The 288358-nt window shown below is 45.2% G+C and overlaps 3 protein-coding genes and 1 pseudogene across 4 annotated transcripts in view; 2 read left to right on the top strand and 2 right to left on the bottom strand.

Moving 5' to 3' along the window:
- ADGRV1 (adhesion G protein-coupled receptor V1) overlaps nucleotides 1–48887 on the bottom strand; it is a 732030-nt gene extending 683143 nt beyond the window's left edge. Inside the window, exons 1-3 of the mRNA XM_073580638.1 lie at nucleotides 48647–48887; nucleotides 38315–38410; nucleotides 2537–2721 (exon numbers count right to left, since the gene is read on the bottom strand). Coding sequence (XP_073436739.1) covers nucleotides 2537–2721; nucleotides 38315–38354 — 225 coding nt within the window. The 5' untranslated portion in view covers nucleotides 38355–38410; nucleotides 48647–48887. The remainder of the gene's footprint in view (nucleotides 1–2536; nucleotides 2722–38314; nucleotides 38411–48646) is intronic.
- A 25069-nt stretch (nucleotides 48888–73956) lies between these two features.
- LYSMD3 (LysM domain containing 3) lies at nucleotides 73957–86506 on the top strand. Its single transcript, XM_073587272.1, is given in 4 exon segments — nucleotides 73957–74143; nucleotides 78226–78518; nucleotides 84963–85423; nucleotides 85425–86506. Coding segments are annotated over 4 exon segments (888 nt in total). The 5' UTR covers nucleotides 73957–74121; the 3' UTR covers nucleotides 85537–86506.
- A 31656-nt stretch (nucleotides 86507–118162) lies between these two features.
- POLR3G (RNA polymerase III subunit G) lies at nucleotides 118163–206502 on the bottom strand. 2 transcript variants are annotated; one of them, XM_073587054.1, is made up of 9 exons: nucleotides 206398–206502; nucleotides 182386–182504; nucleotides 171611–171740; nucleotides 158409–158477; nucleotides 156623–156676; nucleotides 138180–138241; nucleotides 135551–135676; nucleotides 134374–134490; nucleotides 118163–118388 (listed from the first exon to the last, which is right to left on the bottom strand). In XM_073587054.1, the coding sequence occupies exons 2-9, from the start codon at nucleotides 182500–182502 to the stop codon at nucleotides 118305–118307; spliced, it is 759 nt and encodes a 252-aa protein (XP_073443155.1). In that variant the 5' UTR covers nucleotides 182503–182504; nucleotides 206398–206502; the 3' UTR covers nucleotides 118163–118304. The 2 variants fall into 2 exon arrangements, with proteins under 2 accessions (XP_073443155.1, XP_073443241.1); XM_073587140.1 differs by lacking the exon at nucleotides 135551–135676.
- A 55806-nt stretch (nucleotides 206503–262308) lies between these two features.
- On the top strand, nucleotides 262309–287984 carry LOC141094651 (acyl-coenzyme A thioesterase MBLAC2-like; annotated as a pseudogene).
- Nucleotides 287985–288358: the final 374 nt, after the last annotated feature.

The following is a 288358-nucleotide window of genomic DNA, read 5'->3' as shown; positions in this document are numbered from 1 at the left end:
ACCCTACTGTACCCCCGGCAAGGCATGGTGACCCCAACACTGTATGATGCCAACACTGTGACCAGAACACAGCCCTCCAAACAGTATAATGGACTCAACACAGCCTTCCTTACAATATAATGGCACCAAAACAACCCTGCACACAGTATGACAACCTCAACACATCCTCCACACAGTATGATGGTCACAACACAACCCTCCACACTGTATGATGGCCCCACCAGCGCACTAAACAGTATAATGGCCCCTACACAACGCTCCAAACAGCATCATGACCCCCAAACAGCCCTCCAAACAGCATAATGGCCCCACACAGGGGTAGCGACACAGTATGATAGACAGAAACCTTCACACTGTATGATTGCTTGCATACAGTATAATGGCCGTACTAACCCTCCACACAGTATAATGGCACCCAAAATGGCCTTCCAGCAGTATAATAGGCACTCACATAGCCCTGCAAACAGTATAATGGCCCCCCATAAAGCCCTGCAAACAGTATAATGGCCACCAGATAGCCCTCCATAAAGTATAAAGGCTCCCACATAGCCCTCAACATATTACAATGGCCCCACACATAGCCTTCTAATTATATAATGGCCCCCACATAGTCCTCCAAATATAATGGCCCCCACATAGCCTTCCATATAGTATAATGGGCCCCATATAGCCTTCCAGCACGGTGGCTCAGTGGTTAGGGTTCGAATCCCACCAAGGACAACATCTGCAAGGAGTTTGTATGTTCTCCCCGTGTTTGCGTGGGTTTCCTCCGGGTACTCCGGTTTCCTCCCACACTCCAAAGACATACTGATAGGGAATTTAGATTGTGAGCCTCATCGGGGACAGTGATGAGAATGTATGCAAACTGTAAAGCGCTGCGGAATATGTTAGCGCTATATAAAAATAAAGATTATTATTATTATTCCATATACTATAAAGGCCCCCAAATAGCCCTCCAAATGAACCCCACACTGCCGTCAATATAGTATAATGGGCCCCACATTGCCCTCTATGTTAATATGAGCCCCCATTGCCCTCCATATAGTATATTGCACCCCATTACACTTCAAATAGTATAATATGCCTCCATATAGTATAATGCTACCCCATTGCCCTTCATATAGTATAATGCGGTCCCACTGCCCTCCATATAGTAAATGCGCCACCACTGCCCTACATATAGTATAATGCGACCCCAATGCACTTCATACAGTATAATGAACTTCCATTTAATATAATGGGCCTCCATATAGTATAATGCAGAACACAATGTAGTCATTGATTTAAAAAAAAAAATACTCACCTTCTTTCTGTCCCTTGCTTCTACGGTCTCCTCAGTGTGTGATCTTAAGTGCTGCATATCTCCACACAGAGGGCATCATGTAGTGATGTCATTGCTCTCGCTGCACGGAGACATCAGATATCAGACGTCGAGGGAGAATGATGGGGAAGGGAGAGGATGGCTTCCCTCCTCCATCATTGCTTTCAGCTCTATTGGCATCCAGATCTTTTCCTGTTTTTAAACAGTGCTTACAAGCTCAATGGAAAAGAGCTTGAAAGCACTGTGCATGTTCTGCTGTCTAGTGGTGGTTGGTCGCCAAGGCAACGGGATGTAAACAAAAGGGTTAATATCTCAAGAACAGATGAAAATTGTCATAAACAGTAAATTGTACAAATTGCTTGTATTTACAATCACTACTCTGACCACATCCATTTATAAAGATGGGAATAACAATTTAATAATCATGTTTGCAGCTGAAATGTGATGTCCATGATGTCCCCACGTAGAGAAATACTGTGTTTTTAATGTTTCCATTGCTTATGCAAATAACCTGCTGCATTTAAAGGAGTTGTCCATGACCATGGCCATGTTCTTAACAACTACCTGCCTGTGAGTTCTTAGGGCCATATTAAAAAAAATTAAATCGTCCTTGCTAACCCCTCTAAAGGGAACCTGTAATGTCAAAAAACACTATTAATCGCGCTCTAAAGCTGTACATTCACTTCACCGACACCCCAGCTACTGGGAGGAAATGAACTTTATTCCTCCCAGCAACGTACAGCTTTCAGTCACAGAAGCACACAGCTTCTGTGACTTGAAAGGACATAGTGAGCGGCGCCCTGGCTCTGACTGACACCCGGCTCAGCTGTAAATCAGTGTGTAGAAAACCTAGATGATGATGACAGCTCTTAGGTTATATTGCTGTAATGAGCCAATAAGGGCTTAATTATGTATTTAACCTAAAAATAAGTGATATGTTAATACTGATTAAATAGAGATTAGTGGCGCTGGCCTGCTTCAGCAGAGATTATACCAATTTACTGCAATAAATTGCAGACACATTTCCTGCACTTTCAGCATTAGAAGCGCTATACGGTAATGCTTGGAAAAATAAATGTGCACAGTCACAGAAAATGAAATTTAAAAAGTCAGACTGGTAATTGTATCCATATTTAATAATATACATAATTATCACTTATTACAAATAAATGCTATAATCTGCACACATTATGCAATAGCACTATATTCTCTTACCAGGACGATAGCAGTGATGTTAACAGGGGCTCCCGTCCTTTCAATCACCAGACGTATGACTGTAGTCGCAGTTTCATTTACAAAAAATTCAGTTTGTCCAGCAAATTGCACTTGTGTTTCTCCTGATATAACCCTGACTAATAATGCTAAGAAGATAAGTGCAGAGGAAGGAACAGAGGGCATCCCTGTAAGGAAAAGAAAACAGACTTTGAAAACTTTAATTTTAAACTAGAGTAAGTGGGTATCAAACCAAATGTCTCAAACCCTATATGATCTTGGAAATGACAGTATGGCGGAGGCAAAACTGTAACGTGTCGTGTGGCAGCAGTTGTCCGACAAGTTGCGCAACCAAAAACATTTGTGCGATTTTCTTCTGCGACATGAGGCTGCAATGACTATTTTAGAGCTGGGCAGCACGGTGGCTCAGTGGTTAGCGCTGCAGCCTTGCAGCGCTGGGGTCCTGGGTTCGAATCCCACCAAGGACAACATCTGCAAGGAGTTTGTATGTTCTCCCTGTGTTTGCGTGGGTTTCCTCCGGGTACTCCAGTTTCCTCCCACACTCCAAAGACATACTGATAGGGAATTTAGATTGTGAGCCTCATCGGGGACAGTGATGAAAATGTATGCAAACTGTAAAGCGCTGCGGAATATGTTAGCGCTATATAAAGATTATTAGCTGTGATTTTGCTTAAAAAAAGCCATTTCACCAAAAAATTACATGCAAATGACAGTCACATGCGACTTGTATGAAGTCTTTGGCAACTGAGTCATATGCAACTTGTGACCACGGCAGAGAACAGAACACATTTGGAAACATGTGACTACGTGTTACAGTCGCTTTAGGTCACTGGTCACAATTAGAGTTGAGCGATACCGTCCGATACTTCAAAGTATAGTATCGGATGGTATCGGCCGATCTTTAAAAAAAGTATCGGTATCGCCGATTCCGATACCGGAAGTCCCATTCAAGTCTATGGGACTTCCGGTATCGGAATAAGTAAAACCCTTTCCTGCCCTTGTACAGCCTCTCTGGGGTCTGTACGGGCCTTTCGGGGGGCTGTGCCGGCCTGCCAGGGGGTCTGTGCAGGCTCCGGTGGTCTGTGCCGGCCTGCCGGTGGTCTGTGCAGGCTCCGGGGGGCTGTGCCGGCCTGCCGGGGGGCTGTGCCGGCCTGCCGGGGGGCTGTGCAGGCTCCGGGGGGCTGTGCCGGCCTGCCGGGGGGCTGTGCCTGCCTGCCGGGGGGCTGTGCCGGCCTGCCGGTGGTCTGTGCAGGCTCCGGGGGTCTGTGCAGGCATCGTCCGATGGGACTACAAGTCCCATCGGGCGATGCCTGCTACCATGACAGTGATTGACACATTAGCCAATGATGGGACAGTAGTAGTCCCATCATCCGGCTAATGTGTTAATTGTAAAAAAAAAAAAAAAAAAATTACATGCTACATACATACAACATGCATACTACATACATGCTACATTCATACTACATACTACATACATGCTACATTCATACTACATAAATACTACATGCAACATACATACTACATATATACTACATGCATGCTACATACATACTGCATGCTACATACATACCACATATATACTACATACATACTACATGCATGCTACATGCTACATACATAACACATATATACTACATGCATGCTACATACATACTACATGCTACATACTACATATATACTACATGCATGCTACATACTACATGCTACATACATACTACATATATACTACATGCATGCTACATACATACTACATGCTACATACATACTACATATATACTACATGCATGCTACATACATACTGCATGCTACATACATACCACATATATACTACATACATACTACATGCATGCTACATGCTACATACATAACACATATATACTACATGCATGCTACATACATACTACATGCTACATACTAAATATATACTACATGCATGCTACATACTACATGCTACATACATACTACATATATACTACATGCATGCTACATACATACTGCATGCTACATGCATGCTACATACATACTACATACATACTACATGCTACATACATACTACATATATACTACATACATACTACATGCATGCTACATGCATGCTACATACATACCACATACATAACACATATATACTACATGCATGCTACATACATACTACATGCTACATACATACCATATACATACTACATGCATGCTACATACATACTACATGCTACATACATACTACATACATACTACATGCATGCTACATACATACTACATGCTACATACATACTACATGCTACATACATACTACATATATACTACATGCATGCTACATACATACTACATGCTACATACATACTACATATATACTACATGCATGCTACATACTACATGCTACATACATACTACATACATACTACATGCATGCTACATACATACTTCATGCATGCTACATACATACTACATGCTACATACATACCACATACATACTACATATATACTACATGCATGCTACATACATACTGCATGCTACACAGCAATGGCATAAAGTGAGACTAGGGACTTTTTTTTTTTAAGTGGCGGAGGAATACAGTGCGGAAGGATACCTACCTTCCGTCATTGGATTCCTGCAGCCCGTAGAGAACGGCAGCATCATCTGATGCTGCAGTTCTCTACCCAAGATCGTCGTGGGACACACTCGTGGACTGCTTCGGATCGTGTGTGAGTATTTTTGTGGTTTGTTATGTTAATATTTATTCCGGAAAAGACAATGGCTTCGGGGAACAATGTGACAAGTATTGGTAAGTATGTTACTCTATGTTATATGTACTGTATGTCTATGTATGTATTGTATGAATGTATTGTATGTATGTAGTATATATGTGGTATGTATGTAGCATGTAGTATGTATGTAGTATGTATGTAGCATGCATGTAGCATGTAGTATGTATGTAGCATGCATGTAGTATATATGTAGTATGTATGTAGTATGTATGTGGTATGTATGTAGCATGTAGTATGTATGTAGCATGCATGTAGTATATATGTAGTATGTATGTAGCATGTAGTATGTATGTAGTATGTATGTAGTATGTATGTGGTATGTATGTAGCATGTAGTATGTATGTAGCATGCATGTAGTATATATGTAGTATGTATGTAGCATGTAGTATGCATGTAGTATGTATGTAGTATGTATGTGGTATGTATGTAGCATGTAGTATGTATGTAGCATGCATGTAGTATATATGTAGTATGTAGTATGTATGTAGTATGTATGTGGTATGTATGTAGCATGTAGTATGTATGTAGCATGCATGTAGCATGCATGTAGCATGCATGTAGTATGTATGTAGCATGCATGTAGTATGTATGTAGCATGCATGTAGTATGTATGTAGTATGTATGTAGCATGCAGTATGTATGTAGCATGCATGTAGTATATATGTAGTATGTAGTATGTATGTAGCATGCATGTAGTATGTATGTAGCATGTATGTAGTATGTATGTAGTATATATGTAGTATGTATGTAGTATATATGTAGTATGTATGTAGCATGCATGTAGTATGTATGTAGCATGTAGTATGTATGTAGCATGCATGTAGTATGTATGTAGCATGTATGTAGTATGTATGTAGTATATATGTAGTATGTATGTAGCATGTAGTATGTATGTAGCATGCATGTAGTATGTATGTAGTATTTTTTTTTTTTTTTTTTAACATTTAACACATTAGCCGGATGATGGGACTACTACTGTCCCATCATTGGCTAATGTGTCAATCACTGTCATGGTAGCAGGCATCGCCCGATGGGACTTGTAGTCCCATCGGACGATGCTTGCACAGACCCCCGGACATCAGCACAGCCCCCCGGCAGGCCGGCACAGCCCCCCGGCAGGCCGGTACAGACCCCCACAGGGTGCACAGACCACCGGCAGGCCGGCACAGCCCCCCGGCAGGCCGGTACAGACCCCGGGCAGTCCACACAGCCCCCCGGCAGGCCGGCACAGCCCCCCGGCAGGCCGGCAGAGACCCCCGGAAGGCCCGAAATGACGGCGCATCATGATGCGCACACACCGCGCATCATGATGACGTCAGGCCGTCAATCAACTGAACTTCCGATTCCGATGCCGAATTCCGATATTGAAAAAGTATCGGAAGTCGGTATCGGAATTCCGATACAGCAAGTATCGGCCGATACCCGATACTTGCGGTATCGGAATGCTCAACACTAGTCACAATGCAAACCCATAAGAAAGTATTAGATGTGCATATGCCACAACAAAAACAAAAGGATCAGTCGTGTCAAACAAAGCCTGATTGTAAAGCTTTTTATACCCATGTAGTGTTTGACCAGTAATCAGTCAATGTCTGCTGGCTTCTCACTTCCCAGTTAAATGGACAGGTCTCTCCTTAGTTATGTATAGTAAGAGAACTGTCAATCAGGCTGAAAAGCACCCCCCACCACGATGATTAGTCTCATGGCTCGTTTTTACATGGTGCAGTTTTTTTTTAGAGTAAACATAGATGTCTGCAAACAGGGCGTCTGTGCCCAATGCGCCTGTACCTGATGCGCATGTCTGCGATGTGCCTGTCCCAGATGTGCCTGTCCCTGATGCTCATGTCCGCGATGCGCCTGTCCCCGATGCGCATGTCCGCGATGCGCATGTCCCCGATGTGCCTGTCCCTGATGCTCATGTCCGCGATGCGCTTGTCCCCGATGTACAGGTACCCGATGCGCATGTCCGGATTGCACCTGTCCCCGATGAGCCTGTCCCTGATGCTCATGTCCACGATGTGCCTGTGCCTGATGCGCCTGTCCCCGATGCACATGTCCACGATGCGCCTGTCCCCGATGCACATGTTCATGATGCGCCTGTCCCTGATGCACCAGTGATTTTCAGAATGAATCAGCTGACAGGCTCCCTTTTGGATATATGCTTGTGGAGTCCTTTTGCTGAGTTTTCGGGGCAGAAACTCTACATTTTTGAGTAGTTTTGACCCATAAACTCTTTGACAAACTCTGTGTACACATAACTTTAAAGGGGTTGTCCACTACTAGGACAGCCCCTTCTTAAACTAAATGCTCTTATAAAAGACTCCTCAAAAAATTGTGTGTGCACATACCATAAAACTGTCCATTATTTAGTATGGCTTAATGCTTAAATTTGCATGCACAGAATCTTGCTCTGAATCTCAAGAGCCCAGTACTTAATGCAACCAATATATAAAACATTCTCACGAAAGAAAACCCAGTGCCTACAATAACGCCATCTAAAAGTGATAGAGCAGTAGCAATAAGTAGATATAGATAGACTTTGGGTGTACTTACTACTATATGTGCCGGTGGCTTCCCTGAGTCAGCAGAGCAAGTAATTAATACCAGCCACAGAACCTTTTCCAGGGATGCTAACAATGTCTTATGTTACAAGTCTTCTATTTCTAAGACTAATGGATGTTGAAGACTATGCAATTACCGTACTACTCCTGTTCTAAGAGAGGTTTCATAATTATTATCAATAATTCAGTAAAACCTTCTCCTTCTTAGCGGCCACTCATGGTCTCTGCATTCACATTTTATGCTTGGAGGTTTGCAGCTCAATTATATAATTAGGAGTTAATATTACAATTTATTTGTATAAATTCATTTATATAATCGAGTATTTCTGGCAGGGTATGGTTCATGGGATCAGACATTTGTAGGTACATATTTAATCCCAATCAATATATATGGCAATTTATGCCAGGCCATGAACAACCATAAGGTAGAGTTTTCTTAATGAAACTACATGAATGTATAAGGAGTTTGCCAGAATAATAATTTCATGTTATATATGATATTATTTAGACTAAGGATAAACCAAAGACCGCTCAATTACAGCATAAAATATTATCTTTCCGTTTCAGGGTTGATGATAGGTATTGTAATTTAATATAGGCTCTTGCATGCGGAGATGAAAAGGCAAATGAGAAGCGATGCCTAGGGCAGGAAGACAAAAGAGACAATATATTTAGTGCCTGGTAAGTAATTGGGATTTGACCACTGTAGTCAATATAGGCAAGAACATATTATACTTCATGTTAGTGGTAAAATGTCTTCAATATGACTTGCATTTATTTATGAAAAAAACATAAATTTGGCAAAAAAAATTAAATTTTGCAATTTTCAAACATTAAATTTTTGTGCCCTTAAATCAGAGAGCCATATCGCACAAAATAGTTAATAAATAATATTTCCCACATATCTTCTTTACATCAGCACAGTTTTGGAAACGTTATAAGGGTTAAAATTTGACGAGTGATTTCTCATCATTCCAACAAAATTTGCAAAACCATTTTTTTAGGGACCACCTCATATTTGAAGTGAGTTTGGGGGGTCAATATAACAGCAAATACCCAAAAGTGGCACCATTCTTAAAACTGCACTCCTCAAGGTGCTCAAAACCACATTCAAGAAGTTTATTAACCCTTCAGGTGCTTCACAAGAACTAAAGCAATGTGAAAGGAAAAAATGAACAATTTACGTTTTTCACAAAAATTTACTTTAGACCTAAACTTTTTTATTTTCACAAGGGTACTCCGAATACCCCGTATGTGGGGGAAAGCCACTGTTTGGGTGCATGGCAGGGCTCAGAAGGGAGGGAGGACTGTTTGACTTTTTGAAATGAAAATTGGAAACCCCCCAATTCTAACTCCAACCCTAACACAGCCCTACCCCTGACCCAAATCCCAACCCTAACCTTAACCACAACCCTAACCCCAACTCCAACACCACCCTAACCCCAACTGTAACCCCTACACCCCAATTGTAACCTCAACACAATCGTAACCCCAACACCACAACCGTAACCCCCACACCACAACAACACAACCTTTACCCAAGCCCTAACCCTAACCCCAACCCTACCCTAACCCTAACTCTAGCTATAACCCCAACCCTAATGGAAAAATGGAAATAAATACTTTATTTTATTATTTTTACCTAACTAAGGGGGTGATAAAGGGGAATTTTATTTACTATTTTTTAAAACTCTCTGATATCAGATTTGAATCCAGGAGGTCAAAATCATTAAGAAATGGCTAATTTCAAAACTGAACCTGACAACTTTTGAAAATATGTAGAACAGTGTTATGAGAAAAAGGTGTAAGTGAAAAAAGTTGTGAAATGATTCTTCTTGGTATGATTTTTTTACATGATCAAAATCTGGCATTTTTAATAAGGGTGTATAGAATTTCTGTATCCACTGTATATATACATGCAGGCCCTGATACAGAAAAGCTTATTTTGAAGGCAAAGGATGGTTACATTTAATAATAAATTGATTTAGATATTTCCTCCGTGCATTCATGTTGCATTTTGAAAATTGATAAAAAATAAACATAGCATTTCCATTTATTTTAAATATTCTTTTCACACCTTCGTAAAACTTTTGTACAGTACCAAATATACATACTTGACACTTTCTTTGACTACATTTTAGAATCTATACTTAAAGGTAAAAATTTTCTTTGAATAAAAAAGAACTTTAGTTGATCAACTTGGTGTAAGTTTGATTTATCATTACTCTATCCCTACACTATAAATATGTAAAATAGTGTTTATGGTGACACTCTCAATTTCTTATTGTATTTTTTATACATAATTGAAAACATGCTAGGTCTTATCACACTCTATTTATATTTGTCCTATGTTGTTATATGTAAAAAAAAATTGAATGTATCCTTAATCCCTTAAGGACCATGGGTATTAACATTTTTGAGTCTCTGTTTTTTTTCTCCCCTTCTTCCCAGAGCCATAACTTTTTATTTTTCTGTCAATATGGCCATGTGAGGGCTTTTTCTTTGTGAGACGAGTTCTACTTTTGCATGTTAAATACCACTGTTAGAGATTGACAGCGGCATTTAACATGTTAACAGCCGTGGGTGGATCGTGACTCCACCTGTGGTTGTTAGGGGCACATGACAGCTGATCAGATCAGCTGTCATGTGCCACCAAACAGGGGGAGGCACCCAATGACAGACACTGCGCGTGATTGGGTCTTAAGGGGTTAAAGGCGACCTTTAATCAGTTGGCGCTTAATAAACAAGCCATATTATAGCGTAGTGGCTGCGGAGGGGAGTAAAATGCAGATTTTATTTTTTAATTTATCCTCTCCGTTACTGAGATACTAGCTTGTAAAGTTCAGATGATAATTTATTGCAGGGGAGAAAAGAACATGCCCTCCTCTCCTCATTGATCTCTGCACCTACTGTGTAGACTTATAGCAAAGTTTAGTTATATATCATTGCAAATCATCTCAGTTCTCACTTTACAGCAGTCAGTGTGGGGGGAGAGTCTGAGCTCACAGAACTGTAAGATGAGATCTGGAAGCCTTTGTAATGATGTGTAACTCTGCAGCTACTGTATAAAGATTAAACCAAGCTGACTTACGCATCATTACAAACATTTCCAGATCTCTTCTCATAGCAGTTAGTTAGTGTGGGGGGAGTGTAAGAGCTCACAGCACTGTGAGATTAAATCTAGAATGGTCTGTAATAATACATAACTAAGATCAGTATTGTATAACCACATATGGGTATTGCCACGTTCATCAGAAATTGTATGAAAAATATTGGTGCCATTTTCCCCCATTTCTGCATGTAAAAATGTAAAATCTAGAGCTAAAACAACATTGCAGTGGTAAATATGTAATGATTGTTTCTTCTCCACCAAAATTTTGTGAGACTCATGTGGTGTCAATATGCTAACTGCAATCTTAGATGAATTCATTGAGAGGTGTAGTTTGTAAAATGGGGACACCTATGGGGGTCTGTTTTTCTGGCATGTCAGGGTCTCAGTCGATGTGACACATGGCACCCTCAAAATATTCCAGCAAAATGTGCACTCTAAAATATGGCGCTCCATTATTTCTAAGCTTTGTACTATGCCTCAAAAGTAGTTCTCGACCACATACAGCGTATTGGCGCACTCAGTATAAATTATATGACAAATTGTAATGTTCATTTTCTTGTATTTCCCCCTTTACCCCTTCTGAAAATTTAAAAACTTGGGGTCAAAGGAACATTTTAATGGAAAAAATTATAATTTTCCATTGACTCAGCCTAATGTTATACAATTCTATAATTCTATGAATCACCTGAGGTTTAAAAATGCTCACTACACACCTATATGAACTTCTCAAGAGGTATAGTTTCTAAAATGGGGGCACTTGTGGTGGTTTGTGCTGTGTTGGCATGACAGGGGCTCTTCGAATGCAACATGGCGTCCACAATTTATTAGAGCGAATTTTGCTCTCCAAAAATCAAATGACGCTCCTTCTCTTGCAAGCCCTGCGGTGCACCCGAAAAGTAGTTTTCCATTACATATGGGGTATCAGTGTACTCAGTAGAAATTACTAAACAAATTCTATGGTCCATTTTCTCTTGTCATCCTTGTGAAAATTAAAAACATGGGCAAAAATATCACTTTTGTGAACAAAATTTATTTTTTCATTTTCACGGCTAAACATTATAAAATTCTGTAAAGCGCCTGCTCACCACTTTTTTAAATAAATTCTTTGAGGGGTGTAATTTCAAAAATGGTGTCACTTGTTGGGGTTTCCACTGTTTAGGCACATCAGGGGCTCTGCAAACATGATATGGCATCCGCTATCTTTTACAGACAATTTTGCGTTCCAAAAGTCAAATGGCGCTACTTCCCCTCCAAACCTGCTCTCTGCCCAAACAGTAGTTTTCCAAAACATATCCTCATTGTATCATTTGGTACTCAAGAAATTGCATACCAAATTTTGGGATCCATTTCTTTCTGTTACCCTTGTGAAAATAAAAAAAAATGGTGCTAAAACAATATTTTTGTGGGAAAAATGTGATTTATTTTTCACAACTCAACTTTATAAATTTCTGTGCAGTACATACGGGTTCAAGGTGCTTACCACACAGCTAGATAAATTCCATGAGGGGTCTAGTTTAAAAAATGGGGTCTCTTGAGGGGGGTTTGTACTGTTTAGGCAGATCAGGGGCTTTGCAAGCACAAAAGTCAAATGATGCTCCTTCCCTTCTGAACCCTGCTGCGTGCTAAAACAGTAGTTTACACCCCATATGGGGTGTTGGTGTACTCATGAGAAATTGCTCAACAAATTTTACAGTCCATTTTCTTCTGTTATCCTTGTAAAAATGCAAACTTTGGGGATAAAGCAACATCATTGTGGGAAAAAGTAAAATTTTCATGTTTTCCTTTCAAATTTCTTTAATTCCTGTGACGCACCTGACAGGTTAATAAACTTATTGAATGTAGTTTTGAGCACATTGAGGGGTGCAGTTTTTAAAATAGTGTTACTTTTGGATCACATAGGCACCTCAAAGTCACTTCTAATGCAATGCAGCGCCCCCAAAAATTGGTGTTATAAATTTTGTTGGAAAAACAAGACATTGCTGATCAGCTTTTAACACTTATAAATTCCCAACAAACAAAATTATGTCTAAAAAGGATGCTGATGTAAAGTATTCATGTGGTAAATGTCATTTATTAACTATTTTGTGTGATGTAACTATCTGGTTTAAGAGCATAAAAATTAAAAATTGAAAATTGTGAAATCTTTGCCAAAATTACAATATTTTCACAAATAAACACAAAAATTATTGGCCTAAATTTAGCACCAATATGAAGTTCAATGTGTCGCAAAAGAAAGAAAATCTCATGATTATTGGCAACGCTGAAGCTTTCCAGAGTTATTACCACAGACACTGGTCAGAATTGTACAATTTGATCTAGTCAGGAAGGTGGAAACAGGCCTGGGGGTGAAGGTATGGATGCTCTTTCTGATTTATAATGGTTAGGGCTATACAATTACTTTGGTCTTTTGACACAAATGTTATACAATGTCGTATTGCAAAAATTTCTTTGTAGTTGTTGAGCTACATGCAATGCAATACACATGCAACATAACATTTACGCTAAATCTAAATATGCTGGATTTTTGGCTGCAAAAAACATGAGACGCTTCATGCATAAAGTAATGTGCGACTTATTTGCAGCATTTTTAATAAGTACTAAACTGGATATGACATGTAACCAAATTTAAGCATAAAAGAAAGCACACTGTAGCGCCATAACATGCAAATATGAAAATTGAAAAATGAATTGCATTACTGCATTAGAAATATGAAAAATTGAGAAAGTTTAGCGCATAAAATGGCCAAGTTATGTGTACCTGGAAGCCCCGTTAAGGCATTTCTCGTTTTCCAGGTCCCTGTCTATGCCAATCCTCACTAAGACTTCAGTCTAAACAGAGGATTTCTCAATTTTTCATATTTCTAATGCAGTAATGCAATTCATTTTTCAATTTTCATATGTGCATGATATGGCGCTACAGTGTGCTTCCTTTTTTGCTTGAATGTATATGAGTTGGTGACTCTAGGTTAAGCACCTGTTCACACTATGCTTATGCTTGGATGTGACGGTCAGTTTTTGAAATTTGTATTCATTTACTTTCTGACTGAGCACTCCACCTGTTAGCCGCAGGCGTTTTTAATCAAACAAGGGCCACTTCCCCTCCACAGAGATATAGACTTCAGTCTAAACAGAGGATTTTTCATAGGTTCCCATTCATATGGAGACTTTAGTCTTAGTGAGGATTGGCATAGACAGGGACCAGGAAAACGAGAAATGCCTTAATGGGGCTTCCAGGTACACATAACTTGGCCATTTTATGCACTAAACTTTCTCAATTTTTCATATTTCTAATGCAGTAATGCAATTCATTTTTCAATTTTCATATTTGCATGTTATGGCGCTACAGTGTGCTTCCTTTTTTGCTTGAATGTATATGAGTTGGTGACTCTAGGTTAAGCACCTGTTCACACCATACTTATGCTTGGATGTGACGGTCAGTTTTTGAAATATGTAACCAAATTTATCTTCATGTTGTAGCCTATAAAAAGGGGCTTCGGAAACCAGACCACTGTTAGGCGTCGGGTTCCTGCCGCTGCACAGCAGGAATCTTGAGCCTTACATTCGGCGGTTTCCCATTCTCCTTTGGCCGCAGAGGAGCCTGCTCAGCAGACTCGTCAATCCCGGTGCTCTGCTCAAGCCAGCTCTGTGGGCTTGGTTGCTGCTGCCACCTCTGGTCCAGCTATAGCAACGCATGCTGGTCAGCAGCAAGCCACTCCAGGGACTAAGTCCTCCTTTCGGTCCACTGACCATGCCCGTGGGACGATCTCTCATTGGAGGTCGGAGGTCACATGCTCAGGTCCTTCTCCAGCTCGGATTGGACCATCAGAAAGGTCAGGAAGGTGTTAGGCGTCGGGTTCCTGCAGCGGTTCAGCAGGAATCCAGAGCCTCACATTCTGCGGTCTCCCACTGTCTTTCGACCGCAGAGGAGATTGCTCAGCAATCCCGGCGTCCCAGACTCCCTGCCCAGACCTGCTCTGTGGGTCTGGCTTTTGCAGCCACCTTCGGGTCAGCAATGGCAATGCAAGCTGTTCAGCAGCAAATCACTCCAAAGTCCCTCCGCCGCTCTACTGAGCATGCTCACGAGACGATCTCCCATTGGAGATCGGGAGTCACATGCCCAGGTCCTTCTCGTGAGCTGATTGTTCTATCACTGGGATCTGGAAGCTTCCGGAAGGTCCCGGCTATAAAAGGTTTGCATGGACGCTCAGCCATGCGCTAGTGTAGTCTCTAGTTGCTAACTGTGTGAATGATGATGGATGCATGAACCTGCGAATGACTCATTAAGATCCCCTCCCTCTGATATTACGAATATGTACAGGGACTTAGGCCTAGAGTCAGCGCCAGCCAGTGGCAAGCTACAAGCCACAGCACCATCTTCAACAGTGCTAGCGTCCGACAGTGCGACTGCTACCGGGCATTGTCGCATAGCGGCTGTGACAGTCGCCGCGCTGCAGTCTGCAGCTCCCCTTGGCATCCACAGTAGCAACGCCGCACACACGGTAGGTCTAGACGGACTCTGACCCTCTGCCTTGGGCCCAGCTCTTGTGACCATATACCATGCGTGCACTTCTCTGAGACCTGTCAGTCCAACAGGCTCAGTATTTAAGTTAACGCTTTAGCGTCTTTGTGAAGTTTAACAGAGTACGCCCTTTACGCACTTTACGCTATTTTATATTTAGTGCGTTCTGCTGTCCCTAACAGAAGGTCCCAGAAGGACGCTGCTATAAAAGGTTCGCATGGCCGCTCGGCCATGCGCTAGTATAGACTGCATTATCAGACTATTAGGAGTGAGTGTTGTTATGCATGTATGAATGTCTCTGGTGAATGACTCATTGGAAACCCCTACCCTTGGTACGCGTGTGTTGTGCAGCCTGGCCGGTTAAGCGCCCAGGCTTACTAGGTGTAGGTAGGACAGAGTCTGAGACAGGCATCAGTGTCCGCCGGTGGCTCGGCACGCCCCGGTGCACGTGCTCAATACTCCATAGTCAGCGTCTATAGTGGCGTCCGCATGGTGCGATGCCGCGCTCTCAGAAGGTCTAGAGGGACTCTGACCCGTGTCCTTGGGGCCGAGTTCTGTGACCGATTTCTGTGCTCTCCGTGGCCGGACTCTGTGAGCTAAACAGGCACCGGCATTTTTGTTCTGCGGTAGCGCGGCTCTGTGAGTTAACAGAGTTCGCTTCCGTTCACACTGGGTGACGTTAACCCATGTGTGACCTTTTCTACACCGCTTTATAAGTCCGCCATTACTGAGCAGCAGTTTACCACCCCACGTGTGACCTTTTCTACACCGCTTTATAATTCCGCCATTACTAAGCAGCAGTTTACCACCCCTGCACGGTGGACCCCGGGCTGCGAACGCACCTTACTATTATTTTATTATTTGGTGCTTTCCGCCACACATTGTATGAGATAAGTCATGAAAGGATCGACCATATACAGGCAAAAAAACATACAACATGGAGTTCAAAGACTGCCATGCTCTGCTTGCGTGAAACGGTCATGTTTGCTTAGTAAAAATATTATTCTCATTCACTGATAGACTACAGAGGTCCATAATACCACTGACAAGCCTGGATGTAAAACACATATATACTGTAGCTAGAAACTCTTCACAGTTCCTTCCACTAGTTTATGCATTTCCACTTCAACACTATATAGAACCCAAGACTGGGTAAAGGACAGCAGCTGAACTAGGTTAATGCAAATAATGCATTAAATCCCTGGAATAATTACACTAGACATGGTCACACTGTTTTGTGGCCATTATCATTGCTGTCATTTAATAATTATTAATAAGTCGCTGCTTCTCCTCTTCTTCCCCATGGCGTGATGTACAGCGATGTCTTTGTTGATTTATTCTGTAGGACCTCAGACAATAGTGACTGTGCTGGAAACTGAGCTACTTTGGCAGGACAACACAATGGTGAGTTCTCAGCAGCATCAAGCAGAGAGCAGCAAATTACACACCCATGCACTTCATTGCATCTAACCAAATTGGCTAGTTGAAATGCTAATTGCCTTTCAGCCATGGGGATAGCCGGCCAGGAGATCTTGTGCTTCAGAGAATGACGCACATTTTTTATTCCACTCCTGGTCTATTGTCTAGTGGAGAATTATTCAATATCCATTCATAAAGGTAGCTCCTTGTCTAACCTTTAAAAATGTGGGAAATTTCTAAAGACCAGACGGGCATCACAAATCGAATGGCCTGAACAAGCCTAAACCAGATGGCTGGATTAAGTCCCTGTTAATGCTATAATAAAGTAATGCTGGAAGCTGGTAAAGAAAGAAAAGGTTTCTGTAGAAAAACAGATGAGTTGTCTATACGGGAACAGATTGTGCCTTTGAAAAATATTCCCCTTAGTCAATGTTTTCAATTGACTTAAATTGTGAGTTTACAAACAATCCTATATACACATTTTATAAGACAGTGAAGATAAATGTAAGTAAGTTTTTGTTTTAGACTAAAAAGAAAAAAAAAGAAATAAAACACTGTGGAGATGTCACAACTTCATAGAACCAAAGTGTTGTGTAAGCTATCAGGCAGGCAGGAAGATTAATACATCTAGGTCTTATAGACTGTAAGCTCCAGTGAGCAGAAGCCTCGCACCTTCTGTTCCATTGTATTTTCGTTTACCAGTAAGAATAAAATCTCAGTGTGTGTTCCAACTGAGAAAAGCAGAGCAAAAACTCAGTCAGATACAAGACAGTATATTAAAACCTATGATTCTAAAATATTATTTAATGTCCAAAAATATTTTTAGTCCAGAAACTGGTTTATCATTTCCTATAAATGATTTTTTTAATTTATTTTTCTATGATGCATCTAGACTAACTTCATTTTCCTTTGGTTGCTATTTATTCTTGTAAAACCATAATATAACTTAGACCTCAATTATACAACTGCTTGAATTTTTGGGTGGAAAAATGTAGGGATTGTTTCTGAACCAGTGTGAGGAATTCAATTTTTTATCAACTTTGGGTGCATGCATCTGTGTTTATCATTTTGGCATCTCATATACATGACAAGACTGGTATGGTGTTTAGTATGTTGCACCCGTATTTGAATCCAAGACATGAAAGATGTACAAATCTTTCCATAATCCATTTTTGTTTTTGCTGCTTACGGTCGATTCCTGAAACAACAAACAATCAAAATTTGCAAGTGTTTATGAGGTGTAACTGTCATTTTTGTAACCCATATTCTACAGCAAGCCGTAGACTTGAGATGTTACCAAAATCTGATAATATCAACTGGATCAGATGAAAATCTTATGTGTGTTAAGGCCGCCATAACACATATCAAATTGTCAGCTGATCTAGTTGAAATCAGCAGGCTTGGGCAACCTCTAGAATAATGTTGGACCAACTCTCTGATAACAGTGGCATCATCTGACAGTCTAAAGTGTATGAAACCATCCCAACTCTCCCCCGACATGTCATGTTACGGGAGAGACGGATCCGGAATGTCAGATTTCTGACAGTCGATCATTTGTTTTATGGGAGATAAGTCACCATTACCATTAGAGGAGTCAGCTAAGAACACATTAGGGCTAGGCTGAGCTGAGCGTTCCTCTGTATGGGAGACTTGGGAGAGATAGCTATCGGAGAAATGACTGGCAGGACCCGTTGAAGCGCTGAAGCGCGAAACAGCTGTAGTCCATGCCTTGCACATGTCTCCCGTGCCTGAGCTGCACAGCGTTCAATAAAGCAAGTTGAAACCGCATTGGTGAGTGCCATCCATCATTTTCTTTGGTCATTAGAGAAATGACTGGCTCAAGCATAATTTGAATGATAGCTATCTATTGAGAATGAGGGTCTTAAGACACTCCCGATTGTCGATTGTTCCTTTATGACAAATATCAGAAGAAAAAAGACGAAGATTATTGGATTGTGAACCCTGTCTATCCCCACAGGCGGTAAACTGCCGTCAGAGGAGTCTGGCAATGACTTGTTGCCCTCTCCTAACCTAAATATACATTATCTATCAAGTGAATCATATAGTTTTGTGATGAACTAAAAAAAATATAACTGCCTAAGTTATATGGGCAGCTAGGCATCAGGAATGGCCACAAATCAAAATATTTATCACTTTGCAAAATCAACTATCATTGAAATGAAGGAAAACAAACTATGCCGGAATCAATTACTAATCACTCTGTTTCCGGCCACCAAGGAAATGTCGAACGCTGAGCCTTGTGCTAAGTAAGTACGGTAAATGTTCTTCTCAAAAAAACAGATTCATATTTCCAACAAGACATTTTGGGAGCCAAATTAGTAACAAACTGTAGTTCTAGTTCTTGCATCGTCTTATTACACTGGCACAGCAAGATGCCTTCCTCCTTTGTCCCCATACATCTAATTCTGCCAATTATTTTTTTTTTTTAGAATCTGCGGTATTTCAGCCAATTTGTGTTCCTCCCAGCTAATTCTGAATAGAATGAGCACAGCAAGAAGGTATAACAATGCCCCCACCTGGATTATTCTGAATGATCAGCCACAACACAGCTCAGTATTTATCCCCAGTCTTTGCTTTCTATTCATCAGGGCTAACTCAAGTTGCCATGACCAAAGGGAAACCTTTCTAATTTGCCCACTTTAGTCCTACATGCTGGAGCAGCAATCCACTAAGCCATGTACTGACAATGCAAGAGAGTTGTCACATAAAAGCCCTGCTCCTCCAGCTACTTCAAAAAGCAAAGATGCCAAGATTGCTTTTAATAGAGAAAAGCTCTCCCAGCAGCAACACAGCTCCGGAAAAATGGAAAAGTGTACTTTAAGGCTATAAAAGCTTTCCCAACAATGAAACTTTTACCACTTACTGGGTTTAATTATTCTGATTATTCTGATTTTTTTGGTCTTTATATATAAACAGATATAAAAAATGTGCCCACAACAGCACAAGACAACTCACCAAAGAAATTTGTTGCTACTAAAATCAGGATTCAACAATCACTTTTTATAGTAACATCAAGTTACTTACAGCTATAGTTGGAGTTCAGACGCGAGTAAGTAAAATCATTTGTACTTCATCCAAAAAATGTCATTTATGTTACCATCCAAAATTAGGTCACCTTACTATGGTTACATAGTAACATAGTAACATAGTTATTAAGGTTGAAGGGAGACTTTAAGTCCATCTAGTTCAACCCATATCCTATCCTAACTTGCCCTAACATGTTGATCCAGAGGAAGGCAAAAAAACCCCATGTGGCAACAGTAAGCTTCACATTGGGGAAAAAAATTCCTTCCCGACTCCACATACGGCAATCAGACTAGCTCCCTGGATCAACGCAATATTAAGGAGACTAGTGTATATACCCTGTAATATTATACTTTTCAAGAAAGGCATCCAGTCCCTTCTTAAATTTTAGTAGTGAATCACTCATTACAACATCATATGGCAGAGAGTTCCATAGTCTCACTGCTCTTACAGTAAAGAATCCGCATCTGTGAGTATGCTTAAACCTTCTTTCCTCCAGACGTAGAGGATGCCCCCTTGTCCCCGTCACAGGTCTAAGAGTAAAAAGATCATTAGAAAGGTCTTTGTATTGTCCCCACATATATTTATACATTGTAATAAGATCACCCCTAAGCCTTCGATTCTCCAAACTAAATAACCCCAAGTGTAATAACCTGTCTTGGTATTGCAGACCCCCTAGTTCCCTAATAACCTTGGTCGCTCTTCTCTGCACCCGCTCCAGTTCAGCTATGTCTTTCTTATACACCGGAGACCAGAACTGTACACAGTATTCTAAGTGTGGTCGCACTAGTGACTTATATAGAGGTAAAATTATGTTCTCCTCATGAGAATCTATGCCTCTTTTAATGCATCCCATTATTTTATTTGCCTTTGCAGCAGCTGCTTGACTCTGGCCACTAAATGTGAGTTTGTCGTCCACCCATACACCCAGGTCTTTTTCAGTGACTGTTTTGCCCAGTGTTTTACAATTAAGCACATAATTATGCAACTTGTTCGTTCTACCCAAGTGCATGACCTTACATTTATCCCCAATAAAGCTCATTTGCCATTTATCAGCCCAAGCTTCTAGTTTACATAAATCCTCCTGTAATATAAAATTGTCCTCCTCTGTATTAATTACCCTGCAGAGTTTAGTGTCATCTGCAAATATTGAAATTCTACTCTCTATGCCCCCTACAAGGTCATTAATAAATATGTTAAAAAGAAGCGGGCCCAAAACTGACCCCTGTGGTACCCCACTGCTAACCGTGACCCAGTCCGAGTGTGCTTCATTAATAACCACCCTTTGTTTCCTATCCCTGAGCCAGTTCTTAACCCACCTACACATATTTTCCCCTATCCCCATTGTTCTCATTTTATGTATCAACCTTTTGTGTGGCACCGTATCAAAAGCTTTTGAAAAGTCCATGTACACCACGTCCACTGCATTCCCTTGGTCCAGTCCGGAACTTACCTCTTCATAAAGCTTATCAGATTAGTCTGACAGGAACGGTCTCTTGTAAACCCATGTTGATATTGGGTCAAAAGGTTATTCTTCTCCAGATACTCCAGTATAGTATCTCTTAGAAAACCCTCCAGGATTTTACCCACAGTTGAGGTTAAACTTACTGGCCTATAATTTCCAAGTTCAGTTTTTGTCCCCTTTTTGAATATTGGCACCACATTTGCTATACGCCAGTCCTGTGGTACAGACCCTGTTATTATGGAATCTTTAAAGATTAAAAATAGTGGTCTATCTATGACTGTGCTTAATTCCTGCAGTACTCGGGGGTGTATCCCATCCGGGCCCGGGGATTTGTCAATTTTAGTGATTTGTAGACGCCGCCATACTTCCTGCTGGGTTAAGCAGGTGACATTTAATGGAGAATTTTTATCCCTGATCATGTTATCCGTCATGGGATTTTCTTGTGTAACTACTGTTGAAAAAAAGTCATTTAGCATATTGGCTTTTTCCTCATCCTCATCCACCATTTCACCCAGACTATTTTTAAGGGGACCAACACTATCATTTTTTAGCTTCTTACTATTTATGTAGTAAAAGAATATTTTGGGATTATTTTTACTTTCTCTGGCAATGAGTCTCTCTGTCTCAATCTTTGCTGTCTTGATTTGCTTTTTACAGAATTTATTTAATCTTCTGTATTTATTTAATGCCTCATCACTACCTACTTGCTTTAATTCTCTAAATGCTTTATTTTTATCTCTTATTGCGCCCCTTACAGCTCTATTTAGCCATAGTGGTTTCCTCCTATTTCTCGCATGTTTATTCCCATACGGTATATATTGTGCACAGGTCCTATTCAGGATGCTAATAAACGTCTCCCATTTTCTTTGTGTATTTTTATGTCTCAGGATATCGTCCCAGTTAATTGCACCAAGATCATCTCTCATCCGTTGGAAATTTGCCTTCCTGAAGTTTAGTGTCCTTGTAACCCCTCTACTACACATCTTATTAAAGGATACATGAAAACTTATTAATTTGTGATCACTATTACCCAAGTGACCCTCAACCCTTACATTTGATATGCGGTCTGGCCTGTTGGTTAATATTAGGTCTAGCAGTGCCCCCCCTCTTGTTGGGTCCTGAACTAGTTGTGAAAGGTAATTGTCTCTCATCGTTGTCAGAAACCTATTACCTTTGCTGGAACTGCAGGTTTCGGTTCCCCAATGTATTTCAGGGTAGTTGAAGTCCCCCATAATAATGACTTCTCCTTGAGTCGCTGCTTCATCTATTTGCTTAATGAGGATATTCTCTGTAGCTTCCATTATTTTTGGAGATTTATAACAAACCCCTATCAGTAATTTATTATTTTTCCCCCCTCCCCTTATCTCTACTCACAGGGACTCTACATTTTCATTAGATTCATATATATTATCACGAAGGATGGGTTTTAAGGATGATTTTACATATAAACGCACGCCTCCCCCTCGCTTATTTGTACGGTCATTTCTGAACAGACTATAGCCCTGTAAATTAACAGCCCAGTCATGGCTCTCATCCAGCCATGTCTCAGATATCCCCACCATGTCATAATTATGCTCCAACAACATTAACTCCAATTCCTCCATTTTGTTGGCGAGACTTCTGGCATTAGTATACATGCACTTTATGTATCTCTCTGTACCTCTATTCTTTCTTAAATTATTAACTGTTCTAACCCCACCCCCCATGCCACCTCCACCCCCAATGTCATTATTTGTGCCCAGGTCTCTATCTGCACTGTCTTCCCCTCCTATAAAAGGAATACCCTCCCCCCCGTCCCTAGTTTAAACACTCCTCCAACCTTCTAGCCATTTTCTCCCCCGGCACAGCTGCACCCTCCCCATTGAGGTGCAGACCGTCCCTAGCGTAGAACCTGTAGCCAACTGAGAAGTCGGCCCAGTTCTGCAGGAACCCAAACCCCTCCTTCCTACACCAATTCCTGAGCCACTTATTAACCTCCCTAATCTCCCGTTGCCTCTCTGGCGTGGCACGTGGTACAGGAAGTATTTCCGAAAATACCACCTTGGAGGTCCTTGCTTTAAGCTTACAGCCTAATTCCCTGAAATCATCTTTAAGGACCTTCCACCTACCTCTAACTTTGTCATTTGTGCCAATGTGCACCATGACCGCTGGATCCTCTCCAGCCCCTCCCAGTAATCTGTCAACCCGATCAGCGATGTGTCGGACTCGAGCGCCAGGTAGGCAGCACACCGTTCGACGATCCCTGTCTTTGTGACAGATTGCCCTATCTGTTCCCCTAATAATTGAGTCTCCCACTACCAGAACCTATCTGGCCTGCCCTGCTCTCCTATTTCCCCCCTTACTGAAGCAGACACTCCTCCGGCTTTCAGAGGACATGCCTTGCTGCAGCAGTGCTACTCCTGCACTAACACTCCCCTCTTCTGCCAACTTAGCAAACTTATTGGGGTGTGCCAGATCAGGACTAGCCTCCCTGGTGCTCTTCCCTCTACCCCGCCTTCTAACTGTCACCCAGCTAGCTGCTTCATTGTCCTGCAGCTCCAACCTAGCATCCCCCCCCCATATCTATCCCATTGAGCGTCTGCTCAGTGAGCAGAAGACTCCTTTCCATATTGTCTATGGATCTCAGTGTTGCCAGCTGCACATTTAGATCCAGTATCTGGGCTTCCAAATGCACAACGTGCTCACATCTTGCACAGCAGTATGCACCCTCGACCGGCTGTTCAAGGATTTCATACATGCGGCAAGACGTGCACTGGATGGCATTGGCAATAGTGGAGCACATCCTAATGGGGATTGCACCAGACAATAAGATAAGCAAAAATAAATTAAAAGAAAAAAAAAAGAAAGAAAAAAGGATTAATATAACAGCAATTCAGTAAGACCTCCCTTGGAAACTCCCTGAATCTAAAGTCACTGAATTTCAAGTCACACACTTACCACAGTTCGCACTTACACTCCAGTCACACTCAGCTCGTTCACACTCGCTCAGGAAAAAGATTTAAAAGAGTTTTTGTTTTTTTTTTCCCTTTTACCAGCACACCACCTTGCTGCTCAATGCACTTCCAAAAGGAGTTGAGCCCCAACCAGCTGCCCCTTATAAACCCTTAATTACTGTATGAACTCCCACCCTTAATTAACCCCTTGTGAATATAGTTACACCTCAAGATTTAAATGCAATATAGTTTACCCTTAAAAACACAGATAGTAAAATAAGAGATTAACCCTGAAGAGAGAAAATATAGGTTAAACAAGCCCCCAAAGCCCCGCAAAAATTGAACAGGTAGAAAGCACTCAGCAACTTACAATTCAGCAACTCACACGGGTATTTGTTATAGGTTTTCCAAATACCTCTTCACTGAATTTCAAGTCACACACTTACCACAGTTCGCACTTACGCTCAGGTCACACTCAGCTCGTTCACACTCGCTCAGGAAAAAGATTTAAAAGAGGTTTTTTTTGTTTTTTTTTTCCCTTTTACCAGCACACCACCTTGCTGCTCAATGCACTTCCAAAAGGAGTTGAGCCCCAACCAGCTGCCCCTTATAAACCCTTAATTACTGTATGAACTCCCACCCTTAATTAACCCCTTGTGAATATAGTTACACCTCAAGATTTAAATGCAATATAGTTTACCCTTAAAAACACAGATAGTAAAATAAGAGATTAACCCTGAAGAGAGAAAATATAGGTTAAACAAGCCCCCAAAGCCCCGCAAAAATTGAACAGGTAGAAAGCACTCAGCAACTTACAATTCAGCAACTCACACGGGTATTTGTTATAGGTTTTCCAAATACCTCTTCACTGAATTTCAAGTCACACACTTACCACAGTTCGCACTTACGCTCAGGTCACACTCAGCTCGTTCACACTCGCTCAGGAAAAAGATTTAAAAGAGTTTTTTGTTTTTTTTTTTCCCTTTTACCAGCACACCACCTTGCTGCTCAATGCACTTCCAAAAGGAGTTGAGCCCCAACCAGCTGCCCCTTATAAACCCTTAATTACTGTATGAACTCCCACCCTTAATTAACCCCTTGTGAATATAGTTACACCTCAAGATTTAAATGCAATATAGTTTACCCTTAAAAACACAGATAGTAAAATAAGAGATTAACCCTGAAGAGAGAAAATATAGGTTAAACAAGCCCCCAAAGCCCCGCAAAAATTGAACAGGTAGAAAGCACTCAGCAACTTACAATTCAGCAACTCACACAGGTATTTGTTATAGGTTGGATGGCTTTACGTTTTTTGAGAAAAAAATGTCAGCTAAATACTTTACTTTTTATGCGTGCATAGCAACAGTGGAGTTCATGTATTCAGGCCGTGCGCAGTATGCGTTTGGCGGCGCATGCGCCTTTTTGACGGTGCGCCGACGCAACCAAACTGCAGAAGGTTGCGTTTGGCGCAGGTCGGCGCACCGTCAAAAGGACGCATGCGCCGCCAAACGCATACTGCGCACGGCCTGCGCCCCCTGTGATAAAGATAGGGGACGCAGGGCGCATGCAGCGTCATGCGCCGGTGGGCGGAGCTACCGGCGGGGCGCGGCAGGGGGCGGGGTTTAGCGGCGGCCATGCGCAGGCCGTCGCTGCGCTCATAAACGCTAGTGTGAAACTAGCCTAACTCATTTACTTGGCTTTTTGGACTTAGCGATGTTTGAAAAAGATCTGGATGGGTCGAAACGTAACCTATTGTTTTACCTATTATTATTTTTCATTATATACAGCATGTGGTGAATTAATTTTGAAATAAAAATAAGCATCGTTTGAAACAAATTTGTGAGTGCGGCTGATTATCTACATTGACTCTTTGGATTCTCCAGTCCAGCCGGCACCCGTATACTCAGTGCACAATATTTACTGTGTTCATGCCCCGTCAACAAAAGGAAAGCGCTGAAGAGAAGCTGCTGCTCTGTCAATGGCTTTTTAGGCAGCGACCAACAGTTCATAAAGAATTGAAATGCCGCACAGTGGCTCAGTGGTTAGCACTGTTACCTTGCAGTTCAGGGGTCCTGGGTTCAATTCTCAGCAATGACAACATCTGCAAGGAGTTTGTATGTTCTCCCCATGTTTGTGTGGTTATCCTCTCACACCACAATGACATACTAATAGGGAGTATAGATTGTGACCCCCAAGGGGGCGATATTCGTAAAGTGCTGCATAATATGTTGTGTGTTTTATAAACATTGTTAATATTAATATGCTATAATGGCCTCACTCAATAGTCTTCTGCAGCCACTCACAAAGATGGCCACGCACTGGACCTCATCTTCTCCCGCCTCTGCTCCCTATCTAACCTCTCTAACTCACCTCTACCTCTTTCTGACCACAACCTGCTTACATTCTCTTCCCTCTCCTCTCCAGGTCCACAATCCCCACCTCCACAAACTTGTACACCCTCGCAGAAAACTCAAACATCTCGATATACAGTAACTCTCTGAATCCCTTCTCCCTTACAGACATAAGTTCCTTACACAATGTGGACGCCGCTGCTGCTTTATATAACACCACAATAGCTGCAGCTCTTGAATCGGTCACCCCTCTTACACATACCAATGCTTGCAAAATAAACAGTCAACCCTGGCACACCAGCCTGACCAAAGAACTAAGGCAGGCTTCCAGGATTGCTGAGCGGAGATGGAAAAGATCACACTCCAATGAGCACTTCATTGCATTCAAACAGTCCCTCACTACTTTCAAAGCCACACTCATTGCAGCAAAACAAACCTACTTCTCATCTCTCATATCCTCTTGTCTCAAAACCCTAAACACCTATTCAACACCTTCAATTCTCTCCTCCGTCCCCCAACACGTCCTCCCTCTCCACTCATCTCAGCTGAAGACTTTGCCTCATTCTTCAAACAGAAGATTGATAACATCAGAGAATGCTTTGGCCTACAAACCCCACAATCATACTTCCTAACTAATCAGCCCTTCTCCTCCAAAACCAGCTTCTCCGCCATTATAGAACACCAACTTTCCGCCCTACTATCGAGAACACATCTCACCACCTATCCACTTGACCCGATCCCATCCCACTTCATTCCAAACCTCACCAGAGTCTTAATTTCAATTCTAACCCATCTCTTCAACCTATCACAAACAACTGGTGCTTTCCCATCATGCTTGAAACATGCCTCAATCACACCCATCCTCAAAAAGCCCTCTCTTGACACATCCTTTGAATCTAGCTATTGCCCATTATCACTTCTCCCCTTTGCCTCAAAACTACTGGAACATGTCCATTTCAATCTGTCCTCCCACCTCTCTTCCTACTCCCTCTTTGACCACTTACAATCTGGCTTCCAACCGCATTACTTCACTGAAACTGCCCTAACTAAAGTCAGCAATGACCTGCTGACTGCCAAAGCCAATTGACACTACTCTGTCCTCCTTCTCCTGGACCTGTCGTCTGTCTTTGATACAGTGGACCACTACTTATTACTACAGACCCTCTTGGCGTCACAGACTTGGCCCTATCTTGGATCATGTCATAAGTAACAGACCAGACATTCAGTGTCTCCCACTCACAAATCACCTTCTCACTTTGCTCCTATCTGTCGGCGTCCTGCAAGGTTCAGTCCTAGGGACCCAGCTCTTCTCCTTTTACATCTTTGGACTGGGACAGCTCATAGAATCTCACGGCTTACAGTATCACCTCTATGCTGATGGCACACAGATCTACCTCTCTGTACCAGATATCACCTCCCTACTAACCAAAATCCCACAATGCCTGCCCGCTATTTCATCCTTCTCTAGATTTCTAAAACTTAACATGGAGAAAACAGAATTCAACATCATTCCCCCATCTCACTCGACTCTCCCAACAAACCTATCCATTAAAGTAAATGGCTGCTCACTCTCCCCAGTCCCACAAGCTCGCTGCCTCGGGGTCCATGACTCTGATCTCTCCTTCAAGCCACATAGCCAAGCCTTTTTCAATTCCTGCCGACTTCAACTCAAAAACGTCTCCTGGATCCGTACATTCCTCAACCTAGAATCTGCAAAAACTCTAGTACATGCCATCATCTCCCACCTTGACTACTGCAGCCTCCTGCTCTGTGGCCTCCCCTCTAACACTCTCGCGCCCCTCCAATCTATCCTAAACTCTGCTGCCCGACTAATCCACCTATTCCCCCACTATTTACCGGCCTCTCCTCTCTGTCAATCCCTTCACTGGTTCCCCATTACCCAGAGACTCCAGTACAAAACAATAACCATGGCATACGAAGCCATCCACAACCTGTCTCCTCCATACATCTGCGACTTCGTCTCCCGGCAGCTACCAGCACGCAACCTTCGATCCTCACAAGATCTCCTTCTCTACTCTCCTCTTATCTCGTCTTCCCACAATCGCATACAAGCTTTCTCCCACGCATCCCCCCTCCTCTGTAACTCTCTACCCTAACATATCAGAGCTCTTGCCTACCGTGGAAACCTTCCAAAGGAACCTGAAGACCTACCTCTTCCGAAAGGCCTTCAACCTACAGTAACCACTGATCCACCAAACTACTACATGACCAGCTCTGCCCTCACCTATTGTATTCTCACCCAGCCCTTGTAGATTGTGAGCCCTCACCTGCAAGGTGCTCTCTCCTCCTGTACCAGTTGTGACTTGTATTGATTATTAAGATTATTGTACTTGTTTTTTATTATGTATACCCCGTTTCACAAGTAAAGCACCATGGAATAAATGGCGCTATAATAATAATATTAATAGTAAAGCAAACATTCAGGAAATGAACTGATTAAACGGCTCTAATACGCACACACTTGTGGTACTTGCATACAATGCTCTAAAACAATTTTGGCAGACACATATATTTTGCTTGGTCCTCATACTGATAGCCACACTGCTACAACAACAATAAGGGCCAGTTAAAGGGACTGTCAGCACAGGATGACTGTTCAAACTAAGTACTGCCGCTCTGTGCTTCATGGCAGCCAATCCTTTAAATACACCTTCCCACCTGCTTGTTTTCCCGCTATCTCCACCTCTTCCTTTTCTTTGATTGATATCTCTGGCTTCATAGAGCCAGAGGAGGGTGGAAACCAAGCAGGCGGGAAGATTGGTCATGCTTTAAAGCACCGAGCACCTGAACTTGGTTTGAACAGTCATTTTGTGCTGACACAGTTCCTTTAAAGCTCTGACGAAAGAGACTCATGACAGTTTGTCCCATAACTATTTCATTTCGCTCTTGGGTAAAACAGAACATAAGAAATCATTAAATAAATGTTCCTATGCCCCAGATATTACTCCGACATACTTCTCTTCTTTTGATTACCCTCTCAGAACAACCCCTCACGTATTTTTAGCAGAACGGTAGGTGGATCTGGGTGGTGGGACTGACCTGTTGATGGCCACATTAGTGGACAATGTAATATTTAGAAATATGACGACCCGACCACTACTACAGCGGCAGTGATCGAGATAACACTGTTCATGTTTCTATGTAACTTGTACTGTTTTGGTTTGTGACTTTTATTCCCCAATTCACCATGCTCTAGGTATGATGTTTTTCAGCAATGGTGTCTTTATATCTCTCACGTTTTTTTTCCCCACAATAATAACAAAACAAAATATGTGCACCAACATACATTAATTAGAAAAATCTTAAAAAATATTACAATAAAGCTAAACGCAACCCAAAAAAACATGTAAAAATGCCAGCATTTTTTTTACATCACTCTAGCTATCGACCACTTGCTGTGCTGAAAAGCTCCTGTTGTATTAGGTAAAACTGAAAACTTTAAATTATTTAATATTGACACCTGACTGCGGCTGATTGTAAAAGAATGCAACCCGCACAACAATGCAAAGCTGAAATATGGTAACATAATCCTGGTATGGGGTCAGATGAACTGCTCAGGTACTTTCTGACTGTCAGATACATGTCTGACTCTGATACACAGGACAGCATAACAGATGGGGCACATGACGGGATGCAGTCTGCAAATTGCAACATTCCTGGTTATCACCAAACATGACTAGCAGTATAATAAGGCAAATGTGAGCACACAATGAGATGAGATATAGCAGATCCCAAAAGGTCTAAATCTAATAATAATAACTTTCTTGAATACAGTTTTGTAAACACAAACAATATGTGACAGATCTCACCATGTACTTAGCAAACATTACAGTCACACTAGATTGCAGTAGTTTTATTATCATTTGTTTTATTTTGTGATGACTACACAGAATATATACTAGATGAAAGAAGTGGATACTGCAGAAGATGAATAACTGACAGCGCATGGCAATACTGTCGTAGAACTATCCTTCTCTTCCGCCGGAATAAGGGATTCCCTAGGCACTGAATATTGGGATGATCTGGAATTAGTGTTTGCACAGTAGTAATCCTTCCTGCAGTGGATCCTTACATCTACAGGGAAAAGTTACTGGGCGGACAGCTGAGATGGATCATGCCACTTACCTGAACCATGGGGCTGATATCATAGGCAGTCTAGGTGGGCGATGAGATGGGTCAGGGTGACATGTCTTGCTGTGTTGAGCTTCTTGAGTGTATCACATTATCAGTGTCTTACTCAGAGAAGATGGAGGAGGGAGGAGCTGTACTGCCTGCTACTAATCCATTCCAGACATCATCACCGAAAACTATCACTGCCCTCCTGCCCTGGGCACTGAGATCATCCTCACAGGTCATTTAGTCACAGTTTATGACACAGACTACGGCTATGCCACATCTCCGCACCGAGTATATACAAGTGTGACATATGGCAGATGGGAGTTGTAATGTGCAGTAACACAATCCTATATCTCCAGTGCGTAGGAATGGACATGATGACACACACAGGTTTATCATTACATCGCAGACTCAATTAGTTTTAAGCTTAGATGACTTGAAGATTTTCAGCTATTTAAGAATCACCTTCCCTAATTTGGATGTGTTGAGGTAAGTATCAAAATCTAAACCCAGGCTGAGGTGGAGAATAAACCCTGAGCAAGAAAAATGGTTGTGGATACCATATGACCTCTGGAAACTGGACCCTTCCTGACTCCCTATCGCTGCCACAGAGAAGAGGTAGTGATGCATGCACCTATGCCTCTGCACTAGGTATCAAAGACGTTTATGCTGTCATCCAATGGCTTAAAGGGGTATTATAACTAATAAAAATATATATAAATGTTCTTTCAATAGTAAGATAGATAACTGACAAATATAGGTCTATTATCACCAGGGCACTGATCCTCTTCATAGACATTGTGGTCCAGCATTCCTTTTTCTTTGCTTACAGTACTGTGCTTGACATACAGTTTGTACTGGGTGAGTCATAAAGGACGGACGTTTTTAAACTAATCATAAAATCGTTAAATATTTATTAAATATAAATGTATTCACAGATTTGGTTACGTATACTGACAAATATTTCACAAATTCAAGTGTGGAAAACAACATCTGCCATGTGGTGGCCATTATCAGTGATGCATTTCCAAAGGCGTTCTTGGAAGTTGGCATCAACACGTTCCAACACAACTCTGTCGATTTGGGCAACTTCCACTCGAACAGCTTCCTTCAGTTCTTGTAATGATCGAGGCTTAAGCTTGTATACACGTGATTTGAGGTGACCCCATAAGTAATAATCGCACATGGACAGGTCTGGGGACCTAGGAGGCCAATTAATATCGCCAAACCTGGAAATGATGCGACCAGGGAAGAGAGGGCGAAGAACGTTCATTGTTGCTCCGGCTGTGTGGGCCGTTGCCCCATCTTGTTGAAACCACACACTAGAGATGGGGATATGTTGCCGTTCTAACTCAGGAACAAAGAAGTTATTTATCATGGCGATATAACGTTGTGAGTTCACGGTAACAGTATTGCCATTATCGCCTTCGAAAAAGTACGGACCGATCACGCCATATTTGCCCATAGCGCACCACACCGTTACCTTAGGGCTGTGCAGCGGTCGTTCATGTAATTCTTTCGGATTTTCATAGGCCCAATAACGGCAGTTCTGCTGATTAACCATGCCATTGACATGGAAATGAGCTTCATCACTCATGAATAAAATAAGGTTGTCGTTTTGCTCAATAATTGCTTCCATCTCATGTGCGAACTTCAGTCGCGCTGCGTAATCCCCGCGCTCCAACTGTTGCACAATGGCCAATTTATAGGGGTGGAAATGCAGGTCTAAATGCAAAATACGCCTTACTGTACGATTACTGAGGGCAAGTTCTAAAGAATGTTTCCGAGCAGATCGACTCGGACTACGCAGCATGGCTTGCCTGACGCGTTCCACATTTTCAGGGGTACGTGCCGTTCGTGGAGCCCCCGGTGGTCGTTTGTTCATTAGTGTACCTCGTGTACGGAGTGCTTCAACCCAACGTAGGATAGTGTTACGAGCGGGAACAGCTTGATTTCTGTGAATATTGAAATGACGCCGAAACTCACGCTGAACGGCTGTGATACACTCATTATTCTTGACAAAACTGTCGTACGCAAAAACGCGATGTTCTATCATCCACGGCACCATAGCTTAAACTGAAACTAAAATAAAAACAATGCTTTCACCTCACAAACATAACCCCGCCTCCCGCACATCTCTACCTCCACCTGGTGGTGAGTTATAGCCACTTCAAATACATCCGTCCTTTATGACTCACCCGGTATATACAGTGCGGGAAAAAAGTATTTAGTCAGCCACCAATTGCGCAAGTTCTCCCACTTAAAAAGATGAGAGAGGCCTGTGATTGACATCATAGGTAGACCACAAGTATGAGAGTCAAAATGAGAAAACAAATCCAGAAAATCACCTTGTCTGAATTGGCAAGATTTTTTTGTAAATTATGGTGGAAAATATGTATTTGGTCACCTAAAAATATGCAAGACTTCTGGCTCTCACAGACCTGTAACTTCTTCTTTAGGAGACTCCTCTGTCCTCCACTCATTACCTGTAGTAATGACACCTGTTTGAACTTGTTAACAGTATAAATGACACTTGTCCACATTCCACAACTTCAAACAGTCACACTCCAAACTCCACTATGCTAAAGACCAAAAAGCTGTCGGATGACACCAGAAACAAAATTGTAGCCCTGCACCAGGCTGGGAAGACTGAATCTGCAATATGGAAGCAGTTTGGTGTGATGAAATCAACTGTGGGAGCACTAATAAGAAAATATAAGACATACAAGACCATTGATAATCTCCCTCGATATGGGGATCTATGCAAAATCTCACCCCGTGGGGTCAAAATGATTACAAGAACGGTGAGCAAAAATCCCTGAAACACAAGGGGGGACCTAGTGAATGACCTGCATAGAGCTGGGACCACCATAACAAAGGCGACCATCAGTAACACACTACGCGCCAGGGACTCAGATCCTGCAGTGCCAGACGTGTCTCCTGTTCAAGCCAATACATGTCCGGGCCTGTCTCAAATTTGCTAGAAAGCATTTGGATTATCCGGAAGAGTATTGGGAGTATGTCATATGCTCTGACGAAACCAAAGTAGAACTGTTTGGTAAAAACAAAACTCGCCATGTTTGAAGGAGACAGAATGTAGAGTTGCATCCTAAGAACATCATACCTACTGTGAAGCATGGGGGTGGTAACATCATGCTTTGAGGGTGTTTCTCTGCAAAGGGACCAGGACGACTGATTTGTGTACATGAAAGAATGAATGGGGCCATGAATCATGAGATTTTGAGTGCAAACCTCTTTCCATCAGCAAGGGCATTTAAGATGAAACGTGAATGGGTCTTTCAGCATGATAATGATCCCAAGCACACAGCTAGGTAAACGAAGGAGTGGCTTTGTAAGAAGCATATGAAGGTCATGGAGTGGCCTAGCCAGTCTCCAGATCTCCACCCCGTAGAAAAGCTTTGGAGGGATTTGAAAGTCCGTGTTGCCCAGCGACAGGCTCGAAACATCACTGCTCTAGAGGAGATCTGCCAACCTTGTGAAGACTTACAGAAAACGTTTGACCTCTGTCATTGCCAACAAAGGATATATAACAAAATATTGAGATGAACTTTTGTTAATGACCAAATACTTATTTTCCACCATAATTTGCAAAATAAATCTTGCCAAATCAGACAAGGTGATTTTCTGGATTTGTTTTCTCATTTTGACTCTCATAGTTGTAGTCTAGCTATCTTGTCAATTACAGGCCTCTCTCATCTTTTTAAGAGGGAGAGCTTGCACAATTGGTGGCTGACTACTTTTTTCCCCCACTGTATGTCAGGGCGTGAGTGCAGCAGCGCATGAAGGGGGATGGCTCACTGCTAAGTAAGACCAGTAGTCAGCCTATGCATTAAAGAATTGTATGGGCTTAGCTATTGAAAAAACAGCCAGCCAGCCCCCTTCACATACCGCTCCAACCATGTGCTGATGTAGTAAATACTGACCTGTGTGGAGCACAAAACCGAAACAAGGACCTGGGACTAGAGATACTATGGGATAGTAAAGGACATTAGTTAACTTAATATTTAAAGAGGAATTTCACAAAGTGTTTCATGTTGATCTAAAACACAAAAAGTAATAATGGGTGCAAAGTTGATTAAAACCTTTTTATTTTTTTTTATTTCACCTCTCCATTGCAGAAACGATAGCAATCAAAGTATTCGGGTGTGTGTTTTCTCCCCTTGTATGATGCTGACCAATCAAAAGAAGGCAGCAACACACTGGAGAAAGAACACACGGCAGCCTTATATTAGAGCAAGTTTCTCAGTGTGTGAGATATAACAACACTATTCTACTCTGCAGTCACTTTTACATTGTGTGTCCAATTCAACATGAAAAATGTGGAGAAAGGAGCTCTTTATTGTTTAAGGACAGAAATGGGGTTAATTAATCAATAATTAAATAAATTGTGTATGTAAAAAAATAATTTATGTAAAATGTAACACTAGTCAGCACCTCCTACCAAAGTGAATTAAATGGCCAATGATTGTAAAGTGATTATATAATATGGCAGCCCATTTACTGCAGATCCCTTTATATTTAATATCATATTGAAGGGAAGAAAAAATTTCTGATAATTTGATATCTAATTCAAATGTATAGGTTAATCATTGGTAAATTTATTTTATAAACTAGCTGAAGAGCCCGGGCATAGCAACTAACTGATGTCCCTCTCTCTCCCCCGCAGCCCCGCTCTCCACTCGCCTTCCCGCTCTCTCCCTCCGAAGCCCAGCTCTCCACTCACTGTCCTGCATTCTCCCTCAGCAGCCCCGCTCTCTATTCACCATCCCACTCTCTCCCTCTGCAGCCCCTACCTCCACTGGCCATCCCACTCTCTCCCTCAGCAGCCCCGCTCTCCATCCACCGTCACGCTCTCACCTTCCGCAGCCCTACTCTCTACTCATCATCCCGCATTCTCCCTCCACAGCCCCGCTCTCTCCCTCCACAGCCCCGCTCTCCACTCGCCGTCCCGCTCTGTCCCTTCGCAGCCCCACTCTCCACTCGCTGTCCCGCTCTCTCCCTCCGCAGCACCTGTCTCCACTGTCCGTTCTGCTCTCCATCAGCAGCCCTGCTCTCCACCCGTGTCCCGCTCTCTCCCTTAACAGCCCCGCTTTCCACCCGCCATCACGCTCCCCCCTTCCGCAGCCTCGGTCTCCACCCGCCATCCTGCTCTCTCCCTCTGCAGCCCTACTCTCCATGCGCTTTCCAGTTCTATCCCTCCGCAGCCCCGCTGTCCATCCGTGTCCCGCTTTGCCTCCACAGCCCTGCTCTCTCCCTCCACAGCCACTCTCTCTCCCTCCACAGCCCCGCTTTCCATGCGCCGTCCCGCTTTATCCCTCCGCAGCCCACCTCTCTCCATCCACAGCCCTGCTCTCCCTCCACAGCCCCGCTTTGCACGTACCGTCCCGCTCTATCCCTCCGAAGCCCTGCTCTCCTTCCGTGTCCGCTTTCTCCCTCGCAGCTCCGCTCTCCACTCACCTCCCACACTTTCCCTCTGCAACCCTGCTCTCCAGCCACCAGTGGGAGGGGCTATGTGGAGTGGGCATGGCTTGATACATACACAGATACACACACACACACATATACAGTGGGGCAAAAAAGTATTTAGTCAGTCAGCAATAGTGCAAGTTCCACCACTTAAAAAGATGAGAGGCGTCTGTAATTTACATCATAGGTAGACCTCAACTATGGGAGACAAACTAAGAAAAAAAAATCCAGAAAATCACATTGTCTGTTTTTTTTTCATTTTATTTGCATATTATGGTGGAAAATTTTGTTTCTGACCAAATACTTATTTGCATATTATGGTGGAAAATAAGTATTTGGTCAGAAACAAAATTTCATCTCAATACTTTGTGATATATCCTTTGTTGGCAATGACAGAGGTCAAACGTTTTCTGTAAGTCTTCACAAGGATGCCACACACTGTTGTTGGTATGTTGGCCCATTCCTCCATGCAGATCTCCTCTAGAGCAGTGATGTTTTTGGCTTTTCGCTTGGCAACACGGACTTTCAACTCCCTCCAAAGGTTTTCTATAGGGTTGAGATCTGGAGACTGGCTAGGCCACTCCAGGACCTTGAAATGCTTCTTACGAAGCCACTCCTTCGTTGCCCTGGCGGTGTGCTTTGGATCATTGTCATGTTGAAAGACCCAGCCACGTTTCATCTTCAATGCCCTTGCTGATGGAAGGAGGTTTGCACTCAAAATCTCACGATACATGGCCCCAATCATTCTTTCATGTACCCGGATCAGTCATCCTGGCCCCTTTGCAGAGAAACAGCCCCAAAGCATGTTTCCACCACCATGCTTTACAGTAGGTATGGTGTTTGATGGATGCAACTCAGTATTCTTTTTCCTCCAAACACGACAAGTTGTGTTTCTACCAAACAGTTCCAGTTTGGTTTCATCAGACCATAGGACATTCTCCCAAAACTCCTCTGGATCATCCAAATGCTCTCTAGCAAACTTCAGACGGGCCCGGACATGTACAGGCTTAAGCAGTGGGACACGTCTGGCACTGCAGGATCTGAGTCCATGGTGGCGTAGTGTGTTACTTATGGTAGGCCTTGTTACATTGGTCCCAGCTCTCTGCAGTTCATTCACTAGGTCCCCCCGCGTGGTTCTGGGATTTTTGCTCACCGTTCTTGTGATCATTCTGACCCCACGGGGTGGGATTTTGCGTGGAGCACCAGATCGAGGGAGATTATCCGTGGTCTTGTATGTCTTCCATTTTCTAATTATTGCTCCCACAGTTGATTTCTTCACTCCAAGCTGGTTGGCTATTGCAGATTCAGTCTTCCCAGCCTGGTGCAGGGCTACAATTTTGTTTCTGGTGTCCTTTGACAGCTCTTTGGTCTTCACCATAGTGGAGTTTGGAGTCAGACTGTTTGAGGGTGTGCACAGGTGTCTTTTTATACTGATAACAACTTTAAACAGGTGCCATTACTACAGGTAATGAGTGGAGGAAAGAGGAGACTCTTAAACAAGAAGTTACAGGTCTGTGAGAGCCAGAAATCTTGATTGCTTGTTTCTGACCAAATACTTATTTTCCACCATAATATGCAAATAAAATGAAAAAAAAACAGACAATGTGATTTTCTGGATTTTTTTTTCTCAGTTTGTCTCCCATAGTTGAGGTCTACCTATGATGTAAATTACAGACGCCTCTCATCTTTTTAAGTGGTGGAACTTGCACTATTGATGACTGACTAAATACTTTTTTGCCCCACTGTAAATACACTCAGCTTTATATATATATATATATTGTTGCATTCTATGCTACATCCACTTTAAATATTATCAATACTTCTTGTAAAATTCAAAGAATTAAACCGGTCAGATGTTTTGTTACTTGCTGTTATTGCACAACATTCAACTTATGCCTTGCACAACATTCAATTTATACCAAAATTGTATAATGTGTCTCAAACCAAAGCTATGTGGTACAACACCTGTGCCTCTTTGTAGATACAGATGTGACTCTCTTCCCATGGTCCTCTTCACATCTAAGAACTGAACCTTCTTCAGGTAGCTTACATTGCACAATGCTGAAAAGAGAACATGAAAACAAATGCTATAAATTGTGCAAAATATAATAAAAATAAATAATGTAATAACAATAATGAATACTCAAGGACATTTTCTGAAATCATTTTCTGTATTTACCAGAATTTGCCTTTGCCTCATTCAAGACAACACATTATTTTCTAAGAACTGTTCCTACACATACAAGAGTCTAGAATTAGCTTTCTGCATAATAAAAGTTCACTAAAATTCCTTTAATTTGGCATTAAAAAAACTTAATATGTAACATTTTCAGCAAAGCTAAACTTTTAGGGTTTGATAAGTCTGCTTGCTATAGGTCAAGTGCTTTGTGCATACTTATTGAAAATATCACCCTACATTGGTATGTTTTTCCAAGAAAAAGACCCTAAGAAGGACAACCTCAGATATTAGGCACAAACATATTCTTATTCTGTTGTCTCTCAAGTAATACTCAAGGAATCTCCTCATTTTACAATACTTAAAGGCTAAAATTTAACATAGAAATAGGTGCAAACTTCATTCCTTCATTTTCAGACCTGATATGCAGTTTGCAACCTGATCTAGAGGGGCTTCTCACTAAATTAGAATATCATCGAAAAAGATAATTTATTTCAGTTCTTCAATACAAAAAACTCATATTATATAGAGTCATTACAAACAGTGATCTATTTCAAGTGTTTATTTCTGTTAATATTGATTATGGCTTACAGCCAATGAAAACCCAAAAGTCATTATCTTCGTAAATTGGATTAAGAAAAAACACCTGCAAAGGCTTCCTAAGTATTTAAAAATGTCCCTGATTCTGTTTCTGTAGCTCCACAATCATAGGGAAGACTGCTGACTTGACAGATATCCAGAAGGCAGTCTTTGACACACTCCACAAGGAGGGTAAGCCACAAAAGGTCATTGCTAAAGACGCTGGCTGTTCACAGAGTGCTGTATCAAAGCATATTAATGGAATGTTGAGTGGAAGGAAAAAGTGTGGTAGAAAAAAGTGCACAAGCAACTGGCATAACCATAGCCTTGAAAGGCTTGTTAAGAAAAGGCCATTCAAAAATTTGGGGGAGATTCTCAAGGAGTGGACTGCGGCTGGAGTCATTGCTTCAAGAGCCACCACACACAGACGTATACAGGACATGGGCTACAAGTGTCGCATTCCTTGTGTCAAGCTACTCATGACCAATAGACAACGCCAGAAGTGTCTTACCTGGGCCAACGAGAAAAAGAACTGGACTGTTGCTCAGTGGTCCAAGGTTTTGTATTCAGATGAAAGTAAATTTTACATTTCATTTGGAAATCAAGGTCCCAGAGTCTGGAGGAAGAGTAGAGAGGCACACAATCCAAGCTGCTTGAGGTCTAGTGTGAAGTTTAAACAATCAGTGTTTGTTTGGGGAATAATGTCATCTGCTGGTGTAGGTCCACTGTGTTTTATCAAGACCAAAGTCAGTGCAGCCATCTACTGGGAGATTTTAGAGCATTTCATGCTTCCCTCTGCAGACAAGCTTTTTGAATATGGAAATCTCATTTTCCTGCAGGACTTGGCACCTGTCCACACTGCCAAAAGATCCCAATACCTGGTTTAAAAATAACAGTATCACCGTGCTAGATTGGCCAGCAAACTCGCCTGACCTTAACCCCATAGAGAATCTATGGGGTATTGTCAAGAGGAAGATGAGAGACACCAGACTGTTATGATTCAGTCACCGAGGAGGATTACCGGGGAATTAGCTAAGCAACCAGGAAACCAGAAAGGTTGGTAACTTAGCGGATTGCAGACCACTAAAACCTAACAACACAACTAGCATTAGCCATGGGACGTGCCTACGATGCCCTAGACGCCTCGGCACAGCCAAAGAGTTAACTAAGCCTAAAGCAAGAAAGGGGAAAGCTCAACTGCCCCGGAGTAGAACCCCAAAGGAATAGACAGCCCCCAAACATATATTGACGGTGAGACCAGATGAGGCACAAACGCAGGCAGAAAATAGAGTGAGCAAATGATGGGGCCCAAACTGTCTAAATAGGACAGGACAGGAAAGCTACTGTCTGCAATCACGCAAAAACCCTAAAAAATCAAACACATCTGATATACAAAAACACTGAGGCCACAGGACCTCTCCCCCACTAGATCAGCATTCTGGTGTGAACTGGAAGCAAAGCAAAAGATACTAATATAGCAGGGGATTAGCAATACTGAACAGACTGACATAAGCTGTGACATATGAGCAGGGTCCAGCACCAATTCCAGCAGGGAATAATACTGAACCCACACAGCAAAGCAGAAAGCAGAGAAAGGCAAAAACTATATCAAATGCAAAAAGATTCCAGCAAACAAATAACTTATCTGAATGATGAAAGACCAAGGAGGGGAAAAGCAGACTTCACAATGCACAGGAAGAAAACCAAATCACCAGCAGAAACTGAGGGAAGCTTGCTCACTTAAATCCTCCCAGTCTGTAACACCTGACTTCCAATCATCGTCTTCAGGTGATAGACTGTTGTCAACCCGACCAGCTCTACTACCCGCAGCAACCACCAGAGGGAGTCCCGACTCAGAAGTCAGATCAAGAGAGTTCACAACACCAGACCCAACAATGCTGATGAGCTGAAGGCTGCTATCAAAGCAACCTGGGTTTCCATAACACTTCAGCAGTTCCACAGGTTGATCGCCTCCATGCCATGCCGCATTGATGCAGTAATTAATACAAAAGGAGACCCGACCAAGTATTGAGTGCATTTACTGAATATACATTTCAGTAGGCCAACATTTCAGATTTTAAAATCGTTTTTCAAGCTGGTGTTATAAAGTATTCTAATTTACTGAGATAATGACTTTTGGGTTTTCGTTGGCTGTAAGCGATAATCATCAACATAAACAGAAATAAACACGTGAAATAGATCACTCTGTTTGTAATGACTCTATATAATAATATATGAGTTTCACTTTTTGTTTTAAAGAACTGAAATAAATTAACTTTTTTACGATATCCTAATTCTGCGAGTAGCACTTGTAAGTTTCCAATTGTTAAGCGCCTCTCCCAGTGATATTGGATGGATGTGAGCTCTCTGTGTATCTAGGGAACTGCTGATTTCTGTGGCTCATATATCAGCACAGCTGCAATACTTTACCTATTTCCAGCTCGTGTGCTTGCCTCTTCTTCTGTAGCCTGTTTTCTCCAATCTGCCTGTACTGTGGCGATCAGAGTACAAATAACCTCTCTGCTGGTATAATTAACAATGAAAGAAGGGTGGGCAGAGCCATCAGAACCAGGAGCAGCAGCTCTGACACATGTGAGATATTTTTTGCAAATTATTCAGAGCAAGGAAAAGGATTTATGAGCACTCTGCAGCAGCAAAATGGAAGAGCATCTTTAATGAAAACTATTTGGAAAGTTGATTAACTTTCCATTTAGGAAACAAATGAACAATTAAAAATAGTATGTGCAAAGGTGTACAGAACCTTTAATTGGCTCATCAAGAAGAGATGAAAAGCAGCATAGTGACAACAAAGGAGAAACCTAAAAAGACAATGGCAGCATCTTTTAACCCCTTAATACTCAAAGAGAAATAAACGGCTTCTTTTTCCCCAGAGTTCCTGGCTATGTCTGATTGCAGGAGCTTTACTGCAGGAGAACAAGCTTTAACCCCGAGCCATAAAATTACTTTGTCACATAGTTAAATCCCAGGACAAAGTGCCATAAATTTACAGCACTTGGCTGTTATAAATATATCCACCAAGCCATGTCTTCAGTTGTGAATAACTGGCCACAGTGTCCAATCACCATTGAAAGGTTGGGCTCCATTTTGCATCTCTATTGGCTTATTACCGGTTTTCTGCCTGCGAGATCAAATCAGCCTGTAGCCAAAGGCTGGTTTCACATTAGCGTTAAAACAACGCTGCGCACTGCGTCGGTAAGCCCCGTCCCGATCCAGCTCCCTGCCCGCCCCATCCGGGATCACCGCCTACTATCGCATTTGCACGCATGCGATCGGCGCACCCTATCTTTAGCATAGGGTGCGCAGATCATGCGCTGCCAATGTGAAAGTAGCGTGCTGCGCACTTTTGACGGTGCGCCGTGCGCGCCGAAATTCAACATGCTAAAGATAGGGTGCGCCGATCGCATGCGTGCAAATGCGATAGTAGGCGGTGATCCCGGATGGGGCGGGCAGGGAGCTGGATTGGGGCGGGGCTTACCGACGCAGTGCGCGGTGTTGTTTTAACGCTAATGTGAAACCAGCCTTAAGCAGACAACTGTGGATTGGTATTCTCAGGCTGGTAAGAGGCCATGGATATTGGCCCCCCAAGTCTAAAAATAGTAGCTGCCCAAGAAAAAATGCATCTATAAGATGTGCCAATTCTGTCACTTTGCCCGCTTCTTCTCACTTGCCCTGTGGTGGTGACAAGCAGAGTTAATATTTATGGAGTTGAGATCACCTTTGTACTGTCCGGTGATACCAAGCCCACGGGTTAGTAATGGAGAGGCGTATGACTGGTGAAATGCTCACGGTGAACTTTGGTGAATTCATTGAGCTCAGCGCTGCATCATTAGACTTTTTGTCATGGAGCTAGCGGTGATCTCACTGACATCACCACAGTTCATTGACCTAGCTGGGAATGCAGACTCAGTGACTTGTGGTAACCTCGATGACGTCACCTCTAGTCACTGATGCTGGGCTCACAGCAGCTCATTCTCCAGTGGTTTCCGGCCTGGATGGTCCAGATTGAAAATGATTTATCGCAAACATATAGATTAGTTTGGGACAGAACTTCGGACAGGTCAGGGATATGGTTGTTTTTTTATTTTTATTATTTTACAAGAGATAGTGGTTTCAATGGAAAGGGCTTTAGGTGAGTATTATTGTTGTTTATTTTCTTTTTTTTTTTACAAGAGATGATGGCTTCAATGGATTGTGCATAAGGCAAGTAAAATTGCTTATTTTCAAATAAAAAAGTAAAATAGTATTTTTTTTATTTCAAATAAAGTACTTTATACCTGCTGTGTGTTTATTAAGAATATAACTATAGGATTAGTAATGTAGAGGCGTCTTATAGATGCCACTCCAATACTAAACCCTGGGTTTGATGTCACCTGACAATACAAAGATGACACTAACCAGATAAATAACCCCACTTGCCACCATCACAGGACAAGTGGGAAGAGCCAAGCAACGTGCCAGAATTGACGCATGTACTAGATGCACCTTTTCTGGGGCGACTGCAGGCTATTTTTAGGCTGTGGTGGCAATATCCATGGCACCTTATCAACCTGAGAATACTAGCCTCCAACTGTCTGCTTTAGTTTGGCTGGTTGTGAAAAATGAGGGGGAACCAATTCCTTTTTAAAAAATTATTTAAATAATTAAAAAACAGCGTGAGACCCCGGTATTCTTGATATCCAGTCTTGCTAAAGCTTACAGCTGAGGGTTGCAGCCCAAAGTTGTCAGTTTTGTCTGGCTGGTTATTTAAAATACAGGGGAGCACACGCCATTTTTTTATTGTATTTATTTATTGAGCAGGTACCAGCTGATGAATACAGCCATCAGTGGCACCTGCTCTCGCTGTTATCAGCGACAGCAGGTGTAGGCTGATGGGAATAGTAGTCCCAACAGCTGACGCCTGTTTGGTGTCTGTGCCCAAACAGTAGGTGTGCGGTATGGACCCTGAACTTTACTGTTCGGGTTCTTCTATCTCTACGCAACTGTCATAGTGGAATCAGACTCCACATAATCCAAGTTAACTGATTAGAGTTTTACTTGCGGTGGAATACTATAATGTAACGTTATTTTAGCTGAAAGTTGTTTGAGGGCTCAAAGGATGATGTCCTTTAGGAAGAGGTGGAAGATAAAGGCCAACTCAGATGAGATGGAGATTGCTCACTGTAACTGAGCTCTTTCAAATAAGAGCTAGGTGATTAGAGAGCAAACATGTTTTGAGAGATAGAGTTATAGTACTATTGTGAGAATCGTGCCTGGTATCTAGGGTCATCTTTCTTTGGGTATTTGTTCTAAAAAAACATACCTGTTAGATTTTCCAATATTTATGAGTCCAAAGGGGCTAAGTAGGATCTATTGTCTTGCAAGAAACATATACAGTGGGGAAAAAAAGTATTTAGTCAGTCAGCAATAGTGCAAGTTCCACCACTTAAAAAGATGAGAGGCGTCTGTAATTTACATCATAGGTAGACCTCAACTATGGGAGACAAACTGAGAAAAAAAATCCAGAAAATCACATTGTCTGTTTTTTTTTCATTTTATTTGCATATTATGGTGGAAAATAAGTATTTGGTCAGAAACAAAATTTTATCTCAATACTTTGTGATATATCCTTTGTTGGCAATGACAGAGGTCAAACGTTTTCTGTAAGTCTTCACAAGGTTGCCACACACTGTTGTTGGTATGTTGGCCCATTCCTCCATGCAGATCTCCTCTAGAGCAGTGATGTTTTTGGCTTTTCGCTTGGCAACACGGACTTTCAACTCCCTCCAAAGGTTTTCTATAGGGTTGAGATCTGGAGACTGGCTAGGCCACTCCAGGACCTTGAAATGCTTCTTATGAAGCCACTCCTTCGTTGCCCTGGCGGTGTGCTTTGGATCATTGTCATGTTGAAAGACCCAGCCACGTTTCATCTTCAATGCCCTTGCTGATGGAAGGAGGTTTGCACTCAATATCTCACGATACATGGCCCCATTCATTCTTTCATGTACCCGGATCAGTCGTCCTGGCCCCTTTGCAGAGAAACAGCCCCAAAGCATGATGTTTCCACCACCATGCTTTACAGTAGGTATGGTGTTTGATGGATGCAACTCAGTATTCTTTTACCTCCAAACACAAGTTGTGTTTCTACCAAACAGTTCCAGTTTGGTTTCATCAGACCATAGGACATTCTCCCAAAACTCCTCTGGATCATCCAAATGCTCTCTAGCAAACTTCAGACGGGCCCGGACATGTACAGGCTTAAGCAGTGGGACACGTCTGGCACTGCAGGATCTGAGTCCATGGTGGCGTAGTGTGTTACTTATGGTAGGCCTTGTTACATTGGTCCCAGCTCTCTGCAGTTCATTCACTAGGTCCCCCCGCGTGGTTCTGGGATTTTTGCTCACCGTTCTTGTGATCATTCTGACCCCACGGGGTGGGATTTTGCGTGGAGCACCAGATCGAGGGAGATTATCAGTGGTCTTGTATGTCTTCCATTTTCTAATTATTGCTCCCACAGTTGATTTCTTCACTCCAAGCTGGTTGGCTATTGCAGATTCAGTCTTCCCAGCCTGGTGCAGGGCTACAATTTTGTTTCTGGTGTCCTTTGACAGCTCTTTGGTCTTCACCATAGTGGAGTTTGGAGTCAGACTGTTTGAGGGTGTGCACAGGTGTCTTTTTATACTGATAACAAGTTTAAACAGGTGCCATTACTACAGGTAATGAGTGGAGGAAAGAGGAGACTCTTAAAGAAGAAGTTACAGGTCTGTGAGAGCTAGAAATCTTGATTGCTTGTTTCTGACCAAATACTTATTTTCCACCATAATATGCAAATAAAATGAAAAAAAAACAGACAATGTGATTTTCTGGATTTTTTTTCTCAGTTTGTCTCCCATAGTTGAGGTCTACCTATGATGTAAATTACAGACGCCTCTCATCTTTTTAAGTGGTGGAACTTGCACTATTGCTGACTGACTAAATACTTTTTTTCCCCACTGTATGTACAGTATAATGCTTCTAATTAGCTTTGCTGCCTTATTGACTATGTGACAATTATTTTAAGAAATGTATTTTCATGTCCTATATTTATTTATAAACAAAAGAAAACTTTTAAATAAGCATCCTCCTTTTCTGTATATGCAAGTCTAAAGTAGGGTATATTTATTGCTTAAGGGTATGTGCACACGGTGCAGATTCTGCTGCGGTTCCGCAGCGTTTCTGCACCTGCGGGTCCGCAGCAGATTCTGCTGTGTTGTACAGTACCTTTATTTCCTATGGAAATAAAAAAAAGCTGTGTACATGCTGCACTTTTTTCCGCGCGGTTTTGCTGCGGTTTATGATCCGCAGCATGTCAATTGTTTGGTGCAGAAACGCTGCAGTTTTACACCTCATCCATTATGAGGTGTAAAACCGCAGGGCAAAACCGCAGGCAAAACCACAGGACTTTTGTCCTGCGGATTTACCTGCGGTTTTCTCTACAAAATCCGCACACCCAAAAAACTACGTGTGCACATACCTAATACCAACAACAGAAAAGATGATAAACCCATATACTAATGAATATTGAAGTGACCATCACAGATGCACATACAGCTTACAGAAATATATTCATCAATAACGTGTACTTAATATGTGCAGTATCCAGGAGATACAGTATAAGCAATTGTAAGCAATTGTATATAAATGCAGAAATACAAATCATGAGTTCAGTTAAGAAATAATATATAAGACAAACCTCTACAGTTATGTAATAGTCTAATACATGTGTAGTGATTTCAGAATCTAAAACAAAAAGTTAAAAATGCAATAGTAAATAACTACTATGCAACTATTTTCTGCACTGCACGTTTTTTCTCACTGGTTTCTAAGTATTCCCCCTTTTTCTGAATATGTTCACATGTGAACTATGTGCTACCTCAGCTAATTGGAGATAAACATTATAATTTGAACCTTTAAAGATACAATGATAATAATAAACCAAGGTGTAATCTTAAACCTTATTCACATTTGCAGTAATATTTGGAATACAGTAATGTAATAATCTTCATAACGTTGCAGAAACTAATAGGTAATGCCCTTACAAGTAATCCCCATTTATGATAGGTGTAATTTTAATGTGGTTAGGAATTATTATTTATTACCTCTACACAAGTAAAAGGTATATTAGATGTAATGGATGGCCTTAGAACCCCACAAGACTCATAATACTTTAAGACATATATATATATTTATATATATATATATATATATATATATATATATATATATATATATATATACACAGTGCTGTACAAATTAATTGGGACAAAGCTTTTTTTAAGTAAAATCGGAAGTTGGTTACCCGTCAGTGATTCAAACCAGTTTTAACTTTGAACAGGCACTCACACCTGTTAAAAGCAGTTAAAACTGGTTTGAATCACTGACTGGTAACCAACTTACAATTTTAAGTAAAAAAATGCTTTGTCCCAATTAATTTGCACAGCACTGTGTGTGTATATATACTGTGTGTATATATATATATATATATATATATATATATATATATACATACATTGTATATATATGAAATTTCAAATATATTTCTTATTGAGAGAGAACAGTAGACTCCTTCATAAATAATACAGTCGTACTCTGAACTTTAAATCGAGAGGCAAAATACATTAAGGTGCTTGTCTATAATCTGGCCCAATCTTCAGGGGCAACCACCTGCACCTAAATCTGCTTCATGCCTCCAATAAAAAGGGTCACCATTATTGGCTAAGCATTTTATTACTTTCACCAGTGTATTATGGCAGATAATGGTGTGTAAAAGCAGAAGCGACAATTCAGTGTATACTATGCTCATCAAATTACAGTGACTGTATAGATCAGTCTACATCATTCATTATATTTTACCTTTGATTACACTATATTTTGAAACACTGCATAAGTCATAAAAAGGCCCGGAAGAATGACACTTTATTTGACCCAAAGCCAAACTTTTCTTGATACAAATGAAAATGTGCAATTTATATTTTTTTCTCTATTAGTTCCTTCTGAATTCAATTTTTTTTTTTAGAAATCCCTCATGCCACAGATTGTTAAGATTACAATTAATGCTACAGATTTTACCATGATCCTTAGAAAATCCCGCCACTTAAGTCCTTATTTGTTCACAAAAAATATTCAACTATCAATGAGAAAAGCAAATTACAGAGACAGTGTCACCAAAGTTTGTAGTTACTTTCCATGCTACCCGCCTAATTCAATCTTCTAAAAAAAAAAAAGAGTTCCCTCTGCTTTCCTGACAGAACTTTGAGTCCTGTATCGTCTTTGAAGACTGCAGAATATTGAGTTACTACAAATTACTTGTATGTAAATTACAAATTAAAGCTTTGCTCATACAGTCCGACTGCAAGTTATCAGTTGATTAGAAATCTAAAAATGTAAACTACAAATGGAAACTTTGCGCATGTGGCACAAATTCCAGACTGATATGTAGCTGGCAATCAGAACATATTCCTATATGAAAGCCCCAAATTCATATAAATCTGAAATAAAGACATTACCTTCCAATGTTCAGGATGCTGGAAGCATAAAAGCAATTGATGTAGTCGTCCCACTTGTTACGCTCCCGCTCCTCTCCAGACTAGAGGGAACATGAAATGCCTTCTACAGCTTTATTCTGGTGCACAGTAAAATGTGTCTATCCATCAAAACCCAATGTGTGCAGCAAGGTCTTTTTTCTCTCCCTGTTTCAAAAGTCCCAGTCTAGGAGAAGGCTTATTTCTGACCAGTCAGCTTGGTCTTTTTAAGTTGCTCCAGGATGATGCTCACCATGTGTGGTAGGATCTCCTGTGGTTTGTTATTTTACATCAATGGAGGGGGGAGGAACCCAACAAAGCACACTGACCACACTGCATATCAAAATGTAACCATGGAAGCAATTGTCCACTTGTCAGAGACTCCCAGAAATGATCCGGCCATTCACTTCATTGAATCAATATTGAAGCTTTTAAGATTTATTAGACTTGGGAATGCTTATGTGCAATGTTTTCCACTCCAGCCTTTAGGAATGTTGCTTAAACAAATTATTTCCTTATTATTATGTAGTTGATACGTACTGTTGACTGGCCTCATCCCTTTGTTGTCCTGATATTGATAAGCTGCCATATAAATGTATCCTGCAGGATAGTTAACTATAATATATCTGTAATTAAAACGTTTTGTCAGAATGCAAATATTTAATAGTGAAATATGAAAAGTAAGTATTCTAAATATTTTGTCAAATTAATAGCTTTAATTTGTATAATTTAATTTTGTTTAGCTTTAATTTAATTTCACTAAATATAACAGAGAACAATACAGAATATTATTTATTTATTAGGGTATCTCAACCACATAAAATATACCTAAAGGACACCACATATTTTTTTTTAAGTCAACCTATCGGCATGTTTTTGTAGTCTCTAGAGCATCATTTATATACATAGAGAACCTTCCATCTCCAAGCAGATGCTAACCTTGGGCAGATTTGAATCCAGGACCGTAGTACTGAATAGTATTAATCCTAAACACTGAGACATGGGTCACCAATACATATTCAAGATACTTTCCATTTGTTCCTTTTCACTAATGTACGTTCTCCTGATGAAGCAGATATATCAGTGAAACATGTTGGGGGGAAATGTCATAATTGAATGTTACAAATGTAATATTTGCCTCACTATCTACTGTAGGTACCCCGGGTGCCATCTTAATATCAGGAAATAAGCTTTTGCTATTCAGCATATACTAAACAATTATATATGAATTATTTTAACCATCACCTCATTATATGAATTTTTAAAGGAATACAATAAAGGTTGAGATTGATTGACCTGTTAGAGGGGGGTTTTATCTTATGGGGCTCCGCCCTTTAGGTTTTGGCTTTTTTAGAATCTGACTCCTTCCCTTATGCAGGGTTACAGCCTGGAGCCCCTGCAGCTTTACATTTCGCAGACCTGCATATCATATTCCAATTATTATCTGTCTTTGTCGCATTCTTTTCTTTCCACTTTATTCTACTTTTCATTTCTTACTTGGAAACTAGTATTAATGCAAAGTAAATGTCATGTAACTGTACTAAAGCCTATGAAATTTCTTGTCTTGGGATGTTAACAACTTCTAAAACAAAAGGGTAACAGCTGGATAGCCGCCCTCCAGTTACTAAGTCACAGTGGGGGCTTGTAGAAGACGTGTGCAGAATGAAAACCTTGGTGTTACCGATTGCTTGTATTTTGCAGTGTTCATAGAAAACTCAATTCTATTTAACTGATTTACAGTGATAAAAAATAGAGGCTCCTTTACTGTATGGTCAGAAAGGTATCACATGTCCAGGAGGTAGTTGGCTTCTTGTAGACATTGAAGCGTTGCAGACAAGACGTTGTATAAAAAATGAATAAGGATTAGTAGTATGTTTTATCCCAAACAAAACTCTGTGCTTGTGAATTAGACACCACACACAAGAAGGACGAGCTGCTATTGTCCAAAACGTTGCAGCATTAGGGGAGCACAGTAAGGCAACTTCATCATCTGCATCCTTGAACATTCTGCAGGTATGACACGCTAGTCTGGCTGTTGTCTGCCAGTCTCTCTTATCTTCATATTCCGGCATGGCAGTCCTGTAAATGCCACTTAACAGTAACGACCACTGTTCACCAACAGCTAGCCTCATAATTAGCTTCTCCACTGCTTACATCACTCATGTCTCAATTATGGAACGATATCAAAGAGCAGCTTTCACATCACACAAGCTGTTATGTTTTGTTAAGGAGATGCACTTGATTGAATGAATGAATGAATGAATATGTACAAAATGGACGCTTATATGAACATATAAGAATTAGAGACTGAATATACGCCTACGTGCTAGAAATCATACCTTTCAGCAGGTTTATAACAGTTATGGTCAATCACAAGAAGTCTTTCTCCGTGTAAAAGTAAATCTCTCGGATATATAATTTGGCAACTGACAATTAAGATGATCACACAGCTTTAGTGTGACTCTAACAGTTTGTACTTGTTCCTTTTAATCATGATCACCTTGGACCTGTTCACATAGGTATATACAATTTTACACTGGTTTTAGGATGAATTCCTGGCTGCAATCTGTCTAAACTGGGCAGAATCTGCATCCCAAAACAGGTGGTTTCTACAGCCAAATGGAAAACAACCGTAGATGTTGGCATAGGTGTAACTAAGGAAAAGATTGTTACACTCAACTAATTCACAACACAGATAATGGGACATTATTTTTAATGCATCCCCTTATATAATATTTCCGCTAATATTTTATAGCGACTCTGGAGCAGTTTTTACCCAATGTACTCTCTACTCAAACCTCACTTAAAGGGAACCTGTCACCCCCCCAGGGCGGTTTTTAGTTAAAGAGCCACCTTCAGCAGCACTAAGGCCGCATTCTGTGAAGGTGGCTCTTCTTTTTCTGACCCCCAGTAATGCCAAAATATTGACTTTTATAATTAGCTCCTCATACCTGTAATGTGTCCCACAGGTATGTTGTGTCCCCCAGTATCAGCCGCCTACCATCCGTCAATCATGCCTGTCCGAGGCCTCGGCGCTGCCCATGATCTGTCCATCATGATGCCCCGTGCATCGCTGCATCCTCCTGTTTTGAATGCAGGCGCCTGCGCTGTAACAAGTGTTCTCGGGCATGCGCCGTGCGCGCTGCCCGAGAACCGACATCAGGCTATTGCGCCTGCGTGTTGCGGAGGCCCCAGCCCCGCAGTGTGAATACATCATAACACTGCGGGGTGGGATCTGGGGCCTCCACAATGCGCAGGCGCAATAGCCTGATGTCGGTTCTCAGGCAGCGCGCACTGCACATGCCCAAGAACACTTGTTACAGCGCAGGCGCCGGGATTCACATCAAGAGGAGGAAGCAGCGATGCACGGGGCATCATGATGGACAGATCGTGGGCGGCAACGAGGCCTCGGACAGGTATGATTGACGGATGGTAGGCGGCTGATACTGGGGGACACAACATACCTGTGGGACACATTACAGGTATGAGGAGCTAATTATAAAAGTAAATATTTTGGCATTACTGAGGGTCAGAAAAAGAAGAGCCACCTTCACAGAATGCAGCCTTAGTGCTGCTGAAGGTGTCTCTTTAACTGAAAAGCGCCCTGGGGGGGTTACAGGTTCCCTTTAAAATATCAAAGAACCTCTAAAGCTATGGATTAAAGAAGCACTCCTCCCATTAAAGTTTTTATCCTCTTAATAGAATGCAGTCATCATATTATATAGCACTGTGTACTTACAATTGCTCATTTTGACTTTCTACCAGTTAATTCTCTTTGCTCCATGTAAAAACAGGAAGTCTCTTGTCCCTGCATCAATCATCCGCCTCTTCAACTCCTGACCCAGGTGCTCAGCTCCTCCTCCACGTCAGGGACTTTTGCAGTGATCACTTATGCAGGTAATCTAGACCTCCTGTTTGTACATAAAACTAATGCAAATCGTCTCTTCAGAGAGGAAGAGGACTAGAACTCTAGTGCCACCTATTGGAAGTAGCAATCCTAAAAGTCAATGTCGACCCTTTAACTAGTCTTGTTACATGACTTAGGATAAAAACCAAAACCAGAATCTCAATTTCCTGCACTGTGTTTCGGGGTACTGCCCCTCGTCAGTGCAAAGTGTGAAATCTGGTTTGGCTGTGTGAGAGGTGTCTGACCGATATCCAAGAAGTATCACTTCTCCTTGCGGAGAATGACATGCTAAGCATGCCGAGATGAGGAGAATTAAAGCCGCAGTGCTCCTCTAGGAATTATGCAAATTGTCTCTTCAGAGAGGAAGAGGACTAGAACTCTAGTGCCACCGATTGGAAGTAGCAGTCTCCTAAGTCATGTAACAAGGTTTGTTAAAGGGTCGACGTTGACTTTTAGGATTTCTACTTCCAATAGGTGACACTAGAGTTCTAGTCCTCTTCCTCTCTGAAGAGACAATTTGCATATTTCCCAGAGGAGCATTGCGGCTTTAAGTCTCCTCATCTCGGAATGCTTAGCATGTCATTATCAGCAAGAAGAAACGATACTTCTTGGATACATAAAACTAAGAAGGATTCAGCTAGTCAGTTTTTAATCACATGATGTCATAGACTTAATGGAAATGAGAACAATTAACTGGGTAGCAAGGCAAAATGAACAATTGTACACAGTGCTATATAATATGATGATTGCAATATATAAAATTTGATGAAAGTGCTTCATTAAATACATCTTGCTCAGTGTATTGTACCACCTAGAATCATTGTGCGTACCCACTAAAGTACATCTAACACAGAGTGAGAACATAGGCCCTAGGGTACTACAGCTGCCATACGGTTCACTGTAGGAATCTGTTACCAACCCTTATGTCTGCCTTTGTAAAAACTTATTATAAAATATAAAATAATAATGAAACTGAGATTTTTGCTAATTAAGAACCTGAGAAAATGTGTGCAGCCTATTTCCCTGGATTGTTCTAATACTCCGCTGCTGCACTTGGATGACGATGAAAGGGATGCCATAGTGGATTAGCCGAGTTAATAGCAAGCTGCTGCTTTCCAGTGAGAATGAAAGACGAACCAAGATACATGTTTGAAATAAGTATCATTTAGAAAACGTAGAGTCATCTATTTCATTCTCTTATAAAACAGTACATGAAGGTATCATTCAGGCTGCTGAGTGTGCTATACATTACATGCCAATTAGAACGTCACTAGGAAGCTGTAGTATAGGGTCGTTATTTCAGCTGTCTCTGCTGCTTGTTAGAGTGTTCTAATATAGTTGACGCCTTTCTTGTTGAGATCCTTAGAATCGAGGACAACTGGTCTCCATTGAATAAAGTAGATACTGTATATATTTGTTTCATTGAATAGTAACATAGTAACATAGTTTTGAAGGCTGAAGGAAGACCTTATGTCCATCTAGTTCAGCCTATTTTTATTGCAGTTGTTCTGCATTGTTGATCCTGGGGAAGGCAAAAAACCCACAGAGTAGAAGCCAATTTTCTCCATAGGGAAAAAAATTCCTTCCCCTAAGCTGGGTCAACCATCTACCTATAATATTATGTTATTCGTAACCTTCTATACTGTTACTCACAAGAAAAGCATCCATTCCTTTCTTAAATTCATTCAGTGAGTTGGCCATCACCACTTCCTCAGGAAGAGAATTCCAGAGCCTCACTGCTCTTACCGTGAAGAACCCTCTTCTATGCTGGTGCAGAAATTGTCTTTCCTCCAAACGAAGAGAATGCCACCTTGTTCTTGTCACAGTCCTTGGTACAAACAGGAGAGATCTCTGTAATGCCCTCTGATATACTTGTACATGTATATTAGGTCTCCCCTAAGTCTTCTCTTTTCTAGAGTAAATAGACCTAATTTTGATAACCTTTCTGGGTATTGTAGTGAACCAACTCCATTTATCATTTTAGTAGCCCGCCTTTGAACCCTTTCAAGTTCAGTAATGTCTTTCTTGAGCACCGGCGTCCAAAATTGCACACAATACTTCAATACAATTTTCTAATTTCTAACCCTTCTATGGTGCTTTTTAATGGAAAAGCTCTACCTTCCAAGTTTTTATGCAAAATGCAGAATTAGTCCCAATTGTTTTTTTTATCACGTTCTGGGTATGAAATTTTTAATATGTCTCACAAATCTCCTCTTCTTTGTAATTTGTGCCTGCATCTGGAATGACATTCCCTGGTAGAATTGGGCACCTGCGCAAGACAGAGAACAAAGGGCAAAATTGTTGTAATTTGTGAAACCTAAATTCTTGGAATTCCGTTTTCTTTGCTAAAATTCACATTTTTGTAAAATTTGTGCATGATTTTTGGGGTCGGAATAATTGGTGTATTACCAAAATAATTGTGTTATCTGCTGGCTGATGCCAAGGGAAAGTAAAAACAGCTGCCAACCACATGTCAAACCAAGAAAATCCTCTCTGTTCTCTTTAGAGTCAACACTTTGGCAACAACACGAGGGCAAAACTTTTGTAAATTATCAAACTAAAATTTTTGAATTCTTGGAATTCTTTAATACCATTTTTTTTATAAAATGTTACATTTTTGTTAAAATTGTGAATTATTTTTGGGGGGGCAACGTTACAGCTACAACAAATAACCAAGGCAGCAGCAAATTACAGTATATATTACATTATGAACCAGATAAGTCGCACGATCTGAAAAGCTAGGTTCAGTCATGCCTGCACTGTGTCCTTTCTCTGATAAATACACTGAAACCCAATCCCATGGACATATGTGTCAGCAGTTTGGACCAGTGGCAAGAACTGGCCCAGTTTGCTATTGGCATAATGTCATGTCCAGCCTCCAGTGTAATGTCAGAGAGTCTATAAATCTGCCTTGCCATCTGTCTTTTTGTCAATTGTCTGTCTTCTGCACCTTTCTGCCACGCGTCTATTCCCTGTCCATCATGTCATCTCACACGCTCACAGGTGGCGTGTTCATATACGCAGTTTATTAGGAAATGGTTGAAGTAACGCCGGCGCAGTTTCAGATTCAGCTACTGCTGCAGCGGTTTCAGATTCAGGTACCACAGGATCGGTTTCAGGATCACGCACCCACTATACTAATGTGACGAAACAGGATAAGTGAATAACTACAACAGACTAAGCACGTGGGACCTGGCAACATACAGTTGCACTCCCTCCACTACAAATTAACTATAGTTAGCCATTTTACAGGTGTACTCAGATATTAAATACCTCCTAGCTATTGGCTGGGGGAATTTTACTATGTGCAAGCGCTACCCCTTTAAGAACAGGGAGTGCCACCAGGAAGTGAGGCATGCACAAGTAGCAGGCACACCAGCAAACGGGGAGGTGACTGCATGGCCATGGTTGTGAGCATGTCGGTATCACTGCATGGGGGGGAAGGAGGTGAGCCATGGACGTTGGCATAAACTTTTGAGAATCCCCCCTTCTTCAAGCATGCAAAGACTCTCTGCTGAGAAGTTGGAGGCCAACAACTCTTCACAGACTCCCAAGACTTCTTTTCAAAACCACAACTTCTTCTTTCTACTACAAGAAAAGTGACAAAGTGACACCTCTCACCACCTTCTCAGCTAGGATGCTTCTTTCCATCAAGCCAACCTCAGTATAGGACGAAGCGGGCATAGTACCAGGAACTTGGCATTGGGAAGTCTTTCTCCATTCTTTCAGATCAGCTACCACCCTGGAGGATTCAAGGATCAATTGGAGTTCCTCCGCCTGGTTGGTGAATTGCAGAGACTTGGAACGTGCCATCTCTTAATCAGACAACCTAGAAACTGAAGATACTTTCTCAGGGTCCCTCTTCAGCCTAGTCTCCAAAACGACATGTCCACTTGGCGGGGAGGATCCTGGGGGACAGATAATTGGTACAATTGTCGAGACTATGTGGTACATCACTTCCGCTTCCCCCCCTTCAGAAACGACAGAACACAGCGAGTCGGCGACTAGCACATTTGGTGGAGAGAATGGCAAACCGATGACTGACCTTGTTGTATGGGCACCAGACACCTTTTTTGTGACACTAAAGTCCCCAACGGAGCACCACAAGGGGTCCAGATTAGAACAGGAACTTGAATTTTTAGTTCTGGACAACCTGACAACACCATTCAAGAATTCCGTATGCGTAGTGCCTCTACAGGCTGAGAAACAGGTGGTCTCTGGAAGGACAGAGCTAGACGTGATGGTTTCCTTACACGCTTCACCTGTCTGCTCCTGGAAGCTGGGAAGGTGAGTTGTCGCAGAAGATTCCGGATTCAGCTTGTCAAAGACCTTTCAGAAGGCCACCAGGAAGGCCTGTAGGTCCGAGATCACAGGGTTCCCTCTCTCACAAGGGGTTGAGCCATGCTAGGGCCTCTCTAGCAAGGTGGGACATCAGGAACTCACTTTAATCTGATCAGATGCGAACTGATGGGTCAATAATTCATGCACTGCTCCAGGAACCTATGGCACTGTTTCGGATCCCCATTGTACTGTGGCGGATCAGACAGGATGGGTTCCACTCCAAGAGCGCAGGTTGCAGATTGTGTAAGCAAGGCCGCTGGTTCTGGAAGTCGGACAGGCGCAGAAAAAAACAACACTTTCTCCTGGTGCACACGCTGGTAATACAACTGTCAGTTTACCCCTGAATGTAGAGAGGCCTGGAGATCAACGGGACCCATGGCCTGAGCAAACATGGTTTGCGGACCCACTCTGTCATGGGACTGGACTTGCCTGGGAGGGGCGTAGCTAAGTGGCTACCTGGTGTTCACAAGTGCTCCTGAAGGTGGAGTCTAGCTTGAGCTGAGGGTAGCTGCCAGGCAGCATTACCAGGTAGTCCCTGGTACCACAGTTTCCGATCCCAAGTGGTCGGGGTCACATGACAGGAGTCACTGATGAGCAGACGAGCAGGATTCGGAGACTGATGGATAATCCAGATACCTTGGATCTGGGAGATAGGTTCTCATTCAGACACACAGTTTATCGGGAAACGGTTCAAGTACTGCCGATGCGGTTTCAGATTTAGGTACTGTTGGAGTGGTTTCAGGATCACGTACACACTATACTAGACTAATGGGATGACACAGGCTATGGTAATAAGCATAACAGACTAAGGACGGGAGACCTGGCAAAATACAGTTGCACACACTACCACTACAAACTAACTATAGGGGTTGCTCAGGTACCTCCCTATTGGGGAGGGTGCCTTATATACAAGATGCCTCCCAGCAATTGGCTGGGAGCCATCTTGCAGGTGTACTCAGATACTACATGCCTCCAAGATATAGGCTGGGGGCATTTAAATATGTGCGAGTGCTGCCCCTTTAAGAAGAGGGGATCAGAAGAGAGCACACACCAGGAAGTGTGGCGTGAAGCAAACTGGGAGGTAACTTCACGGCCGTGGCTGTATGTCAACGTCCCTGCATGGGGAAGGAGGAAAGCCATAAAGGTTACATCATATATTTTGTGGTACTGCTACAGAGGCTGCCATGGCTGGCATTATACAAGCAGTACTAGCAAACATTTCCTTGCCTGCCTCATCCTAATTCTATACTGCGTGGTTTCTGTCGTTGCCACTGCACCACCACACCAGCCACACATCTCCTGGATGCCCACCAGGCCAAGACTGCTAATCTGACCTTTAGGGCATTTGCTAGGGGAAAAAGCAGTCATGGGGTAATCTTGGGCAAATTTTCTTTGGGCATAAAAAAAAGCACTGCGGCTAAGGGGGGGGTATTTATGGAACACTGTGGCTGTGATGATATCACTGCACAAATCTGATCACCTCACTGGATAGCACCCGGCCTACACCAACATGCATGTAACAAGAAATAACAACAGCATGTATAGGGTAATGACTCATAATTTCTTTCCGTAATCTGCACAGAAGGAAACATGAAGAACTGATAATTCTGCTATCAGTGTGAAAATAAGTTACTTTTCCGTTACATTGTGCTTTACTCACTTTTGGCAAAACAGTGAACTCTCTTATTCTTATAGGCTTGACACACCGTTGTGTTTCACACATGTAATAATACACTCCTGACTGTGGGCACTGTAAACAAATACAGGTTTCTTTATACATAGTTTCTTCCAAAAACACACAGAGACACAACCTGCCCCATTAAATCAGAGGTCTCATTATCTCATTATATAAGAATTAACCGATGGAATAATGATGTAAACTCTGTATGGGATTATAATATGGTAAGGAAATGATTGTACTTACTGGAATTAAGGTTGTGATTTTTCCGTGCAGTGTACATTTACATCAGGAGACTAAAAATCCTATACCTTGAGATATTGACATTAAAAAAGTTATGGCTAGTGAATACATAAGTAAATGTATGATCACTGCCAACCCCACTGATTACCGGAGCCCCCTAAAAGAGTTTGATCAGATCTGTGATTACACTTGTGCTGACACCTTATTTAAAGGGAATCTATAAGTCCCGTTACACATAGGGACGTTCCAGTAATCCCGAAAACGATACGACCTGGAAGGATCGCTGGTACGTCGCTACATGGTCGCTAGTAAGTTGTCAAACAGGCAGATCTACTCAACGACGCAGCAACGATATGGCGATCAGTATAACTACCTCGGCGGTTGTTGGGACCTTGTCACACAGCAGCTATTCTGACGACTCAGATCTTGATAGGCGTGCTTCAACGAGGTCGCTCGTCGTTGTTATGGCATCAGACACAGCGATGCATGCTGGCCAGCGGGACACCAACGATCAAAAAATGGCCTAGGACATTCGACCACGATCAGCGATATCGCAGCGGGTGGCCGGTCGCCGCTATGTGTCACACGTAGCGAGATCGCTGGTGCGTCACAAAACTTGTGACGTTTCAGCGATCTCGCTAACGATCTCGCTATGTGTGAAGTACCCTTATCAGCAGGTGTTTACTATGTAATCTGAAGACAGCATGAAGTAGAGGTTATGTTTGCTTACAATTATTGTTTTAGCACCAGTAGCTTATCATTGCTGTGACTAGCTGGTAGTTTTACCCTGGTCTGGCATTGCCCCTCCTCTTCTGCTTCTGCTCACCGGGCCTCAGGGTATAATGTACTATGTGCTGGCGCTGGAATCTATTCTTCCTGTTGCTGCACAGTCGTCAATGCAGAACAGCGGCGCAGCTCCAGGGCTCCCTTCGCATCTTCTGTGACGCGCTAGTGGCATGTATACGCACCACTCGCCAAGAGGACAGAAGTGTAGCTATGCCTGCAGGGGGATCGTCTGGGGATCGCCTTTTTTGTTTTGTTTTATAATAAAATTAATTAAATAAGTATGGAAAGGGGGAAGCAAATGCGCATAAAATGAAACTGGGCATGAGGCACAGTAAATGATGACAAATTGAGACTGGGTGGTTGGGACAGCAAATGATTATGATTTGAGATTGGGGGGTGAGTTACAGCAAATGGTGATGAATTAAGACTGGGGGGTGGGGACAGCAAATGGTGATGAATTGAGAATTGGGTTGGGGGAGAATAAATAATGATGAACTGAGGCTGGGAGATGGGGTACAGCAAATGGTGATGAATTAAGACTGGGGGTGGGGACAGCAAATGGTGATGAATTGAGAATTGGGGGAGAATAAATAATGATGAACTGAGGCTGGGGGATGGGGTACAGCAAATGTGTCTCATGGACCCGTCCTGTGTGATGCGACCAGCAGGCCGGTAACTAAAACAACAGGAAGCGGCACGTGATACTGTCCTGTGTGACACGACTCGCAGGCCGGTAACTAAAACAACAAGACAAAGGGAATGGAAACAGTTACAACGGTGGGCCCTGCGATAGGGAAAGGGGACGTGGAGACCTCCTGCACTCCCCTGAGTCAGTGTCCCTAACGTTCCCTATGCCGGTTCCGCGCCAGGCGCCGATCAGGAACCTGTCGCCCTAGCACACCCTACACCTATCCCTTGCTAGTGAACTGGGTGGCGCAGGCACTGGCCCCACCGCTGTACTAATACACACTAAGGAAAAGCACAAACAGGGAGACACCACTTAGCTTTACACTGTTGCACTTGCTCCTGGCAACAGAGTCCACCACCAGCATGCAGCTCTCCTCCTGAATCGCTGCCACCAAGCTCTGTCAGAGCTACAAGGAAATCCCATATGACTCCTTTCACACCAGGCTAAGACAGTGCTGCAAGGAACGCTCTCCAGCTCCTTCCTCCACCAAGGATGGTTGAAATGAACACTATCACCAACACTGATTGCCACACCTGTGACTCTTTTATAGCAGAGCCAGCAATCACACCTGCATAATAATCATGTGCACTAAACTAAAGAAACTAGAGTGCAATGACGCTCACCACCACCGGGGGCAAACTTAGAACAAACCACACCACAGTGCAATAATCCTAATGGCCACCGAGGGCAAAAAACAACCTTAAGCACAGCTTAAGAAAAAAAAAATGGTTACCTGTGCTTTTTATATGTCCTGATCCAGCATGGATCATGACAGTACCCTCCCCTTAATGAGGGGCCTCTGGACTCTCAAAACCGTGCTGAGCTGTCATCTATGACTGGGAAGAGTCAGCTGTCTCCAGATGTTCACTATCTCGGTTAATTTTCATGCCTACTTAACTGAGCATCTTCTCCCAGACCACTGCCAGACGGACATTCATCTTGTGAGGTTTGTGCTTTGTGTTCTCCTGTGCTTTGTGTTCTGTTTGCTTCATGTGTTGCCTGACCTTGGACTTCATTTTGACCATCCACCTGTTTAACCCCTTCAGCTCTGATCCGTTAACCTCCCGGTACTCTGACCTCGGAACGTTACCTGACTATGCTTTTATCTCTTCCTTCTGTTTATGGCGTACCCTCCTGGCTTCTGACCTTGGACTTCTTGACCACTCTAACTCACAGCTTGGCCGTGAGAAGTGACTCGCATCACACAAACCTTCTCTTGCCTGCCAGTATCACTGGCACCTCTTTTGATCAGTGGGGTCGATGAAGCATCATCATTGTGGCACAACACATGCTTAAAGCAATACTCCGCCACCACTCCAGTGCTCTTTTTATTTCAGAGCTGGAATGGTGCCATTAATCTAAGTTCTCTGATCATAGTATTATTCTTACCAGCTGCTATCTTCTGCTTTTCCCATCGCCGCTCAAGTTCTCCACCGCCATCTTGTGACCACATCCTCTGACTAAGAGGTAACGGTCACAAGCTCCAAATGTAAATGTATGAGAGTCTTGTAGTACTGCCACTCACAGAATTTTATTGAGTTGCAACTTCCAGCTCACCCAACACTGGAGCAGGTCACAACCTGCAGAAGATCAAACAAAAACAGCGCAGATAACACATGAAGACGGTGGCTGGTAAGTATACTAGGGACAGGGAACTTAGATTAGTGGCACCACTCCAGGGCTCAGGTTCAGCCGTCACAGGATACAGATGTGGCCACTAAACCAGGGTCCTGCATACCGATATACTCCATTTTACAGCTAAGGTTAAGTTCCCACAATGAGTTTTGATGATGTGAATTTCCCTACGCAAAAATCCCAGCACTTTACAGTTCTAGCAAATTGGATAGGATTTGTAGTACTTTTTCTACTCAGCAAACTTACCTGCGGTGCGTGTTTCAAATCCACAACATGTCAATTTCTCTTGCAGGTATGCTGAATTTTATGTGCGGATTTCCCCTATAGAATTGCATTGAATACCGAAAATCTGGTCAGCTAAACTTTCTTGTGCGCCATGTCGGGCTTTGAAAATAGCCAGCATGCTCCCATGTGTTGAGCTTCCTAAGCCTACAAAAGGCCTACCAAGACACAAACTTGGGTCTTGGTATTAAGACTTTTAGTTTGTGCACAGCAAACTGTCTGTGGTCTTCAAGATGTTACCTGACTGCCTGCGACTTCCAGCCCCTCAGTTACCTGTCTGTCTTTCAGTACCTCTGCAAACTGTCTTCGCTCTTCAGGACATTGTCTGTCTGCTTGTGGCTTCCAGTACCTCAGTTACCTGTCAGCCTGTGGCTTTCAGCATTTCTGCAACTTGTCTGTGGTCTCCAAGACATCTCCTGGCTGCCTATGGCTTCCACACCCTTAGTTACCTGCCTGTCTGTGGAATCCAGCACCTCAGTTATCTGTATGCCTGCTGCCTTCGGTACCTCTGCAACCTGCCTGCCTGTGGACTTCAGTACCTCTGCAACCGGAACATGTCTGGAGATCTGTTTGATACCCGTTCCTGGAAGGGCCGGACTGGCCATCTGGCAATTCTGGCAAATGCAAGAAGGGCCTGTCTGGTCATGGGCCGCCTTGTCTGCTATGTTGTTAAGAGAATCCGTGTTGTCAAGACACCCATACTGTTGAGAGTTGTGAAGAAGCACAAAGTCGCTGACTCTGTCACTTGCCCCAGCAGGCCATGGGTATCATTAGAAATATTGGTCTTGTAGTAAATCTTACTTTCCTCCATCCAGGGTAATATTAGAAATATATCCCATCTGGTGCTTGGGGACAGTGAGAGCATGGGCCTGTGTGATTTCAAATGCCAGGGCTGAATTTCAGTCCCAGTCTGTACCTGCTCCTGGTCTTCTAGGACCTGTGCCACATGTCCGCCTGCGGCTTCCAGGACGTCTCCTGTCCACCTACAGCTTTCATGGATTTAAGACTTTCTAGTAACTCCAGAGTTCTGTCTGCTGTCTCTATTATGTCTTCTGTCAGCCTGAGGCCTTCAGTGCCTCTGTTAATGGTCTCGTTTGCTCTGTGTCCTATGTGCTTCATTAATCTGCTGCACCGACGGTTGTGGCTTGTGTGCTCACCCGGATCTTGGGCTCAGAATATTCCATCTATAGCTTTAATGCCATAATTGCTGTATTTTGTTCATTCTTCCTCCTAAAATATGAAAAGAAAGTGATGAAAACAATCTGTATGTACACACCATAAAAGCAGTAAAAAATGACAGCTTACTGACTGAAAAAGTTTTTTAAGTGATTTTTTTTTGTGCCAAAATAGTAAAGCATTAAAGAAACTATATAAATTTGGTATTGTCATTATCATATCGACCCACAGAAAAAAGTTAACATGTCAATTATCCAAAATGCTGTTAAAAAATAACACTTTGGTTGGCTAAAGGTTGTGCAACCAAGTATTAGGCTGAGGGTGCCTATACTTTTGTCTGGCCCATTTTTGGAGTTTTGTGTGAAATGATTAATGTTTTGCTTTTTGCTTCATTCTCTTTTGTGTTTTTTCATTTAAGACAAATTAAATGAAGATAATAATATCAAAGAATTTGTGTTTGCAATCATTTTCAGGAAGAAACTGAGTATTACAGTCATATGTTAAAGTTTGGGCACCCCTATTAATGTTAACCTTTTTTCTTTATAACAATTTTGGTTTTTGCAACAGCTATTTCAGTTCCACATATCTAATAATTGATGGACTCAGTTATATTTCTGGATTCAAATGAGGTTTATTGTACTAACAGAAAATGTGCAATCTGCATTTAAACAAAATTTGACCGGTGCAAAAGTATGGGCACCTAAACATAAAAGTGACATTAATATTTTGTAGATCCTCCTTTTGCAAAAATAACAGCCTCTAGTCGCTTCCTGTAGCTATTAATGAGTTCCTGGATCCTGGATGAAGGTATTTGTGACCATTCCTGTTTACAAAACAACTCCAGTTCAGTTAAGTTTGATGGTCGCCGAGCATGGACAGCCCACTTCAAATCATCCCACAGATGTTAAATGATATTCAGGTCTGGGGACTGAGATGGCCATTCCAAAACATTGTAATTGTTCCTCTGCATGAATGCCTGAGTAGATTTGGAGCGGTGTTTTGGATCATTGTCTTGCTGAAATATCCATCCCCTGCGTAACTTCAACTTCGTCACTGATTTTTGCACATTATTGTCAAGAATCTGCTGATACTGAGTTGAATCCATGCGACCCTCAACTTTAACAAGATTCCCGGTGCCGGCATTGGCCACACAGCCCCAAAGCATGATGGAACCTCCACCAAATTTTACTGTGGGTAGCAAGTGTTTTTCTTGGAATGCTGTGTTTTTTAGCCTCCATGCATAACGCCTTTTTGTATGACCAAACAACTCAATCTTTGTTTCATCAGTCCATAGGACCTTCTTCCAAAGTGTAACTGGCTTGTCCAAATGTGCTTTTGCATACCTCAGGCGACTCTGTTTGTGGCGTGCTTGCAGAACGGCTTCTTTCGCATCACTCTCCCATACAGCTTCTCCTTGTGCAAAGTGCTGTGTATTGTTGACCTATGCACAGTGACACCATCTGCAGCAAGATGATGCTGCAGGTCTTTGGAGGTGGTCTGTGGATTGTCCTTGACTGTTCTCACCATTCTTCTTCTCTGCCTTTCTGATATTTTTCTTGGCCTGCCACTTCTGGGCTTAACAAGAACTGTACCTGTGTTCTTCCATTTCCTTACTATGGTCCTCACAGTGGAAACTGACAGGTTAAATCTCTGAGACAACTTTTTGTATCCTTCCCCTGAAAAGCTATGTTGAATAATCTTTGTTTTCAGATCATTTCAGAGTTGTTATGAGGAGCCCATGATGCCACTCTTCATAGGAGAACTACTTGCAAGTGGCCACCTTAAATACCTATTCTCATGATTTGATACACCTGGCTATGAAGTTCAAAGCTCAATGAGGTTACAAAAACAATTTAGTGCTTCAGGAAGTCAGTAAAAAGTAGTTAGGAGTGTTCAAATCAAGAAAATGATAAGGGTGCCCATACTTTTGCACCGGTCAAATTTTGTTTATATGCAGATTGCACATTTTCTGTTAGTACAATAAACCTCATTTGAATCCAGAAATATAACTGAGTCCATCAGTTATTAGATATATGAAACTGAAATAGCTGTTGCAAAAACCAAAATTGTTATAAAGAAAAAGGGTTAACATTAATAGGGGTGCCCAAATTTTAACATATGACTGTATCTGACATAATTGCAGGGGTGTCAATACTTTTGGCCACAACTGTATAATGTGTAGTGATGTAATAGGACTGTATCCTGATCTGTGATGGGGGCACTGTGGTTATGGATTTTGCTGTCGTTGAGTACTACGTGCTGCTGTGTTGGTATTTCCAGGTGCTGCTTTGTTATGAGTACGTTGTATATATGGGGGTGTTGATATGATGGGGGTGTTGTTCCATTACTTCAAATTATGGGGGCACTGTTGCCATAACCTATGTTGATATGGGGCACTGTGGCTTTAGTACTTGTTCATGCTGAGTGGCACTGTGTCCTTTTAGGCTAAGGCTACATAAAACAAATTGCATGGCCAAACCTCACCGTGGCTTAAAGGGTTGTCCAGGCTTGGGGCTCAAGTCTGCAGGCACTTTATGTGATTGCAGACTTATAAATGTTCACAGTGTGTGCTGTGAAGATTCGCAGGGAACAAGGGGGTATAAGACCTCAATTCGCATACATGTGGTTGCGTGCCGACTAGACCTCTGCGACCTTGCACAATACAAGCAAATTAAAAGAGGCCGGACACGTCTAGTCAGAATGTGGCTGGAAGTATTCAAATCGAATACTTACGATCACATGACCACCCGCTCCTGGTGAATCCCGACAGCATGCACTGTGAGGATTGACACATGGACGGACATACCGCCCGTTCAACCGGTGTGGCTGCACCGGGGCCCAGAGGCTCCAGGGGGCCCCTGCAGGGCGGCTAATATTGAGGGCAATCTGGCCTGTTTCTCTGGGCCCGAGGCTCTGGAAGGCCCCTGGCCAGCTTGCTCTCATGTGCGGCGGGCAGGGAGCGATCCCAGCAGCTCCACTACCTACAAGAGAAAATAGCAGCGGAGCTGCAGGGATCCGTCCTGCATCCTGCCTGGCGCCCGCACTTCCTGTCTCTGACACAGACAGTAGCGCCGCTGGATGACGTCGCTGGATGACGTCATCATTCAGCGGCCGGCTGTGTCAGAGAGAGGAAGCAGCCGGAGGCGGTGATGCTGTGTGATGGGGAGAAGGCAATGATAGGGTGATGGGGAGAAGGCTATGATGGGGTGGTAGGGGAGAAGGCAATAATGGAGGTGGTGGAAAGGGCAATGATGGGGTGGTGGGGGAAAAACAAATGATGATGTGGGTGGTGGAGAGAATGCAATGATGGTGGTGGTGGAAAGGGCAATAATGGGGGTGGTGGAGGAGGATGAAATGATGGAGGTAGTGGAATAGGCAATGATTGTAGTGGTGGGGGAGAAGAAAATGATGGAGGTGGCGAAGAGGGCAATGATGGGGTGGGGGAGAGGACAATAATGGGATGCGGGGGGAGGAGGACAATGAGGGGTGTGGGGGATTGGGATGGGAGGAAGGTGGACTAATAATGGCCTTAGGAACAGGGGGAGGTGGAGGAAGACATTATTATTGCTTATGTCTAACACAGTCCCTTAGTATATAGTGTACGTACTTATTATGTATAACACAGTCCCTTAGCATATAGTATACTGTGGTGCTAATAAAAATATGGATATCTTATAGCCTACATATTGTAATATATTGATTAGTCCATATTGAAATTAACCTGTAATGTCAGCATTAGAAGGCCACATATCCAGTACCAGAGTTCATGAGGTCAGACCTGCAATGGCTATTGAAATGCAGCCTGTGTGTTGAGTATACTGAAAGACAATGCTTGTTGAAACAGTATGTTTAATCTGGATTACTGGAAAGAATTAACCTTTGTGTACGCTGTTGACTTAAGGTACTGTCACACTTAGCGATGTACCAGCGATCCCGACCAGCGATATGACGCGGTCAGGATCGCTGGTACATCTCTAAGTGGTCGCTAGTGAGCTGCCACACAGGCAGATCTCACCAGCGACATCGCTGGGGACGGGGGTCGCTACTTACCTGTCACACCAGGCGATCCTGCGTCCTCCCGCCCGGCTCCACGCGTCGCTCGTCTCCACAGCAGGAAGCGCCGCAGGAAGCTGACGACGAGAAACAGTCCTGGACGTTCTCGCGCGATCAGCGATAACCAGCGGGGGAGCCGGTCGCTGGTAAGTATCAGACACAGAGATATCGCTAGCAATATCGCTATAACGTCATTAGTTATAGCGATATTGCTAGCGATATCTTAGTGTGACATGCCCTTTACTTGAATTTTAAGATCAGTGAATGGTGCAGTATATTGACAAGACATCATCCGATATTTGTGTCATATGGGTGTTAAAAAGTGGACTAGGCATATGGACAGTTGCACATTATTATACATAAGGTCATAGAAATATGGATGGAGGAGCCTAATGAATATAGTTGGCGATCTGAAACCCATTATAGTATATTCAATCTTAGAGATCTCTTTAACTGTCGTCTGAAATATATATATTTTGTGCTAGGGCTCTAGTCATAGAAAGTTGCTGGAAACTTTGTTATCATATGTAAATATCAGGGCAAGAGTAAATAGTCCGAAGAGGCAAGTCTTGTTTGATGTTATTTATTCATGATAGGTGGCCACTGTCATGTGATTGGAACATCAAACAACTAACTTGTGTATTTTCATGTTTACCCAATATTATATTGAGTAAGCCTTTGTTTAAAACATATAAAAGCTGGGAGGCAGCCAGAAGAGACAGGAGCTTGTGGACCTGTGTGAGAGGCACAGTGTACATCCTAGGACAGCATTCTCTGTCTTTACTGGCTGCTCCTCCCAGTTGAAGTATTTTCCGGACAGACCTAAATGCCCCTAGTGAAGATTCTTTTCTTTTCTCTTCTTTCTGATGTAAGTATATGTACCAAAACCTTTGTAATTGGAATATATAAGTACACTGCGTTCCAAATTATTATGTAAATTGGATTTAAGTGTCATAAAGATGTAATTTTTTGTTTTTCAAATAAACTCATAGATGGTATTGTGTATCAGGGCTCTTTGGATCACTGAAATCAATCTCAAATTCCTGTGATAATTAATTTACCAGGTGAGCCCAATTAAAGGAAAACTACTTAAGAATGATGTTCCAAATTATTAAGCAGGGCACAGGTTTCAAGGAATTTAGGAAAAAAAAGGACCTCTCTGCTGCTGAAAAGCATCAAATAGTGCAATGCCTTGGTCAAGAGATGAAAACATTAGATATTTCCCAAAAATTTAAACGTGACCATCGTACTGTTAAGAGATTTGTGGTTGATTCTGAGCACAGACATGTTTGTGCTGATAAAGGCAGAATGAGGAAGGTTTCTGCCAGGCAAGCTCATCGGATTAAGAGAGCATCTGCTAAAAAGCCATTACAAACCAGCAAACAGATATTTAAAGCTTCTGGTGCCTCTGGAGTTCCTCGAACCTCATGGTGTAGGATCCTTCAAAGGCTTGCTGTGGTGCATAAACCTACTATTCGGCCACCCCTAAAAAGTGTTCACAAGCAGAAATTGTAGCAGTGGGTCCAGACATACATGAAGACTATTTTTCATACAGTCTTGTTTACTGATGAGTGTTGAGCAACCCTGGATGGTCCAGATGGATGGTTGGTGGATGGCCACTATGTCCCAACAAGGCTGCGACTTCAGCAAGGAGGAGGAGGAGTCATGTTTTGGGCTGGAATCATGGGGAAACAGCTGATGGGGCCCTTTAAGGTTCCTGAAGGTGTGAAAATGACCTCTGCAAAGTACTGTATATAGAGTTTCTGACTGACATCTGTCTTCCATGGTATAAAAAGCAGAAATGTGCCTTCAGGAGCAAAATCCTCTTCATGCATGACAATGCACCATCTCATGCTGCAAAGAATACCTCTGAGTCATTGACTGCTATAGGTATAAAAGGAGATAAACTCATGGTGTGGCCACCATCTTCCCCTGACCTCAACCCTGTAGAGAACCTTTGGAGTATCATCAAGCAAAAGATCTTGAGGGAGGCAGTTCACATCAAAACAGCAACTCTGGGAGGCTATTCCGACTTCATGCAAAGAAATCCAAGCAGAAACTCTCCAAAAACTCCCAAGTTCAATGGATGCAAGAATTGTGCAGGTGATGTCACAGAAGGGTTCCTATGATAGCATGTAATTTGGCCTGTTAGGATGTTTTGGAGTTAAATAGCTTTTTTGTTCAGTGAATGTGACCTCCTAATGCTGCAAATTCCACAAATGAACATTTTCAGTTCTTTAAAACAGATCAAATGTTTAGAAATTCTACTGTGCCTAATAATTTGGAACAGTGCAATTTGAGTTTTTATTCATTTTGGAGATTATACTGTTATCATTGGGAGGTTTCTTCAATAAAATTTGATGTATACTCTAACGGGTGATGACTTTTATTAGACTGACTGTCATTTGTACTGACTATTTAGGAAAATCATAGAAAAATATCATTTGCATAATTTGGAACACAGTGTATACGCAATATCATACTATTTTCTATTTCGATATCATTGTCATACATTCCATTGATTTAGTGTTTTGCCACTTGGATTGATCATTGTATAATAAAATTGTGTTATATGCAAGTAGTAGCCTTCTTTAAAGCTGTATCCGAACCTTATTGCTAAACAGTTGGCAATACATATACGTACTTATTATGTATAACACAGTCCCTTAGCATATAGTGTACTCACTAATTCTGTATAACACCATCCTTAGTTACATAGTTTCCTCCTTTATTATGTATAACACCGTCTCCTATTACGTACCATCCTCTCTAGTTATATATGGTGCCGTCCCTTATTATATAGCTTCCTCTACTGTTATGTATAGTGCTGTCTCTTACATAGTGTATTCTTGTTAATTTTGTTATTCACAGCGCCCTCTTTTATTACATAGTCCCCTCTCTTTTTAGATATAAAATGACTGCTGATCGAGCAGCTGGTGACTAGACGACCAGTCCATTGGCTCCTCCATTAGAAAGGAAGCTTTCCCATGCTCCATCAGCCATCATTGCATTATACAGCTAACAAGACTGGACGGTATGTAATAAAAAACAGGGCTCTATATAATCCAATATGTAAGGGATGGTACTGTACATAACAAGAGAGGGCACTGTGTAAGGGTCTCGTTACACATAGCGACGCTCCAGCGATCTGGACAACAATACGACTTGGTAAGGATTGCTGGTACGTCGCTAGATGGTCGCTAGTAAGCTGTCAAACAGGCAGATCTACTCAACAACGCAGCAACGGTATGGCGATCCGCATAATGACCTCGGCGGTCGTTGGGACCTTGTCACATGGCAGCTATTCTGACGACTCACGCATGTGTCCCTGAGTTATGCGTCGCCAATGATGCATGCTGGCCAGCAGGACGCCAACTATCAAAAAATGGCCTAGGACATTCGAGCACGATCAGCGATATCCAGTGGGGGGCCGGTCGCCGCTATGTGTCACGCGTAGCGAGATCGCTGGCGAGGTCGCTGTTGTGTCACAAAACGTGTGACGTTTCAGCGATCTCGCTAACCAGGGCTGCCACTAGGAATTTCGGGGCCCCATACTGGCAAAATTTTCGGGGCACCCTTGAGACTCCGCCCAGGCTCCACCCCTCAAACTGTCCACAGTCCCACCGCTCTCTCTTGGAAAAACTCCACTTCTCACCTGTCACACATTAACAGTTTCTATCACCAGATCACACATATAGCCGTCAGCTTTTGCTTTGGACAAAAGATTTTTTTAAGCCACCATAACAGGGTAGACACTTTTGGCTGTGCTCTAGTCTACTGTAACCTATTAAATATTTGTTAAAATATGCAATACAATTTAGGTATATTATTTTTCAATTTTTAAAATGACCAATAATATCACATACAAGGAACAAATACCGCTACACCATGTCCAGACCACATATTACCACCACATAGTGACCTATAATACCACATACAAGGAATAAATACCACCACACCATGACCAGACCACATATTACCACCACAAAGTGACCAAATAATAACACATACAAGGGACAAATACCACCGCACCATGCCCAGACCACATATTACCACCACATGGTGACTGAATACTACAATACTGATCAATAATAAAAAAAACACAATACTATAACCATAAGTGGCATTATACACAGGAGATCTGTATTTAGTATGCAGTGTCTGTGTACAGGTAATATAGTGATCAATGATATATATGACATGTATATAACAATGACATGTATATAATGTACAGGTAACACAGTGATCACTGGTGACATTATACACAGGACCTCTGTATATAGTATACAATGTATAGTGTCAGTGTACAAGTAACACACTAACTTACCAGTGATGTCTCTAGGTGAAGTCCTTCATCTTTGCTTTTCATTCATCCAGCACAGATTGCCATCACGTCTTCCAGCCAGGACTCGTCTCTGCAGGAAATAACACAGTTATCTAGAGCTCCGCTTGCAGAACACATTACTTATTTTTTCCCAACTTCTACATTACACCACATGAAGAAAAAAAGGCCACACAGTGTCGCTCTGCACAGTAACAGGACCGCCCCCTCATTTAAAACAGTATCGTCAAAAACTTAAATACATCACTGCAATAATAATATCCCTTAATTAGCCCCTATGGTAATAATATCCCCCATCTCATTCCTGGCTTTAGCCATATGTTCTCCCATCCCGCCCTCATGAGTATCCATTCTGCCCCCATATGATCTCCATCGTATCCATCCTGCCCCATGATCCTGTGCGATCTGTCTCCAACCCTGCCCCATCTGTCTCCAATCATGCCCCGTATCTCCATTCTGCCCAGTGTCTCCAATCATGCCCCGTGTCTCACATTCTGCCCCCAGCGTCCAGCATTCTGCCCCAGTCTCCAGCATCCTGCCCCATGTCCAGCATTCTGCCCCCATTTCCAGAATTCATTCCCCAGCATTCTGCCCCAGTCTCCAGCATTCTGCCCCATGTCCAGCATTCTACCCCATTTCCAGCATTCTGCCCCCAGCGTCCAGCATTCTGCCCCCAGCGTCCAGCATCCTGCCCCATGTCCAGCATCCTGCCCCATGTCCAGCATTCTGCCCCAGTCTCCAGCATTCTACCCCAGTCTCCCAGCATTCTGCCCCCATTTCCAGAATTCATTCCCCAGTCTCCAGCATTCTGCCCCCAGCGTCCAGCATTCTGCCCCAAGCGTCCAGGATTCTGCCCCAAGCGTCCAGCATTCTGCCCCATGTCCAGCTCTCTGCCCCCGACCCCCGCTCTAAAAAAAAACAAAAAAAAAAAACAAGTTCTCCTTACCTGGCTGCGCTCCAGCGGTGGGCGAGGCTCTGTCCCTCCAAGCCGCTGAAGCGCGCTCTAGCCGGCGACTGACAGTGACGTCAGATGCCGGCGATGTGTGCGCTGCAGCTGATGTCAGCTGCCAGCCTCCGATTGGTTGGCGGCTGTTAACTATTGACGTGCGGGACGGCGGGCCCACATGTCAATAGCGTTTAGCTGCCGCCCGCAGCGCAGAGGGCCCGGTTTACCTGCCGGTAGGGGCCCGATGAGCAGAGGAGACCGGGCCCGATGCGGGCCCCCTCTGCCCACCGGGCCCCATACGCCAGTCAGGGCAGTAATGCCCTGATGGCGCCCCTGTTGCTAACGATCTCGATATGTGAGACGGGGCCTTAAGGGACGGCAATATACATAATAAAGGAGACTATGTAATATATATACAGTACATGTATGTGTGTGGCTATATATATATATATATATATATATATAGCTTTGTCGCCATAAAAGGAGGGGGGCCCAGACACATTTCTTGCATAGGGGCCCCAAGTTGTCAGTGTCCGCCCCTGGATTGACACAGAGTGACTACAGACTTGAGCCCCAAGCCTGGATAACCCCTTTAAACAGATTGCATTCTGGTTACTGTGACGACCAAGCATCGGACTGGGTGTAAGACGTTGTGACTTGTCGCAGTATCCTGGTGGTAATGTGGCCACACTCACCTCTGTGCTGTAGCATCAGTAAAGAGCGATTATTTGGTGGAAAATCTGTGTTTTGTACAAAGTCGTCATACAACCCCAAGGTTAAAAGGGCTTTCCACCCAGTGCAGCCTGCCGAATACAAAGAGTGTGTAACATAGACACCATTAGGATTTGGCGCTGCTAGCTGCTCCGTGCAGTAGTCACATAATCTAGTGTATATGATTCGTCTACCTGCAGTCACGTGACCACTAGTCTCTCAGCCACTTCCCTCATTAGACTATTACACAAGTGCATAGGAAACTTTCCACATAGTCCCACTTCAGAGCCAGCAGGGGGCGGTGTGCTCCCGTTATACTAGACGGTATGTGACGTCATGAGAGGAACCCCCAGGAAATGACTAAAGTTCTTCAGTGCCGTGCCGACATTTCCACATTCCTCTCACCGCCTCACATAGCGGCCACAAGCTGGGGAATACACAGACACGTCCCCAACTATAAAATCACTTCTCGCTTCGCCCACACTAGGCATGTCGGCAACGACGCTCCTGCGTCTTACGTCACACGTATACGCATGCTCCAAGGACGTGAACGTCGCAGTTGCGGACGTGGCTATGGGGAGAGCGCGCTCCCGTATTCGGCGTCTCTTCTGCCGCGGGGGCGCGCAGGCAGAACAGTGGAGTCACTGGAGTGGATGGTGGCCGAGATGAGTCATGCCAAGAGAGCCGAATGAAGGTGAGAGTGGGCAGTGCCAGTGAGTGTCAGGGCACCTGCTGTGCCGGGTGAGGCGCGGGGTAGCCTCATGTGTTCTGTGCAGGGGCACTGGGTTATCTATTATCCATGTTCCGGCGGTGCTGGCTCAGTGTGTGGCTGACATCTGGCTGTGGTCACTCATCCTCTGGCGCAGGGAGCGCGCTCCTCCAGTGTAGAACGTGTGTGCTGGCTGCCAGGCTGTATCCATCCTCGTCACCTCCCTCATAGCTGGTCCTCACTGCAGGGTCTCTCAAAGTTTAGTGCAAAGAAAAAAAAAATCTGATTCTACTTCATCAGGTTTTGGTACAAAAACTACAGAAAAAACCCCTGATCCCTGCATTTTTTCAGTGTTTTTTTTTTTTGTGCAAAAACCAAGGTATTGGACAAAAAAGCCAATGTGTGCCCGTGAGATTTCTGACATCTCAGAGACGTGGCTGCTACTGTAAGACGCAGCTGAAAACTTGCATTAAAAAATGCTGGAAAAAACCCAACGTGTGACCGTTAAGACGAGTGTTTCATGTATGCGTAATGCAGGTTTCAGAGTGCGGCTTGGAATAGTTTTGACCGCTCACACCTGCTCACACTTGTCTTATTCTCTCTGGAGGTGATGGTCAGGTTTTTTGTTTGTAGTACACTCCTCCTGACTGCGCGCTCCTCCCATCAGGTATTTTTAATTAGATCTGGATCCTTCCTGCCCTTAAAATTGTAGGTTCATCCGGAGAGCGGCATATAAGGTTAGGGTCCCAACAATGGGGTACACCTTATCACTGGCTTGTGCGCGAAGTACCTTTTATTTTTTTACATCTTCTATAGCAGTGATGCCGTTCCAATTTCACATATTCAATGTTTCCATGTTGCAGCTTTCAGAGAGCCGCTGTATTTTCTTGGTTGGATTCATTAAGAGGCGCGTGTAATTTAATGAGCTGTGCACCTCTTCTCTGTGTTCATGCGCTTGCAAGAACTGGTGTAAAACATTGCCACTTTTCATGAATGCTGATGGGTGGGTGAAGGAGTGCCGTACAGAGATCCTCCCCAGCTCCACCTATTTTGGGAGAGATGCCCAAAACTAGCATGAAAATGCAAAAATTTAGCGCAACTTTGCATAGCGCAAAAAATGTCTGACTCTTCACACTGATCTGTATCAGTTTCCTCACTTTCATGACAGAAAACCTTGATTAATTGGGGGCTTTATTTTTATTTATTTTTTTTGTTTAATTGGCTTCTTCATAGGAATTGAAAAATGGCACAAATACCTACATGTCTGAAATGTTTCAAAATGCCACAGAAAATAAAAGGTTGTTGTGGTGTAGTCACTAATGATGTGTAACTGTTAATCTGGAAGCTGCCGCATTAGGCCGACCATACAGGACTCCGATATCCTGATCAGACCAGCTTTCTGAGATGTCACTAGTGGTACATGAGAATACGTAGCAGATTAGGCTTCTTAGAAACTGCCGTTCTGCACTTTTAGAGAAGGCTATGTTCATCTTGCAGAAGTTCTATGGTGGATCTATAGTACCAGAGCCGGTACTTGGTGCCAATAGCCAGCTGGCACTACCACAGCCTGCAGCAATGGCCTGAATGCAGGCTCTATTACAGCTGAATTCTTGCAGCTGTGGACAAGAAAATGACTGAGATTTGTCAAATACGAGTGCAATGTGGCAGAATCTTGTTAGTCTTGGCCAACTACCGTAATAAAATATACATATTATACAGCACTGGCAAAAATTATGAGACCACTGCACAGTTTTATAAAAATCACCATCTCTACATGTCTGACAGCCATTCCATTCCAGTGTCAGTTGAATTCCAACCAGAGTACACCTCATTCTACTTAATCTGCTTCTGATTAGGTGATCACCCGAACCAAGTCTTATTTAATGAAGGAAAATATAAAAACCTTGCTGTGGTGTTCACAATCCTCTTGCAATAGGACAAGCTGGATGGCCAAACAAGTGCTAGGAATAGCCCAAAGTAATTATAATGAAAAAAAAAAAACTTTTATCCATGCTAAAGGAGTTGAAAAGAAAAGTCTGGAGTGAGGAAAAGAAGGGCTCAAGTCTGGCTTTACTAGCAGAGGGACACAGTGAGTGTCATGTTGCCTCCATCCTTAAAATTTCTAAGACAGCAGTCCATTACAACAAGGTCAAGCAGCAGACATTGGGACAACAATGCTACAGACCAGGAGAGGGCGAAAACAACTCTCTACTGACCGGGATGACCGTCATCTTATTTGAATGTCACTCAGCAACCGCAGGATGACATCAAGTGACCTACAAAAGGAATGGCAAGTGGCAGCTTGGGTGAAGTGCACGGCAAGAACAGTTCATAACAGGCTCCTAGAGGCAGGGCTCAAGTCATGTAAAGGTAGAAAAAAGCCTTTCATCAATGAGAAGCAAAGGAGATCCAGGCTGAAGTTTGCCAAAGACCATAAGGATTGGACCATAGAGGACTGGCGTAAGGTAATCTTCTCTGATGAGTCACCTGGTCATCTAATGGTTAGACGGAGACCTGGAGAGGCTACAAGCCACAGTGTTTTGCACTCACTGTGAAATTTGGTGAAGGATCGGTGATTATCTGGGGATGCTTCAGCAAGGCAGGAATTGGACAGGTTAATCTTTGCAAAGAACGAATGAATCAAGCCGCATAAAAGGTTATCCTGGAAAAACAGTTGATTACTTCTGCTCAGACAATGTTCCCTAACTCTGAGGACTGTTTTTTCCAGCAGGACAATGCGCTATGCCACACAGCTAGGTCAATCAAGGTGTGGATAAAAGACCACCACATCAAATCCCTGTCATGGTCAGCCCAATCTCCAGGCCTGAACCCCATTGAAAACCTCTGGAATGTAATCAAGAGGAAGATGGATAGGCACAAGCCATCAAACAACGAACTGCTTACATTTTTGAACCAGGAGTGGCATAAGATCACCCAAAAGCAGCGTGAAAGACTGGTGGAAAGCATGCCAAGACGCATGAAAGGCGTGCTTAAAAATCAAGTTTATTCCTCAAAATATTGATTTCTGAACTCTTCCTGAGTTAAAACATTAGTATTGATGTTTCTAAATGATTATGAACTTGTTTTCTTAGCATTATTTGAGGTCTGCAAGCACGGCATTTTTTTGTTCTTTTGACCATTTCTCATTTTCAGAAAATAAATACAAAATTTATTGCTTGGAACTTTGGAGACATGTCAGTAGTTTATAGAATAAAAGACCAATTTACATTTTACTCAAAAATATACCTATAAAGAGACAAATCAGACAAACTGAACATTTTGCAGTGGTCTCTTAATTTTTGCCGGAGCTGTATATTTGCAGTTCTTCCAATTTTTTTTTTTGCATTGTAAATAACTGCCTCCTAGAACAGAGCTGGTAAATCCCCCCCCATGCGTCTCGTCATTTACAAGTCCTCTACTTTGCGGACAAGAGAGACATTACACTTTTACACATCTCCATCTATTCACCCCCCATTCACTTCCTCATATTTTTGCCTTAGGCCTGTTTCACACTTCAGTTTTTTGTCAGGTAAAATCTGCCAAAATGGCGAGAGCGGATCCGTTGCTAAACTGATGTGAACGGATGCCACCGGACCGTTTTTTTTTTTTGTTTTTTTTTACGGATCCGATGAATGAAGAATTTTAAAGGAACCGTAGCCCGGGGAGGAGAGAGGGAGAGATTTTTTTTCCAGCCGCCAGAACAGACTTTAGGGTTAAATTTGCGGCTGAGTGAAGTCTCTCGGGCATGCGCAGTGTGAAGTGCGGATCCTGCCGCCCGAAAAAACGTTACATGCTCCGTTCGGGCATGTCGGCGGACGTCAAAATTTTGGCGGATCCAACGGATGGCCATCCGTCAAGATCCGCCGGTAATGCAACTCAATGGGGAAAAAAAGGATCCGCCAAGCAAAATGGCGGATCCGTTTTTTTTTTTGCAAAACGGCGGATCTTGACTGATGGACAAAAACTGATGTGTGAAACAGGCCTTACCTGTACGCACAGGACTTGTTACTACTTTTATATATTCTATATGTGTCTTCTTGATTGTTTCTAACGCATGGCATGTCTAGTCTCTCCTGCAGATGAGGGGAGGATGGCTAGCAGACACGAGTCATGGAGATACTCGAAATCCACGTCAGTGTCGTCTACAACATCAGGTCAGAGCTATCACTTTGCGGCCATGGCCAACTCTGAGAATGAGGTGTCAGAAGACGAGGCAGAGGAATATGAACTTAGACCACGAGGCCGAGAGAAGACGAGGAGAAGCACGTCCAGAGAGCGTCTGGATGATATTATACTTATAAATAAGGACATTGCTGAAGGGGACACCTTAAACTCTATAGCCCTACAGCATTGCTGTACTGTAAGTGCTCTTTCTTGCTTTTATGACATGCACCATGTAGTTGATGAGCTAGAAATTGTTTTTGCAGATAGTGCAAGTAATTGATGATTTGCATCTAGCACACATTAGTATACAGTGATCGTAGAATTGCAAATGTATGACTGCACATTCAATGGTCTAAGTTGAAGTTCGTCTGCTCTAATGTAAAGCCTCCAGGTCCCTTAACAAATGCTGTTTCTTAAAGGGGTTGTTCAGCCCTAGGGTACAAGTTTGCAGTCACTTTGTGACTGCAGACTTGTGAATCCTCACAGCACACGCACTGCTTGCTGTTAGGATTCTCCAGTGCCGGCTCCAGGATTGGGCTTTCATGTGACCGCATATATGCAACTTGAATAATTTTGACCACATTCCGACTAGAGATGCGAAGCCTTGTTCAATACACTTGCGTTGACGGAGGCTGTGCATGTCTAGTCGGTACGCTACCACACTTATTCAAATTACGGACAACCCCTTTACTAGTATTGGGATTCTCATACGAGCCAAAGGGATCCTTGGGTTCTTCTAGGGCCCGAGTGTGACTTCTGTCTTGGCACCCACTTTAGTTAGGGTCCAAATAGACAGGATAATAGTTGGAAACGAGCATTCGTAGGAATTGTCATTTCCATGATTGTTAGCGAGAATTTTTTTTTTTTTTTCTTTTAAATTTAGTTTAAATAACTTTTTTTTTTTTTTCCTGGATAGTACTTTGCAAGAGACTGTCTAAATAGAACAGCCATCACCTGATGAGTAAGCAAAACACTTATTTCTCGGGTTTAATGATTTTTATGCAAACTTTAATATCATTGACCTTGGCAGTACATGGTACTGTGCAAACAGGTCATGTGCCACCAAGAACATAATGTTCTTTGCTCACACAACATTCATATAATAATGTCAAGTAAAAGACCGCTCCACTTGCATATAGCCGAACTGCGGGTGTGTGGACTCTTAATCCATGGACACCTTGGGTCCACCAGAGGGGTGCCGCTCTTACTCAGAGGCTGGCTGAAGAGGAAGTTGGAGCCTAGCTGACTTATTTTATGATTTTATATAACACCTATAAAAGAACAGAACCTTCTTTAAATTGACCATCCAGAGAATATTCCACAATCGTCTAATAATTCCTATTTTCTGACGCTCGCATGTCCACTTTATGTTGTAGACTTTGCCAACATGGGAACAGTATAGTGGGTTTAATGAGCTCTTTATTATACTGACAGCGGCCCGGATAAGGCAAGATATCAGGATCATACCTGCAAATAAAGCTCTGGATTTTGCCATCCATTTCAGCAGCATTCACTCATTCAGATTTTTGAAGACAAAATCCAGACGTGGCTTCAAGAGAATGAGATGTATTAGTATTTTCTTCCATTTGGGTTCCATTTTTAGTTTAATTCATAATTGCATAAATATCCTAATCTTGCACCTTCCTTCAATGTCTATACAGACAAAATAATACACAAGTGTTTCTCCAATATGGCCACTTCCCAGAAAGTTATTTAAAGTTAAAAAGAAATACATTTTTTTTCTAGAACATGTCACATAGCCACATAATGGATGATAAATTGATGATTGAGGGTCTGACCTCTGGGACTTGCACTGATCTACACAATGGGGGGACTTCTATCCCCGGTAGAATCGAGCAGCAGTGTACTCGCTCGATCACTGACTCAATTGATTCCCTATGGGGCTGCTTAATGCAGCACTCTGCCCTTTTTGGCAGTCCTATAGAGAGTGAATGGCGCTGCAGTTGGTCGTCTGAACTGATGCTTCATTTTGTGACGTAGATAAAAGTTCTCCTATCTCAATATTGTAGATCTGTGTGGTCGGATCCCCACCGATCAATAAGTTATCACCTACACTGTGTACAATTGAAATAAGTAGTTGGTAGTTAATTAGACTTTCATTAATGAAAGAATAGTTTTTTTTCAGCATTTAAATTACTGTTGTACTCTTTGAACTATAAAATGCGCTTTTTTGCAAGAAAAAAAAAAACTGATGGGATGTTGCAGGTCACAACGAGCCGAATTAACTTTTTTGTCTGGAAGGCTCTTCAGAATGTGCGGGTGTACACAGTGACTAGTGGAGCTGTGTGGGTGGACTCATGTAGAGGACTGTACATAATGTACGCACTACAAAGCTCTATGGGGGCGATTCATGAAGTCTGGCATATCACACCGGTTTTAACCCCTTCCCGACCTTTGACGCCACATAAGCGTGATGAAAATTTGTGCCAATACGACCCATGACGCCTATATGGCGTCATGAATTGACTGCCCCCCGCGGGTCGGGTGACCGGGGTCACTGAAAGGTCACCTGACCCACATACAGAGGACCCTTTATAGTTAACCCCAGGGAGCGTGCCTACGATCGCTCTGATTGGTTGTTTCACTTTTAACAGCCAATCAGAGCGATAGTAATATTTAATCAATGAAATTTGATGAAATATTACAATCCAGCCATGGCCGATGCTGCAGTAGCATCGGACATGGCTGGAGACTGAGACCCCCCCACCCCGGCTGGCGGGTGCGATCGGCCCCAGCCACGGACTGATGGCAGCGATCTGCTCCCCCTCCCCGATTTCCCCCCTCACCCCTCCCGGTACCTAGTATGTTCTGCTCTGGCTCTCTGTGTCCCGCCGTCCCGGATCTTGGGCGCCGCCATCTTGGAAAATGGCTGGCGCATGCGCAGTGCGCCCGCTCAAATCTGCAACGCTGCAGATTCATTCATTTATTTTGATCACTGTGATAAACTCACAGTGATCAAAATAAAAAAAAAAAGTAAATCACCGCACCCCCTTATCACCCCCATATGTAGGGACAAATAATAAAATAAAGAAAATATTTTTATTTTTCCATTAGGGTTAGGGCTAGGGTTAGAATTAGGGTAAGAGTTGGGATTAGGATTAGGCATGTGTTGGGGTTAGGGTTGTGGTTAGGGTTATGATTATTTATTCCAGCCAATTTTGCGTTCAAAAAGTCACAGTGCTCCCTCCATTCCGAGCCCTGACGTGTGCCTAAATAGTGGTTTACCCCCACATATGGGGTATCAGCGTACTCAGGAAAAATTGCACAACAACTTTGGAGGGTCTAGTTTCTCCTGTTACCCTTGGGAAAATAAGAAATTGGGGGCTAAAATTTTTGTGGGAAAAAAATTTATTTTCACGGCTCTGCGTTAAACTTCTGTGAAGCACTTGGGGGTTCAAAGTGCTCACCACACATCTAGATTAGTTCCTTGGGTGGTCTAGTTTCCAAAATGGGGTCACTTGTGGGGGGTTTCCACTGTTTAGGTACATCAGGGGCTCTGCAAACGTAACAGGATGCCCGCAGACCATTCCATCAAGTCGGCATTTCAATGTTAAGATCGGCAGAACGCACCAAATATAAATAATAGTAGGTGCGTTCGCCGCCCGGGGTCCACCGTGCGGTAGGTGACAAGACCGCTGCTGAACAATGGCAGATGCACCTAATAGGTGCGGGACTGCGCTCGGGTTAACGTCACCCGAACGCTGAGGCAAAGGCACAGGCCCTGTTAGCGTCACAGAGGCCTGCATGGGGCGTCGCAGCCGCGAACACCAATAGTTGCTACAGAGAAAAGCCGCAAGCGTCGGCGCCGAGGACCGGGCACCGACGGACGCTATTGTAGGTGTGGAGCAAGTGGCGTGTAGCTTGCCACAACCCTGGAGCTGACTATCCACACTCGGTCACCACTCGTAATATCAGAGGGTAGGGGTTTCATAATGAGTCAGACACCAGTCCATACATCCATCACCATACACACACAGAATAATATGCTACACTAGCGCATGGCCGAGCCGCCATGCGGGCTTTTTATAGCCATGCGCTTCCGGGACCTTCGAGTACTTTGGGAAGGACCAATCAGATCCGACATAGGACCTGCACATGTGACCCCTGCTCTCCACTGAGAGGAGAAGTTGCGGGCATGCCCAGTAGCACGGCACGAGGACTTAGCCTCTGGAGCAGTTCCCTGCAAAGCAGGTTGCGCTACCATTGCTGCACCAGAGGTGGCAGCAACATCCAGGCTCACAGAACGAGTCTGAGCTCGCCGTGATTGCTGAGCAGGAGTCTGAGCGGTCGGAGGAGAATGAGAGACCGCAGGATGTCTGGCTCTGGATTCCCGCTGTGCAGTGCCAGGAATCCGACGCCTAACATTCAAAACGTCACTACCCTTCCGAGCCCCGACGTGTGCCCTAACAGTGGTCTCCCCCCCCACATATGGGGTACCAGCGTATTCAGAACAAGCAGGACAACAAGTTTTGGGGTCTAATTTATCCTATCACCCTTGTGAAAATAAAAATAGTGGGATAAAAATAATTTTTTGAGGGGAAAATTTTTTTTTTTTTTTAATTTCACGGCTCTGCGTTATAAACTTCTGTGGAGCACTTGGGGCTTCAAAGTGCTAACCATACATCTAGATTAGTTCCTTAGGGGGTCTAGTTTCCAAAATGGCATCATTTGTGGGGGAGCTCCAATGTTTAGGCACACAGGGGCTCTCCAAACACGACATGGTGTCCGCTAACGATTGGAGCTAATTTTCCATTCAAAAAGTCAAATGACGCTCTTTCCCTTCTGAGCCCTGCCGTGCGCCCAAATAGTGGTTCCCCCACATATGGGGTACCAGCGTACTCAGGACAAACTGGACAACTTTTGGGTTCCAATTTATCCTGTTACCTTTTGGAAAATAAATAGCGGGCTAAAAAAATCATTTTTGAGGAAAAAAAAAATTATTTTCATGGCTCTGCATTACAAACTTCTGTGAAGCACTTGGGGATTCAAAGTGCTCACTACACATCTAGATAAGCTCCTTGGGGGGTCTAGTTTCCAAAATGGGGTCACTTGTAGGGGGTTTCTACTGTTTAGGCACATCAGGGGCTCTGCAAACGCAACATGACGCCCGCAGAACATTCCATTAAAGTCTGCATTCCAAAATGGCGCTCCTTCCCTTCTGAGCTCTCTCATGGTTCCAAACAGTGGTCCCCCCCCCCCCCACATATGGGGTATCGGTATACTCAGGATAAGTTGCACAACAAATTTTGTGGTCCAATTTCTCCTGTTAGCCTTGTGAAAATAAAAAATAACGGGCTAAAAAATCATTGAGGGGAAAAAAATTTATTTTATTTTCACCGCTCTGCGTTATAAACTTCTGTGAAGCACTTGGGGGTTCAAAGTGCTTTCCAGGCATCTAGATAAGTTCCTTCGGGGGTCTAGTTTCCAAAATGGGATCACTTGTGGGGGAGCTCCAATGTTTAGGCGCACAGGGGCTCTCCAAACGCGACATGGTGTCCGCTAACTATTGAGAGCTAATTTTCCATTCAAAAAGTCAAATGGCGCTCCTTCCCTTCTGAGCCCTGCCGTGCGCCCAAACAGTGGTTTATGACCACATATGAGGTATCTGTGTACTCAGGAGAAATTGCCCAACAAATTTTTGGATCCATTTTATCCTGTTGCCCATGTGAAAATAAAAAAAATTGAGGCTAAAAGAAAATTTTTATTGGAAAAAATGAATGTCCATTTTTTCCTTCCACGTTGCTTTAGTTCCTGTGAAGCACCTGAAGGGTTAATAATCTTCTTGAATGTAGTTTTGAGTAGCTTGAGGGGTGCAGTTTTTAGAATGGTGTCACTTTTTTATCGACCTAAATTTACCACTAACATGAAGTCCAATATGTCACGAAAAAAAACAATCTCAGAATCGCTAGGATGCGTTGAAGCGTTCCTGAGTTATTACCTCATAAAGGGACACTGGTCAGAATTGCAAAAAATGGCCTGGTCATTAAGGTCAAAATAGGCTGGGTCATGAAGGGGTTAATGAAGCGCTCGCTGGAATACACTGACCCAATTTATTAAGGCACGTCGGGTACCCAGCGTCCATTTCTGGAGTATGTTGCGCCACTTTAGTGATGAATTTGAATGGTGGACGTGAATGAATTTTAATGAATCGCCCCCTATGTGAGAATACACACAATTCTTAAAATCTATGACATTGTAAAAACTGAAAAAATAGTACAGTAAGTAGTGACCATATCCACAGTGTTATGGGGCTACATTATAAGGCTAGAATCCAATAATTGTTAGAGCTAATCTACAGACGGCGAGTTCTCGGATAAGGCCGGGATCACAGTTGCGAGAAACTCGCACGAGTCTCGCACCTCAATATCCGGCACTGCCGCTGGCACTCGAGACCAGAGCGCTCAGCTGTATAGAAATACATGCAGCCGCACACTCCGGTCCCGAGTGCCAGTGGCAGTGCTGGGTATTGAGGTGCGAGACTTGTGCGAATTTCTCGCATGTGGGTTCCCGGCTTAAGACTGAGTCCCATTACCATGTAGTAAGTTATATCTTCGCAATATTTTTTTTCCCTGAAACTTTGGTCTGTATTTACACTGCGCCTGTATCTTTATATTTATAGGTCGCAGACCTCAAGAGAGCCAATAACCTGATCAACGAACAGGACTTCTTTGCTCTTCGGTCACTAAAGATTCCAGTGAAGAGGTTCAGTTTACTGACAGATACACATTTCTCACCAAAAAGCAAAATCTCAAAAACATTATCTACCCAGCCTCCTGTAGCCGACCAGGACCTCCACCCCGCTCTAGAAGCACTTTCTACAGAGACTGCTGACTCTTTCTTACAAGAAGTAGACAGAGATATCGAACACCTTGTGAGGGTCACAGACCTGAAAAAGGAAAATCTACAGGAAGTTGTCTCTGCTTTAAGTCAAGAACTCAGTTTTGAAACTGAACTCAAAGTTGCCCGACAAAAAGATCCTTATCATGGCGCAGATTGGGGTCTGGGCTTGTGGACGGCAGTTGTAATAATGGTCATTGTGGGAATAATCACACCAGTATTTTATTTTATTTATTACGAGGTATATGGAGGGTGACATGAACAGAGTAAATCTACTGTTGAATTTCAAGTGCAATGAGACAAAACCAGCTCTATGTTCATGTGAGAAGAAATGGATGGCAATGAATATCCTCTAAGCTCTCATGCACAAGGCCATGGTTTGACTCCATGTTGCTGTTGTGCATGAGGCCCCTATTGATCCTCCAGGTGCCTCAAACTTCATCAAACTGAGTTTTTCTGATGGATTCTCTACTAATCTTGCTACTGTAGACTCAATGTATGGCATTGCACAGAGGCTGTAGGACTCTGTACTCTAGGAGCCCTGTAGTCTGTGTGCACAAGGCTCTGCCAGGTGTATGAGCCCTTCCAGTCCCGTAGGCTACTATTCGGCCAACAAGCATTGATGATAACGCTTGTTTCAGATCACCTGTTCATTTAAACATGCTGGTTAAAAAAAAAAAAATCTTGTTTTCGGGCTCCTTGGATCATCTGACCCGGCATAAATAAAAAGTTTTTGGTAGCACCTGTTACCATGTAACAGAATATGCTACGACAGCCTTTTGCTGTACGGGGCACAATCATGTTCTCCCTATACCGTGGGCTCTTCTAAAAGGTTATAGGCAGAAATCTGTCTAGATGGACCTTTATAGTGTAGTTCTCATGAAATGAACTGAATCCCTTATAAGAGTCTTTGCTGCCCAATTCAGGACGACTGAAAAAGATCATAGTATTGCAGGCATTAATACGATTTGCAAAATGTGCATTTTGCCTATCGAAACTATTACAATTACAATGTCACTTTGGCACTTATTTACATGGTTTTAGCTATGGTCGTTGTTGCTTTCTGTATTTTAAGGGAAGAGGACTCGACACGTGTGCTGGGAAGCCTTACAGCAATAATAACCTTCAGGATAGGCTTTTTCCTAGGTGAGGTTGGCATTGCAGTGCAATTGCTCCTTTTGTGCGTGTGGTTTTGTTTTGTACAAACTACGTTTCTAAACTATGAGGGGAAAAAACACTAGTATTTTATATTTCTAGTCTACTAAAATCTAATGATCTGCCATTTAAAATGTTGTGTTTTGTATTCATTACAAACTATACACAGTCTTGGGTTTCTATCAAATTTGTCAATTGTTGAAGGGGTTGTCCAGTCTCAGAAGACAAGTTTAAAATTACTTTGACTGCAAACTGTTGAATGATGACAGTGTGAGTAGGTTGGCGGTCACATGACTGCGTGTATGAGATTTGCATATTTTTGGTTATGCACCCTTTTCCTCTGGTAGAACTTGGCAAAGTGGAAGAGATTCTAGTCGGCAAATTGCGTACATACAGCGACATGACCGTCCACGCCCATGGGGAATATAGGGGGATTGTGAGCGTGAGCAGCGCCCTCTGTCTCAATCTGCAGTCTCATAGTGACTACACGCATTTCTTCACTGTACAACCTCTCTTACTACCATGTAGACTGTGAGCCCTCGCGGGCAGGGTCCCCTCTCCTTATGTACTTGTGTCCCTTGTATCTGTCTATATTTCCCCTTTTCACATGTAAAGTGCCATGGAATAAATGGCGCTATATAAATGCATAATAATAATGTCTTTTAGAGTGCCACATGGACACAATGGGGCCAATTCATCCTGCAGTTCTCAACTGTTGCAAATTTTTTGCGACTTGGTGTTTTTACTGGATTCCCAGTCCACACTGCTTATTTTTTTTTTTAAAGGGGCTGAACTTGGCTATTAGGAGGCGTAGTTGAGCCCACCCAACAACGGCATCACAATTTATGGCACAAGTGTTGCACGTTATGAAAGACATGAACATCCGATGATGAGTGTAAACCTCGGCACTCATAAGGATTTGTGGCAGTAGATGTTAAATATATATATATTTATTACCATTCAACCGGTCCGGAGAACAGCTTACAAAGTTTCGGGCCAATGTGGACCTTCATCAGATGATTGACTGAAATAGTATGGTGTGTGAGCATTAATACAATGTTCTGGCTAGGATTTAACAGCCCCTATGTAGACAGTAACATGGTCATAACACTCCAGCAGTAGTATCCATTACTTCTTCTGTAGACACAGTCTGTTGAACATCAAGCAGCACATTGTATTATAGATCACACGCTATTTCAGCAATTATCTGATGAAGGTCCATATTAGACCAAAACGTCGTAAGCCGTTCTCTGGCCTGGTTGAATGGTAATAAAAAAATCACATCTATTGCCACACATCTTTCAGAGTGCCGAATTTTACTCTATCAGGCTGGTTTCACATTAGCGCATTTTCAGCGCGCGCACGGCCGGGGGTAGCTCCGCCCCCGAGCCGGCTCTCTGCCCGGCGTGCCCGCCCCTTCCTTGTAGCGCCGCCTCCTAGCGGACAGCGGCGCCTGCGATCGGCGCACCCTATCTTTAGCATAGGGTGCGCCGATCGTGCGCAGGCCGTGCGCTAGTTGCGCTTTGACCTGCGCTGCGCACTTTTGACGGTGCGCCGTGCGCGCCAAAATCCGAAAAGTTTGATTTTGGCGCGCACGGCGCACCGTCAAAAGTGCGCAGCGCAGGTCAAAGCGCAACTAGCGCACGGCCTGCGCACGATCGGCGCACCCTATGCTAAAGATAGGGTGCGCCGATCGCAGGCGCCGCTGTCCGCTAGGAGGCGGCGCTACAAGGAAGGGGCGGGCACGCCGGGCAGAGAGCCGGCTCGGGGGCGGAGCTACCCCCGGCCGTGCGCGCGCTGAAAATGCGCTAATGTGAAACCAGCCTTAGCTACGGGTTGGAACCCTACAATTCATCATTGGAGCGTCGTGTATGATTATTCTACTAGAAATGCACATGATCGGAGTACATTTTCTTGCAGCGGCGCATGGCAACTAAAAAATGCTTCAGATTCATTGAAAAGCACGCAGATTAACTAATTTGGCGCAACTTGCTCTAGTGAAAACTCTTTTTTAATCAAAACATCCAAATGACCCTGATCAAAAGTTCACATACCCCATTTCTTAATACCGTGTTTTGCCCCCTCTAACATCAATGACAGCTTGAAGTCTTTTGTGGCAGTTGTGGATGAGGTTCTTTATTTTCTCAGTTGGTAAAGCTGCCCACTCTTCTTGGAAAAAGCATCCAGTTCCTGTAAATTCCTGGGCTGTCTAGCATGAACTGCGCACTTGAGATCTTCCCAGAGTGGCTCAGTGATATTGAGGTCAGGAGACTGAGATGGCCACTCCAGAACCTTCACTTGTTCTGCTGTAGGCAATGACAGGTCTACTTGAACTTGTGTTTTGGATCGTTGTCATGTTGGAACATCCAAGTACATCCCATGCTCAGCTTCTGGGCTGATAGTTGCAAATTTGCCTCGAGTACTTGTTGATAAAGTACTGCATTCACCTTACGTTCAATTTTGACCAAGTTTCCTGTGACTTTGTGGCTCACTCATCCCCAAAACATCAGCGATCCACCTCCGTGCTTTACAGTAAGAATGGTGTTCCTTTCATCATAGGCCTTGTTGACCTCTCTCCAAATGTAATGTTTTTGGTTGTGGCCAAAAAGTTAAATTTCGGTCTCATTGCTCCAAATTACCTTGTTCCAGAAGTTTTGAGGCTTGTCTCTGTGCTGTTTTGCGTATTGTAGGGGAGATACTTTGTGGCATTTGTGCAGTAATAGCTTTCTTCTGGCGACTCGACCATGCAGCCCATTTTTCTTCAAAAGTGCCTCCTTATTGTACATCTTGAAACAGCCACACCGCTAGTTTTCAGAGAGTCCAGTATTTCAGCTGATGTTATTTGTGGGTTTTTATTTGCATTTGGAACAATTTTCCTGGCAGTTGTGGACAACATTTTTGTTGGTCTACCTGACCGTGGTTTTTTTTTCTTTTTGCCAAGCCCCTGATTTTCCATTTGTTAATCACAGTTTGAACGCTGCTGACTGGCATTATCAATTCCTTGGATATCTTTTTGCATCATTTTCCTATTTTATACAGTTCAACTACCTTCTCCCGTAGTTCAGTTGACAATTCTCTCGCTTTCCCTATGACTCACAATCCTGAAATGTCAGTGGCTGGAACCCAGACACTCGCTCAGCTTTTATGCACACACACTGATTACAAGCAAATAGGTTACAGGTGAGGATTTTACCTGTAGTAGCAATTCAAACCTATTTGTGTCAACTTCTGTGCATGTTATCAGGCCAAAATCACCAGGGTATGTGAACTTTTGATCAGGGTTATTTGGATGTTTTGGGTTGTCATTATGATTTAACCCCTTAACTGCCGTCATTAAAAGGCTTATCGGCGGTGGTTAAGGATACTTAAACCACAGCGCCCCCCAGAGTCAGAATTTCTCCGGGGTCTCGGCTAAAAAAAAAAAAAGCTGGCGTCTTCTTCCGGTAAGAAAATGGTGGGCCGTGCGCCTGTCGAGATCTGCCGGCCATCACAGTGATCAAAATTTAAAAAAAAAGTAAATCAAACACCCTTTAGTTAGGTAAAGATAAAATAAAGTGTTTATTTCCATTTTTCCCATTAGGGTTAGAGTTGGGCTAAAGTGAGTTGGGGGTAGGGTTGGAGTTAGAATTGGGAGGTTTCCACTGTTTAGACACATCAGGGGGTCTCCAAACGCATCATGGCGCCACCATTGATTCCAGCCAATTTTGCTTTCAAAAAGTCAAATGGTGCTCCCTCCCTTCTGAGCCCTGCCATGCGCCCAAACAGTAGCTTTACCCCACATACAGGGTATCGGCGCACTCAGGAGACATTGCACAACAAATTTTGTGGTCAATTTTCTCCTGATACCCTTGTGAAAATAAAAACTGGTTCCAAAGTAAATTTGTGAAAAATGTAAAATGTTTTTTTTTTCCCTCCAAATTGCTTTAATGCTCGTGAAGCACCTGAATTGTTAATAATCTTCTTGAGGCTGTGTGCCCACGTAAGCATTTTTGAAGCGTTTGTCCCGGTCAAAACACATAGAAAAAGCATCCCATTCATTTTAAATGAATTCCGCACTTTTTGTGCACATTGATGCGTTTTTTTCTGCGCAAGACGCTTAGCAGACAAAAACGCTGCATGCTCATTAATTTTGCGGAAAAGTCTGCATTTAACTATTTTCTATGAGTCAGAAGACGCGCGTAAAAAAAACGCATGTTTTTTCTGCAAAAAACACTGTCCCGAAACACAGCTAAATACTTCCGGGTGCATACAGGGTGTACCGGTGCATGTGCAGTAATTATTTTCGGCTTTGCCCACAGTTGGGCAAAGCATACTGCGCATGCGCAAACTATGGAGTAGAACTACTAGAATTCTGGAAAAGATCGCCGACGGGGGCCACGGACGTATGTTTGACTATTCTGCTGCGTTGCAGAGATATAGCCGCCAGAGACCGAGCCGCGCGGTACACTAGTTGGACAGGCAGGTTCCCGGCTTCACATGGTCTATACGTGCACGTAGGAAGAGACCTGTCACTCCAGGGCGGGGAGAAGCCACTGAAGATCCGCCTGTCTGACTAGTCTACAACATGGCCTCAGTTCTCGGTGGCCGTCTGTTTTGTCACTAGTCTTTAGAGCGTGAGCATGTCACTCTTCATTTAACCACTTTGTGGTTTTGCAGCAGGTTCCTTTGCTTGGGCATGTTTGCCACACTTGTCTGGTGTAATCCACCTGGAGGAAGATACGTGTGCACATAATGTAAAGATGGTAATTGATTAAGTAGTGAAGTTTAAAATTCAGGATTTTTTTTTAATGCAATGTTTGAGCCAATCTCCCAGGAAAACAGTTTGTTTGTGGGGTTCCTGATTTATAGGTTAGTACAGCAGATGAAGAAAATTTACAGAATCATTTTTCCAAATAATTGCTTTCACAGGGTTACTCACCTTCTGTAGATCTTTCTCTCACTCTTCCCCCCTGCAGCCCGGCATCCCTACTAGAAGTCCTTTATCGTTGTCCTCTGTAGGAGGTCCGGTGCTGAAGACCTGTCCGCTGTCACTGCCTCCTGCCGTCTTCCTCTCTGATGTGAATGATAGCCCTGACTTAATCCACAACGACCATTCTTGTGCCATCGCCATTGAGCGGTAGCTATTCAGGGATGTGGAATAACCCGTCCTACTCCCACGGGCCAAGCGTCCGCTCAGTGGTGACTGTATGAGCTCATTGTGGATCACGTACGCGACGTCTTCATACCTGTCAAAAATGCTGAATTTATAGGACAAGTATAAAATATCGCATCAGGTCTGTCCGGCTGCGGGGGTGAAACAAAGAGACAGTTCTTTAGAGAACATCAACTCAGTCCTAGATAATGCTTCCACTTTTTGGTTTTGATCATTATATAAAGAGGGAAAGACAATGCTAGAAAACTGTCTGGAGGTCCCAACCTAGCGGCCCACGCACAGGAAGATAATAGTGGCATGCTCCATCAGAGGTCATTGGTGTGGAGGTATTCTCCTCTAGGACTGTTGCTTCTAAGTGACAATATCCTGTATTTGTACTTGAAAAAAACCCTTTTTTTTTTCCACACATTTTCAAAGCAGCATAAAATAGGGGCTGAGAGCCTGATACCAGCAGTGTCATTTACTGAGCTGCTTGCTTTAGTTTTGATAAAAATCACAGTTTTATCAATAGTAGTCCTCCATAGTCATGACTCTGTGTGTAACCCTGCTGGCTGCTGCCCCACTGATTGGCAGCTTTGTGTGCACTGTGCATAGGCAGAAAGCTGCCAATCAGTGGTGTGGGCAGGATTATACACAGCTCAGCTTTCAGAGAACTGGTAGATTTTTATCCAATGTTTAATCTGTCTGTAGCAACCGGTAAAGTGGCGCATAATTGGACTCAGGGTTTCTGCCCCTACATCATGCAGCTCTCAGATGGGGCAGCTGAATCTGGTGACAGATTCCCTTTAAAGGGTCCGAGTCATTCTCCCATGGTTCGGGCAGGATGAGATTTCCTTAAAGACATATGATGGTTCATAGAGTCAGCGCAGATCCAGGCTGCATCTTTAAGACATGAAACTGAAATATTTATGTATTTTATTGCAAAAAATCTAAAACAAATTCCAAAATTCAGAAGGAAATGCTTTCCTTCCCCCTTTCAAAGAAAAGTCATAAAGTCAATGAAATAACCACAATTTAAAATGCTGCACACCTTCCTTCCACAAAAGGACTACAAGTGTCATACATTCTTTGTTAAAAAAAAAAAAGGACGCCTTATCCCCGATGCCAGCGCCATACAGAATAGAGTTTTCCCATTGCGCAAAAAGAAAAAAAAATTAAAACTTGGTAAAGATCTTAATGTCGGGTTGTAGGGCCTTGTGCATAATCAATTATTAATTAACATTTTATCAACTACAACAGTTAGTGTGCAGAGAGCCGTAGGGAAATTATTCTTCTCCCTCCAAAAAAAAAGTAACCATATTTTCTATATTATGCCAACAAACTGAAAAAGATGGTGAATATGTCTAATTAAAAGAAGAATGTTTTATGGGAATGCATTTTCCGCCACTGTTTGTTAATAAGGGTTGGTCCTGAAAGGGTTAATCTCCAGTGATTGCATCCTGGAATACAGAAATTACAGACATTTTCTCACTTGTGCCACCAAGTGATGCTTTGTGGTATTGCAGTTTTTTTTTCATAAAATATGTGAAAGTGTTTGGCTCTAGTCATGAGTGAATAAGGTTATCAGAATATGCGCGGCTGCTCACTGAGTGGCTTCAGTGGACTCTTAACATGCTGTTCCTGCTCCATGTATACTCTGAGCAGCCATAAGACCACCAGCTGATGGATGAGGATGCTGAATGTCAGAGCCCAGGGTGACCTACATTACAACAGGTCATCAATCCCTTTGTTGTGAAACAGCCCCTGTGACAAGGAGAAAGCAAATACTGTATAGATCATGCTAAAATTCTGCAATCTGTCCCCAAATAGGTAAAAGTATTTTCTACCGCGTGTGAACATGGTTTTACAAAACCTGAACACTTACTTTGTTGGTAATTTTCTTTCTGGGATCTGTCCATTTATCATCTAAAAAAACCAAGAGAGCAAAAGAAATTTGACCCTAAAAATTAACTTTTATTCCAATATTAAAACCTGGAAAGTACCAATATAGGGAGCAGGGTACATAATATTTTAGACATATAAATTGTGCAATATATCAGGGCACTACACTTGCCCTAATAAGCCCTAGTGCGTCCCTTCCTTGCCGCGGAGGTTGGCACCCTAATATATGCGATATGGCGCCCCCGCTCAACGTCGGTGACCCTAATAGCACCCTGTACAACCCTAGTCGACGAAGAGGATACACAAAAAAACACAAACACACACAAATCCCGAAAAAATGACCCCTGGTGGAGAGACCATGTACTGTCTCTAGGAGTACACCTAATCTTAACACAGAGTGGAGGGTATATATCCACCCTCATATCTCGTAGTAAAAAATGCTTATGGTTGCAGCTCAATTAGAAACTTATCTCGTAGGAAAAAATGCCAGATGCTGCATAGGTGACAGACTGTAGCTTTCTAAAAAAGCGTTTACACATAGCAACAATGCATAGATTAGATCCAACAGAAGTTCATCAGGAAAACATATTTGCTGATCTAGCGTGTCCAAGGGACATAATAGTCCTCAAAAATCACAATAGACACAATAGTCTCTTTTAAACAAGTATGGCAAAAAGCACCATTAAATTCATTCATGGGATGACCCAATTACCCAATAAACAAATTGCCATCCATCAGTCTGTCAGCATAGAAATTCAAAAAAAATACTTATCAGTCATCAGATGATAACGAGCCCAGCCCGACGCGTTTCCCCCTCTTAGATGTTGAGGGTTCATCAGGGGCAAAAGAGCGCAAGGGGTCTTATCACCCCAGCCGAATGATCAATGCAGTGTGCGGCGTGTTTTCTGTCTCCCGCCGGCTCATATTTACCGCGTTCAGACTACGACGACACTTCCGGTATGACGCCGTGCTTGTGATCATTGTAGTGGGACGCGCCCCCATGTCATGTGGCCAAAATCATCACTTCCGGTAGCGCATCCTAATTGCGCGCATCACTAGAGATCAGTACACTGAAGTATAGTCCCACCGCCACATCATGTGACCCTAAACGTCACTTCTGGTGACATACCCCGATCACGTGTCCCTCTCGGCGCATATCACATCATCTCCCCACGTGACCGCCATCCCCACCAGAACCACAGTGGGGAGGAAACCACAATAGGTTGCAGCCCGTGTAATTAACAAAGGAAATGTATTATAGCAGAGGAGGCACATAGCCCGAAGGCAGCATTTATCCAGGGGTAGACAAACTATATATCCGCACATAATAAGACAGTGTTATTATTAACCCCTCCAGGAGACAGCTCTATGTATCCCAGCTAATCAAATGGTCCAAACATAGAATGATAAATATCCAAGAACAATCTCTTTGCTAAAAAGGCATGAAAAAATAGCATGGTGGATCCGTCAGGTACACTAACTATAAGAAACTAGTAAAATTCAAATTTTCATTGAGGCCTTTAGGGCTTTGTGATTCTAGCCAAAAAATCCAACGTGTTTCCCGTTGAAGGATCTTCTTATCCCAATCCCCCTGCCTCACTGTGGGTTGAACCCTTTCAATAACACAAAATCCAATCTGTTTCTCATCACCGCCATGGACCAGATTAACATGACGTGCTAATGGGGTCTCTCTTTTGTGTCTAATATCTCCCAGATGTTCACCAATCCGTATCCGGAGTTCCCGCTTCGTTTTGCCCACATAATCCAACGGACAAGAACATGTGCACAGATAAACAACTGCAGTTTTGCAATTAGCAAATGAGTTCATTTTATACGTTCTTTTCGTGTGGGCACTACTAAACGTTTTTGATGGTACCACATGCTTGCAAAATCTGCAGTGTCCACATCTACACACATTCTGTGTTGTACGGACCCGTCAATTCAGAGTCCAAAATTAATTGAGCCTACACTATGCTAAGAGGTGCAATGGTGGGCGAGTATGCAGATTGTAAAAAAAAAAAAAAAAAAAAGGTCCTCTTAGTGGGAAAACTCTTACCATATCCATTGCGGTTTAAAAAAAAAAATCAGGTTAATGTTTTTAAAATTATATATGAGCATCTTTGTAATAGATCTTATCAGAGAAACCTCAAAAGAAAGAATCAGCTGTGATCCCCTGTTGTCCTGTCTGTATATTCTCTTTTGTTTCCTCCCCTGCCCAGGAGCTGTGGTATGGTCAGACACAGCCATTACACAGTACACAGCAGAGGCACATTTATAAGATTCTCAGCACAGGAACATTTTTTTAATCACACCCAATCGTGGAAATGATTATTATTCCAAGATCTATCGATTAAAACTTTGTTTGTAGAACAACCCCTTGAAATCAGAATGTCTGTCTGCCTCTAGCTCCTACCTTCATGGAATTTTATGAGCAGCATCTGTCACCCTCTATTCTCAGTAATGGGAACGTTTGTATTCACTTCAAAATGATTGTGCCTGTGAATTGAGACTGAATGATCAGTACAGGAGAAGGGGGAAAAAAAGCAGATTCCAAAGTTTCTCATTCTCAGTGTACTATTGATTTGAGAAATAAACAAGTTACTTTTTGGGCAAATTTGCTACTTATGGAAAAATAAAGGGGTATTCACATCTTGTACATTTTTTGCATATCCACAGAATATAGTACAAATGAATGGTAGATTTGGATGCCACCAGTGTGACCTGCCTTTATCTCGAGAGCAAGGCTGCGGCACACACCACCACTGTATATGTAAAAGGTGAACAGAATTCCCATTTACTTGTGTAGGGAATTCAAACATCTTAACACTGACCGCAGTAAGCCTCAAAACTCCATTCTCAAGATTAATGCAGGTCTAATTGATGGAATCCATATCTGCTATATGTTTGACATATCCTGCGGATGTGCCAAAAGTGTACAAGATGAGATTACCCTCTTTTACGACCTTGGACATATAGGTACATCTAAAGTCGCCTTCCCTTGTTTGCTGTTGGCTACGGCAACTTTTCCAACACATCAGCTGATTTTACCAGCTGAAATGTGCCCCTAACAGTCACAGGTGGAATTGCAATCCATCCTCAGCTGTTATGTTAAATGTCAATCTTGGACAGCGTCATAACATGATCGCACGGGAAGCGCGTCACAAACCCCTCCCATCGCCACCCACATCACATGACCGCGTGTTGCCGATGAGTTGGCATGACAACCCAGGGTCTGCAGGAGACCCCTGTGGTTGTCTTTGCCCAGTGGGCAGCACTCATAGCAAATAAGCATTTTAGCTACACAGACTGAAGCACTGCTGTGTGTAGCATAAGCGATCAGAAGATTGCAGCTTCTAGTCTCCCATGGAAACTATTGAAGCCATTAAAAAAGTTTTTAAAAATAAATAAAATTTAAATCATCCCTCATTTGCCCCATTCAAAATAAAACAAAAAAACGGATTACTTAACGGTAAAGCTCTTTTATAGAGTCCACGACAGCACTCACAGAGAGGGGATCCGCCCCTAGGAACAGGAAACCTACAGGGATAAAAGGGGCGGGTCCCCCTCACTCCCTCAGTTGGGTTACAGAGAATGAGAGGAACCGCTGACAACCATTAGTAGGCTATTCAAATATTACTATGCACATTTATTTCCACTTTAACAAGCTAGGTGTATGAAGTAACCATCATTACTAGTGAACTATGTGTCACCCTAATTAGGAAGGGAAGTGAGTGGGGTGCTGTCGTGGACTCTATAAAAGAGCATTACCAGTAAGTAATCCGTTTTTTTCTCTTCGCCACAACAGCACCCACTGAGAGAATTCCGGAGACAATCACATGAGGGGGGGCCCGTGTCAAGGGTTGCTCTACCGAAGCGTAAGTATTAGAAGATAGGTCTAGTCTGTAATGACAGTAAAAGGTGGAAGGTGAAGACCAGGTTGCGGCCTTACATATAAGTTCGATGGGAACATCTGCTCTTTCAGCCCAGGATGATGCTATAGCCCGAGTGGAATGTGCTTTAACATTCTGCGGCAGGTGTTCCCCTTTTGTTGAATATGTTGAGGTGATCGCATCTCTGATCCACTGGGACAGCGTCCCTTTCGTGACTCTTGAACCTTTATTGCATCCCTGGAAAGAGATAAAGAGAGCCCTGCTCTGCCTCCATGGTCTAGTTCTATCCAAATACGTAAGAATGGACCTTTTCACATCTAATGTGTGAAGTTTTTCTTCCTTCTAATTTGTGGGGTTATCATAGAAGGAGGGAAGAAAAATCTCTTGAGACCAATGGAACCTAGAAGGCACTTTGGGAAGGTACGATAGGGTAGTTCTAAAAACAGACCCATCCTGAAGGATTGACAGAAAAGGGGGATCTATCAAAGCCTGGATGTTGCTTACTCTTCTGGCCGATACGAAGGCCACCAATAGGGCTGTTTTAAGGGACACATACTTTATCGGGGCTGAGTGCAACGGCTCAAATGGGGCTTTTGTTAGCGCCTCTAGTACCAAGTAGAACAACCCCTTGAAATCAGAATGTCCAGGGTGGCAAATGGGGAATATGCACTGGGTTTGTTCTCGGACATGAAGCACACTACCCATTTGTTTCCTGCAATGTTGTAATTATATAAGGCTCCTAGGGCTGAAATCTGCAACTTTAAGGTATTAACTGAAAGGCCTAACTCCCGCCCCTTCTGCAAGAATGCTAAAATAGCAGAAATGGGTATTTCTGTGTAAGGGGCTGCTGAATAGAAGGTAAGGAATTTTTCCATATGCATGCATAAATTTTGGTGGTGGTTTCTTTTCTGCTTTGTAAGAGGGTATTGCCTAGATTTTCTGAAAATCCTCGCAGCCTCAGTAATCGCCTCTCAAATTCCAGGCTGTGAGCCGTAAGCCCTTCCCATGAGGGTGGTAGAATGGCCCTTTCGATAGCAGGTGTTGATCCCAAGGGAGGATCCATGGGTCTGACATTGACATTGCTCTGAGCCAGAAGAACCACGGCCTCCGGGGCCAACATGGGGCTATTAGTATCCCATTCGCTTTTTCCTCCCTTATCTTCCTGATGACTACTGTCAAGATTATCACTGGGGGGAATGCGTATGCCAAACGGAAGGTCCATGGGGTCTGAAGAGAGTCGAGGACATCCGGATTGTTCATCTTGTGTAACGAAGTGAACCTTCCGACTTGCCTGTTACTTGTTGCAAAATGGTCTCTCTCTGGTACGCCCCACATTTGTTATTTTGAACACGCATTGGTTGAGTACCCACTCTCCTTGGTGCAGGGTGTGACAGCTGAGGAAATCTGCCCTCATGTTGTCTATACCGCTGACTTGTAGGGCTGACAAGGATAGAAGATGTCTTTCGGCCACTGTAAGAATTTTGTCCGTGATAGACATGAGTCTTCAATCTCGTACCTACTTGATGGTTTATGTATGCCACCGATGTCATGTTGTCTGATAACACCCTCATATGGGTCCCTCGTAACTGTGGGAGAAATTTATGTATGGCATGATAAATGGCTTTCAACTCTTACATTGGACGAGTCGTTCGCCTCCCTGACCGACCACTTTCCCTGAACAGTCTTTTCTCCTAGATGTGCACCTCAACCCATAGGTTTGGCATCTGTAAAGACTAACATTGAGGGTTTTATTACCCAAGGGACTCCTCCTGAAAGATGGTCTGTCTCTAACCACCAACCTCGGGATTCAACTACCTGTGTTGATAGGGTAATCGGATTCTCTAGATGGCTTTGCCATCTCTTCCTCTTGCATGATGGCTTTTTGGAGTTGTCTGATATGGAACTGAGCACATGAGACTGCCGGAATACATGATACTAAAGAACCCAGAAGAGACATACCCTGTCTAAGGGACATTGTGGGGTTGTTAGTCTCTGAAAGAAGGCACTTCTGACTTACGGAGACTAGAAGAAGGCCGAGGAAAGTTTGGCAGGTTGACTGGCTTAGTCTGGATTTTTCCCAGTTGATTAACCATCCAAGATCCTGTAACGATGAAATTATCTCTCTTAAACGTTGCGGGCATTGCATTCCTACCACTAATAGGTCATCCAGGTATGGGACTATGAGAGTGTTTTTAAGCTCAAATATGACATCACCTCTTACATCAGTTTGGTGAAGACTCTGGGGACCACAGACAGCCCAAAGGGCATTGCTGTGTATTGGAGATGACAAATTCGCCGCTCCCACATGACCGCCACTCGGAGGTATTGTTGATGCTCGCGATATATCGGTAGATGATAATACGCATCTTTGAGGTCTAGGACCGCCATAAAGCACCTAGGAAATAGAAGTTTTATAGTTGACCGTATTGACTCCATTTTAAAGGTGTGGTTCTCTAAATATGTGTTAAGTCGCCTTAGGTTTATTATGGTTCTATAAGACCCATCTGGCTTAGGTATCAGAAACAGAGGGGAGTAGAATCCCATCTCTCTTTGATCTGCTGGGACTTCCACCAGAACCCGTTTAGCTAACAAACGTCTTATTTCTGTCTCCAAGGCTCTTTATTGGGATTAGGAGCTTAGAGAAGTCAATAGGAAGGTGTCCGGGGGAACTCGGGTGAATTGTAATTTTAAGCCTGATGTCATTAGACCAATAGCCCATGAGTTGGATGTTATCCCTCTCCACTTTTGACAAAAAAAGGACAGTCTCCCACCCACCGGTAGGTCGGGATTAACGTGGCTTTTCCTCTGTCCTGAAGGGACGTTTGCCAAACAAGGCACCTCTCTGTTTTGTGTCTTTGTCGCCAGCAGTCCTGGTTTCTATAATCCTTCCTTCTGATGAATGAAGGTTTTCGGAAGGCCTTCCTATAAGATGGAATATAGGAATTAGGGAATCCTTTTTTCCTCTCACCTGCTTTGGTGAGAGTCTCATCCAACTTTGTACCAAACCGGTACTCACCCTGGCATGGCAGGTTGCAGAGTTTGGATTTTGTCTGCGCGTCCCCCTTCCATCCCTTAAGCCATAAAGATCGTCGAGCTGCATTGTTCAACCCCGCTGACCTGCCCATAAGGTGTATCGAGTCGGCCAAGGCATCTGCCAAAAAGGCTGCCGTGCCTCTGATTAGAGGGAGAGAAGACATCAACTTATCCCTGGGTAGGCCCTCTTTTATGCCATCTTCCAGGTCATTCAGCCACACTAACATAGACCTTGCTATACATGTGGCCGATATAGCTGGTTTCAGTGCCCCTGCACACGACTCCCAGGATCTTTTTAATAGTGCGTCCGCTTTGCGGGCTAAGGGGTCTTGTAGAGTCCCTGAATCTTCCACTGGCAATGGGGATCACCTCGAGGTGGAGGCTACAGCCGCATCCACTTTAGGGGCTTTCATCCATGTGGACAAATCATCATCATCAAAAGGATAGTGCCTTTTGTATGTTGAGGGTAAGCCTTTCTGCCCCGGTTTCTCCCATTCTCTTTTGACAAGGTCTTTAATTGCTGGAATCACAGGAAATATTCTCTTTTTCCCGGAGATTCCTGCAAACATGATATCCTGGGTTTTTTTTGGGATCTTTTGGTTCCGTAATCCCCATAGTTTTCCGGATTGACTTTACTAAATTATTGACGCTATCAGTTGGAAAACATGTCTGTTGATCCTCGGAGGAGGAGGGATCTTCCTGGGAGGAGTGTGAGCCTGTTTCGGCGACCTCTGAGGATTTTTGGGAGTCATACTCTCTGATGGATCTTGAATCTTTAAGACTACTTGAGTCACCTAGAGCCTGCAACTCTTCTCGGATCATTAATCTAATATCCTCAGTTCTCACTGAGGACTCCTCCTGGAGAGTCTGCCTGATTCACATTTGGCATAGTCTTTTGGGGTAGTTGTCCGGAAGGGGCTGTAAACACAGGGCGCATTCTAAATGCTTGGACTTTTCAGTCCTTTTAGCCTAGGGGTATACAGAAAGAGGGGGAGGGGGACCATCAGCATAATAGGAGAGATCATAACACTCACCCAGTGAAGCTTTTTTTGTTGATATGGTACCGGTTGCAGAGGTGTAGGTGCGGACTTAGGTGTGGAGTATCCAGACTTCCTGCTTTTCCCGCTCTGCTTCTGTGGCTGCCCTGCTTTGATACCACGGTCTCCTCCAAGGGGAGCGTAGTGGTATCTCTAGGGGATGCCATGTTGCACACCAGTAGGGCTCTGGCCGGTGGCTTTATGCCCCACCTAACACTGGACACAAGAAGGGAACTTCTATTTTTTTTCCTCTTGCCAGGAAGTGACGTTTCACCTCCAGGCAGGCGCGCTGACTGCGCCTGCGCGGTTTCACCGCTCTATCCTCCCGCGATCTCTATTCCTCCTGGTACCCCCGGAAGGACTACAGTGACCTCCGGGTGAGAGCGCTTTAGGGGACACTGCGCACGCGTGCCCATCGGCTGTATCGCTTCGGCAGCACACTATATGGAATCATACCTGCCTCCACAGAAATCTTCATGCGCAGCCCCGGACCAGCGATGGCACTCCCCTAGCCATGCCGCGCTCTCCCCATGAGCCAAGGGGACCACATCAAGACCCGGCCTCACGGTGTCCTATCAGCTGAGGGGGGACTGCCACCGATGCCCGCGAAGCTGCTTCTGGTGCTGGAGCCCCTGCCGTTCCAACAGCAACCGCACAGGCGGCATCACAGCCCAGGTATCTTCTTGAGCGTTTTCTTCTCCACAGGTTCCTAGGAACAGGAAACCAACTGCGGGAGCGAGGGGGGCCGCCCCTTTTATCTCTCCATAGGGTTTCCTGTTCCTAGGGGCGGATCCCATCTCTGTGGGTGCAGTCATGGCGAAGAGAAAAAAAAAAATTTACACATTTGATGTCGGCGTGTTCAGAAATGTCAGTTTTAGCATTTAGTGAACACGGTAAAAAAAAAAAATTAAAAAAAAAAGTGGAACTGCACTTTTTTTTGCAACTTCATTGCATAGTTTTCCAGTACACGATATGGTAAAATCAATGGTGTCATTCAAAATTGCAACTCGTCCCACAAAAATCAAGACAAATGAAAGTTATGGCTCTGCGAAGACTGGGAGCAAAAAACAAAAATTTTAAAATGGAAAACCCAAGGTGGTTAAGCGGTTAAAGAGAACATTTTACCAATTGTTGAAATAGGCCTCATACTCACTGGCGATAAAATCGGACGATTGCAATCCGATTTTTAATCAGATTGCACTCTGACCCATGTTAGTGAATGGGTGACATCTCACTTGCGATTTTTTTTTTTTCTCAGCCAAAATCGGTCTGAGAAAAAAAATTGCAGCAATTTTCGCCAATGGGTGCGATTAAAAAAAAAAAAGGACCATCCATTTTCCATCCGGTTTTAACGGATACATCACCATTCTGTGGTATAGAACACTGTAAATGGTCCTGTAAATGACTGTAGAAAGAGTGGCTGGGGAAAAAAAAAATCGTATGACACTGGCATAACACTCCACCCTTTTTTTCCAGTCCAGAAATCGGACCGTTTTTTTAATCGCCAATGGGTATGAGGCCATAGATATACAATTTTTTTTTTTTCCATTTTGCCTTTCCAATGTGGAGATATTAGTAATCAAAGTATTTGGTGCCTATTGACAACTTTTGTTATGCCAAGTGGGAGTTACTCAATAGTTCTCAGTGTGCAGATCACTGCAGAAAATCACTACACTCCTTGTCAGTTGCAAAGTGACACAAAAGTCTTGCATTGGGAAATTTAGCACACAGATATGCCCATATCAAACAAGTATTGTTCCTTGTGACAATCAGTAGTTACGTTTCAACCCTCCTGGGTCATTCTCAATAATTTTGCTAGATCAGTGGAGCAATGACACTACCATGCTCAGACTGGCCCATAGGGAAACAGGGGAATCCCCCGGTGGGCCCCTGTGCAGATCTGGGCCCCCAACTCCACTGTATGGGCAGTGCTTGGCATAATTCAATTGAGTCACTCTATTCAGAAAAAAGCAGCATCTGTTGATTCATTAACTAAACTACCCAGTTTATTATATACCAATATAGGTAAATTTGTGAACGGGGAAATGTAATATTTGTATGCAGGTGAAAAATGGGCCCCCCAAAGTAAATATTACTGGTGGGCCCTTGGCACCCCAGTCCGACACTGGACACTACTGACATCTCCTGACTACTGAGTGCAGACCGATCATGTCCTTACTAATGTGCAGGATCAGACAATCACCATAACTTTACTTTATCAGATAGGAATATCCTCATAGGCTGGATTCACATATTTTACATTGCAGCATTTGCATTGTCCTTCTACGTTTACAGGCTCGGACTGGCCCATAGGGTAACAGGGCAATCCCCCGGTAGGCCTTCAACCCCGTAGTATGGGCAGTACTTTGCATAATTCACCTGATTTACTCTGTACAGAAAAAAGCAGCATCTCATCATTCAGTAACCAAACTACCCAGTTTATTATTATATAAAGATATAGGTAAATTTGTGAACGAGGGTAGTGTAATATTTGTATGCAGGTGAAAAGTGAGCCCCCCCAAAGTCAATTTTACTGGTGGGCCCTTGGCACCACAGTCCGACACTGTACGTGTAACTATTGTTTAGGGAAAACTCGCAGCTGAATATGTCTGCCTCTTGTTTCTCATTCCTCTTCCCTCTCCATAGAACTTTATAAGCACCGGTTGGCGGTTGCATCTCCTCTTTCAGTAATGGGGAAATCTGTATTCACAAAAGACAGATTTTACCCATAAATAGAGACTGAAAGATCACTACGGGAAGAGAAAGAGGCAGATTTCATAGAGAAGACATATTACAAAATTAAATGACAAAAAAAATGGCGTCTCTGATAAAATCTTGGCAACTTTATTACACTTTCATTATAACCACGTCCCAAACAGGACAGTGATCTGGTGTTGACGCGTTTTGACTTTAACAGTCTTAATCGTAACTAGTGGAAGCGAAGCAACCCCAGACTGGTGGTGTTCCATGCACCACCAGTCCTTACGCTCAGAGGGAAGTAACAGAGCAGCGTTTTAGAGTCCCAATAATGCCAACAAAGATGCCTGTAGTCATTTTTTTTTTTTACATATATATTTTTTTTTTTGACTAAAAATACTGCCCGATGTTGTGGGGTTGGTTCCTGAACCTGCTCCATCACAGTCATGTAAGGCATATTTTGGGAAAACCTTTGGATGTGGTGATGAGGGGGTTACTGTCATGGTATGCCTAGGTTACTTTAAGCAAAAACCCCGGGACCCCTGCGATGTCCCTCAGACTAGGGGAACCCTGTCTGTCCCTCTAACCAGGGTTTACACTGAAGGTGTGCCTGCCTGAGCCTCCACCCTGTCCCTGTCTCCTGTCCAGCCCTAAGCTGAACCCACCTCCCTCCACCCAGTGAGGGCACCAGACCCCACAAATACGTATGGACAGGGGTAAAAGAAACACCACACAGTTAATACACAAGGGAATACAATAATGTGCAAGGGCAACCAAATATATCTATATATAACAGATTGGAGAAAGAACCACTGAGGGATATACTGCACCAGATATCAGACGCTCCAACACCACCACTGCTGACCGGTATTGCTAGCACTAGGCTAAAGCTATAGTCGGCGACGCCCATAGTCAGGACGAACTATTTAAAGACCAAGGGCGTGGCCCAGCCCTCAGCCAGCATGACAACCTGGTTAACCCTATCCCGACTGGAACAGAATACCCAACAGGGTATTACCGCTGTCTGCCGGACACCCTGGTGTGAACAGTGTCCGACATGACAGTACCCCGCCTTCTACGAGGGACCTCCGGAACCTCACCATGTCGAGGACCTGGCTTGTCCGGATGGCGACGATGGAACATAGTAACCAGTCGATCAGCATGAATGTCAGAGGCCGGCACCCATGTCCTCTCCTCAGGACCATAGCCACGCCAGTGGACCAGGTACTGTAGAGTGCGACGCACAACCCTAGAGTCCACCACTTTGGACACCTCAAATTCCAACGCGCCATCCACCAAGACGGGAGGTGGTGGCCCAGGGGAACCATCCACCAAACCCACGACCTTCTTTAGCAATGCTTTGTGAAATACATTATGAATCTTATACACAGCCGGCAACTTCAAACGAAATGCCACGGGGTTGATCACTGCGGAGATTCTAAATGGGCCAATGAACCTGGGACCCAACTTAAGTGACGGTATCTTGAGCTTAATGTTCCTAGTAGATAACCACACCCAATCACCCACACACAGGTCCGGACCTGGCACACGTCTGCAGTCAGCCACCCGTTTGTACCTGGAACCCACCTTCAACAAGCGCTGCTTGACTCTCCTCCAAACAGACGACAATTGAGCTCCCAACTGGTCCTCCTCAGGGACGCCAACTGAGCACCCCTGACGCAAGGTGCAAAATTGAGGATGTTGACCATACACACAAAAAAAAGGAGATTCCCCAGATTCCTGGCAATGGTTGTTTATTGCGAATTCTGCCAGAGGAAGAAACGCTGACCACTCTTCCTGATTGTCGGAAATAAAGCAGCGCAAGTATTGCTCCAGGTTTTGGTTCATCCGCTCAGTCTGTCCATTCGACTGAGGGTGGAAAGCCGATGAATGAGATAATTTGATTCCAAGGCGAGAACAAAAAGCTCTCCAAAACTTTGCCACAAACTGCGTACCTCGATCAGACACAATGTCAGACGGGACACCATGAAGTCTGACCACCTCGCGAATAAATATCTGAGCAAGAGTCTTAGCATTGGGCAAAGACGGTAAAGCAACGAAATGTGACATTTTGGAGAACCTATCAACAATTACCAAAATGACCGAGTTCCCTGCCGAGGCGGGCAAGTCAGTAATAAAATCCATGGAAATCTCAGTCCATGGCTTACTGGGCACCCCGAGAGGCTGCAAGCTACCAGCGGGACGGGAACGAGGAGTCTTGGCCCGTGCGCACGTGGTACAGGCAGCCACATATGAGGCCACATCCTGCCGGATTTTAGGCCACCAAAAACGACGCGATACCAGTTCCAGAGTGCTCTTAACCCCTGGATGACCTGCCAGTACCGTGTCGTGATGTTCGCCCAACACTCTAGAGCGTAGATGTAGCGGCACAAAAGATTTATTAGCAGGCAACCCCGGCGGTACCACCTCCTGAGCCTCCGCAATCTCTGCCTCAATCTCTGTCGTGATGGCAGATACCACCACACCCTTTTGGAGAATAGGCACCGGCTCTTCACATAACTCTCCACCAGGCAAACACCTGGATAAAGCGTCTGCCTTAACATTCTTCGACCCAGGTCGATAGGCAACAATGAAGTTGAACCGGGTGAAGAATAATGCCCAGCGAGCCTGTCTGGAGGACAGGCGCTTAGCAGATTCTAAATAAAGCAAATTCTTATGGTCGGTTATCACAGTAATCTGATGAACAGCCCCCTCCAAGAAGTGTCGCCACTCCTCAAATGCCAATTTGATGGCCAATAATTCCCTGTTGCCAATATCATAATTACGCTCCGCAGGCGACAGCTTCTTGGAGAAGAAGGCACACGGATGCAACTTGGCCCAAGAAGGGCCCTGAGACAGTACAGCCCCCACTCCAACCTCCGACGCATCCACCTCCACGACAAACGGTAAGGAGACATCGGGCTGCACCAGAATGGGCGCTGAGGCAAAACTATTCTTGAGGAATTCAAACGCCTGTACCGCAGGCTCAGACCAGTCAGAAAAGTCGGTACCCTTCTTAGTCATGTCAGTCAGTGGTTTGGCAATCATAGAGAATTTCTTAATAAATTTCCTATAGTAATTGGAGAAGCCAAGAAATCGCTGAAGCGCCTTAAGATTATCAGGCTGATCCCAATGTAGTACCGCCTGCACCTTTGCGGTGTCCATCTTAAAACCTGAGGCGGAGATTATATAACCCAAGAACGGTAGCTCCTGTACGAAAAACACACATTTTTCAAGCTTGACATAGAGCCTGTTCTCTCTGAGCAACTGCAGAACCTGTCTAACATGCTCTATGTGTGTATCATGGTCGCGAGAGAAAATGAGGATGTCGTCAAGATAAATTATAACGAACCTCCCCAACAGCTGAGAGAAGACATTATTAATGAAGTGTTGAAAGACCGCTGGTGCCATAGTCAACCCAAACGGCATTACCAAACTCTCAAAGTGACCTTCAGGGGTATTGAACGCCGTCTTCCACTCATCCCCCTGACGGACTCTTATAAGATTGTACGCCCCCTGAGGTCCAGTTTGGAGAACCACCTGGCACCAACCACTTGGTTGAATAAATCGGGTATAAGTGGCATAGGGTAAGGATCACGGACCGTAATCTGGTTGAGTTCTCTGAAATCCAGACACGGGCGTAAACCGCCATCCTTCTTTTTAACAAAGAAGAAGCCAGCAGCCAGAGGAGAAGAGGAAGGTCTAATATGACCCTTGCTCAGGCTATCCGCAATGTATTCCTTGAGAGCTAGCCTCTCGGGACCTGAGATATTAAACATTCTAGCTTTAGGTAACTTGGCCCCTGGTTTCAACCTAATAGCACAGTCATAGGGGCGATGCGGTGGTAGTTCTGAACAACCCTTCTCAGAAAATACATCCGCATAGTCCAGCAACGGCTCCGGGATACTGGGGGTCAAAGCGGAAATACTTGTAGCCAGGCACTTCTCCTGACACTCCCTGCTCCACTGAATTATGTCCTGGGTCTTCCAATCAATAACAGGATTATGCATTGACAACCATGGAAAGCCCAGAACCATCTGAGCCGGTAAGTTACTAAGCACCTTACAAGTTACCCGCTCTGAGTGTAATACTCCAATGTGGAGTTGTATATCCAACACATACTCTGTGATCTCCCCTTGAGACAACGGGGAAGCATTGATGGTAACCACCCTGATGGGGTTCGGCAATTTCTCCACCGGAAATCCCGCTGTATGCGCGAACTTCTCATCAATGAGATTGGCAGCTGAGCCACTATCAACAAACACTGTAATAGAGAGCATTTGCCCCCCAAGTGCTACCCTAGCAGGGAGCATACACTGGGAAACCATGACGGAGGATACACAAAGGCTCAGACTAGACTCCTCCAAACCCTCTGAGCCTATCAGTTTTCCGCCGGTGCGCCCTTCTTAGGTACCAGGGGGCAAGCGTTAATAAAATGTCCTCCTTTGCCACAAAAAAAACAGAGCCCCTGCCTTCTGTGCCAAGGACGTTTAGACTTGTTACTCGGTGACTGTGCTATACCAGCGATCTGCATGGGTTCCACGGATTCAGCCGCGGCAACATCACCGACCACTCCCCCACCTCCCGGAGGCAACGAAACCAGCGCCCCCTGACGGAGACGTTGGTCTATGCGTACTACAAGTGCCATCGCAGCCTCCAGAGAGGCGGGAGTCTCGTACATTAGGAGAGAGTGTTTAACCCTTCCAGAAACCCCATGCAGAAATTGACTTCTAAGCGCAGGGTCATTCCACTGCGTGTCCACCGCCCAGCGCCGGAATTCCGTGCAGTAATCCTCAGCTGGTCGATCAACCTGTAGCAGTGAGCGTATCTTAGACTCTGCTAAGTTTAATCTATCCGGATCGTCATAGATCAAACCCAGAGCAGAGAAAAAAAAATCTACAGATTCAAATGCCGGTGAGTCTGAAGGGAGTGAAAAGGCCCAGGCCTGTGGGTCACCACTCAGCAAAGAAATCACCAAGCCCACGCATTGAGCCTCATTACCTGAGGAATGTGGACGCATACGGAAATACAATTTGCATGACTCACGAAACACCGTGAACCTACCACGATCACCAGCAAATCGTTCAGGAAGGGGAAACTTGGGCTCAGCTGCCCTGGCTGCAGCCTCAGCAGGTACTGCAGGAGCTGACAGGCCTTGTTGCTGGACCGCCCCCCTGAGTTCAGTGACCTGTATGGATAGAGCCTCCAGCTGCTTGGTTAGGGAAAGTATAGGATCCATAGTAAGTAACCCCTATATTCCCTATCTATACCTCTTTTTTTTTTTTTTTTCTCTCACTTTATTATTTGGGCCGACTATAATGTCATGGTATGCCTAGGTTACTTTAGGCAAAAACCCCGGGACCCCTGCGATGTCCCTCAGACTAGGGGAACCCTGTCTGTCCCTCTACCCAGGGTTTACACTGAAGGTGTGCCTGCCTGAGCCTCCACCCTGTCCCTGTCTCCTGTCCAGCCCTAAGCTGAACCCACCTCCCTCCACCCAGTGAGGGGACCAGACACCAGACCCCACAAATACGTATGGACAGGGGTAAAAGAAACACCACACAGTTAATACACAAGGGAATACAATAATGTGCAAGGGCAACCAAATATATCTATATATAACAGATTGGAGAAAGAACCACTGAGGGATATACTGCACCAGATATCAGACGCTCCAACACCACCACTGCTGACCGGTATTGCTAGCACTAGGCTAAAGCTATAGTCGGCGACGCCCATAGTCAGGACGAACTATTTAAAAGACCAAGGGCGTGGCCCAGCCCTCAGCCAGCATGACAACCTGGTTAACCCTATCCTGACTGGAACAGAATACCCAACAGGGTATTACCGCTGTCTGCCGGACACCCTGGTGTGAACAGTGTCCGACATGACAGTTACAAGACATTCCTTCTAGTAATTACTATAGGCTACCTACTTTAAAAGTAGAGGTACAAAAAAATATATATAGATGGGTTTGTCAAATTTCTTGCAGCACATTATGTACAATTTACTAGTGTATTTGGCATGTCTTTTCCAAATAGATCAATAAGCATTTTACAAACATTACATGAGAGCCGGGATTGTCTCTATATTTAAATACTGAACCCTGCTGCATTTACACCATTAATGGTATTAAGGTTATTTTTGCGCCAGATCTGATGCAGGGGCAGTGGGTCGCCCCCCGCGGGCTTCACCCAGGGCAGCGGGGCACTCGGTACCGGGCCGGTGTCAGGGGGATGAGGTGTCACAGCAGCGGTGACCCGGTCCGTGGCCCTGGGCGCCCAGTATCAATGGCAGTGGTGTTGGTTTGTAATGTAAAGTTCGTGACGCTACCCGTGGTATTTGGCAAGTGAGGTGTTAGCCAATGCTGCGTGCAGATCCTCTGGGGCTGATGGTGTAGCTCCCCACAGGTGAAGCTGTAACCCCAGGGCAGTGTATAGGTGATGGGCACAGGGATGTAGCAGTGCCGACAGGTTAGGAAGCAGACAACACAGCGGGGTGCAATTTCTGTACCTTTACTTGGTAACTGCAGTCCAGGGTCCTGATTACAGATGGTATTGGAGCAGGCTAGCCTGGAAGCAACTCAGGGATTCTCTCTCACAGACGGGCTGTGCAGTCTCCTTAATAGCACTGTGTGTGAAGCACTCCAGTCCTTAGTTACTCTGAAGTTCCTCCTGTCAAATGTTCCTAGAACTCTCCTTGCACGGCAGACAGCTGTAGCCTCTCTCTCTGGGAATCCTCTCACTCTCTGAATCCCTGGCTCTCCATCCGTTTTGCTGTTGTGCCTCAAGTCTTCGATGGGAGCAGGGCATCTACAGCCTCCTACTCCTCGGGTATCTGTGGCAGGGCCATTAGTACCCGTACCACCGTGGAGACCCGACTCCAGTTCTGTGCGCTCTCAAGCTGAGGGAGCTCGCCTGCTGCAGCTGAACCTCCAGCTTCCCATTCTCCGTCTGCACACTTCACCCTCCGCAGACTAACTGAACTTTCTTCCTCCTGGCCCTCAGGGATCACTCCTCCCCTCAATCCTGGGTCAGAGCTCCCCCTGCTGGTCAGGAGGGGAACTGTGTTGTATGCATGGATTGACTGTGAGAGTCCCATCATTGCCTCCAAGCCTGGCATTACCCTCCCCTGGAGGAAGGCAAAGCCAGTGTGGCGACCGTACTCCTGGGGGCGCCACATTCCCCCCTAGTGAAAGTCAGCACTCCTGGGCTGAACAAAAGAAAACATGAAAAACAACAACATATAAACATTTGAACAACAATATTTGCACAAGATTTGAAAAAGGAAAAATGTACAAAAACCAAGTGTTTCCAAAAATGGTCCTATGATGGTAAGTTCAGCATCAATGTCCATGGTCCATTCCTGGGCAAATGGTAAATTATTCATAAATAAAGTTTTTGACCACACACAAGTCCTGTGGTTCAGTGTCCATAAAAAAAATCAAAGGGAACTCTTACAGGTTACCTGTAGGCACAAAAGCTTGAAAAGTTACATATTTACAGTGGGGCAAAAAAGTATTTAGTCAGTCAGCAATAGTGTAAGTTCCACCACTTAAAAAGATGAGGCGTCTGTAATTTACATCATAGGTAGACCTCAACTATGGGAGACAAACTGAGAAAAAAAAATCCAGAAAATCACATTGTCTGTTTTTTTTTCATTTTATTTGCATATTATGGTGGAAAATAAGTATTTGGTCAGAAAAAAAATTTAATCTCAATACTTTGATATATCCTTTGTTGGCAATGACAGAGGTCAAACGTTTTCTGTAAGTCTTCACAAGGTTGCCACACACTGTTGTTGGTATGTTGGCCCATTCCTCCATGCAGATCTCCTCTAGAGCAGTGATGTTTTTGGCTTTTCGCTTGGCAACACGGACTTTCAACTCCCTCCAAAGGTTTTCTATAGGGTTGAGACCTGGAGACTGGCTAGGCCACTCCAGGACCTTGAAATGCTTCTTACGAAGCCACTCCTTCGTTGCCCTGGCGGTGTGCTTTGGATCATTGTCATGTTGAAAGACCCAGCCACGTTTCATCTTCAATGCCCTTGCTGATGGAAGGAGGTTTGCACTCAAAATCTCACGATACATGGCCCCATGCATTCTTTCATGTACCCGGATCAGTCGTCCTGGCCCCTTTGCAGAGAAACAGCCCCAAAGCATGATGTTTCCACCACCATGCTTTACAGTAGGTATGGTGTTTGATGGATGCAACTCAGTATTCTTTTTCCTCCAAACACGACAAGTTGTGTTTCTACCAAACAGTTCCAGTTTGGTTTCATCAGACCATAGGACATTCTCCCAAAACTCCTCTGGATCATCCAAATGCTCTCTAGCAAACTTCAGACGGGCCCGGACATGTACAGGCTTAAGCAGTGGGACACGTCTGGCACTGCAGGATCTGAGTCCATGGTGGCGTAGTGTGTTACTTATGGTAGGCCTTGTTACATTGGTCCCAGCTCTCTGCAGTTCATTCACTAGGTCCCCCCGCGTGGTTCTGGGATTTTTGCTCACCGTTCTTGTGATCATTCTGACCCCACGGGGTGGGATTTTGCGTGGAGCACCAGATCGAGGGAGATTATCAGTGGTCTTGTATGTCTTCCATTTTCTAATTATTGCTCCCACAGTTGATTTCTTCACTCCAAGCTAGTTGGCTATTGCAGATTCAGTCTTCCCAGCCTGGTGCAGGGCTACAATTTTGTTTCTGGTGTCCTTTGACAGCTCTTTGGTCTTCACCATAGTGGAGTTTGGAGTCAGACTGTTTGAGGGTGTGCACAGGTGTCTTTTTATACTGATAACAAGTTTAAACAGGTGCCATTACTACAGGTAATGAGTGGAGGAAAGAGGAGACTCTTAAAGAAGACGTTACAGGTCTGTGAGAGCCAGAAATCTTGATTGCTTGTTTCTGACCAAATACTTATTTTCCACCATAATATGCAAATAAAATGAAAAAAAACCAGACAATGTGATTTTCTGGATTTTTTTGTCTCCGTTTGTCTCCCATAGTTGAGGTCTACCTATGATGTAAATTACAGACGCCTCTCATCTTTTTAAGTGGTGGAACTTGCACTATTGCTGACTGACTAAATACTTTTTTGCCCCACTGTACAGTTCAACAGTTTCATTATTAACATTTACTTTAGATGCAGAACCTAACTGGTAGTACACCCTGTGTGGTACGAGTGGATCTACGTAACACTGGTGCTGTAGTGTGTGAGGTACTGGGTACACTACTAGGGATTCTACATGGCACAGGGATATGTGTTTTTCTAGTGACTCTTGGACTACCCAGGGGTACCACAGGTTCACCACTGGCAGGGCGAGGGTTCTCTGACTCCACTGCTGGTGTGGCTTCTGCTACCTGATTCTCCTGATCTTCTCGAGTCACGTCCTGTGCTTCCACTTGAGGGAATAACAACACTGGTACCACTATTGCATCATTAATTCTAGTCCAGTTCGCAGGGAACTCCCCAAGCACTGTGCTGACCTTCTCTTCTGCCTCTATCGGTTGGAGGTTATCGGATTCTTCTTTTCTCTCTTTTACCTGGTCAGGGCACAACTTCAAATGGTCCCTGGATACCTCTGCTGAGGTCTCTCCTCCATCTTTACTAACCAGGCATACTTTAGCATTATCAAAGTTTGAGGGCAGAATGGTGTAAGGCTCCTCTTCCCATTGATCATCCAGCTTATGCAGTCTTCTTTTTCTCTTGAGAACTTGTTCTCCCGGCGAAAAAGGAACAGCAGGTGCATTTTGGTTATAAAGTCTCTCCTGCTTCTGCCTTGCCTGGGCCAGACTCTTCTCCACACACTCCTGTACCCTTCTGTACTGCTGCTGCCTCTCCTTGTCCCAGTCAGCATCTGGTGATGTTACTTCAGGCGTCAAGACTCCCATGTCCAAGTCAATAGGCAGCTTACCAGGCCTTGCTCTCATCAGGTACGCTGGAGTACAGTTGGTAGAGTTCACTGGGATATGGTTGTAGAGGTCTACCAGATCTGGCAACTTCTCAGGCCACAGATTGCTCTCCTCCAAGGGCAGCGTCTTCAGCAGGTCAATCACTACCTGGTTCATCTTCGCGCACATGTCATTGGTCTGTGGGTGATAAGGTGTTGTCCGGATCTTCTTACAACCATACAAGTTGCAGAACTCATGGAACACTTCTGCCTCGAAAGCTGGACCTTGATCTGTGAGTACTCTTTCAGGATACCCATGTGACCTACAGAAGTGTTGTTGGAAAGCTCTAGCTGCTGTCCTGGCAGTGGAGATCTTTGACGGGTACAACTACCAGGAATCTTGAGTAGTGGTCCACAATGGTGAGAGCATAGCTGTAGCCCGACCGGCTTGGAACCAGCTTCACATGGTCCAGGGCTACCAACTCGAGGGACTGTTTGGTAATGATTGGTTGCAGGGGAGCCCTCTGGCTGTCTCGATCCTTTCTGCACAGATTACATCGTCCACACTCCCGACATCACCTCTCAATGGCCTTCCTCATACCAGCCCAGTAGAACCTCTCTCGGAGCAATGCTTCCAACTTCTTCCATCCGAAGTGTCCAGCTCCTTGGTGGTATGCTTCCAGGACCATTGACGCCTCTCTCTTCGTGACTATTACCTGCCAGACCAGCTCATGTTTGCGGGCATTGATACTCCTCCGACACAGCTTCCCTTCGTAGATAAATAGCCGGCCTCTCTCCTTCCACAGCTGCTGGGTTTCTTCAGGAGCATCCGACTCCGGATGTGAGTCAGCTCGTATCAACAGCTCTTTCACCAGGCGGACTGCTGGGTCACTATCTTGTGTTTCTGCCCAGTCATGATGGGGCAAAGGATTCAGAGTGACTTCCTTCAAGCCAGGCCGCCTGTTTCTCACTCCTTGAGCACGTTGGGCCGCCAGTGGCCGGTGGAAGGGAGGCAATTCCACCTCTTCCAGAGCCTCAGGGTCTTCTCCTGCATCTGGCAGATTAGGCATCCTGGATAGCGCATCAGCATTGGCATTCTTGTGCCCTGCCCGGTACTTGATGGTAAACTCATAATTGGATAACCGAACCATCCATCGCTGCTCCAGTGCTCCTAGCTTGGCAGTGTCTAAGTGGGTCAACGGGTTGTTGTCCGTGAAGATTGTAAATTTGGCCGAAGCTAGGTAATGCTTGAACCTTTCGGTGACAGCCCAGACTATGGCAAGGAACTCCAGCTTGAAAGAACTGTAATTATCAGGGTTCCTCTCAGTGGGACGCAGCTTCCTGCTGGCGTAGGAGATCACTCTCTCTTTTCCATTCTGTACCTGCGACAGTATTGCTCCTAATCCCACGTTGCTGGCATCTGTGTACAGCACAAAGGGTTTCTCATAGTCCCATTCTCCGTCTGCACACTTCACCCTCCGCAGACTAACTGAACTTGGTCAGAGCTCCCCCTGCTGGTCAGGAGGGGAACTGTTTTGTATGCATGGATTGACTGTGAGAGTCCCATCATTGCCTCCAAGCATGGCATTACCCTCCCCTGGAGGAAGGCAAAGCCAGTGTGGCGACCGTACTCCTGGGGGCGCCACAGCACACAGCACCACTATAACAGTGAATATTCTTTGCTATATAACTAATGAACGCTTGTACAATACTGGTCTTGGATTTGTTCGCCCTCTGACACTAGAGAGTTGTTTTCTATTGATGTGCATCACAACCACCATAATTAATCCACTGTGAATCAAAGACATTGCACAATAAACATCAAAAAGACCAAAGGGAGGGACAATATACTATTTGTACAGAGTGGATAGCCGCTTCTGGTTAGATGAAAGGTTTGTGCATAATTTACAGAAAATATCAGACTTCTTGTTGGATGCAAACCTGGAAATGTGACCTCTGCTCCACATCCCTCCAATATAATATAGCCATAGAGAGGTTATTTCTGTTAGTGTATGCTGGACTTTACACCTATGAAGCTATGGTCTCCTAGAAACACAATCTAGAAGACTGTTTTTGTCACTTAACACGACTTATGGCAGTGTAGAGAGTTTACAGCCTCTGCGTACCATTGTGCAGCCCTGTTTGTCTCTTCCATAAACACCAACCTAAGGGTATGTTCAGTTAAATACATTTTTAACCAGTGTGCCGAACTAATGTACAATGGCCAGCACCCTAACCAATGATCTACAACATGTAAGATGCTCAAGAGGGAGCATGCGCCAGTCTCCGCAGTTAGGTGGATGAGGAAGTGTCAGTCATCCATGTGGATAAGTGCCCAGAGACGCTTACTTACTCAGTCATGTCTGTAATTTGTGGGCTTAACTGGTTCATAAATTCGGACACTTGTGATCGTAATCTTAGGTTCCAGGGAAATAAAGCACCATGTCAGAAAAACCTCTGCTCCCATGAGGGGTATGGAAAGAAGTTTAGTGAAGGAAAGTGAGGAGTCAAAGCCTCTTCCTTCTCATTAGGAACATAAGACCATGGGTATACGTTCAGTATTTGGTCAGTTTATTTCAGTATTTATAAGCCAAAATCAGGAGAGGAACAGTCAGAGGAAAAGTATAGAAACACGTCATCACTTCTATATTTATTATCCACTCCTGATTATGGCTTACAAATACTGACCATGTACCGAACGGCACTGTGACCTAACACTCATTTCTGTTTTAGGAGTCATAGAGCATTAGAGATGAGCGAACGTGTTTGGAAAACGTTTGCCGATATCAAATTCTGCACAAATGTCGCACATTTGGATTAGTGTTCGGATTCCCGAGCATTTTTCTCTCAAAGTCATCTAAATTCGGGCGCAGTTCAGTAAACGATCGCATTTCCACTAATGCTTTTGTTAGGACATTGGCTAGGATAGTGGTGATGAGTGAGTATACTCGTTGCTCTGGTTTTCCCAAGTATATTGGCGTGCTCGGAGATTTAGTTTTCATCATCTGAGCTGCATGATTTGCAACTGCTAGACAGTTTGAATACATGTGTGGAATTGCCTGTTTGTTAGGGAATTCCCACATGTATTCAGCCTGTCTACAAGTCGCAAATCATGCAGCTGTGACAACGAAAACTAAATCTCCGAGCACGCCAAAATACTCGGAGGACACCCCAGCATGGGGAGACCGAGCAACGATGCTACTCACCCATCACTAGTGGTGTTATATGATGAGCGGGGGGATGTGTTTGGCGAGGGCGAATGGAGGCGGACTGTAATTTTTTTCTTTTTAAATTAACTTAAGTGTGTAGATTTCGGCAGCCAATCCGGGTGCAGAAACCATCCACAACCTGCAGACACAAAGGCTTCTGTCATTGTAACAGTGCAGAGACGGTGTTCCTTCAAGTTGTAATATAGTTAGATAGGATCCTATGTGAAATCAACCTTCCAGCGTCTAAATAGTTTGTGCCAATAGTGTTGTGCAGGCAGGAGTCCACATTTCCTAATCAAACTCATTTGTGCCAATACTGTGGTGCAGGCACCAGGCCTCATTTCATAATGCAAATCATTTGTGCTAATACTGTGGTGCAGGCACCAGGCCTCATTTCATAATGCAAATCATTTGTGCTAATACTGTGGTGCAGGCAACAGGCCTCATTTCATAATCAGAATTGTTGGGTTTCTTTCATCTGTGCTGCCTGAATTTGGTAGGCCTCTCAGAGCACCAGTCCTACACCTGTCACTCATCATCTGTTACTGATCAATGTTTCAGCTAGGAATGCTGGTCCAAACCCTGTCCCATGCATACATGCTTTGTAATTATACTATTTGTACTGCGGGTCAATTGATGCCACTTTTCCTGGTGTGTGCGACCCTAATTTGAACGGTTTGTTAAGCTTTTTTGGCTTCCTTAAAGTGTTATCTATGCATTTTGCCTCCAATTGAATTCAATGGGGTTCAGGTATGTTCAACCAACATCGGGACTATCGCCGAACCAAATCTTCAAAGGTTCGTTCATCTCTATCCAGGATCAGGATAGAGTTCTGCCCCATAGTATGTGCATAATGTACACAATGTAGGAATTTCCACTAAGTAGCCAGAAAAGGGAATCATTTGCTCTCTTGAGCACCACCACCACAATGGTAAGGAACAGTTAATGTGGAGCAGCAGTCAAGCACAAGGTAGATCTAGAAAGAGGAAAGCTCTATGTAGGCTTTAATGAAATCTTATAGAACGTCTAGACTTCTGCATTTTGTGCACTATTTTTTATTAATTTGTTTTTTGTTTTTTACACAAATGCTGGAACAGAAAGCAATAAATTTTTCCTCACACAATAGAAAGCAAAATAACTGATTGATATAGATTTAGTAGTGTGCATGCTTTTACGCAGGTTTAGTAAGTAGCTTCATCCATGTTGTCATCACTGTTACCAAAATCATCTCCATCTTCGAAATATGAAGCAATATAATCATTTTCCTATGACGAATAAAAATGTTGGTTTAGAGGATACGGCATTTGTGAACACAAACTAAAGGCTCTTTCAGACGTTCGTGCAAATCGGTCCGAGAATGGACCTCAAGGCACAGACTGGTTGTGGCTCTCCTGACCGGAGCATTATAGCTGCATAGAAATACATGAAGCCGTCATGCTCAGGTTGGGAGACTCCTGGACAATTCATGCATCAACGGCAGGGCCGCCATCAGGGCATTACTGCCCTGACTGGCATATGGGGCCCGATGGACAGAGGGCCCCGTCTCATCTGCTCACCGGGCCCTAGTGGCAGGATTCTGCCAGTGCAGAAACAACCTGCATCCGAGGTGCAGGTTCAGTTAAACTCTATTGCCGTGCAGGTAATCGGAGGCTGGCAGCTGAAGTCAGCGTGCATGTCGTCGGCGTATGACCTCATTGTCATTGACCGGCGACTGCGTGCTTGAACTGCATGGAGGAAGCATCGCCGCAGGAGCACGGCCAGTTGAGAAAGGTCCTGTGTATAATGTCACCGGTAATCACTGTACACACTGTTAAGGCCCCAACATTTAATTCATAATCCCTGATTATCTGCTTGATGTGTACAGTGTTTTCTGGCTCCATCTAGTGACCAGAGTCATAACCGCAGTGTTGTGTGTTTTACTTTCACTTTCTATTTTCCTCCGTTTGCAATGCACCCTGGTAGCCTTTTGCAAAGGATTATGGCTAGTTCAGCCCCCATTTTCCCTCCAGTCCACCATTTTCCTTCTGCCTCCATTCAGGAAGCATCTCATTTCTCTTCTGCCCTTGTGACAGCATCGCTGGTATGTACTTATGTTTCCAGTATCTAATTCCTGTCCCATATTAGCCTGCCTAGTTAGTTTTCCCTTGCTCAGCTAGTAGTGCAGATGTTGATTTATTATGTATATTTTGTATTCCTATGTACCCCGTACTAACAGTGTATATATGTTGAATTGTAGTTTCACCACGCCAATATACCATCATGTTCAATAAAGCACAGATTCAACCTACAGTCTCCTTATTGGACCCCAGTATAGCGGTTTAGCTGCCTGTATAAGCTACATGAATTCAGCTTCATTTAGTGAGGACAGAACCCAGACACTGCATACCAAGTACAGCTCTCCTGTGTATAATGGAACTTATGGTTATATTAGTATTGTGTTCTTTTTATTAATGATCAGTATTGTAGTATTCAGTCACTATGTGGTGGTAATAAGTTGTCTGGCATGGTGTGGCAGTATTTTTTCCTTGTATGTGCTATTATTTAGTCACTATGTGGTGGCAATATGTGATCTGGACATGGTGCGGTGGTATTTTTCCCTTGTATGTGATACTATTCGGTCACTGTGGTGGTAATATGTGGTCTGGAATATGTGGAGATATTTGTTCCTTGTATGTGGTATTATAGGTCTCTATGTGGTGTTAGTATAGTGTCTGGTCATGGTGCAGTGGTATTTGTCCCTTATATGTGATATTATTGGTCATTTTAAAAATTGAAAAATAAAAATATACCTAAATTGTATTGGATATTTTAACAAATGATTAATAGGATAGAGTAGAGTAGGGCTCGGCCAAAAGAGCCTACCTTGTCGTGGTGGTGGCTTAAAAAAAAAAACAGGATTTTTGGGTTGCTTACCAAAAAATCTGTTTCTCGGAGCCTTCATTGGGGGACACAGAGACCATGGGTGTACGCTGCTGCCACTAGGAGGCTGACACTATGCACAAAAAAAGGTTAGCTCCTCCTCCGCAGTGTACACCCCACCGACCGGCAGGGAACTCCTCAGTTAGTGAGAAAGCAGTAGGAGAAGTAACAGAATAGAGTGAAAACAGAACAAACAACTCAACTGTAACCAATCAACCAAAGTAAGAACAGGAGTTGTAGAACATGGGAGGGTGCTGTGTCCCCCAATGAAGGCTCCGAGAAACAGATTTTACGGTAAGCAACCCAAAAATCCTGTTTTCTCGTTCGCCTTATTGGGGGACACAGAGACCATGGGACGTCCCAAAGCAGTCCCTGGGGTGGGAAAAAACTTCCATCAGGCCAGTGGACTCACCACCGCTGCCTGCAGAATCCTTCTACCTAGGCTGGCGTCTGCCGAAGCGTAGGTGTGGACTTTGTAGAATTTTCACAAACGTGTGAACCGGTGACCAGGGTGCAGCTTTGCAAAGCTGCAGCGCGGAGGCTCTGTGGCATACCGCCCAGGAAGCACCCACTGCCCGGGTAGAGTGCGCTCGATGCTTAATCCGGAAGGCCTCCAAAATTGCCGATCTGATCCAGTGAGCAATAGTAGCTTTGGAAGCCGGGTGACCTTTCCGCGCCCCATCTGGAATGACGAAGAGAGAGTCTGTCTTCCGCAAAGGGGTCGTCCTAGCTAGGTAGACCTTCATCGCCCTGACCAAGTCCAGCTTGTTCAAGGACCGCTCCCGAGGGTGAGCTGGACCCGGACAAAATGACGGGAGAACAATGTCCTCATTCAGGTGGAAAGCTGACACCACCTTAGGAAGGAAAGAGGGCAGAAACCGCAGAACTACCTTGTCCTGGTAGAGTACCAAGACAGGAGAGCGGCAAGAGAGGGCCGCCAATTCCGATTCGCGCCGGATGGAGGTGATGGTTACTAGGAAGGCTACTTTCCATGAAAGGAGAGATAGGGAAACTTCCCTGAGAGGTTCAAAGGGAGGACCTTGCAGAACCTCGAGAACCAAATTAAGATCCCAAGGATCTACAGGCACTCGGTACGGAGGAGCCACATGAGCCACACCTTGAAGGAAGGTTTTTACCTGAGGACGGGAGGCCAACGTCTTCTGAAATAAAATGGACAGCGCCGAAACTTGACCTTTTAAAGAGCCGAGGGCAAGGCCTGCATCAAGCCCTGCCTGAAGAAACGCCAGGACAGAAGGGAGCGAAAAACGCATGGGCGGAATGTCATTGGCCTCGCACCAAGTGAAATAGGCCTTCCAAGTACGGTAATAAATTTTGGAAGACGATGGCTTTCTGGCCCCGATCATGGTCTGAATAACTCGATCCGAAAAGCCTGATCATTTCAAAACCTCGGTCTCAACAGCCACGCCGTTAAATTGAGAGGCTGAGAATTGGGGTGGCAAATCGAACCTTGAGACAGCAGATCTGCCCTGTCTGGAAGCTTCCAGGGGGCGTCCGTGAGAAGGTTAACGACGTCCGCGAACCAAGACCTTCTGGGCTAATTCGGGGCGATGAGGATGACTGGAATTCCTTCTGCCTTGATTTCCTTCAACAGCCTGGGAAGAAGAGGCAGGGAAGGGAACAGGTGGTAGGGGAGCTCGAACTGCGACCAAGGAATGGCCAGAGCGTCGGCGCCCACTGCGAGGGGATCTCGAGCCCTGGATACAAACTGTGGGACTTTCCTGTTGAGGCGAGAAGCTAGCAGATCTACGACCGGGGTTCCCCAACGACGGCAAAGCTGAAGAAATACCTCCGGATGTAGGGACCACTCTCCCGCCGCAAGACCCTCGCGGCCGAGAAAATCGGCGGTCCAGTTGTCCACACCGGGAATGTGCACCGCGGATATAGCCGGGACTGAAACCTCTCCCCAATGAAGAATCTTGGACACCTCTGCCAGGGCTGAGACACTCCGTGTCCCCCCCTTGGTGGTTGACATATGCCACCGCTGTGGCATTGTCTGTCTGAATCTGGATAGGCAGGCCCCTGAGAAGTCTCTCCAGTGAACGAGAGACAGATAAATTGCTCGTATCTCGAGAACGTTGATCGGCAGGGCTGACTCCTGCGTCGACCACCGACCCTAAACAGTGTGATCGCGGAACACTGCTCCCCAGCCGAGGAGGCTGGCATCAGTCGTCACAATCTGCCGGTGAATGGGGAGGAAAGACCGTCCTAGGGAGATGAGGAGACGTCAGCCACCAATTGAGGGACTGCTTGACCCGGTATGAAAGACGAACTGGGCGGTCCAGAGGAAAAACAGACCTGTTCCACCGAGACAGGATGGCGTGTTGGAGAGGTCTGGTGTGAAATTGGGCAAAGGGAACCGCCTCTGTCGCCGCCACCATCTTTCCTAGGACTTTCATTATTGTCCGGAGAGATGGAAGTCGTAAAATCTGTAGCGATCGTACATCCCGCTGCAGGGAGCAAATCTTTTCTTGTGGGAGAAAAACCCTTGATCGACGAGTGTCGAACAATAGACCCAGAAACACAAGACATTGTGTCGGAACCAGGCAGGACTTCTTTTTGTTGATGAGCCACCCGAAATTGGACAAGGTGTCGAGGACGATGGTAATACTTTGGTGAGCTTGATGAAAGGATGGAGCTGTGATCAGAATGTCGTTGAGGTACGGAAAAAGAACGAGACCTCTGATTCTCAACAAGGCCATCAACGCCGCCATGATCTTTGTAAACACTCTGGGTGCGGAGGCAAGACCGAACGGTAGTGCAACAAACTGGTAATGTTCCTGGCGAATCACGAAACGCAGGAATTTCTGAGGGCCGGAGAATATGGGAACGTGTAGATAGGCATCTTGGATGTCCATTGAACACATGAAGTCCTGCGTTTCCATGGAAGCGATTACCGACCGAAGAGACTCCATTCGGAAATGACGCAGTCGGACTCTCTTGTTGAGTAACTTGAGGTCCAAGATGGGGCGAACTGTACCGCCTTTTTTCGGTACCACGAACAGGTTTGAATAAAAACCTGTGAAACGTTCTGATTCGGGGACGGGCACTATCACTCCAGAATTGAGGAGATAGGCGATGGACGCAAAGAACCCCGGAACTAAGGCGTGATCTTTTGGAGGTCGGGACTCAAAGAAACGATCCCGGGGACAAGAAACGAACTCTATCTTGTATCCTGATGATACAACCTCCCTGACCCAAGCGTCCTCTACTGAGGCAAGTCAGACGTCTCTGAAGAAAGGGAGTCGACCTCCTAATTGGGAAGGACCCTCGAGAGTTCGTTGATAGTCATGCTGATGTGGACCGTCCAGATCTGGATCTGGAGGGAGGATCTGCCCTGGGAGTTGTGAGATCGCCAGGAGGGAATGGGTCTGAAGAACATCTTTTCTCTATCCTGGCGTGCCTGCAGTCTCTGTTGGTTAGAGAAGTTGTCTGCCGCATTGAAGCAGCGGAAAGTCCGAAAGGGCCGAAACTGACGTCTTAACGGAGGTCTGCGAGGCTTGGACTGAGGGAGGAGGGAACTCGTGCCTCCAGCGGCGTCCTTAATAATCTGGTCCAGCTGGGATCCGAAGAGACGCGCTCCCTGAAAAGGCAGATTGGTAAGGGACTTTTTTGAAGCCAAATCCGCCTGCCAAGCCTTGAGCCAAATTGAACGTCGGATTGCTACCACGTTGCTTGACGCCTGAACTGTGCAAGACGCGGCATCCAAGGAGGCAGAGAGCAGATAATCCCCTGCATGAGAGATCTGGTTGGCCAGTTCGGCCAATTGCTCTGGTTGGGCTTTAACTAGGATGCCCTTGCGGAATTCCTCTGCCCAAGTGGCTATGGCCTTCGCTACCCAAGATGAAGCGAAGGCTGGGCTTAGCACTGCTGTAGCCGCTTCGAATGTTGACTTTGCTAAAGATTCTATAATTCTAACATTAGAATCCTTTAGTGATGCCACACCTGAAATCGGGAGGACCGTGTTGTCAGAAGGTCTGGACACGGGTGCGTCTACCAAGGGGGAAGCGGACCAGTTGTCGGTGAGCTCCTTGGCAAACGGGTACAGCACGCCGAGGCGCTTCCCTCTTTGAGAACGCCTGGTTGGATTTTCTCTTTCCCTGGTAAGGATCCTGCCAAACTCGGATTGGGAAGCGAAGACCCTGGAAGGTGTTTCTGCCCGTCTGAACGAAACCTCCTGTTCTGAGGATTTCGCAGGGGAGTCTGAGATTTCGAAGGTGTGTTTAATCGCAGCAATGAGGTTCTGTATCGTAACCTTCATGTCCGCGTCCTGGTCCGAATCCAGCATTAAGATCTCTTCGGATGACACATCCGAAAGCGCTTCACCTGACTCGGGTGAGGAGGCATGGGAGGGCGACTGCTGGGAAGGACTATGTGGGGATGTGAGGCCAGGAGAGGATCCCAGCCGGAGGTCCTGTCTGGACCTTTTGCGGCTTCTGCTGGTTGGCTCAGATGGAGCATCATGTGACCTGCTGGACGCTGCAGAAGTGTCCAGGGGCAACCTATCAAGGATGGCTACTAGGGACTGAGACACCCTGGTGAGGTCTGCCACAGATTGAGAAAGAGACGAGGCCCAACCAGGAATGGGGGGTTCGCTTCCACATGGCGCAATAGATGGCTCCTGGACGGGGTCTTGCTGAATGGGGTTGCTGCAGTCCAGGCAGAGGGGAGTAGGCTGTCCTGCTGCCGGAAGGTTGGGGGACAAAAAGGCAGAGGAGGGTGTCAGTCTGCAGATGCAGAGATACTCACGCTCCGGTGTCCCTAGGGAACGTGCCACACGACTTGTCGGAAGATGTAGGGCAGCGGAGAGCGGTGTCCGGCTGACAGGCTGCGGAGAGCGGTGTCCGGCTGAGAGGAGCAGGAGGAACGTGCTCTTTCAGAGGAAGAAGGGCGGCGCTAGCCGGCGAAGCAGAAGGAAGGCACTGCCCACTGGCCAAGAACAGGCAAGGATCAAAGAGAGCGGTGGGCAGGCCTAGAACGGGCGGGAGAGAAGCCCGCTTAGGAGAAAGGGGCGGGGGGCGTGGCCGCGACGCAGAAGAAGGCCCGAAATGAAGCCGGGGCCTAAATTAATAGCGGCGGCCGCCTGTCAGCGTGGGGCGGCGCGGAGGTCCCGCAGCGCTGCCGCGGCAACCGTTCTGCAGAACGCCGCTGATATCTGCTGCGCCAAGGACTAAAGGCGGGGGGAAAACGCCGGGCAAGACCACTACTGATGCCAGGGCCAGGAGTAATTGCGGCGGCCGCAGTGTCCGCTTTGAACAATACTGGAGCCGCCGAGATGCCCATCTAGGGATGAGGAGGACGCGACTCGGCCCCCATACTTACCTCCGTCTTGTATTCAATAAAGGTACCTCATTATCCCACGCTGTCTGATCCGTCTCTTGTTGTGGCCGCGTCTCATCCAAACCGACAGGCTCTGGTGGGCGAGTGGGTGGGAGACAGGGAGCGAGACCATCTGGATCGCTGGCACGCACCCGTGCTGAGCTCTTGGTCCCGCTGTGGAGAGCTATGAGGATACGGGGTGGCAGTACACGCCGTACTCATAGCCTCTTTGTGGGAGTACAGTTGTGACTATTCACACTGTATCCCTCCAGAACCTGAAAGGGAACGACGCACATCGAGGTAGATAAGGGTCTAATGAAAGACCCGTGTCCACCTCCTACTGACACTAAGCTAAACTGAGGAGTTCCCTGCCGGTCGGTGGGGTGTACACTGCGGAGGAGGAGCTAACTTTTTTTGTGCATAGTGTCAGCCTCCTAGTGGCAGCAGCGTACACCCATGGTCTCTGTGTCCCCCAATAAGGCGAACGAGAAAATCTTTTAGCCAAAACAAAAGCTGATGGCTATATGTGTGATCTGGTGATGGGAACTGTTGATGTGTGATTGGTGAGGAGTGGAGTTTTTCCAAGAGAGCGGTGGGGCTGTGGACAGTTCAAGGGTTGGAGCCTGGGTGGAGTCTCAAGGGGGCCTCGAAACTCCTAGTGACAGCCCTGATCAACGGTCAGACCTCAGACTGATGTATATGGCTGTCTGAATGAGCTTTTACACTTCCAATATAAGGCTTGTCTTTCAAGACCACCTTTTGACAAAATTTATAACGTCATTTATAACAAAATTTATAACGTCATAAAAAGAAGTTAAAATCTTTGACTGTAAGAGCGTTGGACAATGTCTGTTGCGTTCCTACCCCAGAAGACACCATTCGCGCGATATATGTATTGTGTAACGTGAATAATGTCCTGCACCTTTGTAAATAGTGTGACGTAATGTGCCATGTTAAATGTAACATATTCCTGTGTAGTGTATAAGTAATGTTAGAAGTGTACAGTGTAAGATTTGATAATAGAGGGACATATACTTTAGGGCTTAGTACATAAGTAGATAGTGTAAGATATTTGACTGCAGTTAGGTAGTGATGTTAGGGTAAGGTAAGAATTGGTGTTTGGGACTAGAACATAGTGGGAGGGGCTTAGTGTTAGGGCAATTGACTGCTTTCTGTAGCGAGTTCAAGTACAAGTATGAAGTGTTATGTGAGCACTGCTGCTGTTTAGGGTGAACTGCAAGAAAGTAGGAATTAGTCCTACCGGTAATGGTATTTCCAGGAGTCCATCATGACAGCACCACCAGGAGGTTGTCCTGCTTATCCTTGATAGGGACAGGAACACAGAAGAGGTTAAATAGCCCCTCCCCATTAACACCCTTCAGTGATTTTCTAAGTACTACACCAGGATGGATGCAATTTTATTGAACTTCCTTCTACACATGTTACATCACATATCAGACTGGAAGTCCAAGGGAGGGTATATAAGGGGTGCGGTCAAGATGGACTCCTGGAAATATCATTACTGGTAGGACTAATTCCTACTTTCCAGGACATCCCTCCTGACAGCACCACCAGGAGAATTACCAAATTATTCCAACTAGGGAGGGATTACAGCCTGGAGGACTTTTCTCCCAAAGGCCGTTTGATGATTTGTCCTAACATTCAATTTATAATGTTTACAAAAGGCATTAAATTTAGACCAGGTTGCGGCCTTGCATATCTGGTCCATGGATGCTCCGGCGCTCTCTGCCCATGAGGCAGAAATGGCTCTTAGAGAATGGGCCCTAAGGTTTTCTGGCGGAGTTTCCCCCGCCAACACATATGCTGCACTGATAGTTGACTTCAACCATCTGGCCAGGGTAGCTTTCGATGCCTTCTTCCCTCTGTTTTTTCCTGCCATTTGGATAAAGAGATTAGAGTCTACTCTCCAGTCTTTTGTGAGTTCTAAGTATTGGAGAACGGTTCTTTTAACGTCCAAGAGGTGGAGAGAGCATTCTTTCTCGTTGCTGCAATTCTGGCAGAAAGCAGGTAGTACTATTTCTTGACTCCGGTGGAAATCCGTAACCACTTTGGGAAGAAAGGCCGGATTTAACTTTAAGACAATGCATTCTTCCTGGATCTTTAAATATGGATATTCTATAGACAGGGCCTGAATCTTCCCTATGCATCACGCAGTAGTTATTGCTACTAGAAAGAGGCCTTTAAATATCACTGATCTTAAGAGGGCCTGCTCTAGTGGTTCATATGTATCCTTGCGTAGTTCATTTAGGACCAAGCTGAGATCCCAAGGTGGTATCAAGCTTCGGATTGTGGGTCTCATACACTGTGTGGCTTTTATGAACCTCACCACCCAGGGATGATTGGCTAGTGGAAAGTCAAAATATGAACCTAAGGTTGACACTTGTACTTTCAGCGTACTAGGCCTCAGTCCCTTGTCAAAGCCCGCCTGGAGGAAGTCAAGAATATGGAGATCATCTGGACCTTGGGTGACTGATACTGGCACTTTACATTGAGAACAGAATCTTTTCTGGATTTTCCGGTATATGGCTGAGGTTACCGGTTTCCTACTATTTTGCATAGTAGGTATTACTGGTTCGGAGAGCCCCTTTGATTTTAGGATCTCCACCTCAGGATCCAGGCCGATAGCTGTAGTATCTCTTGTCTCTGATGTACTAGGGGTCCCTGAGTTAAAAGGTCCCATTTCGCTGTTAGTAATATTGGATCTTCCCGTGCCATCCATTTTAGTAGGGAGAACCAGCTTCTTTTGGGCCAGTAAGGAACAATCAATATTACTGATGTCCTGCTTTCCTGGATCTTCCTTAAGACCCTTGGTATAAGAGCAAGTGGTGGGAAGGCGTAAGCGAGCTCCATGCACCATTCCTGAGCCAAAGTGTCTACTCCTGTTGGGCTGTCTGTTGGGTTGAGAGAACAGAATTTTCTTGTTTTTGAGTTCCTCTTTGAGGCGAATAAATCGATCTCTGGTCTCCCTCAGCATCTGGATAGCTATCTGAAGACTTCCTCGTTTAGTGACCATTCTGACGGTTGGACCTTCTCTCTGCTTAGGAAGTCTGCTACGTGATTTTTGGATCCTTTCAGGTGGACTGCCTGCATTGATTTTATCATCTGTTCTGCCCAGTGGAAGATCTCGTGAGCTAGGTCCTGCAGGTGACGGTGTCTGGGCCCCCCTTGATGTTGAAGGAAGGCAACTGTAGTTGAATTGTCTGAGAAGATTTTGACATTCTGACCCCTCAGTTCTCTTTGGCATGTCTTTAGTGCCTCCCAGACCATCCTGAGCTCTCTGTATTTCGAGGACCGGTTGCGTATTGATGGGCCCCAGGTCCCCTGGAGGTATCGTCGACCTTCTATGTGAGCTCCCCAACCTCTGAGACTGGCGTCAGTAGTGATGCTTATACATGGCAATGCTCTCCAGGGTCTTCCTTTCCCGAGGTGTTGTGTGTCCATCCACCAGGATAGGGACTGCTTTCCTTCTTCGGAGACTCTCAGTTTTGTGTCTAGTGATGATTCTTTGCAGTCCCAGGCCGCCAAAACTTCTTTTTGCAAGATCCTTGAATGAAATTGGCTACACTGTACACTGGATATGCACGAAGTCATGAGCACAGGACTCTCATGGCCTTCCTTATGGAGATGTACTTGCGCCTCTGGACGTCCTGGACCTGCTGTTTGTGCAGGGGAAGGAAGGAACATTCTTTTCCCGAGTTTAGAAAGTGTTTCTCTGAGTCATTCTCTCTTTCTGGTTTGAGACTTGACTTTTTCCAGTTTATTACCCATCCTAAACTTTGTTGGATTGATAAGGTGGATGTAAGGTCCTGCTTCATCTGTTGTGGAGAGTCTGCCACTAGCAGCAAGTCTTCCAAGTATGGTATGATGAGGGTATTTCTTTCCAATGATCTCTGCTATAATTTTTGTGAAGACCCGGGGTGTGGAGACGAGTCCGAACGGTAAGCAACGGAACTGGTAGTGTTGTATCTTCCTGTGATCCTTTAGCGCGAACCTGAGGAATTTCTGGTGTGATATATCGATGGGCACATGGTAGTAGGCACTCTTTAAATCTAGGGTGCTCATCGCTAAGTCCTTCTTTATTAACGGTATGACTGCTTTTAGAGATTCCATCTTGAATCTCTTGTAGGTCACCCACCGATTTAGTAGTTTCAGATTTATTATAGTTCCATATTCTCCTCCTGGTTTTTTTATGGAGAATAAGGTCGAGTAGTGACCTTGAAACCTCTGAGCATGGGTTACCCGAGTTATGGCCCCTATCTATTAGCTCTCGTACGTCCTTTAAAAGTCTTTGGTGGGTCACCTGAGACTGTGTCCGGGTTATGCAGTATCTCCTGAGAGGTCACTCGGTGAACTCGATCTTGTACCCTTCTGCGACCATATTCCGAATCTACAGGTTTTGGGTAATGTCCTGTCAGTTCTTTTGGAAGTAACGGAGTCTCCCTATCTTCCTGGCGTCATTCTCTGTTAGGTTATGTGCACACGTAGTTTTTAGGTGCTGAGGATTTTTCCGCACGGATTTGGAAAAATCCGCAGGTAAATTCTCAGGTCAAAAGACCTGCGGTTTACCTGCAGATTAGCCTGTGGTTTAGCCCTGCGGTTTCACACCTCTACAATGGAGAAGTTGTGAAACCGCTGCGGATTCCGTACAAAGAACTGACATGCTGCGGATTTGAAACCGCAGCAAATCTGCGCGGAAAAATCTGCAGCATGTGCACAGCGTTTCAGTTTACCATTGAAAACAATGGTACTGTACAATGCAGCTAAATCTGCTGCGGACCCGCAGAGCCTGAAACGCTGCGGATCCGCAGAGCCTGAAACGCTGCGGATCCGTAGCAGAATCCGCAACATGTGCACATGGCCTTAAGGTCTTGCCTTCTGCTCTTGAGGAGAACTTCTCCCTCTTCCCCCTTTTGGGTAGCTCCACCTGCCGGACTTTCCCTTCCCTTTATAGTCCTGTCTGGGATGGGAGCGGGTCCTCCGAAAAAAAGGCACTCTCTTAGGCTTTTACTCCGGAAAGCCCTTTTTGTCGGAACCTTTCTCGAGTAGCTCGTCCAATACAGGCCCGAAAACGTGGAGTCCTGAGAATGGTATAGAGCACAGTTTGTTCTTTTACTGAGTGTCTCCTGTCAAGGACCTCAGCCACAGCGATCGTCTTGCTGCATTAGACAGGGCATTATTTCTTGCAGACTGATTCCTGCCATGAAGTCGGTAGCCATTCTCAGGAGAGGTAGTGATTTTAGGATTTCCTCTCTGGGGGTTTTGTCCCTAATTTGATCTTCTAGCTCACTCACCCATAAGATCATTGATCTGGCTACCGAGGTGGCTGCTATGTTAGCCTTCATAACAGCTGCCGATGCTTCCCAGGCTTTCTTGAGGAGGTCTTCTGATCTCTTATCCATCGGATCTTTCAAGCCGGACGAATCCTCGAAGTGAATAGCCATTTTCTTCTACACCCTGGCTACGGGTATGTCGATCTTTGGGACTGTCTCCTACACCTTTGTCTCTTCTGGATCAAAAGGAAGGCAGTATCTGAAGTCCTTTGGGACTATCAGTTTCTTCCACGATTCTTCCCATTCTTCCAATATCATCGCTGTTATATGTTTATTAACAGGAAACACTATTTCTGCGGGCTCTTAGCCCGCCCGAACATCTCATCTTGGGTTGTTTGTGGTTCTGTAGAATCTTCTACATTCATTGTGTTTCTGACCGCCTGTAGGAGTGTGTTATTGTCTTCCGCGGAAATAAGTTCTCTCTTCCTTTCTACTGAACAAGCTGCTGAGGAACATTTGCCGGAGTCAGGATCAGAGTAGTCCGACACCTCTCCTTCCTCTGAACTCTGTTCCAGTTCCAATCTGGGCCTCTTAGGACGTGGGGACTGTGATGGTACAAGCGCTGCCACTGTGGTCTGCACCTCTTCTCAGATCATAGACTTTATATTGTCCAAGAGAGAGGACTGCGCCTGTTTGAGGAGTCCTGATATGCAGTCTTCGCATAGCTTTTTGGTTTGTCCCGATGGGAATCTGTCCAAGCATAGGGGGCATTTATTAGGTTTCTTCTTGGTGGCCGAGGTGCTTCCTTGGCCTGCAAAATATTGGAGAGAGGGACCTTTATATCTGCAGTAGGTTACCCTACTAACCCTTTACTCACATGGTCCGGGGCTGGCTCTAGGGATTGGCGTCTGGATGGCTACCACTTTCCATCTTTACTGAGTCAAGTGCGCTGTCCGTCTGTGTGTCTTTAAATAGTCTGCCTTACCCGGCTTCAAGACATCTGATTCATCCTCCTTCCAAGCCCTGCTGCGCACGGTCCTCATGCGCCGAACTGTCCGGGTCTGAATAACCTCCTCTCCCAACGCCCCCCCGATGCACGGGGCACTGGAATCCATACGACGCCAAACTCAGTGGAATTCTTCCTGCCCCAGGCCGCGTCGCACTGGGCGCCGCCATGTTTTTTGGCCCTGCCCCCCGGAAGTCATCACCGGCACGCCTCCGATGACGCGGCGTGCCGGAAGTCCAGGGCTCGAGGCACCGGTGTCCTGCAGCCGGAGCAGCAGCTGCTGTGCAGAGACCTCTGAGGAGATGCAGCAGGATAGGGAGCAGCCAGCTCGACCCTGTGCTGAGGGACCTCCGGCAGTATAAGCGCTGCTGCGGAGTGGGTTCCGGCTCCTGCCTCCTTCGCTGAGAACCCTCTGGAGAGGGCACGGCTTCTCCCGGGAGCTCCACCGGGTCCAGATGTCTCTAACACCGGCCTAAACATGTACCTGTTAAATATTAATAATCCATTAAATATTTCTTATTACACCCAGTTCTGTACATTGCTAGCTGAAATGACATAGGCTATTTTTAAGCTTGGCTCATGGTAGAAAGACAGCTCCATATATGTAGAGACCACGTGCTTTAGGAGACGTATATAATTCATGGCTAACTGTAGAGGTCGCTGGTTCCTTCCCTCACCATCATGAGACACAGACGCAAGATGACATAACTGAACAACTGGTATGTTACTTTACTACAAAGAAGCCTAAGAGAGACAGAGGCCTTTTGCCATGTGGGATCTCAGAGAAAGAAGATGACAAGCTTTTGCAATAACGGACAATTTCTCTTTCACCTATTTTTATGTTTTTCTGTAATAATCTTTTCTTTGATGGAAGAAACCAAATAAACCACTACATTTTTATCTGGTAACTAGTCCTGAGTATTTTACAGGATAAGCATTATTTTACAGTACCTAATGCACCTTTGCGTCTGTCCCCACAGGAAAAACACTGAAGGATGTTAGTAGGGAGGGGCTATTTAGCCTCTTCTGTGTTCCTGTCCCTATCAAGGATAAGGACAACCTCCTGGTGGTGCTGTCAGGGGGAATGTTCTGGAAAAGGAGATTAAAGCCCCCGTTACACAAGCGATCTCGCTACCGAGATCGCTGCTGAGTCACAAGTTTTGTGATGCAACAGCGATCTCACTAGCAAGATCGCTGTGTGGGACACTTACCAGCGACTGGCCCCCCTGCCAGGTATCGCTCATCGTCCTGGAATGGCCAGGATATTTTTTTGATCGCTGGTCTCCCGCTGGCCAGCATGCAACGCTGCGTGTGGCAGGTGGGAGACCAGCGATCAACGAGCTGGAGATGGTAACCAAGGTAAACCGCGTGGCGCTTAGAAACCCGATGTGTACCTTAGTTACCAGCGCGCTGGTGCAGGGAGCTGGTAACCAAGGTACACATCAGGTTTCTAAGTGGCGCGCGCCACTTAGAAACCCGATGTGTACCTTGGTTACCAGCTCCCTGCACCAGCGCGCTGGTAACTAAGGTACACAGTGAGTAACTAAGCGACGTGTGTCGCTTGTTACCCGCGTGTCACTGTCCTGATTGCTGGTGAAGCTGCCTGTTTGACAGCTCACCAGCGATCATGCAGTGACACACCAGCGTTCCTGACAAGTTCATATCGTTGTCAGGATCGCTGGTGAGATGCAAAGTGTGACGGGACACTAAGAGACAAGGGATTAGCGAGATCCTGAAGTGACCGACGACACAGAGTGTCCTTCCAGAAAAGGGGACCTTGAATAGCATGACGTGTCACGAGAAACCATGAGCATGCAAAACGCTGAAGGTAACGGACCTAAACAGGACTGAGTTTGTGGGACTAATGGGATTTGCGAGCGGTAGATCCAGGGTGCCAGTAGTGGAAGAAATAGGATGCAGAACTGCTGATCAGATAGAGAGACCTGCTGATCAGAATTCTAGCAACAAGCGAGGCTGTAACAAAGTAGGGCGAAACAGTGTTCTTCACTGACCCTGGAGTAGACTACAGTGGAAGGCTACTGTGTGTATGATAAATAATGCTTTTATACTGCGAAGTAAACATCTATAAGACTTTGTACCCACTACCCTTTGTATATAACCCTCATCAGGGTAACGTTCAGTAAAGAATGTTTTAGAACAAGAGTGTTATTTACTGAACTGCAGAGCCTATGGTCCTGGCCAGCCAACACCATCAGCTACAGGTGACCTGCACGGGCATAAGGTCCGCACATCATCATCACGAACACCCAGCCAGGACCCACATTTTCATATAGTGCACCAGGGCATAAAAGGAAGAGATGAGTGCCTCAGCCACAGCTGCCGTCCCGCGCTATGAGATTACCACCAATCATGCATAGTCAATGGCTATTAATGCATATCCAGTGGCATACCTTGAAGCTCAAGAGCCTCAACACAAAGTCCTCAACACAGCCCCAAAAATCATGGGGCTAGAAAAGTTTTGCTTTTCTTATCTGTACCAAAAGGTACCATTTGGGTTCCCTTTTGCTCTAGGGTCAGGGTGCAACTGCAACCCCTGCAGCCACAGTAGGTACCGCCCATTTATATTTCCAATAATCTCCATTAGGTGAAATTACCTATGAGATCACAGATAGGAATTAAAAGGAAAGTCATGAAAAATGAACAGAAGTGCTTTACATATAATATGATATGAGATACCTCCTCATTTTCTTCATCATCCATCTCTACTTCAGCCTCTTCTTCATCATCCTCTTCTTTCTTTTTCTCCTCATTTTCTTCATCAGACTTTTCATTATCCCCTTTTTTCTCAAGTTCCTGTTATCGATGAGACATACAGTGACCATTAGAGGTCATGATTTTAGATTTCAAAAGCAGGTTTGTTAAAAGTGACTGTCACTATAAATAACGATTTTATTGCGCATGTCGCTGGGAATTATGGTATATTCTGTTTAAAGTGAACCTGTCATCACAATTTAACCTGTAAAGTAAAGGTATGGCCTTAATGACCCTGTTATACTGACTTAATAGATACCTGTAGTGAAAAAAAATCTGTAGCCTGATTCTTGTTTAATTCCCCTTAGATGTTTTGGTGCAATAGCCTTTTCATGTATCGGGGCAGGACTGTGGATAGGGTCTTTGCCTCTGGCACGGCCCTTCAGCATTTGTATAAGCCATGTGCTAGCATTCACCAAGTAAAATGGCGCCAGAGGCGGCACATGCTTTGATTTACCTTACAGGAGACTCCAGCAAAATTAGTGCCAGTGGCTGTGCATGCACAGATTGGGATCTCAGCTCAATGATGAGCCGAGATCTTGTTGTGTGCATGCTCTGCTAGTGGTGCCATTTTGCTGCAGACCGTCAAAGGTTAATCTGAGCATGTGCCACCTCAGACGCCATTTTGCTGTAGAATGCTGGGACATTAATGTGTGCAAGAGCTGCCCACTACAAAATTTTTAAAGAGGTGGCTCATACAAATGGGTAAGGGACACAGCAAAGCTGAAGACCTTATCTGCCGTCCCGCTCCAAAGCGCGAAGAGGCTATTGCACCAAAACTTCTAAAGTGAATTAAAAAAACAGGCTACGGATTTTTTCACTACAGTTATCCTTTAAATCAGTATAACTGGGTCATTATGGCCATACCTTTACTTTAAACAGGTTAAATCGTGATGGCAGGTTCTCTTTAATGCTTTTTCATGAATGGAAAGTGTGGAAAGTTGTAGAAGGGTGTTTGAGAGGCTAGTGACTGATTGGTGAATGACACTAGAATCATTTGGATAAGTGAGCTCTGCTCAGTGTTTCTGAAATAGTGATGAGGGGGTTGTTTAATATGTTTAATGAATAGGATAAAACTTCCAAGGAACATAGGGTCACCCACCTGTATGTGAGTGTATGTTGGTGAGGAATCCCCAGAGGAAGCTGACAAGGTGGTGCCTGCATGAAAGTTCCACCAAGATCTACTAAAGATTATTGCCTTCAAGCCAAGAAAGCCAAGACATACCACCTGAAGTTAAAGAGAAGGAAATGTTGAACTTGTTGGAGTCTGGAGAGATAGCGTGAGCCTGCAGAGTCAGCCAAGATTGGGCCCAAAGTGAGTAGGGAGACTGAGAACAAGGGAAGGACGCCACCAACAGTTGAATTTAAGGTCAGACAGACAGCAGTCGTTGCTCAAATCCCATTAAAAATAAGACAAAGGGAATTCCTTCTTAAGAGAAATTGACCACAACAAGATTGGACTATAGATTGTATGCCTCAGAAAAGTGTAACGTGAAGGTTGGTTACATTAATCCAATTCCTGTATGAACTGTCTTGTAAATGCTTGTATATTGTTGCTGTGCCTCCAATCCGCTGTAAAGTTACTAGAGAACTGCCCTGCAGCTTCCAGTGTATCTTGCCTGCCCCATGTGGGGTGCCTACCCTGATAATAATATTATACAATAGTCTAATGTTGACAGGACACAAAATAATTTGGCTGGGAGCATGTTGTCATGATAACCTATATGATGCGCACACACTGGACTACCAACTTCAAAATATATAGGTAAAATGTCAATTATATTAATGCAACAGAGAGGTGTCAAAAATTACACAATATAAAAGGAGGTGAACAAAAGATGATAAAAAAAAAGCAAAAACAAGGGTTAGCAGGCAAAAGTCGACAGTTGCGTAGTTATGTAGTGGTATAGAACATAAACACCGGCTAACGAAGCTAATTTAAGTGTCAACAATAAATGAGAAAGTATATGCTATATAGCCCACTGAAATCAATGCCTAGTTACCAATGTATAGCAGCAGTATGCAGGGCCCCCACTCCTCCAGGGGCCCCAGCCATGTGACACTTCCTCTCCCATCACGCCCCCAATACCTGTGCACAGGGTGTTTCAGTAGTGGAGCTGCTGAGACGGGGAACTAGGAGGAGAGGTAAGTATTGTGTGTCTGTCTGCATTATAGTGTGTGTCTGCTGCACGATAGTGTATGTGGGGGATTGCACTATACTTTGTGTGTGGTGGCTGCATTATACTGTGTGGGGGGGACTGCACTATACTGGGTGTGGGTTTGTGGGGGGCTGCTTTACAGTCTGGAAGGCTGCCTTATACTCTTAGGGAGCTGCATTATACTGTGTGTGGGGGGCTGCACTATACTGTGTTACGGGGCTGCATTATACTGTGTGTGTGTGTGTGTGTGTGTGTGCGCGTGCGCGCATGTGGAGCTGCCTTATACCATATGTAGGGCTGCATTATACTGTGTGTAGGGGCTGCGCTATACTATGTGTTTTTGTGGGGGGCTGAATTATACTGTGTGGGGGTGGGGCTACATTAAGCTGTGTAGGGGGGGCTGCATTACACTATGTGAAGGGGGCTGCACTATACTGTGTGTTTGTGGGGGTGGAGCCTGCATTATACTGTGTGGGGGGGCTGCAGAGTAATTTGAGGGGGCTGCATTATACTCTATCAAGGACCATGGGAAGTGCATTTTACTATATGTACTATATGGGACCTGCATTATACTGTATCGAGGACTATCTGTATCAATCATTCTTCCTCAGTCGGAGTAAGTGTAGGTGCACACGGTCAGTACACGATGCGGCTTTGGACGTTGCGTACTTGTGCAGCGGCCAGATGTTACAGCATAGTTGATGCAATTTAAAGAAATCCCATGCCCAATACGCGTGAACAGACACCCGCAGCTCACCCACAAAGACGGACATGCGGCGCGTCTTTCCAGACCGCAGCATGTCAATTTATTTGTCTCCGCAAGGTATGTTTCACCTGTACAATGTATTGGACGCAGTGAATCCACACAGTTCAATGAACAATTGTGGATTCACATGCGTTCAATAGCCGGCAGCGCTTTTGACGCAGCAGACATGCTGTGTCCAAAGCACTGCCAATTACTGAACATGTGCATCTACCCTAAAGAGGCCAGGAAACAAGCGTTGAATCCTGGGGAGAGCTCCAATGTGCATTTCGCTGTCGCTTTATCAAGGGGTGTATATTCTGTATAACATTCCATTTCACCATCTGGTGGCAGCTCCCAAAACAGACTTACAATAGTGAGAGCAAACATAGTCGATAACGACAGAAACACGCATCCAAAGATGCAGGGGGGACACTGCAAGTGCAAGATCAATCAGATAAGCCACCCAGTAGGTGTGGGGTGGACACAGCCTCCTGTCTGCATCTCTGACTTTTCTCACCTTCAGGTAAGGAGATGGAACTCCAAACACCCATCATCCTTGACGTATAGCCACCAAAGGAGGCAGGTGCAAGCAAAGTTTAAATAGCCCCTCCCAAGACGTGATAGAACAGAACAAAATAGGGAAGTGAGAGACACCTGAATAACAGCAATCCCAGAAAAGAAAAGGAAATAGAGGAGAACTATGAGCAGTTGGACTGAGACCACACGGGCTGTGGCTCAGCAGAGAGGGAAACCAACCACCCAGCAGGAGGTCACCTGATGAGTCCAGAAACTGAGCCATGACACATTTATAAACACATAAAGCTCACCTCAATTTTCTTCAGAACATCCACGTTGGTCCCAGGTTTAGCCGCTTTGGCCTTTTTTTCACCTGATAAGAGAGTTATCAACAGTTAACAGTAAAAACTTCTGAGGTTAGGCACACAGATTAAGGTTCTCAAGTGTCAATAGAGTGGCAGCTTTGCTGGAAGCAAGTTTTTGTTCTCCCTAAACTTCAGCAAGGGGTGCCCACCTGTTCCTGACCCTTGCTGTGATTTTATTGTCTGGAAGGAATGGGGAAAGGTTTATTGGGTTCTTTATCTTCTGGATGAAGACTTGTTATGGAAGTCATCCTTGTGTACCATTGTGTGTGACATGCTGCCCTTTTCTGTATTTAGGTAGAAAAAGCACAAATTTGGGCCTTACAAAAAAAAATATTACAACGCTACAAAAAAGTAGTATTGATAGGGCATACCAACTGCTTCAAGACTTCATATTGATTCCAGGCAGCCGTTACGTGGTCATATGTCAGCGGGCAGCTCCTAACTTTGGTTCAATAGATCTGGGGAAGGGTGCTTAAATTGGCTAATTATTATGATACATTTTTATAGCGCTATTTATTCCAAGGCGCTTTACATGTGAATGGGGCAAATATAGACAAGTACAATAAACAAGAGCAAAACACGCACACATAAGTGCACAGAAGGAGAGAGAACCATGCCCGTGAAGGCTCACAGTCTACAGGGTGTGTGTAAGTTATTATATATCTGAATGTGTGTGTGTGTGTGTGTGTGTTATATATATACACACACACACATATACAGTGGGGCAAAAAAGTATTTAGTCAGTCAGCAATAGTGCAAGTTCCACCACTTAAAAAGATGAGAGGCGTCTGTAATTTACATCATAGGTAGACCTCAACTATGGGAGACAAACTGAGAAAAAAAAATCCAGAAAATCACATTGTCTGTTTTTTTTTCATTTTATTTGCATATTATGGTGGAAAATAAGTATTTGGTCAGAAACAAAATTTCATCTCAATACTTTGTGATATATCCTTTGTTGGCAATGACAGAGGTCAAACGTTTTCTGTAAGTCTTCACAAGGTTGCCACACACTGTTGTTGGTATGTTGGCCCATTCTTCCATGCAGATCTCCTCTAGAGCAGTGATGTTTTTGGCTTTTCACTTGGCAACACGGACTTTCAACTCCCTCCAAAGGTTTTCTATAGGGTTGAGATCTGGAGACTGGCTAGGCCACTCCAGGACCTTGAAATGCTTCTTACGAAGCCACTCCTTCGTTGCCCTGGCGGTGTGCTTTGGATCATTGTCATGTTGAAAGACCCAGCCACGTTTCATCTTCAATGCCCTTGCTGATGGAAGGAGGTTTGCACTCAAAATCTTACGATACATGGCCCCATTCATTCTTTCATGTACCCGGATCAGTCGTCCTGGCCCCTTTGCAGAGAAACAGCCCCAAAGCATGATGTTTCCACCACCATGCTTTACAGTAGGTATGGTGTTTGATGGATGCAACTCAGTATTCTTTTTCCTCCAAACACGACAAGTTGTGTTTCTACCAAACAGTTCCAGTTTGGTTTCATCAGACCATAGGACATTCTCCCAAAACTCCTCTGGATCATCCAAATGCTCTCTAGCAAACTTCAGACGGGCCCGGACATGTACAGGCTTAACTTAAAAAGGAGAAAACGGAGTAACGGATCCAAAATATATGCAAAAGTATAAATTTTATTAGTACTCACATCAAGTGCTGACAAGTATACAAGTTGACTAAAATAGGGGGGATAAGCCCCAATGATACAACAATCAGGACAGACAAGGACAGGGTAAATAAAATGATACCAGTGCTCGAAATCTACATGGCACAACGTTCAGTCAGCCCATGGGCATTGCACATAACAGACATATGTCTAATGGTAAAAGATAGTCAAATATGGCATACTCAATTGAATGTGTATTGTACATAGTTGTACATGTCTAGAGCGCCAAAAAAAAAAAAAAAAAAAAAAAGACCATCCAGAGGGGTCAATGTGCAAGTCCAATGGACACTGAACATAAATGAATCAATGACATGTGAAAGGATTCTTAAATAGTTAATAACATATGTATCAGCATATCAAAACTGCGCAATTGTGCCAGAGAGAACAAGGGATATCCCTTGATAAAGCGCCTGTGGCGGGCGCGAAACGTACGTCGGGGGTCGTTGCATGGGCCTTCACCTCCTCTGCTCCCCGGTAAGCAGCCTGCCTTTACTTGTTTCCACACTTCGGTCATTTGGACCGCTGGGCGGGTCGTCTCCCGGGTTCTCTCTGGCACAATTGCGCAGTTTTGATATGCTGATACATATGTTATTAACTATTTAAGAATCCTTTCACATGTCATTGATTCATTTATGTTCAGTGTCCATTGGACTTGCACATTGACCCCTCTGGATGGTTTTTTTTTTTTTTTTTTGGCGCTCTAGACATGTACAACTATGTACAATACACATTCAATTGAGTATGCCATATTTGACTATCTTTTACCATTAGACATATGTCTGTTATGTGCAATGCCCATGGGCTGGCTGAACGTTGTGCCATGTAGATTTCGAGCACTGGTATCATTTTATTTACCCTGTCCTTGTCTGTCCTGATTGATGTATCATTGGGGCTTATCCCCCCTATTTTAGTCAACTTGTATACTTGTCAGCACTTGATGTGAGTACTAATAAAATGTATACTTTTGCATATATTTTGGATCCGTTACTCCGTTTTCTCCTTTTTAAGATTAGCATATGGAGTGGTAATCCATGCACAAGGCGTTTTTGGACCATGGTCACCGCCTTGTCTCGTTCTCTGATACTGGGCATTATCATATATGTATGTACAGGCTTAAGCAGTGGGACACGTCTGGCACTGCAGGATCTGAGTCCATGGTGGCGTAGTGTGTTACTTATGGTAGGCCTTGTTACATTGGTCCCAGCTCTCTGCAGTTCATTCACTAGGTCCCCCCGCGTGGTTCTGGGATTTTTGCTCACCGTTCTTGTGATCATTCTGACCCCACGGGGTGGGATTTTGCGTGGAGCACCAGATCGAGGGAGATGATCAGTGGTCTTGTATGTCTTCCATTTTCTAATTATTGCTCCCACAGTTGATTTCTTCACTCCAAGCTGGTTGGCTATTGCAGATTCAGTCTTCCCAGCCTGGTGCAGGGCTACAATTTTGTTTCTGGTGTCCTTTGACAGCTCTTTGGTCTTCACCATAGTGGAGTTTGGAGTCAGACTGTTTGAGGGTGTGCACAGGTGTCTTTTTATACTGATAACAAGTTTAAACAGGTGCCATTACTACAGGTAATGAGTGGAGGAAAGAGGAGACTCTTAAAGAAGAAGTTACAGGTCTGTGAGAGCCAGAAATCTTGTTTGCTTGTTTCTGACCAAATACTTATTTTCCACCATAATATGCAAATAAAATGAAAAAAAAAACAGACAATGTGATTTTCTGGATTTTTTTTTCTCAGTTTGTCTCCCATAGTTGAGGTCTACCTATGATGTAAATTACAGACACCTCTCATCTTTTTAAGTGGTGGAACTTGCACTATTGCTGACTGACTAAATACTTTTTTGCCCCACTGTATCTGTATGTATGTATGTATGTATGTATGTATGTATGTATGTATGTATGTATGTATGTATATATATATATATATACACACACACACACACACACACACATACATAGATAGCTATTGATATTATATAGTCACACACACACACACAGGTAAATTACATAGTCTCCTTTATTATGTATATTGCTGTCCCTTACACAGTACCCTCTCTTGTTATGTACAGTACCGTCCCTTACATATTGGATTATATAGAGCCCTGTTTTTTTATTACATACCGTCCTGTCTTGTTGGCTGTATAATGCAATGATGGCTGATGGAGCATGGAAAAGCTTCCTTTCTAATGGGGAGCTGATGGACTGGTAGTTTGGTCACCTGCTCCTCGATCAGCAGTCATTTTATATCTAAAAAGAGAAGGGACTATGTAATAAAAGAGGGCACTGTAAATAACAAAATTAACAAGAATACACTATGTAAGAGACAGCACTATACATAACAGCAGAGGAAGCTATATAATAAGGGACGGCATCATATACAACTAGAGAGGATGATACGTAATAAGGGATGGTGTTATACATAATAAAAGAGGAAACTATGTAACTAAGGATGGTGTTATACAGAATTAGTGAGTACACTATACACTAAGGGACTGTGTTAGACATAATAAGCGTTAATGTCTTCCTCCACCTCTCCCTGTTCCTAAGGCCATTATAAGTCCCCCTTCCTCCCATCCCAATCCTTCACACCCCTCATTGTCCTCCTCCCCTCGCATCCCATTATTGTCCTCTACCCCACCCCATCATTTTCTTCTCCCCCACCACTTCCATCATTTCCTCCTCCACCACCACCATCATTGCCCTCTCCATCACCCCCCCATCATTGCCTTCTCCCCATCATTGCCTTCTCCACCCCATCACTGCCTGCTCCATCACCCCATTACCCCCCCTCATGGCCTTCTCCCATTACCCCCCCTCATGGCCTTCTCCCATTACCCCCCCTCATGGCCTTCTCCCATTACCCCCCCTCATGGCCTTCTCCCATTACCCCCCCCATGGCCTTCTCCCATTACCCCCCCCTCATGGCCTTCTCCCCCCATCACAGTCTTCTCATGTCCCCATCTCCTCCAGGGCCAGTCTAACCAACAGACACACACACAGACACGCACACACAAACACATCACCTCTCTCCTCTCACCTGTCCGCATCGCCCGTGCTTCCTCGCTCACACAGCAGTGGCCACTGAATGATGATGTCATTCAGCGGCGCTCCTCTGTGTCAAACAGGAAGCGCGGCCTCCGGGCAGGAAGCAGGACGGAACCTTGCAACTCCGCTCCTGCTATTCCCTCTTGCAGGCAGCGGAGCTGCTGTGATCGCTCCCTGCCCGCCGCTGCACTGCACTGTGCCTCCACGCTTCTCCCACAGAGGAATTGCTGCTGCTGCCGCCACGCCGCCCCCACACACGTGCCGCCTGGGGCGGACCGCCCCCCACGCTACGCCACTGTACTGCCACATATACAGTGCATTGTGAAAGTATTCGGCTCCCTGGAACTTTTCAACCTCTTCCCACATATCATGCTTCAAAGCAAAGATACCAAATGTAAATTTTTGATGAAGAATCAACAAGTGGAACACAATTGTGAAGATGAATGAAATTTATTGGTTATTTTAAATCTTTGTGGAAATTCAAAAACTGAAAAGTGGAGCGTGCAATATTATTCGGCCCCTTTACTTTCAGTGCAGCAAACTCACTCCAGAAGTTCATTGTGGATCTCTGAATGATCCAATGTTGTCATAAATTACTAATGATGATAAATATAATGCACCTGTGTGTAATCAAGTCTCTATATAAATGCACCTGCTCTGTGATAGTCTCAGGGTTCTGTTTGAAGCACAGAGAGCATCATGGAGACCAAGGAACACAACAGGCAGGTCCATAATATTGTTGCGAAGCTGTTTAAAGCCGGATTTGGATACAAAATGATTTCCAAAATTTTAAACATCCCAAGGAACACTGTGCAAGCGATCATATTGAAATGGAAGGAGTATCATACAACTGCAAATCTACCAAGACCCGGCCGTCCCTCTAAACTTTCATCTCAAACAAGAATAAGACTGATCAGAGATGCAGCCAAGAGGCCCATGATCACTCTGAATGAACTGCAGAGATCTACAGCTGAGGTGGGACAGTCTGTCCATAGGACAACATTCAGTCGTACACTGCACAAATCTGGCCTTTATGGAAGAGTGGCAAGAAGAAAGCCATTTCTTAAAGATATCCATAAAAAGTGTTATTTAAAGTTTGCAAAGAGCCACCTGGGACACACACCAAACATGTGGAAGATGACGACTTGGTCAGATGAATCCAAAATCGAACTTTTTGGCAACAATGCCAAGCGATATGTTTGGCATAAAGGCAACACAGTTCATCACCCTAAACACACCATCCCCACTGTTAAACATGGTGGTGACCGCATCATGGTTTGGGCCTGCTTTTCTTCAGCAGGGACAGGGAAGATAGTTAAAATTGATGGTAAGATGGATGGAGCCAAATACAGGACCATTCTTGAAGAAAACCTGTTGGAGTCTGCAAAAGACCCGAGACTGGGACGGAGATTTGTCTTCCAGCAAGACAAAGATCCCCAACAAAAAGCAAAATCTACAATTGAATGGTTCACAAATAAACGTATCCAGGTGTTAGAATGGGCAAGTCAAAGTCCAGACCTGAATCCATTCGAGAATCTGTGGAAAGAGCTGAAAAATGCTGTTCACAAACGATGTCCATCCAACCTCACTGAGCTCGAGCTGTCTGCCAAGGAAGAATAGGCAAGAATTTCAGTCTCTCGATGTTCAAAACTGATCGAGACATACCCCAAGTGACTTGCAGCTGTAATTGCAGCAAAAGGTGGCGTAACAAAGTATTAAGTTAAAGGGTCCGAATAATATTGCATGCTCCACTTTTCAGTTTTTGAATTTCCACAAAAATTTAAAATAAGCAATAAATTTCGTTCAACTTCACAATTGTGTCCCACTTGTTGATTCTTCACCAAAAATTTACATTTGGTATCTTTATGTTTGAAGCATGATATGTGGGAAAAGGTTGACAATTTCCAGGGAGCCTAATACTTTCGCAAGGCACTGTATTATCAGTGCTGTCTTCTGATCTTTGTCTACTTTCACAATGTCTGGTTGGTTAGCCAACACCTGCTTATCTGTCTGGATCTTAAACTCCCACAGTATTTTAGCCCTTTTGTTCTCCACCACTTTCTGTGGGGTCTCCCACCTGGACTTAGGGGCACTTCGCCCATATGCTGTGAGGATGTTCCTGTATACAATTCCCACTACTTGGTTGTGGCGTTCGGTATACGCAGTTCCTGCTTGCATTTTGCTTCCTGCCACTATGTGTTGGACTGTTTCTGATGTTTCTTTGCACCTTGGGTCTTGTTTTGTGTGGTACAGTCATGGCCAAAAGTTTTGAGAATGACACAAATATTATATTTTCACATGATCTGCTGGCCTCTGGTTTTTATGTGTGTTTGTCAGCTGTTTTTATCACATACAGAAATAATTGCAATCATATTATGAGTAACAAAAGGTTATGTTGACAGTTAGAATGAGTTAATGCAGCAAGTCAATATTTGCAATGTTGACCCTACTTCTTCAGGACCTCAGCAATTCTCCCTGGCATGCTCTCAATCAACTTTTGGCTCAAATCCTGACTGATAGCAGTCCATTCTTGCAAAATCAATGCTTTTATTTTGTCTGAATATGAAGGTTTTTGTTTGTCCACCCGTCTCTTGATGATTGACCACAAGTTCTCAATGGGATTAAGATCTGGGGAGTTTCCAGGCCATGGTCCCAAAATCTCTATGTTTTGTTCCCTGAGCCATTTAGTTATCACCTTTGCTTTATGGCAAGGTGCTCCATCATGTTGAAAAAGGCATTGTTGATCGCCAAACTGCTCTTGGACGGTTGGGAGAAGTTGCTCTTGGAGGACATTCTGGTACCATTCTTTATTCATGGCTGTGTTTTTAGGCAAGACAGAGAGAGCCCATTCCCTTGGCTGAGAAGCCACCCCCACACATGAATGGTTTCAGGATGCTTGACAGTTGGCATGAGACAAGACTGGTGGCAGCGCTCACCTGGTCTTCTCTGAATAAGCCGTTAGCCAGATGTTCCAAACAATCGAAAAGGGGATTCATCAGAGAAAATGACTTTATCCCAGTCCTCAGCAGTCCACTCCCTGTACCTCTTGCAGAATATCAGTCTGTCCATGTTTTTTCTGGAGAGAAGTGGCTTCTTTGCTGCCCTCCTTGAGACCAGGCCTTGCTCCAAGAGTCTCCGCCTCACAGTGCGTGCAGATGCACTCACACCTGCCTGCTGCCATTCCTGAGCAAGCTCTGCACTGCTGGTAGCCCGATCCCGCAGCTGAAACACTTTTAAGAGACGGTCCTGGCGCTTGCTGGTCTTTCTCGGGCGCCCTGGAGCCTTTTTGGCAACAAGGGAACCTCTCCCCTTTAAGTTCTTGATGATGCGATAGATTGTTGACTGAGGTGCAATCTTTCTAGCTGCGATACTCTTCCCTGTTAGGCCATTTTTGTGCAGTGCAATGATGACTGCACGTGTTTCTTTAGAGATAACCATGGTTAACAGAAGAGAAACAATGATGCCAAGCACCAGCCTACTTTTAAAGTGTCCAGTGGTGTCATTCTTACTTAATCATGACAGATTGATCTCCAGCCCTGTCCTCATCAACACCCACACCTGTGTTAATGGAGCAATCACTGAAACGATGTTAGCTGGTCCTTTTAAGGCAGGGCTGCAATGATGTTGAAATGTGTTTTGGGGGATAAAGTTCATTTTCTAGGCAAATATTGACTTTGCAAGTAATTGCTGTTAAGCTGATCACTCTTTATAACATTCTGTAGTATATACAAATTGCCATTAGAAAAAATGAAGCAGTAGACTTTGTAAAAATATTTGTGTCATTCTCTAAACTTTTGGCCATGACTATAGATTCCTGCTTCTATGGATGTGGTACTTAGTGCTTGCTCTTGTGCAGCTATGATTAGTGGCCTCTGTGCGGTCTCGGAGTCCAGCTTTCTCCAGCCATTGGTATGATTTCTCCATGTCAGCCACCATCATCTGCCGATGGTACATCCCATGTAGTTTGCCTTGCCATGGCGCTTCATGTTCCTGAATCCTGCCCCTGGGGCACGGCGAGGAGGTGGCCCCGTACCAGGCCCCCCTGCTCGCCGGGCTCCATAAGCCAGTAAGGGCAGTAATGCCCTGATGTCGGCCCTGGGCATAATTTGGCCCAGGCTATTTTTCACCCCGGGTGTAGTGTGGCCTAGGACAGTTTATCCCCAGAGCATCCTCTGGCCTGGGCCAAACTATACCCAGTTTTAAATTTGGTCTGTTACACCAGCTCATGGCAGGCTAGAGGAAATATTACTTACTAGAGGTGTGCCCAATGCCATCGCATCAGAAGGGAAGTGTGTATGTATGTATGTCCCGCAGCTGCCTGCCCACCCACCTCCGTACAGTCACAGTCGGCAGGAAAGTGGGTGGTTTGCGGCCTGTGCTGGAGATGTGAGTACACGTGTGTATATGTGAGTACGTGTGTGTACACACACGTGTTTGTGTGTATGTACGTACATACATGTGTTTGTGTATGTACATGTGTGTGTGGTGCACCCAGGAGTATAGTCGCCACAGTGGCATTACCTTCCTCCTAGGGAGGGTGATGTCATGCTTGGAAGCAATGAAGGATCTCTCAGGTAAATCCAGCACGCAGCACAGTTTCCACTCCAGGCCAGCAGAGGGAGCTCTGAACCCAAACTGCTGAGGAGCTGCTCTCTGTGGCCAGGAAAGGGAAGTTAGTGGAGTTCGTGTGGAGAAGGCAAAGTGTGTGGACGTGGGAGAGATGAGCTGGAGGATTGAGCTGAAGTCAGGCTCACTTCTAGCTGTAGCGCATTGTCCGGAGTCCGGTATCCGAGGTTGTATGGATGCTGATGATCCTGCAGCAAAAACCGGAGGAACAAGAGGCTGTAAATGCTCTGTTCCCAACTAAGACTCGGAGGCACAGCAGCATGGTGTGTGAGCCAGAAAGAGGAGGCTACGGCTGCCTGCCATACGAGGGGAGTTCTAAAAGAGAGCAAGCAAGAGGAACTTCAGTGTAACTCAGAACTGCAAGTACCTCAGATAAGCGCTAGGAAGCAGGGATGTGGAGTCGGTAAGCAAAACCTGCGACTTAGACTCCGACTCCTCAATTTCCATTACACCGACTCCACGACTCCGACATATATTGCTTATTTTTAAGTGAAAAATTTATTGTAGTACAATGTGAACAGACATTTAATCATTTTCATGCTACAATAATCAAGATATTTAGATAGAACATAATATATAGTTATTGGAATACAACTTTAGAACACAAAAAACTGTAATAAATTGTAAATATGTAATACACTATGTAATATCAATTACATATATACAGTACAGACCAAAAGTTTGGACACACCTTCTCAAAGAGTTCTTTATTTTCATGACTATGAAAATTGTAGATTCACTCTGAAGGCATCAAAACCATGAATTAACACATGTGGAATTATATAATTAACAAAAAAGTGTGAAACAACTGAAAATACTGTATGTCTTATATTCTGGTTCTTCAAAGTAGCCACCTTTTGCTTTGATTACTGCTTTGCACACGCTTGGCATTCTCTTGATGTGCTTCAAGAGGTAGTCACTGGAAATGGTTTTCACTTCACAGGTGTGCCCTGTCAGGTTTAATGAATGGGATTTCTTGCCTTATAAATGGGGTTGGGACCATCAGTTGTGTTGTGCAGAAGTCTGGTGAATACACAGCTGATAGTCCTACTGAATAGACTGTTAGAATTTGTATTATGGCAAGAAAAAAGCATCTAAGTAAAGAAAAACGAGTGGCCATCATTACTTTAAGAAATTTTGTTTGGCTACTTTTGTTAATTATATAATTCCACATGTGCTAATTCATAGTTCTGATGCCTTCAGAGTGAATCTACAATTTTCATAGTCATGAAAATAAAGAAATCCCTTTGAATAAGAAGGTGTGTCCAAACTTTTGGTCTGTACTGTAATATATATATATTTATATATCACTGACTTCTCAGCCAAGACAAAGCCTAGATCCTCAGGCTACATTCACACCATGGGTGTAGCTAGGATCAAACCTGGGGGGGGGGGGCAGAACCTCATACTGCACACCTCAGCTGCTGCAGAACCTCATACTGCACCCCCTACAGTTGAAAATAAAGCCTGCAACTTAAGAAGATGTAGTGATGAACGCAGTCTATTTATTCCAACTATCAATTGATGTTGATGTGTTACTGAAGACGAGCAATGCCTGTCCTAGGCATCCTTTTGGGCAGCTATGAGGTGTGACTGACTGGTGCTATAAAAAAAAAATAAAAAAAAAAAATGGAGTGTTAGTCTGTGTGCTACCCGGCTTTCATTCTTTTTGGTACAGATACGATATGGATAGATATGGATAAATGGATAGATAGAGCAGATGTCTAATCTGCTTTTGCTATTGAAAACATTATCTATGAGCTCAAAAATCTTTCAGGTGATGCGGTTTTTTAAAAAGCTGATCTGCTTTTGCAGCTGAAAAACGTATCCTCAAAAAACGCAGGAATAACGCTGTGTGTGAATGTAGCTTTAGATCAGAAATAGAACAGCCATTTATAGGACATTTCATAACTTCCCCAAATTCCTATGAAAAAATATTCAGCACATTCTGCATTGAACTATTGTACCCAATTTATTATATATTTTAGGAGTCAGCGTCGGTCCAGTTTATACTTACTCCACCAAAATGAGCAACGACTCCGACTCCACACCCCGGCTAGGAAGGAGACTACACAACCCATCTGCATAGAGAGATTCCTAAGTTGTTTCCAGGCTGATTAACTCTTGTTCCATCTGTAATCTGGATCCTGGACTGCACTTGCAAAGCAAAGTAAAGGTAAAGGAAACTGCACCCTGTTGTGTCATTGCCTTCTTCCTGCAACTCCTTCAGCACAGCTACATCTCTGTGCCTAACACTACACCCTCTTCCTCAACACCTATTACTACTGCCCTGGGACTACAGCTCTACCTGTGGGGAGCTATCACATCTTTGCTGCCTCATACCATCTGTCCCAGAGGATCTGCACTGCAGCGTCGGCTTAACCCCTTCATTGCCTAGCACCAAAAGGTAGGTGGCGTCACGTATCATCTACCTATAAACTTTATTCTGCTACGTTTCACCCCTTTTGAATGGACGCCCAGGGCCGCGGACCGGGTCACCGCCACCTTGACACATCCCTCTGAGACACCGGCCCGGTACAGAGTAACCCCACAGCACTGGGGGAGATCCGTGTGTGCGCGTGTACATGGTGGGCAGGCAGCGGCAGCGCGGGGGGGTCCGATGCCACCAGAGGGCGCCCGCACCCCATCTCCAGCACAGGCCGCGGTCTTTCCTGCCAGCTGTGACTGCACGGAGGTGGGTGGGCAGGCAGCGGCGGGGGTCCTGACGGTGTCCCGCTAGTGGTACTGTGGAAGGGCCTGGTACCACCAGCGGGTGCCATATTGAAATACCCATCACTTGGGTATTCCATTACGGCGGTTGGCGTACTTCCGGTGCGGCGCGGTGGATTGTGGGATTCGGGGACATCCAGATGGAAGTGGATGGAGGACAATTTAAGGCAAAAAAAAAAAAAAAAAAAAAAAAATCAATATATATATATATCTCTATCACACACACACTGAAGAGCCCGGCGCTGCCTGGGCATAGCAACTAACTGTGGTTAGTTATAACAAATTATAATTATCCTCCATCCCATAGTCCCGTGCCCATATACATATCCGCCATCCCATAGTCCCGTGCCCATATACCCATCACACATCCTCCATCCCGTAGTCCAGTGCCCATATACCCATCACACATCCTCCATCCCATAGTCCAGTGCCCATATACCCATCACACATCCTCCATCCCATAGTCAACCATTATGACATCATAATGAGTGGCGGGGCTTGCAACCTATGATGAATCAGCATCACCATGGCAACCATTATCATAATGAGGGGCGGGGCTTGATACGCACACACTGTTTCCCCATTATGTAGATAGGGGCATTATGACATCATGAGGGGCGGGGCTTGACACCCACACACTTTTTCCCCCATTATGTAGATAGGGTCAAAATTGTTTGGTGAATTGGAACACGCGGGGTTAAAACTTCACCTCACAACATAGCCTAGGACGCTCTCAGGGTCCAGACGTGTGACTGTGCCAAATTTTGTGGCTGTAGCTGCGACGGTGCGGATGCCTATCCTGGACATACATACTGTGCGCATCATGATGCGCCGTCAGTTCGGGCCTTCCGGGGGGGGTCTGTACCGGCCTGCCCGGGGGGGGGGGGGTCTGTACCGGCCTGCCCGGGGGGGGGTCTGTATCGGCCTGCCCGGGGGGGGGGGGGGTCTGCACCGGCCTGCCCGGGGGGGGGGGGGGGGGGGGGGTCTGCACCGGCCTGCCCGGGGGGGGGGGGGGGGGGGGGGTGTCTGCACCGGCCTGCCCGGGGGGGGGGGTCTGTACCGGCCTGCCCTCTGGGTCTGTACCGGCCTGCCCAGGGGGGGGGTGGGGTCTGTACCGGCCTGCCCGGGGGGGGGTGGGGTCTGTACCGGCCTGCCCGGGGGGGGTGGGGTCTGTACCGGCCTGCCCGGGGGGGGGGGGGGGGTGGGGTCTGTACCGGCCTGCCCGGGGGGGGTGGGGTCTGTACCGGCACAGTGACACCATCTGCAGCAAGATGATGCTGCAGGTCATTGGAGGTGGTCTGTGGATTGTCCTTAACTGTTCTCACCATTCTTCTTCTCTGCCTTTCTGATATTTTTCTTGACCTGCCACTTCTGGGCTTAACAAGAACTGTACCTGTGTTCTTCCATTTCCTTACTATGTTCCTCACAGTGGAAACTGACTGGTTAAATCTCTGAGACAACTTTTTGTATCCTTCCCCCTGAAAAGCTATGTTGAATAATCTTGGTTTTCAGATCATTTGAGAGTTGTTATGAGGAGCCCATGATGCCACTCTTCATAGGAGAATCAAATAGGAGAACTACTTGCAAGTGGCCACTTTAAATACCTTTTCTCATGATTTGATACACCTGGCTATGAAGTTCAAAGCTCAATGAGGTTACAAAACCAATTTAGTGCTTCAGAAAGTCAGTAAAAAGTAGTTAGGAGTGTTCAAATCAAGAAAATGATAAGGGTGCCCATACTTTTGCACCGGTCAAATTTTGTTTAAATGCAGATTGCACATTTTCTGTTAGTACAATAAACCTCATTTGAATCCAGAAATATAACTGAGTCCATCAGTTATTAGATATATGAAACTGAAATACCTGTTGCAAAAACCAAAATTGTTATAAAGAAAAAAGGTTAACATTAATAGGGGTGCCCAAACTTTTACATATGACTGTATGATGGGTATATGGGCATGGGACTATGGGATGGAGGATATGTATGATGGGTATATGGGCACGGGCCTATGGGATGGAGGATAATTATAATTTGTTATAACTAACCACAGTTACTATGCCCGGGCAGCGCCGGGCTCTTCAGCTTGGTTATTTATAGGTTTTGATAAAATTTTGCAAATTTTTCTCCAGCTCACCTTTGGTTAAAAGGTATTTTTAGAACATATGGCATAAGTCTGCTGTGAGCAACTATAGATTTGTACTATAATTTGCAATAATTTCTAGTGAGTGATATCTATCAGATCCATGGAGGTCTTGCCAGTGTTACCACTTTCGTGAAACCCAAACCTCTCTGAAAACATGTAAAGGTATAACAGAAATGTAGCAGGTATCTAAATTTTGGACTTTTCTACATTATAAAATAGCATAAAGTCTTTGATAAATGCCATTTAAAAATTTCAAGTTTTTTCCCATGGACAATCTACAATCTGGTTTCCGTCCCATCACTCCTCTGAGACAGCCCTGACCAAAATTACTAACGACCTACTTACAGCCAAATCAAATGGACAATACTCTATACTCTTGCTTCTAGACTTGTCCTCTGCATTCGACACAGTTGACCACTGCCTCCTACTACAGATCCTCTCCTCCTTCAGCATCAAAGACCTCGCCCTATCCTGGATCTCCTCATACCTTTGCAACCGCACATTCAGCGTCTCCCACTCCCACACCACCTCCTCATCCCACCCGCTCTCTTGGAGTCCCCCAAGGCTCTGTTCTAGGACCCCTACTCTTCTCAACCTACACACTTGGCCTGGGGCAACTCACAGTCCCACAGATTCCAGTACCACCTTTAAGCTGATGACACTCAGATCTCTCTCTCTGGCACAGACGTCACCTCTCTGCTCTCCAGAATCCTAGAGTGTCTATCAGCCATATCCTCCTTCTCCTCTCGCTTCCTCAAGCTCAATGTGGACAAATCTGAACTCATCATCTTTCCTCCATCTCACAGATCTTCCTTACCCGACCTAGCTATAACAATTAATGACATCACGCTTTCTTCAGTTCCCGAAGTCCACTGCCTAAGAGTAACCTTTGATTCTGCCTTGTCCTTCAAACCGCACATCCAAGCTCTTTCTACCTCCTGTCGCCTCCAGCTCAAAAATATTTCCAGAATCTGTCCATTCCTCAACCCTCAATCTACTAAAATGCTTGTGCATGCTATCATCTCCCGCCTTGACTACTGCAACATCCTTTTCTGTGGTCTCCCTGCCAACACCCTCACACCTCTCCAGTCGATCCTTAACTCTGCTGCCCGACTAATTCATCTCTCTCCTCGCTACGCCTCCGCTTCTCCCCTCTGAGAATCTCTTCACTGGCTCCCATTCCCTCAGCGTATCCAGTTCAAATTACTAATACTGACCTACAAGGCCATCTATAACCTGTCTCCCCCATATGTCTCTGAACTAGTCTCCCGATACCTTCCCTCACGTAATCTCCGCTCCTCCCAAGACCTCCTTCTCTCCTCCACACTTATTCGCTCCTCACCCAACCACCTCCAAGACTTCTTCCGAATAGCCCCTATCCTCTGGAATTCTTTGCCCCATCATGTCCAACTATCAATCACATTTGGATCCTTCAGACGGAACCTGAAAACCCACCTCTTCAAGAAAGCCTACAGCCTGCAATGACCCCGCTACCTCCTTCTCTCTCACCACTACCGGAGATATCACCTCAACCAACACCAGAACTGCTGCAACCCACCAACCTACTGTCTCCTTCCCCACCATCCTGTAGCATATAAGCCCGAAAGGGCAGGGTCTTCTCCCCTCTGTATCAGTCTGTCATTGTTAGAACATAAAAAGTACCAGCACAAAGTCAAGAAAATTTCATGTACAGTATATAAACTCAGATACATATCAAAAAATACAGAGAAAAAAATGAGTTTACCATTTACAATGAAAAATATTTATTAATACAAAAGTTCATCAATTACATAAATAGTAAAACGTACAATAAAATATATCATATAAATTAGTATGTATGGATGCACATGATCCACAAGACTGATGGCCACAGAGTATGAGCAGAACAGAGCAAAAAATAACCTATGTCAAACCAATGGTGATAGAAAGAGTTAGTGAATCAACTGCCTGATGTTTACATTCAGCATCAGGTGGCTCATATAGCCAGCCATGCAGTGCAATTGGGTCACCCTCGCACATTCAGGGCAGCGGGGGTACTCTGTACCGGGCCGGTGTCGAGGCGGGAAAGTGTGACAGCAGCGATGACCCGGTCCGTGGCCCTGGGCGTCCAATATCAATGGCGGTGATGTTAATGGTGTTAAAGTTTATTAGGTAGTTCGTGACGCCACCCGTGGTGTTTGGCAAGTAAGATGTTGAGCCAACGCTGCATGCAGATCCACTGGGACTGATGGTGTGGTGCAGCAAAGATGGTATAGCTCCCCACAGGTGGAGCTGTAGTCCCAGGGCAGTGTAGGTGCAATGGATGAGGAGAGGCGCAGAATGGTATGGATGCTGGTACCCAGGTGTAGTGGTGCAGGAATAACTGGAGGACACCAGAGTGTGCGGTTCCAATGCTTTACTCACTGTTTGCAGTTCACACAACTGCCTGCCTCCGTACTGTGTTCTCCAGGTCAGGGCTCCAGCCAACCTCCAGGCAGGATAGGATTCTCCCTTCCACACTCCGCCAACATGTACCTTACTGAACAACTCCTCCAATGCGCCTTTAGGTGCGAAACACTCCAGTACTTAGTTACCCTGGAATGCCTCTCTCTAGGTGTTCCTAGTCTTTACTTGTATGACAGACAGCTGTAGCCTGCTTCGGGGACTCCTCACTGTGTCCTGGCTCTCTATTCAGTTGCTGTTGTGTCCCAAGTCTATGATGGGAGCAAGGCGTTAGCGGTTCACTACTCCTCCGGTGTCTGTTGCCGGACATAAAGATCCAATCAACCTCGGGGACCGGGCCCCGGCCTTTGCGCTCTGGACTGGAAAGGTTCTCTATCTTTCTTCAACCAACTTCCCACCGTCCTTCTATTCTCCTTCGTTCCGATCTGTTCTCTCTCTCTTATGGAATCTGTAGTCTTCAGTCTACGTCTCTTTCTCCTTCTCTTCCTCTCCTAGGGAGCTCGTTCCACTAAGACCAGTCCTCAGCCTCTCCTGACTGACTGCCTTCCTCCGCCTTGAGCTCCTCTCAGGCTGACCTGCTGTCAGCATGCTCTCTCTCTCTGACCCTCGTCTGATTGACTTGAAATCCTACACCTTCCCTCTCTTTTATATCTAACTCCACCTGCCTCCCCAGCACCTCTCGTGTTACGAAGCCAGGGACCACAAAAGGCACCCTATGACCTTTACAGCATAAAGCATGGATGGGTCCCTGCTGAACTATCCTGTGTGTGGGGTGCAGGAATGCGGAAAGGAGTTACCAGCCTACCTGGATGGTGGGGCACTACACCTTAGGAGAAGGTGCAGTACCTCTGTGGCGACTGAAGCCTCAGGGGCGCCACACAATGGTATGCTGAACAAGGGCCCTAAATCATAATCACCACCATGGTATCAACAATGAATATACTGTATATGTATACATATGCAAAGACTGCTACATGACTAAGTAAAGAATAAAGAGGTTAATTACCCATAGTGACTGCCCGTGCTGTGACCACGTTCCCCAACGCACGTTTCGCTTGATATTTCGTCACTTCCTCAGGGGGCGTGTCATTGTTAGTTTGTTTACTGTAAGTGATATCTGTAATTTGTATGTAACCCCTTCTCATGTACAGCACCATGGAATCAATGGTGCTATATAAATAAATAATAATGTGCCAAAGTTATTAGTCAGTCAACTCTTAATAAACCTAGGGTAGGGCATCTTACTTTATTTTAAAGGGAACATGTCATGTGAAAAAAAACGCTTATAATCTGCAGATATGGGGTTAACCTGCATTTTAATGGATATCTGGATCTGCTCCACACACTCACTGAGAGCCCCCTTGCCTGGAGAGAATGAGTATTATCCCCCGTCTGCCGGCATACAGTGATGGGGGTGGCATTGGAATGGATTTAGACACCACACTGTGTAGAAAACTGTGGATTTAACTGTGCCCCAGCACAGACTGACAGCAGCGCAACATTAGGGCCAGTTGTCAGTCAGTGCCTGGGGCTGTTACAGCCACGGCTATCTAGACACAGGATGGTGTCTGAAACCGTGCTGGCGCCACCTCCATGACTGAACTCCGAACGCTGCAGGCGGAATAAAGTTTTTTCCTCCCAGCAGTGGCCTTATAAGTGCGGGCGCTGGACACACGACAGGTTCTCTTTAATGCTTGTCAAAGTAAAATCCACCCATTGTTTATACCTTTCTTTTTCATCTTCTTGACAGCTTTCATTTCTCTAGGAAGTAGCTGCCAATCTATATTAAAAAAAAAAAAAAAAAAAAAAAAAAAAAAAAAAAAAAATAAATCAAGAAAGTCAGACTGTATGAGGAAACATTGAAACTTTCCTGGCTTCTGAACTTGCATTAGTCACATTTGCAAATACGAGGGGCGATCCAAAAGTAATGCTAATCAATAATAAACACAATGAATATAGTAAAAAAAAAAAAATTTATTTTTCTACATAGTCTCCTAACAAGTCTATACATTTAGTCCATCTCTTTTCTAAACTTAGAATTCCCTTCGAAAAAAATTCTTGATCTTGACCCTCAAAAAACTCCCCAACAGCGGTTATCACTTCGCTATTGTCAAATTTCTTGCCCCGAACGTGTTCCTTGAGCCAAGGAAAGTGAAAGAAGTCACTGGGGGGCTAGATCTGGCGAATGGGGGGGGTGTGCCACCAGTTCAAAGCCCGCTTCTTGAATGGTAGCCATGGCAACTGCAGCTTTGTGAGCCGGTGCGTTATCTTGGTGAAACAGCACTCCAGCCTGCAGTTAGCCGTGCCTTTTCTCCTTGATAGCCTCCCGCAATCTTCTTATTTGTTCTGCGTAGTAGGAGCCCGTAACCTTCCCTGCTGAGCTTGACACTTTGAATTTCTTCGGCGTCGGTTTGTCGGCTCGTTTCCATGTCATCGATTGTTGTTTAGTTTCGGGATCAAAGTGGTGGGTCCAGGTCTCATCCACGGTCAAAAAACGTGACAAAAAATTCTCCTTGTCTGCTTGGAACTTTGAGATTTGCTATTGAAATGTCAACTCGTTTCTTCTTTTGCTCGTCGGTTAACATTTTTGGCACCCAACGCGCGGAGACCTTTCTCATATGCAATTCTTTTGCAAGGATTCTTTGAATACTGCCATATGAGATCCCTGTGACCTCAGCTACATGCCTGATAGTCCCTCTTCGATCTGCCAACACAACTTCAACTTTTTTCACGTTTTCTTCATTGAGGGACGTGGATGGGCGTCCTTTGCGATGTTCATCTTCCGTCGATGTTCTTCCCAGCTTAAATTCCTTGGCATAGCGTGCAACTGTGGAATATGGAGGAAAAGAGTCCCCCAATGTTTCCACCAAGTCGCTGTGTATGTCTTTGGTAGACATTTTTTTCAAGCAGAGGTATTTGATGAGAGCTCTGAGCTCGTTTTTTTCCATTTTGATGTTCACTCCTTGGCAGTTCATATTCAAATGAATGTAGCCCCCGGGAATCGTGGCCTATTTAAGTGATTTTTTTTTCCTGGACTAGTGGGTACCTAAGAGAGAAGAAAACATTTTATTTTAATTTCTGTGTGCAATAGAAATAACCGATCATTACTTTTGGATCACCCCTTGTATAAAGTAGTTCCTTAATTACATTTTACTAATATACAGTCTATAATAAATGTACTGCATCTCTGAGGCAGGGGTCAGATATTGAGGATTTGATATCGGGGTTTTTTTTTTTAATTTTATTTTTTTTTTTTTAAATCCAGTCGCACTACACATAAAAAAAATCCATATGTATTTTGCAGTGCTAACAGCAAAGCTACAATATCAATTTGCATTATAATTTGTATGTAAAAGCTCCACCACCAATTTCTTCATGGCTTTCATCTGCAGGATGACACTGTGGCTCCTGTATGATATTGGGGCTTCCTACATCTCCTTTCTAGGAGGTAACAGCTGCGCTCTGCCTAGAACATGATAAATGGCCATATGTCTCGTGATGTCCAGCATTACCTGGTGTCCACACATCAGTACGTTTCTTCTCCGCTTCACGCACGTATTTTGTGCTGTATTTGTCAATGCCTGAAACACATGCCAACAGGTTAGTAAAATTCATAGATAATATTCCATAAATTCCAGTAATCCTGGGCAAGAAAGATCAGAAATTATACTGAGTGGTCAGACATGTATATTCACGCATCATGAAGTAGAGCCTGTGGTCACCCAAGGGCTGGTTTGACCAGTAAATATACTGTAACTAGATGGAGGCCTGATGCTATCGCATCAGGAGGGCGGTAATGTCACGATGGGGGCAGGCTTCGTAGTGTTGAGAAACTCTCCCCCCCCGCCCCCCATGTGCTCACTCACCTATCCATTCTCTCCTTGCCGTGCTCACTTCTTTGATCTGTCTACCCCATGTGCTATCCCCATTGTCTGCTGTTTCCTTCCTGTGCTGTGTTCTCCCCTCATGTGCTGTCCAGTTTGAGCCGTCTCCCCCCTGTGCGCTCTCTCTCTGCCCCATCTGTTGTCTTCTCTTCTCATTGTCTGTGGCTGACCGTGTACAGAACATACCACAGCTCCTGGGCAGGGGAGGAAGCAAAATACAATACTGACATTATAGCAGGAGATCGCAGAGGACACATTTTGTGAGGTAAAATATTGTTTAAAAACAGTCAGTGAAATATTTTACCTCACAAAATGAATCCTCTGTGATCCTCTGCTGTAAGTCAGTATTGTCTTTTGCTTTCTCCCCTGCCCAGGAGCTGTGGTATGCTCTGTACACGGTCAGACAATTTTTAAAATGAACTTTCGTTTGTGGGAAAACCCCTTTAATGTGGCCAGCTACCTCTACCTGTAGACAAGTCGCGCATCTGCCGCCAGGATCAGCCAAATGATTCACTGCGTCTGTGCGGAACTTGCGAAGGTGCAGTAAATCAGACTGCCGTATGGCGTATACAGAGTGTGTGAGATTGTGTGGGTGTGTGGTGCAACAATGTTCTGCTGGTGGTACCGCGCAAGAGGCTGGTACCACCAGCAGTTTCCATATTGAGACACTCATCACTTGAGTGTCCCAATATGGCGGTCTGTGAAACTCACCGCTGCTTGGAATTCTGGGATCCGGACACATCTGGACAGAACAGGTTGTGAAGAAATTACAAGGTAATTATATAGATGTCCACTAAACAGGGTTTTGTAATATTCCTCTGGTGTATCACTGTGTAATAATCCTGAATTCCCTTTACAATCTTCAGAACTGAAGTACGCATCAAGTCTATTTGTCGTATTGTCATAAATAAACCCTCTCGATCATCTAACTTGTGAATAAACACCAAGCAAGTGATATGAACGGCACGTCAGGAACAGTCGGCGAGGGGGTATGTGCTCTCAGATGGGCATAAGCCCTCCCTACCCGTATAAATAAATGGAAAGAGAGAGTATCTTATTTCGTTCAAATTGTGATAACGGTATCTCCTACTTGCCAACTTTTTAGAAGGGGATATTAAAGAAGCACTCCTCCCAGCAAGTTCGTATCCTCATATATTGCAGTCATCATATTATATAGCACTGTGTGCTTACAATTTCTCATTCTGTCCTTCTACCCAGCCAGTTCTTCTCTTTTCCATTAAGTCTATGACACATTGTGATTAAAAATTGACTAGCTGAACCCTTCTAAACTTTACATAGAAACGGGGAGGGGCAATTTTTCCTGCATGACTCATGAGCCACTGCAAAAGGCCCTGGCAGGGGGCAGGAGCTGAAGAGGGGAATGATTTATGTGGGGAAGAGAGACTTCCTATTTCTACATAAAGTAGAGAAAAGAGAACAATTAACTAGGTAGAAAGGCAAAATGAGCAATTTTAAGTGGGTCGCCCTCCCAGGGCTGTAGGGGGTACTTGGTACCAGGCCGATGAGCTTCAATGGGAGATGTCACGGCAGCTGGGACCCGGCCCGTGGCCCTGGGCGCCCATTGTAAAAGGGGAATGTTCAGTGTGCTTATGGTGATGAAAGTTTATGAGTGATTCGTGACGCCACCTGTGGTGTTCGGCAATGCAGATGTTAAGCCGACGCTGCAGACAGATCCTCTGGGACAGATGGTGTGGTGCAGCAGTGATGTTATAGCCCTCCACAGGCAGGGCTGTAGTCCCAGGGCAGAGTAGGTGAAGTGACACGTAGATGGTGTAGTGTCAGGCACAGGGGATGTAGCAGTGCCGGGCAGGTTGACGCAGGAATAAGTGGAGGACACCAGGGCATGTAGTTCCAAAGCTTTACTCACAGTCTGTTGTGGTACAAGGACCCGCATCTGTACCATGTCCTCCGGATCAGGAGCTCAGCCAACTTCCAGGCAAGATGAAGTACTCCTTTCCAACACTCCGCCAACATGTGCCTTTTCTGAACATCTCCCTTATTGTGCCTTTAGTGAAGTACTCACAGTACTGAGTTACACTGGAGTTCCTCCTGTCAGATGTTCCTATGAACTTTACTTGTACGGCAGAGAGCTGTAGCCTGCTTCGTGGACTCCTTACTACCTAGTCCCGGCTCACTCACGTTGCTGTTGTGCCCCCAAGTCTTGTGTGGGAATAAAGTGGTGACAACTTCTATTCCTCCAGTGTCTGCTGCAGGACCATTAGTATCCATACAACCTCGGGGACCGGACCCCAGCCTTGCGCTTAGAACTGGGGAGGGTTCTCCTCTAACCCTAATCCTTAGTCCTTCTTCTCCTCCTCACGTTCCATACTAATCCTTTGCTTCTTATGGAGAGACAGGCTTTCTATCAATGTTCCTTTCCTGTGCCAGCAGACCCAGGTCACTGAGATCGGCTGCAGCACTTCCTTCCATCCATCCCACTCTGGGGATCTCCTCGCACAGACACCTGTGACAGACTGACTGACTTAATCCCACACTCTTCCCGCTCTTTTAGTGCAAACTAAACTCCACCCGCCTCCCAGCACGCTTCGTGTTCCAAGCAGGGAGCCACCAAAGGGTGCTTTGCTATACTACTATGTTGTATGGGATGCAGGTGTTGGAGTTGGAGTGTGGTCAGGTGTCTCCACCTTACCGGGATGGTGGGGTACCACACCTCAGGAGGAGGTGCAGTACCTCTGTGGCGACTGAACCCTCAGGGTCGCCACATAAGCACAATGCTATATAATATGATGACTGCAATATATTAAGAGCATAAAAACTTTGATGGCAGTGCTGCTTTAACCCATTTCAAACATCAGATGTAATAGTACGCCGATGTCGGACACCCTCCCTTTGATGTGGGTTCTGTTGGTGAGCCCACATCTTTCCCGGCACACGTCTGCTGTTTTGAACAGCAGACATTTGCTGCTATCAGCCGCAGGAGGTATCACGATCCTCCCACGGCTCCCATTACGTGATCGTGGGTCACCGATGGGTCGGCATGACAACCAGAGGTCTCCAGCAGATGTCTATGGTTGTTACTGCAGGATTGCCATGAGCGCTGCCCGGTGGTCGGTGCTCATAGCAAGTGAGCAATTCTACTACATACAGGCAATCTGATCATGGCCTGTATGTAGCAGGGTCAATCGGGTTATGGCAGTTTCTAGTTCAAATCACTCCTCTTCTGACCAATTCAAAATAAAACAAAAAACAAAACAAAAAAACCAAAAAAAATCAAAAACGTACACATATTTGGTATCGCCGCGTTCAATCTAAAAAAATAAATTACCCCAATCGCTAAATGACGTAATGAGAAAAAAGTCAAAATGCCAGAATTACGTTTTTTTTGGTTGCCGCAACATTGCAATAAAATGCAAAAATGGGCGCTCAAAAGATCATATCTGCACCAAAACGGCATCATTAAAAACGTCAGCTCAGCGCACAAAAAATAAGCCCTCAGCCAACCTGAGATCACGACAAATGGAGACGCTGCGGGTATCAGAAAATGGCGAAATTGTTTTTTTTAACAAACTTTGGAAATTTTTTTCACCACTTAGATAAAATAGAACCTAGATATGTTTGGTGTCTATGAACTCGTAATGACCTGGAGAATCATAATGGCAGGTCAGTTTTAGCATTTAGTGAACATAATAAAAAAGCAAAACAAAAAACTATTGTGGAATTGCACTTTTTTTCAATTTCACCTCACTTTGAATTTTTTTCCCATTTTCCAGTACACAATATTTTAAAACCAATGGTGTCGTTCAAAAGTACAATTTGTCCCGCAAAAAAAAGCCCTCACATGGCTATATTGAAGGAAACATACCGTAAGTTATGGCTCTGGGAAGAAGGGAAGCAAAAATGACGCTAAAACAAAAATACCTCCGGTCATGAAGGGGTTAAAGAAAAGCTGTCGGGAGCTTTAGTTTCACACTGGACATTTCCTCAGATTTACTTGTGGAAATGCTGTGGATTTATGGCATATTACACCTTTTGCAAGGGATGGGCGAAATCCATGTTATATTTCGGCGTTTAACACCAGACACTTGTCTGGTATGAACCACGAACTTTACAGTTAGGTTCGCTAGTCTCAAGTTGTGGGTTTGCGGCAAACAGAAAAAAAAAAAAAACTTGCAGAAATCCGTGTCCTTCCACCAAAACAGCCTTATTCAGGTGAAAGGCATGGATTTTCGGTTGCAGAAATGTGTTGTGTGTGAACATACCCTTAGTGAAATCTCACTCACAAATGAGATTATCTTATAAACGCACCCCTGAGATGTAATGTTATTGCAACATAGTGACGGTTTTCATTTAGAATTGTAGAACTGATGAAACCACAATTCTGTGGATGCTCCTCATCTCTGACAAAGGAACACTATTCTGAAAAGTATCGGAAGAAAGCAAGCACACATGTACTGTCGGCACTTCGCAGGATCGCACAGTAGCTAGCGGAGGACATTTATGTGCCTGTTCTATAGTACACATACCTTCTGCCCTTCTCTTTAAACAAGAGTGCCACCAAGTATATTTCTAGACACTGGACATGTATAGTCAAATTTTGGATTTGGACTGGAGAGCTACTTTAAAACAAGCTCTAGATACCAATATTTCTCATTAGAGTTGAGCGAAACGGGTCGAAAAATTTCAAAAGTCGCCGACTTTTGGTAAAGTCGGGTTTCATGAAACGAAACCCGACCCTAGGGTGAGGTCGGCCACGAGCTCGACAACTTTAGCGCCAAAGTCGCGTTTCAAAAGTTTGTTTTCCGCCCTTTTTCAGCCAATCAGGATCCACGGACACTGTAGGCAACGTGATGACATAGGCAGGGGTCACCACCATCTTTGAGAAGGGCATGCAAGTGATTGGCTTGCTTTGGGGGGCGTCACAGGGGGTATAAGGGCGTGCACGCCGACCGCCATGTTACTCATGCTGCTCTCAGAATAGGGAGAGCTGCTGCTGCTGATTCTGCGTTAGGCAGGGAAGAAGACACCAAAAACTTCTTCTCCTGCTAGTGATTTTGCCTGTACAACACACCAGTCACTGTGTGTGCAGTGCAAGTGAAGGCTATATTGTGCTGTATCAGCTGTGTTGGTTGTTAGGCTGCCTTATAAGGCTTCCTGATAGCTGCATTGCTGTTTTCCCACTGCTCTGCAAACTGCTTTTTTTTAAAAGCAATCCAAATTTTTTTTTTGTCCTGGTGAGGTACTGAGCATGCATTTGTTCACACCACACAGCGGTGTACGCTTCTCACCCAGTACCATGTAACGGCTGTTATCACGGGCCACAGTGAAGCTGTGTGTCACTCTGTAAGAATAAGTCGAGGACATGTTCCGTTCTTACAGACCTACACTCTAGGGAGATTCCTATTCTGCCCAATTCTATATACACCTTGTAGTTTGTCATACACTAGCCAATTTCTGCCTGTGACATAGCGGTGTGATATTCACTGGGCCTCACACAACAGTGTCCACAAGTGTGTTCAGAAATTCTACATCTCCCCTGTCCTATAGTGACATTTTTCACACCTGCGACATAGCGGTGTGATATTAACTGGGCCTCACACAACAGTGTCCACAAGTGTGTTCAGAAATTCTACATCTCCCCTGTCCAATAGTGACATTTTTCACACTTGCGACATTGAGCCTGTGACATAGCAGTGTGATATTAACTGGGCCTCACACAACAGTGTCCACAAGTGTATTCAGAAATTCTACATCTCCCCTGTCCTATAGTGACATTTTTCACACCTGCGACATTGAGCCTGTGACATAGCGGTGTGATATTAACTGGGCCTCACACAATCCAACAGTGTCCACAAGTGTGTTCAGAAATTCGACGTCTCCCCTGTCCTATATACACCTTGTACCTTGTTTTACATTACTATATAGTTAGTGGGATTTTGTGTACATTTTTACCAAAAATGAGGAAGGCTGGTGGAAGAGGCCGTGGAATTGGGCGGGGGTTGCCAGCTGGTAATTATGGTGTTGGATCTGATGGTAGTGGCAAAAGCAAAATAGGACCGAATGCAGGAGGTGTTGAGCCTGCGTCATCGTCTGGCTCCACAAGGCCTCGAAGGCTTAGTTTTCTAGGAGTTGGCAAACCGCTTTTAAAGCCAGAGCATCAGGAAAAAGTTTTGGCTTACTTTGCTGACTCAGCCTCCAGCTCTATCGCCTCCTCTTCTGAATTTGTAAAAAATAAAAGCACTGAGTCGTCATTGGAGGGTCATGTTCATGAACCACACCTTTCCTTGTGTCCTTCACCCCAACCAAGATTGAAGGATGACGCAGGCCATACTACTGATTACTCCATGGAGCTGTTTTCACATACCATGCCTGGGTTATCAAGTGAAATGGTGAATTACCCAGGCCAAGATGAATCTGACATGGAGTGCACTGATGCACAGCCGCTGATGGATGATTCTGCTGGTACATTCACTCAGAGCACTACATTGTCCTCGCAGTGTAATGAGCCAGATTCTGACCCTGATGAGACTCAGGTGCCCCTTCCCGCACACTATACCACCATACACGGTGACACAGAGGAAGGTGCACATGACATAGAAGAGGAGGTGATGGATGACCCAGTTGTTGACCCAGATTGGCATCCATTGGGGGAAGAGGGTGCTGCTTCCAATAGCTCAGATGAGGAGGAGGAGCATCCACAGCAGACATCGACATCGCAACAGCTGTTATCTGGCAGGCCCGGAGCACTCCAAAGACAGGTTCCAAAAATCAAAAAAGAGTTGCTGGACAGCTTGTCCAGACGGTCAAAATAGCACAGCGTGCCAGGCCGCAAAATGTCTTCCAAAGTAGGAAGAGTGCAGTGTGGCACTTTTTTGAACAAAATCCTCATGATCAGGCCAAGGTTATCTGTAAGAAGTGTGCAAAGACCTTTAGCCGAGGGAAAAATCTGAAAAATTTGAATACCAGTTGCATGCTTAGACATTTAACCACCGTGCACTTGCAAGCGTGGACACAACACCAAACCTCAAGTGTCACATGTGCAACTGATCACAAAGAAGGTAGTCAGCAACGCTACATTGTTTCCCCCACTGTAAGCCCACCGGTTAGCACAGCAGCAAATGTTGAAGTGTCGCTGCAAGGCCAAAGCAGTCAGGGAATCCCACTGTTATATCAACGAAAGACTGAATCTAGGCCATCAGAAAGAACACCAACTCCATCACCATCATCAGCCCTCTCTGTCCGCCCTGTCCACCGCTAGTTCCACCATATGCAGCTCTCAAGTCCAGCTCACCCTCCCAGAGACTATGAGTAGGTCAAGAAAGTACTCAGTCTCTCATCCGCGTACACTGGGTTTGAATGCCCACATTGCCAAACTAATCTCATTTGAGATGATGCCCCATCGGTTGGTGGAAAGCGCAGCTTTCCGCGAACTCATGGTCTATGCAGTACCACGCATGACCTACCCAGTCGCCACTTCTTCTCTCGCAAAGCCATCCCAGCCCTCCACAATCATGTGAAAGACCGCATTATCCATGCACTCAAGCAGTCAGTGAGTGGAAAGGTGCACCTCACAACAGATGCATGGTCCAGTCGGCATGGCCAGGGCCGTTACGTGTCCATCACTGCGCACTGGGTTAATGTGGTGGATGCAGGGTCCACAGGGGACAGCGGTGGTGGGGCAGTGCTGCCTAGTCCACGGTATAGGAAACAGTTGGCTGTAGGCGTTCGACCCTCCTCCTCCTCCAGAAGCGAAAGCTCGTCCACAGAGCGCAGTCGTACGAGCACTCCATCTGCAGCTGCCACTGTTGCACACGAGGTGTCCCCCTATCAAGCAGCTAGTGGAAAGCGTCAGCAGGCTGTGTTGCAGATGATGTGTTTGGGCGACAGACAACGCGGAGGTGCTGGCCGAGAACTTTCAGCGACAAACTGAGTCATGGCTGGGCAGTATACATCTTGAGGAAGGCAAGGTAGTTAGTGATAACGGCCGTAATTTTGTGGCAGCCATAGCCCTTTCAAAACTCAGCCACATACCTTGCTTGGCTCACACCTTGAACCTGGTGGTGCAGTGCTTCCTCAACAATTATCCGGAGTTAACAGCCCTGCTCCAGGAGGTGCGAAGACTGTGCGCGCACATCCGCCGGTCGCCTGTACACGCCATTCGTATGCAGAAGCTGCAGCGATTGCTCCACCTTCCCAACCACCGCCTCATTATCGACATTGCAACAAGGTGGAACTCCACCCTGCACATGGTTGAGCGGCTGTGCGAACAGAGGCAGGCCATAATGCATTTGTGGGAGGATACACGGCCAGGCACTTTGAGAGCAGACATGGAGTTGACAGGTGTGCAGTGGTCGAAGCTGAAAGACCTCTGTAAAGTCCTTCAGTGTTTTGAGGAATGCACACGGCTGGTAAGCGCAGACGACACCATCCTAAGCATAAGCATCCCACTTATGCATCTGCTCATGCAAACTTTGACGCACCTTAAGGAGCAGGCATCTGCAGCCAATGTTGATGAGGAGGAAGAGGAGGAGGGAATCCTTGATGACATTCAGCCATTGTCTGCTCAGGGACCTCTCCTGGACGAGGTGGAGGAAGAAGAGGAGGAGGAGGATGATGGGGATTATTACTTAGGGGAGGAGGATGCATCTCGTGGGGCAAGTGAAAATGTTGGCGTGGTAAGGTCGGTACAGGGTTTGTGCGTGACTGGAGGGATGTGGATTTGCCAGAAAGTGCTCCTCCAACCAGCACTCGCAGTGCATCATTGACACCGGGAACATTGGCCCACATGTCAGATTATGCCTTGCAGATCCTAAAAAGGGACCCCCGCATTGCCAAAATGATGAACAATGACGACTGTTTGGCCAGCATCCTGGATCCACGCTATAAAGGCAAATTACAAAACATCATGCCACACGAGAACCTTGACCTAATATTGGCTAATAAACAAGCAACTCTGGTAAACCGTTTGGTTGAGGCATTCCCAGCACACAGCAGTGGTGATGGTTCTCACACGAGCTGTACGGGCCGGGGGCAGCTTGGCAGAGGTGTTCGTGGTGCACACAGCAGAAGTGGCGTTGGAGACAGGGGTTTCATGACAATGTTGTGGACTGATTTTTCAAGTACCGCTCACACAACTGGTAATACTGCATCGATGGAAAGTGACAGCAGACAGCAGTTGTCAACTATGGTTACAAACTACTTTTCCTCCCATATCGATGTTCTCTCGCACAGGTCATTCCCCTTTGACTATTGGGCCGCTAAACTGGACACCTGGCCTGAATTGGCACAATATGCCTTACAGGAGCTCGCTTGCCCAGCTGCAAGTGTGCCATCGGAAAGAGTCTTCAGTGCAGCTGGATCAATCCTGACAGAAAAAAGGACCCGTCTGTCAACCCAAAATGTGGATGATCTAACCTTCATTAAAATGAACCATGCATGGGTTTCCAAGGATTCTGTCCCACCTTCCCCTGATGACACAGAGTGACAGAAAAATGGCTTGCTTTGGTCCTCCTCTTCCTGGGACTTGAACAATTTCGCCTTTTGCATCAGCTGAATGTCCAGCATCAACATATGCCACTTTCTAAAACTCCCTAACTGTGCTGCCTCCCCTCTCCATGGCCAGGGTCACCAACTAGCGCACAAAACCGTGTGAGTGCCGTTGCCCTGGACAGGTGGGTAGGCCAACTCTTGGGCGCAGGCACTGGCACAGGGTCCCTCATAGTGCAATCAAGTGTCTCTGATGGTGGTCGTGCACACCCGCAGACAGACACACCGCCATACTATGAGGGGCCCAGTGCCAGTACCGACGCCCACGAATGGGCCCCCCTTGCTTGGGCAGGGCCCCAGGATTTGCAATCTTTACCTCTCCCTGCTCCTCCGCTGTGTAGTCTGGGCCGTCAAATCCATACTGGGCCTGACACCGTCTGAGCCTGCCTCCTGATCTATACACATATATTTTGAATGTGTACACTATGATATCCGTACATGTTATCCGGGGATACGGTACCCTTTCTCACGTGTAATCCATACTGGGCCTGAGAACGGCTGGCGAGCTGTTATGCAAGCTACAGCACCTGTGGTTTGCACATGTAAGTTTTTCATTTTTTCAGGAATGACGGTTAGGCCTAATTCCGGAACTGCGGTTGACCTGCACTTACTGGGAAATCATTGTTCGCGGGTAATAATTGTAATCCCAGATCCCCATCACTAACGTTGTTCAGCGGGTTATCTGCACCTGTAAGCGACAAACGCTGGCTTTTTCAGTGTAGCGCACATGCAGCCACGGACATGTAAGGGCATGACACACCAGTTATTGGCCAATCTCACGTGCCAGAGCCTCGCGTGTCCCTCTAGTAAGCCGGCCACGGGGCGTGACGGAGTCTCGTTCGTTAACGGAATTAAGCTTGCAATGTGTGCATCTTTTTTGTGGCTGGATGGTTGTGGTTGCCCATGTTGAGTCAAATTACGCCGTAGGCTCCACTCCTGGTGGTGCCCTTCTGGACATTCCTTTAAGGTTTAGCTTTGCAACCATATTGCCCACGTAAAACAAACACTTTGCCTTCATGAACGCTGTTTGGAGGGTCGTGACTCGTGGGAATAACGCCGCCCAATAAGTTAACCTGCTAGAGAGATCCTTCGTTGCTCCCAAGCATGTACATCACACTCCCTAGGAGGAAGGTAATGCCACTGTGGCGACCGTACTCCTGGGGGCGACAAGTGCACCGATGCCCAGCCACTGCTCGATTAATCTGCTGGTACATTGACCCAGACCACTACATTCCCCTCGCACGCTACACGGCCTGAATCTGACCCTGATGAAACTCAGGTTACCCTTCCCATATACAGTTCCATCTTACACGGTGACAAAGAGGAAGCTCCAGATGAAAGTGCAGGTTCGGCACACCCGCCGTCAGACACACCACCGTACTATCAGGGGCCCTGTGCCAGTGCCGTCGCCAACGAGTGGGCCCCCCTGCTTGCTCAGGATCACAGCACTTGCAAGGTTGAAATACTGTGCAGTGAGATGGAAGATGAGGACGACGAGGAGTCCAGACTAGTACAGGGATTCCCTAGCAAGGAGACTTATTTCATTGTTTTCAATGTTGGGACAGCAATTTTTGGGGAGCACTATACTCTGGAGAATGATAGATGGGGCCCACCATACACTGGAACATTCCAAAGGTGGACATCAGAAGCAGCATTTACAGGGCCCGTTATACACTAGAGCATTAGAAATGGGGCCCACTATGTTTGGAGCATTATTTGGGCCCATAAGACAGTGGAGCTTCATCCATGGGGAACATACTGTAGCATTATGTGGACCTCATCATATACTGTTTCAAACATTATATGGGACCAATGATTCTGTATGGAGAAATAGATGCCTAGGGCATCTAGGGCCTCATCATGAGATGTAAAAAGTGAAGTATTTTTCATTGTACTATACCGCTATTTCTCTGCCGTCTCGGAGCATCATGAGTTGTGGTATGTGTTAAAGGGGCGCTCTTTTGCCCAGGGCACATGAGAACCTGGAGCCAGCCCTACCCCCCACAACTTTAGCCAAATAACCCACATTTTTCAGTGCGTAACTAGTATTATGAAGTTAATTAAGGTTGACAAGGTTAAGTAAGAAGAATTGATGCTTTTGGCATTCAAATGGGCACTTTAGGTGTGTTTCCTGTCCTCCTCTCACTGCCGACTTTAATTCCCCATTGACTTACATTGGGTTTCGTGTTTCGGTCGAAACCACGACTTTTCCCTATAGTCGGCCGATTTTGCTCGACCCGACTTTTGGAAAAGTCGGGTTTCATGAAACGAAACTCGACCCTAAAAAAGCAAAAGTCGCTCAACTCTATTTCTCATGTCTACATCCTTCTTAAAAGCACTCCTCTCAAAGTTTTCAGCCTCTTAATATATTGCAGTCATTAGATAGCACTGATTGGGAGTACAAATTTATGACGAACTTTGACACTCTCAGTGCTGGAATGAATGTGTCGCATGGATTTATGTCTTTTTACATCAATTAAGGAATTTCCTTTTAAAACCGTGTTGAGGCATCACAACACAGAACTAGACCCCAATCAGAGGACCATAAAACATCCAGACTCCTTATCTATGAACTGGTCCAATGTTTATATTTAGGTTTCTCCCTCTCCCATATTGATAGTTCTGCTTCACGTCACTTGTCTTATCCATTGCATTTTTTCAAGGCTGTATTGTGCATAAATATGTGACTTCAGATTTTGTATTAGTCTAGCCTGATGAAGAGACCTGAGTAGTCTCGAAAGCTTGCAATGTGTTACCATCTTTTCAGTTAGCCATTAAAAGGTATCAACCACTGAGGACTCAATTCTGAATATTTTTCTATATAGTACTTTACTTACAATTGCTCATTTTGCCTTAAATGACCTCCTGTTTCTTTATAGGGCTTAGAAGGAATCAGCTAGTCAGTTTTTAATCACGTGATGTCATAGATCTAATCGAAAAGAGAAGAATTAGCTGGGCAGAAGGACAGAATGAGCAATTGTAAGTACACAATGCTATATAATATGATGGTCTCACTATATTAAAGAGATAAAGAAGAACTCGCATCAGTATTTCTATCAGGAGCTGCCACAAATAATGCTTGGATGCAAGGGTTAGGGCCAAGACATCTTCAGCAGTGACCAGGAGACTAGAAGAGTCTGTTTACTATGCGATCCTGGCAGAGATAACAGCTAAGCAATACCCCCGTTGAAGCTATTATGGAGGGTAAATGGTTTGTTTTTTTTAAAAGAAAAAAATTATATACAGTTTTATTACCCAGAGCTTATCTTGTGGTGTAAGATTGTACAGAACTCAGTGTATCATACTTAGCTTTTTATTGGTGTTCCCCATATAGTACGGTAGGCATTTCATGTTTCCTCGCAGTTCTTGCTTTAATGCCAATAAGTAGCTCTGTTCTTCCCCTTCTAGTAAAGAAGACGGTTTGAAGTCTATGTGCTAGAATAGGCAGAAACAACATCAAGCATTTAGCTTAAACGGTACAACATGGAATTCATAAATATCTTAATACACCTAGTAAATCTATAGTACACATTCCGATAACTCAGTAATCAATACCATAAGAATCGTCATGAAGGACCATATGATGAACCAGTAGGGATCCATAAGGAGGGAGCATGCATTTACTATCCACCATGATTATAGGCCACCACTAAAACCTGAAAGTGTCTGCCCTAATGCAGAAATACACCTCCCATCTGTGCCCCGATTGTAATCCTTTCCTTGAGTTTTTACTGACAGATGAGAATGTGGCTCTCTTTTAGATCTCATTCAGACATACAATTTTGTTCTACATACAAGAAAATCGGATTGATTATTCAGTTCACAATAATTTCTCCACCTTCTCCATTATGACAGTCTGAAAATCGATCTGCATTTAGATCTATCCAGAGCGCAGTCCGATTTTTCATAGACCCATTGACTTTCATTGCGGATTTTAATCTGACTGCGGGCACTCTATACGAGGAAAAAACTAGAATTAGACTTAACGGTAATGTGGTTTCTAATAACCTACCACAACAGCACACAGGAGGAGGTCATCTCATCCCAATAGGGACAGGAAACACGAAAGAAGTTAAATAGCCCCTCCCACCTCCTATTCCCAGTGTTATAAAGGACCACAATAGTATGAATGCTTAACCGTATTTATTACTACTAGATCCAATAATTGAGTAGAGGGGAGGGAATTAGGCCGGTTTCTCATTTGCGTATGGACGAGCTGCGGCAGGTTGCAGACTTCTTCAGTGAAGCTCCACCCACAGCCGCACCTCCTCCGGTCAGCTCCGCCTCCATCGGCATGCGGCCTGCGAACCCAATCTTTAGCATTAGGTATGCAGGCCGTGCCAGTGTATGCGGATGCCTCAGCATGCTTCGTTTTGACGGTGCGGCAAACCTGCACCGAACGCAACGTGTTACCCGTGCTGTCTTGGTAGGTTATTAGAAACCGAATTACCGGTAAGCCCAATTCCATTTTCTCTAATAACCCCCAACCACAGCACACAGGAGGAATACTAAAGACTAATGTTTTAGGGAGGGACAACTGCCTGGAGAATCTTTCTCCTAAATGATAGATCCTTGATGGATATTAAATCAAGTCTATAATGTCTGACAAAAGGTGTGGACAGATGACCAGGTAGCGGCTCTGCATATCTGGTCAATGGAGTCGCTGGCTTTTTCCGCCTATGAAACCGCTACTGGTCTGGTGGAATGAGCTGTGAACTTCTCCATTCTTTGGTTGTGTGGAGAAAATGCAAGACCACTCTCCTTATGTCAAGAGAATGGAACTCATCTTCTTTACTCCTCTTTGGGTTCTGGCAAAAAGGTGTTATGTCCTGATTCTTATGGAGTCCTGTAACCACTTTTGGTAGAAAGGAGGGGTCCAGACGGAACACCAGCCGGTCTTCCAATATCAGGTAGGGCTCTCCTATGGAGAGAGCCTGTAACTCCCCCACTCGCCTGGCCATTGTGATTGCTACCAGGAACACGGTCTTCCAGGACAGCCTGTCCAACATTATCACCTGTAGGGACTCAAACGGTGGAAGTGTTATTCCTTTAAGGTCCCAAGCGGGGACCAGACTGATCTATGACGAAGTCGTGTAGTCACTGTCATGAATAGTCTTACCCATCGGTGTTCAGCAAGGGCCTGGTCAAAAGTATGAGCTCAACGCTGCCACCTGTACTTTAATGGTACTGGATCTAAGTCCTTTCGCCAGACCTTCCTGCAGAAAATCTAGGATCTGGGCTATATTGGCCTGTCGGAGATCCGGCAGTTCTGAAACACAGCATGACACAAACGTCCTCTAGGTCTTTTGGTATATGGCGTTTGTCACCGCCTTTCTACTTTTTTGTAGCGTGTTGATGACTCTCTCAGAGAGAACTTTGGTCTTCAGAATCAAGAACTCAGAAACCATGCCACTAGGTGCTCTATGTCTGGGTGATAGACTGGCCACTGGTGTAGGAGATCCGTGATTGGTGGAAGGATTAGAGGACTGTCTACACATAGGCTGGCTATGATCCCGAAAATAGATCGACCTCTGGATAACCCCATCTTTCGGTCATCATCTGGAATACTTCTGGATTGAGACTCCACTCCCCTAGGTGGATATCCCTTGTGCTCAGGAAGTCGACTTGCTTGTTGTCTGTTTCCTTTATGTGAAGGGCTGACACAGAAAGAAGATATTTTTCGGCCCAAGAGAATATTCTTGCCGAGATGGCCTTTTAGATCCTTGTACTTCGAACTTCCCTGGTGACGGAGGTGTGAGATCATGGTTACATTGTCCGAGTAGACTCACGTGGGTATCTCAGACCATCAAAATAGCTGCCCTGAAGGTCTCTTCCACCGACTTCAACTCTCTGAAGTTCGAAGACTGCTGACTTTGGCTGACCAAAAACCTTGGAATGATATCTGGGAGACTACGGCCCCCCCATCCACTCTTGCTGGCATCTACCTTTATGATGACTAGCGGGGACTGGACCCAAGGAACGCCGTTGTTCAGTTTCTTTGGGTTGTCCCACCAAGACAACGAAATTCGTATCCGGGCTGGTATTGGCACCTTCTTGTCCAGTGATCGGGGGAACTGTCCCACTCTGCTAGTATATAACTCTGCAGGTCTCTGGTGTGTGCCTGGGCACAGGCTACTGACTGGATACAAGATGTCATGGAGCTGAGGACTGACATGGCACATCCCATGGACACTAATCTTCTGCTCCACAGGATGTTCATCTTTGCCCTCAGATGGATGTTTTTCTTTGGGCAAGAAGGATGTTTGTGTCTGAGAATCCAGGAGGACTCCTAAGAAGGTCTTCTTTGTGGAGGGAGTGATATCTGATTTCTGTTGATTTACTAACCATCCCAGTGATATCAGAATCTGAGAAGCTGTCTATATGTTCTGCTGTAATGCCCATACTGATGGTGCTACCAGCAGAAAATCTGCTGACCTCTGATCTGAACCATTGCTTCTGCCATAATTTGTGAAAATTCGGGGTGCCAACGATAATCCGAATGGGAGTACATTGAATTGGTAATGAATTATCCATTCTCCTTGGGCAACTGCGAATCTCAGGAACTTCCGATGGTTGGGATGAATCAGGACATAATATGCATCCTTGCAGATCGATTGTTGCCATGGCAAAGCTTTTTCCTATCAGGGGAACAGCCAGTTTGACACACTCCATCTTGAAGCTCCTGTAACAGATATATTGGTTAGAGGCTTCAAATTTATTATAATCCTGTGGGATCCGTTTGGTTGTCTTATTAAGTAAAGCCTAGAGTAGTGACCCCTGTTCTTCTCCATCTCCTGGACTAGTCAAATTGCCCCTGAAGCTAATAAGTTTCTGAGGCCTGACTTCAGGGCGCTTTGGAGTGCTTGAGCAGAGAGTTGCGCAACTCTTACTCGCTGTAGAGGGTAGGAGGTAAATTCTATCCTCACCCCTTTCTGGATGGATCCTAGGACCCATGTGTTGGTGGATATGTTCCGCCATTTTGGAAAGAAGTGAAAAATGCGACCTCCTACTCTTCTTTGAGCGTCATGGTTTACTCTGACGATGGCCCTGGGAGAGAAAAAGTTTCCTGCCCCGATCTCCATTAGGGTAGCTCCGTTTACCTGTCTTTCCTTTTCCTCTGTACTGGGAAGATTAGTCCTGAGGAGGCGGAAAGGACCTCTTTTTGGCGCTCTTTGGCTCCGGTAGCGACCTCTTGTTCAAAACCTTCTCCAATAAATCATCCAATGCAGGCCCGAACATATAGTTCCCCTTAAAGGGAATGGACCATAGCTTGCTCTTAGGTGCTACGTCCCCGCTCCATGATCTCAGCCACAGAGCTCCTCTCACTGAGTTGGACAGTGCCACTAATCTAGCCGCCACTCTGATGGACTTCGCCGAGGTGTCTGCCAGGAAGGGAGAAGGGGAAGTGAGGCGTGGATCTCTTCTCTGGGGGTCCCTGTTGCCAGGTGTTCTTCCAGCTGCCCCAACCAGTGAGACATTGATCTAGCGACCGATATAGAGACCGCATTTGTATTTAGCAAGGCTGCTGATGTTTCCCAGGATTTACTGAGGAGGCCCTCCATCTTGCACTCTAGAGAATCTTCCAACTGAAATGAATCCTCAAACGGCAAGGTAGTTTTCTTGGCTGCCTGGGTAACCTGAACGTCTACCTTGGGCACTTCGGACCAGCATTCAGCAGTCCCGTCATCCACTAGGAATCTATGCTTTAACTCTGAGGAAGAGCTCAGTCTCTTCTCTGGAGTTTCCAACTCTTCAGCACCAGCTCTCGGATATTCTTATGTATCAGGAAAAACAGCTTTTTTAATCGGAGGCCTCTGAACATTTCCTCTTGTACTGTACGAGTTGGTCTTTCTTCTTCCACTTTCATGGTTCTTACCACTGTGAGGAGTTTCTCCATGTTCACTGCGGAAAAGTAGTACCTCTTTTCCTGTATATCTGGGTTGGAACTCCGCTCGCGTTCTTCCTGCAATTCCTCCAGCATGGACTCCTGGCAGTCTGAATGCTCTTCCTGCTGAATCTTCCTCTTTTTTGCTGCTGGAGGAGCACTAGGGGCCGGTATTAGCTGGGAGAAGGATGCCAGGGAAGTTTTTACCTCCTGACGTACAATCCCTTTAATGTCTTCCCTTAAGGAAGGCTGTCCCTCCTTCAAAACTTTCTCAATACACTCCTGACAATGATTTCCCATATGAGAAGGAGAGTCTTTTGGCACATAATGCACATTTGCGGCAAGTGACTTTGGATTTACTCCTTGGTGCAGGATCCTTGTACCCCTGAAAGACAGAAGGTAGAAAGGATTTCAGTATCTTTACCTGCACCATGGAGGAGACCCAATGCCAGTATACTTACGGGGATCGGAACAGCGCTGGGCCCCACAGACAGAGCGGGAAGGATCAGACTCCATGCTACCCACAGTTTGTCCTATCTTACTTGACCTTCTGACTGGGGCTCCTTAAATAGGGCGACCGGACTGGGTCACCCTCCGTCCCAGGGCTGTGGGGCACTCGGTACCGGGCCAGTGCCAGGGGGATGTGTCACAGCAGCGGTGACCCGGTCCGTGGCCCTGGGCGCCCAATGTAAAGGGTGGATGCTTATATTACAGTTTATAGGGATAGTTCATGACGCCACCTGTGGTGCTCGGCAAGTGTGGTGTTAGGCCAATGCTGCGGGCAGATCCACTGGGACTGATGGTGTGTGCAGCATAGATGGTAAAGCTCCCCACAGGCGGAGCTCTAGTCCCAGGGCAGTGTAGATAAAGTGCTGGCGTGGAGGCGCCGGTGGTGTAGGTACAGGTACCCAAGTGTGGCAGTGCTGGAATAACTGGAGGACACCAGAGTGTGCGGTTCCAAAGCTTTACTCACTGTTTGCAGTTCACACCACTGCCTGCCTCCGCACTGTGTTCTCCAGGTCAGGGCCTCAGTCAACCTCCAGGCAGGATAGGATTCTCCCTTCCACACTCCGCCATTATGTACCTTACTGAACGACTCCTCCAATGTGCCTTTAGGTGCGAAGCAATCCAGTACTTAGTTACCCTGGAATACCTATCTCTAGGTGTTCCTAGTCTCTACTTGTATGACAGACAGCTGTAGCCTGCTTCGGGGACTCCACTTTGCGTCCCGGCTCACTATCCAAGTGCTGTTGTGTCCCAAGTCTATGAGGGGAGCAAGGCATTAGTGGCTCACTACTCCTCCGGTGTCTGTTGCCGGACATAAAGATCCAATCAACCTCGGGGACCGGGCCCCGGCCTTTGCGCTCTGGACTGGAAGGGTTCTCTCTTTCTCAACCTGCTTCCCACCGTCCTTCTATTCTCCTTCGTTCCGATCTGTTCTCTCTCTTCTGGAAGGTTAGGTTGTCAGTTCCTTTCTCTTCCTTCCCCGTGACAGCAGCCCAGATCACTGGGACCTGCTGCAGCACGTCCTTCAAACATCCATCTTATTCTCTCCTCTCTCTACACCAACTGACCTCCAATCCTCACTGTTCCCACTCTTTTGTATCATCTTACTCCACCCGCCTCCCAGCACATCTCGTGTTACGAAGCAGGGTTCCACGAGGGGTGCTCTGCTAACCCCCAGCCTAAAGCTGTTAGAAGGCCCCACTGAACTATCCTGTGTGTGGAATGCAGGTGTGGAGTGTGGTCAGGATTTCCCACCCTACCTGGATGGTGGGGCACTACACCTTAGGAGAAGGTGCAGTACCACTGTGGCGACTGAAGCCTCAGGGGTGCCACATACCCCCCCGTTAAACACAGCACATCCGCGGGCTGCAAGACAACAAAAGTATAATACAGGAACACACAAATTTTTAAATGCTGTTTAACAATACTTATCTAATCTTCCTAATGTAGGAGGTACATTTCTTAAACGTTACAAACAGGCTAACTTCCTATCTTAGTATCAAAAAGGTTACTCAAGTGCAATTCTGACTTCAAAGTACTATACTCAACACATCTTTATTACGTTTCTATCAATTATTCTCTTTCTCTGTTATTCTCTTTCTACTGGACGCAAGACATTGACCATCTGCACTTGGCCTGTCACTTTATTCAATTCTCACATTCTTTATTCAAGTTTTCTAATTCTCTGTATCAAAACATTCTATAAAAGATATTTACTTTTCATAAGACACAACATTATCAAATACTTTATCATAAAACATTCACAAATTCTTGTAAGGTGCTGAACACTGCTCCCAGCCGGGATTTCTTTTAGTGTCCCTTGAGGTAGACATCATCTTCACAAAGTGTCTTTGTGTAAACATTATCTTCGCAAAGGGTTCCCAATGTAAAACCAAGAGAGAGCACCCAAAGGGGTGCAAACTATTTACAAAGTTTTGGACCAATCAGTGTCTATGATCTCCACAGTACTATTTCAAAACAACGCTGCCAATCAGAAACTGGGCAACATGATAACAAAAGTAGGAAAGGCACAACTGGTGCAAATGACCCTCCTGGTTAACGAGATTTATATGTTTCTTTTCTTTTTCTTTGGTTACTGGTGATCCTCTCCTGGGGTTCTGGTACTAGAATCATCACCATATTGGAGATAATCGTTAACTATTTTGAGATAGTCCTCTTCCTGCGGTGTTAGACCAGAGATCTTCTTAGGCTGCCGGGTTGGAGTCGACTTTGGAGTAGCTGGAATCCTGGTAGCAGGTACCTGGGCAGCTTGGGTGGTAACTGTAGGAGGAGCATTGACTGGTTTCTGTGGCAGATACATCTCGAACTCTGCAGGGATACGGCATACACTCAAGGCGTACCATCCCCTGAGCCCCTTATGGCGGGTAAAGGTGACATACTCTCCAGGCTGCAGGTTTCTATCGGGGTGTCCCTTGCGCAAGTGGGATTCGACGTCCCTCCGGTTAAAGAATAAGTCACTTATCCTCTTGGGGTCTACAATAAATCCAAACCCCCGCTCGTGATTAACATTGAGCACATGGCCCCATCCTGCGGCATCCTGAGAACCGTAATGCCCAGCTCGGGTCCTCTCTTTTCTCTTCAGATCCGGGCCCAGTACAGCCAATCTCCACTGCTCCCTCTCCCGGTACTCAGCTGCCAGCTGTTTGATGAGAGCTCGGCAATGGGCCTCCTCATTTTCTCCCTCCTCCCGGGACCTGCTTTTGCCTGTTGGGGCCTGTGGTACCACCATTGGGGGCTCCGGTGTCTCCCCCCGGGGACTGGCTTCCCGGTCCCAGACCAGGTCTAACACAATCTGGACAGCCACGGCTACGGTGGGGCAAACCCGGGCCTTCTCGGGTGAAGGGGCGTCGGACATACCTGAGGCCTCCTGGTAGTGCGGCCTCTGCTCCGGTGCAGGTGATGAGGGAGCGGGTGAGGGCTCCAGATCCGCAGGGGTCTCTGCGGGGACCTGCACAGCTGCGTCAGGTCCAAGCGGGAGCTCCGCTTCCACTCCCGGGTCCTCCGGTAACTTCTCCGGGCCGGTGGTGCTCAGCCGCACGGTCAGAGTGGAGGTGTAGGTCAGCGCCGTCCGGGGGCAGTCTGGTGTAGCAGCGGGTACTGGTGAACTGGGTATCGCAGGTGGAAGCCCTGCCGGTGCTCGTTGCCGTCTCAGCCTCTCCAGCGCTTGCCTTCTTAGCTGCAGATGGGTGGTCAGGTCAATAATCTCATCTTGTAGTTGCCGGCACATCATGCCAGTTTTAGGGTTGGAGCCGTCAGCCATGGCGCCGGGGGTTTGCACATCCCCGCGCTCCGCAGGCCTCCTTCCCTTGCGTCGCAATATGGCGTTCTCCTTGCTCCGCCCTTCTGCTCGCCACTGGCTTCCTCTGCTCCTCCTTCCGGGGGCGGCGTCTTCTTCCAGCGCCTCCATACCAAGCCAGTATACGAACCCCTCGGGGGGTGGGCCATGCATCTGTCACATAGTAATTCAGGCAGGGAAGGCCCAATACTCTTCGCGGTCTTTTCTTAGGACCTCCCATCTCTTCACACCTTTCTTCTCTGCGCCCGCGGCCATTTTTAAGATTCATGTCATAGTCTATCAAATTTGGTCTTTTGCACATTTTCAAAAGTTTTAAATCCAAGGCACACAGAACCCGATGGCATCGGGTCTCGTCAACCTGCTCGTGACGCCAAAATTGGGTCGCCCTCTGTCCCAGGGCTGTGGGGTACTCTGTACCGGGCCGGCGCCAGGGGGATGTGTCACAGCAGCGGTGACCCGGTCCGTGGCCCTGGGTGCCCAATGTAAAGGGTGGATGCTTATATTACAGTTTATAGGGATAGTTTGTGACGCCACCTGTGGTGTTCGGCAAGCGTGGTGTTAGGCCGATGCTGCGGGCAGATCCACTGGGACTGATGGTGTGTGCAGCATAGATGGTAATGCTCCCCACAGGCGGAGCTGTAGTCCCAGGGCAGTGTAGATGAAGTGCTGGCGTGGAGGCGCTGGTGGTGTAGGTACAGGTACCCAAGTGTGGCAGTGCTGGAATAACTGGAGGACACCAGAGTGTGCGGTTCCAACGCTTTACTCACTGTTTGCAGTTCACACCACTGCCTGCCTCCGCACTGTGTTCTCCAGGTCAGGGCCTCAGCCAACCTCCAGGCAGGATAGGATTCTCCCTTCCACACTCCGCCAATATGTACCTTACTGAACGACTCCTCCAATGCGCCTTTAGGTGCGAAGCACTCCAGTACTTAGTTACCCTGGAATACCTATCTCTAGGTGTTCCTAGTCTCTACTTGTATGACAGACAGCTGTAGCCTGCTTCGGGGACTCCACTTTGCGTCCCGGCTCACTATCCAAGTGCTGTTGTGTCCCAAGTCTATGAGGGGAGCAAGGCGTTAGTGGCTCACTACTCCTCCGGTGTCTGTTGCCAGACATAAAGATCCAATCAACCTTGGGGACCGGGCCCCGGCCTTTGCACTCTGGACTGGAAGGGTTCTCTCTCTCTCTTTCTCAACCTGCTTCCCACCGTCCTTCTATTCTCCTTCGTTCCGATCTGTTCTCTCTCTCTTCTGGAAGGTTATCAGTTCCTTTCTCTTCCTTCCCTGTGCCAGCAGCCCAGATCACTGGGACCTGCTGCAGCACGTCCTTCAAACATCCATCTTATTCTCTTCTCTCTCTCTACACCAACTGACCTCCAATCCTCACTGTTCCCACTCTTTTGTATCATCTTACTCCACCCACCTCCCAGCACATCTCGTGTTACGAAGCAGGGTTCCACGAGGGGTGCTCTGCTAACCCCCAGCCTAAAGCTGTTAGGTGGCCCCACTGAACTATCCTGTGTGTGGAATGCAGGTGTAGAGTGTGGTCAGGATTTCCCACCCTACCTGGATGGTGGGGCACTACACCTTAGGAGAAGGTGCAGTACCTCTGTGGCGACTGAAGCCTCAGGGGCGCCACAGGACCAGTGCCTCACTCCAATCAGAAGAGCTCTTCCCCCGCTTTCCCCAGTTGGTGGTATCCTCCGGTGGAGTCAATCTGGGTCCACTGTTTGAATTTCCCGCTGCGTTCCACCCTGGAACACAAAACCGGAAGTGACAGTCTCGGGACCGCACAGTTTACACCGAGGGTAGCCAGAAGCACGCTTCCCTCACATCACAGCTGTCCGTGCCAGTAGGAGCAGGAGGTGGAGAAGGGACCCGGAGAGGTCAAATAGGTCTCTTGCCCAAAAATCCCCCAGACTTTACCTGGAGGCGCAGACTGGGGAAAAGACTATGTCCTGAGGAGCCAGGAACAGCATCACGGAGAGAGAGAGGGTAAGACAGACCGATCTCCGGCTGCCTGGTTTTGTTAGATGTCCAGTGTCTGCCGCTGGCACAGAGCACCGAGGAGGACCTATTCATCCCTATAGGGACAGGAAAAACACTGGGTGATGGAGATGGGAAGGGCTATTTAACCTCTTTCCTGTCGATATTAGGATGAGATGACATCCTCCTGTGTGCTGTTGTGGGGGGGGGGGGGGGGGGGGGGGGTTATTAGAGAGAAATAAAAATATCGAACATGTGAATTGCCCCACAGACTATCATAGGTGAAAGTGCTATCCATGAAAATCGTGAATAGCACTCATATGCAAAAAACTGAATGAATGAGGCCTTTAAAATCCATAGCATTAACAGCACTACTGCAGCACTTACTGGGTAAAGGGGCATGGGTTGTGCTTGAGTCTCTGGAAGAGCATCACCCCTTGAAAAGCCAATTGCTTGCAGGTCAAATGTAAAGTTTGACCCTCGCCCTCTTCCTTTACCAGCCATACCTGTAAAAAACAAAACAAACCACACACGTAAAATTAATGATGATTATAATTATACAACTTTTTAAAATATTGTCATTATATTACTACTTTAGAAGTATATAAACAAGCAAAAAACTAACAATACAGCAGAAAGAATCACATGCAGGACTGGCATCTTTATTAACTTCATGTCTAGAGATCCACTGTCTCCAGTTCATATTTGTATAACAAAACCACCCCACAGTAAGGCGGACCATCCCTGCCCAAGACAACATCTAAATACATGGGCTATTGTCATTGAAATCTGGAACACAGTTCTGACAAAACTGCAGCAAAAATAATGTGATAAGTTTTTTGTTTCAATCTTCTCAGGATATACTGGTTTATTGGAGCTACTTTACTTCATACATTGCTGTTTGGCATAACCACAGTTTTTTTTTTTGCTTGAATTTGCCACCAAAAACCACCAATGGTGCCCATATAACTTGGATAAGGGTCGCCCAAATGGTTGTTCAGCTAACAGTTAATTTTCCTGATTCACCCGCGCATACACAAGCCTGACCAAGCTTGCATGTGTTTTCCGTGGGAAAAGGGAAGTAAGGTGAAGCACCGAAGGAGCCGAGGGGGAGTTGCCTTCCTGGCTCTGTGCCCGGAACCATCGAGCCGGGCGTTAGGTTCCCCGGGGGGGGGGGAAGCGTTAGGGGACTGGACTGCAATCAGGAACAGGAAGAGGTCAGGACTGGGAGCGGGAGAATTGCGCGTGCTTTCAGCAGAGCAGCGCAGAGAGAAGTGGGAGGACACCTGCGCAGCAGCATAGAGCAGACGGGTGCAGCGGCTGGAGACAGATACCGTGGACACAGGCGGTGTTCAGTGAGTATGTGAGGCCTGTCACTGCACCACCAGGAAGACTGTTGACTCCCCTCCTTGAGGAGACCCTGCCCCACCGACAGACCGCATAGCCCGACAAGACGCTCCCTAGCAGAGAGACCGGAACATATGCTGAAACGCTCCCCTGTGACCAAGGGACGATCAGTAATGAGACACTGACCCGCAGAGTGAGATTGTGTGTGTGAAGCAGAGTCCCTGATCCTGGTGGGAAAACACCGCGGTCGTAGCAGAGGCAAGGACCTTGAGCACAGGGGTATAGCGCCATCTTCCTACCCCTTGGACCCCCGTGTAAACCCCCATACTACAGCTGGACTATTTCAAGGACCCCAGAGACAGAGGATATCAAGCACCGCTGGTGCCTCGGTTCCAACGTTGGACCAGAGGATCTCTCCAATCAAGATCCCTGAGAACTGATAAGTTTGCCTCATCAGAGAATAACTTTTTCCACTGTTTTAACCTAGTATATTTCTCCTTTTGTCAAAATATTCCTATCACATTATTTTCTCCGTTATACTGTATGTTTTACCAGTATTATCCCCCATAAATAAACCTCCCCTTTTACTGTTGGTCTGCCTGCTCCGTGGTGACATATATCTCTCCTGCACGTTATTACACAGCCACCCACACAGATGGACTTACATTAGGGAACAGAGGCAGGTGAAGATGAGGTCTATCTAATCTAACATCCTCTCCCCCTATCTGACCACCACCTACTCATCCCTATCCTCCTCACCTGCCCCCCCATGTCCAGCCACTAGCACATGCTCGCAGAAACCTTGCACAACTAGACATGCATAGACTCATCTACCTCTGTCCTCCATATCTTCACTACATGACACGGACAGTGCCACTGCTTTCCATGATGCCACCCTCACATCAGCCATTGACTCAGTCGCCCCTCTCACGCATGGCAAAGTGCAAAAAAAACTGACAGTCATCCAGGGTCACGGAGCTGCATTAGAAGAAAACACGACTGCCAGACAACTTCACTGCTTTCAAACAAGCTACAGTCATGGCCAAAAGTTTTGAGAATGACACAAATAATTTTTACAAAGTCTACTGCTTCATTTTTTCTAATGGCAATTTGCATATACTACAGAATGTTATAAAGAGTGATCAGCTTAACAGCAATTACTTGCAAAGTCAATATTTGCCTAGAAAATGAACTTTATCCCCCAAAACACATTTCAACATCATTGCAGCCCTGCCTTAAAAGGACCAGCTAACATCGTTTCAGTATTGCTCCATTAACACAGGTGTGGGTGTTGATGAGGACAGGGCTGGAGATCAATCTGTCATGATTAAGTAAGAATGACACCACTGGACACTTTAAAAGTAGGCTGGTGCTTGGCATCATTGTTTCTCTTCTGTTAACCATGGTTATCTCTAAAGAAACACGTGCAGTCATCATTGCACTGCACAAAAATGGCCTAACAGGGAAGAGTATCACAGCTAGAAAGATTGCACCTCAGTCAACAATCTATCGCATCATCAAGAACTTAAAGGAGAGAGGTTCCCTTGTTGCCAAAAAGGCTCCAGGGCGCCCAAGAAAGACCAGCAAGTGCCAGGACCGTCTCTTAAAAGTGTTTCAGCTGCGGGATCGGGCTACCAGCAGTGCAGAGCTTGCTCAGGAATGGCAGCAGGCAGGTGTGAGTGCATCTGCACGCACTGTGAGGCGGAGACTCTTGGAGCAAGGCCTGGTCTCAAGGAGGGCAGCAAAGAAGCCACTTCTCTCCAGAAAAAACATCATGGACAGACTGATATTCTGCAAGAGGTACAGGGAGTGGACTGCTGAGGACTGGGGTAAAGTCATTTTCTCTGATGAATCCCCTTTTCGATTGTTTGGGACATCTGGAAAATGGCTTATTCGGAGAAGACCAGGTGAGCGCTACCACCAGTCTTGTCTCATGCCAACTGTCAAGCATCCTGAAACCATTCATGTGTGGGGTTGCTTCTCAGCCAAGGGAATGGGCTCTCTCTCAGTCTTGCCTAAAAACACAGCCATGAATAAAGAATGGTACCAGAATGTTCTCCGAGAGCAACTTCTCCCAACCGTCCAAGAGCAGTTTGGCGATCAACAATGCCTTTTTCAACATGATGGAGCACCTTGCCATAAAGCAAAGGTGATAACTAAATGGCTCAGGGAACAAAACAGAGATTTTGGGACCATGGCCTGGAAACTCCCCAGATCTTAATCCCATTGAGAAGTTGTGGTCAATCATCAAGAGACGGGTGGACAAACAAAAACCTTCAAATTCAGACAAAATAAAAGCATTGATTTTGCAAGAATGGACTGCCATCAGTCAGGATTTGATCCAAAAGTTGATTGAGAGCATGCCAGGGAGAATTGCAGAGGTCCTGAAGAAGAAGGGTCAACACTGCAAATATTGACTTGCTACATTAACTCATTCTGTCAATATAACCTTTTGTTACTCATAATAGGATTGCAATTATATTTCTGTATGTGATAAAAACATCTGACAAACATAAAAACCAGAGGGCAGCAGATCATGTGAAAATATAATATTTGTGTCATTCTCAAAACTTTTGGCCATGACTGTACACTTGCCTTCAAATTAGCCCTCACCTCTGCTAAACAGACCTATTTCACAAACCATGTATCTTCTTTATACTACAACCCAAAACAACTGTTCAGCACATTCAACTCTCTCCTCCGCCCACTACTGCCATCTTCAACTCCCCTCATCTCTGCTGAGGACTGTCACCTACTACAAAAAAAGATCGACCAAACAAGGCAAACCTTTACTGTTCCACCACCCCAACCACTCCATATACCAGACCACTGCCTTTCCCTAATAACCTCCCTCTCCAACAGCAGTGAAGGAGAGCTTACTCATCTCCTTTCAAAATCACACCTCACCACCTGTGCACTTGACCCCATCCCTTCCCACCTACTCCCTAACCCACTCATTATTCCACCCTAACCCATCTCTTCAACCTATTGCCATCTTCTGGTACCTTCCCCTCCGCCTTCAAACATGCCACCATCACACCCATCCTCAAAATAAACAAACCTTGACCCAACTGTTATGCCCAGCTATCACCCCATATCACTGCTCCCATTTGCTTCCAAATTCCTTGAACAGCATGTCCATGCTCAACTTTCCTCCCACCTCTCATCTAACTCTCTCCTTGACAACCTCCAATCTGGCTTCTGCCCCAACCACTCCACCGAAACAGCCCTGACCAAAATTACTAATGACCTACAGCCAAAGCTAATAGACAGTTCTCCATTCTCCTCCTTCTCGACCTGTTCTTTGCCTTCAACACAGTTGACCACTGCCTACAGCTACAGATTCTTTCTTCCCTTGGCATCAAAGACCTTGCTCTGTCCTGTATTGCCTCTTACCTTTCTGACCGACACATTAAGCATTTCCCACTCCCACACTACCTCCGCATCCCGCCCTCTCTCTGTTGCAGTCGCTACTTTCTTCCATCTATACCCTTGGCGCATAGCTTCCAGTACCACCTGAATGCGGACGACACTCAAATCTACCTCTCTGGCCCAGATGTCACCTCTCTGCTGTCCAGAATCCCAGAGTGTCTATCAGCCATATCCTCCTTCTCTTCTCACTTCCTAAAACTCAATGTAGACAATACCAAACTCATCATCTTTCCTCCATCTCATGTATCTTCCCTACCCGATCTATCTATTATGGTAAACAGCATCATGCTCTCTCCCACACCAGAAATCCGCTGCCTCGGAGTAATTCTCGACTCTGCCTTGTCCTTCAAACCACACGTCCAAACTCTTGCCACCTCCTGTTACCTCCAACTCAAAAGTCTTTCCAGAATCTGTCTTTTCCTCAGCCCTCAATCTACTAAAATTCTTGTACATGCCCTCATCATCTCCCTCCTTGATTACTGCAATACCCTCCTTTTTTGCCTCCCAGCCAACTCTCTTGCACTACTCCAGTCGGTCCTCAGTTATGCTGCCCGACTAATCCATCTCTCTCCTTGCTACTCACCTCTTCAAATCCCTCCACTTGCTCCCAATTCCCCAACGAATCCAGTTCAAACCACTAATGCTGACCGACAAAGCAATCTGCAACCTGTCCCTTCCCTATATCTTTGAACTAATCTCCCAATATCTTCCCTCACATAATCTTCGATCCTCCCAAGACCTCTTACTCTCCTCCACACTTATTCGTTCCTTACACAACTGCCTCCAAGATTTCTCTCGAACATCCCCATCCTCTGGAATTCCACGCCTCAACACGTCCGATTATGCACCACCCTCGGAACCTTCAGATGGAACCTGAAAACCCATCTTGTCAGGAAAGCTTACAGCCTGCAATAACCATTCTGCTGCCTCACCAACACGGCTGCAGTACCGCCGATCTCGTCTCCTCCACATTATCCTGTAGAATTTAAGTCCGCAAGGACAGTGTCCTCTCCCCTCTGTACCAGTCTGTCATTGCAAATTTGTTTACTGTAAATTATATCTATAACTTTGTATGCAATCCCCTTCTCATGTACAGCACCATGGAATTAATGGCGCTATAATAAAAAATAATAAACAAGAGGGGAAAAAAAAAAAAAAAAAAAGCAACATAAGCAATAAAACTGCATTTAAAGGGAATCTGTCACCCCTTTTTGAGATATCATATAATATCATTCAATTGTGTGTCACATAAGGATTCTCTTAGTACTTTTGCTTCCCCCTGACCCCGCACCTCTCATGCATAAATACCTTTTTTTTATATCCGTTCAGATGTACGTAAACTGCCGCGGTCTGGTCCAATGGGCGGGGGTTTATTCACCTGCTCCCCCCTCCCTGTCTTGCTCTATACAAGAAGAAATGCGTAGAGCAAGACAGGGAGGGGGGGGGGGGAGCAGGTGAATAAGCCCCGCCCATTGGACCGGACCACGACAGTTTTACATACATCTGAACCGATATAAAAAAAAAAAAAAGGAAAAAAAAAAAAAGGTATTTATGCATGAAAGGTGCGGGTTCAGGAGGAAGAAAAAGTACTAAGAGAATCCTTATGTGACGCACAATTGAATGATATCATTATATGATCTCAAAAAAAAAAAAAAAAAAAAAAAAAAAAAAAAAGGGGTGACAGATTCCCTTTAAAACAAATGTACAATAACCTAAAACGTGCAGAAAATCTGCAGCATCAAATAACCATTGTGTGAGCATAGTCTATTATGGCTGAGCCTGCTCTCACCTGATATCATCTGCCACAGGAGAGTCTGAAGGCTCCGATATACTTTAGTTTGGCAAACTTTTATGTGCCTTTAGCAAACGATAAGGTAAAAAAACAAAAAACAAAACCCCATGCGCAGACATGTTAAAATTTCCACGAACTGCCTGTTAACTCACATTCGATTGGCTAACATGCTGATTGTCTTACATGCACGACAAAGCTCAACTATTGTGCCAGCGGTACATGGATGCTGTGATCTTGTGGAATGGTGAAGTGCTGGATACTAGACACTAAGCACAAGTGAGACACATAAATCCATCCATAATCAATTACCACCACTGAGAGGGTCACTCTTTATAGAATATCATGTACTGTGTGACGAACACGGCTTCCAACCTGGTGCTTTTCTTCCTCCCAAAAGCTATGGAGTAGAGCAGGCTGCAAATTTAGGGTATGTGCACACGATGTGGATTTGGCTGCGGATTTGGCTGCGGATTTTTCGTCGTACAATCCGCATCTCTTGGCAGAAAACGCAGGTGCGTTTGATGCAGTTTTTCGTGCTTTTTTTTTCCATACGGATTTGTATGCGTTTTTATAACCAAAATAAAGATATATTATTTAGCAATAAAAAAAGATTTGTGATGTAATTTCTGTCCAACCTCCTCTTTTACATTTGTCCAACCCACACTCCATTACTCAGACATATAATAGCTAGATAATATCTATCTATATCTAGCAGTCTCTCTCATTCCTTCTATCTATAGATACAGTTAGGTCCATATATATTTGGACAGAGAGCATTTTTTTTTAATTTTTAATTTTGGTTCTAGACATTACCACAATGAATTTCAAACAAAACAATTCAGATCCAGTTGAAGTTCAGACTTTCAGCTTTCATTTGAGGGTATCCACATTAAAATTGGATGAAGGGTTTAGGAGTTTCAGCTCCTTAACATGTGCCACCCTGTATTTAAAGAGACCAAAAGTAATTAGACAAATTAAATAATTGTAAATAAAATGTTCATTTCTAGTACTTGGTTGAAAACCCTTTGTTGGCAATGACTGCCTGAAGTCTTGAACTCATGGACATCACCAGACACTGTTTCCTCCTTTTTGATGCTCTGCCAGGCCTTCACTTCGGTGGTTTTCAGTTGCTGTTTGTTTGTGGACCTGTCTGAAGTTTAGTCTTTAACAAGTGAAATGCATGCTCAATTGGGTTGAGATCAGGTGACTGACTTGGCCATTCAAGAATATTCCACTTCTTTGCTTTAATACACTCCTGGGTTGCTTTGGCTTTATGTTGTGGGTCATTGTCCATCTGTTGTATGAAACGACGACCAATCAGTTTGGCTGCATTTGGCTGGATCTAAGCACACAGTATGGCTCTGAATACCTCAGAATTCATTTGGCTGCTTCTGTCCTGCGTCACATCAATAAACAATAGTGACCCAGTGCCACTGGCAGCCATGCATGCCCAAGCCATCACACTGCCTCCACCGTGTTTTACAGATGATGTGGTATGCTTTGGATCATGAGCTGTACCACGCCTTTGCCATACTTTTCTCTTTCGATCATTCTCGTAGAGGTTGATCTTGGTTTCATCTGTACAAAGAATGTTCTTCCAGAACTGTGCTGGCTTTTTTAGATGTTTTTCAGCAAAGTCCAGTCTAGCCTTTTGATTCTTGATGCTTATGAGTAGTGTTGAGCGATACCTTCCAATATCGGATTGGATCGGACCGATACCCAAAAAGTATCGGATATCGCCGATTCCAATGCAAGTCAATGGGACAGAAATATTGGAATTAAAATAAACCCCTTCTTTCCTTGTAGGTTAATTCTACATGAAGGAAAACAACTAAGAATAATGTAGAATGTATTGGGGGAGGTGGAGGAGACATTAAAGACAGAGGTTTAGCCCAATCAAATGGAATAGCAAGAATTAATTTTTTTTTTTTTATGACGTTCGGAGTTACAAAGATATTGACCATGTTAAAGGGGTTGTGTAGCAATAGAGGGAGACGTTCAGAAAAGGCACATGTTGGCGGAGTGTTGGAACGGAGTGCTTCATCTAGCTTGGAGGTTGACTGAGCCCCTGACCCGGAGGACACGGCACGGATGCGGGCACCTGTATGCACAACAGACTGAGTAAAGCTTTGGAACTACATGCCCTGGTGTCCTCCAGTTATTCCTGCGCCAACACACTCAGCACTGCTACATCTCTGTGCCTGGCACTGCACCATCTACGTCTCTTCACTACCTCTCCATCTACACTGCCCTGGGACTACAGCCCTACCTGTGGAAGGCCACAGCATCAAAGCTGCACCACACCATCTGTCCCAGAGGATCTGTCTGCAGCGTCGGCTTAACATCTTCATTGCCAAACACCACAGGTGGCGTCACGAATCATTCACTCAAACTTTAATCATCATCCACACGTTCAACATTTCCCTTTTACAATGGACGCCCAGGGCCACGGACCGGGTCACAGCTACCGTGACATCTCCCATTGAAACCAACGGGCCCGGTACAGAGTACCCCACCAGCCCTGGCGGGCAATCCAACTTAGCAGAAATACATAACAGAACAGGTTGTCCAGGCTTTTCACATAATCTCAGTGCATATCTAGGCTGCAGAATGCTGACCCCCCCCCCCAAAAAAAAAAAAAAAAAAAAGTGATGAGGGGTCCCCCCTATATTTTATAGCCAGAAAGGCTATGCAGACAGCTGCGGTCTAATATTCATTACCTAGGAAGGGGCCATGGATATTGGGCCCCCCTGGCGACAAATACCAGCCTGCAGCCGCCCCAGAAAAGGCTCATCTATAAAAGATTCGCCAATTCTGGCACTTAGCCCCTCTCTTCCCACTCCCGTGTAGCGGTAGGATATGGGGTAATAAGGGGTTAATGTCATCTTGCTATTGTAAGGTGACCTTATGTCCGGTTAATAATGGAGAGGCGTCAATAAGACACCTAGCCATTATTAATCTTATTGTTTGAAAGGGTAAAAAAAAAAAACACAAGACTAAAGTATTTTAATGAATTAAAACACGGTTTTCATTTTTATTGCATGCTCAGATCCAAGCGACGCCCTCGGTCTCCTATAATAAAAATAAAACAATCGTATACTCCCTGTCCAATGCAGTACAATTAATAACGAGTGTCCCACGATGATTTTCCCTATAGAACAGTAACATCAGGTGATGTCACTGCTCTATAGGGCCTCCCAGTGATGAACTGACAGGAGACAATGGCTCCTGCAGTGCATCACTGAAGTTACCCGAGTTCAGGCTCTCACTTTATGGCAATGCTGCGAGGGAATTTTCTCACCCAGCATTGTTGGTGAGAGAATGAACTTAAGTGACCTCACTCTCTTCCGGCGGATATCCCAGGATATACACCGCGGAGGATTACCTCCGCTGTCAGTGCATCATGGAGCCCCTGTGTTCTACACCGGAGATCGACATGGGACTCTATGTTATATGTACTGTATGTTATATGTTTTTTTTTTTTACATTCAACACATTAGCCAGATGATGGCACTACTACTACTACATCATTGGCTAATGTGTCACTCACTGTCAGTGTAGCAGGCATAGCCGGATGGGACTTGTAGTCCTATCGGACGATGCCTGCATACAGAAACACAGCCCCTGCATACAGACCCCCCCGGCAACCCCCGCACAGCATAGGCCCACACAATTACTGCCCACACATGTAGGTAGTAACAGGTAACTGACTCCCTTGCGCGCTCCCTGCCCCTTTTATACTCGCCCCTCCCCTTTCTGTCCTGTCACTCTCAGCCGTCCACCTTCCTCCTCCGTTCCCCAGATACAGTTCCCTTAGTAACCTAGATGGCGGTCCCCTTGGTTCCAGCCCGGACACTCTGCGGGGGCCCTCCTCCCTACACTCCCCCACCCTGTATGCTCGCCAGTCCTTGGGCAAGGGCCTTAGTACACTTGGGTTGGTCTGCTGAGATGTCAGTTTTTGTTGCCCTATGAACTGGTCCTGTTTGTATCATTCGGGGGGGGGGGGGGGTTTGCCAGCCGTTGACCGCTCGGAGCGTCTACGTTCGACTAGGGTGGAGTCTTCTTGGTTGGTGGGCTAGCTGGTTCGGGCAGGCTAATTGGGTCAGTTGAGTTGTCATTGAGTGGAGAGCCCATGGATATCGTGGGGAAGTCTTCTTTGTCGTCCAGGTCCCAGACCACTGGCAATGGTTCAGAGACCTGAGGAGTAGGTTCAGGTAGTACCGGGTCGGTGGAAGTACATGGGCGTAACATATTACAGTGCACAATGTTCAGTCTTTCTCGGGTCGTATTTCGTATACAGGTCCTTCAGGGTTTATACGGCGTAGAACTCTGTTGGGACGCTCTCCCCAGCGTGGCTCTAATTTGTTCGCTGGGGCGATGGTCTAGTACGAGAACTCGATCTCTGTTTTGGAGGTTGGGAGGTGGAGAAAGATTCCTTCCTGGGTGTTCTAAGTCTTGGAGTTTGGTATGAACAATTCGATGGAGAGTTTGTAGCCGGTGTCAGTGATTTCGTACCCATGATGACACACCGGTCCAGGGCTGGGGCTCCTCTGGGTCCAACTCTACCTCCGTGATCCCTTTGCCTTCTCATCCAAATAGCAGGGAGTATACCCAGTTGTTATAAACCCATACTAATTCAGGGACATATTCGGGCCAACGGACCTTCTTGTCACTCTCCAGAGTACGCAACATTTGAATTAATGTCCGATTAAATCGTTCGCAGGCCCCGTTTCCCTGCGGGCGGTATGGCGTGGTCTGGGATTTGTCAATACCGTAGAAACGGTGTAGCTCCTCCTTAATAATTTTCCCCAAAAAACAGGCTCATTGGTCGCAATGTATATGTGGAGGGCAGCCGTACACTTGTATGAAGTTTCTACAAATTGCGGAGGCGGCCGACACCACGGTTTGGTCTCGAGTGGGAGTGACCACAGCAAACTTGGTGAAATGGTCTACCATGACAAGGCAGTGTTCGTACCCCTGGAATGCGGGACCAATGGTCAGGTAATCCACCGTCAGAAGCTCGAGGGGCACTGAGGTCACTATTGTTTGTACTGGGGCTCGCTGTTTGGCTAATTCGCATAGGCGGCAGGCCCGGCAAGTCTCGTCCACAACAGCATGCAAGCGTGGATGGTAAATTATCTGCTGCAACCATTGCAAGGTCTTTTGAGCTCCAAAATGAGCCTCTTTTTCGTGGGCTTCTCGAGCCAGTTCGTTGAGTTGGGCTCTGGGCGCAACTACTGCCACATCGTCATAGATGTTGTCCGTGATGTCGTTTTACGATACAATAGTCCCTTTCTGATAACCAGCCTTTCCCATTGTCGTAACATCAGCGACATGTCCCGAGTCAAAGTCTGTCTATGGGAGTCAGTGGGCAGTTTGCCAGCAGCTACCCATTGCCGGAGGGGTCCAATTTCTTCGTCTTCTTGCTGCTGTTGGATCCATTTGTCACGGGATTGCTCCAGCAAGCCCCTTAGGGTTTCCGAGGAGGATACTTTCTGGGTGGCAGCTGTGAGCACGGCGGCAGTGAGGGTGAACGGTATCTCTTCCCCTTCCAATTCGTCGTCTCGACTCGTCCCTGGAGTTGTATGTCGGATCCTGGAGAGGGTGCCAGCGTGTACATTTTCAGCCCCTCTTTTATAGATGATCTTATAGTTGAATTTAGCCATTCAGGCCACCCACCTTTGTTCCAGAGCCCCCAGCTGGCGTTCTCCAAATGGGCCAGCGGGTTATTGTTAGTCCGCACCACCACTTCGGATCCCGCCGGGTACTCTGAGAACCGCTCCGTCATGGCCCACACTATTGTGAGGAGCTCGAGCTTAAAGGAGCTGTAATTGTCAGGGTTGCGCTCGGAATCATGAAGTGAGCGGCTTCCATACACAATCACTCTCTCCTGGCCATTTTGAACTTGTGACAACACAGCCCCTAGCGACTCCCGTCAGTGTGCAGGATGAACGGTTGCGAGAAATCCGCATAAGCTAACACCGGGGCACCTGAGAATGCAGCTTTAAGGTCCTGGAAGGCCTCTTCTTGGGGTTGTTTCCACTGGATTTTCCATCCATTTGCCCCAGCGGGAGCCGCTTTCAGCAGGTCGTGCAGGGCTCGACAAGCAAAATTCTTTACGAAACGACGGTAGTATCCGGCCAACCCCGGGAAGGCCCGCACGTCTTTTACCGTCTCGGGGGTAGGCCACCCCTGGATGACAGCAACCTTTTCCTGGGACGGCCTTCGGCCTTCTGCCGAGATAGAATGCCCCAAATATTTGATCTGGGTGCGAAATAGGTGGCATTTCTGGGGTTTTACCTTCAACCCGTACTTTTGCAGCCGGACGATTACCTGCCCCAACCACCTCAGGTGGTCCTCAAACGTGGCAACATAGATGAGGATATTGTCTAGGTATATTAACGTGGCCTCGAAATTGAGATCCCCCAGACACCGCTCCATCAACCGCTGAAAGGTTCCCGGGGCAATGGCCAGTCCGAACGGCATCCGATTGAACTCAAATAGTCCCATGGGAAGTATGAATGCCATCTTAGCCCTGTCTTCTTCTGACATGGGCACCTGCCAGTACCCACTGGCCAGGTCCAAAGTCGAAAAGTACATAGCCTTCCCCAAGGCGGACAAGGATTCTTCTATACGGGGTAGTGGGTACGAATCTTTGATGGTACAGGCGTTCAGCTTTCGATAGTCCACGCAGAACCGTAGAGTGCCATCTTTTTTGCGGACAACACGATGGGAGCCACCCAGGGGCTTTGGCTTTCTCAGATAACTCCCTTTCGTAGCATTTGAGCCAGTAAAGTTTACACCTCTTGGTAGAGCTGTGGAGGAATCTGCCGATATCGTTCGCGGATGGGGGCTGCTCCTGCCGTGGGAATTCCATGGGTGATGGCGGTGGTACATCCAAAATCTTCCTCGTGACTAGCAAATACCTCGTGGTACTGTCCGAGCAGTGTTTTTATCTGGGAAAGCTGGGCTGAAGTTAGACCGGAGAGCTCGGCCTGCATTTGTTCCAGGATGTTTTGACCCTTCTCCTGAGTTGAGATCTCGGCAGCTTGCAGAGTCCGGATAGTCACTGCCCAAAGATCCTCGGATTGCACTCTCAATTGTACTGCTTCAGGACGATGTCTTGGTCTTCAAGGTTGAAGCAGCACACCAGCACGGTCCCCTTCTGCACTGTGGTTAGGGAGCGAGCCACCAGTATGCCAGGAGGCAAGCGCTCCAAGTAGCATGGCTCCACCTGCATCTCTAGGGCATTGAGGCTCAAATTGGCAGGGCCATCACCATCTGCCCAGGGGGCAGTACAAGCAGGAGAGCCGCTGGCGCGATGACTTTGCCCAGAGCTTCGCCCTCCCGGCAGTCCTGATGTACTCATGCTTCCTGCACCAACTGCTGGAATACCTGTCCTTGGGCTGTGCGAGAACCCCACTGCTTCAGGATCTCGTGCGTGGGATCATTGAGGAGCAGATTGCCGAACTCCCGCAGTATGTTCATGCCCAGAATGACTGGATGTTGCTTATCGGTTTCCCCTTGGGTCAGAACCACTCCTCTGCGGCCGAGGGATTTTCCGCACAGCATCACCTGTACCCACACCACCCCGGCAACAGGGACCGGTAGTTGATTGGCGGCTACGTCTGATCATGGGCCCCCACTGGGGTCTTGCTGCCTCAGGGAAATTCTGCCGGAAATAAGTTGCAGGCATAGTTGTTACTTGTGACCCCATGTCCACTAGGCACCGATGGCACGGCCCTCGACTTCTGCCCATACCACCGGACACTTTGCGACCAAATCTTCGGGACTTCCACCACCCCTAATCGTGGTTTCTGGCTCCGAGCGGCGTTCCCCCAGCCTGAAGCCCTCTAGTTTAATGGCCGCCAGGGTGGGTATCTCCCACGCCGGACACTCTCGGGCGAAGTCGCCCGGGTCCCCGCACTCATCGCACCGGGTCTGTGACGACCGACCGCCCCGGGTGGAGCGGGGCCCCCAGGGACCGGGATTGAAACTAGGCCGTCCAGTCCCAGACTCAGTCCTTCTTTTCCTTTCGGCCAACTCGCCCTCGATGTTTTTCAACTCGTTTCATCTCCTCTACCCATTGAGGCTCCTCAACTGCGTTCACAGAAGCCTCCACACTCTGGACCTTCCCCACGGGGACCGCCGTTCCCTGCTCCTGCTCTCGAGCACGTGCTTGACTTCCCACCTCTGAAAAGTCCATACGTGGATTCATTCTGACCTGCTCCCGTAATGTCTGCTTTATTAACGGGTCCCGTAGTCAAGTCACCAACAAGTCGCGTAGTGTAATGTCAATAGGTCCTACCCCTACGCCATCCTTCCTTTCGATGGCCGTGTGTAACTCTTGGAGGACATTCATATACTGGGTGTTGGTCTCTCCCCCTGCATCCGACTGAACAACCGGGTCCTTAACTCTCCCACGTTGGTTGGGTCCCCATGGGTCTGTTCTAAAATCTATAAAACGCTATCAAAAGGTGTTTCGGTGTCCCAGGGGCCTCAACATTACTGAATTCCGAGCCTCTCCATCTAATGCCATGAGAGCTACTTTGGCTAACAGGTCAGGAGTCATCGGGTGCATCCGAAAGAGTCCCCGCATTCGCTCTGTCCAGCTCCATAGCATGGTATTGGAGCCAGAAAACCTAGGCAGGTTGCTCAGCATAGCCCCCAACAAAATGCTGGAAAGGGGGCCCTCCTTATCTGTTGAGTTCATGGCCCTGCGCTGGGGTGTCATTGTCCGCGCTCGGAGACTGCATCCTGCTGACTACGCCAAATGTAGGTAGTAGCAGGTACGCAGGATGCAGTGACGAGACGCGAGACCGAGTTGTACTTTGAGAAGCAACACTTATAAATTGAAGCCGCTAGAGCTATACTAAGCAACCAAAACAATAATTGTCTTCGCAGGGACTCAGTACAACCAACCAATATGAAAGAGAATACGAATAACCCCGCAAAGGCCGGTTACTATAGGGCCGCGGTATGGCCGACTACGGGTCCTTATTTCCTATAGTGTCACTTATCCATCCTGACGTCCCTCGGCGTCTCTGATGAAGCTGCTTTGGCGGCCCAGCTGCTGAAGATCTGGCGTAGTCTTCGGGCGTCTCAGCGCCCAGGAGGGGTTGGGGCACAACAAGCCCTGAGTGAGTCCTTTGATGAGGTAACCCCCCTGTAAAGATAGCGGGGTTCTACTCATTAGCGGGTTCAGGGGGACTCCAGTCCCCAAGCAGGGGTGTGTCGCAGTTACCAGGAGTGGCGGTTGGTAGGCCACGTGCACGTCCTGAGGCTGGGCAAAGTCTCTCTGTTGGCGAGGAGCAGGCCCCAACTGCCGACTGGGGTGATGGCTGCTGCGGACGGTGATGGACAGGCTGCAGCCACGGGCTGCAGCGGGCAGGCCGCAACCACGGGCTAGAGTGAAGCAGCAGCGGCCGTGAGAGGCAGCGGACAGGCTGCAACGGGCTGGAGCACAGCGGCAACAGCCGCGGACGACCGTGGGCAGGTCGTGACGAGACAGTCTCTTGTCGGTAAGCTCAGCACCTCCTCTCCGAAGGCCACTGTTTGTCGCTCTGGCTCTCTGACTCCCTTGTGCACTCCCTGCCCCTTTTATACTCGCCCCTCCCCTTGCTGTCCTGTCACTCTCAGCCGTCCACCTTCCTCCTCCGTTCCCCGGATACAATTCCCTTAGGAACCTAGATGGCGATCCCCTTGGTTCCGGCCCGGACACTCTGCAGGGGCCCTCCTCCCTACACTGTCACCGCCCACACTCCTTCCGCTCTGCAGCGTTTCATCTGCAGCAAAACCGCAGATCTTTTCTAGACCTTTGTTTTTGCTGCGGTCGTGCCCGACTCAATGCAAGTCAATGGGTGAAGAAACACTGCAGATCCGCAATAAGGACTGACATGCAAAAAAAAAAAAAAGATAATTACTTACCGGTAATTTGATTTTCCAGAGCCATGACAGCACCGCACATGAGAGAAGGTATCCACCCCCAGGAAACAGGAAACCTGTAGCAGAGACATAAGAAGGGGGCGGCACCTCTCCCCTCAGTTTGTTTCAGAGTATGCAAGGTAACCGCCTTATTAGTTTACATACATGTTATATAACAGCGTTACTAATTCACCTTCTTTTCCCTTTATATACATATCCCGATATAATTTTAAATCCTCTGGTGCACCACACAACCATCACCAAGATAGGGCAGGAACAATGCAGTGCTGTCATGGCTCTGGAAAATCAGATTACCGGTAAGTAATCATCATTTTTTCCCTTCCCCATGACAGCACTGCACATGAGAGGAAAGATAGAATAGACTCCTAGGGTAGGACAACAGCAGACAACACTTTTCTCCCAAAGGCCAGATTTGAGGGCCCCAAGTCTAGTCTATAGTGCCGGAAGAAAGTGGATGGTGAGGACCATGCTGCTGCCTTACAAATCTGCTCGACCGAAGCATTTGCCCTTTCAGCCCAGGACGTGGCTATGGCTCTTGTAGAGTGACCCGTTACACCCAGTGGGGGAGTCAGATCCGAAGAAGAGTAAGCTAGTGCAATACCCATAGGAAGCCATCGTGCAATTATAGATTTTGAAGCTCCTTTCCCCCTGTTTGTCCCCTGGAAGGAGACAAAAAGGGCTGAAGACTGTCACCATGATTTTGAGGCTTCTATATATTGCAGCAGGCAACGTCTGACATCTAGGCAATGGAAGGTTTTTCTCTCCCTGGAATTTGGGGTTCGGACAAAACGAGGGCAAAATTATCTCCTGCTCCCTGTGAAATTTACCTTCGGTCAGAAGGCTGGATCAGTTTTTATGATCACTCTATCATCCAAATAGGTGGTATATGGTGGATTTACAGATATCGCCTGCAGCTCGCAGACACAATGAGCTGAGGTTAGGGCTACCAGGAGTATGTTTTTAGCGTTAGTGCCTTTATTAAGATGGAAGCAATAGGTTCAAATGGAGATGCCGTCAGTGCCCTTAATACTAAATTTAGATCCCAGGGAGCTACCTTAGATGTTAATTTTGTGGGCCCGAATGAATCTATAGATCCATGGGTGATAAGCCAGTTTTTGATCAAACAATGCACCCAGGGCCAATACCTGCACTTTTAAGGTGCTTGTGGACAGACCTTTTTCCAGTCCTTTCTGGAGGAACTCTAGGATCTCTTTTATTGGTATTTTCTGGGCTGTTCTAGTCAATTGTCGGCCCGTGAACTGCAAGATTTTTTCCCAAAATTTTTTGGTATTTTCGTGAAGCTACCTCCTTTCTGCTAGCGAGCAGGGTGGTTACTAACAGGACTGAGAACCCTTTTGCTAGAAGGAGTCCCCTCTCAAGTTCCATGCAGTGAAGTGCAGCCCGTGAACCCTGGGGTGTTCCACTGGGCCCGAGACAGACATGCATCTGAGCCACGTGAACCATGCCCTTTTCGGCCAGAAGGGCGCAATCAGGATTATTCGAGCTCTCTCCTGCCGGATCTTTTTTAAGACTACTGGAATCAATGGAAACGGGGGGGGGGGGGGGGGGGGGGGGGGAACGCATAGGCCAGGCGAAATTTCCACTGATGTAGTAGCGAATCCACCCCTTCTGGCTGCTCTCTTGGATTTAGGGAGTAGAACCTGTCCACTTTCCGATTTTCCCTGGTGGCAAACAAGTCTACTTCTGGTGTGCTCCAGGCAGCGCAGATTTCCCCAAATATTTTTTGACTTAGGGACCATTCTCCCTGGTGTAGTACATGACGGCTTAAATAATCGGCCAGATAATTGTGTGCCCCCTTTAAATGTGTACCCGATAAGGATAGAAGATTGTTTTCTGCCCAAGCGAATAATTCCCTGGCCTCTGCCATAAGGGTTGCCGACCTTGTACCCCCTTGTCTATGTATGCTAGGACCGTGTTGTTGTCGGATAATATGGTGACATGTCTCCCTTGTACTTCTTGCTTTACTAGGGGAAGGGCTCGCCTTACAGCCGCCAGTTCTTTTAGATTTGAGGATGCATCCCTCATTCCGGATTCCCACTGGCCCTGTAGGGTTCGTTTCTCTATGTGTGCCCCCCAACCACTCGGACTTGCGTCCGTGGTCAATACCACCGAGTTCTGAGTAGTCCAGGGCACTGCTCTGTTTAAGTTTTCGGTGCTCAGCCACCATTTTAGTGACTCCTGCACTTGAGAGGAGAGGATAATCTCCCGATTTAAATTGGAAGGACCCTTCTGCTCGGATAGGATCTGCCACTGTAGTTCTCTCGTATGGGCTTGTGCCCACCGGACCGCTGGGATTGTTGTTGTTAACGTGCCCAGAAGCGACATTGACTCTCTTACTGGTATGGCTCGACCGGACTGTATCCGTTGTATTTTTTCCTGTATAGCCCCAATTTTTCTTCCTGGAAGAATGCACTGCTGTTTTAATGAGTCCAACTGAATTCCAAGGAATTCTTGTGACTGCACTGGAGTTAATTTGGATTTTTTCAGATTGATCATCCAGCCTAACCTGGTTAATATTTCCAGGACCCTTGTAACTGCATCTTCACAATTTTGCTTATCGTTTGCTATAACCAGGATATCGTCTAGCTAGGGTACTAACAGGATATTTTCCCTTCTTATAAAGGACGCTACTTCCCAGATGATTTTTGTAAATATACGCGGGGCTACTGATACCCCGAAGGCTAGGCACTGGTACTGAAGATGAGTGGGGATTTGAGCAATCTCTACTACCAGTCTCAGATATTGTTGGTGTCCCCCCCCCCCCCCCCATATTGGGACATGGTAATAGGCATCGGTAAGATCTATTACTGCCATGTAGCAACCTGGGTCGAGTAGTTTCACTGCTGACCCCAAGGTCTCCATTTTGAATTTCTCTGTTCTGATATATTGGTTCAGGGCTTTGAGATTGAATATTGTTGTTAGTGACCCATCTGGTTTTGGTGTGAGGAACAGAGTACTGTAAAACCCTTTCCCTTTTTGATGACACGGTACTTTTATAAGTACCTCTTTGTGAATGATGAGCTGGATCTCCTTTTCTAATGTAGCCTGAATCTTTTTGGCTACCCGGGTCACTTTTAGTCTTTGAGGAGGAAGCTTTAGAAAACTCAGCCGTAGGCCCTCGTCCAACAGGTCGGTTACCCACTTTGAGGTGGGCAATGCTACCTACTGATGGACAAAGAACCGAAGCCTTCCCCCAAACGCCCTGGCATCATTGCTTGGTATCTGGTCTCGGGGTGGTTCTACTAAAGAGGAAACTTCTCTCCTTTCTTCCCCTCCAGGGCCTACCCGGTGTGGTTCTATCATCTGGCCGCCCTCGGCTCCCTCTATTCCCTGTTCCACGAAAGGACGAGTGAGCCTCAGTCCACCGATGCCTAGGGAAGGGGGTTGGAAACCATTTTTTCTTATCTGATGCTTTTTCCAAAATTTTATCCGGTGCTTTTCCAAATAAGTATTGACCCTCACAAGGGACGGCACAGAGTTTAACCTTTGACTGGAAATCTGCCGACCAGTTTTTTAACCAAAGTGCTCTGCGGCCTGAATTTGAAAGGGCGCATGCACGGGCAGCACCTCGGACGGAATCTACTGCGGCGTCACCAGGAATCCCGCTGCCTTCTGTAGGAGAGGTATTGCCTCCACCAGTGTCTCCCTTGGGCATTTATTCTTAATTTGGTCACTTGATTCATCTAACCACTTGACCATAGCACGTGCTGTACAAGTGGCAGCCACCCCTGGTTTAAGCGACCAAGCGGATGCTTCCCAAGCAGCTTTTAGAAAAACGTCTGCTTTCTTGTCAAGGTGATCTTTTAGGGCGCCCATGTCTTCAAATGGCAATGCTATTCCTCTGGATGTACTAGCAATGGCGGCATCTAGTTTGGGAGCTTTTTCCCATTTATCGCATATCTCCTCATCAAACGGGTATTTACGTTTGAGCGCCTGCGGTATGGACATTTTTTGTTGGGTTTTTTCCACTCTCGATTAAATTTAACAGGTTATCATGAAAGGGAAAAACCCTTCGTTTTTTCCCCTCAAGATTGCTAAACATAGCATCTTGAATTGATTTCGGCTCTTTTGGTGTCTCAAGTCCCATTGTGGACCTCACAAGCTTTAGCAATTTCCCAATGTCCTCAGGTAGGAAATATGGATGACCCTTTTCCTTGTCCGAGGAGTCCAGGTCCGAATCCGAGGCCTCTATCTCCCCTTGCTGGGGGGGGGGGGGGGGAAGAAAAAAAACAGAAAAAAAAACACATTACCACAGCAATTAACCAGGGTTCCCCAACTCCAGTCCTCAAGGCCCACCAACAGATCATGTTTTCAGGATTTCCTTTGTATTGCACAGGTGAAGCAATCACCTGAGCAATACTAAGGCAATCCTGAAATCATGATCTGTTGGTGGGCCTTGAGGACTGGAGTTGGGGAACCCTGCCAAAAACTATGGAACAACAATAATATCTCAACAACTCTGAGTTAATATGATAGCAGAAACCTTTCTTAGCTAATTAAAGCAAAAAAGTCACCAAGTATTTATGAAATAAAATAGACATTTTATTTAAACAATTTAAAAATTACATCGGCAAACAGAGTATCACACTAAGCAGGCATGAAATACGGGGTTAAATCATTATGAATTGGCTCAGAGCACAGAACAAACATATACTACTATCAGCCTGCAAGTGTCCTACAACCACATGCCATAGAAACTCATATTGTGTTCCAATGCTGGTATACACTTAGTCAATACTGGCTATTGCACCAAGTAGGCTTACTCCAAAACAAGACAAAAAGCACAAAGTGCTTCTAGTGCTATTACTGCAAGTCAGGCAGACAGCCTGCAACTAGAACTGTGCGCTATACATATGGCCGTGTGTAATCAAAATTCCCCTGGCCTACTGCGCGTTTCACCGCTTCTTCGTTTCCGCGCGTTTTTTTGCACAGCGTTTTTTGTTTTGCATTGGTTAAAATGGTACTGTACACTGCAGGAGAATCTGCTGCAGATCCGCAGGGCCAAATCTGCTGTGGATCCGCACCAGAATCCGCAACGTGTGCACATGTGGCGCCCATGAGGCTCGGTTGCCACAGAGGTACTGCACCTTCTCCTAAGGTGCAGTGCTCCACCATCCAGGTAAGGTGGGAACTCCCAGCGCCTGGAGGACAGTATCCTCTCCTCCAGACCGTGGGTACCATCCACAAATGAGCCGCTCAGTTTGCGCATGGTGGGCATAGCCACATGCGGAAAGTAAGCGGATCTCATGCATTCCTATGTGTGAGGAGTCGCAAAAATAATGAGCCTGCTGCGATTTTTTCGCACGGCAGGTGCGGAATGCCATAGGAATGCATGGGGTGCATTTTTTGCGGCAAAAGCGCATACAATCCGCAACGTGGGTACACAGCCTCAATACGAGGATTCATGTACACATAGCTGTATTGGGATTCATATTGTACCCATGTGGTGCACAGGAAACTATAAGGCTATGATCACACACTGCTTGGTTTCTGTTTTTTTTTTCTGCAGCCAAAACCTGATCTCTTGGCAGAAAAAAAAAAAAAAAAAAAAAAAAACGCAGTTTTTGCTGCGTTTTTCAGGATTACAAAATTCTACCATGCAAGTATAAACAATACAGGGTGTTAGGCCACTAATGCAATATGGACAGTATGTGAAAGGTGGGTACTGAGTTCTCCTTCAATGGAAGTCTTCACAGACATCTTCACAGGCTGGACAGACATCTGTCTGAGATGGTTTAATGAATCCTGCATTGAGCAGGGGGTTGGACATGATGACCCTGGAGGTCCCTTTCAACTAACATTCTATGTGAGTGGAGAGTTTTTTGTTTTTTTTTAATGTCTGACAAAATAGTGACTATTTTGAAGAAGAAAGTTCACGAGCGCATGAAAAAAATACACAATTGCAAGTGTAAGGCTAAGTGCACACGTAGCAGAAAATTTCTGCTCAAAAACCTGACTCCCTTGCCAGAAACCGCACCTTTTCTGTCTTCGCGTTTTCCGTGCAATTTTTGCACGTTTTTTGCGCTTTCTTTCCGGCGCGTTTTCAAAACGCATTGAACTAGCCAGAAACGTGGAAAAACCCGCAAAATTAATGAGCATGCTGCGTTTTTTACCGCTATGTTTTTTTCGCGGTAAAAAACGCATCAATGTGCACAAAAAGTGCTAAATGCATAGAAATGAATGGGAAGCTTTTTCGCGTTTGTCCCGCAGATTTTTTGGCAAATCTGCAGGAAAAAAAAAAAACGCTGTGTGTGAACACAGCCAAAAAAAAAAAAAAAAAAAGAAGTTGTTTTGGACAGGCATGATTTACCTAATGTAGGCCATAGTTTACTTTCTCATGTTGGTCAGGCTTTGCTTATCTTTAACACCTATCAATAATGTAATTAAACTGCGCTAATACTAACATCCATGTTAGGAGACCAAGACATAGTTCAAACATGGGAAGCGCACAAAAATAAGGCCAGGTTAACATTGCATTTAACCAGCCCGTTCAACGCATAGTGTTGACGGGCTATTTAAACGGTATAGCATAACACGATCGCGTTATGCTATACCCACTAGCACAGATGGTTCATCAGCGCTAGCGGTGACGGAGCCTCAGACGCTGCAGCCCGCGTCCAAGGCTCCGTCACTGAATGACGGCACAGAGTGTTTGACAAGTGTGAGCAGCTTCTTACTATTGAGGCCGCCTATGCGGCATCAATAGTAAAAGATAAAATGTTAAAAATGCTAAAAAAAATTTAGAAAAAAAAAAAAAATAAAAAAAAAATCGGGGTATATTTACCTTCCAGCGTCCCGCGCTGCATTCCCAGGCCTCAGCGTTCCCAGTAATGCCTTGCGAGACCTGTGATGACGTAGTCTCGTGTTACTATAGCGATCTCGCGAGACCGCGTCATCATAGGACCTTGCCGCAAGGCATTACTGGGAACGCTTAGGCCGGGAATACAGCGCGGGACGTCGGAAGGTAAATATACCCCGATTTTTTTATTCTTTTTTTTTTTTTACAGGGGTATGGTACCCAGGGCCTGGAGGACAGTCTCCTCTCCTCCACACCGTGGGTACCAACCGCACATGAGACGCTTAACTTCCCGCATGGTGGGCATAGCCACAATTCTTTGCGATTCCGCACTAAAGAATGATCATGCTGCGATTTTTTCCGTGATGCATTTCCGCCGCGGAAAAAAGCGCAGCATTAGCACAGCATGTGCGGAATGCATGGGGGGCGTTTTTGCGCCAAAACGCTTAAAAAAAAAAAAAAAAAAAAAAAAAAAAAAAAAAAAATCGCATTGTGGGCACACAGCCTTACACTAAACGCACTGCTTTCTATAAGTGAAAAAATGCTGAAAGATTTGACCTGCTGCAGTTTAAAAAACAAAGCAAAAAAATACAAAACACAGCAGTATTCCAATTCAATAAGGAAACAAAAAAAAAAAAAAAAAAGTGTGTGCATGAGATTTCTGAAGTCCATAGGGTTTGCTTATACTGCAAAATAGCAGCAAACAAGCAACGTGTGAACATGTGCGGTATTCCTACCGTTGAAAGAAAAGTGGAAAATGCCATAAAGAAAAAGCCTCATACAGGACAGATGCCATATGGAAAACTGTTCTAGGATATAAGAGAAGGCACAACAACAACATCCCTTACACATCAAAGGCAATGTGTCCCATCGCTGTGTACATTGCTTGTGCCGAAATAACAGTACAGTTATTATATGGAGTCTACACACACACATATTACAATAAACGCACCCCACATCAATTCATTACCAATTTTTCACCTTATTTCATAAATAGTTTACAGATACACATCATCTATATGCCATATGAAATAATAATATAGTAATAACTCTGTTTCTTGTTTACCAGAAGAACCTGATGATCTTTAGCTAAAATGCACAGATCTTCTCTGGAGACCTCCAGCTCCCTGCCCAGAGTCATAGGCATCACCTGATCAATAGTAGGACTCACATTGCCAGCAGGTGAGCTAATCCAGAAGCAACTTAAAGGAACAGGAGCGCAGATTAACTCTGTGTTCACAGAAGATGAAGCACAGCACAGTAATAAATTGCTGTATCTTTCCCAGATAACTGCTACCTGTGAGAGACACGTTCTCTGGATGCTAGTTATCATCTCTATGTATTTTGGGATTAAAAGCTTTGATAAGTTACATAATTTTGGCACAACTGGTGGATGATTGCACTAAAATTATGCAACTTTTGGTGTTCTCCATTTTTACTCAGCACCAACGTGGGCAGTGCTGGGGCGAGATGTGTGCGCAGCAATCAACGCTCAACAAAATCTTGACAAGCTGTGGCGTTAGCTACGTTACGGATCTTAAGTAGGATTTGTGGCAAGGCTCACACTGATGTGCACGCCACTCATCCGGCGCTCCATATGAGGAGGCGTCCGCCTCTTCAGGAATCAGGAGAGTCTTAAGCCCCCATTACACACTGCGATATCGCTAGCAATATCGCTGTAAAGTCACAGATTTTGTGACGTAGCAGCGATATTGCTAGCGATATCGCTGCATGTGATACTTACCTCCGACCGGCTCCCCCGCTGACTATCGCTGGTCGCGCGAGAAGGTCCTGGATCATTTCTCGTCGGGCACTTCCTGCTGGGCTTCCTGTGGCGCCGACAAGCGACGTGTGGACGCGGGCAGGAGGACGTCAGGATCGCCGCGTCTGACAGGTAAGTAGCGACCCCCGACCCCAGCGATGTCGCTGGTGAGATCTGCCTGTGTGGCAGCTCACTAGCGACCACTTAGCGATGCACCAGCGATCTATATCGTTGTTGGGATCGCTGGTGCATCGCTAAGTGTAACGGTACCCTAACTTCCGCCAATCTCCTCATCTAGTTTTGTGTGAACAATGTCCGTCTTGTCTTGTTTTATCTTGTGTTATCAGACCTTGAGGTTAAATTCCCATATTAAGTATTTGTAATGTTGGAAACTATGCATAGTTTTGCTACACAAAAACACAGTCTTAGGGTATGTTTCCACGTACCGTAATCCCTGCGCTTTGGACGCCCCCTTCTGCATGCGCGGTGATTCCGTATGTGCTCATTGAACACATCCGGAATCGCTGCAGCATATCAATAGAGTAGGCTGTTTACCCTGCGGAGACTGAGCATCTCCGCAAGGTAAACAGACATGCTGCGGTCTAAAAAAGACGCGACGCATGTCCGGTTTAGCGGGTGTGTCACCAGTGTATTCGGACACATAGTGGAGACGGGATTTCATAAAATCCCCTCCACTATGCTGGAAAATCTGGCCGCTGCGGATTAATCGCTACGTGGAAACATGCTCTAACAGTACCAGCAAAGTGGATGGTATTTCTAGAAACTTCGTGCCCAGTGTGTGTTTTTTTGCACTGTGTAAACTGACCTGTGGTGCATTTTTGAAGTCTGCAACAACTTAATTTCTCTTTTGGTAAATCTGCATTTTATTTGTGAATTTTCCCCATAGACTTGAGTGAGATGAGGAAAATCCACATATAAAAAACCCCATGCGTTTTTATTGCTTGAGAGTGGCAACTGTAAGCATGGCCCAGCACTGACTGACAGCTGGTTTAGCAGGGCATCAGTATAGAGGTGACTGTCAGTTAGTGCCGGGCATGCTTACAGTTACCACTCAGTGCGGTAGGCGGTGACTGTAAAATTTTCTCCCAGATGCTGTACTTTCAGTACAGTGGCCGGGCACCTTTAGAACACTATTAACCTGTAGATTAACCTCATATCTGCAGGTTAATAGCATTATCTGACCTGAACGGTTCTCTATAATATATGAAGGAATCAAGGCAGCCACCAAAAATTTCAGGACTCCATACTGGTAAAATTTTTGGGTCCCCTTGAGATTCCGCTCAGTCTCCACCCCAGCTCTGCCTTCACCCCTCAAACCTTCCACAGTCCTACCGCCCACTTTTGGAAAAACTCTTCTTTTGCATCATCAATCACACATTTAGGGCTCATACTCATCTACGTGGAAAACTGAGGAGTGCAATCCTATAAAAAATAAGATTGCACTCTGACCAATGTTAAGCTATGAGTCTCTCCTCGTCTGCAATTTTTTTTCTCTGCCAAAATCGGACTAAGAAAAAAATCGCAGCATATTGTGTTTGTTCTATCTCGGACAATACTTGCCAATGCAAGTCAACGGGTGCGAGAAAAAAAATTGCAAGGTACTCGGACCATTCGAGTGCTGTCCGATTTGTATACACGTCATTTCATCTGGTGTGTACAGTAAAATCACAGCATGACCTGACAGAATAGAATAGATATATACACGTAGACTACACAGATGTAAAGATATCATTCAAATTTTTAATAAGTACAGTGCTTGTTTAACTTACTGTTAATGTATTTTATTACTGAATATTTTTTTCTGAAAAAAATGGCATGGGGTTCCCCAACATTTTATTATCCAACAAATGGAAAGTGCTGGTTGCAGATGTTTATAGCCTGGGAAGGGGGTTATACCCATAAAGCTTCCAAGGTTATTATTATCAGCTCACAGCTGTATACTTAGACTTTACTGGTTATTTTGGGGGTCCCCCCAAAAAAATGACATAGCATCCCCTTATATTTAATAACCAGTAAAGGCTGAACAGAAAGCTGTGGGCTGATATTAAGGCTATGTACTCACGTATGGAGAAAATTCCTGACTAAAAACCGGACTCCTTCCCAGGAAACGCGCATTCTTTTCCACGCGTTTTCTGCGCGATTTTTATGCGTTTTTTTCCAGAGCATCCCCAGTCTCATAGAAAATAGTTAGAAATGCGGATTTTTCCACGAAATTAAAGAGCATGCTGCGTTTTTTTACCGCGATGCGTTATTTTCACGGTAAAAAACACATCAATGTGCACAAAAAGTGCGGAATTCATTAAAATGAATGGGATGCTTCTGGTAAGCGTTTTTTATGTGTTTTTGTTGGTAAAAACGTTTAAAAAATGCGGAAAGAAACGCTTACGTGGGTACACAGCCTTATAGCCTAGGAAGCGGCCATGGATATTGACTTCTTCCCAGACTAAAAACATCAACTCTCAGACACTCTAGAAAAGGCTCAACCATAAGATATGCCAATCCTCTCACCTAGCCTCGCTCCTCCCACTTGTCCTGGTGCAGTGATAAGTGGGGTGATAGTTGGGGGAGTTGATGCCATGTTTGTATTGTCAGCTTAGAGGTTAGTAATGACACCTCCATTATTAACCCCACAGTGATAATTTAAAAGAAAAACACCCACACAGAATAAAGTCCTTTAATTGAAATAATCTAAATCAAACCAAACCAGCTATACTCACGTCAACGCCCGGGCCACTGAAGCCAGTGACCCCTCTAACATAATTAAAATAATTAACAAACATATTTCTCACCTGTCCGCCGAGAAGATAATAATACATTTGTCCCGTGATGCATCTAGCTCTATTATATCTAGATGGCATGCTGCATTGTTTCATGATACGACTCTGCAGCCTGCCATCCAGCAGAGACTCTTAGCTGCATGTGCTTGCTCGACTCAATGCCTCGCGGTGAACTATTTTGACCTCACTGACGTCACTGTGAGCGTAAGGAAGTTCACACGCTCGCAGTGCCATCAGGAGGGTCCAGCGATTTCATAGCCAATTAACTCAGTTCTTCTCACTGATGTCAGCACGAGCACCATGGGAAAGGTTATTATGACGCTCACGCTGATGACAGTAAGTTGAATTGAGTTCAATATCTATGGCCCCTTATCAGCCTGGGAAAGCCAGCCCCCAGCTGTCTGCTTTAGCTTGGCTTGTTGTCAAAAATGAGAGGGACCCCACTACGTTTTTTTAAATTATTTGGTTAAAAAAATAAGGCGTGAAGACCCCTCTATTCTTGATAATCAGCCTTGCTGAAGCCAACAGCTGAGGGTTGAAACCCACAGCTGTCAGTTTTGCCTATCTGGTTATCAAAAATATTGGGGAACCCCAGATTATTCTTTAAAATGCATTTATAGCACTGCTGTCTGCTCTTGCTGTTAACAGTTGAATACAGCTCCCAACATTGTCCCCTGCTAGCGCTGAACGCAGAGCGAGAAGGGACAGTGATGTGAGCTGTCTTCACTACAGCACCCGACACCGGGGAACAGCGCAAACAGTACAGCTAAATCCCAGGCGCCAATAAGTGTCACACTTATGACACAAGATGTCATCCCTGTGTCATTAGTGTGCACGTGTGCGGGACGTTTTGCGGCCCGTGCTGCCACTAGAAACACTGATGTCTTTGCCCATTTTTAGGAAAAATGCTCGGGAATCCAAACATGAATCCGAATGAGCTATGTTTGTGCCAATTTTGAGATTGGTGAATGTTTTTCGAACAAGTTTGCTCATTTCTACTTGCCAGTGTGAACGAGCTCTAAGAATGGCAATCGTTTTCTGCTATGTACAGTGGGTACGGAAAGTATTCATACCCCTTACATTTTTCACTCTTTGTTTCATTGCAGCCATTTGGTAAATTCAAAACAGTTCATTTTTTTTCTCATTAATGTACACTCTGCACCTCATCTTGACTGAAAAAAAACAGTAATGTTACATGGTCATAATAAGTATTCAGACCCTTTGCTCAATATTGAGTAGAAGCACCCTTTTGAGCTAGTACATCCATGAATCTTCTTGGAAATGATGCAACAAGTTTTTCACACCTGGATTTGGGGATCCACTGCAATTCTTCCATGCAGATCCTCTCCAGTTCCGTCAGGTTGGATGGTAAACAGGGCAGCAAGGTGGCTCAGTGGTTAGCACTGCAGCCTTACAGCGCTGGAGTCCTGGGTTCGAAACCCACCAAGAACAACATCTGCAAGGAGTTGGTGTGTTCTCCCCGTGTTTGTGTGGGTTTCCTCTGGGTACTCTGGTTTCCTCCCACATTCCAAAGACATACTGATAGAGAATTTAGATTGTGAGCCCCATTGGGGAACAGCGATCATAATGTGTGCAAAACTGTAAAGCGCTGCGGAATATGTTAGCGCTATATAAAAATAAAGATTATTATTATTAGAAACGTTGGTGGAGAGCCATAGTTGTCGTCTACCTATGATGTCAACTACAGGCCTCTTTCATCTTTTTAAGTGGGAGAACTTGCACAATTGGTGGCTTATTAAATACTTTTTTCCCCACTGTATATATGGGAAAAAACTGGGGTCATCATACTATATATATGAGGAACTAGGACCATCATGCCATATATATACGGGGGTTACTTAAGCCATCATGCTATGTACTGTGTATATATATAAATAAATATATATATATATATATATATATATATAGGGTGGGCCATTTATATGGATACATCTGGGTGGGCCATTATAAGGTTGGATCCAAAATAGCCAACTTAAAAATGGCTGCCATGGTCACCACCCATCTTGAAAAGTTTTGTCCATCACATATACTAATGTGCCACAAACAGGAAGTTGATATCACCAACCATTCCCATTTAATTTAGGTGTATCCATTTAAATGCCCATATATATATATATATATATATATATATATACACACATACAGTATATACAGTGCCTTGCTAAAGTATTCGGCCCCCTGGAACTTTTCAACCTTTTCCCACATATCATGCGTCAAACATAAAGATACCAAATGTAGATTTTTGGTGAAGAATCAACAACAAGTGGGACACAATTGTGAAGTTGAACGAAATGTATTGGTTATTTTAAATTTTTGTGGAAATTCAAAAACTTAAAAGTGGGGTGTGCAATATTATTCGGCCCCTTTAACTTAATACAACAAAGTATTAAGTTAAAGGGGCCGAATAATATTGCTGCGATTACAGCTGCAAGTTGCTTGGGGTATGTCTCTATCAGTTTCGTACATCGAGAGACTGAAATTCTTGCCCATTCTTCCTTGGCAAACAGCTCGAGCTCAGTGAGGTTTGATGGAGATCGTTTGTGAACAGCAGTTTACTGCTCTTTCCACAGATTCTCGATTGGATTCAGGTCTGGACTTTGACTTGGCCATTCCAACACCTGGATACATTTATTTGTGAACCATTCCATTGTAGATTTTGCTTTATGTTTTGGATCATTGTCTTGTTGGAAGACAAATCTCTGTCCCAGTCTCAGGTCTTTTACAGACTCCAACAGGTTTTCTTCAAGAATGGTCCTGTATTTGGCTCCATCCATCTTACCATCAATTTTAACTATCTTCCCTGTCCCTGCTGAAGAAAAGCAGGCCCAAACCATGATGCTGCCACCACCATGTTTGACAGTGGGATGGTGTGTTCAGGGTGATGAGCTGTGTTGCCTATATGCCAAACATATTGTTTGGCATTGTTGCCAAAAAGTTCAATTTTGGTTTCATCTGACCAGAGCACCTTCTTCCACATGTTTGGTGTGTCTCCCAGGTGGCTTGTTGCAAACTTTAAACAACACTTTTTATGGATAGCTTTGAGAAAAGGCTTTCTTTTTGCCAATCTTCCATAAAGGCCAGATTTGTGCAGTGTACGACTGATTGTTGTCCAATGGACAGACTGTCCGACCTCAGCTGTAGATCTCTGCAGTTCATCCAGAGTGATCATGGGCCTCTTGGCTGCATCTCTGATCAGCCATCTCCTTGTTTGATATGAAAGTTTAGAGGGACGGCCGGGTCTTGGTTGATTTGCAGTGGTAAGATACCCCTTCCACTTCAATATGATCACTTGCGCAGTGCTCCTTGGGATGTTAGTTTGGAAATCATTTTGTATCCAAATCCGGCTTTAAACTTCTCTACAACATTATCATGGACCTGCCTGTTGTGTTCCTTGGTCTTCATGATGCTCTCTGTGCTTCAAACAGAACCCTGAGACTATCACAGAGCAGGTGCATTTATACGGAGACTTGATTACACACAGGTGGATTATGTTTATCATCATTAGTCATTTAGGACAACATTGGATCATTCACGGATCCACAATGAACTTCTGGAGTGAGTTTGCTGCACTGAAAGTAAAGGGGCCGAAAAATATTGCACGCCCCACTTTTCAGTTTTTGACTTTCCACAAAAATTTAAAATAACCAATATATTTTGTTCTACTTCATAATTGCGTCCCACTTGTTGATTCTTCACCAAAAATTTACATTTGGCATCTTTATGTTTAAAGCATGATATGTGGGAAAAGGTTGAAAAGTTCCAGGGGGTCGAATACTTTCGCAAGGCACTATATATATATATATATATATATATATATATATATAGATAGCATGATGGCTAAAGTCCCCCCATATATACAGTATATGGCATGATGGCCCTAATTCCCCCATATATATGTTGAAGGACACCAGAATCAAAATTGTAGCCCTGCACCATGGAAGACTGAATCTGCAATAGGCAAGCATCTTGGTGTGATGAAATCAACTGTGGGAACAATAATAAGAAAAATGGAGGACATACGAGACCACTGATAATCTCCTTCGATCTTGGGCTCCACGTAAGACCTCACCCTGTGGGGTCAAAATGATCACAAGAACAGTGAGCAAAAATCCCTGAACCACATGGTGGGACCTAGTTAATGACCTGCATAGAGCTAGGACCACCGTAACAAGGGCTAGAATCAGTAACACACTATGCCGCCAGGGACTCAGAGCCTGCAGTGTGTGACGAGTGTCAGCTTACGCTGAGTCATTTCTTTCTTGAAAGAGTGGACCCTCTGGGCCGTGGCACCGACCCACCGAGGGCGAGCTGACCTTTTGAGGACCCACCCCCTGTACAGGGAGTGTCAGGGGCAAGACCAAGGGGGTGAGCCACCATGGCAGCTGGACCAGACGGCCGGCTCAGGGGGACACTACGGGAGTGACTGGCAACCGGATGAGCAAGAAGCAAGACAAGACAAGACGTAGGTGCAAGGTATCTTCATTAGGGTAACTTCAGAATCACATTCAGTGTAAAAACGTGAGAACAAGCAAAACGTGCAAAGTGCGTTCGTGGGCACGCCAAGGTCCATAGCATAGTACGTGCCAGGTGGCACACCTAGGTACAGGTAAAGGCACAATGGCATCAGACTCCGGACCGCTGGCAACGATCGACATGATCAAGGTATCAGGCTGCGGACATCAGGCAGCAGTCATCCATCTTACGATCTCTGGCAGCGACAGGCAGGTTCCGGGCATCCGGCAGGCCAACCAGGGTTCAGGCAAGGAGGCACGTCAGATATCCAGGCATGGTGCGTGTTAGGGAACACGCCAAGGTCCAAGGCTAGGTGCGTGTGTAGGGGACACGCCAGGGTTCAAGGCTAGGTGCGTGTGTAGGGGACACGCCAGGGTTCAAGGCAAGGTGCGTGTGTAGGGGACATGCCAGGGTTCACAAAACGAGACAGGGTGCGTGTGTAGAGACACGCCAAAGCACAAGGTAAGACAGAGCGCATGTGTAGAGACATGCCAAGGCACAAGGTAACAAAGCAGAGTCCTGCGCGTGCAAAGAGGCACGCCAGGGTCAGGCGAGGCAGAGTCCTGCTCGTGCAGAGAGGCACGCCAGGGTCAGGCGAGGCAGAGTCCTGCGCGTGCAGAGAGGCACACCAGGGTCAGGATTCCAGGAAAGGGTTAGGGCCTGTGCGTGCAAGAGGGCACGACAGGGGACATGGCAAAGCCTGCGCGCACTTTTAATGAAGCACGGGGAGGTAAGCCATGGGCAGGCGAGGCCTGCGCGTGCTATAGAGAGCACGTAGAGCACAGTGCAGAAACAGCGTGAGGTGCAAGGGAGCACAGAGAGCACGGCTGGGGCACTGGCTAGCTGATAGGGCTGCGGCACTGACAGACGGGCAAGACTCCAGCGAACCCGACTGAGGCATGGCAGGCGACACAGCTGTCACTGACCGACGAGCACGGCTGAGGCACAAGCAGGCGGGCACGGCTAAGGCGGGCATGGCTGAGGCCCAAACAGAAGGCTAGGAAGGCCAGGCGCATGCAAAGAGCATACGAAGCAGCAAGGGAAGACAAGACAAGAAACCAGACAGGGCTTAAGCAGAGTACAGAACTAGGAACGGAAGCATAGGCAGAAACACGGAACAGGAACAGAGCAAGAACAGAGCTAGCAGCGGAGCGTAGGCCGAAGCCCAGAGCCGGGCCAAGGCAGAGCCTTGGGACTAGACATGGAAAAGAGCACAAACGGAAAGAAAGGAGGAATGGTGCGTGTGCCAGGGAGCACTACAGAGCACCATAGGAGAGAGCGAGGCAGAGCAACAAAGACCAAGACCATAGGGGGGAACAAGGCAGAGCATAGCGAAGGCAAGACATGGCAGAAACAGGCAAGGCAGAGAATAACAGAAGGACTACAAGTCTAAGCAGGACAAGGACGAACATGGCACAACGGACAAACAAAAGACAAGGCACGGGACAAGAGATGGAGTACGAGCACGGAGCGTGTGCAGAGACACACGACAGAGCTAGGTGCACGGGCACAGAATAGAGGGAGCTCCCCACAGACCAAGCAGCTATGCAGGGACACAATACTCAGGCCCAGAGCATAGGAAGGGGCGGTCTAATATAGGGCATAGCACCTCCTCTTCCGGGTCAGGACCAGGGGAGAACTTCCTAGTTCAGATGCTCCAGGATCACAGAGCTCAGTCACATGATCAGGGTTTCAGACATGACGAGATGATCACAGAACCAGACAGTGCAGGATCTTAGGAAACGTCACATGATCAAGGTTTCAGACATGACGAGATGATTGCAGAACCAGACAGTGCAGGATCTTAGGAAACGTCACATGATCAAGGTTTCAGACATAACGAGATGATTGCAGAACCAGACAGTGCAGGATCCTAGGAAAGACAGATGATCAGGGATTCTAGACATGACGAGAAGAACGCAGAAGGCAAAGCAGAAACGCAGGCATCTTGCAGCTCAGCAGACATGAGGTGAGTGTGCACACTGCTCTAGGGAACAAGCAGGATAGCAGACATGAGATGCGCGTGCACACCGCTCCAGGGTCATGAGGCAAAAACAGACATAGCGGACATAACGGATGTGGCGAGCATGACACAGTGCCAGACGTGTCCCCCTGCTTAAGCCAGTACATGTTCGGGCCCATCTGAAGTTTGCTAGAGAGCATTTGGATTATCCAGAGAGTATTGGGAGAATATCATATGGTCTGATGAAACCAAAGTAGAATTGTTTGGCAGAAACAAAACTTGTTGTGTTTGGAGGAAACAGAATGCTGAGTTGCATCCAAAGAACACCATACCTACTGTGAAGAATGGGGGGTGGCAGTTCTCCCCATAAATATATATATATGGGATTAAGGTCTGGAGACTGGCTAGGCCAGTCCATGACCTTAATGTGCTTCTTTTTGAGCCACTCCTTTGTTACCTTGGCTGTATGTTTTGGGTAATTGTCTTGCTGGAGACACAGTCACGACCCATTTTTAATGTCCTGGCGGAGGGATGGAGGTTGTCATTTAGGATTTTACGGAACATGGCTCCATCAATTCTCCCATTGATGTGGTGAAGTAGTCCTGTGCCCTTAGCAGAGAAACACCCACAAAACATAATGTTTCCACCTCCATGTTTGACAGTGGGGACGGTGTTCTTTGGTCATAGGCAGCTTTTATCTTCCTCCCAACACGGCGAGTAAACACCTTAACGACCAGAGGTATTTTTCGTTTGGCATTTTCAGTTTTGCTACCCTTTTTCCCAGAGCCATAACTTTTTTATTTTTGTGTCAAAATGGCCATGTGAAGGCTTGTTTTTTGCAGGATGAGATGTACTTTTGAACGAAACCATTGGTTTTACCATGTCGTGTATTAGAAAATGAGAAATAAATTAGTTTTTTGTTTTGCTTTTTTACTAGGTTCATTAAATGTTAAAACTGACCTGCCACTATGATTCTCCAGGTCATTACAAGTTCATAGATTCCAAACATGTCTAGGTTCTTTCTTATCTAAGTGTTGAAAAAAAATCCAAACTTTGTTAAAAAAAAAATTGCGCCATTTTCTGATACCCATAGTGTCTTCATTTTTCGTGATCTCTGGTTAGTTGAGGGCTTATTTTTTGCGCGCCGAGCAGACATTTTTAATGATTCCATTTTGGTGCAGATACGATCTTTTGATTGCCTGTTATTGCATTTTAATGCAATCTCACGGCGACCAAAAAAGCGTAATTCTGGCATTTTGACTTTTTTTCTCACTGCGTCGTTTACCGATCATGTGAATCCTTTTTTTTATTAATGGATCGGGTGTTTCTAAATGCAGCAATACCAAATATGTGTAGATTTGATTTTTTCTTTTTATTGTTTTACTTTGAATGGGGAGTGATTTGAACTTTTACGCTTTTTTTAATGTTTTATATTTTTAAAAACATTTTTTTTCACTTTTGGCATGCTTCAATAGTCTCCATGGGAGACTAGACACTGCCATAAATCGATCGGCACTGCTACATACAGGCGATGATCAGATCACCTGTATGTAGCAGAATACTTCACTTGCTATGAGCGCTGACCACCGGGCGACGCTCATAGTACTTCGGCAGTGACAACCATTGAGGTATGCAGGAGACCTCTGGTTGTCATGCCAACCCATCGGTGACCTGCGATCACGTGATGGGGGTCACCGATAGGCAGATTTTCGGCACGATTGCAGGAAGCGCATGTTAAATGCCGCTGTCAGAGTTTGTGGCTCACAATTCCACTCGCAGCTCACCTCCACAGCCAACATCAAAGGGAGGGAGTCAGACATCGGCCTAAATTTACGCCCGTTGTCGGAAAGGGGTTTATGCCAAAGACCTCTATTTTTGTCTCTTCTGACCACAGCACCTTCTCCCAATCACTCACAGAATCATCCAGGTGTTCATTGGCAAACTTCAGATGGGCCTGCACATGTGGCTTCTTGAGCAGGGGGACCTTGCAGGATTTTAAATCTTTACGGTGTAATGTGTTAGCAATGGTTTTCTTGGTGACTGTGGTCCCAGCTGACTTGAGATCATTAACAAGTTCCCCCCGTGTAGTTTTAGGCTGATCTCTCACCTTCCTCATGATCAAAGATACCCTACGAGGTGTCTCAGATCAATGTCGATTGACAGTCATTTTGCATTTTTTCCATTTTCTTACTATTGCATCAACAGTAGTGTTGAGCGATACCGTTCGATACCCAAAAATATCGTATCGGATGGTATCGCCCGATACGAAAAAAATATCGGGTATCGCCGATTCCGATACCGGAAGTCCCATTCAAGTCAATGGGACTTCCGGTATCGGAATTAAAAAAAGCCCTTTATTTCCTTGTTGGCTAATTCTACATAATTGAAAACAAATAAGAATCATGTAGAATGTATTGTGGGAGGTGGAGGAGACATTAAAGGCATAGTGGTTTATTCAAATCACATGGCATAGCATTAATTCCAATTTTTTTTTTCAAGACGTTCGGAGTTAAAAAGATATTGACTATGTTAACTTTTTTATATTTTGTCAGATATGTATGTTTCACAACTTCCATGCTCTTCACCTTCTTTTGTACTTCTCCCACACTTTCTCCTTCATGATCCGCAGCAGTAGCATTTTTTTCATCAACTTTTTCTTCACCTTATTCATCTTCTTCTTCTTCACCTTCTTCCCATTAATTTTTTTTTTCCATTCTTCATATTCTTCTTATTCAGCTATTATTAATTTTCATATGCTATTTCTTCATCTTCTTCCTATTCTTCTTTTTCTTCATTTTCTTATGGTGACAGGCATTCCTGTAGTACTTATCTATAAAAGTTATAAGATTACACCGTACGTTCTGCCTGTCACAAAAGATTTACAACAGGATTTATCCGCGTTCAGTTTGGCCTGCAGCAGCAGGCATTTTCCAGGGGCACCACGAGGAGGAACGGACTCACCCCCATTTACTGCTTAGTCTTCTTCTGCTTATAATTTTGATATCTTCTATGCTGATTTTTAGTCTTATGCTTAATGTTCTTTTGCTTTCTGTTCTTCTGCTTTTGCTTCTTCTGCTTCTTGTTCTTCTGTCTTTTGTTCTGTATCTTGGTGGTTGTCTTCATGTTCTTTGTCCTCTTGGTCATATTATTTAGGGTCATATTTCTGGTCTTCTTTGGTGTGGTCTTCAGGGTCGTCGTCATCAGGGTCGTCGTCATGGAGATCAATAAGGATTACCAAAGACAATTTCAAAAAGCTTGATCTTGGAAATGTAGCAGAAGGTACAAGAAGGCTGAGAAACTGGCGAGAACCAGCTGACAGTACTGGAACCCGTAGTGGCAGCAGAAGGAACAATAGCCAATGGCACTACTGAGGAACAGCTGACGGTGCTGGACCCCGGTTACTAAGCAGAAGGTACCTGTGCTAAAAAGCACTACCAAGGACCAGCTGACGGTGTTGGACTTCGGATACCGAGATGGAGGCACCTAGGCCAAAGGCTCTGGCGAGAACCAGCTGACAGTGCTGGCACCCAGATGGGTAGCAGAAAGAACAAGAGCCAATGGCACTACCGAGGACCAACTGACGGTGCTAGACCACGGTTAATAAGCAGAAGGTACCTGTGCTAAAAAGCACTACCAATGACCAGCTGACGGTGCTGGACTTCGGATACCGAGATGGAGGCACCTAGGCCAAAGCCTCTGGCGAGAACCAGCTGACAGTGCTGGCACCCGGATGGGTAGCAGGAAGGTACCCATCCAAAGCAAAGTAGCCAGGCCGCAAGCCGGCCGCAGTTACCGAAACCCACAGTCCTACAGGGGGTCCATCTCCCATTGGCACTACAGATCCAGCCTTCAGTGCCAGATCCCGCAGTCCACATAGGAGCCACCTAAACTGCAGGCACCGTAGAGTCGGCTAACCCGGCCACAAGACGACAGGACAACGGATTGGTGGCAAAGTGACCTTGACACTACCCGGAAACAGCTGGCGTGCTGAAAACAGGCTGGGCAACAGGGAGTACCCGTGCCAAAGACACTGCCGAGAACCAGCTGACGGTGCTGGAACCCAGATGGGTAGCAAAAGCTACAAGAGCCAATGGCACTACCGAGGAACAGCTGACGGTGCTGGACCACGGTTACTAGGCAGGAGGTACCTGTGCTAGAAAGCACTACCAAGGACCTGCTGACGTTGCTGGACCTCGGATACTGAGATGGAGGCACCTAGGCCAAAGGCTCTGGCGAGAACCAGCTGACAGTGCTGGCACCCGGATGGGTAGCAGAAGGTACCCATCCAAAGCAAAGTAGCCAGGCCGCAAGCCGGCTGCAGTTACCGAAACCCACAGTCCTACAGGGGGTCCATGTCCCATTGGCACTACGGATCCAGCCTTCAGTGCCAGATCCCGCAGTCCACATAGGAGTCACCTAAACTGCAGGCACCGTAGGATCGGCTAACCCGGCAGCAAGACGACAGGACAACGGATTGGTGGCAAAGTGACCTTGACACTACCCGGAAACAGCTGGCGTGCTGGAACCAGGCTGGGCAGGAGGGAGTACCTGTGCCAACAAAACTTCTGAGCAGCAACTGGTGATGTTGGAGCCCAGGGACAATCATGGTATAGGCCGAGGCCTACTTGGTGGCAGTATTATATAGGTTGTAGACTACAACAGACTGTCAACGTGCTCCAATTAGGCATCTGTCTCCACTCTGTTTCCAGGATTTCACCTGACCACCAACACCGCCAGTTTATGCGTACAGTAGCCGTCTGCCCAATCCACACGTGTTCCTGTGTTACTGGGGTTCTGTAATGTCAGCAGATCCCCTGATGTGTGTCTGGCAATGTCTCCTGCTCTGTCCACATTCCCACCACTTGTAGTGGGAAGGTGGACAGCACAGGAGACAGTGCCGGACACACATTGGGGGATCAGCTCACATAACAGAACACCAGGAACACAGGAACAAGTGTGGAATGCGTGGACAGCAACTGTGAGCAGGAACTGGCGGTGTTGGAGGTCAGGGGAAATACTAGAGACAGAGTGGACACAGAGGCAAAATCAGAGAATGTTTAAATCAGAAGTAGTTACAATTTTGAGGCAGCAGCAGTTTGCCCTCCACACAGCAGGGGATCAGCTGACGCTACTGACCCCCACTTTCACATGAACGAGTGTTTTTTTCTGTGTGGACAGCACTTCCGAGCACCAACTGGCGTTGTTGGAGCCCAGGGACAATCATGGTGTAGGCTGAGGCCTCCTAGGAGCCAGGTGTAAATCGGAGGTATTTTGACTTTGGAGGGAGAAAGGACACTTTGCCATACACACAGCAGGGGATCAGCTGACGTTACCGAACCCCACTTTCACATGAACAAGTGTTTTTTTCTGTGTGGACAGCACTTCCGAGCACCAACTGGCGGTGTTGGAGCCCAGGGACAATCATGGTGTAGGCCGAGGCCTACTTGGTGGCATTTTTATTACATTTGTAGGCTACAACAGACTGTCAACGTGCTCCAATTAGGCATCTGTCTCCACTCTGTTTCCAGGATTTCACCTGACCACCAACACCGCCAGTTTATGCGTACAGTAGCCGTCTGCCCAATCCACACGTGTTCCTGTGTTACTGGGGTTCTGTAATGTCAGCAGATCCCCTGATGTGTGTCTGGCAATGTCTCCTGCTCTGTCCACATTCCCACCACTTGTAGTGGAAGGTGGACAGCGCAGGAGACAGTGCCGGACACACATTGGGGGATCAGCTCACGTAACAGAACACCAGGAACACGTGTGGATTGGGCAGACGGCAACTGTGAGCAGGAACTGGCGGTGTTGGAGGTCAGGGGAAATACTAGAGACAGAGTGGAGACAGAGGCAAAATCAGAGAATGTTTAAATCAGAAGTAGTTACAATTTGGAGGCAGCAGCAGTTTGCCCTCCACACAGCAGGGGATCAGCTGACGTTACTGACCCCCTCATTCACATGAACGAGTGTTGTTTTCTGTGTGGACAGCACTTCCGAGCAACAACTGACGATGTTGGAGCCCAGGGATAGTCATTTTGTAGGCTGGGGCCTACTTGGAGGCAGTTTAAGATAAGACGTTGTTTGAATTTGGAGGCAGCAGGAGAGTTTGCCGTACACACAGCAGGGGATCAGCTGACGTTACCGAACCCCACTTACACATTAACAAGTGTTTTTTCTGTGTGGACAGCACTTCTGAGCATCAACTGGCGGTGTCGGAGCCCAGGGAAAATCAGGTAGTAGGCTGAGGCCAACTTGGAGCCAGGTGTAAATCTGAGGTTGTTTGACTGTGGAGGGAGCAGGACACTTTGCCATACACACAGCAGGGGATCAGCTGACGTTACCAAACCCCACTTACACATGAACAAGTGTTTTTTCTGTGTAGACAGCACTTCCGAGCACCAACTGGCGGTGTTGGAACCCAGGGAAAATCAGGTAGTAGGCCGAGGCCAACTTGGAGCCAGGTGTAAATCTGAGGTTGTTTGACTGTGGAGGGAGCAGGACACTTTGCCATACACACAGCAGGGGATCAGCTGACGTTACCAAACCCCACTTACACATGAACAGGTGTTTTTTCTGTGTAGACAGCACTTCCGAGCACCAACTGGCGGTGTTGGAACCCAGGGAAAATCAGGTAGTAGGCCGAGGCCAACTTGGAGCCAGGTGTAAATCTGAGGTTGTTTGACTGTGGAGGGAGCAGGACACTTTGCCATACACATAGCAGGGGATCAGCTGACGTTACCAAACCCCACTTACACATGAGCGAGTGTTTTGTCTGTGCGTACAGCACTTCTGAGCACCAACTGGCGGTGTCGGAGCCCAGGGAAAATCAGGTAGTAGGCTGAGGCCTACTTGGTGGCAGTTTTAGATTGTTTCTAGACTACTACTAACTGTCAACGTACTCCAATTAGGCCTCTGTCTTCACTCTGTTTCGAGTATTTCCTCTGGCTTCCAAACACGACAGTTGCTGCTCTGAAATGCCGTCTGCACAACCAACACTTGTTCCTGTGTTACTGGGGTTCTGTAACAGCAGCTTATCCCTAGAGGTGAGTCAGGCAATGTCTCCTGCTCTGTCCACTTTTCCACTACAAGTAGTGGGAATGTAGACAAAGCAGGAGACATTGCCGGACTCACCTCTGGAGATGAGCAGATGTTACAGGACCCAGGTAACACAGGAACAAGTGTTGATTGTGCAGACGGCACTTGAGAGCAGAAACAGGCGGTGTTGTAGGCCGGAGGAAATACTCAAAACAGAGTGGAGACAGAGGGCAAATCAGAGAACATATTAAATCAGAGGTAGTCAGAAGTTGTAGGCAGCAGGAGAGTTTGCCGTACACACAGCAGGGGATCAGCAGACGTTACCGAACCCCACTTACACATGAACAAGTGTTTTTTCTGTGTGGACAGCACTTCTGAGCACCAACTGGCGTTGTCGGAGCCCAGGGAAAATCAGGTAGTAGGCCGAGGCCTACTTGGATCTAGGTGTAAATCTGAGGTACTTTGAGTTTGGAGGGAGCAGGACACTTTGCCATACACACAGCAGGGGATCAGCTGACGTTACCAAACCCCACTTACACATGAGCGAGTGTTTTGTCTGTGTGGACAGCACTTCTGAGCAACAACGGACGTTGCTGTAGCCCAGGAAATAAAGTTCAGGTTATAGAAACATGAACACAACAGGAGACCTGGATCCTGTTGCCAGGCATTTATTTATTCTGGAAGAGGACTGGCAAATTCAGGTGAGATCCTGGCCTTGTTCATTTTCACAAAAGTAAGCCGGTCAACATTATCGGCGGATAGTCGCGTGCGACGGTCTGTTACCACACCACCTGCAGCACTAAAGACACGTTCCGATAATACACAGGCAGCAGGGCAAGCCAGCACCTCCAATGCATACTGGCTAAGCTCTGGCCATGTATCCAGCTTAGAGACCCAAAACTTGAACGGGGAAGAGCCGTCTGGGAGTACACTAACAGGGCAGGACAAGTAGTCTGTCACCGTCTGACGGAAACGTTGCCTCCTGCTGACTGGAGCCGTCTGTGATGGTGTAGCCGTTTGTGGCGCTCCCACAAAACTTTTCCACATTTGGGCCTTACTGGCCTTGCCTTGTCCTGCGGCACTGCCTGTGCTACTTCTTTGTGCAGAGCTTCCTCCACTGCCTCTACCCACATGGCTGCTTTGAAAAGCACTACCAGCAACCCTTGCGGGGGGAATGGAGAACATGATGGCCTGCACATGTGTTTCTTGGTACTCCCGCATTTTACGCTCCCGGTTCAACTGTGGTATGAGGCTTTGTAAGTTGTTCCGGTAGCGAGGATCTAGGAGGGTGTACACCCAATAATCAGCCGTGTGGAGAATGTTGGCGATGCGGCGGTCATTTAACAAGCACTGCAGCATGAAATCAACCATGTGCTGCAGACTGCCAACTGGACCGGAAACGCTGTCCCCAGCTTGAGGCAGCATCTCAGCCTGCTCAGCATCACCCCACCCTCGCTGTACACACTACTAGAGCCTTGTGTACCTCCCTCCTCTGGAGAGATGTGTTCCTCCTCCTCCATTGACTCCTCCTCCTCCTCACTAAGTGTCCCCTGCCTGGGCCTTTGTGTGGATGCACGTTGCGCAGACTTGCCAGAAGCAGATGGCCTTTCTGACTCCTCATCCTCGACCTCTTCAAAAACCTCCTCACTTAGTGCTTGTAAGGTTTTTTGAAGCAGACAGATAAGGGGGACAGTCATGCTGACTAGTGCATCATCCGCGTGGAGTCATCGAAGGCACGCAAAACTTGGCAGATGTCCCTCATAGTGGCCCACTCAGTAGTGGTGGTGTGTCCGGCGCACAGTGCGACTTGTTTGCGCCTGATGCAGCTGGTACTCCATTACTGCTGCCTGCTGCTCACACAACTGCTCCAACATATGTAACGTTGAATTCCACCTGGTGGGGAGGTCACATATGATGCGATGTTCTGGCAGGCGGAATCGGCGTTGTAGAGATGCAATGCGCGATCTTGCCATGCTGGAACGCCGCAAGTGAGCACACTCTAGGCGAACCTTGTGCAGCAGTGCATCAAGATCCGGATAGTCCCTCAGAAAGCTCTGCACGACCAAATTGAGCACGTGTGCCAGACATGGTATGTGAGTGAGGTTGCCTAGGCCCAGAGCTGCAACTAGATTTCGGCCATTGTCACTCACTACCAAACCTGGCTGGAGATTCGCTGGCACAAACCACACATCGCTCTCCTGCTTGATGGCATTCCAGAGCTCCTGTGCTGTGTGGCTCCAATTCCCCAAAGAAATTAATTTAAGGACGCCCTGTTGACGTTTGGCAACACCTGTGCTCATATCTGGCCTAACAGGCTCATGCAGTGCTGATTCCGAGGAACTACAGTAGGAGGAGGACTCAATATGTACAGACTGCATTCCTGCAATCCTTGGAGTTGGCAGAATACGTACAGAGCCACTCTCCAGATCTGTACCCGGCTTCACGACATTGACCCAATGGGCAGTGAGGGAAAGGTATCATCCCTGTCCATGGCTACTGGTCCACGCATCGGTGGTCAGGTGGACCTTGCTACTGACGGCGTTTAGTAGCGCATTTTTAATTTTTTCCTCCACATGCTTTTGCAGGGTAGGGACGGCTTGCCTGCTGAAATAAAAGCGGCTGGGCACATTGTATTGTGGAACTGCCAATAACATCAAGTTCCGGAAGGTGTCAGTCTCCACCAGCCTGAATGACAGCATCTCAAGGGCCAGTAGTTTGGCAATGCCGGCATTCAGAGCCAGTGCTCGGGAATGGTTTGCCGAGTATGGCCGCTTTTTCTCCCATGCCTGTGCTACCGATTGCTGGTGAGTGGCCTGGGAGTGTGCTGATGACTGAGAACGTGGTTCAGTGGGTGGAATTTCACTGGGTCTCTGGACAACAGTGGCAGAGGTTCTTCCATGGCGTTCCAGTGAGGAAGCCGAACCAGCTGTGTGTGAGCTGGAGGAAGAGGCCCCAACACGAGCTGAAGAGGTGGTAGGTGCTGCTGAAGATTGGCCTACATCTTCAGTGTGTCTGTGTAACTCCACCTCGTGCTTGGTCCGCACATGTTTCCACATATTTGTGGTATTGAGGTTGCTCACATTTTTCCCTCATTTAACTTTCTGATGACACAGCTTGCATTTGACAAAGCAAATGTCATCTGCAACTGTGTCAAAAAAAGACCACGCACTGCAAGTCCTGGGGGCGCCCGTTTTGTGTTTTGGAAGAGGATTGCTCCTCACGGGTGCCAAAGTGGAGGCTACAGGCAACCAAGTCTGCCCCCGCCCTCTCCCTCCTGTTTTGGCCATTCGGGGAATCTCTTCCTCAGAGCTGCTCCCACCACCTTCCTGTGGCTGACGCCATGATGGGTCAAGGACCTCATCATCTCCACTCCCCTCTTCAAGCACCGGCTGGTCCTGGGTTGTCTCGCCAGCACCGTACGCACCAGAAATTGGCAACTGAGTCTCATCATCATCAGATGAGTACTGAGGTGTGCTGACAATAGGCACTGGCCCACCCGCCTCTTCAGATTCAGAGGGACAAAGCAGTTGCGCATCACTGCATACTCCCTCTTCTTCACGCTCTAGAATGCTGCTTGGCTGGCCACCACTTTCCAAGCCAACAGATTCTGAGAACAGAAGTAAAGATTGATATGGTTCCTGTCCAGGGCTCTCAGACTGCCTGGGCAATTCGGCAGGTGGTGAAGAGACAGATGGTTGCTCTTCAGTGCTCTGGTCCTGAGAGGATGCGGAAGTCATTGAAGTGGATGCGTTAGCTGCCATCCATCCGACAACGGCTTCAAATTTGTTCGTCACGCAGCAGTGGGGTACGGCGAGGTCCTACAAAGCTGCGCATGAAGGACTGTTGCCTGGTAAAAGTGGGGATGCCGGGTCACTGGTGGCCGCAGCAGACACCGTATCCCCACGTCCTCTCCCTGCTAAATCCCCCCTTCCTCTCCCTGCTGAAACTCCACGGCCACGACCAAGTGCCTTACTCCCTGCCTTCTTCATCTTGGTGGACTGATAAAGATAGGCAGAAATGTAAAAAAAGGGGGGGCTTAGTGTTCTTATTCCTGAATACCTGCTAACCAGTATAAGAAACACTAATTTTGCGAAGAGTGTGTGTACTACACTTTAATATGATCTAATGTGGCCTACACAACTCTAAAGTGGAGTGTTTGGTGAACTTTATTTCCTTTTTTTTTTTTTTTGGGGAAAAATAAAAGGATGTGACCAAAGTTTGAAAGCTATAGTATCACAAACTTTTTGGAGCGATTACAAAGCAGGAAGCTAACCTACAATGCAATTGATGAGGCTCCAAAAAATAGGGTGATACTAGTCTGGCTGGCCCTGAAGGGCACAAGCCAGCAAAAAGGCTCCTCTATCTAATCCTATATAGTGTTTGCAACCAACCAATGACAATGGATGCGGATGGAAGCACACTAATATCGGAGCAAAAATCTGGACAAATTAGCTGCAAAAAAGGACTATGTATGAGGCAGTGATGCACGCTGAGCGGACTACAACCAGCGGTGGCTGTAGAACACACTGCAACGTGAGCTGCACTTACACACAGAGAGACCTATCAGACAGCCAAAAACAGTGCAGAGAAATGGGCTATAGCACTGAAAGGCTGCTGAAAGGCTCCACTGTCAAATCCTTTAGTGTTTGCAACCAACGTATATGGATACGTATGGAAGCACACTATACAGGAGAAAAAAAAGCAGCAATAAAAGAAAAATGTGTATGAGGCAGAGACACACGCTGGGCGGCCTACAAACAGACGTGCCTGCAGGACACACTACACAGCATGGGTCTGCACTCACACAGCCCTTGCAGACAGCTATTAAAACAGCGCTGCTGGGCTAAAAAAATGCTACAGTGGTGGATTATGTAGCCTGGGTAGAGCAATAGATATGTTTGATGATCGCTATTTCTAACTGTCCCTCACAGTCTTCAACAGCAGCCTGTCCCTAACTGAATTCACAGCAGAGTGAACCCGAAATGGCGGCTGCTGCGGTTTTTATAGTGCATCATGACATCATTTCAGCAGCCAATCACAGCCATGCCAGTAGTTAACATGCCTACATGCCTAACAGGATGTGCCCACACTTCTGAGGATCCCCATTGGCTGAATCAAATCGAGCAGGCTCCTAGCATTATGGGAACTTCTGATTCCGGTATTCGATATGAAAAAAGTATCGGAACTAAGTATCGGCATTCCGATACAGCTAATATCGGCCGTTACCCGATACTTGCGGTATCGGAATGCTCAACACTAATCAACAGTTGTCTCCTTCTCACCCGTCTTACTTTATGCAGGTCTATGATCTTGTCCCTTAGAAAGCTCTTTGGTCTTGCCCATGTTGTAGAAGTTAGAGTCTGACTGATTAATTGAGTCTGTGAACAGGAGTCTTTTATAAAGTTGACTATATAAGACAGCTGTCTTTAATACAGGTAACGAGTTGATTAGAAGTGTCAAACTGGTCCGTAGGAGCCAGAATTCTAAGGCTGCGTGCCCACGTTGCGTCTTTTTAGCGTTTCCACCGCGTTTTTGTCACTGCAGAAGCGCTTAAAAAACGCATTCCCATGCAATCCTATGGGATTCCGCAGTTGCTGTGCCCATGCTGCGGATTTTTCCACTGCAGAATCGCATAGCGGTAAAATCCGCAGCTTGTCCATTAATTCTGTGGAATCGCAGTGATTCCGCCGCCATAGGATTGCATTGAAATGCTCATTTTAAGCATGTGGCTATGCCCACCATGTGTAAAGTGAGCGCTTCATGTGCGGATGGTTCCCAGTGTCTGGAGGAGAGAAGACTCTCCTCCTTGCCCTGGGTATCTTATTCCTGTAAAAAATAGAATTATAATAAAAAGTAGGGATATACTCACCCTCTGTCGGCCCCCGGAGCCCTCAGCGGTCCTCAGCAACGCTGCCAGCAACTTCAGTTCCCAGGGATGCATTGCGCAAATGACCTCTGATGACGTAGTGGTCTCGCGTGATGCTACGTCATCAGAATTCATTGTCGAAAGGCATCCCTGGGAATGGAAGTTGCCAACAGCGCCGATGAGGACAGGGATCGCCGCTGAGGAGATAGGGGGCCGCCAGGAGGTGAGTATATCCCTATTTTTAATTTTTTTATTATTTTTAACATTCTATCTTTTACTATTGATGCTGCATAGGAATCAAGCACCATGCTTCACTAGTGTGATCAATCTGTTAATCACTTTTTCAAGCGATGCTTCAAATCGCTTGGAAAAACGCTAGCATTCTGAAAAGCTAAAAATGCTTGCAAAACGCTTGAGTGTTTTTGGGGAAAATGCTTGCGTATTCTGCATGTGTGGCGCCTTGCGTCTTTATCGCCACAAAAGGGTTAAATATGTACTGTTTTGTATGTGTTTTGTGAGCAATGGGAGTTATGGTTTCTCTGCTAGGGACCACAACACAGACACACAGTTTGCCTCACTCCCTCACTTGTCTGAAGCTTAGAGCTTTGCAGACATGCCCTAATTGGGAAGGGGAGGGGCCGAGTTGTTGTTTCAGTGAAGAAGAACGAGGAAAGACGCTCTGGGAAGCCATATTAAGTTATGTGCTCGATCCAGGAGTACAGCTAAAGAAGCATCAGGGAACCAGCCCCTAGAATATCCATGCTTTCAGAGCAGGGTGGTAAGCTGAGAGACTGTGTAGGATTATACAACCAGCAGAAAAGTGTTTTCCCTCGGAATTACTGCAACAACCTAGGATCAGTGAAGGATAATGCAAGTGGGAACTTGAGCTGCTCACACACAGGATCCATGCTGCAAGTTGCCAAAGGAGAAATACACAGTGAGTAGAAGCTATATTGGAAGTTTTAGACTCTGGGAAGCCTTGGTCCCAGAAGGGATTAGAAGGAAGCTTACACTGAGTCACAAGCAGACAGAAGGATAACTCCCATTCTTCAGAACAGTCTATAACCTGGTGAGAGTTGTAATATCTCCTCTGAACTGCACCTGAACTACAGTAAATGATAAATTGACTTTACTTGTCTCCTGCCTTATTAATCCGTGCCTTCTACTTCCATCGCAATCTCTGGGGGTCGGCCCTGGTTGGAGAGGGTTAAACATCTGCACGGCAATCACCATCTACTCCCCCAGGGATCATCTTCAGTGCCGGCTATACTACAGTCGAACACTCCAACTGGCATCACGAATCAAAACATAAACTTTATCCCCATTCAATTCAACCCCTTTTACATGACCGCCTGAGGCCACGGACCGGGTTACTGCCTCTGTGACATTTCCCATTGAAGTTAACGGGCCCGGTGCCGAGTATCCCACGGCCTCTGCGGCGCGTCACATGCGTTTTCCCTGCGTCGGGGAGTTGCAGAAATGCTGCGGACAATTCCGCAGCATTTCTGCAACATGGGCACATAGCCTTAATGGTTGAGAGGGGATCAAATCCTTTTTAATTTTGTGCTATTCCTAGCACTTGTTTGACCATCCAGGTAGTCCTATTGCAAGAGGACTGTGTTCACCACAGCAGGGTTTTTTAAACTTTCCCTCATTAAATATGATTTGGCTCAGGTGATCACCTAATCAGAAGCACATTAAGTAGAATGAGGTGTACTCTGGATGGAATTCAACTGACACTGGAATGGAATGGCTGTCAGACATGTAGAGATGGTGATTTTTAGAAAACTGTGAAGTAGTCTCTTAATTTTTGCCAGAGCTGTAATATATCTATTGCATGATCACCCCAGTTCTCCATATAGATATATATATATGTATATATATATATAACATGATGGCTCAAGATCCCCTATATATATTTGATTCATTCCTCACTTGGACCTGGAGGAAGACTCGTGTATAGTGTTGAGCGATACCATCCGATATCGTGAAATATCGGATCGGATTGGATCGGACCGATACCCAAAAAGTATCGGGTATCGCCGATTCCGATACCGGAAGCCCCATTCAAGTCAATGGGACAGAAATATCGGAATTAGAAAAATCCCTTTCTTTCCTTGTAGGTTAATTCTACATGAAGAAAAACAACTAAGAATAATGTAGAATGTATTGGGGGAGGTGGAGGAGACATTAAAGGTATAGAGGTTTAGCCCAATCAAATGGAATAGCAGGAATAATTTTTTTTTTTTTTTTTAAAGACGTTCTGAGTTACAAGGATATTGACTATGTTAACCTTTTTTATATTTTGTCAGATATGTATGTCTCACTACTTCCATGCTCTTCACCTTCTTTTTTACTTCTCCCACACTTTCTCCTTCATGATCCACAGCAGCAGCAGCATCTTTTTCATCAACTTCTTCTTCACCTTATTCATCTTATTCTTCACCTTCTTCCTATTATTCTTTTTTTGTACATTATTCATATTCTTCTTATTCAACTATTATTCTTCTTCATATTCTACTTCTTCATCTTCTTCCTATTCTTCTTCATCATATTCTTATTTGTGACAGGCATTCCTGTAGTTGTTGTCTATAAAAGTTTGAAGATTACACCTTCTGTTCTGCCTGTCACAAAAGATTTACAACAGGATTTGTCTGCATTCAGTTTGGCCTGCAGCAGCAGGCATTTTCCAGGGGCCCCACGAGGAGGAACGGACTCACCCCCATACACTGCTTAGTCTTCTTCTGTTTATAGTTTAGATAATATCTTTTGCTCTGACTTTTAGTCTTAAACTTAATGTTCTTCTGCTTTTTGTTCTTCTGCTTTTTGTTCTTCTGCTTCTTGGTCTTCTGTCTCTTGTTGTTCTGTATCTTAGTGGTTGTCTTCATGTTCTTTGTCCTTTTGGTCATCTTCTTCAGGGTCATCTTTTTGGTCTTCTTCGGGGTGGTCTTCAGGGTCATCGTTTTTGTGGTTGTCGTCTTCTTCGGTGTGGTCTTCAGGGTTGTCGTCTTCAGGGTCGTCATCAGGGAGATCCAGAGTGACAACCAAACACCATTTCCAAAAGCTTGAACTTGGAAAAGTAGCAGAAGGTACAAGAAGGCTGAGGAACTGCCGAGAACCAGCTGACGGTACTGGAACCCGGATGGGTAGCAGAAGGAACAAGAGCCAATGGCACTACCGAGGACCAGCTGATGGTACTGAAACTAAGCAGGAGGTACCTGTGCTAGAAAGTACTACCAAGGACCAGCAGACGTTGCTGGAACTCGGACACCGAGAAGGAGGCACCTCATCCAAAGGCACTACCGAGAACCAGCTGACGGTGCTTGAACCCGGATGGGTAGCAGAAGCTGCAAGAGCAAATGGAACTAGCGAGGACCAGCTGATGGTGCTGGAACCCGGAGGGGCAGCAGAAGGAAAAAGAGCCAATGGCACAACCGTGGACCAGCTGACGGTGCTGGAACCTGGTTACTAAGCAGGAGGTACCTGTGCTAGAAAGCACTACCAAGGAACAGCAGACGTTGCAGGAACTCGGATACCGAGAAGGAGGCACCTCAGCCAAAGACACTGCTGAGAACCAGCTGACGGTGCTGGAACCCAGATGGGTAGCAGAAGGTACCCATGAAAAACAAAGTTGCAAGGCCACGAGCCGGCCGCAGTTACCGAAACCCACAGTCCTACTGGAGTGCTTGACCTATTGGCACTACGGAACCAGCCTTTATTGTCAGAACCCGCAGCCCACATAGGAAGCCCATAAACTGCAGGCACCATAGACTCGGCTAACCAGACCGCAACACAACAGGACAACGTATTGGTGGCAAAGTGACGTTGACACTACCCGGAAACAGCAGGCGTGCTGGAACCAGGCAGGGCAGGAGGCAGTACCCGTGCCAAAGACACTGCCGAGAACCATCTGACGGTGCTGGAACCCGGATGGGTAGCATAAGCTACAAGAGTCAATGGAACTACCGAGAACCAGCTGACGGTGCTGGAACCTGGATGGGTAGCAGAAGCTACAAGAGCCAATAGCACTACCGAGGACCAGCTGACGGTGCTGGAACCTGGTTACTAAGCAGGAGGTACCTGTGCTAGAAAGCACTACCAAGGAACAGCAGACGTTGCAGGAACTCGGATACCGAGAAGGAGGCACCTCAGCCAAAGACACTGCTGAGAACCAGCTGACGGTGCTGGAACCCAGATGGGTAGCAGAAGGTACCCATGAAAAACAAAGTTGCAAGGCCACGAGCCAGCCGCAGTTACCGAAACCCACAGTCCTACAGGGGTGCTTGACCTATTGGCACTACGGAACCAGCCTTTATTGCCAGAACCCGCAGCCCACATAGGAAGCCCATAAACTGCAGGCACCATAGACTCGGCTAACCAGACCGCAACACGACAGGACAACGTATTGGTTGCAAAGTGACGTTGACACTACCCAGAAACAGCTGGCGTGCTGAAACCAGGCTGGGCAGGAGGGAGTACCCGTGCCAAAGACACTTCTGAGCAACAACTGGTGATGTAGGAGCCCAGGGTCAATCAGGGTGTAGGCTGAGGCCTAATTTCATCAAGTTTTATATCTGTTGTAGACTACTACTGATTTTAAACATGCTCCAATTAGGCCTCTGGCTCCACTCTGTCTCTAGTATTTACCCTGGCCTCCAACACTGCCAGTTGTTGCTCAGAAGTGCCGTCTGCACTATCAACACTTGTTCCTGTGTTACTGAGGTTCAGTAACGTCAGCTGATCCCCTGATGTGTGTCCGGCAATGTCTCCTGCTCTGTCCACATTCCCACTACAGAAGAGCTGCAATGCGCGATCTTGCCATGCTGGAACGCCGCAAGTGAGTGCACTCTATGCGGACCTTGTGCAGCATTGCATCAAGATCCGGATAGTCCCTCAGAAAGCTCTGCACGACCAAGTTGAGCACATGTGCCAGACATGGGATGTGAGTGAGGTTGCCTAGGCCCAGAGCTGCCACGAGATTTCGGCTATTGTCACACACTACCAAGCCTGGCTGGAGATTCGCTGGCACAAACCACACGTCGTTCTCCTGCTTGATGGCATTCCAGAGCTCCTGCGTTGTGTGGCTTCGATTCCACAAATAAATTAATTTCAGTACGGCCTGTTGACATTTGGCCACGGCTGTGCTCTTATCGGTCATAATAGGCTCCTGCAGCACTGATTCTGAGGAACTGGAGTATGAGGAGGAGTCACTGTGTACAGACTGGATTCCTGCAGTCCTTGGAGTTGGCAGAACACGTACAGCGCCACTCTCAAGATCTGTACCTGGCTCCACAACATTGACCCAATGGGCAGTGAGGGAAAGGTATCGTCCCTGTCCATGGTTACTGGTCCACGCATCTGTAGTCAGGTGGACCTTGCTACTGACGGCGTTTAGTAGCGCATGTTTAATTTTTCCCTCCACATGCGGCTGGGCACGGTGTATTGTGGGACTGCCAATGCCATGAAGTTCCCGAAGGTGTTAGTCTCCACCAGCCTGAATGAGAGCATTTCAAGGGCCAGTAGTTTGGCAATGCCAGCATTCAGAGCCTGTGCTCGGGGATGGTTTGCCGAGTATGGCCGCCTTTTCTCCCATGCCTGTGCTACCGATGGCTGTAGAGTGGCCTGCGAGTGTGAGGATGAACGGGAACGTGGTGCTGTGGGTGGAATGTCACTGGGTCTCTGGACAACAGTGCCAGAGGTTCTTCCATGGCGATCCTGTGAGGAAGCCAAACCAGCTGTGTGTGAGCTGGAGGAAGAGGCTACAACAAGAGCTGAAGAGGTGGTAGGTAGTGCTGTAGGTTGGCCTACGTCTTCAGTGTGTCTTTGTAACTCCACCACATGCTTCCACATATTTGTGGTATTGAGGTTGCTGACACTTTTCCCTCTTTTGACTTTCTGGTGACACAGCTTGCATTTGACAAAGCAAATGTCATCTGCAACTGTGTCAAAAAAGGACCACGCAATGCAAGTCTTGGGAGCGCCCGTTTTGGCTTTTGGAAGAGGAATGCTCCTAACGGGTGCCGAAGTGGAGGCTACAGGCAACCAAGTCTGCCCCCTCCCTCTCCCTCCTGTTTGGCCGTTCGGGGAATCTCTTCTTCAGAGCTGCTCCCACCACCTTCCTGTTCCTTACGCCATGATGGGTCAAGGACCTCATCATCTACACTCCCCTCGTCAAACACCTGCTTCTCCTGGGTAGTCTCGCCAGCACCGTACGCACCAGAAAGTGGCACCTTAGTCTCATCATCTGATGCGTACTGATGTGTGCTGACCATAGGCACTGGCCCACCCACCTCTTCAGATTCAGAGGGACAAAGCAGTTGCGCATCACTGCATACTTCCTCTTCTTCACATTCTTGAATGCTGCTTGGCTGGCCCCCTCTTTCCAAGCCAACAGATTCAGAGAACAGAAGTAGAGACTGAGATGGCTCCTGTACAGGGCTCTCTGACTGCCTGGGCAATTTGGCAGGTGGTGAAGAGACAGATGGTTGCTCTTCAGTGCTCTGGCCCTGAGAGGATGTGGAAGTCATTGAAGTTGATGCGTTAGCTGCCATCCATCCGACAATGGCTTCAATTTGTTCGTCCCGCAGCAGTGGGGTACGGCGAGGTCCTACAAAGCTGTGCATAAAGGACTGTTGCCTGGTAAAAGTGGGGGATGCTAACTCACTGGTGCCCGCAGCAGGCACAGAATCCCCACGTCCTCTCCCTGCTGAATCCCCACGTCCTTTCCCTGCAGCAACTCCACGCCCACGACCACGTGCCTTACTCCCTGCCTTCTTCATCTTGGTAGACTGATAAAGATAGGCAGAAAAGTACAAAGGGGGAGATTAGTGTGCTTATTCCTGAACAGCTGCTAACAGGTATAAGAAACACTAATTTTATAAAGTGTGTGGACTACACTTTAATATGAGCTAATGTGGCCTACACAACTGTCAAGTGGAGTGTTTGGTGAACTTTATTTTGTTTTGTTTTTTTCAAAAAAACAAAAAGGATGTGACCAAAGATGTGAAGGAGATAGTATCACAAACTTTTTGGAGCTATTACAATGCAGGAAGGTAACCTACAATGCAATAGATGAGGCTCCAAAAAATAGGGTAATACTAATCTGGCTGTGGCTGCAGGGCACAAGCCAGATAAAAAGCTCCTCTATCTACTCCTATATAGTGTTTGCAACCAACCAATGTATATGGATACGGCTGGATGCACCCTAATGGGAGAATTAATGAAAAATGAGCTGCAATAAAAGAAAAATATGTGTGAGGCAGTGACGCACGCTGAGCGCCCTACAACCAGACATAGCTGCAGGACACACTACAGCGTGAGCTGCACTCACACACAGAGACCTCTCAGACAGCCGTGAACAGTGCAGATAACTGGGCACTAGCACTGAAAGGCTGCAGAAAGGCTCCGCTGTCTACTATAGTGTTTGCAACCAATGTATATGGATACGGATGGATGCACACTAATAGAATTAATGAAAAATGAGCAGCAATAAAAGAAAAATATGTATGAGGCAGTGACGCACGCTGAGCGGCCTACAACCAGACGTGGCTGCAGGACACACTACACAGCGTGAGATGCACTCACACCGACCTTGCAGACAGCTGTGAACAGCGCTGCAAGGCAAAAGAAAGCTACAGTGATTGATTATGTAGCCTGGGTAAAGCACAATATTATTTTGAAAATCGCTATCTCTAACTGTCCCTCAGAGTCTTGAACAGCAGCCTGTCCCTAACTGAATTCACAGCAGAGTGAACCTGAAAAGGCGGCGGCTTTTATAGTGCATCATGACGTCATTTCAGCAGCCAATCACAGCCATGCCATTAGTTAACATGCCTACATGCCTAACAGGATGTGCCCACACTTCTGAGGATTGTCATTGGCTGTATCAAATCAAACTGGCTCATAGCATTATGGGAACTTCCGATTCCGGTATGCGATATGCAAAAAGTATCGGAACTCAGTATCGGAATTCCGATACCGCGAATATAGGCCGATACCCGATGCTCAACACTACTCGTGTAGTGTCGAAACATGTTGTCCAAAAGGGATTGACTATATGCAAAATTATTGAAGAAACATGGAACCTTTTAATGGAAAAATAAAAGCTATATTTTACCCTACCATTGGACTGATCGCTGGAGAAACAACACTATTTCATATATATATATATATATATATATATATATATATATATATAAACTCTGTTAAAAATTATTATGCAAAAAGAGTTTAGGAGTGATAAGGTTAGAATTTTTTTGTTTGTCATTTAAACTCACTGATGGTGATGTGTGTCAGGGCTCTTTATATCACTGAAAGCAATTGCGGATACCTGTACAAATTAGTTTGGCAGGTGTGTCCAAATAAAGGCAAGACTACTTAAGAAGGCTGTTCCACATTATTAAGCAGCCTACATTTTTTGCCAAAATGGGAAAGGAAAAGGATGTGTCGGCTGCTGAGAAGCAACGAATTATGGCGTATTTAGGTCAAGGCATAACTACAGTCAACATTGCCAAGACACCTCATCGTGATCATCGCACAATCAAGAAGTATGTAGCTGATTCCCAGCACACATGTGTGCGTGCTGATAAGGAAAAATTGAGGACTCTTTCCAACAGGCAATTGCATCAGGTTAAAAGAGCAGCTGCAAAAATGCCTTGTCATAGCTGCAGACAAGTTTTTGAAGCTGCTGGTGCCTCCAACGTCCCCCGAACAACAAGATGCAGGGTCCTTCAGAGGTTTGCAGCTGTGCATAAGCCATCCTGTCGACCACCTCTATCCACTGCACACAAGCAGAAACAGCTCCAATGGGCCAAACGATACATGAAGACTGACTTCCAAACTGTTTTGTTCACCGATGAGTGCCGTGCAATGCTCGATGGTCCAGATGGATGGAGTGGAGGATGGCTGGTTGATGGACACCCCATGAAAACACGGCTAAGGCGCCAACAAGGAGAAGGTGGAGTAATGTTTTGGGCTGGAATCATGGGGAGAGAGATTGTCGGCCCCTTTAGGATCCCTGAAGGGGTAAAGATGAACTCCATAATCTATGTGGAGTTTCTAAAACAGCACTTCCGGCCATGGTTCAAGAGGAAGAACCATGGTTTCCGCAGCAAGATCATTTTCATGCATGATAATGCACCGTCTCATGCTGCAAATAACACATCTGTATCTCTGGCTGCTATGGGCATAAAAGAGGACAAACTTATGGTGTGGCCACCATCTTCCCCTGACGTCAACCCCATTGAGAACCTCTGGAGCATCATCAAAAGGAGTGTCTATGATAGCGGGAGGCAGTTCACATCTAAGCAACAGCTCTGGGAGGGTATTCTGTCCACATGCAAAACAATTGAAGCACAAACCATCCAAAAACTGACAAATTCAATGGACGAGAGAGTTCAGAAGCTTCTTTCGAACAAGGGGTCCTATGTGCAAATGTAACATCACCTAGAATAAAGTTTTGACTTGAAAACTGTTTGATTTAATTTTGTAATAAGCTGATAATGCTTATAATTTCACAATTGATCATTTTTTTGTTCAAAATAAAAATAAAAAGGTTGAAAACTCTGCTGTGCATAATAATTTGGAACATGCATTTTGAGTGTTTATTATTTTTCAAAATATACTGTTTTCATAGGCAGTTTGTTCAAAAACATTGCAATTATACAAGAATAGTAGATAACTGGAAAATAACAATGACTGCAATTCATATAGGTAATTTAGAGAAAATATGAGGAAATATTTTTTGCATAATAATTTGGCACTCAGTGTATATATATAGCATGATGGCCCTAGTTCCCCCATATATACAATATGATGGCCCCAGATCTCCCCATATACAGTACAGTATATAGTAAGATTTCTCCAGTTCCTCCCATATATATAGCAAGTTGTCCCCAGTTTCTCCCATATATATAGTATGATGATCCCAGTTTCCCTAATATACCATCTTATATAGTCATCATACTATATACCCAGTTCCCTCCTTCATAAATTAATCAGGATGTGTCTGACCATGTCACACAACATATGCCCAAATGAGGTAGTAAAATAAAAAAAATAATTTACTGGTGACTACTGATGGGTGTAGTTTTATTTCTCCCTCTACTATGTAAAGGCAGAAATAAATCCATCTACTGTATCACAGGAGACTGGGAGACCCGGTGAGAGATGGCATGGCTATTAAGGGGTGGAGGAGGCATTTCTTTTCTATCTTTTTACTTTTGGCTTATACACAAGTCATTATATAGGAAATAATCTTTCTAAACATTTTGTCCTGGAAAATCCATTTTATCTTCGATTTTGCATGTTTTATTCTCAGTCTGTAAAAGTTGCAACATTGATTCCAGCAGCGACCAGGAAGTCAGAGATGCGTCCACGTATCTTATCCATGCTGTTCCCATTCCATTTGAAAACTGCTTCCATTCATTCCAGCCATTTTCCTGTCCCCTCTACCCCAGTCCTCCGGGCAGGTTCTTAAAAAAAAATGTGAGTTACCCATTGACTTCCATTATACTCGTTACTAGAATTGACCCGTCCGAGCTTCCATCCTGCTCGACTCAAATACTGAGCACATGAGCATTTTAGCGCTCGATCATCACTAAAGACTATGTGTACTGCATTAAGAAAACTTGTAAAAATCTGGGAATGTTGGTTGTACACTCCAGGAATTGCTTCTGTGGGCTTACTCAGGATTACTATAGCAGATCGACTACTTCTATCGGTAACACTCAGAAACTTATGAAGAACTTGCAGTCCTCATTGGCCCCTATCTCCTCCCTCTCATGTCCTGATTCTGCATTGAAGCATTACAATGAAACACTTCAAAGTGCCCTGGATGAATTTGCACCCCCTATAAATAGAACACCACAACACAGACGGCGACAACCCTGGCACAAGGTGCAAACACGTTTCCTGCAGCAGTGCTCCAGGTGCGCCGAACGTCTGTGGAGAAAATCCAATCTACACGAAGATTTCATCCATTTTAAGTTTATGCTTAGAACATACAACACTGCCCTTCACCTCTCCAAACAAGCCTATTTCAACACCCTCATCACCTCACTGTCCAATAACCCGAAACGTCTCTTTGACACTTTTCATTCTCTACTTAATCCAAGAGTACAGGCCCCAAACACGGAGCTCCGAGCTGATGATCTGGCCAATTACTTCAAAGAAAAAATTGACCAGATATGACAGGAAATTATCTCCCAATCACCTCATATCATGCACTGTCCTCCCTCCCCCACTGCATCTAGCTCACTCTCTGATTTTGAACCAGTCACAGAAGAAGTAATCAGGCTCCTTGCATCTTCTCACCCAACCACTTGCACCAGTAACCCATTTCCGTCACGTCTCCTCCAGTCCCTTTCCCCTGCTGTCACCCCTCACCTAACTAAAATATTTAACCTCTATCTCTCTTATGGTATCTTTCCCTCCTCATTTAAGCATGCTATCATACATCCACTACTTAAAAAACCATCCCTTGACCAAAACTGTGCCGCTAACTATAGACCTGTCTCTAATCTTCCCTTCATCTCTAAACTCCTGGAACGCCTGGTCCACTCCCGTCTTATCCGCTCTCTCTTTGATAACGCTCTTCTCGACCCTCTCCAATCCGGTTTCCGCTCTTTACGCTCTACTGAAACTGCCCTCACTAAAGTCTCTAATGATCTTCTAACAGCTAAATCAAATGGTCACTACTCCAATCTAATTCTCTTGGATCTCTCTGCAGCATTCAACACTGTGGATCATCAGCTTCGCCTCACTATGCTCCATTCCATTGACCTCAAGGACACCATTCTCTCATGGTTCTCCTCCTATCTCTCTGACCGCTCCTTTACTGTATCTTTTGCCGGTTCCTCCTCCTCTCACCTTCCCCTTACTGTTGGGGTTCCTCAAGGATCGGTTCTAGGCCCCCTCCTCTTCTCCTTGTACACTGCCCCTATTGGTCAAACAATCAGTAGATTTGGTTTCCAGTATCATCTCTATGCTGATGACACCCAATTATACACTTCTTCTCCTGACATCACGCCAGCCTTTCTAGAAAACACCGGCGATTGTCTAAACGCTGTGTCTAACATCACGTCCTCACTATATCTTAAACTGAACCTGTCAAAGACTGAACTCCTGGTGTTTCCTCCCTCTACTAATGTACCTATACCAGACATTGCCATTTCTGTGTGTGGTTCCACTATTACTCCCCAGCAACAGGCCCGCTGTCTTGGGGTCATACTTGATTCCAAGCTTTCCTTTGCCCCTCACATTCGATCACTGGCTCGCTCTTGTCATCTGCACCTCAAAAACATTTCTAGAATTCGACCTTTTCTTACTTTTGACTCTGCAAAAGCTCTTACTGTTTCTCTTATTCATTCTCGTCTCGACTATTGTAACTCTCTTCTAATCGGTCTCCCTCCTACCAAACTCTCCCCTCTCCAATCTGTCTTGAATGCTGCAGCCAGGATCATATTCCTCACCAATCGTTACACCGATGCCTCTACCTTGTGCCAGTCATTACACTGGCTACCCATCCACTCCAGAATTCAGTATTAACTTATTACCCTCACCCACAAAGCCCTCCATGGCTCAGCACCACCCTACATCTCCTCCCTTGTTTCAGTATACCACCCTACCCGCGCCCTCTGTTCTGCTGATGACCTGATGTTAGCATCCTCAATAGTCAGAACCTCCCACTCCCGTCTCTAAGACTACACGTGCTGCGCCAATTCTTTGGAATGCACTTCTCAGGTCAATACGATTAGTCCCCAATCCCCACAATTTTAAGCGTGCCCTGAAAACGCATTTATTCAGACTGGCCTAGCGCCTCAACACATTAACCTAATCTATCCCTGTGTGGCACAGCCAAAAGTTTTACCATAACCAGATTCCCCGCATCATGTTCCCACATGCTTTATGCATCCATTAGCCCTCTGTGTTTGTACTGTTACACACTTAACATTATGGCTGGTCCAAACCATCAGGGCAATTGTTACCACCCACCTTTCGTGTCTCCCTCTTTCCTCATAGACTGTAAGCTTGCGAGCAGGGCCCTCTTTCCTCTTGGTATCTGTTATAATCTATGTGATTATTGTTATGCTGTAATGTCTATTGTCTGTACAAATCCCCTCTGAAATGTAAAGTGATGCGGAATATGTCGGCGCTATAGAAATAAAATTCTTATTATTATTATAACATAATCTCATGACAGAGATGATGGTTTTCTCATGGACAATATGTATATATGTGTTGGGAAAAATATAATCATTTTAATACCTTGCCTCCATGTAAAATAACATTTGTTCGAACACCCGACCTTTCCATGACATTCTTTTATTTATTTTGCCATTGGACATTCTATACATGTACCTTACGACATGTTGGTTTATGGAAATCATTTATGTACAATTTGGGGTTTGTTTCTTATTGTAATGTACTTTACTATTGTTTTGTTTCAAAATGTAAACAATCTGAGATTGGTAATATGCTTTTCACAATAAAAAAACATCTGATTTAAAGAATATTAGTTTTATTGAAAAATTTCTAATTATTATACAAACAGATATTCTATTTCTAATAAATGTACAAAGAGATATTAAGATCAAGCGAAAGACAAAGGAATTATATTCCACAGTATCCCACCCTTTTGATAATTTCATTATTACACATTATGTAAGCTAGCTATGCTCCTGCCTATTGTGAAGTGACCTCTGTTGACAGCCCATACTACATGAAGTATACAGCTAGTCTGCATAGATCATGGGATGTCAGACATCCATTCCTGGCTGCCTTATAGTTGCCACTTCATCTAAGCATTCCCTACAATTTATTAAAGAATACACACAAATACATTCAATTTTACCTATCTAAGAGGATGAAGACAGCTGTCCAGACCTGCATCCCACCACAAGGACCACTCCGGAGTAATCCCTGAAGAATGAAATCATCCTCAGTCACAAAGTGAGGGAAAATCATCCTCAGTGACAAAGTGGTCTCAGGGCATTGACTCTTTCTTAGAGTGCTGCTCAAACTGTTGGGGTGCAGCTGTGGGACCCTAATTTCAGAGATGATGTCCTCCACCCAACTCTCAAAAAGCTGAAAGGGTCTTCAGGAGAGATGGATAGTCGAGCTAGGCTATCAGACGGTCACCTCTGTAGCTGTAATGTCATCCTTCCTATGGTTCTCTTCAGGGGCGGACATATCATTGGTGCAACTTCTGTGGTAGCACAGGGGCCCAAGAGGTAAGGGTGCCCATTTGCATCTCCAGTGCAGTTGGAATTGTGTATTTTGATGTGCCATCGTGCTGCAAAGGGCGCATATATTGTTCTCGCACAGGGGCCTCTTTATTTTGATAATTTCATTATTACACATTATGTAAGCTAGCTATACTCCTGGCTACCATGAAGTGACCCCTGTTAACAGCCCATACTTCATGAAGTATACAGCTAGTCTGCGTAGATCATGGGATGTCAGACATCCATTCCTGGCTGCCTTATAGTTGCCACTTCATCTAAGCATTCCCTACAATTTATTAAAGTATACACACAAATACATTCAATTTTACCTATCTAAAAGGATGACGACAGCTGTCCAGACCTGCATCCCACCACAAGGACCACTCCGGAGTAATCCCTGAAGAATGAAATCATCCTCAGTCACAAAGTGAGGGAAAATCATCCTCAGTGACAAAGTGGTCTCAGGGCATTGACTCTTTCTTAGAGTGCTGCTCAAACTGTTGGGGTGCAGCTGTGGGACCCTAATTTCAGAGATGATGTCCTCCACCCAACTCTCAAAAAGCTGAAAGGGTCTTCAGGAGAGATGGATAGTCGAGCTAGGCTATCAGACGGTCACCTCTGTAGCTGTAATGTCATCCTTCCTATGGTTCTATTCAGGGGCGGACATATCATTGGTGCAACTTCTGTGGTAGCAGAGGGGCCCAAGAGGTAATGGGGCCCATTTGCATCTCCAGTGCAGTTGGAATTGTGTATTTTGATGTGCCATCGTGCTGCAAAGGGTGCATATATTGTTCTTGCACAGGGGCCTCCTTATTTTGAAAATTTCATTATTACACATTACGTAAGCTAGCTATACTCCTGGCTACCGTGAAGTGACCCCTGTTAACAGCCCATACTTCATGAAGTATACAGCTAGTCTGCGTAGATCATGGGATGTCAGACATCCATTCCTGGCTGCCTTATAGTTGCCACTTCATCTAAGCATTCCCTACAATTTATTAAAGTATACACACAAATACATTCAATTTTACCTATCTAAAAGGATGACGACAGCTGTCCAGACCTGCATCCCACCACAAGGACCACTCCGGAGTAATCCCTGAAGAATGAAATCATCCTCAGTCACAAAGTGAGGGAAAATCATCCTCAGTGACAAAGTGGTCTCAGGGCATTGACTCTTTCTTAGAGTGCTGCTCAAACTGTTGGGGTGCAGCTGTGGGACCCTAATTTCAGAGATGATGTCCTCCACCCAACTCTCAAAAAGCTGAAAGGGTCTTCAGGAGAGATGGATAGTCGAGCTAGGCTATCAGACGGTCACCTCTGTAGCTGTAATGTCACCCTTCCTATGGTTCAATTCAGGGGTGGACATATCATTGGTGCAACTTCTGCGGTAGCAGAGGAGCCCAAGAGTTAAGGGGGCCCATTTGCACCTCCAATGCAGTTGAAATTGTGTATTTTGATGTGCCATCATGCCGCAAGTGGCCCATATATTGATTTTGCACAGAGGCCATCTTCTATCTGTGTCCGCCAGTGGTTCCATTGTATAATTAATTTCCTGCAATAGGAAACACATCACATTAATAATTTCCAGGCAATCAAGGTCAATACAATTAATGCTATCACTACTGCTATGGGCTTTAGCAAAGTCGAGAGTATATTGATTAACCAAACTCAAATGGACCCCATCCAGTAGAAGGGATTCCTTCGCTCTTTGGATGGATATTTGGCTTTTTGTTGCAGCTCTTTTAGTTTTTCCATGTTTGTTGCAATTGAATTATGTGCATGTTCAATCTCGTAGGAGCATCCCTCACCTATAACAGCACAATTTCCACCTTTAATTGCTAACAGTAGTCAAGAGCCATTCTGTTCTGAAGGGCTTCCTTCCACATTCGATGGCATCTCAAGAAGTAGCTGATGGGGGCAAAACCAACAATCAAAATATTCCGTGACATGACAAATAAGAGCTAATGTGGCCAAAGCCAAACACCATAATAATTCCCAATTTTACCGTAAACACTCAGTACTTTATTAGATAAAAATAAAATATAGCTTTTAATAGTTACCGTATATACTCGTGTATAAGCCGAGATTTCCCCCCTCTCGTCTTATACGCGAGTCATATATCGGGGGGGTCGGCGGGGAAGGGGGAGCGCGGGTGTCAGAGATCCTTCTCAGCCCCTCCTAGCACGGTCTCTGCACCCTCTGCTTCCCCCATGGTCTTGGCGCCCCAGCTGTTCCTGCGTTCAGCGGTCACGTGGTACCGCTCATTAATGTCATGAATATATGCATATTCATGACTTTAATGAGCTGTACCACATGACCACTGAAACCAGGAAGCACTGCAGCGCCGAGACCATGGGAGAAGGCTCGAAGCAGGGGCTGCAGAGACCGTGCGACAGGAGGGGGTGAGTATGACGTGGGAGGACGGGGAGCAGTGCAATATTCACCTGTCCCCGTTCCACCTCCGCCCGCCACTCTGTCTTCTGTGTCCTCTGGCTGTGACGTTCAGGTCAGAGAGCGCGATGACGTAGTCAATGCGCGCCCTCTGCTGAACGTCATTGCAGAGGACCTGGAAGACAGACTAGCGAGCAGCGATGGAACGGGGACAGGTGAATATCGCCAGTGCCGGGGACCTGAGCCAGCGGTGCCACCGGCACCTGGCCCACATAGCGCGCCGGTATCCCTGCCTGCTCAGGACATCGGCACCTGGCCCCCCAGCCCCCGCGACGAGAGGTGAATATGTCATTTTTTTTTAATTGCAGTAGCAGAGGCAGCAGCAATATATGGGGGGTATTTACCTATGGAGCATCTTCTTGGGCCACCATTAACCCTTGTGCAGCATTTTATGGGGGGTATTTATCTATGGAGCATCTTTTTGGACCACCATTAACCCTTGTGCAGCACCACCCTTGGCTTATACATGAGTCAATAAGTTTTCCCAGTTTTTTGTAGCAAAATTAGGGTCTCGGCTTATACTCGGGTCGGCTTATACACGAGTATATACGTAATATTAAAATCGTGACATTAGGAAGAAAGCAAAATTTTGTACGTAAAAAGTAGAACCACCAAAATCATATACTTTTGTGTGACCAGAAAAAGGTCAGGAGGGATGGTGCCTCTCCCTGTTCAATCACTACCTTATCCCTGCCTTGCAGTGAAGGTTAGCACCCTATAGTTGGACAAGTTGCGCCCCTGCTCACCGATGGCTGACCCTTCTGGGCTCGTTAGGCCCCGATTGCTAAGAGAGGCCTAAATTATCAGGTGACACACTAGTATCACAGTAATGTCTCCAAAAGCATCAAAGTGCCAAGTGCAGAACACACAAGCATTTTATCCCTCAGATAAATGCATAGTCTTGCAAACAGCGTATGTACGAAACAACAATGCTCTCATTCAGTATATGTCAGTCTGATCAAGAAAAGGCAGATTGGCAATGAAAACTAAAATGTGTCTGTATATAGCTCCTTATAAGACACCATGTTGTGCTCAATGATCATATAGCTTGTGAAGCCGATCTGTAACACCAAGCGTTAACCTATTTCAGTATCTCCACATCACTTGAATGCCATTAAGAAAAAACAGGGGCCGGAGCCTCACCCTAGGCTGCTACTATTGTGACCCTACCTTACTTTGGAGGTTGGGGGTAAATAAACTAGACGCTATAAGTCGTGTCCCGACTCCCTCTATAACCATTACACTTGTCATGTTTCCCCTTTTAAAGGTTCATCAGAAGTGATAGAAAATAGTAATTCAGTGTAAAAAGATTTATATATTACTTAGCAGACAATTATCCACATTGCTCACACAGTCGCATGGTTTGTGTGGATAGCCTGTAGTGAGGACTTAAAGTGAACCTGTCACCAGGTTTGACCATTATGAGATACGGCCACAGGACTGTCCCACAAGAGAACAGGAGAACCCTCCGGTGGGCCCCTGGGCAAGACTGGGCCACCACCATCTAATATGATCAGTACTTGGCACTATATACTTGAGTCACTATGTACAGACAAAGGCAGCATCTCCTTCATTTAACAATCTCCCCAGTTCATTGTTCTAGTCTATATTCTGTAATGCTGTATATCTGTCCCCAACCCGACGTGAAAGACAAGAAAAACAGCTTTTATTATACTCACCTGATGCCATACCTCTCTATCCACTAACTATAACTCTCAAATGGAATGTTGTCTCTGGAGATCCTTATAGAATGTGTGATGTCATAATTCCGTGACATCATCAGCAGGAGCAGCAGACCAGACCAGACCATGCAACCAATTCATTACCATATAGATGAAATTGACTCTAATTATGCACCTTCACCTCTGAATCCTTTTACAAAGTGCCACAATGTCATTATTACAATGTAATTCCAGAGTAGTTTCTACTGATTTGAACAGCGATAAATGCACAATAATTACCAATATATCCCAGTAATACAGAAGATTAGATTATATGGGTGGTTGGATGGGAAGGTGGATATACCACTGTGAGAAAAATGGCCAGTAAATAGTAGAGGACACTATAGACAATATTGCTATATACGAGGGGGGGCAATTAATTATCCCAAGGGGCCACATGAGAGACTATGACTGTTCTGGAGGGCCAACCAATAGGCTGAAATTAATTCTGCTCAATATGAATATTAAAATATTAGTTACGATAATTATAATATAATAAAATAATATTAATAGTATCACTTAATAGCAGAATTATGTATACTGACACCCCTATATGTCGTATGAGCCCATATATAGCCCCACTATATACCGTAAGACCAATGAAGTTATGCCATATAAAAATAGCCTTTATTAATGCATTATGCCAAAAAACATATAAAACCATTTAAAAAGAGATACATGTCCATTAAACCTTACAAGGAAATGCATGTATAACCAGCTGGTAGTCTCTCTCATACATAGTCTTTTCTATCATAGACTTTATTTTGGATCTTTTGCCTGCGCACTACTGCACTTTGCAATATATATATATATATATATATATACAGTGTATATATATATATATATATATATATATATACACTTTCCTATGCGCTGGTTTCCTGATGTGTGGCACTGTGTGATATTGACAAATATGCATGCTATACTATCTAGCACTACAAGCCACCTCTGACTATTGTTTGACAGATTATACATCACGACCTAACTGGTCATTGCTAAACACATGGGATATTACCTTAGGCTAGTTTCAGACTAGCGTTTCTGGGCGCAGCGCAGGGCCACCGCTAAGCCCCGCCCCCGGCTGCACCCCCTCCTGTCATCTCCTCCGATCGCATGACTGTGCATGCGATCAGCGTACCCTATACTTAGCGTTGGGTGCGCTGATCATGCGCTGGTCTGATTTTGCTGGCGCTGCGCCCAGTGCACAAAAACGCGCTGTGTTGCATTTTTGTGCGCTGGACGCAGCGTCAAAGGTGCGCAGCCTTACTTAGAATAATCTTTACAGACATATTTTGTTTTCACCTTGATACTTGCAGAGTGTTTTCTGGACAAACACAATTTGGAGCAATTTACATATACTTTTTTCAGTCATTGTACTGCTATATGAGCTTATATTTTATACTGTATGCTCTTTCTTGGTGTTTCTCTGCCCTGTGGCAGGTTATACATGCATTTGCTTGTAAGGTTTAATGGACATGTATCTCTTTTTAAATGGTTTTATATGTTTTTTGGCATAATGCATTAATAAAGGCTATTTTTATATGGCGTAACTCCGTTGGTCTTGTTGGATATGTAGTTGTATTGAAGTGCCATTGGTTTAGGCCCACTCCCTTTGGATATATATACAGTAAGAGCTCACACACAGCTTGATACATATAGTATGAGCCCTCACATAGCCCATCGATATACAGTGTAAACACCCACATACAAATCCCCATAAAGCCCCCTGTTCAGTATGAGACCACACATAAGCCCACTACATACATGAGCCCTCACTTAGCCTCCAATATACAATATGATCCTGCACATAGCACACGTAAATATAGTATGAGCCCCCACATAGCCACCTATATGGTAGAAGCCCCATATTTTACATATAGTGAGCCCCCACCTAGCCCCTTTATACAGTGTAAGCCTCACATAGTCCCCCTATATATAGTATGAGCCCCCACATAGCCCCCTGCATACAGTGGAAGAACATATCCTCTCTATATAGAGTTTGCGACCCCACATAGCCTCTCTATATACAAAGAGACCAGACATACCCTCCTATATACAACATGAGCCCTCACATAGCCCCTATATACAGAATGAGTATCCATGTAGCCTCCTATATACAGTATGTGCCCCCACACAGCTTCATATATACAGTATGAGCCCCACATAGCCCCTTTATATCGTGTAATATATTTTCTAAAATGACCAGTAATATCACATGGGACAAATATCATCACACCATGGCCAGACCACATATTACCACCACATAGTGACTGAATAATACAACATACAAGGGACAAATACCGTGACATGTGACTCCATGTGTCTCCATTCTCCCCATATGTTCTCCCATCTTGCTCCCCAATGTGTCTCCAACCTGCTCCATGTATCTCCAACTTGCCCATTATGATCTCCCATGCTGCCCCATCGGTCTCCATCTTGCCCAATGTGACATCTCCATCCTGCTCAATGTGACGTGTCCATCCTTCCCCATCTGACTTCTCCATGCTGTCCCATCTGTCTTCATCCTGCCCCATGTGTCCAATGATCCTGCCTCTTGTGTCCCTTGATCCCGCCCCATCTGTCCCATGATCCTGCCCAACCTGTCTCCATCCTGCCTCATCTGTCTCCATCCTGCCTCATCTGTCTCTATCCTGCCTCATCCGTCCCATGACCCTGCCTCATTTGTCTCTTTCTGTATAAAAAAAAGGTTTCTCCTTACCTGGCCACAGTCAAGCATTGTCGTCTCCCCCATCCATTTGAGGTGCGGACTCCCCGACACATGACAGTGACGTCATACGCCGGCGACGTGTGTGCCAAAGTCAGCTGCCGTCCTGTGATTGGCTGGCAGCTTTTAACTGTTGCCATGTGGGCCCACGCGGCAATAGATTTTAACTGAAAGTGCGTCATAAGACTAAATCGGCAAGATCCTGCCCTTGGGGCCAGATGAGTAGAGGGGGCGGTCTGAGCCCCCCTCTGCTCACCGCGCTCCATACGACAGTAAGGACTGTAATGCCCTGATGCTGGTCCTGTCCCATTGTATACAGTGTGACAATCCACATATCCTACTATATACAGTATTAGCCCCCACATAGTCTCTCTATATACAATACGAGTTACCACAGAGTCTCTCTAAATACAATATAAGCCCTCACATAGCACACTGTATACAGTATGACCACCAACATATCCTCGTATATACAGTATGACCTCCCACATAGCTTCTTATATACAGTATGAGTCCCCACATAGCCTCCTATATACAGAATAAGCCCCCACACAGCATCATATTTACAGTATGAGCCCCCACATTGCATCCTATATACAGTATGAGCTTTCACAAAGCACTCTCTATGTAGTGTGAACCCCCCACAAAGCCCCCTGTATAATGTAAGCAGAGGCGTAACCAACGAGGGGCACGCCAAAGTCAGCAGAAGCTTCAACTGGATTTGCCCCCTGTTGAACCCACATAGCGTGTACGTGATTGAGGGCACATGGCAGTGATGTCAAGCGCTGCCATCGCTTGCACGCTGAAGTCAGCTGCCAGCTTCACAAGAGGACGCCGCAAGTCGGGGGATGGGATGGACAGTAAGAATTCATCTATTTATTTTAAATAAGTGTATATACTACAACATGGATCACTATGAGCTGTGAATTATACTTTATGGATGACTATGGGCTGTGCATTATCCTTTATAGATGACTATGTGGGGTGTATTATACTTTATGGATGACTATGTGGGGTGTATTATACTTTATAGATGACTATTTTGGGTGCAGTATACTTTATGGATGACTATGGGGTGTGCATTATCCTTTATAGATGACTATGTGGGGTGTATTATACTTTATAGATGACTATGTGGGGTGTATTATACTTTATGGATGACTATGTGGGGTGTATTATACTTTAAGGATGAATATGTGGGGTGCATTATACTTTATGGATGACTATGGGGTGTGCATTATCCTTTATAGATGACTATGTGGGGGGTATTATACTTTATAGATGACTATGTGGGGTGTATTATACTTTATGGATGATTATGGGGTGTGCATTATAAGTTTATACATGACTATGTGGGGTGCATTATACTTTATAGATGACTATGTGGGGTGAATGATACTTTATGGATGACTATGTGGGGTGTATTATACTTTAAGGATGACTATGTGGGGTGCATTATACTTTATGGATGACTATGGGGTGTGCATTATCCTTTATAGATGACTATGTGGGGGGTATTATACTTTATAGATGACTATGTGGGGGGTATTATACTTTATAGATGACTATGTGGGGTGTATTATACTTTATGGATGACTATGGGGTGTGCATTATAAGTTTATACATGACTATGTGGGGTGCATTATACTTTATAGATGACTATGTGGGGTGAATTATAGTTTATACATGACTATGTGGGGTGCATTATACTTTATAGATGACTATGTGGGGTGCATTATACTTTATAGATGACTATGTGGGGTGAATGATACTTTATAGATGACTATGTGGGGTGTATTATACTTTATGGATGACTATGTGGGGTGTATTATACTTTATGGATGACTATGTGGGGTGCATTATACTTTATGAATGACTATGTGGGGTGTATTATACTTTATGGATGACTATGTGGGGTGTATTATACTTTATAGATGACTATGTGGGGTGCATTATACTTTATGGATGACTATGGGGTGTGCATTATCCTTTATAGATGACTATGTGGGGGGTATTACACTTTATAGATGACTATGTGGGGTGTATTATACTTTATGGATGACTATGGGGCGTGCATTATACTTTATAGATGACTATGTGGGGTGCATTATAAGTTTATACATGACTATGTGGGGTGCATTATACTTTATAGATGACTATGTGGGGTGAATTATAGTTTATACATGACTATGTGGGGTGCATTATACTTTATAGATGACTATGTCGGGTGCATTATACTTTATAGATGACTATGTGGGGTGGATTATACTTTATGGATGACTTTGGACCGTGCATTATCATATATGGGGGACTATGGGCAGCGCATTATACTTTATGGATGACTATGTCAGGTAATCCTCACATGTTTTGAGGCTGTCTAATATCCATGAATATGAAGCCGTGGGGACGCAAACATGTCTCTCGAGCACCCGCTCTACTCAGTGAGTACCCGAGCACCCTAGGCAAACTCAAGTAACAAGCACTTGCGCTCATTGCAAGTCATAGGTGACTAAGGGCTGTCTCAGGAGCAGAGCCTTCTTCATATGTGGCAGATGATAGCTATGTTACATAAGTGACACCTGCCGGTAACTGCAGAGACTGAACCTTCTGCTGATCTCTGCAGTTTAACTATATAAATGCTGTTGTAAATCTCTCACAGTGGCCTTCAGATGACACTATTGCCAGTGTGCGCGCACACTGGCTCCCACTGCACCCCACCACACCCCCGACACAGAAAATGCCACCTTATTCTCCCTCTGAAGCTACGGTAAGCATTAGGCCAGGGTCACACTTGAGAGAAACTCGCGCGAGTTGTGCATCTCAATACCCAGCACTCGGGACCGGAGTGTGCGGCTCCATGTATTTCTATGCAGCTGAGCCCGCAGGTCCGAGTGCTGGCGGCAGTGCCGGGTATTGAGAAGTGAGTCTCGTGCGAGTTTCTCGCAACTGTGACCCTGGTCTTAGGCTGGCCTTCATAAGAGAACTGCAAAACCATGTAAAAATGATTTAATAAAAGTAAACAAAATAATAAAAAAACATATTTGTCATCTCTGTGTAAGAAAATGTTCCAATTAATCAACATATAAATTTGTTTAAATCGTACCTTAAATGCAAAAAAAAAAAAGTTTAACTGGCAGAACTGCCATTTCTTGGTTGCCGCAATTTCCTCAAAAAATATAACAAAAAGCAATAAAAATATCATATCTACCCAAAATTGTATAAATAAAAACGTCAGTTCATCGCAGAAAAAATAATCTCTCACACAACTCCACAGAGATAAAGATAAAAAGTCAGCATTAGTGATGGGCGAGTAGCATCGTTGCTCGGGTCTCCCCGATCATGCTCGGCTGATCTCCGAGTATTTTGGCGTGCTCGGAGATTTAGTTTTCATGGTCTCAGCTGCATGATTTGTGGCTGCTAGACATGCTGAATACATGTGGGAATTCCCAAACAAACAGGCATTCCACACATGTAATCAGCATCAGATACCATCTTGTACGAGCATGCTCGGGTATTATCCGATCATCTGGGTAAGCTCGTATATTATGGTCAAGTCTCTGTGGCTGCATGATTTGTGGCTTTAGACAACCTGACCATATGTGGGGATTGGCGGTTTCATAGGTAATGCCCACATGTGTTGAGGCTGTCTAACAGCAGCAAATCATGCAGCCACATGGTCCTGAACGTAATATACGAGCACTCTCAGATATTCGGATAACGCCCAAGCATGCTCAGATAAGAAGATATCCCAACACATTCACACTTCATTACACAGCAGAGCTGCATGATGTGGGTGTACCTAAAGTGAGAGAAGACCAAGAGGATGGATAGTGTGATCTAGAAGAGAGACAAGAGAAAGCGACAAAAAGGAGTAAGTGATTCTCTGGAGACGAGGTCTGGGGCAGGAAACCCTGAAGAGGAAAATAGAAAGTGCAAGCCCAGGAGGTAAGGGGATGGATGAGAGCAGGGAGCATGAGATGAAGAGAATGCCCTGGGCGATAGTTCCAAGGCGTTGGCGAGCAGAGGCTTAGTAATGGCCATAGTGCCAAACAGGGTCGGACTGAGGTGTCTGGGCCCACAGGGGGAATTGACTCTAGGGGCACACCATACAGCCATATGCAAATACCTGTTAGCCATTATCCTCGTTATAGTGAGGCATCGTCTGTAAATCACATCAACTGTGCGCACATCATAACTGGGATGTACAATTACTGTAGTCTGCATTAAAGGTTAGTTACAAGAAGGTATAATAATACCGCATACAATGGAAAAATACCGCCACTCCGTGAACAGAACAAATATTAACCCCTTTCTGACATATGATGTACTATCCCATCCATGTGCCCTGGGACCTAATTCCCAAGGACAGGATAGTACGTCATAGCGATAAGGGAGGAGGAGGGGGAGCGCCGCTGATCGCTGCTGTGTCAGCTGATTATCACAGCTGACACCCAGCACTATGTGTCAGGGGCGGTCACAGACCGCCCCCGGCACATTAACCCCTGGCACACTGCAATCAAACATGATCGATGTGTACCGGAGGATCAGGGAAGCATCGGCAGGGAGGAGGCTCCCTCTGTGCTTCCCTGCAACCCACAGCGCAGCGCGATGTGCTGCGCTGCGCTGGGGGCCTCCTTCCCTGCAGGTCCCCGGATCCAATATGGCCAGGGTGGCCTTCGGGGACCTGCAGGGAGGCGGCTTCCTCACTGCCTGCAGAGCGCAGGCATGAGGAAGCCTTGTGCAGCGCCTGTCACATCGCTGATCTGACACAGCGCTGTGTGATGTGTCAGATCAGCGATCTGACATATGACAGTGATGTCCCCCCTGGGACAATGTAATAAAGTAAAAAAAAAAAAGTGTAAAAATAATTTATAAAAAATCGCTACATAAATAAAAAAAAGAATATTCCCTAATAAATTCATTTTTTGGAAATAAAAAAACAAACAATAAAAGTACACATATTTGGTATCGCCGCGTCCGTAACGACCTGCCCTATAAAAGTGTCCCACTAGTTAACCCCTTTTTTGGACCCCTTAAAAAAAAAATAAAAAACAAAGCAAAAAATAATGCTTTATCATCATACCGCTGAACAAAAAGTGCAATAACGCGCGATCAAAAAGACAGATATAAATAACCATGGTACCGCTGAAAACGTCATCTTGTCCCACAAAAAACGGGCTGCCACACAGCATCATCAGCGACAAAATAAAAAAGTTATAGCTCGCAGAATAAAGCGATGCAAAAATAATTACTTTTTATATAAAATTGTTTTCATTGCCATAAAAGCGCCAAAATATAAAAAAAAGACATAAATGAGGTATTGCTGTAACCGTACTGAATCGAAGAACAAAACCGCTCTATTAATTTTACCACACGCGGAACGGTGTAAACGCACCCCCGAAAAGAAATTCATGAAATGCTGGTTTTTGTTCATTCTAAGTTCCAAAAATCGGAATAAAAAGTGATCAAAAAATGTCACGTTCCCAAAACTGGTACCAATAAAAACGTCAACTCGTCCCGCAAAAAATAAGACCTCACATGACTCGGTGGGTCAAAATATGGAAAAATTATAGCTCTCAAAATGTGGTGATGCAAAAACAATTATTACAATAAAAAGCGTCTTTTAGCGTGCGAAAGCTGCCAAACATAAAAACCCAACATAAATAGTAAATCAAACCCCCCTTTATCACCCCCTTAGTTAGGGAAAAATAATAAAAAAAAAATGTATTTATTTCCATTTCCCCATTAGGGTTAGGGATAGAGTTGAGGCTGAGATTAGGGTTAGGGGTGTGTTGGGGTTAGGGTTGGCGTTAGAATTGGGGGGTTTCCACTGTTTAGGCACATCAGGGGCTCTCCAAATGCAACATGGCGTCTGATCTCAATTCCAGCCAATTCTGTGCTGAAAAAGTCAAACGGTGCTCCTTCCCTTCCAAGCTCTGCCATGCGCCCAAACAGTGGTTTACCCCCACATATGGGGTATCAGCCTACTCAGGACAAATTGTACAACAACTTTTGGGGTCCAATTTCTCCTGTTACCCTTGGGAAAATAAAAAATTGGGGGCAAAAATATCATTTTTGTGGAAAAAAAATATGATTTTTTTATTTTTCTAGCTCTACGTTATAAACTTCTGTGAAGCACTTGGGGGCACTAGATAAGTTCCTTGAGGGGGTCTAGTTTCCAAAATGGTGTCATTTGTGGGGGGTTTCCACTGTTTTGGCACATCAGGGGCTTTCCAAACGCGACATGGCGTCCGATCTCAATTCCAGCCAAAAAAGTCAAATGTCGCTGCTTCCCTTCCAAGCTCTGTCATGCGCCCAAATAGTGGTTTACCCCCACATGTGGGGTATCAGCGTACTCAGGACAAATTGCACAATAACTTTTGGGGTCCTGTTACCCTTGGGAAAATAAAAATTGGGGATGAAAAGATAATTTTTGTGGAAAAAATATGATTTTTTAATTGTACGGCTGTAAGTTATAAACTTCTATGAAGCCCTTGGGGGTTCAAAGTGCTTACCACATATCTAGATAAGTTCCTTGGGGGGGTCTAGTTTCCAAAATGGTGTCATTTGTGGGGGGTTTCCACTGTTTTGGCACATCAGGGGCTTTCCAAACACGACATGGCGTCCGATCTCAATTCCAGCCAAAAAAGTCAAATGTCGCTGCTTCCCTTCCAAGCTCTGTCATGCGCCCAAATAGTGGTTTACCCCCACATGTGGGGTATCAGCGTACTCAGGACAAATTGCACAATAACTTTTGCAGTCAAATTTCTCCTGTTACCCTTGGTAAAATAAAAAAATTGAACCTGAAATAATTTTTTTTGTGAAAACAAGTTAAATGTTCATTTTTTTAAACATTAAAAAAATTCCTGTGAAACACCTGAAGGGTTAATAAACATCTTAAATGTGTTTTTGAGTACCTTGAGAGGTGCAGTTTTTAGAATGTTGTCACATTTGGATATTTTCTATCATATAGACCCCTCAAAGTGACTTCAAATGTGATGTGGTCCCTAAAAATAAAATGGTGTTGTAAAAATGAGAAATCGCTGGTCAACTTTTAACCCTTAACGGTCATTAACGTGCAAACCACCCTTGGGGGTTAAGGGGTTACCCCATACAAGAAATAAATACAGCCATGACTAGACCACATATTACCACATAAAAGGAACAAATAACGCCACACCATGAACATACAAGAGAGAAATACAGCCACACAGTGACCAGACAACATATTACCACCACATAGTGACTGAACACTGATCATGAATTAAAATTAGAAAAACTAACAACACTGTTATTACCACCAGTGACATAATACACTGGAGCTCTGTTTAAATGTCAGTGTACAGGTAATACAGGGATCACCAGTGACATTATACAGAAGAGCCCTGTATATAGGGTATAGTGTACAAGTAATACAGTGATCACCAGTGACATTATACACAGGAGCTCTATATATAGTGTACAGGTAATACAGTGATCTCCAGTGACATTAAACACAGGAGCCCTATATATAGGGTATAGTGTACAGTGATCATCAGTGACATATTACACAGGAGCTCTGTATATAATGTCAGTGTACAAGTAATACAGTGATCACCAGTGACATTATACATAGGAGCTCTGTATATAGTGTACAGGTAATACAGTGATCTCCAGTGATGCTATACACAGTAGCTCTGTATATAGTGTCAGTGTACAGGTAATACAGTGATCCCCAGTGACATTACACACAGGAGCTCTGTATATAGTGTATAATGTACAGGTAAGAGATACAAAGCAGCAATGGAGTAGCCATAAACCACAAGAATGGAATAAAACAAAATAAAATGTATTGAATACAATACATAAAACACTGAATAACAATATAGAAAAATATAGGTCTTATAGCACTTATAGCAAAGGAGGAACATAAGCACAAGGGGGATGTTCCCATCCATCAAAAAATAATAACCACGGGACCAAAATTCCCCAGTTACTATGGTGATATGTTTGGGTAATGGGTAATGAATATAGATTGGCACAAAAATAAATATAGCTTAAAAAGATATATTAAGTGAATATAGAAATGAAGGTTAAAAGACAAAAGAAGTGAATGTTCTATCCTTAGATGTGTCAGTATGATATGTCTAAATTATGTGCTGGGCAATTAGTGCTTGGCAAACACCTTGAAAAAGTGTAAGCGAAACGCTTGTCGGGGCAGCGAGGGGCATTCCATCCTCATATACCATGGGTAAGTTGCAGGTCCCAGTATTGATTTGTGACCATCTGTGACTTGGGTTACAGGTGGGAACTTATGCAATCGGTATCATACTGACACATATAAACATAGCACATTCACTTCTTTTGTCATGGAACAGTGGTGAACCTTCCCAAGAGGTCACAAAAGACCCCACAACAACTTCAAAAGAATTGTAGGCCTCACTTGCCTCAGTTAAGGTCAGTGTTCATGACTTCACCATAACAAAGAGACTGGGCAAAAGTGGTCTGCATGGCAGAGTTATAAGACGAAAACCACTGCTAAGCTATAAGAACATGAAAGCTCATCTCAGTTTTGCCTGAAAACAGCTTGATGATCCCCAAGACAGAATACTCTGTGAACTCGCGAGGCAAAAGTTTAACTTTATGGAAGATGTCTATCCCATTACATCTGGTGTTGAAGTAACACAGGCTTTCAATCAAAAAACATCATACCAACAGTAAAATATGGTGGCCGTAGTGTGATTATCAGTGGCTGTATTGCATTTTCCATGCACTAAGAGACGTTCATGAATCTATGCACCCACTATCATAATACGCATTAAGCTATTGTTCAGTAAAAGACCTTTTGTTTTTCAGTGGTGGTCTCCTTCATTGAACTTTAGAAGACCTGGTCCTGGCAAGCCGAAGCCAACGGCATCAAGCGACCTGCATGGACCCCCCACCTTCATGTAATGTGTCGGGGTGTACGTGCACACAGCTACTGCCCTGTGTAACCAAAACTAATCCCTATAAATGATTATTTTTACCATTTCACTTCACTTGGAATATTTGCCCTGTTTTCAGTCCATTAAATGGTAAAATGTATGGTGTCATTAAAATCTACAACTTGGCGCACAACAAAACACGTCAGAATTGCTTTTTTACTTCCATATGTCCTTCAAAAAAAGATAACAGTTGATGAATAACCAGTATGTGTCCCAAGATGGTTGTATTCAATGTATCATTCATCCTGTACAATACAAGCCCTGCAGATACAGCAGATGACCGTGATGTTACCGAGGAGAACTCTCTATACAAAGACCTACTGTACACTGATATTACCGCCATATGGTGACCATACAGTGGTGGATACCAGTCCTGCAGAACATACAAATGATCTCAGTACAGTTATAGATAGTAACTTACAGCTGACGTTCTTTCATTCACTTTTCTTGTCTTTTCCATCTGGTCCAAACCGACATCACCACTTCTCCAGCCAGGACTCATCTGCAGAGATTACAATAAATCACATCAGACTTCTCACATTTCCAGCACTGTCCCCATCTATTCCCAACCTGCACAAACTCCTTATCCTGCTGATATCCCAATACTGAGCCACTGCTGCCGTATGTGCCCCTATTACTGTACCTGATTCCCCAATACTGAGTCGCTGCTGCCGTATGTGTCCCTATTACTGTATCTGATACCCCAATACTAAGCAGCTGCTGCCGTATGTGCCCCTATTACTGCACCTGCTACCTCAATACTGAGCCGATGCTGCCGTATGTGTCCCTATTACTGCACCCGATACCCCAATACTGAGCCGCTGCTGCCGTATGTGCCCCAATTACGGCACCTGCTACCCCAATACTGAGCCAGCAGCTGCTGCCGTATGTGTCCCTATTACTGTAACTGATACCCCAATACTGAGCCGCTGCTGCCGTATGTGCCCCTATTACGGCACCTGATACCCCAATACTGAGCCGCTGCTGCCATATATGTCCCTAATACTGCACCCGATACCCCAATACTGAGCCGCTGCTGCCGTATGTGGCCCTATTACTGCATCTGATACTCCAATACTGAGCCGTTGCTGACGTATGTGCCCCTATCACTGCACCTGATACCCCATTACTGAGCCACTGCTGCCGTATGTGCCCCTATTACTGCACCAGCTACCCCAATACTGAGCCGCTGCTGCCGTATTTGGCCCTATTACTGCACCTGCTACCCCAATACTGAGCCGCTGCTGCCGTATGTGTCCCTATTACTGTATCTGATACCCCAATACTGAGCCGCTACTGCCATATGTACCCCTATTACTGCACCTGCTACCCCAATACTGAGCCACTGCTGCCGTATGTGTCCCTATTACTGCACCTGATACCCCAATACTGAGCCACTGCTGCCATATGTGCCCCTATTACTACACCTGCTACCCCAATACTGAGCCGCTGCTGCCGTATGTGTCCCTATTACTGTACCTGACACCCCAATACTGAGCCACTGATGCCATATGTGCCCCTATTACTGCACCTACTGTGTGGTTCAAAACACTGGTCCTTTTACTAACCCGCCTAATGTCACCCACTGTGCGCCTTACAAAGTAAAGTGTGTCCTTTGTGCCATCTAGATGGTAAAATTGCCCAATAGAAAATATTAATGTCCTGTACAAGTGCCTAGAAAACAGTGTCCACATTTTGCCCCTAGAAAGTGATAATGCTCCTTTGACAGTAACAATACTCTGAGTGTCCCAACTATGTTCCGAGTCCCCCCATGTACAGCTCTCCTATACACAGTATGGTGGGCCCACGCTGATATAGGTAAGAGTAGCGTAGCTGTAGGTGGGCCTCTCTGAGTGTGGTTCCCGGAGCGGCTGCACTGTATCACTGGTATGGCAAGGGTTATGGGAGGCGATAATCTGTACTAGTGTCACCAGTCTCACTATGTTAGGGATTAATCTGTGCTAGTGTTACCAGTCTGGCAGGGGATTAATCTGTACCAGTGTTACCAGTATGGCAGGGGTTAATCTGTACCAGTATTACCAGTATGGCAGGGGATGATATGTACCAGTATTACCAGTATGGCAGGGGAAAATCTGTACCAGTGTCACCAGTATGGAAGGGGATAATTGTACCAGTGTCACCAGTATAGAAAGGGGTTAATCTGTACCAGTAATACCAGTATGGCAGGGGTTAATCTGTACCAGTGTCACCAGAATGGAAGGGGTTAATCTGTACCAGTGTCACCAGTGTGGAAGGGGTTAATCTGTACCAGTGTCACCAGTGTGGAAGCGGTTAATCTGTACCAGTGTCACCAGTAAGGCAGGGGTTAATCTGTACCAGTGTTACCAGTATGGCTGGGGTAAATCTGTACCAGTATTACCAGTGTGGCAGGGGATGATATGTACCAGTAATACCAGTATGGCAGGGGAAAATCTGTACCAGTGTCACCAGTATGGAAGGGGATAATTGTACCAGTGTCACCAGTATAGAAAGGGGTTAATCTGTACCAGTAATACCAGTATGGCAGGGGTTAATCTGTACCAGTGTCACCAGAACGGAAGGGGTTAATCTGTACCAGTGTCACCAGTACAGAAGGGGTTAATCTGTACCAGTGTCACCAGTACGGAAGTGGTTAATCTGTACCAGTGTCACCGGTATGATCAGGTCTGCAATCTTCTCTACGGGACTCAGTGACGGTTCTGCACACAGAGGTTTTCCCCAGTGCTGCCTTCTCATTGGTCCGCTCACTGGTGACGATTCTCAACACTCGTCTCCTATTGGTTCGGAAACTGCACTTGGATGACAGCGGCGCCAGTGAGGGCGCTGCCCGAGGTGCTGACTGCAACAGGTGCCGTGTCCGGTGTGTGCCCGCCCGGTGTGCAATGTCCGGTGTGTGCCGTGTCCGGTGTGTTTCCGCCCGGGGAGTCCCGCCATGGCCGCGCTGGAGTGGTTCGTGCACAAGGCCCTGGGGGACGGCGTGTTCTGGATCCAGGAGCGCTTTTATGAGTCGGGGAACCGGGCAAATATTTGGCTGGTACGCGGCTCCCATCAGGACCTTGTGATAGACACCGGCCTCGGGCTGCGCAGCCTCCCGGACTACCTGAGCGCTGCTGGGCTGCTCCCTCACGGCATGGACGGGGGATCCGGGCGCTGCCCGCTCATGGCTGTGGCCACTCACGTTCACTTCGATCACGCCGGCGGCCTGCACCAGTTTGAGCAGGTGGCGGTGCACCGGGACGAGGCGGAGGCGCTTATCCGGGGAGACAACTTCGAGACTGTGATGTGGCTGTCCGCTTGTGAAGTGGTGAAGCCCCCGACGCCCGACTGGAGTGCCAGTCAGTACACGGTGCAGGCAGTGACCCCAGCCACATCCTGGAGGACGGTAACCCCCCATAGAGATGATAGGCGGCTGCTCCTCATTCTCGCCAGTAGGTGGCAGCAGGTAGACGATGAGGGCTGTGAGAGTCTGATCTGTCAGGATCCAACCCCCAGCAACCTTGCCTATCAGCAGATATCGGTGTCGGCAGCCGGAAGTACTCGATTGCATAGCTGGCCATCTTCTGATAGCGGCCGCCGTTGGGTACAACACATCTGCCTTCTATTCAGATCAATAAGAGGCGGATGTGTAGTCCCCCTCGGAGGCCGCTATCAGAAGACGGCCAGCTCCGCAATCGAGGATTTCTGGCTGCCGACACAGATATCTGCTGATAGGCGAGGGTGCTGGGTGTCGGACCCCGAACGATCAGACATGGACGACTTATCCTAGCATCAATGCTCTTTAAAGGGAACCTTTCACCATCAGTGAATATAATGCTGAAGTTTGTGCCCAGTATATTCTGCTTTCAATCGAAGCGTGACAGCCCACATACAACACATGTCCCTGCATGCCCAATGGTAAAGCTAGGTACGTGGGAAATGCAGGACGCATATAGAAGTAGGCGGAGCTTCAGGGAGGAAGTAGGCCGCCATCCGCAGCCCTCCTGAAAGCAAGTGTGAAACCAGCCTTAAAGAGGACTATCACTTGAGTTAAATACAATGTAACAATTCCTAAGCTCCCCTAATTCCTGTGTTTGTTTCCCTGTTGCTCGAAATCGCTCCATTGTAGAGATGTTCACGTTTGTTTCTTCTGGAGAGCACTTTATGAAATCACTGCTTGAAGTCCAGTGGGAATTTCTTAAGGGTTTTTCTCTGGGGGCATGTGTTTTCACCCCCTCCTCCCAAGATGCTGCCACTCAAAGTGCACACCCCCAGAGTAGACTGTGAAGACACGCCCAGTTGAACTGGAAGTAGAAATTTCACATATTGCACTCCAAAAGTAACAAGTGTGTGTATCTCTGCAATGCCTGCACAAAGCTAAATAGAGTGGCAGAATCTGGGGGGAACTCAAGGATTTTTACATAATACAATTTCTGCGATCATGTGACAGGTCTTGTCAGTCTTTGAGAGCAGTGAAAATCTCACAAGTTTCGTCAACAAGCGTTGAATGATTTCAATATTGTCGATCACACTCATTTAACGTCATGAACTCAGCGCATGAAATGCAATCGAAATGGATCTGTGTGAAGTGCAATATGTTAGCATGGCAGGGGATAATCTGTACCAGTGTCACCAGTATGGCAGGGGATAATCTGTACCAGTAATACCAGTATGGCAGGGGTTAATCTGTACCAGTGTCACCAGTATGGCAGGGGTTAATCTGTACCAGTGTCACCAGTATGGCAGGGGTTAATCTGTACCAGTAATACCAGTATGGCAGGGGTTAATCTGTACCAGTGTCACCAGTATGTCAAGGTCTGAAATCTTCTCTACGGGACTCAGTGACGGTTGCAGACAGAGGCTTTCCCCAGTGCTGCCTTCTCATTGGTCCGCTCACTGATGACGATTCTCGGGGCTCGTCTCCTATTGGTTCAGAAACTGCACTTGGCTGATTCCGGCCTCGGGCTGCGCACAGCCTCCCGGACTACCTGAGTGCTGCTGGCAGGGCTGTGGAGTCGGTAAGCCAAACCTGCGACTCCGACTCAGACTCCTCAATTTCTCTTACACCGACTCTGACTCCACGACTCGGACTCCCAAATATATTGCTTATATTTAAGTGAAAAATTTATTGTAGTACAATGTGAACATCAGACATGTAATCATTTTATTGATACAATAATCAAGATATTTAGATAGAACATAATATCTTTTTATTGGAATACAACTTTAGAACACAAAAAACTGTAATAAATTGTAAATATGTAATACACTATGTAATATCAATTACATATATACAGTACAGACCAAAAGTTTGGACACACCTTCTCATTCAAAGAGTTTTTCTTTATTTTCATGACTATGAAAATTGTAGATTCACTCTGAAGGCATCAAAACTATGAATTAACACATGTGGAATTATATAATTAACAAAAAAGTGTGAAACAACTGAAAATATGTCTTATATTCTAGGTTCTTCAAAGTAGCCACCTTTTGCTTTGATTACTGCTTTGCACACTCTTGGCATTCTCTTGATGAGCTTCAAGAGGTAGTCACCGGAAATGGTCTTCCAACAGTCTTAAAGGAGTTCCCAGAGATGCTTAGCACTTGTTGGCCCTTTTGCCTTCACTCTGCGGTCCAGCTCACCCAAAACCATCTCGACTGTGTTCAGGTCTGGTGTCTGTGAAGGCCAGGTCATCTGGTGTAGCACCCCATCACTCTCCTTCTTGGTCAAATAGCCCTTACACAGCCTGGATGTGTTTTTGGGGTCATTGTCCTGTTGAAAAATAAATGATGGTCCAACTAAACACAAACCGGATGGAATAGCTTGCCGCTGCAAGATTCTGTGGTAGCCATGCTGGTTCAGTATGCCTTCAATTTTGAATAAATCCTAAACAGTGTCACCAGCAAAGCACCCCCACACCATCACACCTCCTCCTCCATGCTTCACGGTGGGAATGTAGAGTCCATCCGTTCACCTTTTCTGCGTCGCACAAAGACACAGTGGTTGGAACCAAAGACCTCAAATTTGGACTCATCAGACCAAAGCACAGATTTCCACTGGTCTAGTGTCCATTCCTTGCGTTCTTTAGCCCAAACAAGTCTCTTCTGCTTGTTGCCTGTCCTTAGCAGTGGTTTCCTAGCAGCTAATTTACCATGATGGCCTGCTGCACAAAGTCTCCTCTTAACAGTTGTTGTAGAGATGTGTCTACTGCTAGAACTCTGTGTGGCGCTGACCTGGTCTCTAATCTGAGCTGCTGTTAACCTGCAATTTCTGAGGCTGGTGACTCGGATGAACTTATCCTCCGCAGCAGAGGTGACTCTTGGTCTTCCTTTCCTGGGGCGGTCCTCATGTGAGCCAGTTTCTTTGTAGCGCTTCATGGTTTTTGCCATGCACTTGGGGACACTTTCAAAGTTTTCCCAATTTTTCGGACTAACTGACCTTCATTTCTTAAAATAATGATGGCCACTCGTTTTTCTTTACTTAGCTGCTTTTTTTCTTGCCATAATACAAATTCTAACAGTCTATTCAGTAGGACTATCAGCTGTGTATCCACCAGACTTCTGCACAACACAACTGATGGTCCCAACCCCATTTATAAGGTGGCTACTTTGAAGAATCAGAATATAAGACATACAGTATTTTCAGTTGTTTCACACTTTTTTGTTAATTATATAATTCCTTCATGCCGCCTGTGCCAGAAGAAGACGAGTCGAGCGAGCGGGTGCCTCTTCAGAGCAGCGGGGGACATAGGTGAGTACTGTTTTTTAGTTTATTTTTTAACGCCGGGCCCTATTGAGGACATTTACCTGTCTATTGGGGACCTGTGCTGCCTATATGCTGCCTGGAAACCATCTGCAGAGACTTTGAAGACTTAGGCAAGAAAGTGAAAGAACTGGGAGCGCAGATGGTCTTCTCTTCCATCCTCCCAGTGGATGGCCATGGAACAAGGAGGTGGAATAAGATTCTGCAGGTGAACAACTGGCTACGTCGATGGTGCCGTCAGCAACGATTTGGATTTATGGATCACGGAGTGAATTACCTTTACGATGGACTACTAGCTAGAGATGGGGTGCATCTTACGAAGACTGGAAAACATGTATTTGGAAGTCGCCTTGCTACACTTGTAAGGAGAGCTTTAAACTAGAACAACATGGGAAGGGAAGCAAAAGACCAGAAAAAGCCATACACCTGACAAATGCTATTGAGAATTCTGCTATTAGAAGTGGAAAAGAAGAACAAAGACAAAAGAAGCTAATTAATACAAATATTGGAGTAAGAGAAACCAATCACAAACTAAAATGTTTCTATACTAATGCACAAAGCATGGGCAACAAACAAGGAGAATTGGAACTACTAACACAGGAAGAGAAATATGATGTCATTGGAATCACTGAAACTTGGTGGGACAATATACATGATTGGAATACAAGACTAGAAGGATACAACTTATTTGCAAGAAACAGACTTGATAAACGAGGAGGAGGTGTCGCATTGTATGTTAGAAACGCGTATATCTGCACAGAGATTGAAGCTTCAGAGACTGGGAGTTCTGTGGAAACTGTTTGGGTAAGAATACAAGGACAGAACAATGGAAAGGAAACCATTGTAGGCATTTACTACAGGCCGCCTGTGTAAGCTGAAGATATGGATGAACTCTTTATGCATGAAATGGCCAAGTTCTCCAAAAAATATGACATAGTTGTCATGGGAGATTTCAACTATCTAGACATTTGTTGGGAATCTCTCTCAGGCAAAACTAACAGGTCAAGGAAATTCTTATCCTCTCTTGCTGACAACTTTATATTCCAAAAGGTAGGAGAGAAAACAAGGGGAACTGCTACCTTGGATATAATCCTTTTAAACAGGGAGGAAATGGTTGAGGAGGTAAAAGTGGCTGGGACCCTAGGAGGTAGCGACCATGCTATTTTAGAATTTTGGATAACTAGAGGAGGAAGACCTGTGAAGACTCAGACGTAGAGTTGAGCGATACCGTCCGATACTTCAAAATATCGGATTGGAATGGATCGGCCGATCTTTAAAAAAAGTATCGGTATCGCCGATGCCGATACCGGAAGTCCCATTCAAGTCTATGAGACTTCCGGTATCGGAATTGGAAAAACCCTTTCCTGCCCTTGTACAGCCTCTCGGGGGTCTGTACGGGCCTTCCGGGGGTCTCTGCCGGCCTGCCGGGGGGCTGTGCCGGCCTGCCGGTGGTCTGTGCGGACTGCCCGGGGTCTGTAACGGCCTGCCGGGGGGCTGTGCCGGCCTGCCGGTGGTCTGTGCACCATGTGGGGGTCTGTACCGGCCTGCCGGGGGGCTGTGCCGGCCTGCCGGGGGGCTGTGCACCCTGTGGGGGTTTGTACCGGCCTGCCGGGGAGCTGTGCCGGCCTGCCGGGGGGCTGTGCTGATGTCCGGGGGTCTGTGCAGGCATCGTCCGATGGGACTACAAGTCCCATCGGGCTATGCCTGCTACCATGACAGTGATTGACACATTAGCCAATGATGGGACAGTAGTAGTCCCATCATCCGGCTAATGTGTTAAATGTAAAAAAAAAAATAAAATAAAATAAAATACTACATACATACATACTACATGCATGCTACATACATACTACATGCTACATACATACTACATACATACTACATACATACTACATGCTACATACATACTACATGCATACTACATGCTACATACATACTACATACATGCTACATACATACTACATACATACTACATGCATGCTACATACATACTACATATATACTACATGCTACATACATACTACATGCATGCTACATACATACTACATGCTACATACATACTACATATATACTACATGCATGCTACATACATACTACATGCTACATACATACCACATATATACTACATACATACTACATGCATGCTACATACATACCACATATATACTACATACATACTACATGCATGCTACATACATACTACATATATACTACATGCATTCTACATACATACTACATACATACTACATATATACTACATGCATGCTACATACATACTACATGCTACATATATACTACATACATATTACATATATACTACATGCATGCTACATACATACTACATGCTACATATATACTACATACATACTACATATATACTACATGCATGCTACATACATACTACATGCTACATACATACTACATACATACTACATATATACTACGTGCATGCTACATACATACTACATGCTACATACATACTACATGCTACATACATACTACATATATACTACATGCATGCTACATACATACTACATGCTACATACATACCACATATATACTACATACATACTACATATTACATACATACTACATATATACTACATGCATGCTACATACATACTACATGCTACATGCATACTACATATATACTACATGCATGCTACATATATACTACATGCTACATACATACTACATGCTACATACATACTACATACATGCTACATACATACTACATACATGCTACATACAATACATTCATACAATACATACATAGACATACAGTACATATAACATAGAGTAACATACTTACCAATACTTGTCACATTGTTCCCCGAAGCCATTGTCTTTTACGGAATAAATATTAACATAACAAACCACAAAAATACTCACCCATGATCCGAAGCAGTCCATGAGTGTGTCCCACGACGATCTTGGGTAGAGAACTGCAGCAAAAAAGTCCCTAGTCTCACTTTATGGTAAAAGCTGTGTGGGAATTTACCATAAAGTGAGACTAGGGACTTTTTTTTTTAAGTGGCGGAGAAATACAGTGCGGAAGGATACCTACCTTCCGTCATTGGATTCCTGCAGCCCGTAGAGAGCGGCAGCATCAGCTGATGCTGCAGTTTTCTACCCAAGATCGTCGTGGGACACACTCGTGGACTGCTTCGGATCATGGGTGAGTATTTTTGTGGTTTGTTATGTTAATATTTATTCCGTAAAAGACAATGGCTTCGGGGAACAATGTGACAAGTATTGGTAAGTATGTTACTCTGTTATATGTACTGTATGTCTATGTATGTATTGTATGAATGTATTGTATGTATCATGCATGTAGTATGTATGTAGCATGTATGTAGTATGTATGTAGCATGTAGTATATATGTAGCATGCATGTAGTATGTATGTAGCATGTAGTATGTATGTAGTATATATGTAGTATGTATGTAGTATGTATGTAGCATGTAGTATGTATGTAGCATGTAGTATGTATGTAGCATGCATGTAGTATATATGTAGTATGTATGTAGCATGTAGTATGTATGTAGCATGTAGTATGTATGTAGCATGCATGTAGTATATATGTAGTATGTATGTAGCATGTAGTATGTATGTAGCATGCATGTAGTATATATGTAGTATGTATGTAGTATACTGTATATGTAGCATGTAGTATGTATGTAGCATGCATGTAGTATGTATGTAGTATGTATGTAGCATGCATGTAGTATATATGTAGTATGTATGTAGCATGTAGTATGTATGTAGCATGCATGTAGTATGTATGTAGTATGTATGTAGCATGTAGTATGTATGTAGCATGCATGTAGTATATATGTAGTATGTATGTAGCATGTAGTAAGTATGTAGCATGTAGTATGTATGTAGCATGCATGTAGTATATATGTAGTATGTATGTAGTATGTATGTAGCATGTAGTATGTATGTAGCATGCATGTAGTATGTATGTAGCATGTAGTATGTATGTAGCATGCATGTAGTATATATGTAGTATGTATGTAACATGTAGTATGTATGTAGCATGCATGTAGTATGTATGTAGTATTTTTTTTTTTTTTTTTTTTAACATTTAACACATTAGCCGGATGATGGGACTACTACTGTCCCATCATTGGCTAATGTGTCAATCACTGTCATGGTAGCAGGCATCGCCCGATGGGACTTGTAGTCCCATCGGACGATGCCTGCACAGACCCCCGGACATCAGCACAGCCCCCCGGCAGGCCGGCACAGCTCCCCGGCAGGCCGGTACAGACCCCCACAGGGTGCACAGCCCCCCGGCAGGCCGGCACAGCCCCCCGGCAGGCCGGTACAGACCCCCACAGGGTGCACAGCCCCCCGGCAGGCCGGCACAGCCCCCCGGCAGGCCGGTACAGACCCCCACAGGGTGCACAGACCAACGGCAGGCCGGCACAGCCCCCCGGCAGGCCGGTACAGACCCCGGGCAGTCCACACAGCCCCCCGGCACGCCGGCACAGCCCCCCGGCAGTCCGGCAGAGACCCCCGGAAGGCCCGAAATGACGGCGCATCATGATGCGCACACACCGTGCATCATGATGAAGTCATTTCGGCTGTCAATCAACTTTGAACTTCCGATTCCGATGCCCGAAATTGAAAAAATATCGGATGTCGGTATCGGAATTCCGATACAGCAAGTATCAGCCGATACCCGATACTTGCGGTATCGGAATGCTCAACACTACTCAGACGTCAAGGTTAGATTTCAGAAAGGCAGATTTTAATGGATTCAGAAAGAGAATTGGAGGGATCCAATGGCTGGATATCCTTAAAGACAAAAATGTCCAGGAAATATGGGAAATCTTGAAAAATGAAATTCTCAAAGCACAATTGTTAACAATTCCGAAAAGAGGGAAGAATAGGAAGCATTTAAGGAAACCAGAATGGATGAACACAGAACTTAAGCACATGCTAAAAAGGAAGAAAAAAATGTTTAGAAAATGGAAAGAGGGAGGCATATGTAAAGAAGAATATAATGCTGTCTGCAGAACCTGCAGGGCACAAATCAGATTAACTAAAGCTGAAAATGAATTGAGGCTTGCAAGAGATGTCAAAAGCAATAATAAAGGATTTTGGGGATATGTCAAAAGTAAAAGAAAAGTCAAAGATGCTATAGGATTTTTACAGGATGAAAATGATGAAATGGTAAGACAGGATGTTGAGAAGGCCGAACTTTTAAATTCCTATTTTGCATCTGTTTTCTCTCAGAAAGGAAATGTAACATCAACTGTTCTTCAATGTCCTATTAAGGGAATAGAAGAATCCAGGATATCTATAAACAGAAAGATAGTGAGGAAACACTTAGCTAACCTAAATGAATTCAAGTCTCCAGGTCCAGATGAATTACACCCCAGAGTACTGAAGGAGATAGCAGAAGAAATTTTTGAACCCCTCTCCATAATCTTTGAAAATTCTTGGAGAACAAGAGAAGTCCCAGAAGACTGGAGAAGAGCAAATGTTGTTCCTATCTTCAAAAAGGGGAAGAAGGTGGACCCAGGCAACTATAGGCTGGTGAGTCTGACTTCTATACCAGGAAAGATCTTTGAACAAATTATTAAACAACATGTATGTCAGTACCTGGATAAGAATGAAGTGATTAAACAGAGTCAGCATGGGTTTGTAACTAATAAGTCATGTCAGACTAACTTAATTTTCTTCTATGACGGAATCACTGATTGGGTGGATCAAGGAAATGCTGTAGATATAGTATATCTTGACTTCAGCAAAGCATTTGACAAAGTATCTCATACAATCCTTATTGAAAAAATGACTAAGTATGGAATGGACAAGGCAACTGTTAGGTGGATTCATAACTGGCTTAGTGATCGGACCCAAAGCGTGGTCGTAAATGGCTGCACATCCAGTTGGAAGAATGTCTCAAGTGGGGTACCACAGGGCTCTGTCCTGGGCCCTGTATTGTTCAACATCTTTATCAATGATTTAGATGAAGGAATTGAGGGTAAACTGATTAAATTTGCTGATGACACAAAGCTAGGAGGGATAGCTAATATTAGAGAAGAGAGAGGATTCAAAAAGATATAAATAAACTGGAGAAGTGGGCAGCAACTAACAGAATGGTTTTTAACAGGGAAAAATGCAAAGTACTACATCTGGGCAATAAAAATGAAAAAAGCATATACAGAATGGGAGGAATAGGGCTAAGCAACAGCACATGTGAAAAAGACTTGGGTATACTAATAGATCACAGACTGAATATGAGTCAACAGTGTGATGCAGCAGCAAAAAAGGCAACTGCATTTCTAGGATGTATTAACAGAAGCATACAGTCTAGATCACGTGAAGTCATTATTTCCCTCTACTCCTCTTTGGTCAGACCTCATCTGGAATATTGTGTCCAGTTTTGGGCACCACATTTTAAAAAAGACATCAACAAACTGGAGCAAGTTCAGAAAAGAGCGACCAGAATGGTGACCGGTCTGCAAACCCTGTCTTATGAGGAAAGGTTGCAGGATTTGGGAATGTTTAGTTTGCAAAAGAGAAGACTGAGAGAAGACTTAATAGCTGTCTACAAATATCTAAAGGGCTGTCACATTGTAGAAGGATCAACTTTATTCTCATTTGCACAAGGAAAGACTAGAAGCAATGGGATGAAACTGAATGGGAGGAGACACAGATTAGATATTAGAAAAAACTTTTTGACAGTTAGAGTGATCAATGAGTGGAACAAGCTGCCACGAGAAGTGGTGAGTTCTCCTTCAATGGAAGTCTTCAAACAGAGGCTGGACAGACATCTGACTGGGATGATTTAGCGAATCCTGCTTTGAGCAGGGGGTTGGACCAGATGGCCCAGGAGGTCCCTTCCAACTCTACGATTCTATGATTCTATGATTCTATAGGGGACATTTAATAATAATAATAATAATAATCTTTATTTTTATATAGCGCTAACATATTCCGCAGCACTTTACAGTTTGCACACATTATCATCGCTGTCCCCGATGGGGCTCACAAGACTAAATTCCCTATCAGTATGTCTTTGGAATGTGGGAGGAAACCGGAGAACCCGGAGGAAACCCACACAAAAACAGAGAGAACATACAAACTCCTTGCAGATGTTGTCCTTGTCCAGGCTACACGACACCATATCTTTGTCCTGGCCAGCCCCAGACATGAACATGAATGCTGCTGACGGTGTCCACATGGGAGATAGATACAGAGCTGAAGATCCTTTCTTGTTCTTGGCTGGATCATGCTATGTATTAAACGTTTCATCCTGAGAGTAAAGGGCTGGTTCAGCGCTGTGCTTATGCTGCACGACCGCACTCCTGGCCACCCAGCTGTGCAGGGACCTGTTGTGGCTCCATTCACCTAAATAGGGCTGTGCTTCAGTTACCTTATGCAGAGGAAAATAGTGAAGGGGGCGCAAAAATAAGTATTCATATATTCTTCCAGAATCCTCCATAATCCTTTCCATTATTATTACTCATCTGGTTTAAAGAGGACTTATCACTTGAGTTAAATACAATGTAAAAATTCCTAAGCTCCCCTAATTCCTGTGTTTGTTTCCCTGTTGCTCAAAGTCGCTCCATTGTAGAGATATTCACGTTTGTTTCTTCTGGAGAGCACTTTATGAAATCTCTGCTTGAAGTCCAGTGGGCATTTCTTCAGGGTCTTCTCTGGGGGCATGTGTTTTCACCCTCTCCTCCCAAGATGATGCCACTCAAAGTGCACACCCCCAGAGTACACTGTGAAGACACGCCCAGTTGAACTGGAAGTAGAAATTTCACATATTGCACTCCGAAAGTAACAAATGTGTGTATCTCTACAATGCATGCACAAAGCTAAATAGAGTGGCAGAATCTGGGGGAACGCAAGGATTTTTACATAATACAATTTCTGTGATCACGTGACAGATTTTGTTTTGAGAGCAGGTTTCATCAACACCTTCTCCTATTGAAAAATTGACTGATCACACTAGTGCTACCTCACAGAAAATGTCCACAGCAGCTGAAATCAAGACAGGTAGGTGCCAACACTGTCACTGATTATAGAAACTTGATGGCTGCAATAACTGAAACCGCGCTTGAGGGTATGACAGAGAACAAAAATACAAAATGTTAAAATGCAATGAAAAATACACCTGCTGTTAGGATGTATTTCACAGCGGTAGGGTCCTCCTAGGAACAATTGAGCCACTTAATACGGTCCCTGTGTAAAGTGGAGCCCTGGATCAGACGGTGTTTTGGAGTGTTGGTACCACTTAGGTGTACCACATCGTGATAGAGCCCCTTTGAATTAAAATGATCTTACCACTCTGAAAAGTTAGTTGAAATACACAGTGCCCCCCCAAAAAAAAAATATATACTGCAGAGCAGACTATACAGGTCCAACCGGTTAAACACTTACCCAGTGATTGGTGAACAGCTGCCTAGAAGAGTAGCATGTAGTTACCGGGTCAGTGGCAAGTTATGTGGTAGATGTTGCATGGATGTGGCAGAATAGTGCCGGTTTCGCCAGGTTGGAGGCTGTTTACAGCTTGGCTGTTGCCTGGATGTAGTCAAGGAGGTATGCTCCTGTCATTGGCAGTGAAGTGAGGGTGCAGGGGAGCTGCGTAGAGCCAGGGAAGCCCTGGCCGTTGGCGTCCCTGGATATCAGCAAGGAAAGATGGCCGACAGTGATTCCTAGCGTGTGCCTCGAGCTGTCGCACGCATTGCAACAGTTGCTGCTTATCTGCCATTTTTAGCCAGACCGTGGCGCTAGTATTACGTTACGGCGGCGGAACACGCTTAAAAAAATATAAATAAAGCGTGTTCGCCGCCTGGGGTCCACCGTGCGGCAGGTGTAATAAACGCTGATAAATAGGCAGAGCACAAGGACGGTAATGTGCACAGGGAAGAACTGCACCTGATGCACAAAAGCAAGCTCTGTTAAAAGACTCACAGAGCTGCACACATGAACACAAATACAAAAAACGCTGGGTCTGTATTAAGTTCACAGACACTCAGCGGCACACGTGCGGTACCAAAGATCGGAGTAGTTATAGACGTCACTACAGCCGAGACCATTTACCGTGACTGGACGCGATTGCACGGCGTCGCAACTGCAGACGCCAAAACGACTGCAGGCGCAAGTTAGTTAGCAGGCGCAATGCAGGACGCAGGCTGCTGCAACAGAGGATGCTTGAGCGCGCTGGCGCTAGCGTGCACACTGGCTGTATCCCAATCACTCACACATACGTATTATCAGAGGGAAGGGGTTTCTCAATATGTCATTCACCAGTCCAAGCATTCATCACCAAACACACAGCAGCAAGTATGTAAAATACTAGCGCATGGCATAGCGGCTATGCGCACTTTTTATAGCGTACGGGACCTGCCGGGAATCTCCAGAGCCCCGAGCATAACCAATCAAATCAGGAGCAGGACCTGAGCACCTGACTCCTGAACTCCAATGAGAGCTAGTCCCGTGAGCATGCTCAGAAGCAGGGAAAAAGGACTTAGCCTCTGGAGACAAATGTGAGAATCTGGGTTGCTGCATATGCATAGAATGACCCAGATTCCTAACATTACCCCCCCTCCTAGGGCCCCCTCCTCCCTGAACCCTCCGATCCACCACCCTGTGTCCGACAGCAGCACAGGTCTCAGACTTGTCAAAAGGCGAGCCTGATCTCCCGGTAGGTGAAACCGAAAACCGGGAGATGCGGACGGTATCTGGGGGGAGACCAGATCACCAGGTCTCAGGAGGGACACCCGGGAACAATGGGAGTTTTAGGAGAAGGCCGCCGTGTATCAGCAGGCATGGCCGCTCTCCGTTCGGGAAGGCTATCCCGAGCACATAGGGTGCATGCCCGAATGAATTTCTTTACATCCCGAGCTCTGTGCGGCCACCAATACGAACCGGCCAGTGACTTTGTGGTCTGCATATAGCCATGATGGCCGTCCACATTGGCGCGTGTGCCCACGCGAGAACTTTAGGCCGCTGGCGAGGAGGGACAAAAGTCTCGCCAACCGATTCGCAATCAGACCATTGCGGGGCGCTGTCTTCCTGAGAAGCAGCAGGCGGATGGTGACAACCGCACATGGTCTCTTGCGCCGGACATGTCTCTGAAATGGTGCAAGACACCTCCATAGGCTCGGGGGGTAGAACCTCTGGCTCGGGCAGATCCAAAGGCTCAAAAAATTTGGGAGCCGGAGTACCTCTACGTTTGGTGTTAGCACGCTCCAAACCACGCTCCGAAAAACGGAGGTCAATACGGGAGGAGATGGAGATTAGCTCCTCCAGAGTGGTAGGGTTCTCTCTAGTGGAGAGAGCATCCTTCACGTGCTCGGCTAGTCCTCTCCAAAAAACTGGGATGAGTGCCTTGTCAGACCACTCTAACTCAGACGCCAGTGTCCGAAAACGGACGGCGTATTGGCTTACTGAGAGTGATCTTTGAGACAAGGCCAGCAATTGGAGAGAGGTAACGTGGGTAACCCGTGGACCAAGAAACACCTGCTTGATAGCGGTAAGCAGATTAGCCACGGTCCGAACATCCGGGTCACCACGCTCCCAAAGTGGCGTTGCCCATTCCAGTGCCTTGCCCGACAGTAGGGATATAATAAAGGCCACCTTGGCTCGTTCTGTAGGGAATTGCGCAGCCAGCAGCTCCAGATGGATCGAGCACTGGCTGATAAAAACCCTGCAGGAGGCGCCATCCCCAGAATATTTCTCCGGTAACGGGAGGCGGGTAACTGTCGGCGCAAGGGCAGACATGGACATACGTCCCACTGCGTCCATAAATGCCTGGACAGCAGCATCCGTGGCGTGCGAAGCTGTGAGGGCCCTCTCAAAGGTGGTCAAGCGAGCCTCTAGCTGTCGCACGCATTGCAACAGTTGCTGCTCTTATCTGCCATTTTTAGCCAGACCCTGGCGCTAGTATTATGTTACGGCGGCGGAACACGCTTAAAAAAATATAAATAAAGCGTGTTCGCCGCCCGGGGTCCACCGTGCGGCAGGTGTAATAACCGCTGCTAAATAAGCAGAGCACAAGGACGGTAATGTGCACAGGGAAGAACTGCACCTGATGCACAAAAGCAAGCTCTGTTAAAAGACTCACAGAGCTGCACACAGTTGTTGAGACAGAAGCATTGGAAGTGCACTGATCCAACCGAAAGCACTTAAGCCGCATTTGTATACTATTATTATTATTATTATTATTTATTGTTATAGCGCCATTTATTCCATGGCGCTTTACATGTGAGGGGGGTATACATAAAAACAAGTACAATAATCTTAAACAATACAAGTCATAACTGGTACAGGAGGAGAGAGGACCCTGCCCGCGAGGGCTCACAATCTTCAAGGGATGGGTGATAATACAGTAGGCGAGGGTAGAGCTGGTCGTGCAGCGGTTTGGTCGATCGGTGGTTACTGCAGGTTATAGGCTTGTCGGAAGAGGTGGGTCTTCAGGCTCTTTTTGAAGGTTTCGATGGTAGGTGAGAGTCTGATATGTTGTGGTAGAGAGTTCCAGAGTAGGGGTGATGCGCGAGAGAAATCTTGTATGCGATTGTGGGAAGAGGAGATAAGAGGGGAGTAGAGAAGGAGATCTTGTGAGGATCGGAGGTTGCGTGCAGGAAAGTACCGGGAGACGAGGTCACAGATGTATGGAGGAGACAAGTTGTGGATGGCTTTGTATGTCATGGTTAGGGTTTTGTAATGGAGTCTCTGGGCAATTGGGAGCCAGTGAAGGGATTGACAGAGGGGAGAAGCTGGGGAATAGCGGGGGGACAGGTGGATTAGTCGGGCAGCAGAGTTTAGAATAGATTGGAGGGGTGCGAGAGTGTTTGAGGGGAGGCCGCAGAGCATGAGGTTGCAGTAGTCAAGGCGAGAGATGATGAGGGCATGGACTAGGGTTTTTGCAGATTCTTGGGTGAGGAATGAACGGATGCGTGAAATATTTTTGAGTTGAAGTCGGCAGGAAGTGGAAAGGGTTTGGATATGTGGTTTGAAGGAGAGATCAGCATCAAGGATTACTCCGAGGCAGCGAGCTTGTGGGACTGGGGAGAGTGGGCAGTCATTTACTGTAATTGATAGGTTCGTAGGGGGGGTCACGTGAGATGGGGGAAAGATGATGAATTCTGTTTTGTCCATGTTGAGTTTCAGATATCTAGTGGAGAAGAAGGATGAAATAGTGGACAGACATTGAGGGATTCTGGTTAGTAGGGAGGTGATATCTGGTCCAGAGATGTAGATCTGTGTGTCATCAGCATAAAGATGATACTGAAAGCCATGAGATTCTATGAGCTGTCCCAGGCCAAAGGTGTAAATAGAGAACAGCAGGGGCCCTAGGACTGAACCTTGTGGGACTCCGACAGATAGGGGGCGAGGTGAGGAGGTGGTGTGTGAGTGGGAGACGCTGAATGTCCGGTCTGTTAGGTATGATGAGATCCAGGAGAGGGCCAAGTCTGTGATGCCGAGGGATGAGAGGGTCTGTAATAATAGGGAATGGTCCACTGTGTCAAAGGCAGCCGACAGGTCCAGGAGGAGGAGGACAGAGTAGTGTCGCTTGCTCTTGGCAGTTAAGAGGTCATTGGTGACCTTAGTAAGGGCAGTTTCAGTGGAGTGGTGTGACCGGAAGCCAGATTGTAAGCGGTCGAAGAGGGAGCAAGAAGAGAGATGGGAGGACAGTTCAAGGTAGACGTGTTGTTCCAGTAGCTTGGAGGCGTATGGGAGAAGTGATATAGGGCGATAGCTAGATACAGAGGATGGGTCAAGAGAGGGCTTTTTGAGGATAGGTGTGATGGAGGCATGTTTAAAGCTTGAGGGGAAAACACCAGTTGTTAGTGATAGGTTGAAGAGATGGGTTAGGGTTGGGATGAAGACTGTGGTGAGGTTTGGGATGAAGTGGGATGGGATCGGGTCGAGTGCACAGGTGGTGAGATGTGATCTTGAGAGTAGAGTGGAGAGTCGATCTTCTGTAATGGTGGAGAAGTTGGTTTTGAAGGTGGAGGGCTGGGAAGTCGGGAGGAAGGGCTCTGGGGGTTGTTGACCAAAACTGTCCCTGATGTTATCAATTTTCTGCTTGAAAAATGAGGCAAAGTCTTCAGCTGAGATGAGTGGGGAGGGAGGAGGTGCTGGGGGGCGGAGGAGAGAATTGAAGGTGTTGAATAACTGTTTAGGGTTGTGAGACAGGGAGGATATGAGAGATGAGAAGTAGGTTTGTTTAGCTGTGGCGAGTGTGGTCTTGAAAGTAGTGAGGGACTGTTTGAATGCGATGAAATGCTCGTTGGAGTGGGATCTTTTCCATCTGCGCTCAGCAGCCCTGGAAGCTCGCCTCAGCTCTTTGGTCAGGCTGGTGTGCCAGGGCTGTCTGTTGATTTTGCGAGTTTTGGTATGTGTAAGTGGGGCAGCGGATTCCAAAGCTACAGCTATTGTGGTGTTATATAGAGCGGCAGCGTCATCCGCATTGTGTAAATACATATTTTACACACATAAACACAAATACAAAAAACGCTGGGTCTGTATTAAGTTCACAGACACTCAGCGGCACACGTGCGGTAGCCAAAGATCGGAGTAGTTATAGACGTCACTACAGCTGAGACGACTTACCGTGACTGGACATGTGCATGGCGTCGCAACTGCAGACGCCAAAACGACTGCAGGCGCGAGTTAGCAGGCGCAATGCAGGACGCAGGCTGCTGCAACAGAGGATGCTTGAGCGCGCTGGCGCTAGCGCGCACACTGGCTGTATCCCAATCACTCACACATACGTATTATCAGAGGGAAGGGGTTTCCTAATAAGTCATTCACCAGTCCAAGCATCCATCACCAAACACACAGCAGCAAGTATGGAAAAATACTAGCGCATGGCATAGCAGCCATGCGCACTTTTTATAGCGTACTGGACCTGCCGGAAATCTCCAGAGCCCCGAGCATAACCAATCAAATCAGGAGCAGGACCTGAGCACCTGACTCCTGAACTCCAATGAGAGCTAGTCCCGTGAGCATGCTCAGAAGCAGGGAAAAAGGACTTAGCCTCTGGAGACAAATGTGAGAATCTGGGTTGCTGCATATGCATAGAATGACCCAGATTCCTAACAGACGTCACAGAGGCTACAGAGCGGCGCTGGGACCAAAAGAGTGACCAACGCGTTTTGGAGGACTGCGTCCTTCGTCAGGGTTCTCACCCGCTTATTGACCCCCGCTAATTTATACACCTTATGTGTCCATCTAGCCCCCGCATCTCCTCTGCTTGCCCCAATGATTTATGTGTATACTGTATGTGCACCTCGGTTTTACCAATTTTATGAGCCTGTGCATTGACTAATATTGCTCAATGTGTGTAATGCTTGATTGGAGGTATATTTATACACACAAGCGTATATCAGATGAGGACTGGTATAAAATTAAATAAATATAAACAAGTGCATAAAAGTGAAATTAAAAATAAGTTTGATTACATTAGAATATATTTAATGCACTACGGCTTCAGGCAAAATTATAAAAGTGATGAGAGGAATTTACTTATATATAAAAACAACTTTTTAAAATCAATTATATTAATAATATTTAAAAATGGAAGTATAAAGGCAAAATAAATTAGAATTAGTACAAAATTATATCTTATGGATTAGTATAAAATAACAATAAAATTATATATATATATATATATATATATATATATATATACATACACACTACCGTTCAAAAGTTTAGAGTCACTTAGAAATTTCCTTATTTTTGAGAGAAAAGTTTTTACATTGAAGCTAGCATTAAATGATTCAGAAATACACTCTATACATTGTTAATGTGGTAAATGACTATTTAGCTGCAAACGTCTGGTTTGTATTGCAATATCTTCATAGGTGTATAGAGGCCCATTTCCAACAACCATCACTCCAGTGCTCTTATGGTACTTTGTGTTTGCTAACTGTGTAAGAAGGCTAATGGATGGTTAGAATATCTTTGAAAACCCTTGTGCAAGTACATTAGCACAGCTGGAAACAGTTTGGCTGATTAGAAAAGCTATAAACCTGACCTTCCTTTGAGCTAGTTGAGAATCTGGAGCATTACATTTGTTGGTTCCATTAAACTCTCAAAATGGCCAGAAAAAAAGAACTTTCACATGAAACTCGACAGTCTATTCTTGTTCTTAGAAATGAAGGCTATTCTATGCGAGAAATTGCCAAGAAACTGAAGATTTCCTACAACGGTGTGTACTACTCCCTTCAGAGGAGAGCACAATCAGGCTCTAACCAGAGAAAAAAGAGAAGTGGGAGGCCCCGCTGCACAACTGAGCAACAAGACAAGTACATTAGAGTCTGTAGTTTGAGAAATCGACGCCTCACAGATCCTCAACTGGCAACTTCATTAAATAGTACATGCAGAATGCCAGTGTCAACGTCTACAGTGAAGAGGCGACTCCGGGATGCTGGCCTTCAGGGCAGAGTGGCAAAAAAAAGGCCATATCTGAGACTGGCTGAAAAAAAGGAAAAGATTAATATGTGCAAAAGAACACAAACATTGGACAGATTAAGATTGGGAAAAAGTGTTATGGTCAGAAGAATCCAAGTTTGAGGTGTTTTGATCACACAGAAGAACATTTGTGAGATGCAGAACAACTGAAAAGATGCTGGAAGAGTGCCTGATGCCATCTGTCAAGCATGGTGGAGGTAATGTGATGGTCTGGGGTTGCTTTGGTGTTGGTAAAGTGGCAGATTTGTACAAGGTAAAAAGGATTTTGAATAAGGAAGGCTATCACTCCATTTTGCAACGCCATGTCATACCCTGTGGACAGCGCTTGATTGGAGCCAATTTCATCCTACAACAGGACAATGACCCACAGCACACCTCCAAATTATGCAAGAACTAGTTAAGGAAGAAGCAGGTAGCTGGTATTCTATCTGTAATTGAGTGGCCAGAGCAGTCACCAGATCTCAACCCTATTGAGCTGTTGTGGGAGCAGCTTGACCGTATGGTACACAAAAAGTGACCATCAAGCCAAACCAACTTGTCGAAGGGGCTTCTGGAAGCATGGGGTGATATTTCTCCAGATTACCTCAGAAAATTAACTGCTAGAATGCCAAACGTCTGGAATTGCTGCAAAGGGAGCATTCTTTGACGAAAGCAAAGTTTGAAGGAGAAAATTATTATTTCAAATAAAAATCTTTTTTTTGAACCTTGTCAATGTCTGGACTAGCTTTTAAATTCATTTGGCAACTCATTTGATTAACAAAAGTTTGAGTTTTCATTTAAAACACAAAATTGTCTGGGTGACCCCAAACTTTTGAACAGTAGTCTATATGCCTATATCCGGCCGTGTCCTTTGAGTCAGTATGTACTATTAGAAGTCCCTAAAACTGATCCCAATTGACAGTATAAAATAAGACATATCTATTAAAAATATATACAGTAGAATCTCTCCATCACTCGCTTGACACCTGAATAGAATAATACGACATGTGGAATTGGGAGGGAAAAGTGAAACTAATCCAATTATTAGTATCACTATGTTAGTTCAAGCCCATTTAAAATGCATATAATTCTAGCACATAATTCAAGTCTTTTGGAGTCAGGCAGTCTAGGGTGACTATCCATTGTGATTCCGTTCTGGACATCAGTTTTATAAAATTGCCCCCCCCTTTGGGTTTTCTCGAATTTTCTGGATACCAAGAAAGTGTACGCCTTTTGTCGATGTATTATGTTTTTCTTTAAAATGGCGTGAAAGTGAGTGCCCCATGTAGCCTTTCTGAATATTAGGTGCTCCTGTATCCGTACCATAAGTCGCCTTTTGGTGCAGCCTATGTATAATTTGTTACATGGGCATTCAATTAAATAGATAACTCCTCTATAAAAACACGAAATACTTTCCCTAAGGGTATGTTTCCACGGTCAGGAAACGCTGCGCTTTGGATGCTGCATACAGCCGCAGCGTCCACCCCGCTGCTGCCAGATGTTACAGCATAGTGAATGGGATTTTATGATATCCCATCTCCCTGTGCGTTCAAAGACACGCGTGACAGACCTGCGTATACGCACAAGCGGCGCGTCTTTCTAGACCGCAGCATGTCTATTTATCTTGCAGAGACGCTCAGTCTCCACAAGATAAATAACAAGACGATCAACACTGGGACTTGGCATTGCAGGAAGCATCTCTCACTCGCTTTCCACCTCAACTAAGACCTGTTCGCTATAATAATGACAACCTGCGCACCCTCCAATCCCTGTGCGCTTTGGGACAAATACAAAGAATATCTTGGTAAAGATATTCTTAGAGTGCAAAGGAGGGTTGATCCAGACTTAGACTTAAATGTCATTGCTGACATTGTCAACAAAGCCCTCTTGATGTTAGAAGAAAGGTGCATATCTATCAAAAGTAAAACTCTAATAGCATTAGGTTTACCAGCACCAAATCGACCAGACTGATATTATGAACAGAGAAATTCTGCAAGAAAAAAAGGTATGATTTGAAAAAATGTAAAGAATTTGTCATATTAAATAAGTCTCTTTTGGTTGATGACCTAAGATCGGCTATATGACAATTATGGCTCAGAATTCGAGTGGAAATGGGGGACTATGTCTCCTAGATGCATCAGGAGGTACTGGTAAAACATTTTAATTAATTTGCTGCTTCTGTGAAATTCGCTCAAACAATGACATTGCCTTGGCTGTTGCATCGTGTGGGATTGCGGCCACTCTTTTAGATGGAGGGCGCACGGCTCATTCAGCACTAGGATTGCCCTTTAATCTAGCGCAGTCAGAAAATCCTGTCTGTAATATCACTAAGGGCTTTGGGAAAGCTAAGGTATTACAAACGTGCACAGTAATTGGGATGAATGTACCATGGTGCACAAGAAAGCGGTTGAGCCCTTGATCGGACCTTGAAAGATCTGCGGGGAACTGATCGTTTAATGGGGGTATTATAATTTTTGCAGGTGACTTCTGCCAGACATTACCTGTTCTTAAGGGAGCAACACATCTCTGACAAAGGAAGACTACTCTTCTGAAAAGCATCGGAAGAAAGCAAGCACACATGTACTGTCGGCTCTTCGCAGGATCGCACAGTAGCTAGCGGAGGATATTTATGTGCCTGTTCTATCGTCCACATACCTAGTGCCCTTCACTTTAACAAGAGTGCCACCAAGTATATTCCTAGACATTGGACATGTATAGTCACATTTTGGATTTTAACTGGTTACTTTAAAACAAGCTGTAGATACCAATACTCATGCAGTAGTGTAGCTACTGGGGGGCAGAGGGGGCCATCGCCCCAGGCCCCTGTCACATGAAGGGGCCCACCGGAGTCAGTGCCACTTTTTTATGAGGCAGAACACCACACAGGAGGAGAGCAGGAAAATGCCTGCTCCCCTGCCTGACAGTCATTCTGCATGCTCCTGGCTCAGTGGAGTCTCCCTCCTGCAGTGTAAAGTGTTGGCTTAAGTGTATGTGCACACGTTGAAGATTTTATTGCGGATCCACAGCGTTTTTTGCAGCATGGATTTGCATCAAATCCGCAGTGTAGTGCACAGCCAAAGTAAACCTATGGGAAATTTAGATTTCCTGTGCACACACTGCGGAAAGAAACGTGCGGTTTTGCAGCGTTTTTTGTCCCACAGCATGTTAATTCTTTGTGCGGATCTGCAGTGTTTCTGCACCCACTGACTTGCAATGAGTCAGGCACATCTGCAGCAAAACCGCAGATGTAAAAAATCTGCGGTTTTGCTGCGGATGTGGGTGTGAAAATCGCAGACCGGGAAGAGGAAAGAGTGTGGGCGGAGCTATGTGCGTGTCTGTGTGCGGGCAGGGTCTGCGTGAATCTGTGTGCAGTGTCGGTGCGGCTGTGTGCGGGGTCTGCAGGGCTGTGTCAGTGTGTGTGAGTGTGTATGCAGGAATCGTCCAATGGTACTACTAGTCCCATCTGGCTATGCCTGCTACAGTGACAACATTAGCCAATGATGGGACAGTAGTAGTCCCATCATCCGGCTAATGTGTTGATTGTAAAAAAAACCCACACACACATATAGTCCATACTCACCATATACTGCTAATCCCCGAAGCCCTCGCTCACCTGAAAAAAATTGAAATAATAAACAAACAATATACTCCCTGTGTCCGACGTAGTCCATATAATAACGATTGTCCCACGGCGATCTCCCGTGGAGAGCGGTCACATCAGTAGATGTGACTGCTCTCCAGGGGTTCTGGTGATACAATGCGGAGGATTATCTCAGTCATTGTATCAGTCCGCCACAGACAGGTCATCTGAGTTCACCTGTTACTTTGCGGCACTACAGCGTGAGAATTTTCTCACGCTGTAGTGCCGTAAAGCGAGAGGCTTAACTCCGATGACACACTGCGGGAGGTTATCTCCGGTCAGTGTGTCATCGGAGGCCTATAGAGTGGTCACATCTGCCGATGTGGCTGCACTATAGGGGAGATCGTTGTGGGACAATTGTTATTAATGCCTTAACTCCCGGAGCTTTTTTCGATTTTTCGTTTTCGTGTTTCGCTCCCCTTTCCAGACCCATAACTTTTTTATTTTTCCGTCAATATGGCCATGTGAGGGTTTATTTTTTGAGGGACGAGTCGTACTTTTGAACAACACCATTAGTTTTACCATGTAGTGTACTCGAAAATGGGAAAAAAATTCCAAGTGCAGTGAATTGCCATAAAGTGCAATCCCACACTTGTTTTTTGTTTCGCTTTTTTGCTAGGTTCACTAAATGCTAAAACTTACCGGCCATTATGATTCTCCTGGTCATTATGAGTTCATAGACATCAAACATGTCTAGGTTCTCTTTTATGTAAGTGGAGAAAAAAAAATCCAAAGTTTGCAAAAAAAAAAAAAATGCGCCATTTTCCGAGACCTGTAGTGTCTCCATTTTTTGTGATCTCGGGTCAGGTGAGGGCTTATGATTTGTGTGCCGAGCTGACGTTTTTAATTATACCATATTTTTGCAGATACGCTCTTTTGGTTGCCCGTTATTACATTTTAATGCAATGTCGCGGCGACCAAAAAAACGTAATTCTAGAGTTTTTGATTTATTTCTTGCTACGCCGGTTAGCAATCAGGTTAATCCTTTTTTTATTGATCTGGTAATTCTGAACGCGATGATACCAAATATGTGTAGGTTTGATTTTTTTTTTGTTTTATTTTGATTGTGGCGAAATTGGGGTGATTTACACTATTTTTGTCTTATTTTTAAAAACTTTTTTTTTTAATTTACATTTGGCATGCTTCAGTAGCCTCCATAGGAGGCTAGAAGCATGCCATACTTGATCGGCTCTGATACATATAGGTGGTGCTCTGATCGCCTATATGTAGCAGATTTACTGCATTGCTATGAGTGACGACCAGCAGGTGGCGCTCATAGCAATCTGCCGGCCACAACCATAGAGGTGTCAATGAGACCTCTGGTTGTCAAGGCAATGCGTCGCTGACCCCCGATCACGTAACGGGTCGGCAACGAGCTCATTTCTGGCCGCGTGCTGGTAGTACTAATTGAATGCCTGCTCCGGCGGCGAGCCCACCTCAAAGCAGGGGATACTTACTGCTGACATACTATTGCGTCAGCGGTAAGTAAGAGGTTAAAGAGGGACTGTGTCGGATCAGGGTGTATACTGAACTAAAAACTATGTAAAACTGTTGTTTTATTTCATTAAAATACTTTATTCTTAACGTGTGTTTTTTGACTCTTTATTACTATAAGATTAATAATGGATAGTCGGCTTATTGACGCCTCTCCATTCTTAACCGAGCTTAATGTCACCTAACAATAGCAAGGTGACATTAACCCCTTATTACCCCATATGCTACACAGCAGTGAGAAGAGAAGGGCTAAGTGCCAGAGTTGGCGCATCGTACAGATGCAACATTTCTGGGGAGGCTGCGGGCTGGTGTTTGTAGCCAGGGCGGGCCCAATATCCATGTCTCCTTCCTAGGCTATGAATAACAGCCCACAGCTGTCTGCGTAGCCTTTCTGGTTATTAATTATATGGGGACCCCACATCATTTTTTTGGGGGGTCCCCCCAACTAGACTAGCCAGTAAAGGCTAAATATACAGCTGCGGGCAGATATTCATAGCCTGGAAGATCCATGGGTATTAACCCCTTCCCAAGATACAAATATCAGCCCCAGCCAATGGCTTTCCCTCTCTGGCGAAGAAAATTGTGCGGGAGCCCACGCAATTTTTTCGCTTGTAGGCTGGAACTTGTGCAGTCAAGAAATAGACTTCCACATTATTTATACATGATTTTCTGGGCCGGAATCCATTATATGTCCATTTTGCAAGCCGGCGAGAAAATCTCGCCATACGGATGTTTCGCAATGCACACGGATGACATACGGATCACTGTTCTGGGAACATTTCTGCGATTCTCTTTAAACCCTTTCGGTACATGTAGCTGCCCACTGATATATGTGGGACTCACTTCAAGGGAATTGAGAGTTAGGATAAGGGAGCACGTGTGGAGAATTGGTGCAGCCAGGGTGGTGGTTGACACATCTGAACTAAAATCTATCCCAAGACATTTTTAGATTGGTCCATAACTGCGACCCAAAAGGGTTTCAAGTGAAAGGGATAGATTTGGTTCACACTGACATAAGAGGAGGAGGGGGGACATCAGACGACTCCTGGCCAGGTATGAACTTTAATGGATAGTGACATTGGGAACGGTTAAACCAGACGGCTTGAATGAATCCTTGAATTTTGCCACATCCTCTAAAACTACAAACAATGGATATTCCCCTCCATGTAGTGTTTTCAGTTTTTAACTTCACTTTTATATTTCAGAGCTACTTGCGTCTTATTGGGCTCTAACAGATATACCTCTTGAACTCTTCTCCTTCATGGTGGCAGTTGATGACTATGTTGCACGATTGGAAATATGAAGATTCATTACCATGACTAAAATTCTGTGCGCACATAGATGAACATATACTTTATGGATGATTTATATATGCTGCCATTTACATGCTCAGCTTATTTCTATATATTTTGACATTTGTCTGGATGTTCATGCATTACCATGAGTTAATGCTGTTGATAATCTGATATGTTGGTTTGACTGTTGTGCACATGCGCCCGCTTGCCTCCCGCTTCCACCCCTCGTGGCCCGGCCGCCTGGTATCGTCAGCATGTGACTGAGCTATGGTAACCCTGTGCTCCTGCTCGTATCGCTGTAGGACCTGGCCAGGTCACATGGCTGTGGGGTGGTGGGCCGCGGGATCTTGCGCTGCTTCAACACAGCCAATCATCGCCCGGT

The sequence above is a fragment of the Dendrobates tinctorius genome, unplaced genomic scaffold (genome assembly GCF_039654945.1).
Source record: "Dendrobates tinctorius isolate UK_male_01 unplaced genomic scaffold, ASM3965494v1 ptg000003l, whole genome shotgun sequence".
In the NCBI taxonomy this organism is placed as follows: domain Eukaryota; kingdom Metazoa; phylum Chordata; class Amphibia; order Anura; family Dendrobatidae; genus Dendrobates; species Dendrobates tinctorius.
Note: the sequence above shows the minus strand (reverse complement) of the source record. Positions and strands in the feature narration are given on the sequence as shown.

What these genes read in the sequence shown, in the direction of transcription:
- POLR3G (XM_073587054.1), bottom strand. Translation starts at nt 182,502, where the DNA reads ATGGCTGGTAAAGGAAGAGGGCGAGGGTCAAACTTTACATTTGACCTG. An exon ending in CAAGAAGATGAAAAAGAAAG is followed by an intron (nt 138,242 to 156,622) that starts GTATAAACAATG and finishes CTCTCTTATCAG; the next exon opens with GTGAAAAAAAGGCCAAAGCG. An exon ending in ATGTTCTGAAGAAAATTGAG is followed by an intron (nt 135,677 to 138,179) that starts GTGAGCTTTATG and finishes CTTTAACTTCAG; the next exon opens with GTGGTATGTCTTGGCTTTCT.